Source organism: Carassius carassius, chromosome 43, assembly GCF_963082965.1.
Source record: "Carassius carassius chromosome 43, fCarCar2.1, whole genome shotgun sequence".
In the NCBI taxonomy this organism is placed as follows: Eukaryota; Metazoa; Chordata; class Actinopteri; order Cypriniformes; family Cyprinidae; genus Carassius; species Carassius carassius.
This window is the reverse complement of record NC_081797.1, coordinates 25,491,168-25,778,174: the sequence shown is the minus strand read 5'-3', so window position 1 is coordinate 25,778,174 and position 287,007 is coordinate 25,491,168. Positions and strand designations below refer to the sequence as shown.

Genomic DNA, 287,007 nt, shown 5'->3' with positions numbered 1-287,007 from the left:
CCCATACAGTAGGGGGGAAAAGTGAGAATAGTGTATTTGAATTCATAAACAGGTTAAAAGCACCCAGATTACCGGTACCTACTATTTCTGCTGAGGTGTACATTTGATGAACTCTTTACTATCCCCACGAGGCCACGGGATAAGATTTTGAATGGGCAGTAAAGCAATGCCACTGACGCCATAGCACACATAATGTGGTATGTTCAAATTCCATTTATACAACACACATTTGTAAACTATAGCACATTTTTAATGGTCATGAAGAACTTACTCAAAAGAAGTACATAATCTGAATGCACCTTTAATGCTGTCAGCACCAACAGAAAAGTGAATTTACCTCTGATTATGCACACTTTTACCGGTTGTCATCAGTGCCACGAACTGAAAACATTAGTTCTTCAATTCCCACATTTTCACCGCCATGATCTCCTCTCACTCTGCAACAAAAACATCACACATTTTGATGGGTTTCAATTATACACAATTAACTTAACTTTAGCAGATTATCCATAAAAGTACAAAAGTATGTGATAAAATAACTGCATTGCTGTTGAAATAATTAGCGTCATCACAAGCTACATGCGACGATTTATTGAAGAAGGTATGGTTTTATGTATGTCACTTGACTGTCTGTGTGGGTTAATACCATTTACACAAAGTAGTTACATGTATGATATCTTTTAATTACTCTTTCATAGCATCACCAAACATGCTGAGTGACCTAATGAAGTTCTGGGTAGGATGGGAGGTGCCGGAAGAGAATCTGGTCTTGGAAGTGGTGACTGCCAAATTCCCTGTTGCTCAGACGTGTTTCAATATGTTGCGCCTTCCCTGTCACTATCAGAGCTACACCACATTCAAAATGGATATTGAAATGTGCCTACAATCTGTAAATAGTGGATTTGGTCTCATTTAACTAGGAGAGATAACAGGGGGCAGTGTGTTTAGTAATGTTCTTAAATTGCAAAAAGGATTTAGCCTAAGTTAAGACAAGAGGCTAAAGTGTTACAAACTTTTACATTTAGCCTAAGTTAAGACAAGAGGCTAAAGTGTTACAAACTTTTACATTTAGCCTAAGTTAATACAAGAGGCTAAAGTGTTACAAACTTTTACATTTAGCTTAAGTTAAGACAAGAGGCTAAAGTGTTACAAACTTTTACAATGTTTTAATTGTTCAATCAAATTTATTTTCAAGTCTGTATACTGTTGCCTTAACACAGTAAAAACCTGTTTGTTAGTAAAAACTGTGTTAGAAAGCAATATCAAAAGTCAAAGGAATAGTTCACTCAAATGTAAACTGTAGAAATGGTTTTTTTTTTTTTTTTTTAGATTAACCTTAAACAATTTTTCATGCTGCATAACATTTTAATATTTGGCCTAAATGCAATGCAAATGCAAGATTATCCATAAAAGTACAAAAGTATGTGATAAAATAGAAAAAACAAAACATTTTGCAACTTATGTTAATTAATACCTCTGTGGAAACCCATATGTATTCACTGCCTCTCTGAAAAAGGCCAAATGGTTGTCTGAGTGGTTGTTGTCTGAAATCTTCAGGTACATAATCTGTAGAATATATTTAAACATATACAGCTGAAGATATACAGTAGTACAGAGATATGTTTCTGTAACAACAGATGACAGTACAAAGAAAAACAGCTGCAAGCAATGATTATCTGGGTTCAAGCTCTTTAACCTTTATCGCTTCTATTCTGTTTGGGTCTAAGCCAACCCCAAAACATATACATGATGGAGAATTTACAAAAACACACAGAAATGAAAGGGTTAAACTATAATACTTAATACACACCAAGCATACTTACACACACACACACACACACACACACATAAGGTGCTTCTCAATTCTTATTTGTGCATCCTCGTTTCCTTTCCTTGCGTCTCAGCTCCACTCCTGTAGAATACGAGGAAAGGCGTCACATATATCACATCAGCAGTACTTCAGAGGATCTGCCTTTATGTCGTTGAAGTTTGGTTATTTAAGAAATTCATAATAAATAATAGTAAAGCAAAAAACCCGGTTGAAATATGTGAGATGTGTGGTTTATGTAAACTGCAAAGGTGAAGTATAAATTAAAATGATTGTGACTGATGTAAAGGGGGAGGAGAATTTAGACGTGCGTCATGTTTAAGTCGATAAAACTCTTCCACATAGCATACACCTGTGACCTGTGTATCCTCGCTCATGACTCCTCAGGAAGCCTCCACACTCCTCGATCAGTTTCCAGGTCATAGGATGGAGGACGGAGGAGAGAGGAAACGAGGAGGGATATTGAGAAGCACCCAGAGTTTATTGTAGATATAGATATTTGAAATAAATGATAGATGGCAAAATGCTTATCTGAAGTGTTCTTTATTATACCATTTTTCGTTTTAACATTATTCATAACATGAAATAATTGTAAATTATTATACCTCATTACAAATGAAGTAGTAAACTCTGATAAAATGTAACTTTAAATGTTATAATAGTCATTTTATTACATCTAAGTATGAATCTAAAACCAAAATAGAACTATACTAGTAAGTGAGCCAATCTGCTGCCATCTACTGATTTTAATTGTAATGTGCCATAATCTGTCTGTGTGCCACATTTCACAACCTTTTTACCATATGGTTCTATGGGCTGCAATAGAGTCAAGAGTGGAAGACAAGAAAAACACATACAGGCTTAACACTTTTGATGCATGGCTCTTAATAATAATAATAATAATAATAATATATAATAAGAATAGTAACTATAATAATAATTATATAATCATTACAATTACAATAGTGTTTCAGTGCCTTTACCTCTGTACAGATAAAGCGTTGTCAAAATGATTCTGGTTCACATGCATACGCGGAAGCGGCAAAAATATTCTTTATTATTAATTTTTAAGGCCAGAAAGTAATTTGTTGAGGTCAATTTGTAGAGAAAGACTACACGCCTGTGCACATACATATTAAAAAGTGCATACCTATAGACTAAACAAATAACACTCATGTGCACGCTGTCAGCGCTTTCACAGATTCACGTTTTTTTTAAGTTTATACAGAGATAATAACATTTTTCAAAATGTTCCACTGCTTGTACCTTGGAAACTATTTCAAGGTTTACGTTCTCTAGCACCAACACTGTTGTGTGCGAATGAATGGACCGGAGAGCATTGAGTGTTTTCTGTTAGAATGGTGTTGTGTTAGCAGTCCCTAAGTTAATAACTACTGATCTTTGCAACAAAAGTGAATCAATCAAAACTAACTTTAGCTGGACAATAACTTTATTCTAGTTGCTATAGAATAAATATAGGCTGCTATAAAGCCAAAACAATCTCTGTTACTTAATTTCCTGTATTATCACTGTAAAGCTGTTTTGAAACAATCTATATTGTTAAAAGCGCTATAAATGAAGGTGACTTGACTTGACTATGTGCTTGAACTGTTAACAAACATTTAAACAAGTCTTACCTTTCTTGAATAACCATCTATTCCGCCGAAGATTACCATGTTGTACCTGATAAAAATTAAAAACACTTAAAATACATGGCCTGTGGTTATATCAGAAGTTTTCACTGTAATTTCATAAAGACCAAGTCAGATGGCAAACAAAATAGATGGTTGAGAAACAGGACATTAAAAATCAAAGCATTAATGATGACTAGTGTTTATTTTAGAAATGTTAATTAATACTAAGATGGCAGACATACCTGATGAGCTTATGGTTGGTATCTATGTGCACCAGGTACTTTGGGTAAGGAACACTATATCTTCTCCGAGCAATACATCTCAAGTTGGTCATCCTGGAGAGAACACCAACACTGTCCACGCGATGCATGGATGCACACACCCTATCCCACTGTACGCGGTGTCCCTTCGCCAGTAGAGTCCCTCGAACCATATGATATCCTGAGTCTGGCATGGAGTTCTTAACCTCTGTGACAAGGGCATCAAGGTCTTCATCGTTACATGTGCTGTACAAAGCTCTCAACCTAAACTCTTACCCGTGCATCTCGTTCTTCGTTCGCCATGCTGGATTACTGATGTAAAAGCTTCATTTCCGTTCTAATAATCCATAATATTGCGCAAAAGGTGCGCAGAACCGTGCTCCTTGAATGCACTCTCAGTGGCTTATGATATGATTGGTTGAATGGTAAGCTCGCATCTGATTGGTCAAAGAGTACGACAGACCCATGTGGGAAGAGAGCTCTGCCAGGAAAGTCTCAAAAACAAACACACACAAATCCGAGGCGGTTCACACGCGAGTGTGACGATTTGGAGTGTGACGATTTGCACATTCAGATTCATGGATACACTCGTACATTTTAAACATTCAAATCTTTTTGCGACTAGTTGTATATTTATGAAATGTATTTTACGTATGTATACTTTTATTTTACGCATGTAAATTGCATTTTGTGAATATATTTTTTTTTTCACGCACGTGATTTATTTTTGTGTGTACGTGAATTGGGTTTCATGCATGTGAACTTGTCTACACATGTGTGAATCATGTTTTTTGCGTGAATTATATTTGAGACTAATCTGCTTGCATAGTTTTACACCAAGGTGGAGAGAGTTCTGTTTGTAACATGAGGCCAGAACAAGTGACAGGTACAAGAAAAATATGCACACTTTATACTTACATAAAGTGGAAGTGAGGATACCGTTCAAGAAAAAGCCTTTAATTATTTTACACGGCCCCAGCCTAAGAATTTAGACCAATAAATGTAATTTAGGAAAAAATAGGGTTGTCCGGGTTTAAAAATTTTATTTGGGTGCATAGGATGGCCTGGATGGGTGTAGGATTTCCCGGCCTGAAATTGTGTCCCAGTCGGGCCCTGTGTTACAGTTAGAGTTGTTCCGATTCCGATACTAGTATCGGAAATATCTCCGATACCACAACAAATTCTGGCATCGGCATCGGCGAGTACATGAACCCATATACCGATCCGATACCATTTTCAAGACCTAGTTATGAACGCTAGCTTTGCCTAACCGCTGCACGGTTCTTCTTCGCTGCTCAGAATGCATTGCAAACACAGGACGTTGTGCTGTAATGCCACAAGCAACCCCTGTTTAGAGCAGCGAAGAAGAAATGAAAACGCGTTAGCAGCACTGATCTATATATGACTGGATCGCTCATCGTGTTCTAAACTGCCAACAGACAGTGAAGCCGCTTCTATATTACAGATCAGTGGTTAGCAGTATGTCCGCTGTTTAGCAGTATTTCAGACTGGACCAACCAGACAGTAAAACGGCGACTAGGGATGCCACAAGTACTGGCACTTCACTACCAAGACGGTGCTGAAAATGTTAAAATGTGATGATACCAGCGTCTCTGTAGAACCGGTAGTAAGTTTGAGTATATTCGTTACCCGCAGCTGCGTTCAGTCGCTTCCGTGTTAGTCTAAGCGCAGGGCTCCAGACTGTAGCCGAATATATATACTAGTGTCTGTGAATATTAAACTGCAAAATACTATTTAAATATTACTCCTGCAAAGTCTACATCTCTGTGGGAGACGGGCGCAGATGCACGGGAGCTCGCTGTTTTGTGGCCTCTGCCGTGTGTCACTATATGAGGACATGAACGCATAAACCGTCACTTCATGAGAATTTAACGTTTCATTTGAGAAAACTGTCATATCATAAACACAGACACTCAAAGATCTTCATGGCGAGTAAATTGACAATATATTAAGCTACTGTTGTAGCCTACAGTAGATTTAGCTACGTCTCTATGTAGTAATAATACGTCTCTATTAATAATAATAATTATGCCTAGACGGTTGCTTGTTTTTTACTTGTTTTGTTGTAAAGAGATTATCTGATTAATATAGAATTTTTTATATTCCTAGACTTATTTGTTGCAATTTTTTATACACTAGTATTGTAAAACTAAAATACTAAAATACCTTTTTTAGTTTGCGGTGTTAGATTTTTGGCTGCATTTGAAGTTCTTTTTCGCTTAAGAAATTAAATAATATTACTGTCAAATTCATGTCAGATAATAAAAATACTGTAATAAATACAGTAGTTCACCATGTATTTGTTCATGTTTTATCAAGGGATAAGTCTGGAGCACACCATAAAATAATTCTAGCAATTTACACAGGGCTAGTAGTATATACAGCTGTATATACAGATACACACCCAGGTATCGGATCAGTACTCGGTATCGGCCGATACCCTGAGCCCAGGTATCGGAATCGGTATCGGGAAGAGAAAAAGGGTATCGGAACATCTCTAGTTACAGTAATACAAGTAATACAATGTAACATTAACTGTTGAAGTTAACATTGACTAAAAGTTTCAGAGAGACTGCAACTAACTTAAGTTACTGCCAAATGCGTAAAAAAAAGTACAGAAACTGGTACTACATTAACGTTAGAGTTATACACATGAAGCAAATAGTCAGTACCCTCATTTTTTTGCTGGTTACAAACAATGAAATGAAAGTTGGATATTGAGGACAAATCATACTTTAACCAAGGTTGATTATAGTAGGCTCATTCTTACATTAACTGAATTGTTAAACATTCGAATTACAAATAAAATGTAATATAATGTGGTAACCTCCTACTGTCATGCTTTCCCTCTATCAGCCTATGCTATCAAGAGTCTGCGCCCAGAAAGAGGAAGTCATGCTCCCAAACTACTTCCTCTAATAGAGGCCACAGCTCAAGATTCCTGTGGGGCTGTGTTAATGCTGTTAGCCCACTTGGAGGAAGATCAGGACAAGATGTTCTTCAGTGTCGAGGAAACTTGTATTTCGACAGAAGTGAACACTCAAAATCTCCCCACAACCCCATGCATAGTGGTGTGTGGTAAGTAAAAGTAAATGTCATTGCAAGTTTTTTGGAATATTTTCTAGGAATGCTATTTGATTCAATTTCAGTTTGCTGAAAATTATGTCATTGTTTAGTCAAGGTTTGCACATCCTCATAATGCAAAGCGAGTCACCTACCGCAGCTCCATCTCAGCCTTCAACCAAACAATACAGGCCTTCTACAGAACATTTGTGTTTCTTCCAGTGTGGCTGCCTCTAACACTTTAAAGAAAATTCAAAGAAATGATTTGTGCACCGTTACGTACAACACTGATCCAGTATCAAGACACATTTTATGTTTTTGTTGATTGTATTGATCACTCTTCCATTGCCATATAAAAGACAATGGTTGCTATGTTACAGGTAGCCTTGTTGGTAGGTCCACCAGTGTTTCCCATTAATTAAGGAGACCATGGCAGCCCGCCGTAGTCTAATTTGCTCCGCCATAGTCTCAAAATGAACCGAAAATATTTTTACACATCCCGTTACAACATTTCAGACCTCTAACGTTGTGTTTTGTGGGCGCTGCTGTATGCTCGCACGCTCACACACTTTGGCAAAGACAAGTGTTGCAGTATGAGAGTCCTGCCTGAAGAGAAGCTGTGAAGTCTTCATGTTACGTGATACGAGAACCAAATACAACATTATTTATCAAATTGCATCGGACTTGATGAATTTAGTGTGAGGAGGATACACATGTGACAACCTCTGGTTTACAAAATAAGCTGTCTATACAGTATGGAAATAAGATTAATTGGATGATATCATGTTCACAAAAGTAAACAAAAACAACAACAATAAAATGTTAGGAAAATTACTTATTCTATTTTCTATTCTTTGATTTAGGGTTGCTGGAAAAACATTAAATAAGCTACAATTGTTGAATTTTGTTGTTGTTTCATCAACATTTATAGCTATACAATGGGTTTATGATCAAAAAGTTTACTAGAGCACAACGTTGTTTAAAAGAGTGCAAAGTTATTAATAGATAGCCTCTTAATGCACCAAATTAATGCATTTAACTTTTAATGTACACAATTTTCTTCTGAATTCCACCCACCAGTCTCTTAAAATCCTGTGGGAAACACTGGGTCCACACATGGCTTTCCCGAGTTCACCTGGAACTGTCAAACCGCAATAAGTCTGTTTGTCTCTGCCATTGTTTTAGGGCTGGGCAGTATATCTGTATAATGAGGTATACGGATATAATTTCAAAAGAGAGATAAAATTAAACAAAACAGTTTATAACAATATAGTTTGATGCTGACTTAATAAATATGTTTCCGTAAAGTCCTGCCAGCGTTTGCTCGTGTCTCTCCCTCATGGCAATTCAGAAAATTAAATGTGTAAGTGGTAAACTTAATTAAAGCTCTTTTTGTGTGTGTGTGTGTGTCCTTCACAGGGGAGAGCCCACTGACTGCATCGAACTTGATGGTAGCAGTGGACCAGGTGGTGGTTAATGACAGTGTCAAGACATTCACAGAGGCACTTGTTGACATGCTCATGACATACTATGTCCTCAACATAGACTACCCTGTAGAGCTTGGGGCAACAATGGAGTTTCTCCAAAGGTAATTGTACATTTTGTTTATCTTTTTTTCTAGAGGGTTACATTTGGAACTCCCACAATAATAAACAAAAAAGTGTAGTAACGGTGTAGGCTTTGTAACAATCCAGTGCGTGGTACATAACAGTAGGGTCTTGAGAGTTTTCTGTTTTACTTGCAGGAAACCACAACTTGTGTAATTAAATTAATAAACAATTTCACACTATACAGAGAAACACACAGAAAAAGTATTTAATTTTAATGTAAGCCATTGTTTTGTACAATCTTGTAAGTGCATCTGTTAGTGTAAGTCATTTGGTACCAAATCGGTCTCGATTAGGGATGTTAATTTTCACAAATTCCCATGATCGATCGTCATTTAAATTAACGATCAATTAATGAGAAGGGTTTTAATCTACATAAAGGGCTAGTAGGATTGTAAAATGTTTTGGTGTTATTGATCATTTAATTAAATAACTTAGAAAATATAACGACTAATACATCGTGTCACCAACGCCCTCTCAGATGCGTGCTTGTCAGAATGTATACACTGTTCCTGGAACAACGCGCTGAAAACGCGATAACTTAATCATATTTAAACTATTATAAAATACTGTTCTCATGTTATGTGACAGTTCCAATCATAGTTATTATTAGCCGTGCATTGCTGCTTGAGGTGTGCGCTGAATGAACACCGGATAAACTGGAGCACCGTGAAGATGATCACCGCACACTTTACTACAGTGTTTATTCTTGACCAAATGCATCCTATATAATATTAATCAGATATAAATAGGCCTATACAAAATAAACACAATATTAAAACTTACATTTGCACAAAACAAAATGCTGCTAAATTGCGAATGCACATGTCACCTTTATTTATATAGCGCTTTAAACAAAATACATTGCGTCAAAGCAACTGAACAACATTCATTAGGAAAACAGTGTCAATAATGCAAAAATGATAGTTAAAGGCAGTTCATCATTGGATTCAGTTATGTCATCTCTGTTCAGTTAAATAGTGTCAGTGCATTTATTTGCAATCAAGTCAACGATATCGCTGTAGATGAAGTGTCCCCAACTAAGCAAGCCAGAGGCGACAGCGGCAAGGAACCGAAACTCCATCGGTGACAGAATGGAGAAAAAAACCTTGGGAGAAACCAGGCTCAGTTGGGGGGCCAGTTCTCCTCTGACCAGACGAAACCAGTAGTTCAATTCCAGGCTGCAGCAAAGTCAGATTGTGCAGAAGAATCATCTGTTTCCTGTGGTCTTGTCCTGGTGCTCCTCTGAGACAAGGTCTTTACAGGGGATCTGTATCTGGGGCTGTAGTTGTCCTGGTCTCCGCTGTCTTTCAGGGATGTAGAGGTCCTTTCTAGGTGCTGATCCACCATCTGGTCTGGATACGTACTGGATCCGGGTGACTGCAGAGACCCTCTGATCTGGACACAGACTGGATCTGGTGGCCACGGTGACCTCGGAACAAGAGAGAAACAGACAAATATTAGCGTAGATGCCATTCTTCTAATGATGTAGCAAGTACATAGGTTGTTATGGGAAGTGTTTCCAGTTCCGGTTTACCTAATTAATGCAGCCTAAAAATCCTTTAACGGATTTGGATAATAAAAGCAAATTAGTATGTTATGTATATGCCAGGTTAAAGAGATGGGTCTTTAATCTAGATTTAAACTGCAAGAGTGTGTCTGCCTCCCGAACAATGTTAGGTAGGTTATTCCAGAGTTTGGGCGCCAAATAGGAAAAGGATCTGCCGCCTGCAGTTGATTTTGATATTCTAGGTATTATCAAATTGCCTGAGTTTTGAGAACGTAGCGGATGTAGAGGATTATAATGTAAAAGGAGCTCATTCAAATACTGAGGTGCTAAACCATTTAGGGCTTTATAAGTAATAAGCAATATTTTAAAATCTATGCGATGCTTGATAGGGAGCCAGTGCAGTCTTGACAGGACCGGGCTAATATGGTCATACTGTCACGGCAGGGATTCAAGAAACACGGAGAGATCCAAGTGCAGGTATGTGTCTTTATTAAAGGGCAAATCCAAAGGGTAAACAGTCCAGGCAGGGGTCGATATCCAACAAATCCAAACATAAACAAAACACGAAGACAAGGCAAGGCAAGGCAAGATGACGGACATGAATAACATCACATTAAACAAGGACTCCGTGACTAAGACTCAGACAGACCAGGTATAAATACACAAAAGGATGATGGGGAAACAGGAGACAGGTGGGGAACAATCAATTACCTAAACAAGGAGGAAGGTGACCAAATAAGGAGACAGGAAGTGATAAGGTGACAGACACCGTGAGAAAGGAGGACATCTAGTGGAAACCCAGGGACACAACCCAGACACTGTGACAGAACCCCCCCTCTACGGAGCGGCTCCCAGACGCTCCACGACAGACACAAAACAGAGACCAGGAGGGAGGCGGACAGGTGGAGGCTCAGGGGGAGGGACGGAGGGCCAGGAAAAAAAAATCATGGCGAACAGATAACAGAAGTGTAGACACAAAACAGAGAGACCAGGAGGGAGGAGGACCGGAGGAGGTTCAGGGGGAGGGACGGAGGGCCAGGCTCACAGAGAGGAACAGGGACAGACATTAACACAAAAACCAAAGGAGAAAAAAAAAAAAACAACATGAAGCCCCCCAGGGCGGAGCAGAAGACCACCACACCCTTGTGGTCAAGGCCAGAGCCCTCCAGGGCGGAGCGGAAGACCACCACAACCGTGTAGTCAGGGCAGGCGCCCCCCAGGGCGGAGCAGAAGACCACCACAACCGTGTGGTCAGAGCGGAAGCCCCCCAGGGCGGAGCAGAAGACCACCACGTCCGTGTGGTCAGAGCGGAAGCCCCCCAGGGCGGAATGGAAGACCACCACGTCCGTGTGGTCAGAACGGAAGCCCCCCAGGGCGGAGCAGAGGACCACCATGTCCTCGTGGTCAGAGCGGAAGCCCCCCAGGGCGGAGCGGAGGACCACCACGTCCTCGTGGTCGACGCCAGAGTCCCCCAGGGCGGAGCGGATGACCACCACCCCCCTGTGGTCGATGCCGGAGTCCAACAGGCCCGAGCAGCAGCCCACCCAGTGACTTGACTTGACTCTGAACGTCCAACGGTGACCCGCCCTGACTCTGGAAGGTCATCAGTGACTGGCCCTGACTCTGGAGAGTCCACTGGGACCTGACTCGACTCTGGACGGTCAACAGGAACTAGCCCTGACTCTAGACCGGTCTTGGGCAACGAAACGGGAACGGCATCGGGCACCGCCTCGGCCTCGGGAACGGCATCGGGCACCGCCTCGGCCTCCGGAACAGCATCGGGCACCGCCTCGCCTTCCGGAACCGCATCGCCCTCCGGAACAGCATCGGCCTCGGGCACCGCCTCGGCCTCCGGAACGGCATCGGGCACCGCCCTGGCATCGGGCACCGCCTCCGCATCGGGCACCGCCTCGGCCTCCGGAACCGCATCGGGCACCGCCTCGGCATCGGGCACCGCCTCGGCCTCCGGAACAGCATCGGGCACCGCCTCGGCATCGGGCACCGCCTCGGCCTCCGGAACAGCATCGGGCACCGCCTCAGCATCGGGCACCGCCTCGGCATCGGGCACCGCCTCGGCATCGGGCACCGCCTCGGCATCGGGCACCGCCTCGGCCTCCGGAACAGCATCGGGCCCCGCCTCGGCCTCCGGAACAGCATCGGGCACCGCCTCGGTCTCCGGAACAGCATCGGGCACCGCCTCGGGAACGTCCTCTGGGCCTTGAGGAACGGTAGACGCCTGTCTCCTCCTCCTCCGTCCTCTATGTTGGCGAGCCGGTGACACCTTATCTGGAGACTCAGGCGTTGAGTCGGCCATCTTGTGCTGTGGCCCCAAGCTGGCGGCCACCTTGTGCTGTGGCGCTGGGCTGGCGGCCATCTTGTGCTGTGGCGCTGGGCTGGCGGCCATCTTGTGCTGTGGCTCTGGGCTGGCGGCCATCTTGTGCTGTGGCCCTGGATTGGCGGCCATCTTGAGCAGTGGTGCTGGGCTGGGGACCGCCCCACCGGAAGAGACCGGAGTGGCTGGGGCATTCCACAGAAGCCGATGCTGCACATAGTACACAAACTCCCAGTAGTCCAGTGTCTCTAAATGTACCATCTCCTCCTGAGACACTGGATCATCCAGCCCGCCGTTGAAGTAGTCCTTCAAGGCCGCATCGTTGTATCCCAAACCCTCGGCCAGGGACCAGAACACCTGTGCCAGGGCACCCACCTCATTGCCCTCTTGGCGGAGAGCGATCAGCCGGAGATACTTAGCTCTCCGCTCCGCCATCTTGGCTGGGGAACGGGAAAAAAACATACCGCTGGATCTCAGTGCGACGGAGTCCTTCTGTCACGGCAGGGATTCAAGAAACACGGAGAGATCCAAGTGCAGGTATGTGTCTTTATTAAAGGGCAAATCCAAAGGGTAAACAGTCCAGGCAGGGGTCGATATCCAACAAATCCAAACATAAACAAAACACGAAGACAAGGCAAGGCAAGATGACGGACATGAATAACATCACATTAAACAAGGACTCCGTGACTAAGACTCAGACAGACCAGGTATAAATACACAAAAGGATGATGGGGAAACAGGAGACAGGTGGGGAACAATCAATTACCTAAACAAGGAGGAAGGTGACCAAATAAGGAGACAGGAAGTGATAAGGTGACAGACACCGTGAGAAAGGAGGACATCTAGTGGAAACCCAGGGACACAACCCAGACACTGTGACACATACTTCCTGGTTCTAGTAAGAACTCTTGCTGCTGCATTTTGGACTAGCTGTAGTTTGTTTACTAAGCGTGCAGAACAACCACCCAATAAAGCATTACAATAATCTAACCTTGAGGTCATAAATGCATGGATTAACATTTCTGCATTTGACATTGAGAGCATAGGCTGTAATTTAGATATATTTTTGAGATGGAAAAATGCAGTTTTACAAATGCTAGAAATGTGGCTTTCTAAGGAAAGATTGCGATCAAGTAGCACACCTAGGTTCCTAACTGATGACGAAGAATTGACAGAGCAACCATCAAGTCTTAGACAGTGTTCTAGGTTATTACAAGCAGAGTTTTTAGGTCCTATAATTAACACCTCTGTTTTTTCAGAATTTAGCAGTAAGAAATTACTCGTCATCCAGTTTTTTATATCGACTATGCAATCCATTAGTTTTTCAAATTGGTGTGTTTCACCGGGCTGCGAAGAAATATAGAGCTGAGTATCATCAGCATAACAGTGAAAGCTAACACCATGTTTCCTGATGATATCTCCCAAGGGTAACATATAAAGCGTGAAGAGTAGCGGCCCTGGTACTGAGCCTTAAGGTACTCCATACTGCACTTGTGATCGATAGGATACATCTTCATTCACTGCTACGAACTGATGGCGGTCATATAAGTACGATTTAAACCATGCTAATGCACTTCCACTGATGCCAACAAAGTATTCAAGTCTATGCAAAAGAATGTTGTGGTCAATTGTGTCAAACGCAGCACTAAGATCCAATGAAACTAATAGAGAGATACACCCACGATCAGATGATAAGAGCAGATCATTTGTAACTCTAAGGAGAGCAGTCTCAGTACTATGATACGGTCTAAATCCTGACTGGAAATCCTCACATATACCATTTTTCTCTAAGAAGGAATATAATTGTGTGGATACCACCTTTTCTAGTATCTTGGACAGAAAAGGGAGATTCGAGATTGGTCTATAATTAACTAGTTCTTTGGGGTCAAGTTGTGGTTTTTTGATGAGAGGCTTAATAACAGCCAGTTTGAAGGTTTTGGGGACATATCCTAATGACAATGAGGAATTAATAATAGTCAGAAGAGGATCTATGACTTCTGGAAGCACCTCTTTTAGGAGCTTAGATGGTATAGGGTCTAACATACATGTTGTTGGTTTAGATGATTTAACAAGTTTATACAATTCTTCCTCTCCTATGGTAGAGAATGAGTGGAACTGTTCCCCAGGGGGTCTATAGTGCACTGTCTGATGTGATACTGTAGCTGACGGCTGAATGGTTGCAATTTTATCTCTAATAGTATCGATTTTAGAAGTAAAGTAGTTCATAAAGTCATTACTGCTGTGGTGTTGGGAAATGTCAACACTTGTTGAGGCTTTATTTTTCGTTAATTTAGCCACTGTATTGAATAAATACCTGGGGTTATGTTTGTTTTCTTCTAAAAGAGAAGAAAAGTAATCGGATCTAGCAGTTTTTAATGCTTTTCTGTAGGATATGTTACTTTCCCGCCAAGCAATACGAAATACCTCTAGTTTTGTTTTCCTCCAGCTGCGCTCCATTTTTCGGGCTGCTCTCTTTAGGGTGCGAGTATGCTCATTATACCATGGTGTCAAACTGTTTTCCTTAACCTTCCTTAAGCGTAAAGGAGCAACTTTATTTAAAGTGCTAGAAAAGAGAGAGTCCATAGTTTCTGTTACATCATCAAGTTGTACTGAGGTTTTGGATATGCTAAGGAATTTGGATACATCAGGAAGATAACTTAAAAAGCAGTCTTTTGTGTTAGAAGTGATGGTTCTTCCATACTTGTAACAAGAAGTAGAATTTACAATTTTGGCTATATGAATTTTGCAAAGAACTAAATAATGATCTGAGATATCATCACTTGGCTGAATAATTTCAACACCATCAACATCAATTCCATGTGACAGTATTAAATCTAGAGTATGATTTCGACAATGAGTAGGTCCTGAAACGTGTTGTCTAACACCAATAGTTCAGAATGTCTATAAATGCTGATCCCAATGCATCGTTTTCATTATCAACATGGATATTAAAATCACCAACTATTAAAAGTTTATCTGCAGCCAGAACTAACTCGGATGTAAAATCACCAAACTCTTTAATAAAGTCTGTATGGTGCCCTGGTGGCCTGTATACAGTAGCCAGTACAAACATAACAGGGGATTTATCATTAACATTTGTTTCTCTGGATAATGTTATATGAAGCACCATTACTTCAAACGAGTTATACTTGAAGCCTGCCCTCTGAGAAATCCTGAAAACGTTGTTATAAATTGAAGCAACACCTCCACCTTTGCCTTTTAGACGTGGTTCATGTTTATAACAGTAATCTTGGGGGGTGGACTCATTTAAAATAATGTAATCATCAGGTTTTAGCCAGGTTTCTGTCAAACAGAGTACATCTATATTATGATCAGTGATCATATTATTTACAAAAAGTGTTTTCGTAGAAAGGGATCTGATATTCAATAAGCCAAGCTTTATCATTTGTTTATCCATATTGCTTCTGTTTTTTATTTGTTGAACCTCAATTAAATTGTTAATCTTAACTTGGTTTGGACGTTTTTTGTATTTTCTAGTTCGGGGAACAGACACAGTCTCTATAGTGTGATATCTAGGTGAAAGAGTCTCTATGTGCTGAGAATTAACTGACCTCTGCAACGGGAGGCAGCTAGCAGACGGTCGGTTTAGCCAGTCTGTCTGCTTCCTGACCTGGGCCCCAGTTAGTCAAGTATAAACACTAAGACTATTTGCCATATTTCTAGAGAGAAGAGTAGCGCCACCCCAGGAGGGATGAAGACCATCTCTTTTAAACAGGTCAGGTCTGCCCCAAAAGCTCGTCCAATTGTCTATGAAACCTATGTTATTCTGTGGGCACCACTTAGACATCCAGCCATTGAGTGATGACAATCTGCTATGCATCTCATCACCACGGTAAGCAGGGAGGGGACCAGAGCATATTACAGTGTCTGACATCGTGCTTGCAAGTTCACACACCTCTTTAATTGTTATTTTTAGTGATCTCCGACTGGCGAAGTCGAACATCATTAGCGCCGGCATGAATAACAATCTTACTGTATTTACGTTTAGCATTAGCCAGCACTTTTAAATTTGCCAAGATGTCAGGCACTCTGGCTCCCGGTAAACATTTGACTATGGTGGCTGGTGTCTCTATATTCACGTTCCGTACAATAGAATCACCAATAACTAGAGCACTTTCATCAGGTTTCTCAGTGGGTGCATCACTGAGTGGGGAGAACCTGTTTAATGTTTTGATCGGAACAGAAGAGCGGTGTTTTGACCCACGACTATGCTGCCTCACCGTCACCCAGTTGCCCTGCTGCTGGGGCTCTGTTTCCGGAACCGAACAATGTACAGGAATCCCTGAGCTAGACGCATCCAAAGCCATATCTAGAGCCCTAACATTCTTACTGTCCTCAATTAAAGTTTGGATGCGTGTCTCTAATTCTGAAATCTTCTCTGTCAGCCTAACTATTTCCCTGCATTTATCACATGTGAATCCCTCATCAGCGACAGAGATAGATAAACTGTACATGTGGCAAGAGGTGCAAGAAACAATGATAGGAGAAGCCATTACTCACCGTGCTTGATGAAAATTCTTACTGCGGTTGTTTGATGAACTTGTGAAAAACTGGAGCGAGGGAGAGGAGAAAAGAAAACAGCGATAGGTTCGAATGAAAACGCTAATGACAAGCTAACGAGTGCTAACGCTTTGCAGGTGTACTGCACTCACGGATATAAAATAAAAGTGAACGATCAAAGTTAATCTGATAAGATTGATCAATAATATCTGAAATATTGTGTGAATTAAGTTATATTTTACCACTTTAAAAAACAGAGAGTGATAGTAAGATAAAGATTCTAGAGAAAAAAATAAAATAAAAACAGCTACACGGAGCTACAATTTGCTACAGAAGGCCAACAGGAAGTAGAGAAAACACTGTCCAACAGCGACACCCGCCACACACACACACAACCTGGCTATGCGTTCTGTCACACATGCAAACTTATAGTCATGATGAAGGTGTAAAATAGTCCCAAACATAACTCCGGCGCGCTTGCTTTACATGTTTCGCGGTTGAGCAAACATGCACGTGCATGAACCTGCTTAATCGATGATCGATAAGTTTTATCGATTAAAGGTATTATCGACAATTAATCAATCATCGATTAATCGTTAACATCCCTAGTCTCGATTGTTTTGAAAGACAGATAACAACAGTTAACAGTTAAAAGATAATAACAGTTAACAAGCTGTCTCCTCATGAGGCTCTCCAACGGCTGTGAAAACGGAGTTGCAGGTGACAAAACTAATCATGTGCTTATTATCCTAAATCTGGTTAGTTTTGTGTGCGCTGCAAATTCTTTTTTTAAGCGCACTTTAGGGAAAATCAATAAAACGGGTATTTTATTTATTTTTTATTCAGAAAGGCTTTAAGCCTATACTACTCTGAGGTAATATTTATTTTACACAATAGTATGTCTATTCATTTAAATGAGTTTCATCCTTCTGCCATGTGAGTCGGCGTTTTTCTTTTTTTCTCTTTACGTACGCATGGTTCAGAGTTTACTTACAGGACCGAAAATTCTCCCATCAAGTTTTTTTTTTTATAGAGGTTTTGATGGCATAGTGGATAAGACACATGCCTTTGGTGTGAGAGAGCCGGGTTTGAATCCACTGTGAGACACCAATGTGTCCCTGAGCAAGACACTTAACCCCTAGTTGCTCCAGAGGTGTGCGACCTCTGACATATATAACAATTGTAAGTCGGTTTGGATAAAAGCGTCAGCTAAATGAATAATGTATTGTAGATCACAACCTTTGCTTGGGAAGTGGCTTACGCACGTTTCCAGCCCTGTTTTGTATGTACGTACTTGTTTATAAATGAGACCCCTGGAGTTTCCAACTGAATTATAATGAATAAATTAAAGAATCTATCATTGAGGTGAAAATCACATCTATAGAATTTAGTTCCTCAAACTAAGACACAAAGAGGAGGGAAGCTATCATGACTCCACAGTGATGATATTGCTTGAGAAAAGTTTATCTACAGGGGAAACAGATCTGAAAGCAGCACACAATGGCTGAGAGCCGCATTATATTCCATTATTGTTAGGCCTTTAGATTTTGAATTGTCATCTGCCACCTGAAATTAGTTTATCTCTTTTTTTTGAGTATTTTATTTTTCCAGTTTTCAATTTCAGAATATACATGAAAACACAAAACACACAACTCCAAACCCCTTCCCCAACCCACCCACGAACTGGAAAGAGAGGAGAAAAAGTAAATAAATAAATAAAACTAATACATAACGAAAATAATACTAGTACTAATAATGATAAAATGAATATCAATTAAAAAAAAAAAAAACGGTAAGCACTGACAACAAAGAGCTTGTAAAAGCTACAACCCGTCCATCATAGGAGCTGACAACGTGTCCATATATGCTAAATATGGCTGCCACATCTCTGTAAAAGTATTATAGTCATTCCTGAGTATATATGTATTTTTTTCAAGTGGAGGGCAGCTATTCATTTCTGAAACCCATCTTCCTATGGAAAGTTGAGAGTCCGACTTCCATGTGATAGCGATGCACTTCCTTGCAACGCACAAGGCCAGTGAGAGGAACCTCTTTTGAGCTTTTCTTAATCGTGCATCGATATTTGTAGTATCTCCTAATAAGCAAATTTGAGGATCTAATGGGAGATGTAGTCCATTATGGCATGACTTCATGTAGATGAAGTCGTGCCAGAATGTGTTAAGTTTTGTGCATGACCAAGTGCAATGTAGGAATGAACCCTCTTCTATACTACATCTAAAACACAGGTTAGGTATCTCAGGTTTATATTTATGTAATTTATGTGGCGTAAGATAGGTTTGATGAAGAAAGTTATAATAAGTCAGCCTGTACCTGGAATTAAGAGTGGCAGTTAAACTTTTTTGACACAATTCAGCCCAGAGCTCTTTACCCATTGTCACACCTAAGTCAGACTCCCATTTCTCCCTTAATTTATGTAAACCTGGTTTTAAAGCATCATCCATCAAGAGAGAGTACACTTTTGAGATAAAACGAGGTGTGTTACCCTCATGAAGCAGTTTTTCCAGTTCCCTGAGCATGGGTAAAGTCATTTCAGGTCCCAAAACAGATTTAAGAAATGATCTTAACTGTAAATAACAAAAGAAGTTTCTGCTTCGGACAGATCATATTTCCTCCTTAGGTCCTCAAAAGACATTAGGCATCCATCCTTATAACAGTCCTCCAAACGATGAATCCTTTTTTGATGCCACGTTTCCAGGATCTTATTATCCACTGACATAGGTATGAGTTCATTCTGTTTCAATGGTGTTCTAGGTGAAAATATATTTTTTAGTCCAATATTTTTCCGGACTTTATGCCATGTTTTGATGAAATGAGTCAAGACAGGGTTGTCCGTTCTTCTGGAGATGGTTGAAGGTGTCCATTTATAGATAAAGTCTGCAGGAACAGTTTCTTTAAGAGCATACATTCCAATTGAAACCCAAGGTGGGACATTTTCCTTTTCAAATAAAAAAGAGAGAAGTCGCATTTGGGCAGCCAGATAATGCTTTTCAAGGTTAGGCAGTCGAAGACCCCCGAGTTTGTAGTCCCATGTAAGTTTTTCCATTGAAACCCTTGGAGTCTTACCATTCCATATGAATTGTCTAATATGTTTGTTCAGGTTTTTAAAGAAACTGGATGGCACTGGAATCGGTAAGGACTGAAAGAGGTACTGCAACCTTGGTAATATATTCATTTTAATACAATTTATTCGGCCAATCAAAGTAATTGGTAAATTTATCCATTTCTGTAAATCCTCTATTATTCTACTAACTAGTGGTAAGTAATTGAGTTTGTACACATTTTTAAGGTTGTTATCCACCATAATTCCAAGGTATCTTATCCCGCTTGGAGACCATTTAAATGGACCTCTTTGCTGATGTTCAGTGTAGTTAAAATTCGAGAGTGGGAGAATTTCACATTTGTCGTAATTTACCTTATATCCAGAGACAGATCCAAATGCATGCAAAACGGTTTTTAATTTAGCAAGGGAGTCAGATGGCTTTGTTAAATACAGAATTATATCATCTGCCATAAGATTGATTTTATGTATCGTCTGGTCCACTTTCACACCTTTTATCTCTGAGTCTTGTCTGATTGTCTCGGCCAGAGGTTCAATAGCTATAACGAAAAGCCCGGGGGATAATGGACACCCTTGTCTGCTTGATCTGCTAAGGGGGAAGGCAGTGGACACTTGTCCATTGGTGATTATTTTGGCCTGTGGCTTTTTATACAGCGTTCTGACCCAATTAATAAAATAGGAGCCAAATCCAAATTTAGATAGAACCTTAAATAGATATTGCCACTCAAGCCAATCAAAGGCCTTTTCCGCGTCTAGGGTAACGGCTATACTAGGTTCAGTACTGGAGGTTGCCATATGAATAACGTTAAATAACCTACACATATTATTGGCAGAGGATCTCTTCTGGATAAAGCCGACCTGGTCTCGGTTTATCAATTTTGGTAAGAATTCACTCAACCTGTATGCTATAGCTTTAGAAATCCATTTATAATCCGCATTTAGGAGTGAGATTGGTCGGAAAGAGGAGCATTTCAGGTCTTTGTTTTTTTATGGATCACTGTAATTATAGTCATTGAAAATGAATCAGGGAGGCTTTGTGTTTTAGATGCTAGATTAATTACATCCATAAGGAGAGGTATAAGCAAATCCTTAAACTCTTAATAAAATTCGGGGGGGAACCCATTCTCCCCTGGTGATTTATTAGACTGCAGTGTAGCCAGAGCGTTTTCAATCTCTTTGGAGGTAAATGGTGAATCTAAATACCTCTGTTCGTCCTGACTCAGTTTAGGCAGATCAATATTATTTAAGAATGTATCTATCGTGGACGGATCTTCGGGTGATTCTGACTCATATAAATTAACATAAAACTTTTTAAAGGTTTCATTTATTTCTTTTGGTTTCTGTGTAATACAGCCATGTTCATCTTCAATTTGGTTAATGGTTTTTGAACTCTCCTCTTTCTTTAATTGCCAGGATAAGACTTTATGAGCCTTCTCCCCCAGCTCATAGTACCTTTGTTTCGTTCTCAAAATATCTTCCTCAGCCCTATAAGTGCATAATGTGTTATACTTGAGTTTTCTTTCTACCAATAGACTATATATATTCTTATCTCTATGTTGCTGAAAGTCTTTTTCCAGCCCAAGAATTTCTTTTTCTAATTCTTCCACTTCTGCTACATATGATTTTTTAAGCCCTTTTGTATACAAGATTATTTGTCCTCTTAAATAAGCTTTTAACGTATCCCATAGTATGAAACTATTAGGGGAGGAAGGACAGTTTGTTTCAGAGAATAGTTTGATTTGATCCCTGACAAATTTACAGAAGTCACTTTTTTTCAGGAGGGTTGGATTCAAACGCCACCTGTACATGCTGGCCATTTTCTCAGGCATTACTATAGATAGAGTGAGTGGGGAATGATCAGAAAGTATCCTTGGCAAATAATCAGACTCTAATGCTCTGTAAGCCACATGTGCTGACAGTAAGAAAAGATCAATTCTGGTATGTGAATTATGACGATTTGAATAAAAAGAATAGTCTATGGTCTGGGGATGTATCTGCCTCCAAACATCTGTTAAATTTAAATCTTTCATAAATGATAGAGTAGTTGAGGCTGTTTTAGATTTTGCAGTGGAGGTTGCTGATTTGTCCAAAATCGGGTCTAAACAGAAATTAAAATCTCCCCCCATAAGAATATGTTCACGACCCCCCGATACTTTAAGAAAAATGTCTTGAATAAAGGAAGTATCATCATAATTAGGGGCGTAAAGGTCCATTGTTCAGAATAAATTAGACAGTTTATTAAGACATAGCGGCCTAATAGGTCACTTATTATTTCCTGAACAGTGATGGGAATGTTTTTGTTTATAAGAATAGCAACTCCTCTGGCTTTAGAGCTGAAAGATGAAGAGAAGACTTGACCAATCCATCCTCTTTTTAATTTATTATGTTCCTGCGCAGTCAGATGAGTCTCCTGGACAAAGGCTATATCTGTTTGAATCTTGAACACCCTCTTCCTTTTAACGGGTCCGTTAAGACCATTGACATTAAAACTGACAAATTTCACCACCTTATTCATGTAAAAAGTTTAAAGAATTGGCAGTAACCTGCCTAGTAGCCTCTCAACAATAAGCATAAAGAAAATGCCTCTACGGAAACCAACAGAAAAAAAACAAACAAAAACAAAACCTCCCCGTTCCCCCAGGCACCGACCCCCTGAACACTCGGCGCCATCCAAAAACACCAATCGGGACCTCCGTTGAATGCTCCCTAAAACTATCATACCCGACTAATACCTTATTGTCCCTGGAGCTCTCTTGTATTTAAGTTTGTAATCACTCGGTATATAAACAAACTCAAATGTAAACAATGTAACACCCGCTCTAACCAGAGGTAAATGAAAGTTCAAAGTTCAAGTGCAACCCCATACCAATAGGATAAGTTTGCTTAATGTCCCAAAAAAAAAAAAAAAAAAAAAAAAGATGTGGCGGGGATATCGTTGCACTTACATAATAGTCACTGGATAGTTCGTGGATCTACAGGAATCACTCCTCCTCAGAATCAGAGGAGTTTATGGTGCTGCACCTGTAATCCTGTGAGACGCGGGATTAATCACCTCCCGGGAAGTCTCGGAGAAAGGATGCCGCTGCCTCTGGTGATTTGAAGAACTTTTTTTCTCCATTAGGTAGGATGACTCTCAAGGTCGCTGGCTGGAGGAGGCTATATTGAAGCTTCTTTGCGTACAGTTCCTTCTTAAAATGAGTGTATTCTTTTCTTCGCCTCACCAGGTTTGCACTCAGATCTGGGAAAAACATTACTGCCTCTCCCTTGAAAGTGATCGGTCCACCTTTTTCTCTGGATGTCTTAACAGCCATTCTGAGGATTTTATCCCGGTCCTGGTACTTGAGTAGGCGGATGAGAATGGGTCTGGGTCGCTTATCCCCTGGCGCGCGGGATGTCGGGGACCGATGCGCTCTTTCAATTATCAACGGCTCGGGAAAGTGCTGTTGTCCAAGCACCGAGGGGATCCAATCTGTAAAGAACCGCACCGGGTCTGTTCCTTCTCCGCCCTCCTGTAGGTTAACGATGTGGATATTATTGCGTTGGCTTTGATTTTCTAGTTGGTCTATTTTGTCCACGAGAAAGTCCTTCTCCTTCATCAGGCGGAGGACATGGGAGTCTAATTCAGTTAGCTTATCTTCGGCTGTGCTAATTCGCTCCTCTGCCTCCGTGATGCGTGAGCACATCCCGTCCACCACCGTTTTCAACCACGAAATAGAGTGGTTAATTTCGGCAGTTTTGGCGTCGAGCTTCTGTGAGAGTGCTTCATTACCGCATTTTATTTCTTGCAGTATAGCTTGGCTTCCTTCCACTTCACATTGCTCTTCCGCAGCCATGTTGTGCTCGGTGCTCGTTGCACTTGTTGCTTGAGAAGAAAAATGGTCGATAATTGAGCTTTGCATCTTATTTCCAGATCTCAAGTCCATATTTCACCAGTTGAATAAAGTTTGAGGTACAGCAGGAGTTAATTATAACTTAAAACCGAGTTTTCCTGAAGAGCTCCGGAGCACACGTCTTCCTAGTTCAGCTGCATCACCGGAAGTCATTTGTTTATCTCTTCACATAAAAAAAAACATCAGAATGCAGGAAATAAAGTGTTAAATATTTTCAAAATTTTTATATAATTCTGCCTTCAAGATTTCTAAAGATTTTTTAAATCTCATCTTGATCTTGTGAACACAATCTCAAATATCATCTCGTGGGTTAAGTGTCTTGTCACACCCCTAGTAAATGAGCATTTTAACTTGTGAGAGTGTGGTTCTGATGGCCTATTTGCAGATAAAGCACACCACTTGAAGATACTGTTGCTATACCCCATCATCTAGAGGGACATACATTAAGTGCAGCTAGGCGTCCACCAATTCCAGTTTGAGAATGAATTGTGAAAATGTACACCATTTGACAACGATGTCAAGCCTTTTATTTTTCACTCCTTTACAGATGCATGTTCAAGATCAATCCGGACAAGGGCTCAAAAGTACAGAAACAAGCCAAGAAGAACTGTCTTGCAGTCAATCCCAAGGTCCTGTCACTCATCTCAAAGATTTCAGAGCATGACTGGATGGAGTGAATGGTGAGTTGTTCAATAATTTTCATGTTAATTCACTGATTACTTTTATTTTATTTATTTCATGTCCCCTAATCACAAATTCAATAAGGAGTGGGATGAAGACCTTTTTACCTGGCATTTGCCATTTATACATAAATTTATAAATATATGTGTGTGTGTGTGTATACATATGTATATGTACACTATATTGGTAAAAGTTTTAGGACACCCCTCTGAATCATTGAAATTCAGGTGTTCCAATCACTTCCATGGCCACATGTGTATAAAATCAAGAAGCTAGGCATGCAGACTGCTTCTACAAACATTTGTGACAGAATGGGTCGCTCTCAGGAGCTCATGGAATTCAAGAGTGGTACCGTGATATAGGAGTGGGCGATGTTACGATATTTGATCGTGAACGATTAAAATGACGATCTTCCTTTTCAGAGAGATCGTTACTATCGTGCTAGTGCACAATCTATCGGTTTTAGTTCTATGGCTCATACATTCAGTTGACAACTGCTCTGTCAACATCGCAAGTCAGCTGCCTTGCCTGCGCTCTCCGCTGTCTACAACAAAGGACAAACTGCAACTGTTGGGCATCATAAAATTGACATTAAATTTTCCCGTGTCCACTGGCTGCTCTGCCTCAACTCCCTAACGTACAGCAGCGCTATTAGCTACTGTAAAAGACTATCAATATTTGCAACACGTCCCTCCCTGTCTTTGTGTTTTTAAATATGCAGAAGCAAAGCACATTCTTTCATGGGAAAATGAATCAAAACATTTATATACAAATGTTATAAGAACAAAATGAATCAGTTCTTTGTTGATTAAATGAATCATTAGGCTACATTGGTTTAAAAGAGAAAGTTAACCCTACTTTATTAATCCAATACAATCACTTGCAAAATAGTCGTGATGAATTGTGATAAGGTCGTAAATCGTGATCCTGCCTGAAAGAAATCGTGATATGATATTTTTTCCTTGTCTCCCACCCCTACCCGTGATAGGTTGCCACCTGTGCAATAAGTCCATTCGTAAAATGAACATAAAATCACAAAGCGGGGTCAGAGAATGTTGAGGCGCACAGTGCGCAGAAGTCGCCAACTTTCTGCAGTATAGCTACAGACCTTCAAACGTCGTGTGGCCTTTGGATTTGCTGAAAAAAAGTGCATAGAGAGCTTCATGCTATGGGTTTCCATGGCCGAGCAGCTGCATCCAAGCCAAAATATATATATATATGTGTGTGTGTGTGTGTGTGTGTGTGTGTGTGTGTGTGTGTGTGTGTGTGTGTGTGTGTGTGTGTGTGAGTGTGTGTGTGTATATATGTATATATATATATATATATATGTGATATCTATATATCTGTGTGAGCATTTTGTGACCTTCATCAGATTAGCAAATGCTGTTATGCTATTTTTTATAACACTAGCTAAGCTTTACGTTTTACGCACCTAATCGCACTTACTCTTAACAGTAGTTCTGTTTATAATGATGACTTTAGTTGTCAAGGTAACAAGCCATTGCTCAATTTGTCTTTTATTGATATTTTTTGCTAAGTTACTGTGTCCCTTATCTTTCTGTTTTTGTATATTATAGAGAATCCAGATACAGCAGGACTGGAGGAATTGTGATAAAAGTAAGAAAGTGTTCATGATTATCAATGTAAACATTTTGTTAATATGTTCATTTGTTAAAATGTTAATATTGCACACCTTTGGTTCACTTTTGAGGTTTTTAAGCTGTGTGCTAACAAGTTTTAAAGGTTTTAATTCTTTACTATTGTTTTATCATCAAGAAGTAGGCTTATTTTGGAGGTTTGGTTTAAAAGTATCCAGGACTCTCACAGGACCTCTGTTTTGGGGAAAAATGTTTTAAAAAGAAATGAGTCCACTCAGTTGTTGTAGTTCAGTATTTGTTATTATTCTTCATGTGAAAAAGGCACTTACTTTTATGAGAAATGTTTGCTGTGCCTATTAAAATAAATTCTGTAAAAATTCAGAATCTTTTTCTTTGTTTGCATGACATATTTATGCATTCACACAATGGGAATATTGTTGTTGTTACAATAAACTGACATATTGCAGTTCTATTAGAATCATATTGGGCCAACTGAACAGGAAAACGCTTTAGCCTTATACAGTGCTTCAACAAGTACAACTGGTTTTACCTGTCTCAGTGCCTTTTGTTAAGCCCTCTTCAAATAACTGCAAAATTACAAGCTAAATACAAGACTTAGTTCTAGAATTTTCATTCAGAGATAGTTTGACAGCAATTACAACACCAACACAGAACATATGAGACCAAATTGAAAAAGCTGAAATGAACCTATGTATACACTGCAGAACAAATATTCCTCTGAAGAGTGTCTGACATGTATATCTTGGATCGTTAATTTTAATTACTATCAAAAATGCTTTTGGAAAGTATACCTCATACATTAATGGGAGAAGTCTGTAGATATATTGGATAGTTTCTGTTATTTACTATAAAACAATGTATGTAAACTCCATACATTAATAGGAAAAGTATGTAGATATATCGGATAGCTGCTTCAAATTAAAACACAGTTTATATAAAGTGAACTCTGAATTATTGGGAAAAGTATGTAGATATATTGGATAGTTGCTTTTAAGTATTATAAAACAACGTTTATATAAGTGAACTCCATACATTAATGGGAGAAGAATGTATATAAATTGGATAGTTGCGTTTAATTACTATAAAAGTCAGGTTTATTTAAAGTAAACCTATACATTAATGGGAAAAGTAATGTAGATGTATTGGATAGTTGCTTTTATTTACTATAAAACAATGTTTATATAAAATGAACTTGAATTAATAGGAAAAGTATGTAGATATATTGGATAGTTGCGTTTAATTACTATAAAAGTAAGTTTATTCAAAGTAAAGCTATACATTAATGGGAAAAGTACATAAATAAATGCTTGTAATTACTATAAAAATATGTTCATTCAAAGTAAACCCCATACATTAATAGGGAAAGTCTGTAAATGTATTGGATAGTTGCTTTTAATTACTATAAAACAATGTTTATACAAAGTTAACCTCATTCATTAATGAGAACAGTCTGTAGATATATTGGATAGTTGCTTTTAATTACTATAAAAGCATGTTTATTCAAAGTAAACCCCATACATTAATGGGAAAGTTATGTAGATATATTGGATAAATGCTTGTAATTACTGTCAAATATTGTTTATATAAAGAAATGACTATAAAAAAATATGGCTTTGCAAGCTATTATAATGTGATCTTATTTTTTCTACAGTTCAAAAACTAAATTTTACAGGAATGTAATATTAATAGATTTGATAATCCCATAAAATAAAAACCTAAAGCTTTTAAAATACGGTATTGTAAGTAATGTTATGTAATTTTTTGTGTGTTTTACATCTAAAAATCTGTACTTTGACGGGGAATTCTTGTGGATGTAATTGATTATGTTATGAATTTACCAAAGAATACTGTGTAAAAACAGAAGACTTTAATTAATTGTATAATTTTAAGGTATTTCTGCAATAATTTCCAGTTTCTATGCAGATTTATTCATTTGTTTAACATTCTACAGACATTTTTAATGAGATTTTCTTTTCATTCTTCAGCAGTGGAACTGTAAAAATACAGAAAATGTTTACAGTAAATATCTGTATTTAAAAAACAGGATTATTCCGTAGAATAACGTAAGGTTTTTTACTGTAATTTGACGGTAAGTGTTTGGCAACTTTGCTGCCAGACTTTTTACCGTTTTTTTACGATTGTTTTTTTACATGCATTTACCTTAAATTTAAGGTTTCACAGTAAAAAAAAACACATAGTTGTCTTAATTTTAAATATGTGAATTATTTTGTCTTTTTACATAGAATTTCATGTAATTTCACATTCAAGCCAATTAAACAAAAGAATAATCCTGTAAAAAAAACTATAATTTTTCATTATATGAATTTAAAGATTATTACTTTTATTTTATAGTTAATGTTTTTAATAAAAGTTTTTTTCTGTATTTTAATTACATTTACACGTAATGTTAAAAAAGCAGAAAATATCTGTAAAATAATACAGTATATTTCTGTGAAAAAACTTTTCTTTTTTTACAGTGTGGTCGGCTCCCTTGCTTACTGGAGACCTGAGATGACTGTCCAATCACCAAGGGAGTTCTACAATCAAATACACAAAGGATGAACAAAGGAAACTTAAAGTTAATTAAGGTTTGGTTTGTTTAACATCAACTGAGTAAATATATATGGAGAAATGAGGCTTTACCTAATAATGATAAAACAACAACAACAACAAATTATGATAATGATGGTAATTATCAAAATAACCTAAGCCAAAAGAGAGAAGAAAAAGAATAAAAATCCAAATAACAAAAGACAGGAATGAAACACAGGAGAAGAAGTAGCTGGTTTTCACCACAAGGGGGCGTAATCCCTCTCTGTGTTTAACCTGGTGAGCAGAAAACTTAATTCAAATTAAAAATCAAAACTGGTTTAAATTGAAATTTAAAATAAGCAAGTAAGAAAAATCAAAAGGAAAATAAGAATAATATCCTCTAATAACCAATGATAACAGTAAGGTATCATTAATAATTATGAAGTTAATCAAAAAGGGGTAAAAGTGGAAATATGCAATTCAAAACAGAATTGCAAAGAGAGCTGAGAGCTGTGAGTCGATTTAACAGGAGACTGCCACTAGATGGCTAACTTCCTTCTAAGTGGGTCAATCAGTGGTTGACCTGAAACATCTAGATTTCCACTATTAAACAATTACATTTTAATTCAAATCATGTTTGAACCAAACTCAAAGTAAATGTAAACAGTCAAAGGAAGGGAAAAAAATTGTCTAACCTGAAATAATATTCGCACGAGCAAAGCTGTAAATGCAAATAATTATTGAGAATTTAGACATCTAATTCAATAAATCACAAGGGAATAGGGATTTAGCAGTGAGCGCATTATCTGAAACGGCCACGAGATGGCGTAATTGCACTCATGCAGGCTGACATCAGAGGGCAGGGCGTAATTTTGAACTTCTAAACAAATGACACCCTCTGGTGTTCAGTAAGCAGACTTACAGCCGACTTCAATGTGATTTAAACTCTTTGCGCTGTCAGCGCTGATTTGGTGATACTGCACAAGAGCGTTAAGGCAGGATTCTTTTCACTGCACTAAACACAAATGTGAACAACAGGAATTTTCCATCTGTTGACTCCCATAAACATTTATCAAAATAGCACTTATGATTTAAATGTTTTAGGTTTACAATCGGGTAGCTAAGCCAATTTTAGACCAGGAGTTTTTTATCGTTTATTTTTGAATATCAATGTGGTTCACCACGAATTCAATAACGATATTTAATAAGCAAGGCCTTTTAACCTGAATCTGAGGAACATCGCTCATGTTCAGATTTACATATTGCAACTAATAAAAGAGATTTCTTCGTCTTTTAATTATTAATATTAAAATGTTCTCACTGCAGAGAGATCTTGGTCTTTCTTAACAGGAGACTTTTAAACTTTGTACTGCAGTTTACTTTCATTAAAATAACAGTGACTATACTGTTAGCTATTTATAGAAACTTAACGAGCTGACTGATCAGCTTTTTTTCTTTTCAGTCAGTTAGGAGTGAGTTCGCATCTTGCGACTTATGTCACAAGTGCACAATTTCATAGCGCGCGTGCAGAAATTATTAATAACCATATTAACAGATTGAACTGGATTGCTCACAAAAGGAAGTTTGAAATGCCCACATCCTCCACCAAATAATATGAAGCCGCACTGGGTTGTACATTATAATTAACTCAAATGATATATAGGGAATTTTAATAATTAATCAGGAATATGATTATGTATCTCATATGACAGTTACATTAAAATTATTGAAGATGAAAAATAGGTCAATTGTATATATCAATAACTCATTACAAGGCACTGTAATTTACTCAATGTCAATATTCCATTTTTCATATCAATTATAGTGATATATCTTACTGTAAATTACCGCAAATCAAACGGCCATAAGATTAACTTATCAACTTTCAATAAAGTTATCACTTCTTATAATTCAAGGAAAAAATATTCTCTGGCCATGAAAACATTATCCTATCATTATGAAATTTCGGTTACTAAAAAGTAACGAGCTTGTAGCTAAAGATCAGACATTTCATTGACTCGTGATGTGAGCGTTTCAGACAGAGGCAATCATAAATATATATTGGTTTTTAATAATTGAACTAATAATACATCAAACTACAAATCACACAGAGTAAATACGCATACGACGATACAGACAGTAACTTTGTACAAGACATAACGGAATCCAAATGAGGGAGAGGGAGAGAGAGGGGTAAGAGAATTAGGCGCGATCACAGAATTACGCACTCAGTTATGCAAACTCACAGACAGTAACCCTTGAAAGACAACAACGAATCAAATCACCTTGAAAAGGTAATAGACAAACTTTAAGCAGCATTTAAATCTCCATAGAGAATGATACTTGCACGTGGTCTCTTTATGACTCGCCAGACCAGCGTGCGTGTGAGCGTGGTCCTTTGTAGCTAGGTGTGTTCTTTCGTGTCTTCCGGGGCTGCTGCGGAATCGCGCGATATTTGAAAGGTCCAACAAACGTAATGATTCCAGAATTCGTCTTCCTCGTGTAGAGAGGAACTTAGTAAGTAAAAGAAATGAAAACAACAGAGATGAAAGCTCCCGAGGGAGCCATGAGAACAGGCTGTTCTCTCAGCCTCCAATGCTGAGATCAACGGCGATAGAAGAGCGGACCAAGAGCGCGAAGAAGAGCAGAAGAAGAGAAGACGACAGGGAGGAACTTCGTGGGTCAGTTCTTATGGCTTGACTGGTTCACGCCTCTGTTTGCATGAACAACCAATGAACGTCCGCGATCTGAAGCGGGAAAAACGTTCCTTTGTCTCTGGGGAACCACCCCCTCGCGTGAGTTATAGCTGACAGAATTGAACATTTTTCTTAAGAAAGATTGTATTTCTGAAACGATGCATCTTTTTGTAATTTGTCGTCGAGATTCGACACAGTCGGATTTTTACGATTATAAAGATAACATAAATGACATATATAACTGATAGAAACACGACGCTACATTCATATGCAGAATTACACACATTTAAAGTTTGATTAACACACAATAAAACTGCAGATACTCCAATTTATATGGGGAAACATCTACTGCCCAAAAAGGCAATACTCAATACATTTAGAATACATTGAGAAAATAAAAGGGTACTATTCTCTTTCCTAAGAGATAGCTTAACTGTCCTGTTTTCCCAGTGGGATCATAAAGTTTTATGAGCTGGTCAGGAGTAGGGTTACAGAATCATGACTCTTATTTGAGAACATTAAATTAGGAGAAGCATTTCCAATTTACAAGTCAGCAATTTATAATCCTCGCATAACAGGATTAACCATTCTATGCAACACACAAACCTATCAGAAAAAAACATCTTATTAAGGACTTACATAAAGAGCGTAAAGAAAAATTTGTGTTTGTATTTAGGAATATGGGTGTTTCGTTTCTCCTTTGAGGCTGCTCACGTGACTGTGGAATTTCTCGTCCAGAGTGTCGTAAATAATTTAAATCCAGCCAGGCCAAGAATTTAGTTTAGAGAGAGTTGGGTTTATATGCCTGAATTCAAAATCTACAAGCTTTGGGTTTGCATTGTTTTAGATTCAACGAACCGTGATTCATTAGTTCAGAACCAATGAATCGATGAACTGCATATCCGTTACAAGGGAATTGACAGTTGTAAGATTAATAAGGGAATTAAGATCAATATAACTCAAAGGGGATTGAATTACAGTGAATAAGAACCGAATTAGTATGCAAATTATTCAGAATTAATATTGAACACTTTATCAACTATTCGTCCACTGATAAATTGAGATTAAGTTATTTTATCAATTCTGGACAAAATATTATCCCGTGGCCTAATATCATGAAATTATGATAACTGATTATGAGCAAGGTAACAGAATCTACAGTTTAAGGCAGTAACTTGTAAGCACACATCACAAGACACTGGTATATAAAATGAAACAAGACTTTATTGAACTACTCTAATACACACAAACTAAACTAATGAAAACACACAAACCTTCATTCAAACAGTGACAGAAAAAAAGTGATGTTATTAACTGAGGGTGAATGGAGTCCCAAGTGTCTAGCGTTAGACACTACTTCTTGATCGCAACCTGAGAGAATCAATCTACTAGCACTTTAATCTTAGTTCGTTTTCTTAATAAGATTTGCACCAGTTTCAGCCAGAATTAGGAGATATTGTGTACTTGCATTTGGATGCTCCTTGTTGGCTTTGGATGCGTTCCCTTCTGTAACAAAGTTGCTGGAGAGGGATTCTCTGGCGCTGATTGGCTGGCAGTCGGTCGATGATGCGTTCTGAGGGACAGCAATCGATGGTGAGTGGTTGGTTGGCTTTGCCGGGTGGTGTTTCATTCGCGAGACTTCCTGGATTGCGGGTTGCTATGCAACGGAGTTTCCACTAAGTCTGGAGTGACTGTGAGATGGTTGATCAAATTCAGCAAAGGATCTTACGGAAGAGTTGATGAGTTTTGAGTGAGCTCTTGGTGGTTTGAAGCTGGACGATGGAAAGGTCAGCACAAAACATAGGCAAGAGCCCAAGTCACTGCAAGCAGGGCAAGGCAAAAAGCTGAGGCTAAAAGAAAGGCAAAAAGCCTGTCATTGGGTTATAAGCGTGTCCATCTGACCCGTCCTTCTTAGTGCGACAGCCAGTCAGATATTGTCCTGGGCAGGACCTACGCCCCATTCTCTGGTTCTTGCATGTAATTAGCGTAATGTCCACGTGATCGCGTGTGTCCAAACTCCTGAGAGTTTCGTTTAAATGCTTTAATAAGCAAACTTAATAGTTTAAATATGGTGCATCCTACACACATCTACTTTATATAAAACTTCGAGAAAATAAGTAAATAAGGATTTAGTTGTGATAAGTGTTTAACACACAAAATTTAATTGAGAAATATAAAGCATGCATAATACAGAGAATACACATGTATGAGGCAACTTCTGGTGATTAGTTCCTATAACTGAGGTAGAAAACCCTATGAATAGGCTGTAATGAAAGTTAAACACACAGAAATAATTCCACAGATTATATAGAACATAAATGATACTTAAGAAATGTGTGAGGTAAATACTTGTTATCAATTCAGCTTATTGGAAGCAATTTTGAGACAGTTATTTGTATTAAACCACAAGTGGGTTAAATTTCAGTCTATTGGTTTTTGGTGATCCTGGGTCAAAGGAATGCCTTAGAACCGTTCGTTTTCTGATAAGGCTGGGGATTTATGCATTGGGGTCACCACAGGGTTTCTTTGGCCATTTGGTCTAAAGTTTGGGGAACAAAGAGAAATATTTTCCTGCTGTCCTGATGTCGCTGGTATGAGATTAGACAGGCACAGAAGGGAAAGGGGGGGTGACATCTCCTTTAGCCATCTTGGCACAATGACTGTTTTTTATGACACACTAATGGTTCAGTGAGGAATCGTTCTGAACTGTGGAATGCGGTGTTGGGTTTTTTTTTATGAAATGGACTGTTCAAGGATAATCCTACAAAGTAGATAAAAGCCCACCATACTCAAGACACAATTAACAAGCTACAAAAAGAAAAAAAAAGAAATATAAATTTTTAAGAAAATACAATTGAATCAACTAATATATATGAAAAAAGTAGTTCAATACCCAATCATCTCAACACACGCACACATTTCCTACGCACACTCACATAAAGACTCGTTCACATAAAATGTGTACTCTTGCAAAACAAAAGAATGCAGCCTGCATACCATGCCGGAGGAAAAACACAGAGGTAAAAGGAAATCTCTGCGTTTTTAAAGGGGTCATGAGCTTGACTTCGGCCCAGCTCCATCCACCCACAAAGAACGGAAAACCCTGAAAAAGGGTCACCCCATTACCGCCATCATCCGCCTCCCTTATGTTTGTTGGCGGACTGTAGTGTTCCTCGTCAGTTTTCTGCAGCATAAAAACTCTAGACCCACAAAACACTTCAAACAAAAATGAAAAATATAACGTTATTGTTTATTTATTCTTAACTTACGTTTTTCACAAAGCCGCGTTCGCTGCATTCTTACACGTGAGTTAAACTTTTGCAGTTCCTTTATGAACTAGCACCTGCGCTATTAAAATACTACAAATAAATGTTCAACTATGATTACCAGAAGTGTTTTTTCAAAATGAGTCCATACATCTATATCTTTTGGAAAATAATCCATTGTTTAATTTGCATTCAAACAGCACAAACATTGCAGACAGCACTCACAAACACAGGTACAAGACTCCGCCCCCACACTGCGTGAGTAAAGGTGTATCATCTGAGAGTGCAATGAAGCCAGTTTAAAATACATGCAAGCAAGTGTTTATAAGAATGACCTGCTGCATTACATAAATATAGAATTGCTGTTGTTATAAATATTAGAGAATGTTCTGTCCTATAAAGCACTTCTTTTGTAGTTAAACCTTATAAAGGTCTTAAGTGAACTTTAAAAAGTTTTATGTTAATTATTGCTATATTAATGTAACCATCTACTGAACGGAGCTGGACTCTACTGCCAGACTCGGGCGGGTTATGGTGAACAGGAATGGGGCCAGTGCTTTACAGTTGCATCACAAACACTTGCGTGACAGCGAGCTGTTGGCCACACTCGGCCCGGATAACATTCGTTGATGCCGAGTCTGAGCCGGAGGTGCCACAGGACAGCCGAGCTTGGGCCGATTACTACATGCTATCTCGGTCAATCAAGAAAAAATAACACCATAAAGATGTTACATAAACATTGTTATGAGAATGTTTTCGCTCAACGTTATGAGAACATCAGTCAAGTAAAAATAACATCATAAAGACATTACAAAAACGTTGTTATGAGAACGTTTTCATTCAACATTATGAGAACATCAGTCCGTGAAAATCTGTAATGTACCTGTGACGAGTAGGGCGGGGCTGAGAGCCGTGGCAATGGAGCAAGGCCGGTGGAGTGATTGGAAATGAGCGACACCTGTGCCACTCACCGGTCTCGAGTCCCACGGAGGAGATTGGAAGGATACAAAAGAGGAGCGACGACAGTGAAGGACGAGAGACGACCAGGCCTCTGCTTTATTTTGTGGTTTGCTTTTGTTTGTGCACGGTTTGTGCTGTTTTGTGTTTATTTTATTATTAAAGTCTTTATTTGAATGTCCGCCGGTTCCCGCCTCCTTCCTCCCGCGATTGTGAAGTTTATAGCATTACACTGGTGCCGAAACCTGGAAGGAAGGAGGGACACGCTGCCAAAGATCCCTCGCCGCTGTGGTGAACCCGTTGTGCCATCAAGCAGGGCGAGGGAGTGTGCCACCATGGACCCTCGAGGCGGTGGGCTGGAGTGAGTTGGCGGGGTTGGACGAACTCGCTGCCGGCCGCCCGTGATGTGGAGGGGCGGCTGCCGTCCTTGAGGGAGCGGAGGAGTCGGCGCCCTTCGCCAGGGAGCCGGAGCCTGTTGCCGTCCACCATGATGGAGAAGAGGAGGGAACGGGGGGACTCCAGCCGGATGCCCAAAACCGGAGGAGCCGTCTGCGTCCACCGGGCGGCGGAGGAGTGTCGTGCCGTCCGCCGAGGGCCTTCCAATGCCACCGCCAGGCACCACGGAGGAGCGACACCTGTGACACTCACCAGTCTCGAGTCCCATGGAGAAGATTGGAAGGATACAAAAGAGAAGCAACAACAGTGAAGGACGAGAGAGGACCAGGCCTGGGCTTTATTTTGTTGTTTGCTTTTGTTTTTTCTGTTTTGTGTTTATTTTATTATTAAAGTCTTTATTTGAATGTCCGCCGGTTCCCACCTCCTTCTTCCCGCGATTGTGAAATTTATAGTGTTACAGTCTAGTAAAAATAACATCATATAGACGTTATAAAAACGTTGTTATGAGAATGTTTTCAATTAACATTATGAGAACATCAGTCAAGTACAAATAACATCATAAAGACGTTACAAGAAAGTTGTTATGAGAACATTTTTGCTTAACATTACGACAATGTATTTTAACTATGAAAACATTATAAGACATTTAACATTCTAACATCTAACATCTAACATTTACATAACTTTTAAATAACATTAGTCGACGTTTTGAGAACCCTGTTAGCTGGGCAGTATCTGGTGTGACCACTATTGCCTCAAGAACCGGTTGCATCGGTTTTCGGATCACCAGTAGTTCTTTCGGACAGTTCGATTCAATAAACCGGTTCTTTTGTGCTCGTCCTAATGACTTCATTTGCGATGATTGCCCTTGATTCAAGCCTTCGGTTTACCTAGGCTCATAACATTAGCACAGAATCAATCATCAAAAGAATCAATTTGGTTCAGACACTCTGTGTATCATTCTGCTTCACACTGAATCACACATGCGCAGTATCATCAGCTCATCGGTTCTCGAATCGGATGCATCTGACAGAAACGGTTCTAGACTCGAGAACGAGTCAATCTTTTGTTCGTTATCTGGCTCGGCTCAGTGTTCATCTTCAGTCCTCTCTTCACAGCAGTTCAGTCAGTGTCGTGTTTGAGTACACAAATTACTCCGGGATATTTGTTTGATATTGGTTTAACTCAGAGGGAGTGTCAGCCACATTATAAAAAGTTAATGGAGACGCGAACCGTTTTAAACGATTCAGTTCGATTTGGTTAACTGGTTCAAGCGGATCCGGTTACATCGAATGATTTGTTCGCGAACCGGATATCACTACATTGAACTCTCTCAAAACATACAAGGAAGAGAAGACAATGATGAATAAAGTCGTAGTTTTTGCTATTTTTGGACCAAAATGTATTTGCGATACTTAAAAAAATCTAACTGACCCTCTGATGTCACATGGACTACTTTGAAGATGTTTTTCTTACCTTTCTGGAAATGGACAGTATACCGTGGACACAGTTTCAATGGAGGGACTGAGAGCTTTCGGACTAAATCTAAAATATCTTAAACTGTGTTCCGAAGGTAAACGGAGGTCTCATGGGTTTGGAACGACATGAGGGAGAGTTAATAATGACATTTTGATTATTGGGTGAACTAACTCTTTAAGGACTCCTCTCATCCTAATTACAGTCTGTGTAACCTCCTGCCCTCCTGGAGGTGCTTCAGGAGCCTCCGGACAAGGACCAGCAGATACAGGAACAGCTTTTTCCCTACAGCTGTCTCCTTACTGAACTCTGTCCTCCGAAACCACACACACAGACTCATCATCACCTCATCACATCTGATTTATTTACAAACAAGCAAAAAACAGTAAACCTATTACTTGCACTACTGTCTGTTCATCCAGAATACGGAGTAATCCATTTGCACACAGAAACATTTTCTATGCACTTTACTATCCATTGCACTAGTGTAAATTATGTTCATATGTTCATAGTTTCATACACATATCTGTATATCATGCTGATAGTATTTAAAATCTGTAAATTATGCCCATGATACTGCCTTATCTGTATATGTATTGTACATTTGTAACTTCACTAGTTCACCCTTACAACTAATCTGAAAGCGAATAGTAAGCATATTTTGGCGTGCTGTCCTGGGGGAAGGGTCCAGGCCCGGAGCATAGCCCGAACCCAAAGAACTCCCCAAAAGAAGCTTAAAGGCATAGGACAGCAGCCAGTGAGCTAAATTTAGTTGCCCCCAAAATATGCATGCTGAGAAGAGAGAAAAGCGCAGAGCGACCGGCAGAGCCCGTGCAGAGTTTGGCGAGAGCTGCGGCTCGCAACGTCTTACTGGCGAGCCCTCCGTGCCGCTATGAGAGGAACACAATGCCGGATATCAAAAACTGAGGGACTCTTGCTGCATCCAAGGGAGCTGTGGCTCTGCTGCACCGGAAAGGTAGCCAGCGGCTGTACCCCATCGGGAGGGAGATCCCTGGCCGCCATTGAGCATGCGACATAACTCACACGGGGGGTTCACACTGCGACCGAAGGGAGCCTTGGGTCTGCTGCACCAGAAGGGAGAGCCCCGTCAGATGCTGAATAGGCAATGAGATTCAAGGTGGGGTTTGACGCATAGGATGAAGGGCTCCTAATGCAAGCGAAGGGAGCCAGCAGCTCTACTCCACCGGGAGGGAGAACCCTAACCACATTGAGCATGAAACATAACTCAGATGAGGGGGTTCACCCTGTGACCGTAGGGGGACATGGGTCTGCTGCACCAGAAGAGGAGCCCTAGTCCGATGCTGAGAAGGCAAAGAGACGTGACTGGTGGAGGGACTCCCACTGCATCCAAAGGGAGCTGCGGCTCTGCTGGACCGAAAGGGGGAGTCCCCCATTGCAAGTTGATGAGAGGCACGGTTTTACGCCTCGGAGAGCTCTCCCAGCGACCCAACAGGGCACGCAAATCTGTTACGTCGGGAGTGCTGCACCGGAGGGGAGAGCCCTGATTGACGCTAAATGGAACACGACTGGTGGAGGGATTCTTACTGCGTCCAAAGGGAGCTGCGGCTCTGCTGCACCGGAAGGGCGAGTCCCCCTTGTGACTAAATGCGAGGCATGGTTTAATGCGTCTGATGGAGGGCTCTCACTGCAACCGAAGGGAGCCAGTGGCTCTATACCACCAGGAGGGAGCAACATCCCTGCCTGATCCTGAGTAAGCAGTAAAACGCGACTGATAGAAGGACTCCGAAGGGAGATGCAGCTCTGTTGCACCAGAAGGGAGAGTCCCCCTTTTAACTGAATATGAGGCGTGGTATGATGCATCGGATGGAGGGCTCCCACTGTGACTGAAGGGAGCCAACGGCTCTGCTGCACCGGGAGATAGATCCCCCGTCCACCGCCGAATCATATTCATGTATCATATTCAGAAAGACAGACTGAAGAATGACCCTGCGACCGAAGGGAGCCGATGGGTCTGCTGCATCGGGAGGGGAGCCCAGTCCAATGCTGAATAGGCGAGGAGATTTTAACGACAGCTGGAGGGCCCTTACTTTGACCAAAGAAGCGATAACTGACTGTATTGGGAAGGAGAGCCTCCCATTAATCAAGTAAACGACATGATTTAAAATGCAGATTTTTTTTTTTTACTGATCAGGGCTACATGGGTTGCCTTAATTGGAGTGGAGTTGATCATACCTGATGTAATTTTTAAATGTAAACAACCGAGGGCCTCTATCTGAATGAGTGGCTGAAAAATTTTCTGCGGGTAGGTCTGATTGAGCAAGGATCAGTTTTAAGGTTTTTTTTTGTGTATTTTTTTTTTTTGGAACCAAAGTCGTTTCCGTAGAGAGGGTCCAGCGCGAATTTAGATTCAGCGTTCCGGAGTTGTACATAAGAAAAGCGAGCCTGATGAGGTTGAATTGGAGAATGGAAATTAAAATTTTTACATGTAGTGGCTTTTCCTTTCTTGGTCCACCTTTATCTAATGAAGTAAGCGATAGTTTTGCTATCAAGTATAGACGAATCAGAGATTGTGTTTTGTTTTTGTTTTTTGAGGCTCCTGCGGAAGCGAGAACTGCTGCGGCAGTAAGGAAGGACAGAAAGGGCTCCTGCAGGAGCGGACACTGCTGCGGCAGTGTGGAGATACAGAGAGGGCTCCTGCAGGAGCAGACACTGCTGCGGCAGTGGGGAGGTACAGAGAGGGCTTCTGCGGGGGTGGACACTGCTGCAGCGGTGGGGAGATACAGGAAAGGCTCTGTGGGAGCAGACACTGCTGCGGCAGTGGGGGGATACAGAGAGGGCTCCTGCGGGGGTGGACACTGCTGCAGCGGTGGGGAGATACAGGAAAGGCTCTGTGGGAGCAGACACTGCTGCGGCAGTGGGGAGATACAGGAAAGGCTCCTGTGGGAGCAGACACTGCTGAGGCCAAGAGGAAATATGGAAAAAAGGCTCCTGTGGGAGCGGGCACTGCTGGGATTGCTGGAGTGAGGAAGAACCATTATAGATAGGGGGATGCTAGGAGAGTTAGCTATGGTAGATAACAAGTTTGAGTGAATGGGGATGGGCTGGTGTTAAAGGGGTTGGCTGAAGAGGGTTCGGTGAACTTTTTTGATATATAATCGGTCTGACGACTAATAGGTCTTGGTGCCCTCTGCCTTCTGCCAAAATCTGGAGGCCGCTGAACAGAAAAATGGTTAGTAGCACGAGGGAGCGGAAGAGTTGTGGCGTGTTTACGAATGGAGGCGGCCTCACATTTGCTTCAGCTGCTGTAGCTGTGGGTCGTGGGAAGGGGCTGGGGTGTGTGAGGTCTTGAAGAACCTGTGTAGCCTGCACTGCTAGCAGAGGCAGCCTAATGCTAATGCCTGCAATGTGAGCTGGAGGACACTGAAAAGAAAAAGGGGGTTAGAAGTAACAGGGTGGAAATACTGGGATGTGCAGGCCAGTGTTGCAAGTAAAAGTAGCTTTATGCTTGCTTCGGCTGCTCTAGTTTTTGGCTGCGGGAAAGTAGAAGGGTTAGTAACATTTGATGAGGCAAGCTAAAAATGTCTGGGTAGCCTACTGTGCTGCCAGCTTAGCAATTGGATGCCTGATTTGACAATTGCTCAAGCCTTGTCTGCATTAATAAAATCCATGTTGGAAAAGAATCTTTTCCTCTCGTTTTGGCCTTCCGGCCTTTTTAAACGGCCTCCAGAGCGGATACATTTGGGATGCTGTTTTCCCGTTGTAGTATGGACTGTGGAAACAGAGGCTTTTGAAAACGATGTAGCATGTTTAGTGTAGCAAGGTTCAGTGATCAAAGAGGAAGGAGACCGGGGTCGGCGTTCTGAGGCTCGTGGGTATTTATTGAACAACATAAAATGACATAGAAAATAAAGTCGCGCCACCTGCGCACACGTTCAAATGTCTTTCCACTCTACGTTACTGCTGTCTGCTTCGAGGCTTCTCCAGCTCGTCTCTGCACTGATTCCCCACGAGTCCTCAGCTCTCTCGCCCTTCTCCGGATGTCGTGCGGCTTAAATTCCGGTTCCCCACGCCAATCACTGCAACGAGATCCAGCTGTTACTTGTCTCTCACCTGAACCACTTACCACCGCTCGTCTCTTCATTCGCTCTCCCGTTGCAGACTTCGCTAAACCACGCTTCCCCCGCCACATTTAGTTTTGTAAAACATTGTACCAATAGACATGTCTATAGCATTAACGTTTATTGCAGTTATGTGATATTCAAATTCAAACGGTTTCTTAAGATATTTACTTTGCTTTTCATATTACAGTCATAAAAAGACAACAGAAAATTTACTCACACTTGCTGTCCTGCGGCAAAACACGAGGGTAGTTGCGTTAGAAAAATTCTGAGTAATCACGCCAGTAAATGGTGAAATGTCCCTAAATAAATTGATCCTGCCAGAATAATTGCATGAGACTTATGTCTGTATCATCTCAGTGAGGTTTAAACATGCACAGTAAGGCAAATGTAATGTCTTCAGACATTTCAGTGTGGATGACAACTCTGGAAAAATGCCTTTGCTTCGTGGTTAACAGTGGCAACTCCAACAGAGTTATGTCATAACGTGGTTTAACAAACTTTAGCCGTGAAACCTGCATTTAGCATCTTCACCTTCAGTTCATTCACCAAAATAATTCGGTCACTGTTCATTTCTTCGTATTACACAAAATATGCCAGCAGGTGGCGAAAAAGTGTCATATGTGTTATGTCTTATTTCTTAAGTCAACGAACGTATTCACTTGTTACAAAAACTGATTTGGTTTTATTAAAATGTGCGCATAATCGCATTCAAAATAAAGTCTATTTAAATTATTCAGATGAACAAAGCACGAGGTTTTCTTGCATAATTAGCATTTTAATTGTTTGGTCATACAGTTCATATATTATCCTATATATTCACATTCATAAATCAGGGATTAAACGTGGGATTATGTTTTGTATGCTAAATATGAAAAGAAGCTTTGTGCACAGTACCTATAACTGCGCTTTGCATTTTACGAGATTGACATGCTAAATGGCCAACTGACCCGGTTTACTATCATTAATTTTGTTTACGAACGAGATAAGCTATGTACCAGTTCATAGCATTAACGAACGACGTGTATCCGTTCATTCAACTCGTTCGCGAACAACATGGGTATCAGTTCAGTCATTTCATCCACGGACGACAAGTGTCACTACTTTAAACTTGTTCGCGAACGACATGTGTACCGGTTCAATCATTTCGTTCACGAACGAGATCTCTAGATCTCGTTCAGACTCATATGAAACTCGCTCAGTGAAAGGCGTATTCGTTCAAAAAAATCACATACTTCGTCACATGTCATACTCGAAGGCTATTGGCTCGAGGTTGAGTAACTCTTTGACAGGATGAAGCAGTTCACGGAGCTACCCGGTTCACCGCTACTGCTAATAGCGCTGCTGTGGAGGGAGGAACTTCAGTGAACGAGAAATATAAGTCAGTGGATTATGTGAATGAGAACGATTCGTTCATCTAAAAGATTCGTTTAAAAAATCAGATTCGTTCACGAACGACACATCACTATAATGCATGGTCTTCGCCACTAGTGGAGGCAGCCTCAAACTGCACCATGGCCGGAATAGCCACGGTGAAAGGTTGACCCGCGGCGGGAAGCGAGAGAGGCTTACAGTGGTGAGACCTGGGGTGCAGCCCAGGCTGGTTGAATGCCTGCTGCGATCCAGCATTCTAAGAGAGCCCGGTCTTGGGCTGGACGATCCTGTTGTCGAGTGAGGCGACCTCGGGGCTTTGCACGGTCTATTGGCATCAACATGTGGCTTGGCGAGAAGAGCAGCTGACGCGATGACGCTTGTTGGTGTTCAGCTGCCATGTTTGGTGGGGTAGAAGTGATCATGACTGGAGGTAGGAAGGCTGGATATATATACACTTGTTGTGCTAGTTAAGATGGTTAGCTAAACGAGATGCACCTGTGCCAAATTGGATGATTATCTGATCGTGCTCCTCCCGAACTTTGTTAATAAAACCCCATATATTGTGGACCTTGTATATTCTGTACTTACTGCTTATTGCACTTCTGGTTAGATGCTAACTGCATTTCGTTGCCCTGTACCTAACATGTGCAATGACAATAAAGTTTAATCTAATCTAATCTAATTATCATGCAGCAACATGAGGTGATGGTCTTGGATGCACAACAGGCCACGCCAGTAAGGTTGTGCACAACAATGGGCTTCAGGATCTCGTCACAGTATCTCTGTGCATTCAAAATGCCATCAATAAAATGCAGATGTGTACGTTGTCCATAACATACGCTAGCCCATACCATAACCCCACCCCCACCATGGCCCAATCGATCCACAGCATTGACATCAGCAAACCGCTCATCCACATGATGCCATACATGCTGTCTGCCGTCTGCCCTGTACAGTGAAAACCAGGATTCATTCGTGAAGAGAACATCTATCCAAAGTGCCAGAAGCAGAAGGCAGCTTATGGAGGTAGCTTATGGTAGAGAAAATTAACATTCAATTCACAGGCAACAGCTCTGGTGGACATTCCTGCATTCAGCATGGCAATTGCACACTCCCTCAAAACTCGAGACATTTGTGGCATTGTGCTGTTTGATAAAACTAAACATTTTAGAGTGGCCTTTTATTGTGGCCAGCCTATAAGGCACAGCTGTGCAATAATCATATTGTCTTATCAGTATCTTGATATGCCACACCTGTGAGGTGAATGGATTATCCCGGCAAAAGAGAAGTGCTCACTAACACAGATTTAGACTGATTTGTGAAGAATATTTGAGAGAAACAATCCTTTTGTGTACATAGAAAAAGTCTTAGATCTTTGAGTTAAGTTTATGAAAAATGGGGGCAAAAACAAAAGTGTTGCATTTATAATTTTGTTCAGTATATAACAAATTAGTATATAAAGCAATGGTTCCAAAACCTGTCCTGGAGAACCCCCTGCCCTGCACATTTTGTATGCCTCCCTAATCAGACAAACCCAATTTAGTTCTTGCAGTCTCTACTAACGAGCTGATGAGTGGAATCAGGTGTGTTATATAAGGGAGACTTACAAAAGTTGCAGGGCAGGGGGGGCTCCAGGACAGGTTTGAGAACACCTGGTGTATAAAGGTTTCAACACATTTGTGTAAAGAAGAATAATACATTAGTTGAGTTAAAGGTAGTCTTGCATAGCCAGACCTTCAGACTGATGGCTGAAGGTCTGGAAATTTATGGCAGCTTCACTGGCCAAGGCTGTTTGACTGACATATCAAACAACCAATCACAGTTTGTTTCATTCAGTGTCACGTTTCAGCGCGTAGGAATGTTGCCACAATGACAGACCAGTGTGTAATTCTTCGTCATCAGTTAGGAACCTAGGTGTGCTATTTGATCAGAATCTTTCCTTAGAAAGCCACGTTTCTAACATTTGTAAAACTGCATTTTTCCATCTCACTAAATTATGGCCTATGCTCTCAATGTCCAATGCAGAAATGTTAATCCATGCATTTATGACCTCAAGGTTAGATTATTGTAATGCTTTATTGGGTGGTTGTTCTGCACGCTTAGTAAACAAACTACAGCTAGTCCAAAATGCAGCAGCAAGAGTTCTTACTAGAACCAGGAAGTATGACCATATTAGCCCGGTCCTGTCAACACTGCACTGGCTCCCTATCAAACATTGTATAGATTTTAAAATATTGCTTATTACTTATAAAGCCCTGAATGGTTTAGCACCTCAGTATTTGAGTGAGCTCCTTTTACATTATAATCCTCTATGTCCGCTACGTTCTCAAAACTCAGGCAATTTGATAATACCTAGAATATCAAAATCAACTGTGGGCGGCAGATCCTTTTCCTATTTGGCGCCTAAACTCTGGAATAACCTACCTAACATTGTTCGGGAGGCAGACACACTCTTGCAGTTTAAATCTAGATTAAAGACCCATCTCTTTAACCCGGCTTACACATAACAAACTAATATGCTTTTAATATCCAAATCCATTTAAGGATTTTTAATTAGGTAAACCGGAACTGGGAACACTTCCCATAACACCCGACAAGGTTTTTTTCTCCATTCTGTCACCGATGGAGTTTCGGTTCCTTGCTGCTGTCGCCTCTGGCTTGCTTAGTTGGGGTCACTTCATCTACAGCGATATCGTTCACTGACTTCACTGCACAGACACTATTTAAACTGAACAGAGATGACACCACTGAATTCAATGATGAAATGCCTTTAACTGTCATTTTGCAATTTTTTTTCAGTGTGGAAATATAATGTCAAGTACTGTATTTTAACCTGAATGTAGAATTAGAAATACTGTTTCCTGACCATGTTCTTGGAAGCACACCAACACAATTTCAAACTCTTTCTAATTAAACATGGTTCAATTCATATTTTTTTTTTAGAATTAAATACATACATTTTCCTGGTAACTAAAGAATATGTTCACAAGACAGTAAGTAAGACTAGGGAAAAAAAATATTCTCTGCACTGAAATTTTTTTTTTATATATATATATATATATATATATATATATATATATATATATATATATATATATATATATTCGATCATAATTATCGTTTATGATGATCAATTAAAGTAGAAGTTGTTTTAGAGAAAAGTAAGGAAAAGCTAGATATATTGTAGTTATTACATGTAAGTTTATATAAATTAAACACGTTTCTCCTTCTTAAAATCACAGGTTACTATTTCTCTGTTGCTCAACCATGTCTCAGCCTTTTCTGCTAACTAAATTCCAGCGTGTTTTAACCTCCTCCCCTTTTCTTCTCTGATTCGGGGCTGTCCCAACAATAAGAGCCCACCTCTTGTAGCACAGCATTACGGACAGTCCGTGGAGGAAGAATACGTTAAAGGCTTTGGACACAGAAGCATTAGTTTTAAACCGAGCTGTTGCCCCGCAGCGGGGGCTGATCAATCGGGGCAAGATGTGGGTTTGGTACTTTCTGCTCGGTTCGGGAACACGCACGGTCTCGATCGGTGAGTCGCTACGCCTTCATCCATTGTTTTCCTGAAGCTCCTTCTTTAGCGCCATTAGTGCAGCAGTTATAGTGTTTCAGGAGTGCTCAGTCATCGCAGCTGTTGCACTTTTCTTTATAAGTACTTATGTAGCAGCATAACTTTTGTAACATGTTATACAAATAACGGATTAGTGAAGCACACCGGTATTACCGTGCACGCCCCCCCTCCCCACCCCCCGCCCCGGGGGACTTCTTTCCCCTTTAAACGATTAGTTATTTGACCCATATTTGATTTAGGTCGACGTAAGAGTCGACATACTTATGGTATGAGCCTGTGAAGCTAACGCAAATATAAATAAATAGTTGTATCATTTCCCTATTTTTCTGGACTTTTTCCAAAATATTACTAATGAGATCTAAGCCCAAAATGGAGTGTCTGTATCTGCTGAAGGTCACCAGAACAACAACCATTTAATGGTCAGATAAACAATGCCTGACAAAGGATCTTTTCTACTGAAATTGTTATTATTATTATTATTATTAATTTTATTTATTTTTTTGCACCAGATAGCTATCATACGATTTATAACAAGATTTATAAGCATTTATAACAATAGAGGATTTTTTTTTTTTGATTGGTCAAATATGTTACATTCTAAGTAAAGGGCCTCTTTATGTATGTGCCTAAATTTATCAAGCAACATAAATTTAAATTATTTTATTGCAGTGTAAGGCTTTTAGTACAACATAGCATGTAATTGATTAGACCTACTTTTTATTATTTTCTGATAAAAGCTGTTGTATTTTATGACAGTTGGACGGCACTAATAAGTGATCTATAGCACAAGTTCATGCTCTTTATAGGCAAAACTCACCTTTTACATCTATGATTTTTCGATTTATGGCACCTTTACACAGATCTTATGTGCATTTGATACAGTATTCAGTTAAATTCATTGATCAATTAGCAAGAAGTGGCAGAGGTTTTAAACACTCTGAGGGCATTTAACTAATACCATTTTCAACTAAAAACAGGAAACTTTTATGCATTTTGGCCATTCATTTACATCATTGTTTTGGGGTCCTAAAAAGCAAAGTTTTGAAACAGGGTTTCAAAGTTCAAAACCCAAATTTGTGGAAATGGTGGCATTATGCACATGCATGCATCTTGATTTTTTGTATTCACCGCTCTGTAGAAGAATGCTTATGTGCACAGTTTTTTCATAAAATGACATTGGCACAGACAACACACAGTAAAGAACAATCTGAGTTAAAGGGTTAGTTCACTCAAAAATGAAAATTAGCCCATAAATTAGCCCCTTGACGTCATCCCAGGTGTATATGACTTTCTTCTTCATACAAATCCAGTCAGAGTTCCATTAAAAATTGTCTTTGATTTTTCAACCCGTTTGATGCAACTCAGTGGGTGTTGCACTCCATCTGTCCATGAGAAGTTTAATTGAAAGCGTCTCCATTAAAAAAGTGACTCACACGGATCCAGGGGGTGAACAAAGGCCTTCTGTAGCAAATCGATGTGTTTTTGTAAGAAAATATCCATATTCTATGGAGCCACATTACATGACATTCAAGAAAAAATAAATAAATTGTGCGCAAGATTTACTAATCCGTTCCCTCAATGTACTAAAACTATTGCTTTCCCTCGATTTGCCAAATCGTGTGCACCGGTGTGCAGTTTTAAAGTGGCTGGTGAGTGTATATATTGCTGTTTTTCTATTTTTTTTTTATCTGTATTTATGTTTAAAGTGGTTAGTTCATTTCTTGATCAGTGTTTTACAGTGTTCCTATCAAAGACTTTTTGTGAATGTAATCATGTAGGCTATGCTATATATTATGTTCAAAAAGGGTTAAAAAAAACATTACATTCTAACACTACAATCTAAATACAAAAATAAAGATTTTTAAACTACATGCTAGATTCATTTATCTAGAAATTAAAATAAAAACAAAAAACTAATTAGGTTATTTGCTTTTTTTTTCGGCCGATTTTTCCGGAAATGTCATTTGTGTGGAAGTATTTAGAAATCTGTGCGCAGGACACGGGCAGCCGTTCAGCACAGGAAATGCAGAGTTTCATTTCTGAAGCACAGATAGCAGGAAGCGATCAGCCGTTGGTGTACTGGCGCACAAATAAGAGCCCCTTTTCTGCGCGCACTAAAGCTGCGTGAGCGTATACTGTACCGGTCCGCGCCCTGAACACGAGTAGAGCGTGAAGAGATGTTCAGATCAACTTCTGACGTGTTGGATGAGAAACGAAACGGACTAAACTGTGACAAAACTGAAATGTTTTTTTTTGTTTTTGTAAATTAGAACTTACATACACGTTTGAAAAGCCAGAAGTAAACGTCAGTTCTGCATTTGGATGATTATTTTTATTTTACCTTAAAATTACATAGACTAAATTTGATTTAAAAATCACCTGCTGTAGCACACTGAAAAAAAGTGTTTCATTCATCCAATTAAAAAATCTTAGGGTTATGATTCACATTTATATTTTTTTACTTGAGACAATAGTTATTTATTTTTCATTGGCTCAAGTAAAAAAAAAAAGTTTTTTAATTGGATGAATGAAACACTGCATCTTTGTTTTATTCACACCAACATTATTTGATTTTAACATTTTAGAATAATGTATTTATATAGCATACATTTAGTCTCATTGGTAAAGACCCTTTTTTTAAATTTAAAACCAAATTTAAAAACTAAAACAAATACTGAATGCTGATTAAGAAACGTCTTATTTAATATGTGTTGATTGTGGTGTTTGGACTGTAGAACTATGCAGTTGTTAATCTTACAGTTAATCTTTTCATTTAAGGCCAGTTCTATGTAGTTTCAACCCAATTCAAAAACAAAAGCTAAATGCTGATGTCTGTACCATCTGTGTTTGTATTGAATGTAGGCTACTTACTGTGCAGTTACTGCTGTTAATTTCAGATGGTTACGGTTATTGTTTTCAATAGCCAAAAGCCAGCCTATTAAATACCAAATAACAATCTTGTTTATGCACACTTTCCTTCTTTCTTGTTTGTTGCTTAAAGATAAAAAAAAAAATCTGAAATTGGTATCGGCCATGAAAAATCATGATCGTGCATCCCTAAATTATATGTAGTCATTTAGCAGATGCTTTTATCCAAAGTGACTTACAAATAAGGACAATAGAGGCAATCAAACCAACAAAAGAGCAATATTGTGGAAGGGCTGTTACAGGGCCCAGTTAGTCTAAGGCAGTACACTTAGCACTGATTTAATTATTTATTTTATTAGAGATGCACCGATACCACTTTTTTCAGTATTCACCCGATACCCTAATCGTTGTTACTTGGCGATACTGAGAATCGATACCACTATTTTTATTGCATTTTTTTTTAAATATTGGGTACAGAAACCAGAAGAGTAAATATTATTTTAGCTGGTTAACTTATTTTATTAAATGGATACAGTCAAACCAAAATTTATTCAGACACCTTCAACATTTCACATTATCACAGTTTATTCCCTGTAGTTTAGAAGATGGTAATAAAATATGACAAGAACTTATAGTTAAACTGTGTCAGAACAAATTAATCTTGATAATGTTAGATAACTTTGATAGAAAAGTATGTAATGGATTAAAATCAACCAAAAATTGTTGAAAAACTGTTAGTATGACATTATTTAGACAAGGCTTAGTAAGTATTCGGACAAGACTTAGCCTTAATGACTGCCTGTAATCTCCTGGGCATGCTGTCATCCAGTTCATGCAAACCTGAACTTCAATTTATTTCCCCAGACTTGGTCTGAATAATTTTTGGTCCCAAATTTGTATCACTTTTACTGGTAGTCCACTGTATGAATAATTTTTGGGTATAATTTGTCAGTTTACTTTATTTTTCTATCCTCACTTACATAAATTAATTAAGTGTCCTGCACCCACAAGTAAAAGAATAAGTAAAAAAAAAAAAAAAGAATTATATATATATAATATACAGCTTCGCGCCCTTCTTGCCACTTCCCGCCGAAACGGGTGTGGCCCAACCTATAAAAGGAGCTCGAAAAGGCTGACTCACCTGATTTTTCATCTCTTCAGCGAAGCTCACGCATCGCTGGATCACGAGGAAGCAAGCGCCGTCTGGAAGAGCATATCAGCAGGACGAGCCATCCTGAAGCCGCTGGCACCGCCGCCTTCCACTGCCGTTCCTGCTGCGCTATCCGGCGCCCATATCCTTTATAATCCTTGTTCTGTGATATTCTGTGTGTGTGTTCGCCCTGCGACGCACATTCACAAAAGAGCTGCGTCTTTTTAAAGATGCCTTCGTGCGGCTCGTGCAGAACCCCGCTCAGCGAAGGAGATCGTCATGTCATCTGCGTCTCCTGTCTGGGTGAAGACCATGCAGCGCTCGCGCTCGCTGATGGCAGATGTCCTCATTGCGAGTTGATGCCTATGGTGACTCTGAGGACTCGCCTGGCATCCTTCTCGAAGCCTGCATCATCCGCTGCGCCGCAGCGCCGTAAGAAGCGCCGCTCGCAGCGCCTACCAGAACCGCCTCCAGCTCGGCCGAGCTCGCCAGTTCCCTCCGCTTCGCCGGTCTCCCCTGCATCGCTTCCCGATGCTCAGCGTCCGCTGCTTGCCGACGCGTCATCGGAGGAAGTGGATCTCAGGCCCGCGTCGGAGGAAGAAGACACGTGCTCTCTGCTTGCTTCGGGCAGTGAGGGTTGGGCGAGCTCCCCGCCTCAGATGCGCAGCACACTCGAGCGCCGCCGTTGCCCAGTCAACAGAGCGCGTGTCACATCCAGCCCTTAGCCATTCATGCAGATGCATGGTCAGCGCTTCCAGGGGTTTCGGAATGGGTGCTAGGCATTATAAAGAGAGGCTACTCGCTACAGTTTTCTCGACGCCCACCGCGCTTCTCAGCGCGCGTCGAAACTACGGTCAAAACAGAAGTAGCACACATACTTCGGGCCGAAATATCAAAACTGTTGAGCAAAGGGGCTGTAGAGCCTGTGTCTCAAGCTCAAAGCGAGGGGGGGCTGTACAGCAGATACTTTCTGGTGCCCAAGAGAGACGGGGGTCTCAGGCCCATACTGGATATAAGACAGCTGATCAAGGCATTGATGAAACGCAGTTTCAAAATGCTCACGACCAGGAAGCTCCTCGCGCAGATTCGCGGAGGGGACTGGTTCATGTCAATAGATCTGAAGGACGCGTATTTTCAAATACAGATAGCGTCAAACCACAGGCGGTTTTTGAGATTCGCCTTCGTGGGCCAGGCATACCAGTTTGCAGTCCTGCCATTCGGCTTGTCCGTAGCTCCTCGTACGTTTACGAGGTGCATGGATGCAGCGCTCGCTCCTCTCAGACTCAGAGGCATACGAGTGCTGAATTATTTGGACGACTGGCTGGTTCTGGCCCAATCACGAGCGGAGCTCGTGGACCACAGGGCCGTTTTACTCGATCACCTCGAGAAGCTCGGCCTCAGTGTCAATTGGGCGAAGAGTTCGCTGAACCCCAGTCAGACGATCCTGTTTCTGGCTATAGTTCTGAACTCGTGTTCCATGACGGCGCGACTGTCACCACAGCGCACGATGGGCATTCATCGCGCAGCGAGTTCTTTCCGCTGCGGCGCGACTGTGTCGCTCAAACACTGTCAAAAGATGCTGGGTCTCATGGCCTCAGCATCTCCGGTTCTGCGGCTGGGCCTGCTCCGCATGCGCCCCCTGCAGTTCTGGCTGAAGGCTCGGGTGCCGCGCAGAGCGTGGGCGTCTGGCCGGCTGCATTTCAAGGTCGGTCAGAGCTGTGTTGCGGCTCTAGCACCTTGGACAGCGAACGGCTGGTACCGATCAGGTGTAAGCCTGGGGACTTCCCAGAGTGTGAAAATGGTGTCGACAGACGCCTCCACTTCGGGATGGGGAGCGCTGCTCGAAGGCAGACCGTCCTTTGGCCTATGGTCAGAACGGGAAAAGCTCCATCATATCAACTGCCTGGAAATGCTGGCAGTGGAGAACGCGCTGACGCGCTTTTGTCCCCATATCAAGGATCACCACGTCGTAGTCCGTTCGGACAACATGTCCGTGGTGTCCTACATAAATCGCCAGGGCGGTCTCGGGTCCCGAAACCTGTACAGGCTGACGGAACGCCTCCTGATTTGGGCTCAACGCAACGTGCGATCGCTGAGAGCAGTGCATGTGCCTGGACTGCAGAATCTGGGTCCAGACAGGCTGTCCAGAGGCAATGTCCCTACGGGTGAATGGTCTCTACACCCGCAAACAGTTCGGCTGTTGTGGGAGAGATTTGGCATGGCGGAGGTGGACCTCCTTGCGTCCCACGAAAACGCTCACTGCCCCGCGTTCTTTTCCAAGAACGAAAGCACGCTGTCACGGAAATGGCCGTGCTGCCTGCTTTATGCGTTCCCTCCCGTCTCCCTCCTTCCGCAGGTGATAGAACCGGTGAGAGAAACGAGATGTTCAATACTGCTTGTGGCACCTCTTTGGAAGAACCAACCATGGTTCCCAGATTTGATGCAATTAGCAGATGTCGCCCCATGGCCGGTACCGTTGAGGAGAGATCTCCTCTCGCAGGCCAGGGGCTCGATTTGGCACCCTCAACCGTAGTTGTGGTCCCTCCATGTATGGGCACTCAACGGTTACCCGCTGATCTCGCAGTGGGAGTGCTAAATACCATCACTCAGGCTAGAGCTCCGTCGACACGACGTCTGTATGCCTCGAAGTGGTCGGTGTTCTCCAGCTGGTGCACAGCTCGAGGTTATTCACCCCTTAGTTGTGAGGTGACGGAGGTCCTCTCCTTCCTACAGGAGCTGTTGGATAAGGGCAGAGCCCCATCCACGCTCAAAGTTTATGTGGCGGCCATCGCGGCGTTTTCTGAAACGGCGTCCGGTCAGTCAATAGGAAGGAACGATTTAGTCATCCGGTTCCTCAGAGGAGCTAGGAGGCTGAATCCTCCCAGACCTCCGTCAGTCCCTATGTGGGACCTCGCGGCGGTTATGGAGGCCTTGAAGGGTCCCCCTTTTTAGCCTATCCAATCGGTTAGCCTTCAGCATCTGTCATTCAAGACAGTATTCTTGTTGGCTCTCGCTTCTGTGAAGCGTGTGGGTGATTTGCACGCGCTCTCGGTGAGCCAATCGTGCTTGGAGTTTGGGCCCAATGACTCAAGGGTCATACTCAAACCTAGGCACGTTTATGTGCCGAAATCCCTCAACACACCGTTTCGGGCTCAGGTTATTGCCCTGTCTGCCCTGCCGGTGTCAGGGGAGGATGGAGACTCGAGTCTTCTTTGCCCTGTCAGGGTTTTAAGAGCTTATGTGTCTCGCTCTGCTGCCTTTCGGCAGACGGAGCAGCTATTTGTCTCGTTCGGTGGACGTTCCAAAGGAATGGCTGTTTCGAGACAGACTCTATCCAGATGGATAGTTGACGCCATAGCGTTAGCTTACGCTTCCAGGGGCCTTCAGTGCCCGTTGGGCGTCAGAGCACACTCCACAAGAGGCGTCGCCTCGTCGTGGGCGTGGTCTACTGGGATCTCCTTGCAGGATATATGTATGGCGGCGGGTTGGGCCTCGCCGTCTACATTTATCAGGTTCTATAATCTGGAGGTTCCCGCCTTGCAAGCAAGGCTGCTGTCGGTATAGAAGAATCAGGGCCCTGAGGGGAATTCTGAATTCATGAGCGCTGTGCGCTGCCGACTGTTATATGGGCAGTATTGCGTAAGACCCGCATTGCCACATTGGTCAGGCCTTGCCTCAGCTGTGTGATGTCATATTGCCGCATCTACGGATGCTGCTAGATATGGGACGGAGGGCTTTCCCCCTTTTCTGTCCCGGACTCTCTGTGAGTCCCTCAGGTGACTGTGCACTGTAAATCCTGGGCGTTGCTTCAGGTTTATTGGTGTGTGATCCCTGCGTGCACGGCGTTTTACATCGGGTTCCCGTAGCGTCTTAGCTAAGACGCAGTACGAGAGAGCTCTCGTAAGAGAACGTACTCGGTTACTAAACGTAACCTCGGTTCTCTCTAGAAGAGCGAACAAGTACTGCGTTCTCTGCCGTGCGTACGATTCACTCTGGTTCGCTTCGGCGATGAAATAAATCAGGTGAGTCAGCCTTTTCGAGCTCCTTTTATAGGTTGGGCAACACCCGTTTCGGCGGGAAGTGGCAAGAAGGGCGCGAAGCGCCCTTATTGGTCTGATGTTGCATCAGCCTGCGCTCGATAGGCTGTGCAGTTGCCGCAGAACAAGCCAATGAGCGAGCGAGCCGTCTCGCCTATGGCTGTGTACTGCTGCAAATGCGCTTTACAAAAATACAAAATTAAGGATAATTTTTTGCTTCAGTATTTCGTGAAAAGAGACTTTTTTTCCCGTAGCGTTTTAGCTAAGACGCAGTACTCGTTCGCTCTTCTAGAGAGAACCGAGGTTACGTTTAGTAACCGAGTACGTTTTCTGTCATCCGGGTTTTTTCGTGTTCCCTTGTGTTTTTCTTGTTTTGGACTGATTTTGTGGTTATGACCTCTTGCCTGGTACCTCCAGAGTCGACTCAGGTTCCCGTGGTCCTTCCAGAGTCGAGTCAGGTTCCGGTGGTCCCTCCAGAGTCGAGTCAGGTCCCCGTGGTCCCTCCAGAGTCGAGTCAGGTCCCCGTGGGTCCCTCCAGAGTCGAGTCAGGTCCACGTGGGTCCCTCCAGAGTCGAGTCAGGTCCCTGTGGTCCCTCCAGAGTCGAGTCCAGTCCCCGTTGACCGTCCTGAGTCAGGTCAAGTGACCATTAACACTCATGAGTCACAGTTAGACCTCAGGAGTCAAGTCAAGTCACCAGTGTTCTTCATGGGCAAGGTCAAGTCACCAGTGTTCTTCATGGGCAAAGTCAAGTCACCAATAATCTTCATGAGGAAGGGCAAATCACCAAAGATCTTCATGAGCAAGCGCAGGTCACCAATGATCTTCATGAGCAAAGTCAAGTCACCGTTGATCTTCATGAGCAAAGTCAAATCACAGTTGATCTTCCTGAACGAAGTCAAGCCACAGTTGATCTACCAGTTGATCTGGTGGGCTTCTGTCTCGACCACATGGAGGTGGTGGTCGTCTGCGCCACCCTGGTGGGCATCTGTCTTGTCTGCTCGGCTGTGGTGGCCCTCGGCGGCGCCCTGGTGGGCTTCTGTCTCGACCCCACGGCGGTGGTGGTTCTCTGCACTGCCCTGGTGGGCGTCAGTCCCGTCTGCTCAGCTGTGTTGGGCTCCATTTCCATCTGCGCCATCCCAGTGGGCTCCAGTTCCACCTGCTCCACCCTGGATTCCTGCCCTACCACAGCATGTTCCGCTGCAACGTCTGCAAAGAGCATTTGCAGCTCTTGACCACTGAGTGGTGCTTTATCCACAAGTTATCAAACAAGCACATCAAAGCACATTTTTGCAAATAGACATCAGCTTTGTGTCACAGTGTCTAGTCTGTGTTTCCCTGGGTGTCCACTAGTGGTCTCACTTCCCCATAGTCACCCCACTGCAGGCACTACATTTCCCACAAAGCCTTGTACCTTCATCACTGTTAATTTCACACCTTTTAATTGCACCCAGCTGTCTCCACTTTCATTGTTTTCACCTGTCTATATAAACGGGTCTGTTTCTATCTGTTTCATGGAGTCCTTGTTTTCCGTCACCCGGCTTTCTCGTGTTCCCTTGTGTTTTTCTTGTTTCTTGTTTTGGACTGATTTTGTGGTTATTACCTCTTGCCTGTTTTTTGGATTTTGATTTTGGATTACCCCATTAAAATACTGCGATTGGATCTCTCGTTTCCTGTGTGCATTTGTTATACTTTGCCTCACAGAAATGTTACATTTGACAGCTGCAGTCAAGGTAAATGAAAGAAAAACACTGTAGTTAAAATATTTAATATTCACAGATGAAAGTTTATTTATTATGAAGTTATGTGCGTTTCTTAGAACGAATTTAAGCAGGATAAATGTCAAGCCTATAAGCCTGTGCTGATATTTTCTCTAAGCTACACAGTATTAAACCATACCCAGTATTATTTATATAATATGAATATTATTTTAAAGAAATTGTGGCATCAGAGCATTAAAAGTGGTAGTCTATTTTAGTGAGCTTCCTATATTTAAATTTTTTGGGAAAAGATATTTGTCTGTACACTGATTAAGAAATTGTTGCACGTTTTATAAGTTATTTCCTTTATTTTAGTCAAACATGAGGCACTGTAATTTCGCTCGCATTATTTAAGTCTAATTAAAACAAGAAACGAATAAATTAAACCTGCACAACTTAGTTAAATCATTGAAAATCTAAAGAATGGACTGATTAATAAAACGTCCTCACATTTAAACTCAGGTTCTCTCATTATAATCAGCAAAATGCACACAATGTAAATAAAAGATTAATTAATTGACAACTTCAGTGATTTTAAAGGGAGCCTTCTTTACTTGCTTTCATATAAATTTAAGTAAAAAAAAAATCAGCTGCTTTTAAATGCAGGTTTATATCATATTCTGATGCTGAGTGCGAAGCAAAGCATTTATTCCTACTTGTCTACTTATTTATTATTATTATTTATTATCATGTATTTATTTTGGATAATTGCATGTAAAAATGATTTACTTTGTAATGCATATGCAAAATATGAATTATTATTCAAATTCAAGTGTTTGTGTGAAAATTATTAATGCGCATGCATGACAGGGAGGCCCTCAATCACATGATTTAGTTTTTTCTGATAATGAAATAACAAAAAATTGGGGTGTCTCACATACATGACAAATATATCTACAGAAATCTTGAAACGCATTTTTAACAAATCAATTGAAAATGAAAGCATTATGTATTCTGTGAAGGTTGCATTTCTCTCTAAAAGCACGTCCATGTGGAGGGAGCCAGCACTGTGAATTTCATATTGCAGCCGACACAAAGAAATTTGTTTATGAAGAAATATTTAAAATGTCTCCTTTTTCACAATTATTAAGCTACTTCTGCCTGTGCTTTGTGACAAACATGTGCTTGAGCACGGAATATATTAAGGCTCATTATCGATTATAGGTGTCAATTTAATATAAACCTGCGATTAGTTGAATAATGCAACGAATAATGACAAATGAACGACTAGTAACTAGAGAAATCTTACGTGGGGGCAGACTTATTAAATACCCTCTAGACATCTCTGTTAAAGTTTTTAAAGCATTTTATATGCGTTTGCATAAATTCTTCTATCAGAATGGTCTGTAATGGAGAGATGCTTTAACAATGATTTTTCCTCTGAAACACAAAATCAAAAATTGAAATAAAAATATTTTATGTTTTAAGAATGGCCAGCCCTTCTCTGCAGATATTGTTGCTTCTGGTTTGTGCAATGTAAATACAAATAATAATAATAATAATATTAATAATGTGTCCAAAAAAATCTAAAATAGAACATGTTCATAGACATTACTTTACTGATGTCTGGACTCTGTTTGGGATTTAGAAAAACTAGATAGGCTACATTCTGTGAGAATTTATGTCACACTTTAAAAAATACTGTTTAGACGAAACAAAATAAAATTAACACAACCGTTAGCATAGGCTATTTTTTTTTTTTTGGAGTTAAGGCAACTTCCTTTTAAATTAAGTAATAATAGCTAATAAACTAGGCTATATTGCGCTATACAGTAGTCAACATTTGAAGAGGATCAAAACCTTTCTTCAACATTATTCTAAAACCAAAATGACGAGGCAATTGTTCTACTTTGTCTTATGAAGGTTTCAAACTTGCAGAGCAGATTTAGCCAGTGTCCATATGATAGAGAAAGAAATTCACACCTTTATTTCGACCCCCACAAGCTTTACAGAACTACCCCCCCAAAAAAGCTGGACTGAATTCGGTCTGTTTTTTGGCTGTGAGGACCTGTGTGTTGTCATGTTACTGGGTTGAAATATGTCTGCACTCAAGCCTTACTCATTTTATTCATTATTTTCTTGCAGCCCATATTATTATTTCCAGAAGACCATAATTCTCAAATTGATAATTAATGATTATTTTGACGAAAATCATTGTTATTTGTGAACGTAGATGATTGAAGAATGCTTTAAGACCAAGCGGAATCCTCCATTAGCTGCTCCTGCTTCACAGCGCACGACTCGTGCAAACTGACCCAACATTTAGCAAGGCAGGAAAACCTTCAGTCTGCCTGAAGGAAAAAATGTTTCACTATAATTTAATGCTGTTAAATAGAAAGTGTAAAAAAATGAATAAAAAAAAACTAGTGTAGGCTATTCTTTAAAATATATAATTCTAATTGCAGTATATAAGAATATAGGCTTGGCTATAAACAAACAAAACATTTCAAGCAATACATAAGGTAAGGTTGGGCTCTCTCATTCCCTTACTCGGGAGAAATCCAAACGTTTCCATATTCGTGATTGTCACGGCTGTATACTTGGTATTGTCGTTTTTGCCGTGTTTGGGTGTGGTTCGTAATTTACGTTTAGTACCGCCGTTTAATGAGGCTGAGGTGGAGATTTTTTTTCTCCTATTTGAGCGTGTCGCAGTAGCGTATGATTGGAGTGATGTTGAACGCGCTATGCTGCTTCAGTGCGTTTTAACAGGTAAATCTCAACAAGCCTATTCTATGCTATCTGATGCTGACAGCCAGAATTATGAAGCCATTAAAGCGGTGGTGTTAAAAATGAATGAGCGTGTTCCAGAGAGCTATCGGCAAAGGTTCCGTATGTTACAGCGAAAGGTGAATGAAACAAATGTTGAGTTCGTAAGAGAATTGACTGTGCAGTTTGATCGTTGGTGTACAGCGGCAGATAGTTCAACAATGGATAAGCTGAGAGAGTTAATTTTATTTGAACAATACAGAAATACACTTTCCGAGATGATAGCCACTTATGTTGCGGAGCGTCAGGTTAAAACTGCTTCAGAAGCTGCACTGCTGGTGGATGACTGGGAGCTTATTCATAAGCCCTGTGCTGATAAATTCAGTAATCGTCTGGTTCATACACGGGGGAATTCTTCCGTTGTCGCTATGGGTCCAGTAGGGCTGCAACTAACGATTATTTTGATAATCGATTAATCTGTCGATTATTTTTACGATTAATCGATTAATCGGTTTGTGTACTTATATTTTAGTTTTTCCCATTTTTTCCCCAAGTAAATTATTAATAAATGGTCTTTATCCTTCAGCATAGATTTTTAAGAGATTTTAACCATTTTGCATCAAAAATATACCTGGAGTTGTTTTATTGTGTTAGTAATCCTTTGTCGAACTCTTCTGCAATCAGAACACTGACCCATACTCTAGCAAATTTCACAAGGAGATTTAAAATAATGTTTTCACCATGGCAGTCCTTAGAGCTCCTAAAGTAGTTTAACATCCCGAACGAAGCTTATTAAGGAATCTTTCAGAACATACTTTCACGAAGAATAAGGATAAAACAGAATAAAATTGCAGTGCATTGTATTTTATTATTTACTGGGAAACAGCTTTATAGCTTTTGCTGTGAAATTGTAAACAATCCTTCGAATAAAGTGCCAGTGACATGAAACCTGAATGGAACTCACAATTTAAAGTAAAATCCATCAGAAGGTTGTCCAGAAAAAAAAATTGGACAGTCACACACAAAAAACCTGCTGTGTGAAAAAGAGCAGTGAATACTTAGAAAAAAAGTGCATTTCAAATATCTTTAAACATTTACCTCTCTCATTCAGTCATAATTAGGCTGCACGACTGAATTTTGAACTGGTAAACGACAAACTGATCACAGAACATGTTTGTAAAGCTTTAAATGTTAACTGTTAAAAAGCAATGTTTATTAGCTTTTACGACTAAACATTTGCAAACAACATTGTACTGGAGAATCTGCACAAATAAAAGTCTTAGGGGCTGTTCACATATCGTGCCTAAAAACGCGTGGCGTTTTCTCCTTCTTTCCAAAGCGCTCGGGCAGAAGCGCCCCTGAGGCGTCTGCCTTTGATAAGCAACCATGACGTGCTCTCTCCTTGAAGACGCGGAAATTTCAGCAAAGGATAAATGGATTTGCAGCTCAAAAAATCACTTGCAGTAGCTCTGCTACTAAATTTATTTCAAAATGGAAATCCATATACAACTATGATCAGCTGTTCCTTTCATCTTGACTGAGCTTTTAACGTTGTTACGGGAAAGGATGAAGCTGATTGGTTAGTTCTTGTCACATGACCCGCGATGCGCTTGCAGCATTCTGAAAAGTTGAGATGTTTATAACTCGATGCGGTGCGGTGTTGGAAATAACGAACTTGAGCGCGCAAAAGACGCGATATGTGAACGTCCCCTTAAACAGTTCAGTAGTGCAGAGTTTACAGGTTACTCTTCTTTTTTGAAGGCTCAAAGTAAAGTACTCCCAGTCTCCCACATCCCGCTAAATGCTGCAGAGACGCTGTTCGGGAAGCACGTGACATAAAACGAGGCCAGCTATTGGCTATTCGCTACTTCTCCGTCTGTACTGTCTGAGTAAAACCTCCGATGGCTCATTACTGCCACACTTTGGTCACCGCAGATTTGAAATATGCACGAAATGAGCCGCTTACGGCAAATAAAAGTTAGCAACGAATCGATGACTAAATTAGTTGACAACTATTTTAATAATCGATTTTTATCGATTAAATCGATTCGTTGTTTCAGGTCTAGGGTCCAGCCAGGCGTTTTGTGAAAAAAACAGCGAGTGACTATGATAACTGTAACTACTGTCTGGGTAAAGGACATTGGAAGTCAAATTGTCCAGTGTTTAAATCAAAATTTGTTAGACACACTCATTCCGCGAAGCCTGCTGTTCTGGCTACTTCTGTTCCTGTATTGAATCAGGAGGGTACTTTGAAAGGAATATCGGTGGTAGTACCCAAGGATGTAGAGAATCATCAGCAGTTATTTGAACCATTCATTTCTAATGGTTTTGTGTCGCTTCCAGGTAGTGTTGAGAAAGTGTCAGTGAAAATTCTCCGGGACACGGGGTCATCTGAGTAGTTTATTTTGGAGTCGGTGTTGCCCTTCTCAACTGAGTCGCACACTGGTAGCTCGCTTTTGATTCGTGGCATTGGGCTTAATACATTATCCGTACCCCTGCATAAAGTTGATTTGACCTGTGAATTAGTGCATGGAGTGGTGGATCTTGGTATACGCCCAATTCTACCTGTTGATGGCGTTTCACTGATCCTCGGAAATAACTTGGCTGGCGGACGCGTTTGGGTTAATGAATCGCCCTCTCTGGTTGTGACTGATGCACCGTCCTGGACTGATGGTCTGGATGAAGGTGCGCGACAGTATCCGAAAGTGTTCGTCGCGTGTGCAGTGACTCGTTCTGGTGCTCAACCTAGGGCTGAAGAGAAAATCAAAATGGCTCATGATCAGCTCGCCGGTCATGCATGTGCTCAGAAGACATATGACAGAATTCTTTGTTACTTTTACTGGCCTCGTATTGAAAAAGACATTGCAAGTTTTATTAAGACCTGTCAAAGACCTTGTCTCAGAGGAGCACCAGGACAAGACCACAGTAAACAGATGATTCTTCTGCACAATCTGACTTTGCTGCAGCCTGGAATTGAATTACTGGTTTCGTCTGGTCAGAGGAGAACTGGCCCCCCAACTGAGCCTGGTTTCTCCCAAGGGTTTTTTTCTCCATTCTGTCACAGATGGAGTTTCGGTTCCTTGCCGCTGTTGCCTCTGGCTTGCTTAGTTGGGGACACTTCATCTACAGCGATATCGTTGACTTGATTGCAAATAAATGCACAGACACTATTTAACTGAACAGAGATGACATAACTGAATCCAATGATGAACTGCCTTTAACTATCATTTTTGCATTATTGACACTGTTTTCCTAATGAATGTTGTTCAGTTGCTTTGACGCAATGTATTTTGTTTAAAGCGCTATATAAATAAAGGTGACATACGTGCCAGCTTACCGGCAAACTGAACCAGTCTTTAAAGCCAGCTCCTCTGCGTCCAATTCCGGCTGTATGTCAACCGTTCGAACATATCATTATTGATTGCGTCGGTCCTCTTCCTCGTTCGAAGGCTGGAAGTGAGTACCTGTTGACAGTGATGTGTCAAGTTACGCGTTATCCAGTTGCGTACCCATTGCGCTCGACTAATACAAAATCTATTGTGAAAGCGCTTACTATTATTACTATTTTTGGGTTACCGAAAATCATCCAATCGGACCAAGGAAGTAATTTTACTTCGAAATTGTTTGCGGAGATGCTTTTCGAGCTGGGTATTAAACATAATTTGTCAACAGCGTATCACGCCCAGAGTCAAGGGGCACTCGAACGTTTTCATTCTACGTTAAAATCACTTTTGAGAGCTTACTGTCTGGAAATGCAGCGGGACTGGGAAGAGGGTCTTCCGTGGGTGATGTTATCAGCCAGGGAGGTTACGCATCAGAGCATTGGGTTTAGCCCAAACGAGCTGGTCTTTGCACACAAAGTCCGGGGGTTGTTAGCTGGCTTTCATGATCAATGGGTTGATTCAGAACCACCGAAAAAATTTTCAGAGTACGTGCTGGGTTTTCATCGTCGGCTTTCATTAGCTGGGGAGTTAGCTGAGAAATCTTTAAATAAAACTCAGGGGAAAATGAAAAAGTCGTTTGACCGTTACACTGAACATCGGAAGTTTAGTGTTGGAGATCAGGTCATCGCGCTTCTGCCTGTAGTAGATTCCCCGTTCCAAGCCAAATATACTGGGCCGTATGAGATAATACATTGCGGGGCCATGGATAATTACACGATTCTGACACCAGACCGAAGAAAGAGATCCGAAGTCTGTCATGTAAATCTCCTTAAGCCGTATTATCAGCGAAACCGACCGGTCTCAGTGCCAGTGGCACCTATGGTGCTAGTGGACAGCTCCCCTCAGTCAGGTATTTCACAGGACATGAGTATGTCTGTGGACGAATTAGAATTTCCTGATGACTGCGTATTACTGGGGTGTTTGAAGAATTCTGAAACGTTGAAAAGTTTGTCTTCTAATCTTAAACATTTAGACGCGACGCAAAGTCAAGAATTGATTAGTTTGCTTTCTGTGTTCCCGGAGCTGTTTTCGGTTGTTAGCTGGCTTTCATGATCAATGGGTTGATTCAGAACCACCGAAAAAATTTTCAGAGTACGTGCTGGGTTTTCATCGTCGGCTTTCATTAGCTGGGGAGTTAGCTGAGAAATCTTTAAATAAAACTCAGGGGAAAATGAAAAAGTCGTTTGACCGTTACACTGAACATCGGAAGTTTAGTGTTGGAGATCAGGTCATCGCGCTTCTGCCTGTAGTAGATTCCCCGTTCCAAGCCAAATATACTGGGCCGTATGAGATAATACATTGCGGGGCCATGGATAATTACACGATTCTGACACCAGACCGAAGAAAGAGATCCCAAGTCTGTCATGTAAATCTCCTTAAGCCGTATTATCAGCGAAACCGACCGGTCTCAGTGCCAGTGGCACCTATGGTGCTAGTGGACAGCTCCCCTCAGTCAGGTATTTCACAGGACATGAGTATGTCTGCGGACGAATTAGAATCTCCTGATGACTGCGTATTACTGGGGTGTTTGAAGAATTCTGAAACGTTGAAAAGTTTGTCTTCTAATCTTAAACATTTAGACGCGACGCAAAGTCAAGAATTGATTAGTTTGCTTTCTGTGTTCCCGGAGCTGTTTTCGGTTGTTCCAACCCAAACGACACAGGTAGATATTGAGGTGGGTGAGGCTGCTCCTGTACATTTTTACAGGGTCCCACTGAATAAACGAGAGTTTTTAGAAAAGGAAGTCCAGTATTTGCTGGATAACGGATTAGCCGAGCCTTCATTTTCCAGCTGGTCCTCGCCGTGTTTGTTGGTAAAAAAATCGGATGGTACGTTCCGTTTTTGCACAGATTATAGGAAACTGAATTCTGTTACAAGGCCAGACTCTTTTCCTCTGCCGAGAATGGAGGACTGTGTCGATCAGGTCGGTGCCGCAAAATTTGTGACAAAATTAGATTTACTGAAAGGCTATTGGCAGATTCCGCTGACAGAGTGCGCGCGTGAGGTTTCATCATTTATAACACCTAACGGATTATTTTCTTACCGGGTTATGAGCTTCAGTCTTCAAAACACACCGGCGATGTTTCAAAGAATGATGAATAGAGTTATTGCGGGACTAAAGGGCGTGACGGTTTATCTGGATGATACGATCGTGGTAAGTGATACATGGCCAAAACATCTTAAACGTTTACGTTTACTTTTAGTCCGTCTCTCTCAAGCAAATCTTACATTGAATCTTGCCAAGTGCGTGTTTGCAGAAGCTATCTTGGAGAGGTAGTGGGGCAAGGACAGGTGCGTCCAGTGAGGGAGAAGGTGAGAGCAATAGATGAATATCCTGTTCCGATCACTAAAAAGGAGTTAATGAGTTTTCTCGGCCTGGTGGGTTTCTACCGCTGTTTCTGTAGGAAGTTTCGACGGTCATTGCCCCTTTGACGGACCTTTTGAAAGCTAAAGCCTTGTTTGTTTGGTCTGAGTCTTGTCAGAATGCCTTTGAGGCAATGAAATCGTTGCTAACTACAACACCTGTCCTTATGGCACCTCAGTTGGAGAAAACTTTTAAGATTCAGGTAGATGCCAGTAAAGAGGGAGCAGGGGCAGTGTTAATTCAAGAGGATGATGCAGGTATTGAGCGGCCGGTTTGTTTTTTCTCGCGAATGTTCAATAGTCATCAAATGAACTACTCCACAATTGAAAAGGCGGCACTTGCATTAATTTTAGCACTCCAACATTTCGAAGTCTATGTAGGTGGGAACAGTTTAGCGGTAATAGTTTATAGTGACCATAACCCGCATACATTTTTACATTCTCTTAAAAATCCAAATCAACGGCTGATGAGTTGGTGTTTGTTTCTTCAGCCCTTTCATTTGGATGTTGGGCATTTGAAGGGCTCCGAAAATATAGTGGCCGATGCACTGTCTAGGGCACCATTGTAAAACACATTGTAAGCTGTGCCTTGAATGAAGAGTTAACAGGTTTGTTTTTCTATTTATTATTCTATCCACGTGGGGGAATGTTGTTGATATTGTGTAAGTATAGGCCTACTAAAGTGTGTTGGTGCGGTTATGAATGCTTATTGTTGGCGGAAACTTATTGGTTTCCTTTTCTTAAGGGGGGGGGCTGTCACGGCTGTATACTTGGTATTGTCGTTTTTGCCGTGTCTGGGTGTGTTTTGCTCCTCCTACAGGTGTGCTGCGGAGCTGAGGCAATCAGGTGGATTGGGTGCATCGGTGCACAGGTGTGCCTGTCATTAAAAGCTTCCTGTTTGGCGTCCTCATTGAGCGTTCCATTCTGTCACATCGATCCCTGTCCAGGACCGAGATGTTGATCGGTGTTGCGGCATATTGCGAGAACTTGAGAGACTTTGTCTTTGCTATGAAGAATGTGAAAATAAAAAATATTGTAACCGCCGTAAACGTTTCATCCTCCTTCATTGTTGCTCCCTAATAGGGGCGTAACAGTGATGTTGCCCATTTGAAGCTTAACTATTATTCATTGGGTAAAACAGGCTTCGTAGTTCACGCGTTTCAGTATGGACGGAAAATTATAATTAGCAAAAATAAGCCTTCGTATTGTGACCTTATCAAAGAACCTAATAAAATATGAAAATATATATTCCAAATATTGAATATAGGCTATATGAAATTGCACTAGTGATGGTTCGTCCATGAACAAATCTATAAGGCTTTCTCGTGCTCCTTTGTGTTTTTCTTGTTTTTGGACTGATTTTGTTGTTATGACCTCTTGCCTGTTTTTGGATGTAATTTTGGATTCCCCATTAAATACTGCTATTAGATCTCTCGTTTTCTGTGTGCATACGTAACAGAAACCCCCTTTCCAACGACAACAAAGGGAACCCCCTTTACACAGGCAACGCCAGGTAACTTATCTCTAGACTCTGATCTGTACTGGTGTATCTAATATAATTTAAACCTCATCGAGGAACTCAGTGGGAGGGTTAATTAAGTGATTGATGGCTGTTCATGTCTATGCAATTTCACGTATTGCTGTAAACTTGGGATTTCACATTTCCATTATCTTAAACTCATTCTTTCCTGACTTTCTCTCTTCCTGCAACTTGTGTGAATGTGTGAGCGCGTGTGCTTGTGTGTTAGATTAGTTTATATGTCTTATATATAATAAAGCCTTATTCATATTGAAAAGAGAAGTATCTTGTGTTTTGTGCTTACAAGTTAATGTTTTAAATTGCCGATCTTGTTACTGTGCTAATTAATAGTGTTTTAACTATACTTTGGATTAGTGTTGTCACGGTACCAAAATTTCAGTATTCGGTACCGATACCAGTGAAAATCCACGGTTCTCGGTACCAATTTCGGTACCAAAGCAAATCACAAAAATATGCCAATTAAAAAAAAAAACTTTTTAGCACTAAAAATAAAACCAATGCCATTCTTTATACTTATTTACAATTGTGTTTAAAGTTTTTCTACAAGTTATATAATTATGAAAAACAGTAAACAAGTTCCACCCAAATTTAATTTGTCTTTTAATTTATGAAATTTAAACACATTTTATTTCTGGTAAAGGGATTTTCTATTAAAATTAAAACATGGAAGAAATATTGTGATTTATTTCTTTAAAAAATAATAATAGTAATATTTCTAGCACTATGCCTTTATGTTCTAGCACTATGCCTTTTAGGCCTAATGAATGCATATTTGTTATTTTAACTGAACTTAAGACTGGTGGTGATGCTTAAGATATTTTTGGTCATTGATGGTTTCTGTAAAAAAAATAGTAATAGATCATATTAATTATTATTAAAAGATAATACTACTACTAATTCTACTATCATACTAATGTATATCCAATGCACTATGAATTGATGAGCTGCTGGGTACATGAATATTAATCACGTTGTCTGCGTTCGGTCAAACTGATTTGCTGAAATCAAAACAGGGACGGTACTAAATCAGCACCAGCCAATGAAATTGCCATTTGCGCATTAGCTCCGCCCACTACCGGAGAAACCGGTATGTCTTCTGCTTGTTCAAAAATGAATATGAATAATTCTAAATGAACTCCATTACAGGAAAAGACAATAAAGAATAGTTTACATATAGCGTGTCGATTCAGCGTGGTAAGACTCTCGCTCTCTCTCTCTTTTGCATGTGTGAGAAACTGAAAAGATCGCTTGATGGAGAGAGAACTCTGAAGCTCAGATGCTGAAATTAATGCAAGCGTCACGCGCTTCAGTCTATGTAGTAAACAAACCCGCACGTCTCTGCCATTCATTAATTCACACAGAGACGCGCAGAACACGGATTCATATTTCAAACAACATTTGCGGCTTACAGATACTGGTCCATATGGAGATTTGATTTGATTAATTTATGCTAACTTTGACAAATTCCATGACTGTCCATATTAAAATGTAAGTTTCATTTTCATGACTGGATTTTGAGATTCTGTCCTCGTTTTCTGCTTCGCGGAAATCATAGCGCTGAACCGGGTTTGAACGGGACCTCGGTACTACCGGTATTTAAAGAAACCTGGTACCGTCACATTTAAAAATTTTTAGTACCGACTTGGTACCGAAGTACCGGGTCTTTTGACAACACTACTTTGGATATTAATATCCATTGCAGAGTTGATGTTATACGGCTCGTTCAATGAATCGCTGGCCGTCTCAGTGATCAGCCATGAAACCGTGATTCTGTTCAAATTCCCTTTAAATCTTTAATGATTCCCTTTGAGCTAAACTGACCTGTTTCCCTTACATGCCCCCTTCACTTAACCAAAGGGCCAGCTATGAGGGTCTATGGACCCTTCCCTCGAAATGCAACTAACACGTCAAAAGGGCATAACAGGCCTCTGGTTCCATGGCAACCAAAGACAGACCATCTGATAACACTCTTTCTATTGCTTAAAGTAATATTATATGTTGGTACATATAGGCAATATATTATCATTTTAAGAATCATTCGAAATTTTGCATCAACACACAATCAACACACAATCAAGTTCCATTGCCATGCTCTCAGACAAAGGGTCGTGAAATTGGTCGTAAAACCCCTCCATAACTGCATTTTCTCAGATCTTAAGAGATTTAATGTCTCTTTTCTTCAGTTCATCTAAGGCTGTGGCTAAAGAAAATTGTAGTTTGTGATCTTGTGTCTCTTTCTTTCAGTACTTGTTCACAGCAGATGTTTGAATGATTTAAATAATGTTTCAGAAGCATCATATTAACTTTTAAATAACATTCTACTTAAATTAAGGAAACTGGATATTTGTATGTTTTTGGAATGTTACAAATAAAGGTTCCTAGAACGTTGAATTTTAAATCAAAATTAAGTTGAAAGAATGTTTGAGTAACATCATACCTTTTAAAAACACTCCATTAACGTCAAGAAAACTTGACAATTTTTATGTTCCCAGAACCAACACTGAATATTTGGAGAATGTTTTTGTAACCAAATTTTGTTAGCTGGGTCGCTGGACAAACACAGTAGTTGATGGCAATTGAATTCTCCTACAGTTACTACTGACAGCTCATATAAATATTTGTAATTATTCATAATTAATTGTAATTATTTATATACATTTCCCTTTTGACCTAATTTACTACAAGTTATTAAAATGGCTACCAAGATAAGTTAAGAGACTAAACTGCTCAAGATTAACACATTTTTTGTCCCTCAATTATCTAACAGTTGTGTCAGGAATGTTGTTTCTGGAATCCTTTCACCAGTCTTATAATCTTCAATAGACTGTTAGTATAGACTGTAATAGACTGTAAATGCAGTTATCTCTTTTCCTCAGATTGTCAGCTTCTACCTGGAAATAACTTTACAACAGAGTGCAACATTCCAGGAAATTTTATGTGCAGCGATGGTGAATGTATTCCTGGAGGTTTGCAGTGTGACGGCTTTTCAAACTGCTTCGACAAGAGTGACGAGAAGGGATGCCGTAAGTCTTACCTTCACTGCACAGTAGAGTCCACACAGAGCTGAGCAAATTTTAATCTATAAAAATCTCTTACATTGTTAACCACCATTGCACTTCACCATCTAATAGGGGACCAGTGTCCTTCAGCTTATTGAAATCACTACTACATGCACAGATCTGTTGCTGTGTATGTTTAGCATGTACAGTTTAGCCTGTGTGGAAATGGCCATGCAATAGTGTACAAAATGATGACCTAAACATGGAAACATCTAAATTAACTGATATTGTTCAATTAAAAATAATTATTTAACATCACTGAACCAAACTTACACACGTCGGTTTACACCAACAAAACTCATTTTATGGGTTTAAACAAGTAGAGAGAGCTCTTTAATGTAACAACTGCAGGTCAATACTTGGAAGAGTGAATTTGTTAAATAAAATGACTTTGGTCCACAGTTAGATGGTGATCTGCGATGCCTGTTTGGCTGATTTTCCTTTTTTTGCATCATAAACACACTGAATATGTTTTAAAGGTCAAAAAGCAAAATTTTATGATAAATTGCTGCATTGAAAAGTTTCAGTTGACTTCAATAAGATAAATTTTAACATTGGCACTTTGGCAAATTAATTTACTTTAACTTGACCACTTATGGCACTCAGATAGGTATGTTCTATGCAATAGTTTTGATAGTGATAAATAAGCTATATATCTGGTTTCAACATTATTTGTCCATTAGCCATTCTCTTTAAATATAATAAGAACCAGCTGTATGCAAAGTGACAAAACGTATAGTTCCCCTTCAGGAACTTGAGCTGCATCCGAAAAACGCTATGGGAACGGCCTTCAGCATGACCAGTTTTGAATAACATGTGTAATCAGTCCCATGAATGGGCGTGACGTCATAGGCTGGTGACGTAGTGACCAGGAAGCTATAAAAGCATGTGAGGTGGAATGAGCATCAGCTTTTTGTCATTGTCGTGTCTCGGGGCTAATGGTGAATTGCTTCAGTCAGATTAATAAGGCTCAGGAGGCAGAGTTCCAGATGTCAAAATATAGACTTTATTACTCAAAGCAACAAAGCCGAGGTAACGGGCACCGCATCTGAGTTCTCTGTCTGTCCACGCACTCTTTTTTAGAGCTGAAACAACGAATCGATTTAATCGATTAAAATCGATTATTAAAATTGTTGTCAACTAATTAAGTCATCGATTCGTTGCTAAATAACTTATTTGCCGTAAGCGGCTAATTTCGTGCATATTTCAAATCTGCGGTGACCAAAGTGTGGCAGTAATGAGCCACCGGAGGTTTTACTCAGCCAGTACAACAGGAGAAGTAGTGAATAGCCAATAGCTGGCCTCGTTTTATGTCACGTGCTTCCCCTAAACAGCATCTCTGCAGCATTCAGCGGGATGTGGGAGTACTTTACTTTGAGCCTTCAAAAAAGAAGATTAACCTGTAAACTCTGCACTACTGAACTGTTTAAGGGGCCATTCACATATCGCTTCTTTTGCGCGCTCATGTTCGTTATTTCCAATGTAGGCGCGCAGTATGCGCGCTCATAATGGAAGCGATGCGGCCGTTTTTCCAGGCGCGTCCGCACCGCATCGAGTTAAAAACATTTCAACTTTTCAGAATGCGGCAAGCGCACCGCGGGTCATGTGACAAGAACTAAATAATCAGCTTCATCCTTTCCCGTAACAACGTTTAAAGCTCAGCCAAGATGAAGGAACAGCTGATCATAGTTGTATATGGATTTCCATTTTGAAATAAATTTAGTAGCAGAGCTACTGCAAGCGATTTTTAGAGCTGCAAATCCATTTATCCTTTGCTGAAATTTCCGCGTCTTCAAGGAGAGAGCACGTCATGGTTGCTTAGTAAAGGCAGACGCCTCAGGGGCGCTTCTGTCCGAGCGCTTTGGAAAGAAGGAGAAAGCGGTGCGCCTAGCGTTTTCCACGCCTTTTTAGGCGCGATATGTGAACGGCCCCTAAGACTTTCATTTGTGCAGATTCTCCAGTACAATGTTGTTTGCAAATGTTTAGTCGTAAAAGCTGATAACATTGCTTTTTAACAGTTAACATTTAAAGCTTTACAAACATGTTCTGTGATCAGTTTGTCGTTTACCAGTTCATAATTCAGTCGTGCAGCCTAATTATGACTGAATGAGAGAGGTAAATGTTTAAAGATATTTGAAATGCACTTTTTTTCTAAGTATTCACTGCTCTTTTTCACACAGCAGGTTTTTTGTGTGTGTCCAATTTTTTTTTCTGGACAACCTTCTGATGGATTTTACTTTAAATTGTGAGTTCCATTCAGGTTTCATGCCATTGGCACTTTATTCGAAGGATTGTTTACAATTTCACAGCATAAGCTATAAAGCTGTTTCCCAGTAAATAATAAAATACAACGCACTGCAATCTTATTCTGTTTTATCCTTATTCTTCGTGAAAATATGTTCTGAAAGATTCCTTAATAAGCTTTGTTCAGGATGTTAAACTACTTTAGGAGCCCTAAGGACTGACATGGTGAAAACATTATTTGAAATCTCCTTGTGAAATTTGCTAGAGTATGGGTCAGTGTTTTGATTGCAGAAGAGTTCAACAAAAGGATTACTAACACATAATAAAACAACTCCAGGTAAATTTTTGATGAGGATATGACAATGCAAAATGGTTAAAATCTCTTAAAAATCTATGCTGTATGATAAAGACCCTTTATTAATAATTTACTTGGGGGGAAAAAAATGGAAAAAACTAAAATATAAGTACATAAACCGATTAATCGAAAAAAATAATCGACAGATTAATCGATTATCAAAATAATCGTTAGTTGCAGCCCTACTCTTTTTATTCCGGTATTTCTTACCAAAGTTGGTAGTTCCTGTTTTTATTTGGCACTGCCTGCCCGGTTTACCACACTTTATCACAAGTCCACCTAGTCAATTTTTTTTTAATGATGGAATTCGGCCAAATTAACAATTAAGGAATCGCCTCTCCCTATTGGTTGGCTGTGGTCACGGGGGGCCATACAAGCCATAATTCATTCTGGCACTCTCACACACATACATTCTCCATTTACATACATACATTTCTACTCTCACAAACTTACATTCTCTTTTCACATACATACATTTCTACTCTCACACACTTACCTTCTCCTTTCACATACATACCGTATCACACTTTTTTTCATAGTTTGGCTGGTCCTGCGACTTATAGTCAGGTGCGACTTATTTATCAAAATTAATTTAACATGAACCGAGAGTAATGAACCAAGAGAAAACATTACCGTCTACAGCCGCCAGAGGGGGCTCTATATTGCTCATTGCTCCTGTAGTCTACACTGAGCAGCATAGAGCGCCCTCTCGCGGCTGTAGGTGGTAATGTTTTCTCTTGGTTCTTGGTTCTAAATAAATGAGACTTATAGTCCAGTGCGACTTATATATGTTTTTTTCCTCATCATGACGTATTTTTGGACTGATGCGACTTTTACTAATAGTACTTATAGTCCAAAAATACAGTACATTTCTATTCTCACACACATACATTCTCCTTTTACATACATACATTTCTACTGTCTCTCACACACTTACATTCTCCTTTCACATACATACATTTCTACTCTCACACACATACACTCTCCTTACACATACATATATTCTTGCTTTCACACACTTACATTCTCCTTTCACATACATACATTTCTACTCTTACACATACATTATCCTTTCACATACATACATTTCTACTCTCACACACATACACTCTCCTTACACATACATACATTTCTACTCTCTCTCACACACTTACATTCTCCTTTCACATACATATATTCTTGCTTTACACACATACATTCTCCTTACACATACATACATTTTTTTTGCTTTCACACACATGCATTCTCCTTTTACATATATATATATTTCTACCTTTTGTGGTATCCATTACTTCCTGTTTAAGCAGGAAGTCACTCTCAGACCAGGAAATACATGTGAAAGACCTGCTCAGCTCTTCCACACAATTTTACAGTTATTCAAAGTCATCCTGTTTTCTTTTCAAGTACATATTTTAAGTTTTTATTTTTAACATATCATTATGTAACCTACGTGTAATACAGATCTGTGTACAAGTTCTAAGACACTGATTTTGATCGTATTAACAGGGCTTAACGCTAAAGATATTTTCTACTGGTCCGGTTCGGCCAGTGGTTTAATATTTTTTACTTGCCCTAGCAAAATTTTCACAGGACTTGCCACAATCAGTTAATCAATCAATAAGACTTATTGTTTTCATTGTTGACTGTAACATTGTATTGTAATAAATAATAACCATTTTGCACAAATAGGTACAATTGTTCAAAGATAAAACTGAAATAAACCATGCTTTTTCAGGTCTTTCAGGTAGGCCTAATTATTCCAATTAAGGATGCACTGATCAGGATTTTATTTATTTTACAATCAAATGTTTATTTTATTTATTTATTTATTTTACATTTATTAAATGTTTATTTTGCTCTGTTACTGGCCAAACTAACCATGAGCAAACAAACAAAAAATATATGCAACATGAAGCAAGTGCACAAAACAAAAAGGCTGAATTAATATTTTATTATTACTATTTATTATTATTGGTTGTGTCTGCACTATGTTTGTAGTTTCTGTATTCTGTATTCTGTGTCAATGAAGCTCTTTCTGATTCTGATGAAAATGATAACTCAATCTCTGACAGCAGGTGGCGCTTATAGAACACTAATTATTGTTATAACACGAGTTATTGCTGCAAGCAAAGCTGCAATTGAAAAAAACCCAATTAAATAAGTAAATGATAATCTAAAAATAAATAAACCGCAATGAGTCTTGAGTTATTTAAATAAACCAAGATATCGCTGTCCCTAACTTGCAACCTCCCACTTAATTCACTTCCTAAATTAAATGGAAAAAAAAACTTGGACGCTTATAATACGTCTATCTGGCAACACGACTGAGGCTGAGCTCGCGTCCTCAATCACAACTCGCTCAAAGGACGAGGCCATGTAACCTTTTCAGAACAATAATATTTATTTATTTATTAAAACCCAGATAGCTTGCTGAAATACTTCTGCGGCTTCCTCATCTACCTCAGCCATGCTGATCAAGACCTGTACCGGTGAGCCTGATTGCTCCTAACCTGCCTTCCGTTTCAACTAAACGCCTTCCGTTTCCACTATACTCTCTCTCGCACATACATACATACTCTCTCTCGCACATACACACATTCTTCTCTTACATACATACATTCTATATATGTCTGTGTATATGTATGTGAAAGGCGAGTGTATGTGTGTGAGAGTAGAAATATATGTTTGTAAGGAGAACGTATGAGTGTGAAAGCAAAAATATGTGTATTTGTAAGAAGAATGTATGTGTGCGTGAAAGCAAAAATATATGCATATGAAAGGAGAATGTGTGTAAGAGTAGAAATGTATGCATGTGTAAGAAGAATGAAAGTGTGTGAAAGCAAAAATATATGTATCTGAAAGGATAATGTGTGTGTAAGAGTAGAAATTTATGCATGTGTAAAAAGAATGAAAGTGTGTGAAAGCAAGAATATATGTATCTGAAAGGAGAATGTAAGTATATGAAAGCAAGAATATATGTATGTGAAAGGAGAATGCAAGTGTGTGAAAGCAAGAATATATGTATGTGAAAGGAGAATGTAAGTGTGTGAAAGCAAGAATTGTCAGGAGAAAGCAGGCTGGATTCAGGTGCGGGTAAACTCAAGGCTTTATTACAAAGCGGAGACAGAGAAGAAAAAGTCACTTGCCACAGGTTTCACTCGCAGTGACAGGATGAACAGCAGATGAGTCACGTTTCACAGGTTTCACTCGCAGTGACAGGATGAACAGCAGATGAGTCACATTTCACAGGTTTCACTCGCAGTGACAGGATGAACAGCAGATGAGTCACGTTTCACAGGTTTCACTCGCAGTGACAGGACGAACAGCTGAAGCTACTAGGAGCTCTGGGCTTGTAAGAACTAGAGCAGAGAAATAAGCCAAACACACTGGAGCCTGAGGACAAGACACGACAGGGTGAGTACAAAGAGCTGCTAGATGATCGGAGCTATTGGAATGAATAACAACAGTCTGACAATAGACAGAGAAACACAGGGAATAATAAAGGGGAAAAAATAAGAAGGACATAGAGAACAGGTGGCGAGCAATTATGGTTAACAACGGGGAACAAGGGAGGCGGGGAAAACACAAACAGGCAGACGTGGTGAGCTGTCAAACCATCCCAACACACACACACACACACCAAAAAGACAGGTGATTAGCCCCGAGACCCGACAGTACCCCCCCTCCCAGGAGCGTCACCTGGCGCTCTAGGAAGGGGCCTACCTCGATGCCGCCGGAAGTCCTCAATCAACGAGCGGTCCAGAATGTCCCGGGACGGCACCCAACACCTCTCCTCTGGACCATACCCCTCCCAGTCCACAAGATACTGAAACCCCCTGCCGCGGCGCCGCTCATAGAGTAATCTCTTAACCGTATAGGTAGGAGATCCATCCACAAGACGAGGGGGTGGGGGGGGTGGGGCGACTGCAAGCAGGATTAAGGGGGGGAAGAGAACACAGGCTTGACCCTGGAAACATGAAACACCGGGTGAACCCGACCAAGAGTAGGAGGGAGCTTGAGCCTGATCGCCACCGGACTAACCACCTTGGTGATGCGGAAAGGCCCAATGAATCTGGGTGCCAGCTTACGAGAAGGCGCCCGGAGAGGCAGATCCTTGGTAGAGAGCCAAACCCGTTGACCACACACATAGGTAGGAGGAGAGGTGCAGCCTTGGTTCTGTCAGAGGCTTGGACCAAAATCCTCCTGACTCTCTCCCAGGTGCGACGGCAGCGCTGGACGAAAGCCAGGGCGGATGGAACCGCTGCGTCGGGTTCCTGTGATGGGAACAGAGGTGGATTATAACCAACAGCACACTCAAAAGGGGACATACCTGACGCGGCCGCAGGAAGGGTGTTATGGGCGTATTCTGCCCAGGAGAGCTGCTGACACCAGGAACTCGGATTGTTGGATGCTAGACAGCGGAGCATTCTTCCTAGATCCTGGTTGGCCCGCTCACACTGCCCATTGGTCTGAGGATGAAAACCAGATGACAGACTAGCAGAGGCCCCAATCTGTCTACAAAATTCCCTCCAGAACCGGGAGACGAACTGTGGACCCCTATCAGAAACCACATCCACCAATAACCCGTGGAGACGGAAGACGTGATCCACCACCAGTTGGGTGGTCTCCCGGGCGGAGGGTAGCTTGGGCAGGGGAATAAAATGAACCGCTTTGGAAAAGCGATCCACCACCGTGAGAACTACAGTGTTTCCCTTCGACGGAGGAAGCCCAGAGACGAAATCAAGGGCAATGTGTGACCAAGGACGGGAAGGGATAGGGAGAGGATGCAGTAGACCATCAGGAGGGCGATTGACAGGCTTACTTTGGGCACATGTGGGGCAGGCCAACACAAACTGTCTAACATCTGCGGCCATAGTAGGCCACCAAAAACGCTGTCGGATGGCAGACAACGTTCTCCAAATACCTGGATGGCAGACTAACCTGGATGAGTGACCCCACTCAAGGACCTCAGAGCGCAGCGCAGCCGGCACCAGCAACCTGCCCGCCGGACACTCTCCCAGCACCTGCACTCCTCGACCGGCCTCCTCAACTCGCTGCTCGATACCCCACGAAAGAGCCCCGACCACCACCCCCTCAGGAAGGATGGCCTCGGCCGCAAACTCCCCCCCCGGAGCACCGAACAGGCGAGAGAGGGCATCAGGCTTGGTGTTCTTTGATCCCGGCCGGTACGAGAGGGTGAAATTGAATCTGGCAAAGAAGAGCGCCCAGCGGGCCTGACGCGAGCTCAGCCTCTTGGCCGAACGGATGTATTCTAGGTTCTTGTGATCCGTCCAGACCAAGAAGGGCTGCGCTGACCCCTCCAACCAATGACGCCACTCACCCAAGGCCAATCGTACCGCCAGCAGCTCTCTGTTGCCGATGTCATAGTTACGTTCTGCAGGGCTGAGACGACGAGAGAAGAATGCACAAGGATGAACCTTCCCATCATGGAGGGAACGCTGAGATAGAACTGCGCCAACCCCAACGTCAGAAGCATCAACCTCGACAATGAACTGGGCCTCCGGATCTGGAACCATCAGAATAGGTGCAGAGACAAAACGGGACTTTAAAATGTCAAAGGCTACCTGCGCTTCCCGGTTCCACCTGAAAGACACCTTAGTGGAGGTTAAGGCTGTCAGCGGTGCAGCGATCTGACCAAAATTCCGGATGTAACGCCGGTAGAAGTTGGCAAAACCCAGGAAACGCTGCAGAGCCTTCCGGGAGTCAGGGACCGGCCACTGGGCAACAGCTTCAATCTTAGCGGGATCAGGCTTGATCCCCTCCGTAGAAATAATATGGCCAAGGAACGTAACAGACTCAGTGTGGAATTCGCACTTCTCCGCCTTGACAAACAACTGGTTCTCTAGTAACCGCTGGAGAACCCGTCTGACATGCTGGGTGTGTAATTGGAGAGAAGAAGAAAAAATCTAAATATCATCCAAATACACAAAGACAAATTGATTAATCATGTCACCCAACACGCTGTTGACGAGTCCCTGGAAAACGGCTGGAGCATTGGTCAGACCAAACGGAAGAACCAAGTACTCGTAGTGTCCCGAAGGGGTGTTAAATGCCGTCTTCCACTCATCCCCCTCCTGAATGCGCACCAAGTGGTAGGCGTTGCGCAGGTCTAACTTGGTGAAGACCCGAGCTCCCTGTAATAATTCAAAAGCAGAAGACATTAAAGGTAGGGGGTACCTGTTCTTGATAGTAATGTCATTCAAACCTCTGTAATCAATACAAGGGCGCAGGGAGCCGTCCTTCTTCTGAACAAAGAAAAACCCTGCACCAGCGGGAGAGGAGGAATGGCGGATGAGCCCAGCCTGAAGTGACTCACGTATGTACTTGTCCATGGCCTCTCTCTCTGGACCTGAAAGGGAATATAAACGACCCTTAGGCGGAGAAGAGCCCGGGAGGAGATCAATGGCACAGTCGTAGGGGCGATGCGGAGGTAGCGAGGTGGCCCGGGCCTTACTGAAGACCGCCCGAAGATCATGGTACTCCGCCGGAACACCAGTCAGGTCAGAGGGATCCTCCTGAGGAACACAAGACACAGAGACAGGACAAAAAGCAGCACCCAAACATGACACGTGACAAGACTGACTCCAGGCTAAAACAGAATTATAGACCCAATCAATGTGGGGATTGTGCTTGTGCAACCATGGGTGTCCCAGAACTAAAGGAGCCTTAGGGGGATTAATAATAAACAGTTCAATCCGCTCATGATGACTGCCAGAAATATGGAGGTCTATCTTGGGAGTGACGTGGGTGATGGTGGTAAGGGGACGGCCAGCTAATGACCATGCTGAAACGGGGCTAGCCAAAGGAACAAGCGGTATCTTCCAACGTTGAGCAGAGGCAGCATCAAGGAAGTTCCCCTCAGCCCCTGAGTCCACAAGGGAGAGTCCAGTGTGTGAATGACTCTGGAAGGAGAGTTGGAACGGCAGCTGAGTGCGTGTTGCAGGAGAGCTTGAGCTGAGAACCGTGCCCACCAGGACGCTCCGCCTCACTGGTGGACCCTGGCCCTTTAATGGGCACTGAAGGGCGAAGTGGCCTCCCTTGCCGCAGTATAGACACGCCCCCAAAAACAGACGCTCCTGCTTCTGCCGTGGTGTAAGCTGTAGACGACCCAACTGCATGGGCTCCTCCTCCGAGGGCTGTCGGCTGGCTAAACTGGCTGAAGAGGACTCTAGGTGGCGCCACGGGGCGGGTGTTTGCCGTTGTTTGCGGCGCCGGCTGAGACGACCCTCAATGCGGAGCGCGAGACTAATGAGCCTATCCAATTCCCGCGGGAGCTCTATGGCCGCGAGTTCATCCGAAATGGCGAAATCCAACCCCTCAAGAAAACGAGCGCGCAGCGCGCTCTCATTCCAGCCGCATGCCGCAGCTAAAGTCTGGAACTGGATAGCATAGTCAGTGACGGAGCTCCTCCCCTGAGACAGTCGTGATAACTGGGCCGCCGCCTCGTCACCCTGAGCAGAGCGATCAAACAATTTGGCCATCTCTTGACTGAAATCCGCGAAAGTGGCCCAACAGGGAGCCCGCGATCTCCAAACGGCGATTCCCCATTCGCGGGCACGGCTCGAGAGGAGTGTAAGGACGTAAGCCACCTTGGTTTCTTCATTAGCGTAACGCCGGGGCTGCAGAGAAAACACCAGCAAGCATTGGGAGAGAAACGCTTGACAGGCGTTAGGATCGCCATCGTAGACCGGCGGATTGTTGGCATGGGGTTCGGACTCGTGTGACATACCGATGTGAGAAACGGGACCCCGGCTCGTTGCCTCTTGCTGAAGATCGTCCACCCGTGTGAGGAGTTCGGAGACTCGGGCACTGAGAACTTCCACATCCAGCGCGGTGGTGTTGAGCTGAGTGGCATGCTGCCCGATCAACACTCCCTGTTGAGCGAGAGCCGAGCAAAGCGGACCAGATCCCGCTGAATCCATAATATGGTCAGACTGTTCTGTCAGGAGAAAGCAGGCTGGATTCAGGTGCGGGTAAACTCAGGGCTTTATTACAAAGCGGAGACAGAGAAGAAAAAGTCACGTTCCACAGGTTTCACTCGCAGTGACAGGATGAACAGCAGATGAGTCACGTTTCACAGGTTTCACTCGCAGTGACAGGATGAACAGCAGATGAGTCACGTTTCACAGGTTTCACTCGCAGTGACAGGACGAACAGCTGACGCTACTAGGAGCTCTGGGCTTGTAAGAACTAGAGCAGAGAAATAAGCCAAACACATTGGAGCCTGAGGACAAGACACGACAGGGTGAGTACAAAGAGCTGCTAGATGATTGGAGCTATTGGAACGAATATCAACAGTCTGACAATAGACAGAGAAACACATGGAATAATAAAGGGGAAAAAATTAGAAGGACATAGAGAACAGGTGGCGAGCAATTATGGTTAACAACGGGGAACAAGGGAGGCGGGGAAAACACAAACAGGCAGACGTGGTGAGCTGTCAAACCATCCCAACACACACACACACACACACCAAAAAGACAGGTGATTAGCCCGAGACCCGACAAGAATATATGTATGTGAAAGGAGAAAAGTGTGTGAGAGTGCCAGAATGAATTAAGTCTTGCACTTATATTTATAATGTGTTATCTTCTCAGTCAATACAGGTTGGTGTCGTACCGCATTATTATGGAGTGGGCCCTGAAGGGAGATACTTTAGGAAAAGGCAACCGAAAACCATTGCCATCGTGTGTGGTTGGTGCCATTCGCCGAAAATATCCATCAGAGTCAGGAGTTTATGTAGGATTTCAAGAAGCAGAAGATGCAATAAATATACTATAGGTACTGTTACTGTTGTGTAGGCCTACATTTCAAGTGCTCTGATTTTATGGCTTCTTACAGTTCTAATACATTTTTGCAATCTGGTGGATTATAAAGATTATATTCTGTTTTATGTTGCACAAGCTTTGAGTGTGAAACATATGTGTTCTTGTGCTTGTTAGTTATGTTATCAGTAATTACATTAGTCTGTTTAGACATTTACTCATCTGACTGTCAGACTTTACCATATTATTAACTCTCACAGATGTGAGTTGTCATAATTTGTCTAAATAAAGCTTTGCCTTCATGTACCTAGAAAATAAGTGAAGCCTTATTTTTTTTACATGACCTACAAACTTATAGAAATACAGTATAGCAAGATTTATATTTGGTTTTGATTAGTTTTATTGTGACCATATGCACAACATGATATCTAACATCTTTTACTTGTAAAATACATAAGCCTAGATGATGTTTACAAACCAAAGGGCAATCACAAATTGAGAATGCAATCATTTATTTAACTGTACAATAAAACAACAAACTATACGTATGCATATATGATGTGAAGTCACAGTGTATTCTGAACGATACAAGGTCTATGGGGAGTTAGGGGGTTTGTGTTCATTCTGAGTTTCAGATGGCAATCACAGCTTCTCTGATGGACCTTTGAACCTTGAGGTGTACACTCTTAGGACATCTTCCTTGCTGGGTTTTGGCTGTAAGGCGATGTTAGCTGCCAGATGAGGTATTCTGAGATGGGATGACGAATCTTTGAATTTGACAGTGGGATCCAATCGTCTTTCAATCACTCCTTCCATGAGACCTTTTATGAATGTTTGTGTTGTCGTCTTATAGATGGGTCTGGCAATCCACTGCTTAGACTGTCTTTGATAGACAACATTGTGCCTTGGGAGGCCTGAAATTATACACCCAGCAGGGTATTGTGAGTTAGTCTGTAATGGTTAGGATATTTATGACGAATTTATAGGCCTTTTATACCAGCCCATTTTTTGTTTTACTAAAAATGAATTTGCTCAGTCATACTGTATTTATAAGCCAAGAGATTATGTATCGATAAAAACTGTATGGTAGTAGAAGACCTTGGCATTTTGTAATATTTTTATGCCTTACCAGCTGCTGTTGTTGCCTGTTCACGCTGCGTAGAGTGGTTTTCGTTGTGGTCCATAATGGCCAACATTGTGCGTGCCTGCATCGTTGAATAATGAAAGTGTAGACGCTTTGGACAGTATTTCAGCAGGGCGTTATGAAAGACCTCGAGTTGTCCTGGTAAAACAGGGAAAAAAAAATTGATAACTGTGTGCATGTGCATGATCTACGCAGGACTGACATTGTAAGGACTGGGGTCAATTCAATATTTGTGTCTTTTGAAATGATTAGAAGGACCATAATAATTATACATTTTATATCACTTTCTCAGACACTTCCCACTGAAAGTAAATTTAGTTGGCCATTACACTACCTGCACATCAAACTTTTTCGTAAACATACCTGTGTGTTTGAACAGCGTCATTTGCTCCAGGTCTTTCAGTAGACGTGCATCCACCACTATTTCAATCAGGGCTTTGTAGGCAGGGGAGTCCACGGACAACCATTTCTTCGTCCTTTGCTGCTCTCTTGTCAGCTCTTTGTGGTAGCAATTGTACTCCATGCCATTTTCCTCCCAGCGATGGACCCCTGAGATATGATGTAGTATTGATTTCCATGTCTGTGCAATTCCTGACAATAACATAAGAGGCCAGATAGAAAATTTCTTTAGTGATAACATTAATTCAAAGTATCTGGAAAACCCACTTTTTTGCATGATTTGTGATAACCAGCAATGTCACTATGCATTACACCTCTATACAGCATGCATAAGAGCAATCAATTAGACTTTCATTTTGTAAGGAGTTGTGTGTGTATGATTGTGTACCATTGCATCTCCCTTGGATGAGCAACAGCTCCACCACATATGGTTGCTCACACTCCTCACCCAAGGAGCAAGTTCTTTGCAACTCTTTCGATTGGAAGCAGAAACCAGCTTCTTCTTTATTCCTGAATTACAAGGGTACATTATTATTGTAAGTCTATAGATTTTTATGCAACTATGACAACTTCCACTTCTGAGAAACCTGGAAATGTGAAAAGGTTGATCCTTCAATCTACTGAAATATGCATCTGACCATGACTCTCCCATCAATGCTTGCCTTTTTTTTTTTAAATGTGCATTGATATGGGCAATTGATCAGTTTTAAAAGTAAATTGAAATAGACAACACAGTAATACATTTTTTTAATTAATTGAATATGCCATTATGGCCATCATAGTAACATAAGCTATGTTATAAGTTAATTTATTGTTACTGAAAATTAACTCAATAAATTTTCAATAAATTCACACAATAAGTATCAACAGGTTGTGCTCTACTACGTAATAGACTAACCTTTTGCTACATGCCATGGATCAAACTGATGTATGATGTTAGGATACTCTTCTCTCATCAGTTTTCTGATGGATGGATGTCTATCCGTTGTAATCACTTTTATGTCAATGCCTTCATCCAAGAGCCTCTCCAGCCCTTTCCTGAAGCCCATTGGTTCCATTGCTACGGAACTTGTGGCCTGGGACACCTAGAGGGAACAATTTTACAGATTATGAAATTTTAGACATCATTTTTTAGTAAATTTATTCTAGTGTTGTGACCATTTGTTTACCTGAACCAGATCAAAACCAACTATGTGATTGGAGGAGTCATCCATGAAGGAATAGGTGGTATATTTGCATGAATGGCCTGGGCTGTCACTCCTCCCATCTCCGCAGAGCTGCACTCCCTGACCATCCTGAGTCTGGCAGATTAGTTGCGCTTTTATGATGTTTTCCTGCTTCTTGTATGCTGCTTCAATCACCGGAATGAGGTAGCTTGCCTGTATGTTGTAGTATGTCGTTTTTTGGGGTAGCTGCAAGTTCAAGAGCCCAGCCCAGTCAGTGATGTCTGTAAATGTTGCACCAGAGAAGAGTGTGGCAGCTGCTGCTAGTAGGTTATTTTCCGGCATTCCACATGTGTTTGGACATGAATCCCAATGTCCAGTATGTCCGTTGTTGCATTTCCAGCTCACGTTGATTCTGCAGCCAATTGTTACTATGGTCTGGTCTGCCTGAGAGATCAGAGCTCCACAAGTGGAGCATTTCTGGAAGAGCTCCATGAGTTTTGACTCATTCACAATCCACTTTTTCTCATTCCATCCTCTGTAATGTTCAGAGCTGCTTGAAGTGCTTCCTGTGGAAGAGGTCGAGGGGCTTGTGAATGGAGCAAAACTGGCATCAGAAGGATCGGCAGCAGGCTCTGAACACATGCTGATTTCCAAGGCTGATGATGAACTGATGTCCATTAAAGATGTGTGTTTTTCCTGTTATTGACAATTCAACATTGAAATTGTTAGTTTCTCTTCCAGTATTTGTCTTCTCACATAGAAATGATTTGAACAAACAATTATTTGACTGTTCTCCATTGAATTTCATAATGCTATAGATAAGTGTCAGCAGAACAATGCAAAAAACTAATAATATTTTCATTATGGATTATAGATAGCAGACATATAACATGGACACTCACATCATATATTAAACTTTTCCTTGGACTGGACACAGCAATGACACTGGACGAAGATGCAGTGTCCTACAAATTATAGAGATTTCAAATAATTTTAGGAGTTTCATTCATAACACATTACAAAAAACTAGAACAGAGGGTAAAGTTTCATTTTCCTACCAGTTGTGTCCATGTGGGTGCCAGGGCAGCAAATGGCTTTGTGCATGTCACTGTCTGTGCTGGAGTAGTCAGCTGCAACAGTGAAGGAATTTTGAACTCCGCTGGAAGTTCTTTTGAAGGTCTGGATTTCTGAGGGGTTGACTGTGGTACACCAGCAAAAAGGCTGAAGAATTGCTCGTGTTCAGGTAGATCCTGCTGTACAGGTAGATCCTGATGTACATCAAGCTCATCCTGATTGATAATTCAAAGAAAAAAAGGTTATTTCATGGAGGCAATACCTTTGAGATGCAAGCAAAAAAAAAAAAAAAAAAGTCCAACACACCTGTCTTTCAACAGCATAGGTAATATGATATAACATACAATTCAATTTTAGGAAAAGGATGCTTGCAAGGTACTATAGAAACTGTTATACTATAGAAACTTTAGATAAACAATACCGAAAATTCCACAAGTTTCCTTTAATTCAACTAACTAATACGCTCACTTACCACACCTGAACTCGACCACAAAACTACTAACGTTATATAACGTTACTGTACAAGACAAACGATCGAGCAAACCTAGCACTCATTGATTGCATTTCTCAGGAAGACAAAGACAACGGCAGTCGGCAGTGCTTTTTCAATCAAGTGGTTCAAGCTAACAGAAAATAAATTTTTTATACTTACAGTCATGGGTGATGATGATACACTTGGACCTGTCTGTACTCTGAAGATTGTTGGGATGGCCGTATCCTTTAGACGCCGCACCGTACTGTCCTTGTTTTCTTTATAGTCATCTGCTCCAAAATGCTCTGAGCAAACACGCCATTTCTTGATCGTTTCTACCGGTGTTTTGAGATCAATGTTCAGAGCAGCCAACCATTGATTGTTTAGTTCCTTGTTGTTCACTGGTATTCTGTGAAACATGACGCCGGTAGTGTATCCTCTCGACTTACTATCACAGCCCTTTACTACGCACAGAACCATGGCTAATCGCACAGGAAAATACACTAACTCACCTAATTTGCCGACTGAAACTACACAAACTTAGTCCCGGTCACGTTGAAAGTTACCGAGCCGGGAACTATTTTCAGGCGCTGTGTCATATCCTTACGCCTGCTGCACTCATGGTACGGCAGCAAAGTTTCTTGATTATTACGCAGGAACGAGAGTATAGTTCCTAGACATATCAGCCTAGAAAATCGCAACTTTTCATTTTCCGTTGGTCTTAGTGCACGATGTAACTACAGAAGAGTCTAGTTTTAAATAGGAAAAATATCAAAACTCTTTGGTAAAATTTTTGAGAGAATTGCTAATGGTCTTGTCCACTTTCATTCATTATGCTAAGCTATGCTAAAAGTGCTACCGCCAGAACCGGAGATCAGCTGAATGGATTAAAAAACGGTAAAACTCAACTGTTTAACTCTGGGGGAGTTGTAAAATTAGCCTATTTCCAAAAAAAGTGGAGTATCCCTTTAATAAAGAAAACTCTTTGAATGAGAAGGTGTGTCCAAACTTTTGTTCTGTACTGTATATAATTATATATATCTTTTTTTATATATTTCCAACAAATCAGCAACCTCGGGAAACCCCCTTTCAACGACAACAAAGGGAACCCCCTTTACACAGGAGACAGCAAGTAACACCTCCAGGCTCATAATTTAACTTCATTTAAGAACTCAATGCAAGGTTTAATTAAGTGATTGATGGTTGTTCATGTCTATGCAATTTCACGTATTGCTGTAAACTTGGGATTCCACATTTTCATTCTCTTAAACTCATTCTTCCCTAACTTTGTATCTTCCTGCACCTTGTGTGAATGTGTGAGTGTGTGTGCTTATGTGTTAGATTAGTTTATATGTCTTAGATTTATCTAATTAAGCCTTATTCATATTGAAAAGAGAGGTATCTTGTGGTTTGTACTTACAAGTTAATGTTTTAAACTGCAGATCTTGTTACTGTGCTAATTAATAGTGTTTTCACTATACTTTTAATATCCATATATTAATATCCAGTGCAGAGATGATGTTAAACGGCTCATTCAGTGAATCACATGGCGTCTCAGTGATCAGCCATGAAACAGTGATTCTGTTTAAATTTACTTTAAAATCTTAAATGATTCCCTTTGAGCTAAATTGACCTGTTTCCCATACAAACACAATGGACCAACACCAGCAGGTGACATTGCACCCCAAATCATCACAGACTGTGGAAACTTAACTCTGGACTTCAAGCAACTTGGGCTATGAGCTTCTCCACCCTTCCTCCAGACTCCTAGGACCTTGGTTTCCAAATGAAATTCAAAACTTGCTTTTATCTGAAAAGGGGACTTTGGACCACTGGGCAACAGTCAAGTTCTTCTTCTCCTTAGCCCTGGTAAGACGCCTCTAACATTGTCTGTGGTTCAGCAAATTCCTTGACATGTCTGTGTGTGGTGGCTCTTGATGCCTTGACCCCAGTCTCTGTCCATTCCTTTTGAAGTTCAAATCAAATTCTTGTATCGATTTTGCTTCACAATCCTCATAAGGCTGCAGTTCTCTCGGTTGGTTGTGCATGTTTTTCTTCCACACTTCTTCCACTCAACTTTCTGTTAAAATGCTTGGATAAAGCACTCTTCTTTGCTAATGAATGCTTGTGGCTTACCCTCCTTGTGAAGGGTGTAAATTATTGTCTTGTGGACAACTGTCAGATCAGCAGTCTTCCCCATGATTGTGTAGCCTAGTAAACAAAACTGAGAGACCATTTTGAAGGCTCAGGAAACCTTTGTAGGTGTTTTGAGTTGATTAGCTGATTGGCATGTCACTATATTCTAATTTGTTGAGATTTGTTGTTTTCACAATTTGAGTTAAATTATTGAAATAAATGAAATTTTCCACAACATTCTAATTTATTGAGATGCACCTGTATATTAGGGATGAATGCTTAAAATGTAATTGACAGTGTAATGTGATTTTTTTTCAAGCTATTTTACAGCATCTGCTGCATAGTTAGAAAAATATGCTACACATATCAAACTAAATTGTGTCTTTGAAAGAAAAAAATAAATAAGTTGATATGTTTAATTAAACTCAGAAATAATTAAACAAATAAACAGTATAAACACAGCAGGCTATTTAAGTTTCCCTCAGTCCACAACAAACCTTTTAAATTAAAAAAGTATTAAAAGTATTCGACAGTAACAGAATTGTTGAGTATAAGTATAGTGCGTTTATGATGCAAGAAATGGCAAATAAACCAAACAGGCGTCTCACTTCACCATCTTACTGGGGAACAAATTTTATTTTAACAAATGCACTATTTTGTGTCCTCACCACACTGCTTAAACTCTACACATCAAAGGCGCTGCTCAATACATGCAATTTTTCTTGTGCTTCAGAGTTCACTGTTGTTCCTACATATGCAGTAAATCAACACATTTTTGGCCTCCAAAGATCAAAATGGTCCCCAGTTAGATGGTTAAGCGCGACATGATCTGTTCGGTTGTCTTTACATTTAACAATTTACATTGTGTACATTTTTCAAAGTGTCAATGTTGAAATGTATTTTATTGAAGTCAATTGAAAATTGCAAATCAAAATATAATGTTGCGTCTTGACCTTTAAAACTTTTACATTGAGTTTGTGATCTAATAAATAGAGAATCAGCCAAACGTGTCACACTTACCATCTAACTGGGGACCAAAGTCATTTTATTTAACAAATTCACTCTTCCATATTAAAAGATTTGACATGCAATTGTTACCTTAAAGAGCTCTTTCGGCTTGTTTTAACCCATAACATTAGTTTTGTTGGTGTAAACTTAAGTGTGTTAGTAGGGTCAGATTAAGGTGGTCAGGGGCCCGTAGGCTGCTCTTTGCGTAAGGCCCCCACTTAATCATTATGCTTTACTATGGAAATTAATATAGTGCCATAAATGGTCCAAATGCAAATAGTAAGGAGAACTGGCATACACACACACACACACACACACACACACACCAATCCTACTGTGTTTCCTCTACATTCCCAGTGTTCCTGCAGGATTTTGTGAGACTGTGATGGGTGCACTATGGTTCCTCTAGTCTAAAGAGTTTTGTGAGTATAAGAATATTTTGTTTATTTTTAACTTAAATGCATAAGTCTAGTTCGTTTTGAGAGCAGAATCAAGTGACTAGATCAATGAAGAATGTGCTCTTTCTTAGCAGTAATAATTTATTTATATGATGGTAGGGAATAATTTACACTGTATAAATTCTTATAAAAGCTACAAATTTAATTCTGTCAAGAGCAGGGAATTATTTTTCTCCACATATTTTGTTGTTAAGAAAAGATTTTTACACATAAAAAAAAACAAAAAAAATACTCGACCACATACATGACTGGAAAAAAAATAATAAATTCTACTTTCTGAGTATGAATCGTCATATTCAGTATGAACAACAAGTCTCTTTAGACCTTAGAACTGAACATGAATTATTAGCTTCTAGAATGTTTGACCTCCTAACTGAAGTCCTTTTCACAAATTTAACAAATAAATAAAAACAGAATAAATAGCAAAAATCATATTAAGTGCAAACAATAAGTGCTCTCTCTATATTCAAAGTGCAAATAGAGACCAATTTATTTTAAAGCAAGATGCAGAGGTAAAGACAACTACAAGTCCTAAAAATCCCACTTTTTTTTTGTGCTCAAGAAAATTTAGAATAACAAACAAATAGTCCGCCGGTCGACTTCCAGACGGCAGATGGAGTAGACGTGTCTGCCGTTAGAGTGTCTCACCCACTCTAACTATTTATTTTGAGTCACTCCATACGTTAATTTCCCCTTTAAACGGATCATAAGGACAAAATGTATTCTCTTTGGCCTCAAAAGCGAATAAACAAGGTAGAAAAGAAACCAAACCGGACCCTACTGACAGCTAGTCCATTGAGCTCAATATGGCAGGGATCACTAAATTGTTGGATGAACATCGCCAGGCCTTATCGGACGAATTTAAGTCAACTATATCCTCACTCGAGACCAAGATAGACTGTGTTTAAACTGTAGTACCGGATCATTCCTCCAAGATTGCTTCTCTTGAGTCCAATGCTAATGCTCTTGACGAACATGTGCTTGCACTGGAAGCAACTTGTACCGCTCTGTCAGCAATGTGAAGTTGTTACCTAAAGTTACGGATCTTGAATCGCGCAGCCGGCGAAACAGTATTCGCTTAATTGGTATGCCGGAATCTATTTAGGGGACCGTCCTTCTGCATTCTTTTCACAGCTCCTATTTGACCTCCTAGGGAGGGATGTTTTGTCTTCTACACCTGAGATTGACCGTGCTCATATTTGCTCTCATCAGAAAACCTGCGGCCGGAGAAAAGTTGTTTTCTATATGTTTCTATGTTTTGTCACGGGATTTACATCCCGTGGTAACTACGATTTACACAAGCTCCAGTCTGGATCCAGAACACCTGAGAAGAGATGATGCTGACCCTCAGAGGACCCGGAATCAACAAACAGAACTAACAAATATTGTTACAAGTGTGACTGCACCATATAATAATTGCTGTTAATAATGTTCATCGTCTGGCTGACTACGACTTGTATTATTTTTTTCTGAAAAATCCTGTCATACGTGCACAAACTGACAGTCACTACTTATAAGCTACTACTAAATATTGTAGAAACATAATTTTCAGTAAAGTTGCTTTGTAATGCTTTGTATTGTAAAAAGCGCAATACAAATAAACTTGAATTTAATTGAATTTAATTGAATTGTGTGCTGTCATCATTCGGCTGCACCGTTATCAGCAAAAAGAGCTGATCATCCGCCAGGCCCGAGCTAAAAGAGGCAAGCTGATGTTCCAAGATAGCCTGATCACCATATATGAGGACTATACACCTGAAGTGATGGTATAACGATTTAACTATAGACAGGTGATGACAGATCTGTACAATTTGGGACTCAGACCAGCTGTTATCTTTCCTGCGAGGCTGTCCATCAGGACCAAAGATGGGAGTAGGAGGTCGTTCTCGTCATTGTCTGAGACTGAAGAGTATGTGGCATTAGTCCAGAATGACTCTCCGTAGTAACTAGTAGTGCATCATTCATTCAAAATATCTGATGTTTACTGTATCGACATCCTTTATTTTATTTTTATTTTTTTAAACGTCGGCTGTTTATTTCAAATATACAGTATATGTGTATGGCATAGACTATATTTCTGCCTCACCCATATGTTATAGTTACACATACATATGAAGAGGGATACATTGATTTTAGTTTCGCAGTGTCACATTTACTTCATTTACATTAATGATATAATTTAAAATATATTATGATTTAGTCTGGACCACTGGTAATGCAGCCATGTTAGCTGAGTCAGTTCAGTGTATGCCTCTTTGAGGACAGGTTCATCTTGTTTCTTGGTGCATCTAAGAGCCTTATTTAATGATATTTTATGATCTGTATTTAAGTGATTTACCATCGGCTCATTTGCATTGAATTAATATGGCATATTTGGGGTTCTGCATTTATTTGTTTGATTATTATAATTTTATTTTCTTCTTTGTTTACTTATTCTTTCTTTGCAAATATGGTACTGCAGAAGTCAATTTCCTGACTCCTGACTTCGTGTATTGATCTTGTGAGTGTGTGGGCTCAAATTTTTGCCTCCGTTAAGTAAAGTTTTTCTGTGTGGTGAGTTTTTTTTTTTCACAATGTTCCTTTTTTCGTTGGAGTTTTGGGTCGTTCTCTTCAATTCTTCTCATCTTTCCTCTTTTTCAGTGCGGACCTTATCAGAATTGTAAATCTATAAAATGACATGTACGACTACAATGACAGGCCATGCACTGTGTCTAGTCTCTTGGAATGTCAATCTCCCTGCTTCTTAAAAAAGATAAAGACCCCACTTCTTGTGGTAGCTACAGACCGGTGTCACTCCTTAATGTTGATTTAAAAATTTTGGCCAAAGTCTTATCTTGTCGTCTTCAGTTAGTTTTACCATCTTTTTACACCAGGGAGACATTCATTCTTTAATACTAGGAGGCTCCTTAATATTCTTATCTCCCCTCCATCTGACTCACCAGAAATAATTCTGTCTTTTAATAAATCCAGTCATCTCTCTGGTTACAAGATAAATCTGCAAAAAAGTGAACTATTTTTTGTCAACTCCAAGGCTAGTTAGATCTCGTATTCTCTTTTTCCCTTTAGAATAGCTTCAGGTGGTTTTAAATACTTGGGTGTTTTTTTCACCAATTCTTTTAATAACTTATTGTCAAAAACTTTCAACCACTTGTTGTCAAGTCAAGTCACCTTTATTTATATAGCGCTTTAAACAAAATACATTGCGTCAAAGCAACTGAACAACTTTCATTAGGAAAACAGTATGTCCATAATGCAAAATGACAGTTAAAGGCAGTTTATCATTGAATTCAGTGATGCCATCTCTGTTCAGTTTAAATAGTGTCTGTGCATTTATTTGCAAATCAAGTCAATGATATCGCTGTAGATTAAGTGAGCCCAACTAAGCAAGCCAGAGGCAACGGCGGCAAGGAACCGAAACTCCATCGGTGACAGAATGGAGAAAAAAACCTTGGGAGAAACCAGGCTCAGTTGGGGGGGCCATTTCTACTCTGACCAGACGAAACCAGCAGTTCAATTCCAGGCTGCAGCAAAGTCAGATTGTGCAGAAGAATCTTCTGTTTCCTGTGGTCTTGTCCTGATGGTCGTCTGAGACAAGTTCTTTACAGGGGATCTGTATCTGGGGCTCTAGTTGTCCTGGTCTCTGCTGTCTTTCAGGGATGTAGAGGTCCTTTCTAGGTGCTGATCCACCATCTGGTCTGGATATTTACTGGATCTGGGTGACTGCAGTGACCCTCTGATCTGGATACAGACTGGATCTGGTGGCTACGGTGACCTTGGAATAAGAGAGAAACAGACTAATATTAGCTTAGATGCCATTCTTCTAATAATGTAGCAAGTAAATTGGGTGTTATGGGAAGTGTTCCTGGTTTTGATTTACCTAATTAATGCAGCCTAAAAATCCTTTAACGGATTTGGATATTAAAAACATATTAGTCAAGTCAAGTCACCTTTATTTATATAGCGCTTTAAACAAAATACATTGCGTCAAAGCAACTGAACAACATTCATTAGGAAAACAGTGTGTCAATAATGCAAAATGACAGTTAAAGGCAGTTCATCATTGAATTCAGTGATGTCATCTCTGTTCAGTTTAAAAAGTGTCTGTGCATTTATTTGCAATCAAGTCAACGATATCGCTGTAGATGAAGTGACCCCAACTAAGCAAGCCAGAGGCGACAGCGGCAAGGAACTGAAACTCCATCGGTGACAGAATGGAGAGAGAAACCAGGCTCAGTTGTAGGGCCAGTTCTCCTCTGACCAGACGAAACCAGTAGTTAAATTCCAGGCTGCAGCAAAGTCAGATTGTGCAGAAGAATCATCTGTTTCCTGTGGTCTTGTCCTGGTGGTCATCTAAGACAAGGTCTTTACAGGGGATCTGTATCTGGTAGGGGTGTAACGGTACGTGTATTCGTACCGGACTGTTTCGGTACAGGGCTTTCGGTACGGTGCACGTGTGTACCGAATGCAATATTTTGTGTACGGAACATAAGTACATTTTCGTGTTTCCAAACGAACATATTAAGAGGCCGGCAACACACTGGATGCATGGCGCAAGCGTCTCAGCTGCGTGGCGTGTCCGTTTTTAATTCGGCTCCCATGTTAACAGGTTAGAGCTTGCAGACTGCCTGCCGCACGGAATATGCGTGCATGCTAGAAATAGAACCGGCGCCTATTTTTCACGCGGCGCCTATTTTTCACGCGACACGCAAGCGTGTTGGAAGCGTTTCCAGGCAAAATAGAATAGGAAAATATGTTTATATGTCATTTTGTACACAAATTCATATTAATTCATGACACTTTGATGTTTGAAAGTCTATAGGTTGACATATATTCAGATATAAATGTCATTTAAAAAATAAATTAATAATTCTCGATTTTCAAATATTGCCCCTGTCAAACATAGTCTATTTTGCCGTCAATACTGTTGACGGTGTCTTTTAACAGTAGGCTTTATATTTATACTCAACATGAAGTATAGATATTGTTGTCATGAAGACAAGAGCCTGGTTTCTTGGCGGTCTCCTTCTATGTCACCTACAGTAGCAGCAGCGCGCCAGAATCGTGCCTGACGCGGCGCTGGCGCGCTGCTCCTTTTGTAGGTGACATAGAGGGAGACCGCCGACAGACCAGGATTTTGTCTTCACGACAACAATATCTATACTTGAGCATAAATATAAAGCCTACTGATAAAGGACACAGTCAACAGTATTGACGGCAAATAGACTATGTTTGACAGGTGCAATATGCCAGTGTGTCACCGGCCTAAAGTTTTCAAAAGGCATCACGCGAGTGTGAACATCACTACAACTAGAAAAAAACGATTGTAATTCAAACGCAGCTCCCATCGGCATTTAAAAATACCTTTGCTCTTAATTCCGATCGGTCCAACGCAATAACGAAATCTGAGGAATTGGTAATGCTGCACTGTAATCATAGTTATTTATATTTTTCATTATATTTTATTATATGATATTGGTTTGAGACTGAGTATTTTATTTAGTGGAGAACTTTTACATTTTATTTAGAAATTTTATTTCTTCTTTTTTTATTATATAAAAAAATTATATTATATATTATATTTTTATATATATTTTATTAAAAAGTATTTAAAAAAGTGTAAACAAATTGTTAAAAAAAAAGTTTATAGTAATAAACAACCTGCAGTTTAATGTTTGCATTTCTTTCCCTTACTGTACCAAAAATGAACCGAACCGTGACTTTAAAACCGAGGTACCTACCGAACTGTGATTTTTGCGTACCGTTACACCCCTAGTATCTGGGGCTCTAGTTGTCCTGGTCTCCGCTGTCTTTCAGGGTTAGTCTTTCAGATTAACATTCCTGCATTTGACATTGAGAGCATAGGCCATAATTTAGATATATTTTTGAGATGGAAAAATTCAGTTTTACAAATGCTAGTATCGCGGCTTTCTAAGGAAAGATTGCGATCAAATAGCACACCTAGGTTCCTAACTGATGACGAAGAATTGAAAAAGCATCTATCAAGACTTAGACAGTGTTCTAGGTTATTACATGCAGAGTTTCTAGGTCCTATAATTAACACCTCTGTTTTTTCAGAATTTAGCAGTAAGAAATTACTCATCCAGTTTTTTATATCGACTATGCATTCCATTCGTTTTTCAATTGGGTGTGTTTCACCGGGCCGTGAAGAAATATAGAGCTGAGTATCATCAGTATAACAGTGAAAGGTAACACCATGTTTCCTGATGATATCTCCCAAGGGTAACATATAAAGCGTGAAGAGTAGCGGCCCTAGTACTGAGCCTTGAGGTACTCCATACTGCACTTGTGATAGATATGATACATCTTCATTCACTGCTACGAACTGATGGCGGTCATATAAGTACGATTTAAACCATGCTAATGCACTTCTATTAATGCCAACAAAGTGTTCAAGTCTATGCAAAAGAATGTTGTGGTCAATTGTGTCAAACGCAGCACTAAGATCCAATAAAACTAATAGAGAGATACAACCACGATCAGATGATAAGAGCAGGTCATTTGTAACTCTAAGGAGAGCAGTCTCAGTACTATGATACGGTCTAAATCCTGACTGGAAATCCTCACATATACCATTTTTCTCTAAGAAGGAATATAATTGTAAGGATACCACCTTTTCTAGTATCTTGGACAGAAAAGGGAGATTAGAGATTGGTCTATAATTAACTAGTTCTTTGGGGACAAGTTGTGGTTTTTTGATGAGAGGCTTAACAGCCAGTTTGAAGGTTTTGGGGGACATATCCTAATGACAATGAGGAATTAATAAAAGTCAGAAGAGGATCTATGACTTCTGGAAGCACCTCTTTTAGGAGCTTAGATGGTATAGGGTCTAACATACATGTTGTTGGTTTAGATGATTTAACAAGTTTATACAATTCTTCCTCTCCTATAGTAGAGAATGAGTGGAACTGTTCCTCGGGGGTTTATAGTGCACTGTCTGATGCGATACTGTAGCTGACGGCTGAATGGTTACAATTTTATCTCTAATAGTATTGATTTTAGAAGTAAAGTAGTTCATAAAGTCATTACTGCTGTGATATTGGGAAATGTCAACACTTGTTGAGGCTTTATTTTTCTTTAATTTAGCCACTGTATTGAATAAATACCTGGGCTTATGTTTGTTGTCTTCTAAAAGAGAAGAAAAGTAATCAGATCCAACAGTTTTTAATGCTTTTCTGTAGGATAGGTTACTTGCCCACCAAGCAATATGAAATACTTCTAGTTTTGTTTTTCTCCAGCTGCGCTCCATTTTTCGGGCTGCTCTCTTTAGGGTGCGAGTGTGCTCGTAATACCATGGTGTCATACTGGTTTCCTTGGCCTTCCTTAAGCACTCAAAAAAATAAATCGTTGGTCTAACTTAATATAATTATGACACCTATTTCCACATATTTGAATGGTGTTGTCTCAACTTAATTTAGGCAAATGGAACCCAAGAGCAAAATTCATTTTGAACCAACAAGATCAAATAATTTTCATTTGAATCATATTTCGTAATTTATCTGTAAACTATTTAATCTTGTTGAGCCAATTAATCTTAATCACTTTATTTAGAAAACCAGAAACATTTTGTCAACTACTACCGTTAAGTTAATTGTACAACTTTTTTTACATCAAAAAAATGTTTACTTATTGACATGTCTATCAAAATGTAATTTAATACACAAATAAAATGTTCTCAAAGTGAATGTCACAAGTTTCTCTTTATTCTTATTTCAAGGCAAATTTTCAGGTGAAAAAATACAAAAAAATATCATCCAAGATGAACAATACTGATATTTCAATGTATTTGCACAGCTAATACCTTCTTGAGTCAAGATTTAGTCTTTTGAGAATACACACATAAGGTAACTTACTCCAGCATCTTGTTCTTGAGGGCTTGTACCTTTGGTGAAAGTTTTTGTCCATCCAAGATAAAGAACACTTTCTGGATGACCTCAAATAAAGCCTTGAGTTCTTGTGGGTAGCTGTGGTTCAAGGCGTAAGTAAGTCCAAACAGCATGGTCACTGTTCAAAGAGCAGAGAACCTCGGTCCCTTCAATCAGGATACCAACGTCCACAGGTTTATCTCCTGGTTTGTGTCCTGTGGATCGGACGATGTAGATCCCCATTACCATCTGCTCTATGGCTTCTTTAGCATTCATCCAGTCGCAATCCTGGGCAAGACAAATAAAATGTGTTTCGTGTGTAAAACAACAATATGTATTAATGAAAGTAAACATTAGGGGGTGCAACAGTTCAAAATGCTCATGGTTTGGTTCGTATCACAGTACGGTTCAGTATGTGCTATGTTCAGGGAAAATAGGACTACTGTAAAATAAAAATTAAGAAAATAAGAACAAATAATCAAACTACAAGCAACATTACAAATAAATACAATAGATCAAAGATTCAAATAAAATAAACAGTGCTTTTCAGTTTTTTCAGATATCTAACAGTAGTTTTTTTTTAGGTACAGAAAATCAAATATAAAATGGGTTGCACGATGTGTCGTTTAAGCATCGATATCGCGATGTACGAATCCACGATAGTCACATCGCAGGATGTGTGATGTAGGCTGTCGTAGTTGATCCGTTATTCATTAACTGTATGGGCCAGCTACTCCCCTGCCCTTGACGATTCGCGGATTAATTGCACAGCTTAACCATCATAGAGTGAAAGTTTATAATTGACAGGACTGAAAAACACATGCAAGTTTAACAGGGCAGAGAGAGAGGGAGCGCGAGAGAGACAGACAGAGAGAGAGAGAGAGAGCTAGCGAGAGAGACAGAGAGAGAGAGAGAGAGAGAGAGAGAGTGCGCGAGAGAGACAGAGAGAGAGAGAGAGCGCGCGAGAGAGACAGAGAGCGCGTGCGAGAGAGACAGAGAGAGAGCGCGCGCGAGAGACAGAGAGTGTGCGAGAGAGAGACAGACAGAGAGTACATTAGAAGTACCATCAATGTTTATAGAAATGTATATGGATTTATTTTGCATGTAATTTTTTTTTTTCTTATGAATATATATGTATTTTTGTTTTGTTTGTTTCTATTCTGCTATGTACAATGCTTTGGCAATATGTACCTTTGTATGTCATGCCAATAAAGCAATATGAATTGAATTGAGAGAGAGAGAGAGAGAGAGCCGTTTTCAAACATCACTATGAGCGCTGTCTTGCTCTCTCTCCCTCGCGCATAATTAATCAATTGACACGATGGTGTCGATGTTTAAATCATTTAAAATGAGAATGTAAGTGTGCTCACACCATTTTTGTTTGTAAGAAAAAATATCGGAATATATATCGCAGAAAAATAAAATATCGCAATGTCATTTTTTCCCAATATCGTGCAGCCCTACTGCATATTATCTTTATTGAATAAATTAAAGATTCTTGTCATTCTAATCATTATTGAAGTAACATAAGCTATTCAGTCAAGAGCAGTTAGTAATTTCTTTGTCATTTCTTGTGTGATTTAACATTAAAAACACAGGCAGCGAGAATAGTTTTTTCCCACAATCCAGTACATACTGTTACACATACAATGTCTTTCTCTTTTAATAAAACTTCCCTTAAGACATAACAGACTATGTTTGCTAGGATACTCACCAAGATGGGCATATTTGTCACGGTGCATGGATCGGCTGTGTTCTCAGGTCCTGTGATTTGGTGTCTTTCATGTGGTTACATCATGCTCATTGGAATCAGCTGCTAATCAGTCCCCGCACCAGGTGTCTCACATTACCGTCAGCTACATATACTCACCTCATTCTCTCCTTCCTTGTCTGATAGTTGTTCCGGATGTTGGACTGTCTTGTTGGGTTGTCTTGGTCTTGTTCGTGTTGGATTGTTTATTTCGCCGTTGATCGTCACTGGATTGTATTCATCACGGGAGATTCACGCCACGTCATCACCAGCCATCAAGCCACTGCGCCACCCAGCCGAGAGATAACATCATCACCCACGGAGTTCATCATTGTCTTCACGGAGTTTGTGTTCACCGTATTTGTCGTCAATAAATATATGTTCACACTGCTTTTGCTTCCTATCACATTCATTACCATCACAGAACTATCAGACCACTTATGAAAGCAGCAGGCTCCACCCCACTCACGGCTGAGGAGGCTTTACGTTCCTGCATCTCTCGGCTGGAGACCCAGGAGAAGAGCTCGGCGGATACGGGAACAGCGATCCGAGCTCTTGTGGCGCAGGTATCTGAGCTCACCCAGCGGATGCAGAACTGGCAACAACCCACTGCGCCAACCCCACCACCCATGCCGCCCGCCCACCAGGAACCATCCGGGGCTGCCCAGTCACCCGAACCCCGCCTTCCCCCACCAGAGCTTTACAGCGGTGAGCCAAACTTCTGCCGGGCTTTCCTCACTAGATGCTCCATGCACTTTTCATTGCAACCTCGCACGTTTACCAGTGAGGTAAGCAAAGTGGCGTTCGCGCTCACACTGTTAACGGGGAAGGCGGCACTGTGGGGCACGGCGGTATGGGAGAACCAAGATCCGTGTTGTGCCTCGTTCTCGGCGCTCTCCGCCGAGATGAAGCGGGTGTTTGACCGCGCGGCCACTGGAAGAGAGGCTGCGCGGCGTTTGACGGATCTCAAACAGGGGGAGAGATCCGTCTCAGACTTTTCTATCGAGTTTCGCACCCTGGCGGCGGAGTGCCGATGGAACGAGGAGGCGCAGTGGGACATGTTCCTGCATGGGCTGGCTGACCGTGTCCAACGTGAGATCTACGCCCTGGATCTACCCGCTGATCTCAACGGCCTCATCGATCTGGCACTACGGGTAGACGCTCGACTCTCCCGAACCGAGCGGTGATGTTTAACCGCTCGGTTTCCCCCTGGGGAGGGACCTCCAGTTCGAGCCAGTGGCAACGACGCGGTCGGCCCATTCCAGGATCACGAGCCCATGCAGGTGGGTCGAGCTCGGTTGACTCGGGAGGAGAGGGAGAGGCGGAGATCTCACGGCCTTTGCCTGTACTGCGGGGCGGCGGGACATTTCGCCTTTAGCTGCCCGGTAAAAGGGCCAGCCCGGCAGTAAGGAAGGGGCTACTGTCGGGTGGGATCTCCGCTATCAAGTCCTCGTTCAGATCTACCTCCACGCTCCTCCTGGTCAGGCTTAGATGGCATCGTCTGGACCTGCACTGCACTGCACTGTTGGATTCAGGGGCTGAAGGTAACTTTATGGATTCTACTTTTGCGCATCAAAATCATGTTCCCCTCCTTCCCCTCACCAGTTCTATTGCAGTCCACGCACTCAGACTCTTCCCACCATCACCACCATCACGGAACCCATCACTCTCACGGTATCTGGTAACCACCGTGAGAGCATCTCCTTTTACATCCTGGACTCATCCCACGCACCCGTGGTCTTAGGACATCCCTGGCTCATCAAACACAACCCCCGGATTGATTGGCAGCTGAAATCGGTGTCTGAGTGGAGCATTAAATGTCATGAGTCTTGTCTTGTGTCTGCCTGTCCGTCTGTATCTGAGTCTGTGTTGCAGGAGAAGGCGGCGGATCTGTGTAACGTGCCCGCGGAGTACCTCGACCTGAAGGAAGTGTTCAGTAAGTCTCGGGCTGCTTCTCTCCCTCCTCATCGTCCCTATGACTGTGCTATAGAATTACTGCCAGGTACGTCTCCGCCTAAGGGCAAGTTATACTCACTTTCTATTCCTGAGAGAGAGGCTATGGAGAAATACATTTCTGATTCTCTAGCAGCCGGGTTCATTCGATCCTCCTCTTCTCCAGCGGGGGCGGGGTTCTTTTTTGTGGGGAAGAAAGATGGATCTCTGCGACCTTGTATTGATTACCGAGGGCTGAATAATATCACGATAAAGAATACTTATCCTTTGCCGTTGATATCTTCAGCCTTCGAGAGGTTGCAGGGAGCATCGATCTTCACTAAATTGGACTTAAGAAACGCTTATCATTTGGTTCGCATCAGGAGGGGAGATGAATGGAAGACTGCCTTTAATACCCCCAGGGGGCACTTTGAGTACTTGGTCATGCCCTTCGGCTTGTCCAACTCCCCAGGTGTCTTTCAGGCACTCGTTAATGATGTGTTGAGAGATATGGTCGATCAGTTCATATATGTCTACCTGGACGACATATTGATTTTTTCTTCTTCTCTCCAGGAACATGTTCAACACGTCAGACGAGTGCTTCAGAGGCTGTTAGAGAATGGGCTTTTTGATAAGGCGGAGAAATGCGACTTTCATGCACAGTCTGTTCCTTTTCTAGGGTACATCGTGTCAGCCGAGGGTATGCGCATGGATCCCGAGAAGATCAAGGCTGTGGTAGATTGGCCAAGTCCAGATTCCCGTAAGGCCCTACAAAGGTTTCTGGGGTTCGCCAATTTTTACCGGCGTTTTATTCGCAATTACAGCCAACTAGCCGCGCCTCTGACTGCCTTGACCTCTCCCAGAACGGCATTCAGGTGGTCAGACGCAGCGGAAGCTGCGTTTGCCAACCTCAAACGCCGCTTTGTTTCGGCCCCCATCCTTGTTACCCCTGATCCGTCACGTCAGTTCGTGGTAGAGGTCGACGCGTCAGAGGTGGGGGTAGGTACGGTGCTTTCACAGCGCTCACCCTCGGACGACAAGATGCATCCCTGCGCGTTTTTCTCTCATCGTTTGTCGCCAGCAGAGTCAAATTACGATATTGGTAACAGAGAGCTGTTGGCAGTCAAGCTGGCATTGGAGGAATGGCGTCATTGGTTGGAGGGGTCAGGGGTACCCTTCATGGTTTGGACCGATCATAAGAATCTAGAATACATCAGAACTGCCAAAAGACTAAACTCTAGGCAGGCTAGGTGGGCACTTTTTTTCGGACGTTTTGATTTTACACTTTCGTACCGCCCGGGTTCCAAAAACATCAAACCCGATTCTTTATCTCGAATTTTTGACCGCTCCGATCGCCCGTCCACTCCCGAGAGTATTTTTTCTGAGACACTTATTGTTTCTACTCTCAGTTGGGAGGTCGAATCGAAGGTAAAGACAGCCTTACATGGGGTAACGCCTCCGGCCGGTTGCCCACCTAACCGTTTGTTTGTGCCAGAAAGTCTTCGGTCCGAAGTTATCCAATGGGGTCATTGTTCCAATGTGGCATGTCATCCAGGGGTAAGTCGCACCTTACATTTGGTCAAGCAAAGATTTTGGTGGCCACTCATGGCTCGTGATGTTCGCAGTTTTGTTTTGGCTTGCTCAGTTTGTGCCACTGGTAAGACTTCTAACAGACCCCCAGATGGGCTCCTACAACCGCTGCCAATCCCTTCGAGACCCTGGTCCCACATTGCGCTAGATTTTGTCACCGCCCTCCCACCCTCTCTGGGTAACACGGTAGTTTTGACCGTGGTGGACCGGTTCTCGAAGGCGGTTCATTTCATCCCCTTGCCCAAATTACCTTCAGCCAAGGAGACAGCGGTAACAGTCATTGATCACGTCTTTCGGTTACATGGCCTCCCGATAGACGTGGTCTCTGACAGAGGACCCCAGTTTGTGTCCAAATTTTGGCGAGAGTTTTGTAAAGGGGTTCCATCCTCAAAGCAATGGGCAAACTGAGAGAGCCAACCAAGATTTGGAGAGAACACTACGATGAATGGTCGCTCGAAATCCTTCCTCCTGGTGTCAGCAGCTGTCGATGGTGGAGTACGCACACAATTCCTTACCAGTGTCTGCCACGGGCCTGTCCCCATTTGAATGTAGTATAAGGTACCAGCCACCTATTTTTCCCAGTCTGGAATCCGAAGTCGCGGTCCCTTCCGCTCACGCCTTTGTCCAGAGGTGCCGTCGCACATGGACCAGAGCCCGTGAGACTCTGGTCCAGGTGGGAGCGCGCACCAAGGCCAAAGCCGATCGCCACCGGTCGAGGTCTCCCGTATACGTCGTTGGTTCCAAAGTGTGGCTTTCTACCAAGAACATTCCTCTCCGATCCGTTGCTAATAAACTTGCTCCCAAATTTATTGGCCCGTTTTCTGTCACCAAGATCATTAGTCCGGTGGCAGTCCGCCTCAATCTTCCTCCAGCGTACAGGAGGATTCATCCCGTGTTCCATGTATCAAAAATTAAACCTGTATTTTTTGCTCGTATTAATCCGCCTGCCCCGGTTCCCCCACCGCCGCGGCTCGTAGACGGGGAACCAACCTATTCGGTCAATCATATTCTGGACTCTAGACGGAGGGGACACGGATTCCAGTACTTGGTGGACTGGGAAGGTTACGGTCCGGAGGAGAGAAGTTGGGTTCCTGCTAGAGATATATTGGATCACTCTCTTATTGATGATTTCAATCAACAGGTACAGGAGGCTGGGAACGTCAGGGGACGTTCCTAAGAGAGGGGGTACTGTCACGGTGCATGGATCGGCTGTGTTCTCAGGTCCTGTGATTTGGTGTCTTTCATGTGGTTACATCATGCTCATTGGAATCAGCTGCTAATCAGTCCCCGCACCAGGTGTCTCACATTACCGTCAGCTACATATACTCACCTCATTCTCTCCTTCCTTGTCTGATAGTTGTTCCGGATGTTGGACTGTCTTGTTGGGTTGTCTTGGTCTTGTTCGTGTTGGATTGTTTATTTCGCCGTTGATCGTCACTGGATTGTATTCATCACGGGAGATTCACGCCACGTCATCACCAGCCATCAAGCCACTGCGCCACCCAGCCGAGAGATAACATCATCACCCACGGAGTTCATCATTGTCTTCACGGAGTTTGTGTTCACCGTATTTGTCGTCAATAAATATATGTTCACACTGCTTTTGCTTCCTATCACATTCATTACCATCACAATATTGATATAATTTTTGTATGAATTTGGCCTCTGAAGCACAAGACTTGAAAGAGAACTCAGTATTTGCACGTTTTCTGAAAAAAGCATGTGCGTGCTTTGGATGAGCGCACTCACAAATCATCTAACGGTTCTCTTTTGCGTCTTGCTCCTGAATGTTTAAGTTAGCAAGGCTTAAATAAGTTTAAACAAAGATAGCAACAGTGTTCATGACTGGACGTTAGAGCAGCATACAGCACTCGCATTGAACAAAGTTTACAAAGAGTAACTGTTTTGTCCACGCTTTTTGATTATCGTTGTTATAACGTTTTGGAAAGCCACAATGCACAGCCATAGACTGAAACATACATTTATATGAGCTCTGTCTGTTTTCCTACGTTGTTATTTTAAACAAACCATATTAGCCTACAGATGCATCGTCATTAGAGGTGGACCGCAGTGCAAGTGCGTGCCGAACCGTAAGTAGAGAACGGTACGGTTCTATTTTTAAAGAGAACCGTTGCACCCCCTAGTAAACATATGAAACCTGTAACAAGCGTACAAAACATAACTTAAACATGAAAGTGAAGAGAAAAGCAGTTGCTTACATTGTACTCCTTGAACAGCTGTAGATGGTCCTTCTTTAAGTATACACACACTGCTTTGAGGATGCATTCTCTTTCCATGTCTATGCTGTTATTCTGTAAAAAAAAAAAGGCACAAAAACATTGATTATTTGACCATAGCATATCGAGAACCAAGTAAAACAGGACATACAATCTGTATGAAAGTTCAACCAATAATAAAAATTCTATCATTAATTACTCACCCTCGTGTCATGCTCGAAGACATTCGTTCATCCTTGGATCACAAATGAAGATTTTTTTGATGAATTCTGAAAGTTTTCTGTCCCTCCATAAACAGCTATGCAACTGAGACTTTGATACTTCAAAAAGTATATATAGAGATCATAAAACGAATCCATATAAATTGAGTGGTTTAGTCACATTTTTCTGAAGACTCGCTTTATATTATGGACCGATTTAATTTGGGATTTATTCACATATAAACATTCATCAACTCACACATCAGTTGTGGTGAACGGAAGCTCAAGCATGTTTGTTTGACATGCGAGAACCAATGAGGTTGATTCTTGTTACGCAGCACGTTTGAGCTTCTGTTTTTGGGCATCAAGCAGGTTCAGTTGACCTTCTGTTTATGTTTGCTGATCAATGTTTATATGCAAGTAAAAGCCTAAATTAAATCTGTTCATCATACTTTGGAACATCCAACTTGTTAAAGCATCAAAGTCTCAGTTGTGTCGCTGTTCATGAAAGGATAGAAATCTTTCAGAATTCATCAAAAAGATCTTCATTTGTGTTCCAAAGATGACCGAAAGTCTTGAGGATTTGGAACGACATGAGGGTAAGTAATTAATGACATAATTTTAATTTTTGGCTGAACTAACCCTTTAAGAAGTCCCTCTCCACCTTCAATACCACGACTTAGGTGCCCTTGAGCAAGGCATCGAACCCCCAACTGCTCCCCGGGCGCCGCAGCATAAATGGCTGCCCACTGCTCCGGGTGTGTGCTCACAGTGTGTGTGTGTGTGTTCACTGCTCTGTGTGTGTGCATTTCGGATGGGTTAAATGCAGAGCACAAATTCTGAGTATGGGTCACCATACTTGGCTGAATGTCACGTCACTTTCTTAAGAACATCACTAATACAACTTACCACATGAAAAAGTTTACTAAAACCCAAACATGGGATGCTGTTTATTGCTCTTGTAAAACCTGTAAAATAAATAAATATACATAAAAATCATTTTTACATACATTTGTAGTGTTCTCCTCTTTACCTGAACAGAGAAATCTCCTACAGATTGCTCAGCAGCTGTTGCCTGAATGAAATGGCTAATTTTATAACTGAAACAATCTAGTAAAATAACTATCAAATTGTATGAAATCAGAAAATTACATTATCCATTTCTATGTTGGTTATCGAAACATTAGGTATTTCCAAGCACACACTAATAAAACACTTTAAATTTTCCTTTATTTTATTACAGTAATAATGAGCCATTTTTCTTAACCCATTTAAGAACATTACTTAATACAACTTACCATGTGAAAAAGTAGACTATAACCCAAGCATATGATGCCATTTAATGAGCTATTGTAAAGAACCTGTAAAATAAAACAATGTTTACATAAATTTGCAGTGTACTTGTACAGATGTTTCACCTATTACATGCTCAGCAACAGTAAAACTATATATACGTACAAACACAAAACAATTCTGAAGAAAACGGGCGATCCTGCTCTACCGATGAAACCGAAGCTGATTAATGTCGCATTTTCCTGTGCAATATGCATTATAACTGAAATCAATATAAAATTTAAATGTTGCCCAAAAGAGAAGTTTCAATCATTATATTTAATACAAACAAATATCAAATTGTCTTTAAATCTTGCTCATTTAATTACAGCAACTGTAACAATAATACAACGTACAATAATGTGCAGTAGCAATTAAAACACACAGTGATAAGTTTAAAGTTTAAATATCACGTTCATAACTATAAAACATAACGAATTTGAACATGTAACAGGAGTGAGGGAATCACTTACGGTCACAGTATTCATCTGTGCAAAATTACAACGCGTGCACCCTAATCCTGTGCGATCATTGTCAAATGCCACAGGCCTAAAGCGCACGTGCTCTATACTGTATTCCACGCCGCCTGGCTGCTTGTTGATTTACATCAAGCATATAATTGTATTTACGTTGACATCATTGTTTGTTCATTCGTTTTTACATTAATTCGCAGTGTTCTCGTATTTACTTGTACTGAAGCATCACATACAGTACGCTCAACAGTAGCCTGAATACGTTAACTGAAACAATCTAGTAAAATAACGCTTGCAACAGGAATTAGAACTAAGCAGCTATCGCATTAATGTTAAATCATGTACATACATGCAGGCGTTTATATCGATTTACTATCTTTTTATCGAGTATGAACATGTGACTAATATAGTGGTTCAAATATTCCAATAAGTGGTCAAATATCCACTTAATGTTGAATTCTGACTGGTTTAAATAGTTTTACTCTCTATCATCACAATGCAGACAAAGATAATAAAGGATTTTTAAACTTACCATTTCTACAGCATTCCACCATGGACTGGACTCCACCACGTTAATGGCGCCCGCGGCAACTGACGAGGTCACGTGGATTTCCTGTCATCAGCGCATGCGCAAAAGTAGTAGTTTGACTCGAATCATTATTTTTCGTTGTTTCAAATGAATTGAGCTCTTTTAAGGTTGTATGGATTTAGTTCAGACTGATTTAAAATAATTGTGTATTTCCCTTAAACTGATTAATTTTATTTGTTTCAAAATGCTCTATTTATCTTTATCGAACAACGCCCAGATTTAATTTTTTTGAGTGAGCGTAAAGGAGCAACTGTATTTAAAATGCTAGAAAAGAGAGAGTCCATAGTTTCGTTTACATCATCAAGTTGTTCCTAGGTTTTGAATATGCTAAGGAATTTGGATACATCAGGAAGATAACTTAAAAAGCAGTCTTTTGTGGTAGAAGTAATGGTTCTTCCATACTTGTAACAAGAAGTAAAATTTATAATTTTGGCTATATGAAGTTTGCACAAAACTAAATAATGATCTGAGATATCATCACTTGGCTGCATAATTTCAACACTATCAACATCAATTCCATGTGACAGTATTAAATCTAGAGTATGATTTCGACAATGAGTAGATCCTGAAACGTGTTGTCTAACCCCAATAGAGTTCAAAATGTCTATAAATGCTAATCTCAATGCATCTTTTTCATTATCAACATGGATATTAAAATCGCCAACTATTAAAACTTTATTTGCAGCCAGAACTAACTCGGATGTAAAATCCCCAAACTCTTTAATATAGTCTGTATGGTGCCCTGGTGGCCTGTATACAGTAGCCAGTACAAACATCACAGGGGATTTATCATTAACATTTGTTTCTCTGGATAATGTTATAAGAAGCACCATAACTTCAAACGAGTTATACTTGAAGCCTGTCCTCTGAGAAATCCTGAAAACGTTGTTATAAATTGAAGCAACACCTCCCCCTTTGCCTTTTAGACGTGGCTCATGACTATAACAGTAATCTTAGGGGGTGGACTCATTTAAAATAATGTAATCATCAGGTTTTAGCCAGGTTTCAGTCAAACAGAGCACATCTAGATTATGATCAGTGATCAGGGTGGCGACCTTTCAGATCTTCATAATTATAGACCAATTTCCAAACTTTCTATTCTTGCAAAAATTTTGGAAGCTCAAGTAAACTGTCAAATAAAAGAATATTTGGCAGAGCATGACATTTTAACTGATGTACAGTCAGGTTTTCGAGCTGGACACAGCACTGTTACAGCAACTTTGTTGCTATTTAATGACATTATAAATGCCTTGGACAAAAAGCAACATTGCGCTGCCTTATTTGTGGATCTGTCCAAGGCATTTGACTCTGTTGACCATGAGTTATTGCTAAATAGATTACGTAATATTGGAATAGGAAACACAGCTATTAATTGGTTCAAAAATTATCTTACAGAACGAACGCAATGTGTTTCTATAGATTGTCTTAAATCAGACTTTTTAGAGATTTCCAAGGGTGTTCCTCAAGGTTCGATTTTAGCCCCTATTTTATTTTCTATATTTATAAATAATATTGGAAAGGATGTGCAAACTGCTAAACTGCACCTTTACGCAGATGATACTGTGATATATTCAGTTGCCCCTTCATTGAACCAAGCCATAAATTACCTTCAATTAGCCTTTTTAACAGCTCCAAGTCTCACTACATGGCCTTAAGTTAGTGCTAAATACTAAGAAAACCAAATTTATGACGTTTTCAAGGGCTCGTTCCCAATCCCCAGATAACATAACTATTAACACACTAAATGGGGACTTAATTGAAAATGTTACATCATATAAGTATTTAGGTTTTTGGCTGGACAACAAAACTTTCTTTTAAAGTTCATGTTGAAAAGCTTGTAAAAAAAACTGAAAGTAAGACTGGGTTTTTTTTTTATGAATAAGGCTTGTTTTAACCTGTTAGATAGAAAAAACTTGTGCAGGCTACCTTTTTGAGTGTTTTGGACTATGGTGATGTTGTCTACATGCATGCTGCCTCTAGTACTCTCCACTTTTTAGATTCTGTGTATCACAGTGCTCTGCGCTTTATAACTAACTCTGGTTCCCGTACTCATCATTGTACGTTGTATGAACTGATTGGTTGGCCGTCACTAAGTCTACGTAGACAACTTCATTTTCATATTTTTCTATACAAGGCCATGTTAGGTAAACTGCCGACATATTTAAGTAATCTTCTTAAGAAGAATTCCAGCAGTTTTCATCTCCGTTCCACCAGGTGGCTCTCTTACCAGGTTCCAAGGGTTTTTACTGAGCTGGGGAGGAAAGCCTTCTCTTACTTTGCACCATGGTCTAATGAATAATCTGCAAAATGGAATAATCTGCAAAACTTGCTACATCTAAATGTTTTAGTCCCATTAAATGATTTCAAGACCATGTTAAAATGCCATATAACTCAAAAATGTAACTGCCATATGTGACCTGTTCCTTTTTATGTGATGCTCGTTTGGTTGTTTTGACTATGTTGTATTTGTATTTAAATTGTAACTGGTGTGCCGTCTTGGCCAGGTCTCCCTCGAAAAAGAGATTCTATCTCAAGGGACTTCCTGGTTAAATAAAGGTTAAATAAATAAAATAAATAATATTTACAAAAAAGTGTTTTCATGGAAAGGGATCTGATATTCAATAAGCCAAGCTTTATCATTTGTTTATCCGTATTGCATCTGTTTTTTATTTGTTGAACCTCGATTAAATTGTTAATCTTAACTTGGTTTGGACGTTTTTGTATTTTCTAGTTCGGGGAACAGACACAGTCTATAGTGTGATATCTAGGTGAAAGAGTCTCTATTTGCTGAGAATTAGCTGACCTCTGTGACGTGAGGCAGCTAGCAGACGGTCGGTTTAGCCAGTCTGTCTGCTTCCTGACCTGGGCCCCAGTTAGTCAAGTATAAACTCTAAGACTATGTGCCATATTTCTAGAGAAAAGAGCGGCGCCACCCCAGGAGGGATGAAGACCATATCTTTTCAACAGGTCAGGTCTGCCCCAAAAGCTCGTCCAATTGTCTATGAAACCTATGTTATTCTGTGTTGATAAAATCAAGTTAGACATGTCTAGATGGTCTTTGCTTCCTTTGTCCCTTGTTGGCCACATTAATCTATTGAAAATGATTATCCTACCCAAATTCCTTTGTTTTTTTTTTCAACATATTTCAACATACATTTTTACTAATTTTGATGGTATTTTGCATTCATTCATTTGTGCAAACAATCCTGCACGCCTTAAGAAATCAGTTCTCCAGCGACCTAAGTCTAAGGGAGGACTTGCACTTCCCAAATTCCAACAATATTACTGGGCTTGTAATATTAATAAGATTCTCTATTGGAACAGTTCTGCCCAGGCTGATGATTGTCCCCCCTAGGTTCATTCAGAGATTGCATCAACAAAGGGAACTTTGTATTCTGCTATCTGTTTCCTACTGATAGCTAAACTTTAGCTATCATTAGAATTTCATCTAATTTAGTTGTCAATAGCACCATCAAAATTTGGGTCCAATTCAGGAAACACTTTGGTTTGCATGGAGCTTCCATCCATACACCTATTTTAAATAATCATCTTTTCTCCCTATCTTGCTCTGATCCGGCTTTTCGAATTTGGGCAGTCATTTGACTGGTTGAGCTCAACGACCTGTATTAAGATGGGGTGTTCGCATCTTTTTCATTTTTATCCACTAAGTATAGTCTGCCCAGTAGTCATTTGTTTAGTTTCAGTCAGGTTAGAGACTTTGTTAAGAAATTGTTGAGTGTAAATGTGTAAATGCAGCCTTAGAGAATCTTGGGAGTATGACCTAGGTATTTTTTATTACCGATGAGCAATGGGGAGACATTTTGAATCTGGTTCATACCTCTTCCATATGTTACAGACATGGCCTATTGCAGTGTAAAGTGCTCTACTGAGCTCATTTAATAAATGCCAAACTAGCAAAAAATAATAATAATCCAGAAAGGAGTGGTGCTTGTAACCACTGCAAGCAATCTCCTGCAAACCATCTCCATATGTTCTGGAGTTGCCCTCGGCTGACAGACATTTGGTCCGATGTATTTGATACACTTAATGTATCAGATGCAATATGGATAAACAAATGATAAAGCTTGGCTTATTGAATATCAGATCCCTTTCTACGAAAACACTTTTTGTAAATAATATGATCACTGATCATAATATAGATGTGCTCTGTTTGACTGAAACCTGGCTAAAACCTGATGATTACATTATTTTAAATGAGTCCAACCCCCAAGATTACTGTTATAATCATGAGCCGCTAAGGCAAGGGGGAGGTGTTGCTTCAATTTATAACAACGTTTTCAGGATTTCTCAGAGGGCAGGCTTCAAGTATAACTTGTTTGAAGTAATGGTGCTTCATATAACATTATCCAGAGAAACAAATGTTAATGATAAATCCCCTGTGATGTTTGTACTGGCTACTGTATACAGGCCACCAGGGCACCATAAAGACTTTATTAAACAGTTGGGTGAATTTACATCCGAGTTAGTTCTGGCTGCAGATAAAGTTTTAATAGTTGGTGATTTTAATATTCATGTTGATAATGAAAAAGATGCATTGGGATCAGCATTTATAGACATTCTGAACTCTATTGGGGTTAGACAACATGTTTCAGGACCTACTAATTGTCGAAATCATACTCTAGATTTAATACTGTCACATGGAATTGATGTTGATAGTGTTGAAATTATTCAGCCAAGTGATGATATCTCAGATCATTATTTAGTTTTGTGCAAACTTCATATAGCCAAAATTGTAAATTCTACTTCTTGTTACAAGTATGGTAGAACCATCACTTCTACCACAAAAGACTGCTTTTTAAGTTATCTTCCTGATGTATCCAAATTCCTTAGCATGTACAAAACCTCAGAACAACTTGATGATGCAACAAAAACTATGGACTCTCTCTTTTCTAGCACTTTAAATACAGTTGCTCCTTTACGCTTAAGGAAGGTTAAGGAAAACAGTTTGACACCATGGTATAATGAGCATACTCGCACCCTAAAGAGAGCAGCCCGAAAAATGGAGCGCAGCTGGAGGAAAACAAAACTAGAGGTATTTTGTATTGCTTGGTGGGAAAGTAACCTATCCTACAGAAAAGCATTAAAAACTGCTAGATCCGATAACTTCTCTTCTCTTTTAGAAGAAAACAACATAACCCCTGGTATTTATTCAATACAGTGGCTAAATTAACAAAAAATAAAGCCTCAACAAGTGTTGACATTTCCCAACACCACAGCAGTAATGACTTTATGAACTACTTTACTTCTAAAATTGATACTATTAGAGATAAAATTGCAACCATTCAGCCGTCAGCTACAGTATCACATCAGACAGTGCACTATAGACCCACTGAGGAACAGTTCCACACAATCTCTCCTATAGGAGAGGAAGAATTGTATAAACTTGTTAAATCATCTAGACCAACAACATGTATGTTAGACCCTATACCATCTAAGCTCCTAAAAGAGGTGCTTCCAAAAGTCATAGATCCTCTTCTGACTATTATAAATTCCTCATTGTCATTAGGATATGTCCCCAAAACCTTCAAACTGGCTGTTATTAAGCCGCTCATCAAAAAACCATAACTTGACCCCAAAGAACTAGTTAATTATAGACCAATCTCGAATCTCCCTTTTCTGTCCAAGATACTAGAAAAGGTGGTATCCTCACAATTCTGTTCCTTCTTAGAGAAAAATGGTGTATGTGAGGATTTCCAGTCAGGATTTAGACCGTATCATAGTACTGAGACTGCTCTCCTTAGATTTACAAATGAACTGCTCTTATCATCTGATCGTGGGTAGGGCTGTCGCGGTTAAGAAATTTCCCCTGCGGTTATTATGGGTGGCTCAATAGCGCGATATGCGGTATTACCACCGTTTTTTTTTTTTTTACATACCTAATTTATCCTGATTTTGCTGCATACAAAGCTCTATCGTTGAGTTATGTAGCATATATTGTTGCTTTTTTTTAACTGACAGAGACGTTTTAAAACATTTTTATTTATTGTTAAATGCCAAACAGCAACAAGAACATGCGTTTTCCAATATTTTTTTTTTTTTAAGAAATCAAGTTCTAACATGTATTACATGTATGTGCACGCGACTTTGGACAGCAGCGGAAATCTAGACTGATTATCGCGTCACCACTGGCCCACCAGGACAGTGGATTCACGCTGGAGTCGATGCACTCCTCAAGCAGATAGCGTGTGTGAGCTCGTTATCTGCTCACGCTTTCTTGGGTATGGGCACTGACGCAGAGGTTGTCTGTGACTTCAGCAGGTATGCCTGTTACTTTCACGGCTGTATTTTACAGATTTTGCAAAGGCTTCAGCTACTCCTAACTGTTGGCCGGTCACAGCTGTTCTTTTTGATGTTGCTGCGCGATCTGATGCTTGAGGGGGCAGCTGCGCTGGATGACAGGGGACACTCTAAAACGCTTAACATGGCTTAATGTACTAAGACAATGATATTAACAGACCAAACTCACTAAAAATCATTCTAATAAAGTATACTATCTATAAAAAATCAGATGAGCCCTGAATATGAATGCAACTCGTTTAATAACACGTTAAGCCTTTTCCTCCCATAGAAAACCGTTATAAGAAAACGCTTAATGTGGCTTAATGTACTAAGACAGTGATTTTTAAAAACCAAACTCACTAAACATTATACTAATAAAGTAGTATACAATGTATAAAAAACAAAACAAAAAAACAGATGTTCCCTGAATATGAATGCAAGTCGTTTAATAACACGTTAAGCCTTATGATGGTTTTCTATGAGAGGAAAAGGCTTAACGTGTTATTAAACGCGTTGAATTCATATTCAGGGATCATCTGATTTTTTGTAGATAATATACTTTATTAATATGATGTTTAGTGAGTTTGGTCTGTTAATATCACTGTATTGGTACATTAAACCACATTAAGCGTTTTTCCCGTTAAGTGTTTTAGAATGTCCCGATGACCTCAAATTAGATGTATTGCAGTGTCACACGAACATTTTTTGCAGCACATTTTGCATCTCGGCTCATCTATATTCGATGGCTCGTCCTTTTCATTGGGTTGAAAGCCAAAATGTTCCCAAACTGGCAACGTGACATTAGGTTTTGGGACGAGATCGAGCGCCTCCCATCGTTTCAGCCGGCCTATTCAAAACTAGCGAAGCACCATAAAGCTACAACGGCTCACGAGAAAATTACAGTCGTGACCATATTGTATCATTAATATAATTTATTTATAATATTATTTATAATTATTAATGGAATGCCTAGTCGATATAAAAAAACAGAGGTGTTTATTATAGGACCTAAAAACTCTGCTTGTAATAACCTAGAACACTGTCTAAGACTTGATGGTTGCTCTGTCAATTCTTCGTCATCAGTTAGGAACCTAGGTGTGCTATTTGATCGCAATCTTTCCTTAGAAAGCCACGTTTCTAGCATTTGTAAAACTGCATTTTTCCATCTCAAAAATATATCTAAATTACGGCCTATGCTCTCAATGTCAAATGCAGAAATGTTAATCCATGCATTTATGACCTCAAGGTTAGATTATTGTAATGCTTTATTGGGTGGTTGTTCTGCACGCTTAGTAAACAAACTACAGCTAGTCCAAAATGCAGCAGCAAGAGTTCTTACTAGAACCAGGAAGTATGACCATATTAGCCCGGTCCTTTCAACTCTGCACTGGCTCCCTATCAAACATTGTATAGATTTTAAAATATTGCTCATTACTTATAAAGCCCTGCATGGTTTAGCACCTCAGTATTTGAATGTGCGCCTTTTACATTATAATCCTCTACGTCCGCTACGTTCTCAAAACTCAGGCAATTTGATAATACCTAGAATATCAAAATCAACTGCGGGCGGCAGATCCTTTTTCTATTTGGCGCCTAAACTCTGGAATAACCTACCTAACATTGTTCGGGAGGCAGACACACTCTTGCAGTTTAAATCTAGATTAAAGACCCATCTCTTTAACCTGGCATACACATAACATACTAATATGCTTTTATTATCCAAATCCGTTAAAGGATTTTTAGGCTGAATTAATAGGTAAACCGGAACCGGGAACACTTCCCATAACACCCGATGTACTTGCTACATCATTAGAAGAATGGCATCTACGCTAATATTAGTCTGTTTCTCTCTTATTCTGAGGTCACCGTAGCCACCAGATCCAGTCTGTATCCAGATAAGAGGGTCACTCCAGTCACCCAGATCCAGTACGTATCCAGACCAGATGCTGGATCAGCACCTAGAAAGGACCTCTATATCCCTGAAAGACAGCGGAGACCAGGACAACTAGAGCCCCAGATACAGATCCCCTGTAAAGACCTTGTCTCAGATGACCACCAGGACAAGACCACAGGAAACAGATGATTCTTCTGCACAATCTGACTTTGCTGCAGCCTGGAATTGAACTACTGGTTTCGTCTGGTCAGAGGAGAACTGGCCCCCCAACTGAGCCTGGTTTCTCCCAAGGTTTTTTTCTCCATTCTGTCACCGATGGAGTTTCGGTTCCTTGCCGCTGTCGCCTCTGGCTTGCTTAGTTTTGGTCACTTCATCTACAGCGATATCGTTGACTTGATTGCAAATAAATGCACAGACACTATTTAAACTGAACAGAGATGACATCACTGAATTCAATGATGAACTGCTTCTAACTATCATTTTGCATTATTGACACACTGTTTCCCTAATGAATGTAGTTCAGTTGATTTGACGCAATGTATTTTGTTTAAAACGCTATATAAATAAAGGTGACTTGACTTGACTTAACAATGCTCTTAACATAGACTTAGAAACTAACCCCTTGACAGTCCTTTTTAGCATTTCCTCAAGACCTGATTTGACTGTCTCAGTCTGCCAGGTCATCGCCTTAACTACAAGCTATTCTCCTCAAATTGAAACATGTCCAACCCCCATCACATGATATGTGGATCCGAGAAATCTATTGCTGTATAAAGCTTGAAAAGCTGTCTGTCTGTCTGTCTATCTATCTGATGTAAGTATCCTCTCAACAGGAGCTTCCCAGGAATGTTTTTTGATTGCATTCATACGTTGAGATGTGTATTTTTATTAGTTTCAAGCCCAGAAAATATCTGCGGGTTATACTAATTTATTAAGCATTTTGGATTTCTATCAGAATATTTGTGCAATGGTGATAATGTGTGAATGTTTCAAAGTTTAGAGTTGCATTTAAATATTATATTGTGAAGAAACACTTGGTACAATTGCCCTTGTGTTTCCACACACAGTTGCATAGCAGTCTGTGGTAGTCCCCTATTGGATAGGTAGACATCGCTATATGGAGGGATTATTTGGTCAGATTATAAACTAAAAGTCTAAAACTAAAAGTCTTAAACCAAAACTAAAAATCTAAATTTGAAACTTAAAGTCCAAGTTGAAAATTAATTTGGTATTTAGGATTGGGCATTTTGTATTTAGGGTTGGGCATTTGGTCATTTAGCCATTTAGGATTTAGGATTGGGCATTTAATCATTTAGCTATTTAGAATTAAGGATTTGGGGATTTAGGATTGGGCATTTGAGGATTGAGGAGTGTATGCAAATTAGGAGGCGTGGCCCAAATACTGGAGGCTGGGTTTGAAATGGCTGGTGCGCAGAGGCACCTTATGGACAGCAGAGGGAGCTCCCAGTGCTAAGGAGCACACTGTAATGAAACCAAACAGAGCAAGTGAGCGGCTTGAGCGAGGACTGTGTGATAACCAGTGTTGGGAACGTTACTTTAAAAAAGTAATTAGTTATAATTACTCACTACTTGTTCCAAAAAGTAACTGAGTTAGTAACTGAATTACTCTATAATAAAAGTAACTCGTTACCAGGGAAAGTAACTATTTGCGTTACTGTAAAAAAAAAAAAAAGTTGCTATATGTCAAATAATTTTTTTTTTTAGCAGTTTTCACAAGTCAGCTGAAATAAGTAGAACAGACAGGTGTTCGTACATTTCTTTCGAGATTTATTGCACGTCAACAGACAGCAAGAGTTTTATCCTGCACTCTTTGTAAAGTGAAAGTGAAAGTGAAGTGACATTCAGCCAAGTATGGTGACCCATACTCAGAATTTGTGCTCTGCATTTAACCCATCCGAAATGCACACACACAGAGCAGTGAACACACACACACACACTGTGAGCCCACACCCGGAGCAGTGGGCAGCCATTTATGCTGCGGCGCCCGGGGAGGAGTTGGGGGTTCGATGCCTTGCTCAAGGGCATCTAAGTCGTGGTATTGAAGGTGGAGAGAGAACTGTACATGCACTCCCCCCACCCACAATTCCTGCCGGCCCGGGACTCGAACTCACAACCTTTCAATTGGGAGTCCGACTCTCTAACCATTAGGCCACGACTCCCCTAAAGCATAAATTTAATATGCAATCCGAGCGAGTGAGCGAGTGAGCAGGTGGGTTAATAACGAGATAAGCGATTATGATTGGCTAAGGCAGAGTCATGGGTTTCATGGTAGCCAATCAGAGCTAGTGTTTTTACACACACGCGCCAGCGGCACCAAACACACACACAGTCACACACACGCAACAGCTACACAGAGATTCGCAGCAGCAGGAGAAATGTCGAGTCAGGAGCAATCAGATGAAAAGTTGGCATTTTCAAGGTGGAGATATAAGAAAAGTGTTTTTGGCCACTAGCTTTGTAGATGCGTGTGTCACACATTACATACACGTTCTTGCCTTTGACTACAATGAATTTGAAGTAGTGCTTATATCTCCACCTTGAAAATGCCAACTTTTCATCTGATTGCTCCTGATTCGCCATTTCTCCTGCTGCTGCGAATCTCTGTGTAGCTGTTGCGTGTGTGTGACTGTGTGTGTGTTTGGTGCCGCTGGCGCGTGTGTGTAAAAACACTAGCTCTGATTGGCTACCATGAAACCCATGACTCTGCCTTAGCCAATCATAATCGCTTATCTCGTTATTAACCCACCTGCTCACTCACTGTGTGAGCCAGGGGTGCGTTCGGATTGCATATTAAATCAATGCATAGTAACGCGCCGCATTTAACGTTCAGTAACGTTAACGGCGTTGTAACGACGGGAAAAGTAATTAGTTAGATTACCCCGTTACTGAAAAAATAACGTCGTTACCTAACGCCGTTCTTTTAAACGCCGTTATTCCAAACACTGGTGATAACTTCAACTTAATGACAGCACATACACTCTTACCTGCTGCACTGTCTGCTGCTTTCTCGTCGTCAGACCAATAGCACTCCTTTCAATGGTAACTTTGTGTTTGAGGCCACAAATGTTACAAAGCTGTCATTAAGTTGAAGTTATCACACAGTCCTCACTCGAGCCACTCATTCTCTCCGTTTGGTTTCATTACAGTGTGCTCCTTAGCACTGGGAGCTCCCTCTGATGTCCATAAGGTGCCTCTGCGCACCAGCCATTTCAAACCCAGCCTCCAGTATTTGGGCCACGCCTCCTAATTTGCATACACTCCTCAGTCTTCAATCCTCAAATGCCTAATCCTAAATCCCCAAATCCCCAATCCTCAATCCTAAATGGCTAAGTGATTAAATGCCCAATCCTAAATACCAAATTCCCAATCCTAAATCCCCAAATGCCCAATCCTAAATGGCTAAATGACCAAATGCCCAATCCTAAATACAAAATGCCCTATCCTAAATACCAAATGCCCAATCCTAAATACCAAATTAATTTTCGACTTGGACTTTAAGTTTCAAATTTAGATTTTTAGTTTTGGTTTAAGACTTTTAGTTTTAGACTTTTAGTTTATAATCTGACCAAATAATCCCTCCATATCGCTATAGGTAGACATTTTTTTCAATTACATTATGAAAGAAAGACCTTAAAGGGATAGTTCAACCAAAAATTAAAATTATGTCATTAAAGACCCATACAGAAGTCACATAGATCGAAATATATTTAAAATAAATACATTTTTATATATTGAAATATCTTAAATTTAAATAGAAGGAAATATATTTTATAAAATATATGTAAATATATTTTATAAAATATATGTAAATATATTTTAAAATATGTTACAAAAATATATTTAAATATTTGATTTTGGCCGCTTTTTAATATTTTCCACATATGTTAAACATATGTAAATATTTTTATTGGAAATATTTACATATATTTATTTGCCATATATGTAAATAAATTTAGATATCAGACTATGTAAATATATTAATTTGCAATATACAGTACAGACCAAAAGTTTGGACACACCTTCTCATTTAAAGAGTTTTCTTTATTTTCATGACTATGAAAATTGTAGAGTCACACTGAAGGCATCAAGGGCTATTTGACCAAGAAGGAGAGTGATGGGGTGCTGCGCCAGATGACCTGGCCTCCACAGTCACCAGACCTGAACCCAATCGAGATGGTTTAGGGGTGAGCTGGACCGCAGACAGAAGGCAAAAGGGCCAACAAGTGCTAAGCATCTCTCGGGGAACTCCTTCAAGACTGTTGGAAGACCATTTCAGGTGACTACCTCTTGAAGCTCATCAAGAGAATGCCAAGAGTGTGCAAAGCAGTAATCAAAGCAAAAGGTGGCTACTTTGAAGAACCTAGAATATGACATATTTTCAGTTGTTTCACACTTTTTTGTTATGTATATAATTCCATATATAATTCCACGTGTTAATTCATAGTTTTAATGCCTTCAGTGTGAATCTACAATTTTCATAGTCATGAAAATAAAGAAAACTCTTTGAATGAGAAGGTGTGTCCAAACTTTTGTTCTGTACTGTATGTCTATGTATTAATTTCTAATATTTGTTAACATATTACATTTCAGTACATGTGTGTGTGTGTGTGTATATATATATATATATATATATATATATATATATATATATATATGAATTTAAACATTCAAATACTGAACAGAAATTGGAGACTGAAAAATGTAAAAAGCCTCAGACAATGCAACTTAAAAACTGACAGTATAAATTCACTTGCAAAAATGAGCAGTACATTCAGATGACATAACCTACTATAGAAAAACAAGAATTTTATTGATATTGACAAATGAACAGAGTGCACATAAACTGCACAATTAAAACAAATCAAACCATCAACTTTACTGAAATTGCTATTATTAATACGAAAGGATGATGCTAAAACCTGAAAAGTAATTCTTGAAGAGAAGTTTTTTTTAAAAATTCAAAATTGTTGTTTTTTTGGAGCTTGTGTGTAGTTTAATTTGTAGAACAAAACATCAAAGTATTGTCATGTTAATTTTGCCACTGCCTTTATGAAAAAACACCATTATATAAATTCATAAAAAATCTTGAAGGGAGCAGGGGCAGGGTTTGGATGTTCTTCCTTCACCCTGTCTTTTAGACAACTTTAAACAGGTTTTCCTTTTCTTGGAATTGATGGCCTGTCCCAGGTGTCCAGCAGTTGCCTTTTCATGGTGTTTCATGACAGCATCTGCAAAACAAAACAAGAAGATAAAAAACATTTGGATTAGTCAGTTGTTACTTGACATGATTCTGGTCAAGTGTTTTTACCCTTAACCCTTAAGGTAATTGCACACTATAGTCCGATATTTTCGCACATTAAAAAATAAATACGAACTTACGTTGTATCAATCACGTTTACACAATGCCTCCGAAACTTGTGTCCATCATAAAAAAATATTGGATCAAGTTAGATTTTCTGCGTTTTCACATCCGTAGCATACACAGGACCGACATCCTGGTGAGTCCCGACACACACACACACACACTTACTCACACATACCATTGTCTGGTTAGCTATGTAATAGTGTTGTCAAAAGACCCGGTACTTCAGTACCAAGTCGGTACTAAAAAATGAAAATGTCACGGGACCAGGTTTCTTTAAGTACCGGTGGTACTGAGGACCCGGTCATTTCCGCGAATCAGAAAATGCGGACGGAATCTCAAAATCCAGTCATGAAAATGAAACTTACGTTTTAATATGGACAGTCACGGAATTTGTCAAAGATAGCATAAATTAAACAAATCAAATCTACATATGGACCAGTATCTTTAAATGTTAAGCTGCAAAAGTTGGTTGAAATATGAATCCTGCATGTTCTGCGCATCTCTGTGTGAATGAATGAATGGCAGAGACGTGTGGGTTTGTTTACTACATGGACTGAAGCGTGTGACGCTTGCAGTAATTTCAGCATCTGCCGTCTCAGTGAGGACATTAATACATAAACATCACCAGAACTGTTCTGAGTCAATTCACAAGCATTTTACCATTTTATTTGAGTAAAACCAGTGTCAATTTAATAAAGGTATTCACAGCATCCCGTCAAAATAAAAGTTCATTCTTACATAAAGGCTTTGTGCTAGAAATATTACTATTATTTAGTAGAATGTATGTGAGACTGCTACTACTGTTGAAAAAAATAATAAAACTTTATTTTTTAAAGAAATAAATCACACAATATTTCTTCCATGTTTTAATTTTAATAGCAAATACCCTTTATTTACCAAAAAATAAAATGTATTTAAATTTCCTTAATTAAAACACAAATTAAATTTGGGTATAACTTGTTTACTGTTTTTCATAATTATATTACTTGAATAAGGATAAAGAATGGCATTGGTTTTATTTTTAGTGATAAAGTTTTTTTTTTTTTTTTTAATTAGCATATTTTTGTGTTTTGCTTTGGTACCGAAATTGGTACAGAGAACCGTGGATTTTCACTGGTATTGGTACCGAATACTGAAATTTTGGTACAGTGACAAAACTAGTTGTACCTCTCTGGTTGTAGTGTCCTCAGTGCAGTGTTAAACAGGATGGCCTTATAAGACATACAGGACTCAAAACATATTTGATATTTTTTTTTATATTTGTTTTAATATATGATAAACTTTTGAATGTTTTTCTTACTAGTCAGATGGTTCATAGTGCCTGGAGAAGTTCTTCAACAAGAGGTCCACTCCAACTCTGCTGCATGGTCTTCAGCATGGAAGAATATAGGAAAATAAACAATTTGTCACAGAGCCAACAATAAGTAGTATACAATGTCAGATTTATTAGAAATAAACTACAGCAGAGGTGAAATGCAGACAAGAGAAAGAATAATGTACAGAACATCCTACAAATAATCTTAAGAAAAGAGAATTTACGTTTTTAGGTTTTAAATCTGCTTTGATGATATAGGTGAAATATATTGTGTAAAAAAAGCATTTTAAGTTATTTAATAAGGTTTCTCAGATCAGCTGTGTTTCCTATATGTCACGCTGTCAGTCTCTGTTTCCCTGGGTGTCCACTAGTGGGCTCACTTCCCCTTAGGCACTTCACCATAGGCACTATAATTCCTCTAGTCTGGTCACGTCTTCACAGTAATTGCACTCCAGTTAATTGCACCAGGTGCAGGCAATATATTGTCATTATAAATACCTCCTTATAAATACCAGTCTTTCCTTGTTTGTATGGAGTCCTTACCCTTCGATGTTCCAGTCTTCTCGTTCCCCGAGATTCCTAATTTCTCATATTCTGAGTTCCCGTTCCGTTTCCTTCCCTTTCCTGTTCCCTTCCTCGTGTGTTTTGTTTGTTTGGACTGCATTCTGGTTTTGACCCTGGCATGTTTGACGACGATTTTGGATTACCTCAAATAAACATACCAGCGATTGGATCTCTCGTCTCCCTGTGTTTCACTGGTGCACGAATCGTTACAGAAGGACTCCATCCAAAGAGATCCAGCGGTATGTCTGCTCCAATTTCCTCCCCAGCCATCAAGCGGGAGAGGAATGGCTTTGAGGGTACTCACCTGGTAGTGTTCTGTGGAACCAGGGGAGGTCGCTCAGGAGTGAGTAATAGAGTGGACAAGGCTAGTCACCGTTGACCTTTCAGAGTCAAGTCACTGGTGATCTTCAAGGACAGAGTCAAGTCACCGGTGATCTTCAAGGACAGAGTCAAGTCACCGGTGATCTTCAAGGACTGAGTCAAGTCACCGGGGATCTTCATGAACAAATGCAAGTCACCAATAATCTTCATGAGCAGAGTCAAGTCAGCACCGATCTTCTGGAATCCAGTAGAAACACCATAGGATTACCAGAGTTTCGTCTTGACCACACCGTTGTGGTGGTCTTCTGCTCCGCCCTGGTGGGCGTCACGTGATGTCCTTTATGGACTTATGTTTTTGTTTTCTTTTGTTTTTTTCTGTCTGTTTCCTCCTTTGGACCTGGCCCTCCGTCCCTTCCCCTGATCCTCCGCCGGTCCACCTCCCTCCTGGGTTTCTAGTCTGTGTCTGTCGTTCCATTTGCCTCTAGGACCTGGCCCTCCGTCCCTCCCCCTGATCCTCCGCCGGTCCACCACCCTCCTGGACTCCTTGTTTTGTGTTGCACTTCTCTTGTCTCTGTCTCCCCATTTTACCTGGTCCTCTTGTCTCTGTTTTCCATGTTATCTGGCCCTCCGTCCCTCCCCCTAGTCCTCCGCTGCTCCACCTCCCTCCTAGTCTCTTTGTCTGTTGGTTTTCCCTTGGTTTCGGGTGGAGCAACTGGCAGCTGCTCCGTGGAGGAGGGGGTAATGTCACTCTGTTTCCCTGGGTGTCCACTAGTGGGCTCACTTCCCCTTAGGCACTTCACCATAGGCACTATAATTCCTCTAGTCTGGTCCTGTCTTCACAGTAATTGCACTCCAGTTAATTGCACCAGGTGCAGGCAATCTATTGTCATTAGCCTCCTTATAAATACCAGTCTTTCCTTGTTTGTATGGAGTCCTTACCCTTCGAATGTTCCAGTCTTCTCGTTCCCCGAGATTCCTCATTTCTCATATTCTGAGTTCCCGTTCCATTTCCTTCCCTTTCCTGTTCCCTTCCTTGTGTGTTTTGTTTGTTTGGACTGCATTCTGGTCTTGACCCTGGCATGTTTGACGACGATTTTGGATTACCTCAAATAAACATACCAGCGATTGGATCTCTCGTCTCCCTGTGTTTCACTGGTGCACGAATCGTTACACTATATCTCTACTAGCAGCTCTCATTCGAGGGCTTTTTTCTGACACTACTAAAACCACAGTACAATTTTTTTATCAATATTTGTCTACTCTACAATGAAAGATAAAAACATATTTGGAATAGTTTCAGCCCATTTTAGTTCATGTAAGTGGATTAACAGTATGGCTGCCAACTTAGAAAATGAAAATAAGGGACATTCATGGTTTTTCATAGAAAAATAAGGGACAGAATATGGGACGCACACAAAGGCCTGTAATATATATATATATATATATATATATATATATATATATATATATATATAAACGGGTATATATCTTTTAGATTTGTAATGTTTTTTATTGGAGTCTCTTATGCTCATCAAGGCTGTATTTAGTTGATCAAAAATACAGAAAAACAGTAATATTATGAAAATTTTCTAATATTGGTTTCTTATATCATTATACTTTTAAAAATCATTTTTATTAATTTATTCAGTGACGCAGTACTGTATTTTCAGTATCATTACTCCAGTCTTCAGTGTCACATGATCCTTTAGAAATCATTCTAACATGCCGAGTTATTATCAGTGTTGATAATATTATCAACTGTTGTGCTTCCTAATATTTTTTGGAACCTGTGTTCCAGAAATAAAATAAAAAGTTAAAAACAACAGAATTTATTCAAAATATAAATGTTGACAATATTCTAACAATATAATTTTTATCCATTTAACACCTAAATCCTTGCTGAATAAAAGTATTCTAAAAGTTTCTATAATAGTCTATCCTGGTCGCTTTCAATACTCGCAATTCCAACTCCTGACTCACTACAGTAATTTTGACGGAAGAACAAGATGGTTTTATACTGCCAAGGGCGTGGTAGGTCGTACCAAGGGGCGTGGTGAGCTGGAAACTGCTTACGTCACCTGCCACCCCTTACGTCACTTGCCACCGCAACATCCAATAGGAAAAATCAACTGCAGTAGCCACCGTTCAACCTGAAGAGGGCAGCACTCAGACGTTTTTACACCATATATTGTAGAATTAAAACATTTTATACACAAATGTCAAAAAAGTTACTCGAATCAATCAACAGTACTAATAAAGCCCCATTCTTACAGATCATTAACAAAAAAAAGTTGGTTTAGGGTTTAGTTACTATTTAAAGGATGTGGGAACCACTGAGGTAGCAAGAGACTCCTTAAAAATATATGTAAACAAACCAGTGAGCTGATCAGCACAGGACCTCAGAACACAGCCAGAAATCTCATTGGTACCTGCTTCTTTCCTGATGTTCACTCACTTTAGAGCCCTCCGAATCTCATCCTCTGACACGGTGATCACATGATTATCACTGCTCTGACTGCTGCTTTCTGATGTGCTGGTCGGCAGACTCGTTGGCTTTGTTAAAATCCCCCGTGATGATAGAAGCAGCGTCAGGATGTTTGTTAATGTAACCGCTGAACATCGTGAAGCTTAGACAAAGCCAATCTTGTGTCTGCCTGTGGTGGAACATAGACAGCTGTAACAATAACAACGGTTATTGTTAGTTCTCTCCCCTTCAGAGGAGTTGGTTCCCTCACTTTGTGGGCTGTTCTCATGTTAGTTTAGCAGTGCTCCCCTTTATCAAAAAAAGAAAAACAAATAAACGAGTTGCCTATAAGCGTGCTACACCTTTCTGAATTTGAGGTTCTTCTATCACGTGAGAGTTGAGTTCTCTGTTTTCAGCCACAGCCTTAGATGAACTGAAGATACAAGACATTAAATCCCTCAAGATCTGCTTAATGTTTAACATCTTTTATCTTCAGTTCTTAAACCTGAACCAACTAATTAAAGAAATTCAGGAACACTGGAAAATCAAAATTGGAAAGGGTAAGAACTGAACTTTAAATTAGGGTGGAACTTCAGGAACAGGATTGGGCACCCCGGTGTACAGTATGTCTCCTCATAATTAAACACAGTCATACACTGTAAAACCCGACAATTCACGTTAACTCAAACCGTTTGGTACAGGTTTTTCCAGTGAGCCCTGTTTGAATTTTTTTACATTTTTATGTTTATTTATTTGTGCTATTTACACAATGTTTAAGTTTTTTTTTAAGTTTGTAGGTGTCCAGGTATAGAAACCAAATAATTCAATAAAATAGCACTGCATAGTTTTGACTGTAAAAATTTTATATACAGTATAAACAAAATTTATTCAGACACCTTCAACATTTCTTGCTATAGTTTAAAATATGTTAATAAAATATGACAAGAACCCAGAGTTAAACTGTCAGAACAAATTAATCTTAATGACAGATAACTTTGATAGAAAGGTGTGTAATGGATTACAGTCGACCAAAAATTCAGACAACTGTTAGTATGACAATATTTACTCAAGTATCAAAAATTTGTTGACCAATTACCAAACAATGCTTAATTTTGTTCAGTCTTTAATTTTGTTCAGGTTGCATTAGCAATTCAGGAAAAAAGCATGTAAGCAAAACATGGTCAGGTCAAAGTCTCTGAATAATTTTTGGTCCCAATTTATTTATTTATTTATTAATTTTTAATCAGTTTCACTAGTAGTTCACTGTATGAAGAATTTTGGGGTATAATATCTCACAGTTTGCTTTATTTAGCTATACTCAATTTATTATAGTGTCCTGCACCTACTAGTTTAAAATATATATAAGAAATTTAATATATAAAACATTATATCTGGTGTTTGAATAATTGTTGGTTTGACTGTGCATTAATTCTTGTTAAAACTACAAAGTAGTTCAGTCAAGAGCAGTGAGTGATTTTCTTTATTTCATTTTCTTGGATTGACATTGCAGCAGCTAGTAACTAAATTAGGCGTGGCCACTTTAAGAGACAATGAATGCATTAATTATAATTTTTCTCAACAGTTTACTTTCACTTAAGACATAACCACAGTGTTTTTTTTTTTTTTTTTTTTTTTTTTTAAACATACTTTCCAAGACAGATATTTTGATATATTTTGTATTTATTTTTGTCGGTACAAGAGCAAATGTGGCAAATTCAGTGTTTAAGCGTTTTGAGACTCTCTCTGCATTAGCCCCGAACACCAGAACTGCTGAATTGGTCTCTTTCACATCCTTTTCTGTTTGTTTAAACTGCAATTTTGTATTTGTTCATTCTGGTGGAGGAGCAACTTAGAGGAGAACTTCGTAAAGGAGAGCTTGGTTCAATGTTATCTATAACCAGCTACTCCATTGAGCTTTTCCGCATCTTGTGTTAGAATGCTTTAAACTATTTTAAATGTTTAAATTGGCAAGTGGCAAGGCTTAATAATGAGGAAAATTGTAAGCTTTTGTGACGACATGCAGCAGTGGCCTGACAACTGTCCTGATCATCATTTTAGGCTGGCCTCAGTCAGACGTTTGAGATCGCGGGGGCCCCCAGTTATATATTTTTTTTATGGTCAATCTCTTAGAATCACTTTTATTATTATTATAATCAGTCCAACTAATTACACAACACCCATTCTATCAAAGATTAGATACCGAATAGTTCAATAGTTGATGATTATCATCACCAATATAACACAATACAACCAACACTTGATGATATTTTCTCTGGGCTTTTGAGTTATAACAACTATGATTCAGGAACACATGGTTACAACAGCCAAAGAAAAAAAAAACTAAGACAGAAGTCAATGGTCAAGAGCCCAGCTAAAGCAAACACTGATCTCTAACATGGTTACTTCGAATAAAACAAATCAACATCTAAACCTAATTTTCATTAAGAGATTCTGAAGACGTCTCATAGAAATAAAGCCAGTCTGGTTATTAATAAGTGGAGCTGGTGATTCAAGTTTATTTATTTTTATTATTATTTTTTTATAGCGCTTTTTACAATACAAATCGTTACAAAGCAACTTTACAGAAAATTATATTTCTACAATATTTAGTAATAGCTTATAAGTGGTGACTGTCAGTTTGTTTGATTCAGGGTTAGCATCATCTGGGGTCCTCTTGAGGGGGTCAGCATCATCTCTTCTCAGGTGTTCTGGATCCAGACTGGAGCTTGTGTAAATCCTAGTGCAAAACATAGAAACAAATAGAGACATCATTAGCATAGCTGCTGATCCAACAAAGTAAAATTAATTAGTTTAACCCAAGCAGAATAAAAATGCGCATTTGATCAGATGCAACTACACTCACAATTTAAGATACATTATTTGAATGCTTGGCGAAAGAGATGCGTTTTTAATCTAGATTTAAACAGAGAGAGTGTGTCTGAACCCCGAACATTATCAGGAAGGCTATTCCAGAGTTTGGGAGCCAAATGTGAAAAAGCTCTACCTCCTTTAGTGGAGTTTGCTATCCTAGGAACTACCTAAAGTCCAGCGTTTTGTGACCTTAGGGAGCATGATGGATTGTAACGTGGTATAAGGCTAGTTAGGTACGCAGGAGCTAAACCATTTAGGGCCTTATAGGTAAGTAATGATAATTTGTAACTGATACGGTGCTTAATAGGTAGCCAGTGCAGAGACTGTAAAACTGGGGTAATATGATCATATTTTCTTGACCTAGTAAGCACTCTAGCTGCTGCAGTTTGGACTACCTGTAGCTTGTTTATTGAAGAAGCAGGACAACCACCTAGAAGTGCATTACAATTAGGGATGTCCAGATCCGATCACGTGATCGGAAATCGGGCCCGATCACGTGGTTTCAGACTCGATCGGAATCGGACGTTACCTCCCGATCAGGACTCGGATATATATATATATTCTCATTAATTTTTAACACATCTTTTGTTATGCGGTGGCACAGAGTTAGACCCTTTTGACTCCACACAGAAACAGCAACGCGTGCGGCATGACATCACTTTGTTTTCAAGAGCTGGTGTGAATAAATATAGATTCAAACTCAAAGAGACATGATAGTTTGCGCATGACCTGATATTTCATCCGGACCCAGGATACAGCGAGATGAACATCACAGAGCGCTAAACTCTCATGCAGTGTGTGTTTCATTCATACTCGAAGCCAGAGCGCACTCTCGCGCTGATATCAGGAAATTCCTAATATGGACAAAAGCGTCCAGCTATGCTGTGGTGCTCACAGGAAAACAGAAACTTATGCAAACACGAAGACATTAATATACGATCACGACAATAAATTGTTCTTCAAGTCATCTCCAGCAGGTGATAAAGTATGAACAATGCAGTGCTGATTGACATAGTATTTATTACAGTATAGAAACTATTCTGCATTATTATGTGATAAACAGTGTTTGTAGTATATAAACAAATCCTTATTATTTATTGTCCAGCATTTATAGATTTCTAAGCCAATTAAAAGCTAGAAATTAGAGAAAAAATAAAGTTGCCTATACTACCAGTCAGAAGTTTTTGAACAGTAAGCTTAAGGTTTTTTTTTTTTTTTTAAGAAGTCCCTTCTATTCACCAAGCCTGCATTTATTTGATCCAAAGTACAGCAAAACAGTAAGATTTTGAAATATTTTTACTAGCCTATTTAAAATAGCTGTTTTATATTTGAATATATTTCAAAATGTAATTTATTGAAGATCCTGGATCTGTTTTTTCGCTCTTCTTTATTCTTTTTTTATGTATTATAGAAGTATCGGATCGGGACTCGGTATCGGCAGATACTCAAAATCAAATGACTCGGACTCGAGGACAAAAAAACCTGATCAGGACATCCCTAATTACAATAATCCAGTCTAGTGGTCATGAATGCATGAACTAGCCTTTCTGCATCAGAAACAGATAACATGTTATGTAGCTTGGCAATGTTTCTAAGATGGAAGAATGCAGTTTTTGTAACATGGGAAATATGATTTTCAAAAGACAAGTTGCTGTCTAATATAACACCCAGATTTTTGACTGTAGAGGAAGTAACAGTACATCCGTCTAGTTGCAGATTGTAATCTACAAGATTCTGTGTAGTGTTTTTGGTCCAATAATTAATATCTCTGTCTTATCCGAATTTAATTGGAGAAAATTATTGGTCATCCAAGTCAAGTCAAGTCAAGTCACCTTTATTTATATAGCGCTTTAAACAAAATACATTGCGTCAAAGCAACTGAACAACATTCATTAGGAAAACAGTGTGTCAATAATGCAAAAATGATAGTTAAAGGCAGTTCATCATTGAATTCAGTGATGTCATCTCTGTTCAGTTAAATAGTGTCTGTGCATTTATTTGCAATCAAGTCAACGATATCGCTGTAGATGAAGTGACCCTAACTAAGCAAGCCAGAGGCGACAGCGGCAAGGAACCGAAACTCCATCGGTGACAGAATGGAGAAAAAAACCTTGGGAGAAACCAGGCTCAGTTGGGGGGCCAGTTCTCCTCTGACCAGATGAAACCAGTAGTTCAATTCCAGGCTGCAGCAAAGTCAGATTGTGCAGAAGAATCATCTGTTTCCTGTGGTCTTGTCCTGGTGGTCCTCTGAGACAAGGTCTTTACAGGGGATCTGTATCTGGGGCTCTAGTTGTCCTGGTCTCCGCTGTCTTTCAGGGCAGTGGAGGTCCTTTCTAGGTGCTGATCCACCATCTGGTCTGGATACGTACTGGATCCGGGTGACTGCAGTGACCCTCTGATCTTGATACAGACTGGATCTGGTGGCTACGGTGACCTCGGAATAAGAGAGAAACAGACAAATATTAGTGTAGATGCCATTGTTCTAATGATGTAGCAAGTACATAGGGTGCATATTAGTATGTTATGTGTAAGCCAGGTTAAAGAGATGGGTCTTTAATCTAGATTTAAACTGCAAGAGTGTGTCTGCCTCCCGAACAATGTTAGGTAGGTTATTCCAGAGTTTAGGCGCCAAATAGGAAAAGGATCTGCCGCCCGCAGTTGATTTTGATATTCTAGGTATTATCAAATTGCCTGAGTTTTGAGAACGTAGCGGACGTAGAGGATTATAATGTAAAAGGATCTCATTCAAATACTGAGGTGCAAAACCATTCAGGGCTTTATAAGTAATAAGCAATATTTTAAAATCTATACGGTGTTCGATAGGGAGCCAGTGCAGAGTTGACAGGACCGGGATAATATGGTCATACTTCCTGGTTTCTCTTTCCATCAGTGATTCTGTTTGTCAACAGCAGCTCTTCATCGCTAATGCTCAATCAGCACTTAATTACTTAACTGCAATGTATATCTTGTTTTAGTGAATTAAACTTAATTAAGTTCAGAGTACTCACAACTGTATGTTTTAAAACTTAAATGGTTTAAGGCAATCTGTTTCCTCAAACTGTTTGAGTTAACCTCACTTGCAAGGTTTTGCAGTCAATCTGTTTACTCAAATGGTTTGAGTTACGTGAGTTGTCGGGTTTTACAGTGATATGTGCAGTCTTGCATTGTAAATTTATTGAAATAAGACTTTCCATTGTCTATTCATTTAGAATCAAGCAAAAAACAATCATTGCTCTTTACTGAAAAACTGTAGCAGCTTTAATAAACCCTTTTTAGCTTGATACTGGACGAGTTTCAAGATTTCTTTGTTCTATTGCTTGTATTTCTTTGTTCTTCATTTTATTACATACTGACAGTTCACTTGACCTTTTGAAAGCAATATTTGTAGCATAACATAGGCTACATGTTTTTGCTATGTAGTATTGCAGTGTAATCAGATTCTGTGTGTTTGAAACCGTTTTGTCTTAATGGGGTTTGTACTTGCTTTGATAAGAAAGTGTTTGCACTGTCCTACAGAAACTATTTTTTTCTCTGTTTCTCTCTCCCTCTCTCATCTCCTCACAGTGAAGGTGAAGGCAAAATGTGCACCCACCTTTTTTGCTTGTGCAAACGGGGTCCACTGCATTATTGGCCGTTTCCAGTGTAATGGTTTCAGAGACTGCCCTGATGGCAGCGATGAAGACAACTGCAGTGAGTATCCAATGTGCCGCCAAGGCAACTCTTTGTTCTAATAGCAGCCATAACATTTAAGGTTTTCATATGAAGAAGGTTACTACAAAAATTTATGATTATAGCATTATAGTATGGGCCGGCCATCTCCTAAGTAACCCTGAGGTCCCAGCCCATCTATGTGCCCAAGATTTCTACTACCCCCTTCAGCGATCAGGTAGTGAACCTGCAAGTGCTGCACCCAGAGGAGGCAGACCCAGCCATAGCTATACTCTGGCCTGTCCGTGCCTTAAGATAGTACATGGACCAGACACAAAGCTCCAGGACCTCAGATAAGCTCTTTGTCTGTTACAGATGCCAGCAGAAGGGGAATGCCATCTCTAAGCCCACTCATGTTGTGAGCTCACTCTACTTGGAGTGTTGGATCCTCCTGGGTGCTGGCTCATGGTGCCTCCTTGATAGATATTTGTAGAGCTGTGGACTGGGCAACTCCCAACACATTCACTAGATCAGTGGTTTTCAAATCTGTCCTGGAGGCACCCCTGCCCTTTACATTTTGCATGTCTCCCTCATCTAAATCACAGGATTCAAATCATCTGCTCAATTGTAGAAAACTGCAAGACCTGTTTTGGGTGTGTCTACACAATGTGCAGGGCAAGGGTGCCTCCAGGACAGGTTTGAAAAGGAAAGTGGCCTGGAAGGACCAAGGTTGCCCAGCCCTGTCTTTGAGTCTTCAGTAATGAGCTGAGGAGTTGAATCAGGTGTGTTTGAATAGGGAGACATCTAAAATGTGTAGTGTTGGGGGTTCTCCAGGATTGGGGACCATCTTAATAGAAGAAAGAGTGAGATCTAAGAAACAATAACATTAATAATACAGTTAATTTATTAATCTCTCTACACACTCCACAGTTGATAATCCTCTGGTGTGTTCATCTGCACGTTTCCACTGTGACAATGGACGGTGTGTAGATCGCAGCTTTCTATGCAACGGACAGGATAACTGTCAAGATAACAGTGATGAAGAAAACTGCCTTACAACAGCAGGTACAGGCATACACCACTCAAACACGTTTCCACACACCTGATTAAATGCATGTTTTGAATAAATTTTAAAACAACTTCACCAAAAGGTTTATGCTTAAATGTTTTAAATTGTAATTCCATGTGCATAGAAATTTCTGTACCCAGAGGCTCAGTTCCCAAGAAATGCCTAAACTGCTAAAGTGTATACTTTTTAGTGCTGTATAAGTTAGGATAAAGTGTCATTAAACAAATAACTGAATATTTTAATAAAAGTGTTTTTTTTTAAATGTAAGGATAAATAAATGTCAGCGTTTGTCTACAAAACGTCATAACCTTTAACACAAAAAAACTTGAGATCCTGACAGTCTCCCTCATGTAACTCACCTGATTCAAATCATCAGCTCATTAGTTGAGACTGCAAGACCTGATTTGGGTTAGTCTTATAAGGGAGACATACAAAATGTGCAGGGGAGCCTCCAGGACAGGTTTGAATACCACTGGGCTACGGTGACGTTGGAATAAGAGAGAAACAGAAAGACTAATATTACCATAGATGCCATTCTTCTAATGTAGTGGTTCCCAATCCTGGACAAAGGAAACGCTGTACATACCAGATCCGTCGTAATAACGAGTCATAAACACATCCACAGCTGTAAATCCCGGTTTAGTTAGGAAGGTAAGGGTCCACTGAACGACATCTCATGAAGCACGTTTAGTCCAACAAAGCAATAACGTTGTAATATGGAACATAATTCCTTTGTTTACGTTTCAGTTCTTCAGCGACAGAACTGTTTGTGTCCGTTATGGAATAACTCACGGTCAGAAACTGCATCTTGGTAGTAAAAAAACGGCATGGTTTTGCAGTGTACAGTGTCACAAACAGAATGAGACAATCCACCCGAAAAAAAATGAATGAAAGATAGGCGAAAGATAGTATATTTGAATTTTGGTGCTCTCTCCTGAGGGCTCGTGACGCTCTGATGCACCTGTCAGCTGATGGAGGAGGAACTTATAGCGATCGCCTTTTTCTTTGTTTCTTTTATTTTTCAACAGTTTTTATATATGTGAGAGTGTGTTTTATGTTGAATGTGAATGCATCTGCATGATTACCATCTGTTTGAGTGCAAACTGCTCAGTGGCTGACCGCAAGGCACTGCAGAGGGTGGTGAAAACTGCCCAACGCATCACAGGGACACCACTTCCTGCTCTTGAGGACATCCAGAGGAAACGCTGTCTACGACGAGCTCGCAGCATTCTCAAGGACTCCTCTCACCCTGACCATGGAGTGTTTAACCTCCTGCCCTCCGGGAGGTGCTTCAGGAGCCTCCGGACATGGACCACAAGACTTAGGAACAGCTTTTTCCCTTAAGCTGTCTCCTTGCTGAACTCTGCCCTCTGACACCCCTCAATACCCCCCACACCACACACACAGACTCCTCCCCACTTCAACACTACATCTGACTGATTTATTTATTTACAACAAGCAAAAAAACAGTAACTTGTTATTACTTGCACTACTGTCTGTTCATCCAGGAACACTGAATAATCCATTTGCACACTGAAATATTTTCAGACATAGTCTGACATAGTAGACATAGTCTCATAAAAAATATTAGCAGGAGTCTAATTTTTCATGATATCTTATTCAGATTTGAAATAGAAACTCATGAGACATGTGACTTTCAACCCATTTTCCTACTTTTCTAGATTGCTCCAGGACTGATTTTTATATCAAATAAAAATATTTAAGTGTGGTAAAAAAAAAACAAATTAAGGAACTTCAGTGGCTATAGCTTTTAATATTTTTGATCATTATCAAATCAGGTTGATAAAAAGCCCAAAGGGTCTTCTTTCCAAAGACACCAACATTATGTTTGTAACACACTGAAGTAGGAAACTGTTACAATTATAAGTTAGGTAGAGCACTTTCAGCTGTGAGTACCATAATGGGGGGTGCTGGCTAACAGGTTAAACACACCTGAACCAGCTAATTGTTGTCTTCAAGACAAGATGTGGGACTTTCAAGCTGTTATTGAGAATTACAGATAGATCAGATCTTGATGTTTCATTGGTTAAAATTATGTCACCATCATGGAGACCAGTGTTTGGGCTCTTTAGTCTAATAGTCACAATAATTGAATTTTAAATGTACATAATTCATATAAAAAAATTGAAGACCAGTACTATTTAGACACAGAGAAACATCAAGAACCAGTATATGAATCTCAACAATGGTATTTCAACAAAATAGGCTTTTTTGAGATGCGCCTTGCCTCGCCTGAAATGTAGGCGAGAGTAGGCGGCTGCAGTAAGAGGAGGGGTCAAAAAAGACCTTTGAAGTCGGACACTTCCCGAATCTCACTGTTTTGTCGCCTGCAAATGTCAGCAATGGAGGAGATCGCATTTGCGTATTTTATCGCAGACGAAGTGGATGTAATCGAAATACCACTGTTTTGTCATCATGTGCATCAATTCCTTTGTTCTGCTGAACACAAAAGAGGGAATTTAGAAGAATATTTGCAAACAAGCAGGTTTCTGCCACCATTTCACGTCCATAGTATTTTTCCATACTATGCAAGTCAAAGCTGTTTTGTAGCAAACATTCTTCCGAATTTCTTCCCTTGTTTTAAGCCAGACCCTGACATTGAAAGATGAGGCATAATGGCTAAGCATTCTATTTAGATATGTATGTGTGCATGTATATTTTTAATGGATTGATTTATTAATTCACACAAACATACAATAGAAAAAAGAGAAAAATTAAATAAACGCATATCCAAATTCTTCACTTCTCTAGGCGTGTTTTGTTTTTGTTTAGTTCATGCATGTAAATATTAATAAATAAATGGGTAATCTATTTTGAATAAAGAATAAATTAATTAGAATTAATTAGAATAAAGAGAAAATGTATCAGCTGACATTCTCAGCCAATGAGCATGAGGCTGTGTCGTCAGTCAGTCATTTGCCATCATGCTTTTGATCAGCACAGTCGTTGGAGAGCAACTGCGCTTGACTGCTCAATCTGACACCGCCGTCTTGCCGTCGCGAGAGTTTTTTGCACACGACAGCATGACATCATAGCAAGGCTGACGTTACTTGAACACTTTTCTAACCGGCATGCATCCCGCGGTGATCACCAGTGATCAATTCTGCACAGATTTTGCTAATCTCAAACAAGCAAATTATTTCATTCTGCAATGCATTCTGGGAACCACCATAGTAAAACCTCCCATCAAGCACTGCAGTATGAAAAACATCAAGATCTGATCCTCTGTAATTTTAACCCTCTGGAGTCGATTCACCCGTATACTTGTGATGACATACATCAATATACATTGCGTCAAAGCAACTGAACAACATTCATTAGGAAAACTGTGTCAATAATGCAAAATGACAGTTAAAGGCAGTTCATCATTGAATTCAGTGATCCGGGTCCGGGATCCGGGTGACTGCACTGGCCCTCTGCTCTGGAAAAAGACTGGATCTGGTGGCTACGGTGACCTCGGAATAAGAGAGAAGCAGACTAATATTAGCGTAGATGCCATTCTTCTAATGATGTAGCAAGTACATCGGGTGCTATGGGAATAAGTGCTACCAAAAACAAGAAGATGTGATGAGGATTACCTTAGGATTTAAGATTTGGATTTCCTCAGAAAAACAATGAAACATTTAATCCAGCAGAGATCATAAACATGAATAAGTCTCTTTTTATTTATTGATATACCCGTGGTGACTGGATGCATAGCAGATTGTCATCACTCAATGGCTGTATGTCTAAGTGGTGTCCACAGAGAAACATAGGTTTCATAGACAATGGGACAAGCTTTTGGGGCAGACCTGACCTGTTGAAAAGAGATGGTCTTTATCCCTCCTGGGGTGGCGCCGCTCTTTTCTCTAGAAATATGGCACATAGTCTTAGAGTTTATACTTGACTAACTGGGGCCCAGGTCAGGAAGCAGACAGACTGGCTAAACCGACCGTCTGCTAGCTGCCTCACATCACAGAGGTCAGTTAATTCTCAGCACACAAAGACTCTTTCACCTAGATATCACACTATAGAGACTGTGTCTGTTCCCCGAACTAGAAAATACAAAAAACGTCCAAACCAAGTTAAGAGTAACAATTTAATTGAGGTTCATCAAATAAAAAAACAGATGCAATACGGATAAACAAATGATAAAGCTTGGCTTATTGAATATCAGATCCCTTTCTACGAAAACACTTTTTGTAAATAATATGATCACTGATCATAATCTAGATGTGCTCTGTTTGACAGAAACCTGGCTAAAACCTGATGATTACATTATTTTAAATGAGTCCACCCCCCAAGATTACTGTTATAAACATGAGCCGCATCTAAAAGGCAAAGGGGGAGGTGTTGCTTCAATTTATAACAACGGTTTCAGGATTTCTCAGAGGGCAAACTCATTTGAAGTAATGGTGCTTTATATAACATTATCCAGAGAAACAAATGTTAATGATAAATCCCCTGTTTGTACTGGCTACTGTATACAGGCCACCAGTGCACCATACAGACTTTATTTAAGAGTTTGGTGTTTTTACATCCGAGTTAGTTCTGGCTGCAGATAAAGTTATAATAGTTGTTGATTTTAATATCCATGTTGATAATGAAAAAGGGATCAGCATTTATAGACATTCTGAACTCTACTGGGGTTAGACAACACGTTTCAGGACCTACTCATTGTCGAAATCATACTCTAAATTTAATACTGTCACATGGAATTGATGTTGATAGTGTTGAAATTATGCAGCCAAGTGATGATATCTCAGATCATTATTTAGTTTTGTGCTAACTTCATATAGCCAAAATTGTAAATTCTACTTCTTGTTACAAGTATGGAAGAACCATCACTTCTACCACAAAAGACTGCTTTTTAAGTTATCTTCCTGATGTATCCAAATTCCTTAGCATATCCAAAACCTCAGAACAACTTGATGATGTAACAGAAACTATGGACTCTCTCTTTTCTAGCACTTTAAATACAGTTGCTCCTTTACGCTTAAGGAAGGTTAAGGAAACCAGTATGACACCATGGTATAATGAGCATTCTCGCAACCTAAAGAGAGCAGCCCCGAAAAATGGAGCGCAGCTGAAGGAAAACAAAACTAGAGGTATTTCGTATTGCTTGGCGGGAAAGTAACCTATCCTACAGAAAAGCATTAAAAACTGCTAGATCCGATTACTTTTTTTTTAGGTATTTATTCAATACAGTGGCTAAATTAACCCTCTGGAGTCGATTAACGCGTATACATGTAATGAGTCATTTTCTCCTGATAACCCCGAAAATAACTTAAATTACACTTTCAGTTTTATTCGTACAGATAAGATCAATACATCAATCGATTCTGTAAAGGGTCTACTTTTTTTTGGATACAGACATAATAAGAACAAAACATTGTGAACTTATAAAATAAAGAGAACAAACAAGGTGTGCTGTCTGCAGCCTTTTGTCTGCGCTGATCTTCATTTACAAACACGTCATTAAAATGAACTGTAACTCCGTGAATACTCAACAAAATTAATTGAAACCAAAAATAAAAAAAACGGATAAAAAGCTTCATTTTCCGATTTTCAAATTTGTGCTAATATAAAAAAAAAAAACGGATAACAAGCGTGTGCATTTCACTTTGGTGTTCTCGTCTGATGCCAGTTAGTGACGGTCATTCTTGAACGATTCGGTCGTTTTAAACGAATCTTTAATGTGACTCAGGAAGAACGAGTCGTCTCGGGGAGTGATTCGTTCAGTCGCGCATGCGCAAAATTCTATAGTTTCTGTACAGGAATTAGTCTAGTTCACCTGTTTCAGTCAATGCAGTCTGAGCCGGAAAGAGAATTGATTAGTTCATCTCATGAGTCTTTCGGGTTTTCGAGTCGCTCTTCATGTGACAGACCCATAAGCTTTGACCTGGAGTTACCCTGGCAACAAATCTCTGTGTATATTATTATTATTATTATTTGTCTTTATGATTTTAAGTGTACTGCCTTAAAGGTCCCGTTTTTCATGATTTTTGAAGCTTTGTGTTTACAGTGTGCAATATAACGTGTTCATGTTTCGCGTGTAAAAAAACACAGCATTTTTCACACAATTCACCTATGTGTATACCGCTGTTTTCACTGTCATAAAAACGAGCTGATGACTTCCTTGTTCTATGAAGTCCCTCCTTCAGAAATACGTAACGAGTTCTGATTGTGCCAGTGGTTCCTGTGTTGTGATTCGACAGTAGCTTAGCCCACGCTGCCCTCCTGGAAACGTGATTGGGCTAGTTTTGAGAAGCAAGTGAGCAGGATTTGTTTTGAAAACCTGGCAGTCCTGATCTGAACGCACGTGCTGGAGATGTACTTATAATTCACAGGAACGTGACGTGACAGCATTGGATAGAGAAATTAATTTACACGCTTCCTTACAAATAGGTGCCTAGTCATTATTATTATCATCATCATCATTATTGTAGTTATTATTTACTCTTACTGCATTTCTGAGCTTTTTACTTCTTACAGTTTATAAATGTATAAATTTATATCATTATGGTTATTTTCTATACACTGAATGTTGTAACAAAGGTAATAAAGAGTACTTATTAATGAACACATATGATTATGGTGGGTTTAATTTCCTTGATTTCTCTTCTTTGAACAACACTTTCAAAATTAATTGGATTAGACAGTTTTTGTGTAATCCAAACTCAATATGTAGTTTTATCCCCAATGACTACTTTTCCAAATTAGGTGGTCTCCCTTTCCTATTGATCCGTATTTATAATATTGCTAGAATCCCTTACAATTTAACCAAATTTCATAAACAGGCATTACTTGCATGGTCATTAATTTTTAAGCACCCCTGAGCGGTAATTCATTTGGAAATTATTTTGGGTTGTTTCCTAGTTATTTAACTCAGAAGGTCTTATTTTAAGTCACAAAGAATTCTTATGTAAATTTAATTTTACTGTAACTCCCAAATAATTCGTCATGGACGCTATTCCTAAAGGAGTTGTTATGCTGTCAAGGGACTCATTAGATCATCCAGCACTTTATCTTTATCTTTAGACTCATTTGAAATCCCAGTAGGAAAACTATGCTTTCAGCCAAGTATGGTGACCAATACTCAGAGTTTGTGCTCTGCATTTAAGCCATCCAAAGTGCACACACACACACAGCAGTGAACACACACACACACAGTGAACACACACTCGGAGCAGTGGGCATCATTTATGCTGCCGAGTGCCCAGGGAGCAGTTGGGGGTTCAGTGTTTTGCTCAAGGGCATCTCAGTCGTGGTATTGCCAGTGTCCTGACATTTTATCCTACCCGTCAGATTTTCCTACCCGGGTTTATTGCACATGTGCACATCAATATCGCATCCTTTTTCTTATGCTAAACAACGGTATTTAATGTATCTGCATTACTGTAAGGGTAGGTTTAGGGTTGGGGTAGGTGTAGACTTTAATAAAAACAAAATCTAATTGTTAGAAAATAATATTTATTGGTGGTTTCCTGTAGCTGTATCCCTTCTAGCTACAACCGCGAATATAACACATAATTACTGTATTTGCAGTACTGTAAGGGTAGGATTATGGTTGTGGTAGGTGTAGACATGAATAAACCATAAATTTACAGTAGCATTTTTCGTTGTCGAATTGTACTACCCACTGTTTTAGTGGGAGGTATGAAAATCTGACAGCAAAGGACAAATCGACAGAACACCAGCCCGAGACTCGAAACCCACAAGCCTAGGGTTAGGAGCCAAACTCTCTAACCACTATAGGCCATGACTTTACCCAGTATCCTTCATCACGTAACTATATGATTAGATTGCTTTTTCAAAAGGAGCATGTAACAACTCCATATGTGATGTCTTATTGGAGGACTGTGGTTGATCATATTGATTGGAAAAAAGTATGGACTCTGTCTTTGGAATATATAATAACTAACAAGGTTAGAGAAATCTCATTCAAATTGTTACACAGATTTTACCCAGCTAAAGTGTTTTTAAAAAAAGGTTTAATTCAGACATAGATACAAGCTGTTGTTTTTGTGGTGACCCTAATGAAACTGATATACATATCGTTTGGGATTGTCCTCACACACAGCTATTTTGGAATTAATTCTCTAATGTTATCTATCGCAGTGTGCTACAGGGTTTCTCTCTGCTTTTTAAGGATGTACTGTTTGGCTTCTTTAATATTCAAAAAGACAAAATTAATGTATATTTCATTTTTAATATATTATGACTTCTTGCAAAATGTCATGTTCACTGCAGTAAATTCACTCATCAAAATCCTTTATATACTGTTAAAAAAAAAAAAAGTTCAACAGTATATCCAAACTATTTAATCTTCCAAAAATCTTAAGGCTGTTAAAAATGTTTAATCTTTTCAATGCTATTTAATCTTTTTAATTTATTTTGTTAAAGCTTTCGTTTAGTATTATTTATTTGTATGTTTACATACGCCTGTAAATGGTGCTTTGCATGTAATGCCACTTCTTTGTATGCAATATTGACATTATCTGTACTTTTATCTTTGGTACCTTGGCATTAATAAAATAAAATAAAAGAACTAATCAATTCTCTTTCCTGCTTCCATTGCATTGACTGAAACAGGTGAACTAGACTAATTCCAGTACAGAAACTATAGAATTTTGCGCATGCGCGACTGAACGAATCACTCCCCATTCTCATTCTTCCCAAGTCACATTAAAGATTTGTTTTAAAAAAATTTATCGTTCAAGAATGACTGTCACTAACTGACATCAGACGAGAACACCAAAGTGAAACACACACGCTTGTTATCCGTTTTTTTATTTTTGATATCAGCTCAAATAAAAAAAAACGAAGCTTTATCCGTTCGAAGCTTTAAAATCCGTTTATCCGTTTTTTTTATTTTTCCATTTTTGGTTTCAATTAGAAATTTCAATTTCAGTTGCTTTGACGCAATGTATTTTGTTTAAAAAGCTACATAAATAAAGGTGACTTGACTTGACTATTAGGTTTCACATAATGTGTAAACATTTTACTAGTTAGACTTTTTCCAAACTATAATTCTTGACTTAATGTATAATTAAGTTAAACATTATGAAGTTTCAATAACAATATACAATATACCATTCAAAAGCTTGATGTAAATATTATAAATGTAACAAGTAAATGTAAATGTAACAAACAATGCTTTTCTTTCAATTTATCCCCAAAAAAAACCTGAAAAAAATATTCAGCTCTTTTCCACATTAATAATAATAATAATAACAATAAATGTTTTGTTGTTGTTGTTGTTGTTTGTTGTTGTTTTGTTTGTTTGTTTCTGTTTTGTAGAAAATCTGTGTGTGACTGGAGCAATGATGCTAAAAATTCAGCTTCGAAAGTCAGCTTTGATTGTTACTAATAAACTGTTTAACTGCTCCCCCAAGTGGATATTAAATTATGTTGTGGGATAATTAAATATATTCTTAATAAACTACAAACATAATATTATATAGATTTATTTTGTTCTCACATTCTCTCTTGTAACTCCTCACTCACAGTGGCACAGATGACTGAATGGCTCATTATGCAGCTCATTATGCAGGCCTTTGTCTTCTCAGGTGTAAATCACAATGATATTCATGGTATTTGACGCCTACTCGCATATGACTTTTACCAACAAAAAGTGTCTTAGAAAATTTAAATCAATATATTGTTTTCTGTGAGTGAGTAAACAAGATGATTTTCACATCATTTAGAAAGAAAAATTCTAGGCTACAAGCTCCAGTTCTCAAAAATCCCGGGAACCATTGTTCTTTATGTGTTTTTTTTTTTAGTTTTTCACTAACCACGCATAACATTTTTTTTCTCAAAAACACAATCATGTACATACATGCATTTCACATATTATTACAGCCCAGTTTGTGCTGATTACAGTGAGATTAGTCTTTACCCATTTAGATATTTATAAGAAACTGAAAAAAGCACAAATGTCAAGGCATGACAAAACTTCTCCAGGCCCCAAAAATACCCTTAGACTCCAGAGGGTTAACCCTCTGAGGTCTAAAGGTATTTTTGGGGCCTGGAGAAGTTTTGTCATGCCCTGACGTGTGCTTTTTTCAGTTGCTTATAAACATCTAAATGGCTAAAGTCTAATATCACTGTATTCAGCACAAACTGGGCTATAATAATAATAATAATATGTGAGCCTTTTTGTATGTACATGATTGTGTTTTTATGAACACAACGTTAATGCGTGGTTAGTGAAAAACGAAAAATTTTAAATCACTTGAATAAGGCCATAAAACACATACAGCACATTGGTTCCCTGGACTTTTGAGAACTTGAGCTTGTAGCCTAGAATTTTTCTTTCTAAATTATGTGAAAATCATCTTGTTTACTCACTCACAGAAAACAATATATTGATTAAAATTTTCTAAGACACTTTTTGTTTGTAAAATTATATGCGAGTAGGCGTCAACTATCATGAATATCATTGTGATTTACACCTGAGAAGACAAAGGCCCCCATACTGAGCTACATAATGAGCCGTTCAGTCAGGATTGTGACTGAGAGGGAAGAGTTACAAGAAAGACAAAACACAAGTGAGGAAAATACAAAATAAATGTATATATTTTTATGGTTGTAGTTTATTTAGAATATATTTAATTATCCCACAAAATAATTTAATATTCACTTGCGAGTGCAGTTAATAACAGCAGATGTTCATCACTAATGAACAATCATCATTTAATTAGTCACATAATTATTAATTAGTCACTTAAGTAATCTCAATACCTTTAGCTCTTTGAGGACTTGGAATATAACTTGAAGACTTGATTGTGAATTGAAAGCACCACCTCTGGTCTTGAAGACAATGATTAGCTGGTTCAGGTGTGTGGAAGGGCCAAGACCTCAAATGTGTGTGTCAGAAAGGAGAGGCACCAAAAGTGTGTAGTGTTGGGGGTTCTCCTGGACCAGGATTGGGAACCAGTGAAATATAGAACTGATTTAAAAATTTTACAGTTAGTCTATAAATCTCTCCATAATCAGGCTCTCACAGTACACAGTCTGATTTGTTGCATCCATACACTCAGTCAAGATCACTCAGATGCTGTTTACTGCAAATTCCCAGGTTAAATTCCCAGGTCTTCTGGGTCATATCAGATTTCCCTCAACTTTCTCTATTTTTAAGTCTACTCTTAAAATGTATTTCTACTTTTCCATGGCATTCAATATTCCTTGTCTTGCTGTGCAATGATTCTGTTTTGGTGAACCCCATCCATTTTACAGTGTGTGTGTCTTATAATTATGGCCTGAGCACCGATGGTGCGAGGACCCTATTGGAATTGCTCCATTTATAATTATTAGGGCCCAAGCACCGATGGTGCGAGGACCCTTTTGTATCTGCTCCGTTTATTAGGGCCCCGAGCACAGGTGGTGCGAGAACACCAAAATTGGTCAGTGTAATGTAAAGGCCTTTGCAATGTTAAATTGTGAAGATCTTGAGTCTTCATTGAAGGGCGTGTCCGTGGCAGCCTGACAAATTTTGATGATTCGCCATGAAAAAGGAAATTGCTATACAGTAGATAGACAACCAAAATGGGTAATACTGCCATCGCAGGGCCATGGCGTTAACTGCAAATCAGTCGCGTGTTAAAATCATTCGCGAAACTAACACCAGATGGCAAAGGGACGGATTGCGAATTGAATTTAATTGTAAAATGAGATAAGAGGAAGTAAAACAATAATAACATTACAATATCTTATAACATCTTTGAAAAAATTACTTTTTTTTACAGTGAGTTAATTTCAAAACATACAATAGTCTTAGGCTACAGTCTACTTGTCAAAAATTAAAAGAATACCTTTACACAAAGGATCTTATGCATGCTATTCTTGTTAGACAGTCATTAATTACAAGGCCTATATATATATATATATATATATATATATATATATATATATATATATATATATATAGACACACACACACAAACGGATAAAGAGCTAAATGTTTTCACTTCGGTTCATTCTTGGTTTAAAAAAAATCTCCAGGTTCCAAATGCAGAGTTGTGATGTCCGATTCGCGAACGAATCATTCAATTTAACTGGTTCTTCTTTGTGAACCGGTTGAACCAGTTCACCAAATCGAACTGGATAGTTTGAAACGGTTCACGTCTCCAATAAGCATTAATCCACAAATTACTTAAGCTGTTAACTTTTTTTTTACGTGACTGACACTCCCTCTGAGTCAGAATAAACCAATATCCCGGAGTAATTTATTTACAGCTGAACTGCTGTGTAGACCGAACTGATGAACACCGAGCAGAGCCAGATGACGAACGAACACACCCACTGCTGGAGCAGTTCTCATTCTCGAGTTAAGAAACGGTTGCATTGGTTTTCGGATCACCAGTACACTGAACCGAGAATCGTTTCTGTCGGATGCGTCCGATTTGAGAACCGATGAGCTGATTCTCGTTCTCGAGTCAAGAACCGGTTGCATGGGGGTTCGGATCACCAGTTCACTGAATCGAAAACCGTTTCTTTCAGACGCGTCTGATTTGAGAACCGATGAACTGATGATAATGTGCATGCGTGTAATTTTTCAAGTATTTTGTTAAACATCGGAAAGTGTGATAAAATAACTATTTTATTTTGCTTTTTTTTTTTTTTTTTAAGATGAATGTTTCTAATCTGTATATTGTAGATTATGTATTGGCCAAAGGGGTTTTCAGGGAAGTTGGACAATAATTAAGACTAAAGACTGTTTAATAGGAATAAGGGATAATTTATGAAATATCTGTACTGTATTCATAGTTAATAATGACACATTCACAAATTGAGTTTGTAGTAAACAGGACATGAACACGAGTAGAGCAGCTGATGATACTGAACTGCAGCACGTGCCGGTTAGAGCGATTCTTGCTTTCGAGTCAAGAACCGGTTGCATCGGTTTTCAGATCATCAGTTCACTGAACCGAAAACCATTTCTTTCGGATGCGTCCGATTTGAAAACCGAGGAGCTGATTCTCATTTTCGAGTCAAGAACCGGTTGCATCGGTTTTCGGATCATCAGTACACTGAACCGAAAACCGTTTCTTTCGGACGCGTCTGATTCGAGAACCAAGGAGCTGATGATACTGCGCATGCCTGATTCAGCGTGAAGCCAACTGACTAACAGTTATGAGCGCAGGTAAACCGAGGGCATGAATGAAGGGCAATCTGGCAAAACGTAAGTTCATTTAATAACAAATACATTGCAATGGATTATGTATAGTAATAGGATCATGGTTTCTGCGCTGATGACACCTAATTTATTTACTTTATATCTTCAAGACTAAAATCCTTGTATGCACATTATTGCTGTTACTGTATTTGGGTGCGTTGTTGCAAAACTTAATTGTAAACTTTTCATGATTATGAGGTTTTTAACTGACTAAACTTATGATTACTGACTTTATATATTTGAATGTTTGATAGACGTGACGCCATTACGTCATCGCCAATGACGTCACATCCGTTCACTGAGCCATGCGGCACGAGCAGCGGTCCACTTTGGCATATAGCTAATTATGATTTTTCTCCATCGATACTGAAACACGCATGAACTACAAAGCCTATTTTACCTCATGAATAATAGTTAAGCTTCAAATGGGCAACATGACGAATATGGAAACGTTTGGATTTCCCCTAAATGAGAGATTCAAACCTTACCTTATGTTTTGCTTTAAATTATTTTATTTATTTTTTTTGTTGTTGTTTATAGCTAAACCTATATTATTATATAATGCAATTATATTTATCCATTAGAATGAAATATTTTCAATTCTTGTTTTGTTCTGATAAATTTGTTAAATTTAAAGGATTTATTGTAAAGTGAAGGGAACTAAAAATATACTTTTGGTACATTATAACATTATTAGGTCAGGTGTTATAATTTCTGAATGTAATAAAATGCAACTTATACATGAATTATATATTTTTTTTCCTCTCACAAACTTAATTTATAAAAAAAAAATGCAGCAAACGAAAATAGTCGATTAATCAATTAAAATTTGTCACTGTGTGTCTGGGCCTAATCTCGGCTATCCAGGTTTTTTTTTTTTTTCATTGCATCTGAAAATGACTGCAGCACATTCACTGCGTGTACTCTGGTGCAGATCTGCCTCTCACGTTGCTTACCTGTGGACGATTTAAAAATGTTTGATATAAAGGTTGCTGTCCCGTTTATACAGGAATTGTTCATTTAAAAAAAATCTAATTATATTGTTAGCTCTAATTCTATTTTCTAACACAAGTTAATTTAGGCTATTTAACATGCACTGTGACATTTTACCCTTTTTAACTTATAAACTCCTTGAGATTTTAAAGTCAGTTTAATGTATTGAAATTCAAGTTCCCTTTCAAGGGAACTTCGAACTGCGTCCTCTAGGGGTCACTATTGGGAACACCTAACCATGACCTGTATCTGAAGCATACATTGAAAAAACACCAACAAGTTGGCCAGCGACAGCCTCTGATTAGAGCTGTGAATCTGATTACAGCTCGAGCCCGACCAGTACATTTTGATTGACAGCTTTTTAAAAGCCCGAACCCGTTTACAGCCCCACATAATTCAAATGTGAGCACGCACACAGCTCTTTTGCCTTTTGTCAAGAATAAGTCATTTATACATTTTTTAACATAAATTATTCATAACTAACGTAGACAAGGCCACTTGGAAGTTGAAAAAAAAAAAAGTCCTCTGTAACATCTTAACATCTCAGCACTCTAAATAGACATAGGCTCATTTAGCCTATAAATAGACCAATGCACCAATAAAAACAAGTCTTTTTTAACAAATTAAATTAAGATAAATTTAAATTAAGATGGGTATTTGGCAATAACGAAATTAAGATAAAGGCTCCGCTGGATTTGCTTCGCCACTAGCAGCTGACATTTAATAAAAGAATAATGCCAACATTAGCATAAATACTCTGTCCACATTATGCTTTTAAGACTCAATGAATATTTAGTTATCATTTGAAAAACCTTTACTCACAGAGATTAGGCTCAACCTACATGTTTTTGTGGAGGAAAATGATTGAATCCACTGTAGATGTCTTCAGCGCATTCCCTCGCTCACTGATGGTGCATCATTATTCACTCATTATAAACATGGTCAAAATTTTCCGCACTTCAGACTTTGTTTAGTTGCTGGTGCAACCAAAACGTAATCGCCAGAGGCAAGCCTCCTTTACACCTACTCAGCATCCATTTTCCCCATCTTTCTCGCGCTAATCGAAACACATCACATGACCACTCGTTTACTTCGCAAACCAGAGCGCAGTTATAAATTTGACTGGTAAATGAATGATAAAGAACTTGTTTTGAAAAAATTCTTTAGTCATTTTAATATTGATTTTAAGTCGTAAAAACAGCGAACGTAAGTAATATTGATATTTTTTGTGAAAAATAGACTATCGCCCAGCCATAAAAGCAAGAAAAGAAGGATCTCTTTAAAATCACTTCAGTTTTCAATTAATGAAGCTCTTTTTTTACATCATGTGCATTTTGTCGATTATAATAAGAGAACTTGAGTTTAATCATGAGGACGTTTTATTAATCCATCCATTCTTTAGAGTTTCAAAGATTTAGCTAAATCGTGCAGGTTTAATTTATTTGTTTCTTGTTTTAGGCTAATTAGGCCTAAATAATCGGAACAAAATTATACAGTGCCTCAAGTTTTACTAAAATAAAGGAAATAATTCATAAAACATGCAATTATTTCTTAATCAGTGTACAGACAAATATATTTTTTATGTTTTTAATGTTCCGATGCAAAGTAAACCACAATTTCTTTTTAATAACATAAAACATAATTCATATAATATAAATAATACTGCACACCTATTAAATGTGTCAAATCTAAAATATGGTTTAATACCATGTAGCTTAGAGAAAATATAAGCACAGGCTTGACATTTATCCTGCTTGTATTCATTCTAAGAAATGCACATAACTTCATAAGTACCAAACTTTTATCTGTGAATATTAAATATTTTACCTACAAAAATATTTGTAAAATATTTTTTTAACTAATAAAAATAAAACTTGTTTTCTTTCATTTTCTCTGACTGCAGCCACCAAATGTAACACATCAGCAAGGCAAAACTGACTTCTATTTGTGAAAATGTGCTTTGATACGCTTGTTTGATAACTTGTGGATAAGCGCCACTCAGCAGTCAAAAGCTGCAAATGCACTTTGCAGACGTGGTGGTATGTTCGGCGGTAGAACCACTGTTTTGGTTGGCCACCTACTGTAACTCAGACATAACAGTGCTGGTCATATAATTAGAATATCATCAAAAAGTTTTTTTCACTAATTCCATTCAAAAAGTTAAAATTGTATATTCATTCATTACACACAGACTGATATATTTCAAATGTTTATTTCTTTTCATTTTGATGATTATAACTGACAACTAAGGAAAATCCCAAATTCAGTATCTAAGAAAATTAGAATGCTGTGAAAATGTTCAATATTGAAGACACCTGGTGCACACTCTAATCAGCTAGTTAACTCAAAACACCTGCAAAGGCCTTTAAATGGTCTCTCAGTCTAGTTCTGTAGGCTACACAATCAAGACTGCTGACTTGACAGTTGTCCAAAAGACGAGGAGGGCAAGACACAAAAGATCATTGCAAAAGAGGCTGGCTGTTCACAGAGCTCTGTGTCCAAGCACATTACGAGAGAGGCAAAGGGAAGGAAAAAATGTGGAAGAAAAAAGAAAGGGTACAAGCAACAGGGATAACCGCACCCTGCAGAGGATTGTGAAACAAAACCCATTCAAAAATGTGGGGGAAATTCACAAAGAGTGGACTGCAGCTGGAGTCAATGCTTCAAGAACCACTACGCACAGATGTATGCTTGACATGGGTTTCAGCTGCCGATTTGGGGTACCATGTTATCTGCTGGTGTTGGTCCACTGTGTTTTCTGAGGTCCAATGTCAACACAGCCGTATACCAGGAAGTTTTAGAGCACTTCATGCTTCCTGCTGCTGACTAACTTTATGGAGATGCAATTTTCATTTTCCAACAGGACAAAGCTACAAGTACCTGGTTTAAGGACCATGGTATCCCTGTTCTTAATTGGCCAGCAAACTCGCCTGACCTTAACCCCGTAGAAAATCTATGGGGTATTGTGAAGAGGAAGATGCGATATGCCAGACCCAAGAATGCAGAAGAGCTAAAGGCTACTATCAGAGCAACCTGGGCTCTCATAACACCTGAGCAGTGACACAGATTGATCGACTCCATTCCATGCAGCATTGCTGCAGTAATTCAGGCAAAAGGAGCCAAAACTAAGTATTGAGTGCTGTACATGCTCATACTTTTAACCTGTTAGCCAGCATTATGGGACTCACAGCTGAAAGTGCTCTACCAAACTTCAGTTCACTTTCTACTACTATGGCAGTAGATAATTGTAACAGTTTCCTACTTCAGTGTGTTACAAACATAATTTTGGTGTCTTTGGAAAGAAGACCCTTTGGGCTTTACTTTTTATTAACCGGATTTGATAATGCTCAAAAATATTAAAAGTTATAGACACTGAAGTGTCTTGAATTTTTTTTTTTTTTTTTTACCACACTTAAATATTTTTTTTATTTGATATAAAAATACATGAAATGAGTTCCGGAGCAATCTAGAAAAGTAATGGGTTGAAAGCCACATGTCTCATGAGTTTCTATTTCAAATCTGAAAAAGATATCATGAAAAATGAGACTCCTGCAAATATTTTTCTGAGACTATGTCTAGACCCCCCAAATATAAAAAAAATATTTACCAACAGTATTGAAGGCTTCTACATACTATTTAGCCAGTAAACATACCACTGCATAGTTTTTTTTTTCAGTTATAAAACACTAGACAGAAAATTAGACATCATATAAGTGATTTATTTGAGCACTAGAAAAATAAAATAAGAATAATTTGAGTAAGAAAAATAAAAAAAGATTTAACTTTGTTTGCCAATTACAGAACATCCTGAGATTGCTAGAAATGCAGTATTTACAATGAATTACGATGCAAATAAGTGCTGATGTGCTGATGGCCACTTATACAGATGGTAATAACACAAATGTGCCATAAAGTAAATAATCCACTCTCTCTATTCATATAGACGCGTTCACTTTGATAACCGTGATCATACAGTAATAGCGAGCTGATTTGGGCTGATTTGCACTCAAACAGATGGTAATCATGCAGATACATTCACAATCAACACAAAACACACTCTCACATATATAAAAACTGTTGAAAAATAAAACAAACAAAGAAAAAGGTGATCGCTATAAGTTCCGCCTCCATCAGCTGACAGGTGCATCAGAGCGAGTCACGAGAGAGCGCCAAAATTCAAAGAAACTATCTTTCGCCTATCTTTCATTCATTCTTTTTTCCGGTGGATAGTCTCATTCTGTTTGTGACACTGTACGCAGCGAAACCATGCCGTAAATGAATGCCATGTAAATGAAACGTAAACAAAGGAATCATGATCCATATTAGAACGTTATTGCTTCGTTGGACTAAACGTGCTCCATGAGATGTCGTTCAGTGGACCTTTACCTTTCTAACTAAACCGGGATTTACAGCTGTGGATATGTTTATCACTCATTATTATGACGGATCTGGTATGTACAGCGTTTATAATGTTCATGTTTTTTATGTGTACTGCTTACTAGGGGTGTAACGGTACGCAAAAATCACGGTTCGGTACGTACCTCGGTTTTAAAGTCACGGTTCGGTTAATTTCCGATACAGTAAGGGAAAGAAATGCATTTAACATTAAACTGCAGGTTGTTTATTACTATAAACCTTTTTTTTACAATTTGTTTACAATTTTTTAAAATACTTTTTAATAAAACATATATAAAATAAAAAAAAGAATAAGAAATAAAATACTGCTGCAAAGTTCTCTACTAAATAAAATCAAACCAATCTCAAACCAATATCATATAATAAAATATAATGAAAAATATAAATAAATAACTGATTACAGTGCAGCATTACCAATCCCAGCTTGTAGGCCTGCTCATATTTAAAATATATATATAACTTTTCCAAAGTTTAAAGTGCAGCTTCAACAGTTTCAGTTTTTAGACCTGCTCAGATTTCGTTATTGCGTTGGACCGATCGGAAATTAAGAGCAAAGGTCTGTTTAAATGCCGACGGGAGCTGCGTTTGAAGTACAATCATTTTTTCCTAATTGTAGTGATGTTCACACTCACGTGATGCCTTTTGAAAACCTTTGGCCGGTGACACACTGGCATATTGCACCTGTCAAATATAGTCTATTTAGCCGTCAATACTGTTGACGGTGTCCTTTATCAGTAGGTTTTATATTTATGCTCAACATGAAGTATAGATATTGTTTTGGTGAAGACAAGATCCTGGTCTGTCGGCGGTCTCCCTCTATGTCACCTACAGTAGCAGCAGTGCACCAGCGCCGCGTCAGGCACGATCCTGGTGTGTAAAGACACAGAAAACGCGAAGCAGGTGTCACGCAACTGACACGCAGCAGAAACGCCACGCCCACACCATGCAGCCAGTGTGTCACCGGCCTTAGAATTAGCTGCAGGGTGGGATTTGTGCTGAACGCGGAGACTTCCGCCACTTAATATGTTCGTTTGGAAACACGAAAATGTACCTATGTTCCGCAAACAAAATATTGCATTCGGTCATTCGGTACACACGTGCACCGTACCGAAAGCCCTGTACCGAAACGGTCCGGTATGAATACACGTACCATTACACCCCTACTGCTTACACAAATGTAGCAAATACAGTCTTTATAAGCTTTCCATTGAAAAACAGCGATCTGTTGTCGATGCTTGAGGCTTAGATCTTTATAATGATACATAGTTTGTCAAGATTAAATTAGTCCCATTTCATTTAATCTATTCTATTCATAAACACTGACACGTGCAAGTTGAGAGGGTTTCAAGACGAGGGCGTCGGGGTGCAGGCTAAGAGGTTAACCTTTACTGATATCCATGGGGCATGTTTATCAATTACTTTAAGAACTTCCATATAGAAAAAAAATCCAGAAATCCTCAACAAAGGGGATAAGATAAACCCTATTCCAATTTATATCTAATAAGTCTTGGATAAAAAAAAAATCGGTGTTAAAATGTTTGTTCTGTCTTACCCTGATCACCTTCGGTGGTAGGCGAGGTAATGTAATTTTCCATGCACAGAAGACCATTGAATGACCAATCCAACAAAGATTTGTATCTGTGGTCAACTAGAGTAGGTTCTCCAATAAGTATTTTCCTTATTGGCTATAGACTCAGATAATGAAGTTGAGGAGACATAAGTAGCTACCCCTCCTCCATGAGTACCCCTATCAGCTCTATACAAAACATAACCATCCAGTTCAATTTCCTCATCTGATATATTGTTATTCAACCAGGTTTCAGACAGTGTGATAACATTAGGTTTATTATAGACAAGCCAGGCTCTTAGAAGATCAATTTTATATGGCAAGCTACATGATGACAAATAAACCTTTACCCATGTTGACTATTCAGAGACATAGAAAAAAAGGTAGGTAGGTGGGGAGCAGCATACACACAAACATGCTCGCACACAACAATCATAGACTGTGTAGGTCAAAACAAAAAAATACAGATACGGTCTGCTAAGTTTCTCACTAGAATTACATGAAGGGAAAATCTGATATTAAATAATTCATACAAAAATAATCATTTGAGACAAGCTGAGTCCCAGTCATTATTTATGTGAAATAAAAAAGTACATTGGTTCATATCATTATCAAAAAATATATATAATTAGAAGGCCAAAATTAGGTTAATCGGCCCGAGAGACAGGTAGCTCACTTCAATAAATATATAGGCCTTTCATGCCACAAATAACAACAGTATCATGATCATATCGGTTGAATACCTTGCCAGTTCAATGAGACGAACAAAGTCAGTCATTCTGGGAATGAGCCTCAAAATCCCGGACGACAGACTCCGCATCTCCAGGACTTCTGAACAGTACTACTTTGCCAGCTGCAATGATCCTCAGTATGGCAGTATATACAAGAGAATATTCCATCTTCAGTTCACAGAGCTTTTTCTTGATGTCATCAAACTGCCGACGTTTATCAGGAAAGATGTAGACACGGTTGTCTTTATTCTTCTCACTTAAGAGCCATAGAATTATAGAAGACATAGAAGTATAGCGTCCCAGATTGATTGATTGGAAATCAGTGTTTGCTCCATTGCGAACTCTAGACACGCGGATCTCGAATTAGATGATGGAAACTATGAAACAAACAGAGTTTCTTTGCAACAAACTAAGGTTCACTTTGTATTTAATGTATGTTTAGGATTAGGGCATGAAGGCCAAAATGATGTAATTTAGCATACTACGCCTGAAGTACATGTCGCTCATGCCGCCATTTTTACTTTTTGTCTTATGGGAGTATGTGCAATCAGTGCAATGGATAATAGGAACTATATTCCACAGTGACATCTGTGTGGTGTAAGAGGCAATATGAAGGAAGGGCGACCTCTGACGGTGAGTGGACAGAAGACCATGAACCAGATTCATAACAGAGACCTCCCACCCCACCAAGCTTCCAGATGCTCCAAACCCAGACCAATCTAACGGGCCAGGTCCATGAGGAAGTGAACAGACTGGGAACTGAGGCAAAGCCGGCAGAGCACCAAAGCAGACCAGAAGGGACTAGAGCCCACCAGGGAGGAGCAGACGGGACTGGAACACATCAGGGCAGAGCATATGACCACCATAGTGGAGCAGATGGAGCAGGAGCCCACCAGACTGGGGGAGACGGAGCAGGATTACAAATAACTCAATATATGGGAAACACTGGACACTACTATAAGTCAAATGACCATAGTGATAACAAAAATAAAATATTTCACACATATTACACAGCCTGCTACTCATAACTGCGTATACGCGTTATGAGTCATTTTCTCCTGATAACCCCGAAAAGAACTTAAATTACACTTTCAGTTTTAATCGTACAGATAAGATCAATACATCAATCGAATCTGTAAAGGGTCTACTTTTTTTGGATACAGACATAATAACAAAACTTTGTGAACTTATAAAATAAAGATAACAAACAAGGTGTGCTGTATGCAGCCTTTGTCTGTGCTGATCTTCATTTACAAACACGTCATTAAAATGAACTGTAACTCTGAGACATAAGAGAGATATCTATAGAAAGCTTGACATGTCTACTTTTAAACTAAACAAGTGCTGCCGAAAACAAATATTCTGTGATAAAGTAATCCATATGAAAACAACGCGATGTCCGTTTTTCACGTCTCCCTTCATTATATCTAATGTGACCACGCCCCCGCGCTGAACGCTCTATTCAGATTCAAACTGAATCGCGCGGCTTGAATACGCCCATAACAGAAGAAAAAGCAGCGAGACTGTTCTTCAAGTTCTTTTATTTAACTGTTTGCTTCGCGATGAGAGGAATAAGAAATAAATCACCCCAAAAAGATGTGATGTGGTTGAGGATTTGAGAAATGGATTTCCTCAGAAAAAAAGAATGAAGCACTTTATTCAGCAGAGATTCAATTCAATTCAAGTTCATTTGTATAGTGCTTTTTACAATACAAATCGTTACAAAGCAACTTTACAGAAAATTATGTTTCTACAATATTTAGTAATAGCTAATAAGTGGTGACTGTCAGTTTGTGCGCGTATGACAGGATTTGTAGAAAAATTTATACAATACGTAGTCAGCCAGATGATGAACATTATTAATATTATTAATAATTAATAATTATTATATGATGCAGTCACACTTGTAGCAATATTTGTAAGTTCTGTTGTTGATTCAGTGTTAGCATCATCTGAGGTCCTCTGAGGGTCAGCATCATCTCTTCTCAGGAGTTTCTGGATCCAGACTGGAGCTTGTGTAAATCCTAGTGCAAAACATAGAAACAATGTTGCATAATGCTGTTTAATATAACAATAAAAAAATGCCACAATGAATGCATTATAATGTATAACAATGCATAATAAAAATTTGATCCTTAAATCTTAAAGCTGCAGTCCTCTGTCTCTCTTTTGACACCTGCAATTGCAGTTATTTGCAGAATTATCTACTTTGCATTGGTTGTGCACCAGTATGGCTCCAGCGCAGATTAATCTAATGTTTTGAGGAGTATGTGTGTACCGCACTGATATGAATACTGTACTTCAGAACCACAGATTCTAGCCTATTTTATTTTTTTAATATATGACCCAAATTAAAATGGATTTTGTCATCTGAACAATTTGGAAACAAGTCTGCCACTTTTGTTCTAACCAACTGATGTAAAAGCATTACAAAATAATCGCACTACAAATATTGATTAAATCACGCAATCCATTAGCATCAATCACATCAAACCATGCTAATTATTTTTGTTATAATATTATTAGCATATGTATTAGCATACATATTTCAATTTTAGTACAGCCTAATCTCTAATTATCATACCATGTGAATTTCATAAAACAAAAAAGTAACCCAAAAAGCAAATTGTCTTTCCTTAGAACTGGTTCTCTTTAAAATACAAATCTTGTGTAATACCACATAGACTATCTGATCAGATGCACATTTAAAACTGGAATATAATCTAATTTCGGTGACATGTGCTTCATAAAAACATAATCTTATCTAGATTACAATCTGACATCAAAATTATTGATTTAATTATTCCAGCTGCTGTTAGAAAAGGCTATAAATAATCTGCCACCTGCTGGATCCTCACATGCGATATAGCCAACTAGCCAGGATGACTTCTTTATGATTGCAGACTTGACATAATGACTTGGTGGCATGCTCAATATTCCCACAAATTCCTACCAGTACCACTCAAATTAGAAAAGATTATTATAGGTTTACTGTTGTGAATCGGGATTAGGAGGTAGTTTTGAATAGTGACTGGTTATTTACTTGCTCAAAAAATGATTTCAGATCAGGTAGCTTTTAGTTTTTTTCTTATTTAAATCCAGAAACACCGACTATTTTTTTTTTTTTTTACACAACTTTAGTCTCATTTATATGCTTATTCAAATCACTTAACTGTTTAGTGACTAAAATGAAACCAGTAATACAGGTAAAAGGAATTTATAAAAAAATATTTTCTATTCCTCTTAGAATCCCCTGGACAGGACTTTGTGACACTGGACTATCAACTACGCTATTACCCCAGTATCACGTATGGAGTTATTGGCAGTGCCATCATCTTTGTCCTGGTATTGGCATTGCTGGCCCTTGTCCTGCACCATCAGAGAAAGCGAAGTGCCTTGCTGCCACAGGGGGTCTACAGAGGTGCCTGCCACCAACCACTCCTGCTCTCCCGGCTTGTCATACTGGACAGAGGACATACCCATCCTGGAAGCCACGACCTTTCACCCCAGTGTTCATCCTCAACAGAGGCATTCAGCTCAGTTCATAGTCTCCAGTTGCTCTCTCTTTCACAATATCCAAGAACTGCGATAGACTTGCCACCATCATACTCACAGGCTGTAATGGATATTGGGTATGCTTACAAATGCTAACAATAGTGGTTGGCCAATGTGAATTATTTTATTTTTTTGGATGTCTGATGCCAATATCTTAGAAAGTAAAGTGGCCAATGGCTAATATAATGCTGAAATATAGGAGATCATTATGTAATTTAAAGGTAGTAAATAACATATGCTAAAGAGATGTGCGGATGAGCTCAAACGTCACCCGAATCTGCTGCTTCAATATACATATCTCACATATCTAAAGGTTGAAGATTACCTTTTTTATTATTATTATTTTAATTTTTTTTTTTTTTTTATACAGCCGACCTACATGGTTTGATCTCCCACCTCCTCCTTACCCTCCAGAGACTACTACAGCTCAGTCTGAGAGAGAACCACCTGTATATGAGGACCCAGCTGAAAATACAGAATAAGCCAGAGCTGTATTATCTCAAATCTGCACCAACAACAACACTGACACCAGTTGTGCAGAGTAAAGAGTCTTAGCAGCCATCACTGTAAATTCAGAAGATATGGACTGTATGTGTGTTATGCAAAAGTCTGTGCAGAGTTTTTAGAAAGAAAATCATTATTAATTTAGATCTTTGCAGATTCACCAAATATGTATAGGAGCATCCCAGCTAACAGAATTTTGTTACAAGAACATTCTCCAAATATTCAGTGTTGGTTCTAGGAACATAGAAAATCACCAGTTTTCTTGATGTTAGGGGTAAAATTTTAAAGGGTATGATGTTCCTCAAACATTCTGTCACCTTAATTTTTTATTTAAAAATCAACATTCTAGGAACATTTGTAACATTCCAAGAACATAAAAATGGCCAGTTTCTATAATGTTAGTAGAATGTTATTTAAAAGTTAGTATGATGTTCCTGAAACATTATTTAAATTATTTAAACACCTGTTGTGAACAAGCAAAAAGGGAAATAAGAACACGAACTATAACTTTCTTCAGCCACAGCCTTACAAGATACAAGACTTGAAATCTCTCAAGATCTGTTTAAACAACTCCACAAACAGCATTACCAGCTTCACTAACAGTATTACTAACCAGATTGACTTTATTTCTGTTACATGCCTACAGAAGTTCTTATTGTCTGTATCCAGATCAGAGGGTCACTGCAGTCACAGATCCAGTACGTATCCAGACCAGATGGTGGATCAGCACCTAGAAAGGACCTCTACAGCCCTAAAAAGACAGCGGAGCCCCAGATACAGATCCCCTGTAAAGACCTTGTCTCAGACGACCACCGGGACAAGACCACAAATAAAAAACAGATGATTCTTCTGCACAATATGACTTTGCTGCAGCCTGGAATTGAACTGCTGGTTTTGTCTGGTCAGAGGAGAACTGGCACCCCAGCTGAGCCTGGTTTCTCCCAAAGTCTTTTTGCTCCATTTTGTCACCGATGGATTTTTGGTTCCTTGCCGCTGTCGCCTTTGGCTTGCTTAGTTTAGTCAATTCATTTACAGTGATATCGTTGACTTGATTGCAAATTAATGCACAAACACTATTTAATCTGGACAGAGATGACATCACTGAATTCAATGATGAACTGCCTTAAACTGTCATTTTGCATTATTCAATTCAATTAAATTCAATTCAGGTTTATTTGTATAGCGCTTTTTACAATACAAATCGTTACAAAGCAACTTTACAGAAAATTATGTTTCTACAATATTTAGTAGTAGCTTATAAGTGTTGACTGTCAGTTTGTGCGCGTATGACAGGATTTTTTGAAAAATTAATACAAGATGTAGTCAGCCAGACGATGAACATTATTAATATTATTAATAATTAATAATTATTATATGATGCAGTCACACTTGTAGCAATATTTGTTAGTTCTGTTGTTGATTCAGGGTTAGCATTATCTGGGGTCATCTGAGGGTCAGCATCATCTCTTCTCAGGTGTTCTGGATCCAGACTGGAGCTTGTGTAAATCCTAGTTACATCCCGTGGCAAAACATAGAAACAAATAGAGACATCATTAGCATAGCTGCTGATCCAAAAAAGTAAAATTAATTAGTTTAACCCAAGCTAAAGAATAAGAATGCACATTTGATCAGATGCAACTACACTCACAATTTAAGAGATACATTATTTGAATGCTTGGCGAAAGAGATGCGTTTTTAATCTAGATTTAAACAGAGAGAGTGTGTCTGAACCCCGAACATTATCAGGAAGGCTATTCCAGAGTTTGGGAGCCAAATGTGAAAAAGCTCTACCTCCTTTAGTGGAGTTTGCTATCCTAGGAACTACCAAAAGTCCAGCGTTTTGTGACCTTAGGGAGCATGATGGATTGTAACGTGGTATAAGGCTAGTTAGGTACGCAGGAGCTAAACCATTTAGGGCCTTATAGGTAAGTAATGATAATTTGTAACTGATATGGAACTTGATAAGTAGCCAGTGCAGAGACTGTAAAACTGAGGTAATATGATCATATTTTCTTGACCTGGTAAGGACTCTAGCTGCTGCATTTTTGGACTACCTTTATTGACACATTGTTTTCCTAATGAATGTTGTTCAGTTGCTTTGACGCAATGTATTTTGTTTAAAGCGCTATATAAATAAAGGTGACTTGACTTGAATGTCTTTTATTTTCAGTTCATCTAAGGCTGTGGCTGATGTAAGTTTGCGTTCTTATTTCTATTTCTTGTAGTGCTTGTTCGCAGCAGTTGTTTGAATGATTCAGTGTTTCAGGAACATCATACTAATCTTTAAATAACATTATACTAACATTATGGAAACTGGACATTTTATGTTTTTGGAATGTAACAAGTCAATGTTCCTAGAATGTTAGAATTTGACTAGAATTGAATTTTAAATCTAAATTAAGTTAGCAGAACATTTGAGGAACATCATACCCTTTAAAGACGTATCTCTAACATCAAGAAAACTGGACATTATTTATGTTCCTAGAACCAACACTGAATATTTCAAGAACGTTCTTGTAACAAAATGCTGTTAGCTAGGATGACAGTACCATTATTGGGTGGCCAATTAACTGCATTACTCTATCATAAGCAATGCCATTGGCAGCCAAAAAAGCACTATACCGATGGTGCTAATCTAGAATGAGCTTTTTACTACTGTTGCAGATGTACAATTGATACTCTCAACTGCAGTAATTATACAAGTATAGATGTTACCTGCTAGTGTTTTAAAGGTGTCAAACCTCATTCTCATGAGTGGCGGTTTAAGTAAAAGATGTGCTCAAATAATTTTCAAGATTTACATAAAGTGTGTTATAAGTGTGTAAAACAGTTGTTTTAATATTTAATTATCATGGGTTTACATGTGTTTCAGTACAAGGGTTTCATTGGCTATGTTTACATGCACACTTTTTGGTTCAATCGCGCTGAATTCATTATGATTGATGAATCTGATTGTAGCGTTTACATGAACGCAAAATTAAGTGATAGATAATAATCGAGCATCGCGTTAGTTCAGTCAGGCCATGTTAGTCATGCTTGCATCAGCTGACAGTCAGCTGTTCCTGACGTGTACCAATCCAGTCTTGACACCTATCACCTGCGGTCTATTTAAATTCCCATTATTCGGTGTCTCTTCCATCGCATTGCTGCTTGAAATTAACTCCCTCCTCCAACCCCAACTCCACCAACTGAACCTGTAATCCGATCTAACTTGTTCTTTCTTTACAGTGTCTTCATTGGAAGCAGTCTCTATCACATTTTGTTTACAACTCATGTAATTGTGAATTGTAATTATATATGCTTATAATGGTTCTGTTCTGTACCCCAGGGGGGTTTGTCTTGCTGCTCTCCCCGCTCTGTCCAAGCATGGCTGCATGGACAGAACAGAACCATACCGCCAACACTAACTGTATGCAGTTATAATTGTCATAAATATACTTGACGGAAGTGGACCTGATTGAATTGAGTTTCTCACTGTTTGCACATAATAACCACTCTTCTACATGGTTTCTTTAGTTTTTAAAAGCAGACTTAATATTTACCCGTTTATGGATAAATATACATATAAAGCGCTGTGCTGTGCTGTTCATATTTATCAAGCAAAAATAAAAAGCTCTCCCTGTGCCCAAAAACATTTGCCTGTGGATGAGTATCCAAAACAAGGTTGTCTTGCTCCACTTCACAGTTGCCGAGTAAAAGGAGAGTTTTATAATGACAGGACACGCATTCATACAACACTTTTTTTCAAAAGGAAGAGCCTCTCATCCTTGCGTCATATATCATTACGTTATTTCTGTGTCATTGCACATACGGAGTTCTTTCAATTTTGTGGTTCAAGTCGATCGAGTGTTTACATGGATGGTCAATCGTATAAGAAGAGAAATAAACCACCTCCTTCAATACGATCAAAATTTCATTCCGATTGAGCTCAATTGGATCGATTAAAGTCTTTATATGAACATTTTTCAATCAGATTGAGCCGTCAATCCAATTACAAACCGATTATTTGGGTGCATGTAAACGTAGCAACTGTTGATATTCCCTGTGAAATTGGGAATGCAGAATGTCTCTGTCTCCTTGGCTTAATGTTTATGAACATTGTTAAATAACACATTTCTTTGTCTTTATCTTTCGATGTCGTCTGACCATTCTCAGTCCTTGAATGAGCTCATGGAAAGAATAATAAACCTGAAGCCATTTAGTCTATTCACAAACTTCTTCAAAGTTTATTATTAAATCCACACATTATATAGTTGCATTGCAAGGGGTGGTGTTTTAGTTTATCCAATGAGATATGGATTACATACAGGTGTAGGTGTGTGATACACAAGCCAAGAAATATATGCTATATAAAATGGAAGTCTGGCCAGAAAATTCTGGACATATTAGGAGCACACTTGGCCAAGGATACATCAACTCTAAGAAGAAGGACAGACCGAACTTAATAAACTTCGGGCATATAGCCCCCATCTTGGTCTGAAAGTCTGAACTCATGAGGAAATATACATGTGTGCGCATGAGTGTATACATTGATATGAGGGGCCGTGAAAGACTTAATTCATTCTGGCACTCTCACACACTTACATTCTCCTTTCACATACATATATTCTCCTTTCACATACATATATTTTTGCTTTCACACACACATACATTCTCCTTACAAATACATATATTTTTGCTTTCACACTCATACATTCTCCTTACACACATATATTTCTACTCTCACACACATACACTCGCCTTTCACATACATATACACACATACATATATAGAATGTATGTATGTAAGAGAAGAATGTGTGTACTGTATGTGCGAGAGAGAGTATGTATGTATGTGCGAGAGAGAGTATAGTGGAAACGGAAGGCGTTTAGTTGAAAAGGAAGGCAGGTAAGGCGCGATCAGGCTCACAGGTCTTGATCAGCATGGCTGAGGTAGATGAGGAAGCCGCAGAAGTATTTCAGCAAGCTATCTGGGTTTAAATATATATATATATATATATATATATATATATATATATATATATATATATATATATATATATATATTATTATTATTGTGAAAAGGTTTACATGGCCTCGTCCTTTGAGCGAGTTGTGATTGAGGACGCAAGCTCAGCTTCAGTCGTGTTGCCAGATAGACGTATTATAAGCGTCCAAGGTTTTTTTTTTTTCATTTAGGAAGTGAATTAAGTGGGAGGATGCAAGTTAGGGACAGTGATATCTTTGTTTTATTTAAACAACTCAAGACTCATTGCGGTTTATTTATTTTTAGATTTTCATTTACTTATTTAATTATTTTTTTCAATTGCAGCTCTGCGTGCAGCAATAACGCAGTGCTAGATTAGTGTTCTAAAAGCGCCACCTGCTGTCAGAGATTGAATTAGCATTTTCATCAAAATCAGAAAGAGCTTTATTGCCAAGTGTTTACACACAGAAGAAATTTCGACAGGAAACAAAGAGTTTTAATATTAAAAAGTAATAATAAAATATTCATTCAGCCAATCTGATGTTTTGCTTCATGTTGCATATATTTTTTATATATTTTTATATGTAGTTCTGAGAGCATGAGGTGCATATTTGGATTTTTTCAGATACATCAAGGAAAGTGCACAAAGGTCTCTCTCTCTCTCTCTCAAAGCCTTTTTTTTTGCACAGGCCTATCTTAAGGGTTAATGGTCCCACCAAGTGATCAACTGTAAAAATAACAAATTTTTACCTCTTCCCAAAAGGGAAAACCACAAACAATCAAGAATGCATGATTATATGGTGTCATGGCTTTGCAATCAAAAAATGTCGTTATAATGGAAGTCAATGGGGCAAAAACAGCCACGAACAGTAAGTGAGGGAGAAAAAAATTTTAATCTAATGCTGCACAAAAACTAACAATGCATCAAATCAATCTTGTTACTAATCTCTGACATGCCCAAGACTGTGATAAAAAATGTAAACAAATATCCAGTCCACAATCACTTTTTGTATTAAAAATATGTAATTTTGTGTGTGTGTTTTTTTTCCCAAATCAGTGACATCATTTATGAAATTGGTAATTAAAGAGTTAAAATCTTGGATTTTTTTTTAAACATTTGGTAGTTTTGATCAGGACTGAGGTTGATTAATAGATTTATGCAAAAAAAAATAGAAAAAAATATTCATCTGATACATTTTAATTTTACAATCAGTTTAATTAAGTGGATTTTTTCATCCACGAACATAACGAAAGGGTAGTGAATTTGCCCAGAGTGTACCGTTTCTGAAAAATTTCAAAGCATTTTCCCAAAATATGGGTCAAAATAAGATTTGTCACCAAAAATCATTCCATTAGCTCAAACACAGAGAAATTTGTGGCCAAAATAAGACTCAACTTTACCCCCTATTGGACGAAAACGTCCCCAACAACGCATAAGGGTTAAGTTTTTAGATGACCTCTAATATAATTTTTTTTTTAATAATGTACAAATCGGCCAAGAACTTACATTCACATCTCTTGTAAAATATCAATGTGTTAATTATATTATTATTTTAAAAGAAGCAGTCTTGATTCTGAGTGTTACATGGATATTTAAAGAAAAAATGTTTTTAAAGATCCTTGTGCCGCATTCTATATTCACACACACACATCACCAAAAATTTTGTTAAATAATGAATTTAATCGAGCAAATTCAAAGAATACTGACATATATGAACACAGTGAAGCAGACAACACAAAGAGCTTGCCAACATTACAGCAGTACTTGTTTACAAAAGAAAAAACAGACACTCACACACAAAACTTTTTACAATCACACATGACAATACAATACGAATTGTGATGTTAAAAATGAAACCATGGTTCAGAACAACACGAACAAATCATGGAAAGATAAAAAGAAAACATTTTCATTCTGCTACAACTTAGGCTCAAGCTAATTTTCAGAGTTCTACAGTGAAAGACTTTTTACACAGTACATGTCTTCACAATGGAGTAATGCGGTGTTAAACATGTGGAACAGCAACAAACACTATTCAGCATAAACTAGAACCCAAAAATGAAATCTCGTCTCACTTGCATTTTCTGGCTAACAGCTGAAATGTGGACTGATGCTAACCCTATTTTTCAGGCCTCAAGGTTTGGTGAAATATATGTTATAAAATTTAAAAATACGATAAACTATATCAAATGTTCTTAAAAATTTAAACGTCAGACATGACAACTTTGTAAACACGTAATAACTAATATTTTAAGCTAGATAAATGTTTAGATATTTTGTGAAAACAATAAAGATATACTACAAAATATCAGAGGGCCCATGCTGTTGAAGACCGTAATTTCACACTGTGTTGTTTTAATAAAAGTAGATCAATTATAAAGACAGTCATGACAACACGCAGTTCCAGTCGTATGTGTTTCCCGAATCAAACCTTTTGGTCTGATGAATACCTAAAACATCTAAAACATGTGTTGGTACAGACAATCTTAAATGGTCTAAAACATGCCCCCTTTTCAATGAATTCTTACTACATGTCATCTCTGGTTTATTTACCAGTGTGATGTTTAGAGACACAGACAAAGGAAATAGTTCCTGTGGCATCCTTGACTTTTAATGTCTAACTTTAAGTGTAAATTGACGGGTTTGTATTAAGTGTAACAGCCATAACAGAAAATGGCAGGACTCATTTTGAAGTTGAGGTAAAAATGGTAAAAGGTAGTGGCTATTATATGTCTTTGTGACACAGGTAGACCAGAAGAAGCTCTAAAGTGCATCACAATCTCAGTTTAAACACTCTCTTGACAATCATTTATTCATCTTGTACTCTATTTTGTTCATGTTTTCCGGTGAACACTCGCAGGCCTGTTTGACCAAACTCTGAGAATAGTCTTTATCTAAAAAAACAGTGAAACAAATACACAGCTGGTGGGCCAAATCAACATTAAAAGTTTTCATAATAGTTTAGAAGAGAGGATTTCACTATTAGGTATTTGTTATTCTATTTGTAACTTTGTAACACGAAATAATAAAATGTAAAAACGTATGCATTAAAAATGGGTTAACTAGTAGGCTAACCACAAATTATCAAACAAGCGCATCAAAGCACATTTTTCGCAAATAGATGTCAGTTTTGCCTCGCTGATGTGTTACATATGACGGCTTCAGTCACGGAAAATGAAAGAAAAACACTATAGTTAAAATATTGAATATATTTAATATTCACAGATGTAAGTTTGGTACTTATGAACTTATGAATATTAACTTATGTACTTATGAACTTATGAATATTAACTTATGTACTTATGAACTTATAATCACGATTTCAGACACTGTAATAAGCTCTGGACCCCTCCCTGCTTACCGTGGTGACGTGATGCATAGTGTCACGGTTCATGAATTCGCTGTCTCTCTCTCTTGTGTCTGTGTTGATGTGGGTGGAGCCACCGGTCACTGGGCAGATCATCTCTGCAATCAGGACTAATCAGTATGCCAGCTGCAGAGGATCTGCGCTGACTATTTAGTCTCTCTGTTTTCACCTTGTCTCTTGTCAGATCATTGTTTGGATGTTCCTGTCTGTTCCCGCCTGTCCAGTTTCCTCGCTGTCTGTTCATTTGTTCCTGCACATCTGCCTTCACGTCATCTTCGTCTCTTGGATTATCACTGCCATCTACTTTCGGATTGTCGTTTGTCTTCACTCAACTCATGGGATTGTCACGCCGGACTAGGCTGTACCACAACGTCCCTGTGTCTGAGTGTTGGCTTCCCCGGACTTTGTTTGCATCATCATTCACATCATCATCCCTGTTCCACATTTATTAATAAACCCTTTTTACTTGCATTTGAATCCATCTCATCATTTCTTCACAGAACGATCTGACCACCACAATGGATTCAGCAAGCAACAGCGATCTCCAGGAGTTTTTATCATACAGCAGCACCCATATGGATCGACAGGAAGAGAATCTGGCTCTTACAGGAAGACCAGTACAAGCCTTGGTGACACAGGTGTCCGAGCTGCGCCCAGCCCACTGCCGCCTTCCCCCACTCCACCAGCACCTAGTCGCCAGCTCGAACTGCGTCTAAACCCCAACCCCCCCACCCCTGGCTTTGAGGGTGGACGCTCGTCTCAGTCGTCTGAAACAACGTTCCAGGGAGTGTCTACTCCCAGGGAGCGTCGAAAGCCCTCAGGCCAGTAGCGGTGATGCGGTCAGCCATGTCTTCGATACCCAAGCCCATGCAGGTGGGTCGAGCTCAGCTTTCCCGGGAGGAGAGAAAGAGATGGAGATCCCAGGGTCTTTGCCTCTACTCGGACGGAGCGGGACACTACCTGAACAACTGTCCGCTAAAAGACAGAGCCCGGCAGTAATTAGAGTGCTACTGTCGGGCGGGATCTCCGTAGATAAGGCCTCATCCTCTACTCATCTCTCGGTTAGACTGCTGTGGGTGGCCCGGTCCCACACCTGTCAAGCACTCTTGGACTCTGGAGCAGAGGGTAATTTCATGGACCGGTCACTAGCACTAACTCTTGGGATTCCAATCACTCCACTTAAGAACACCATTTCCGTTAATGCCCTTAACGGTCAGGAGCTCCCCGCTATAACCTTTGCTACCAAGTCCCTTACACTCATCACATCTGGCAATCACTCAGAATCTACATCATTTCTCCTCTTGGACTCACCCCAGGCTCCTATCGTCCTCGGTGACCCTTGGCTGGTTCAGCATAATCCTAGGGTTGACTGGGGACACAATTATGTTGCTTCATGGAGTACCCAATGTTATGAGTCTTGTCTTGTGTCTGCCTGTCCGTCTGTGTTTTGTTCTGTTTTGCAGAAGGAGGGGGTGAATTTGTCTAACGTGCCCCCAGAGTACCTCGAGCTGAAGGAAGTGTTCATTAAGTCCCGTGCTGCTTCTCTCCCTCCGCATCGTCCCTATGACTGTGCTATATATCTACTCACGGGTAAGTCTCCGCCCAAGGACAAGCTTTGCTCACTTTCTGCTCCAGAAAGGGAAGCCATGGAGAAATATATTTCTGATTCTCTAGCCTCCGGATTCATCCGTCCTTCCTCTTCTCCTGCGGGGGCGGGATTCTTTTTTGTTGGGAAGAAGGATGGGTCTCTGTGACCTTGTATTGATTACCGAGGGCTGAACAACATCACGGCAAAGAATACTTATCCTTTGCCGTTGATGTCTTCAGCTTTCGAGAGATTGCAGGGAACATCCGTCTTCACAAAATTATATTTACGTAACGCCTATCATTTGGTTCGCATCAGGAGGGGGGGGGGGGGGGGGGTGAGTGGAAAACCGCATTTAATACCCCCAGAGGCCATTTTGAATACTTGGTTATGCTATTTGGGCTATCCAACTCCCCAGCGGTTTTCCAGGCACTTTTCAATGACGTGTTGAGAGACATGGTAGATGGATTCATATATGTTTACCTGGATGACATATTGATTTTTTCTTCATCTCTCCAGGAACACGTTCAACATGCCAGACGAGTGCTTCAGAGGTTGCTAGAGAATGGGCTTTTTGTCAAGGCAGAGAAATGCGTTTTTCATGCACAGTCTGTTCCTTTCCTAGGTTACATCGTCTCTTCTGAGGGAGTGCGTATGGACCCTGACAAGGTTAAGGCTGAGGTAGATTGGCCAAATCCATATTCCCATAAGGCCCTACAGAGGTTTCTGGGGTTCGCCAACTTCTATCGGCGTTTTTTTTCAGTTGGTCCGATACAGCTGAGGCTGTATTCGTCAACCTCAAAAGCCGCTTTGTTTCGGCTCCCATCTTAGTCGCCCCGATCCCTCACGTCAGTTCATGGTGGAGGTCGATGCATCAGAGGTGGGGGTAGGTGCAGTTCTATCCCAACGTTCGTCCTCAGATGACAAGATGCATCCTTGCGCGCAGGGGATAACCGGCGTCCCACCGGTTATCCCCTGCCGAACGTAATTATGACATTGGTAACAGAGAGTTGTTGGCCATCAAGTTAGCGTTGGAGGAGTGGCGTGATTGGTTAGAAGGGTCGGGGGTACCTTTTATCGTTTGGACCGATCATAAGAACCTTGAATATATTAGATCTGCTAAAAGACTAAAAGCAGGTTTGGCCCTGGTGTGTACTTGAATGGGAGACCGCCTATTCAAGTTTTGCTGTAAGCTTTTGGGTTTTCTCCCCTTCTTATATAATACAGTGGCAATTAGAGTGGCTGATCTTTAAATAGCCCTCTCTTTGCAGCAGCCCTCGCTTACAGCCATACCAAACTGGCTATGCCCAATCTCATCTGATCTTGGAAGCTAAGCAGGTTTGGGCCTGGTTAGTACTTGGATGGGAGACCGCCTGGGAATACTTGGATAGAAAACCCTTTGGGCTTCACTTTTTATCAACCAGATTTGATAATGCTCAAAAATATTAAAAGTTATAGACACTGAAGTGCATTGAATTTTTTTTACCACACTTAAATCTTTTTTTTATTTGATATAAAAATACATGAAATGAGTCCTGGAGCAATCTAGAAAAGTAATGGGTTGAAAGCCACATGTCTCATGAGTTTCTATTTCAAATCTGAATAAAATATGAAAAATGAGATTTTTATGAGACTGTGTCTAGACCCCCCACCCCCCAAATATACAAAAATATATTTCCCAATAGTATTGAAGGCTTCTACAAACTATTTAGTCAGTAAACATACCAGTGCATAGTTTTTTTTCAATTATAAAACACTAGACAGGAACCTAGACATCATGTAAGTGATTTATTTGAGCACTAGAAAAATATAGAATAATAAGAAAAATAAGAATAATAAGAAAAATAAAAAAAGATTTAACTTTGTTTGCCAATTACAGAAAATCCTGGGATTGCTAGAAATGCAGCATTTACAATTAGTCTAGATGGAAATAGGGGTCCCCCCCTATTCGCGCACCCCCCGGCTTTTATTATGCCACCTGATTTTTTAAAATCCTTAAAGTGTCTATTTTCATAATCTGCCAGGTACCAAGCTGAAATAATGTCCCAAAGGGTTCTTTTTTAACCCTTTGCTGCACCCGACCGGAACCCGAAAAATCAAAAAATGATATAGAAAGTGGCATAACATTAGAGGTAAACAACATACAGAGACAATTGAACACATTTTCTCATACAATTCCGACCCCAGGAATTTAATGGAATGGTTATTTTTGACATTTGACTTTTGATGTAAACATCTCACAGAGACAAATGGACACATTTTTCAATACAATTCTGACCCCAGAAATTGTTATTTGTCATGTTTTATAACATCTTGACCATCTGTGGTCAAAAAGAGCAAAAAAAGTTCATTTGACAGCGTTTTTATTATACTTAGCAGCCTGAAATAGGGTTTATTTTAACCTTTTACTTCACCTATCCTGAACCTGAAGATATTTAAAATAGTTTTACTTTTTGAATATGCAGATCGCCATCTCCCACTGCTCTCTCTTTTCAGTAAATATTCGAAACTATAATTTAGATATACCTTTGTAGTCATATCTTAAAGTGATTTTTCAACAGTTTTTACTATAATCACAGGCTTTTGGAAATCGAATCTGCATTCTTGACTAGCAGTGTTGGTAGCTTAGTTGGTAGCTACTAGCTAAAGTTTTATTTTTTTTATTTTCAGGCTCAATACTTCAATACCACAGCTGAAGTGCCTCCAAAGAGGATTCGTTCCCTAACATGTATTTTACATGTCTCAACTCTTTCTGAGTATGGTAATTTTACCACACTCAACACATGCAGAGGGTGGGGCAAGCGAGAAGCTATCATATCTACACAGTATACGAGATATGAGACTCTGTAAAGACGTCAGTTCACCATACCACATGAGGGATATTTGTGAACAGATTCCATTGAAATTAGAGGACTTGTCTTTGGATACAATTGGCTATTACCAATACAGCTATAAAAGCTTTACAGGGAAAATACACTCACCTAAAGGAGTATTAGGAACACCATACTAACACTGTGTTTGACCCCCTTTCGCCTTCAGAACTGCCTTAATTATACGTGGCATTGATTCAACAAGGTGCTGAAAGCATTCTTTAGAGATGTTGGCCCATATTGATAGGATAGCATCTTGCAGTTGATGGAGATTTGTGGGATGCACATTGTAGGGGAATTTACAGTTAAAACCCAAGGACCAGATATGTCGCAATGAAGACCAGGAGTCAGAGATGAGTTCAATTAATAATAATAATTTTACTTGAAGAAAATAGTTTGCAATTTCATCAGCAGAAGTCAGCTTCAATACTCTCGACGGAGTTCGTAGGCCGCTCCCCTACAACTCAAAATCAACCACAGTTATACCCTGACAGAGGATACTAATTGCGTCAATACATAAGTCAACAAAATTCTCAATGGTTCCAAAACCTAGATAAACTCTCCAAAGACGTATATCTGATACGCTGGACACTGGCAGTTGATCGTTTGTCCTGGGACTTTCTGAGCTTCTCCCTGTACAGAGAGATACTAACACACATACACAGAGAACTTATCTAAAATTCAAGGTTTTCTAGCACTGGCGAGTGTCTTATTAGGGTTGGATACACACACATAATATGTGGACATTAATCTTGAGGAAAAGAAATACAGGGTAGAACAGGATTCTTTTATATCTCATAAGCGCACATAAGGTTACACATTTCACTCTTGCCATAACTGGATTAATAGTCAAACAAGAAATCATGTAATAATATAATTAATATCAGTATGAAGGATATGGCAACTCGGCATCCACTCCTTCAGTCCCCCGTTTTAAATCAATGTGGGGTCCAATACCCCACATCTGGTCTAATAAATGAGGTCAGGTGTAGTTGTGATGCATGCTAATAATGCAGGCTGTTGGTCAACTTAAGCAGGTGCATATACTTAACATCTCTGGTACTGTCTGACATTTCTAGTAATAAACACATTATTTTGTACAAAATACTTCCCATATACATTCTTACTTCCCATATACATTCATCTACTTACTTAATCCCACAATATCTGCACTTGCACTAGTCTTTCTTCACATAAAAAGTAATGTCTTTTCCAGTGAATCATTCTGTGTGTCCCTCTACCTAAAACAAAACATTTATCCAACAGCCTTAAGACTAAATTTGCATATTCATTAACCAGATTTGACAAATCATTAAAGAAAACTGCATACACAATAACCAATTCATTTTTTTTTGACCCTTTAGAAGGATATTTGCCTTATTTGTTTTCTTTTAACATGTCTTATACAACTATGATGAATTTTAGTTAATTTGGTCATATCGTAAAATAAACTCATTACAATAAACATATATATATTATTCTCTGGAAGCCGGGCTAAATGAATAACCACCGTTATTGCATTCCTGACATATGTCAGACCCTCAGTCACCTCACAGATACCAAATACAGACATTGCTTATAACCTAAATCCCAGTATAGTTACCCTTATTTTATGAAAATCTATAATTTTCCCGATCAATGGTGCAATTAGAGGGATTGAATATCCATTATACCCTTTCACTCCAAACTTGGTGTTAAAAACACAAAAATAAACAAACCAAAAATAAGTATGATCAATATTGAGCCATCTTTAAAAATAAAAATAATCATAATCATTATTTCCTGGAAAACCTAGAGCAGTTCCTAGTGTATTACTTAATAGCCCTTTTATCAAGTTTTACTTTCACCATGAATCCATTTGCAGTCATCATAGTTCACATGCTGTTTAAACATACATGAACCATAAACCTAAACTTGTCATTGTTAACAACATTTGGTCAAAATTACATTTTAAGTATTGAAGTGTCTAACTTCAAAAATACAACTAACCTGTCCACTTATTGTCATGCATGTATTTTTATACCATGACATTACTGTTAATCATACTCATTGCCTTATTATTATTATTACTTATTTTATTTTATTTTTTATGCAAATCTTGTCAATTATCATATCATATTACTGTACTCAGACTATATTAACGGCACATTCAGAAGCGAATCCTCAATACCTCGTATAAAGTCAATTTAGTTCTCACTGTTTTGTCAGTTAGAAATGGTTACAGGTCAGCTACCTGATCAATGTCTTAAAAACCCTTCATTCATGTTTGTCATTTGGCAGTGATATTTATTTACTCTAAATTATTATAAACTGAAAAAGAGCAGACAGATTTCCCAATACTATTACTAAATGAACAATACTATTACTTAGTTCTAAACGGCCAAATATTTATTAAAGAGACATCCTCAGTTTCTGTAAATCTGTATTGAAACAGTATACATTATCAAAAAGCCCTGTCAGTGTTCACAATATTAATTTGATTTGACTTGACAGGTGTTCATAAGCAGCTCCATAGAGCCTATTACAATTGTGTTGTTTAAACATAATTTTTTTTGCTGTGTTATTTCAATTAATTCAAACCTCTTGTTATGGTATTCCTCCATTAAGGGGCTATCCCAGGAGATCCACACATTTTTGTTCAACTTATCTCTGTTCTACATAAGTGGATAAATGTTAGTGACTTAGCCAATCTGTCACTGTTTTTCTGCCGTCAAGTCTAAAATATTTACCTTTACCATTCAAACAACAAAGTGTTAACTTGTTAAAATTTAGACCCTCATTTAAGTTTAGGCATGGATTTTAAACCCATTTTGGACAGTAATCTTAAATTTCACAAATCCAATCATATAAACAATCTTAAACATATTAATCCAGAGTGTGATTTAAATCAGCATTATAAAAGACAAAACAAGTCATTATTACCAGTAGCAGACAGAGCTGGATAACCAATCCACTTAAAGCTCGTCCCATGTTCGGCATTGTCTTTTCTTTAGTTTCATTCAGAATTATCGACTTCTGTAAAGTAATTTCACTTAACACATCTGTAATGAAAAAAACACTCATTTCAGAGGTTAGTGACTCAATATACACAAAGCAGAAACAGAATTGTCCTCCAAAATATACAGTAGCCATCCTCATTTGGCACATACTTAACATAAATATTTAACATCTCATATTCAAGGTTTGCTTTTGGTGTTAAATCGGAAGGATTTAAACTTTAAAAAAAAAAAAAAAATTCTGTACGTTTTACCTAGCTTGTTCCTAGTCTCTTATCTAGTATCAAAGTTTGCCTGTTCATTAATGCTTTTTATTTAGAGAAAAATCAGCTGGGTTGTTTTGGTCTTAAAATCGTTTTGGTTACTCTTACTTAGCAGGCCGATAAGAGAAGCAGAGCACCATCCCTGCCTCCACTCAAGCACTCTCTCTCTCTCTTACTGTGCAAAATATTAGTTATTTATTTATTTGAAAGTTTTCACCAAACTTAAACTTAGACTATAATATCAAATTCATTACAACATATAACCCTTAATCATTCAAATAGGTTAAAAATGTCAAAGTTTCTATATCTCAAATCTCAGTTTAGACGGTTTAAAATACATAATGCTAGGAACATTTCTTTAAAATTATTTTTACCTTACATGCTTAATTCCCTTAACCTTTGTTATCTAACCCATCTCTTGATTCAGCAAAAGCAGTCCTCATTTTTAGCCACCACCATATCTTGTAATCATCTTATGCCACGCCTAATGACCTGCATGAGTAAAGACTATGATATAGACATATTAGTTCAATATCATTTTCGCCACATAAGAAATTTTGTCTCAAAATAATGGCTGTCATCACATGGTCTCAGATGGTTCTTGACTGCCCATTGCCATTAACTCTTTATAAATAAGCCTCTTTTCCTCAGGGTCTGATCCCCTGGCATAGTTGCATCAAGTTCGTCAAGTTGCATCAAGCAATCAAGGAATGAGGTTGCTGGTGATCAGGTCTGGAGGAGCTCACATTTTTGAGGCAGATTGCTGTACTTCCTACAGTTCCCCTCTTAATGATGCTCTAGGCCTATCAAGCATCTGCTCAACTCCACTACCATCTCACATATAACACCTCCCTTCTGGGCAGGTGCCCAGTGGCGGTGACCCCCTGCCTTAGGTTGTCCCCTATTGGCCAGAAGAGGATATTACCCGTCATTGAGAAATCACCTCATGCACACTGGTGACCACTCTTTCCCGTTGCAACATCCTCGACAGTCTTCTTCCAGAATCCGGTATTTCCTGCAGCTTAGGAAAGGTGCAATCAAGAACCATGAGAGCCATTGACAGCACCTACTAGTGTTAAAACATTGAAAAAGGTTAATCAAACTAATATTTAATCGCTAAAATCAATTGGATACCTCCAAACTATCATGCTGAGATTACTCAGTGAATTTATTCATTTATTTATTTATTTCACACCCGTCCATTCATTGTAATTTTCTGTTGCTTCTGTAGCTGCAGCCATCAGGCCCTGTATGATGGTGGAGACTAAAAATAAGACAGATAAGTTACTGGTCATAGAACAAATAGCAATACAACTGTTTAACTATTCAAAATTATTACATCTATAGCTCAGGGTCTGTATTATGATTTTAAAGACCTCATGTCTCTTCAACAATTGCTCCTAAATTGTTATTCATTATTTTTATAATCTCTTATTTCTTAAATGCATTGGGCAGTTGAACATTTAACTACCAATTGCCCTCTTAATGCATTAAATCTGAACTCTTTTTATCATGTCCTTTAGCATCTCAGTGCCTATGATTTGACTGAAACACTGTGCTGTACTATAAATAGCTTATCACTAAAACACAGGCTCAGATAACGGCATTTTAGCTTACTTTGAATGAGAGAGAGAACTCTGGGGGATTCAGGACTCGTAACAATGCATTTTCATTCATTTTTAACATAATTTCATCGTACTATCATTTTACTCTAGCCCAGTTTAAAACTTGTCAGAAATTATATGCATTTTAAAAATAAACATTTTTATATTTGTATTTTTACTATATGTTCGTAACTCAAATGTTTCTCAAAGTTCTTTGCAGTCATTGTCATTACTTTTACATCAACTTGTATTTATTCATTTACTTCATTCTGGCCATGGCTTCGGAATTTCAACATTGGTTTTAAATCTGTCAGAGGTTATCTGACCCAGGTATATTACTTCGGGTCTTGCTAGCATGCTGTCTTCAAAGTTACTTTGAAACCCCGTTTATGTTACTTGTTTACAACTTTATCATCTCATAAGCAAACAATAATTTTCTTTTCTCTTCTTTTTTTATGATGCTGCGTGGCTACAATTTTGCAGTCCAACAATAAAATGAATATAATTAATATCAGTATGAAGGATATGGGATTGATATGCTCTATTGGATTGAGATCTGGTGACTGTGGGGGCCATTTTAGTACAATGAACTCATTGTCATGTTCAAGAAACCAATTTGAAATGATTCGAGCTTTGTGACATTATCCTGCTGGAAGTAGCCATCAGAGGATGGGTAGTTGGTGGTAATAAAGAGATGGACATGGTCAGAAACAATGCTCAGGTAGGCTGTGGCATTTAAACGAAGCCCAATTGGCACTAAGGGGCCTAAAGTGTGCCAAGAAAACATCCCCCACACCATTACACCACCACCAGCCTGCTCCCTGCTTACCGTGGTGATGAGATGCATAGCAGATTGTCATCACTCAATGGCTGGATGTCTAAGTGGTGCCCACAGAATAACATAGGTTTCATAGACAATTGGACGAGCTTTTGGGGCAGACCTGACCTGTTTAAAAGAGATGGTCTTCATTCCTCCTGGGGTGGCGCCACTCTTCTCTCTAGAAATATGGCAAATAGTCTTAGTGTTTATACTTGTCTAACTGGGGCCCAGGTCAGGAAGCAGACAGACTGGCTAAACCGACTGTCTGCTAGCTGCCTCCCGTCACAGAGGTCAGTTAATTCTCAGCACATAGAGACTCTTTCACCTAGATATCACACTATAGAGACTGTGTCTGTTACCCGAACTAGAAAATACAAAAAACTTACAAACCAAGTTAAGATTAACAATTTAATTGAGGTTCAACAAATAAAAAACAGAAGCAATATGGATAAACAAATGATAAAGCTTGGCTTATTGAATATCAGATCCCTTTCAACGAAAACACTTTTTGTAAATAATATGATCACTGATCATAATATAGATGTACTCTGTTTGACAGAAAGCTGGCTAAAACCTGATGATTACATTATTTTAAATGAGTCCACCCCCCAAGATTACTGTTATAAACATGAGCCACGTCTAAAAGGCAAAGGTGGAGGTGTTGCTTCAATTTATAACAACGTTTTCAGGATTTCTCAGAGGGCAGACTACAAGTATAACTCGTTTGAAGTAATGGTACTTCATATAACATTATCCAAAGAAACAAATGTTAATGATAAATCCCCTGTTATGTTTGTACTGGCTACTGTATACAGGCCACCAGGGCACCATACAGACTTTATTAAAGAGTTTGGTGATTTTACATCCGAGTTAGTTCTGGCTGCAGATAAAGTTTTAATAGTTGGTGATTTTAATATTCATGTTGATAATGAAAACGATGCATTGGGATCAGCATTTATAGACATTCTGAACTCTATTGGTGTTAGACAACACGTTTCAGGACCTACTCATTGTCGAAATCATACTCTAGATTTAATACTGTCACATGGAATTGATGTTGATGGTGTTGAAATTATTCAGCCAAGTGATGATATCTCAGATCATTATTTAGTTCTTTGCAAAATTCATATAGCCAAAATTGTAAATTCTACTTCTTGTTACAAGTATGGAAGAACCATCACTTCTAACACAAAAGACTGCTTTTTAAGTTATCTTCCTGATGTATCCAAATTCCTTAGCATATCCAAAACCTCAGAACAACTTGATGATGTAACAGAAACTATGGACTCTCTCTTTTCTAGCACTTTAAATAAAGTTGCTCCTTTACGCTTAAGGAAGGTTAAGGAAAACAGTTTGACACCATGGTATAATGAGCATACTCGCACCCTAAAGAGAGCAGCCCGAAAAATGGAGCGCAGCTGGAGGAAAACAAAACAAGAGGTATTTCGTATTGCTTGGCGGGAAAGTAACACATCCTACAGAAAAGCATTAAAAACTGCTAGATCCGATTACTTTTCTTCTCTTTTAGAAGAAAACAAACATAACCCCAGGTATTTATTCAATACAGTGGCTAAATTAACGAAAAATAAAGCCTCAACAAGTGTTGACATTTCCCAACACCACAGCAGTAATGACTTTATGAACTACTTTACTTCTAAAATCGATACTATTAGAGATAAAATTGCAACCATTCAGCCGTCAGCTACAGTATCACATCAGACAGTGCACTATAGACCCCCTGGGGAACAGTTCCACTCATTCTCTACCATAGGAGAGGAAGAATTGTATAAACTTGTTAAATCATCTAAACCAACAACATGTATGTTAGACCCTATACCATCTAAGCTCCTAAAAGAGGTGCATCCAGAAGTCATAGATCCTCTTCTGACTATTATTAATTCCTCATTGTCATTAGGATATGTCCCCAAAACCTTCAAACTGGCTGTTATTAAGCCTCTCATCAAAAAACCACAACTTGACCCCAAAGAACTAGTTAATTATAGACCAATCTCGAATCTCCCTTTTCTGTCCAAGATACTAGAAAAGGTGGTATCCACACAATTATATTCCTTCTTAGAGAAAAATGGTATATGTGAGGATTTCCAGTCAGGATTTAGACCGTATCATAGTACTGAGACTGCTCTCCTTAGAGTTACAAATGATCTGCTCTTATCATCTGATCGTGGGTGTATCTCTCTATTAGTTTCATTGGATCTTAGTGCTGCGTTTGACACAATTGACCACAACATTCTTTTGCATAGACTTGAACACTTTGTTGGCATCAGTGGAAGTGCATTAGCATGGTTTAAATCGTACTTATATGACCGCCATCAGTTCGTAGCAGTGAATGAAGATGTATCCTATCGATCACAAGTGCAGTATGGAGTACCTCAAGGCTCAGTACTAGGGCCGCTACTCTTCACGCTTTATATGTTACCCTTGGGAGATATCATCAGGAAACATGGTGTTAGCTTTCACTGTTATGCTGATGATACTCAGCTCTATATTTCTTCGCAGCCCGGTGAAACACACCAATTTGAAAAACTAATGGATTGCATAGTCGATACAAAAAACTGGATGACGAGTAATTTCTATTTTATATTAATAAAAACTAATGGATTGCATAGTCGATACAAAAAACTGGATGACGAGTAATTTCTATTTTCTATTTTTGTAAAGTGCTATTTGATCGCAATCTTTCCTTAGAAAGCCACGTTTCTAGCATTTGTAAAATTGCATTTTTCCATCTCAAAAATATATCTAAATTACGGCCTATGCTCTCAATGTCAAATGCAGAAATGTTAATCCATGCATTTATGACCTCAAGGTTAGATTATTTTAATGCTTTATTGGGTGGTTGTTCTGCACGCTTAGTAAACAAACTACAGCTAGTCCAAAATGCAGCAGCAAGAGTTCTTACTAGAACCAGGAAGTATGACCATATTAGCCCGGTCCTGTCAACACTGCACTGGCTCCCTATCAAGCATCGCATAGATTTTAAAATATTGCTTATTACTTATAAAGCCCTGAATGGTTTAGCACCTCAGTATTTGAATGAGCTCCTTTTACATTATAATCCTCTACGTCCGCTACGTTCTCAAAACTCAGGCAATTTGATAATACCTAGAATATCAAAATCAACTGCAGGCGGCAGATCCTTTTTCTATTTGGCGCCCAAACTCTGGAATAACCTACCTAACATTGTTCGGGAGGCAGGCACACTCTTGCAGTTTAAATCTAGATTAAAGACCCATCTCTTTAACCTGGCATACACATAACATACTAATATGCTTTTATTATCCAAATCCGTTAAAGGATTTTTAGGCTGCATTAATTAGGTAAACCGGAACCGGAAACACTTCCCATAACACCCTATGTACTTGCTACATCATTAGAAGAATGGCGTCTATGGTTTGAGAATGGTTTCTCTCTTGTTCCGAGGTCACCGTTGCCACCAGATCCAGTCTGTGTCCAGATCAGAGGGTCACTGCAGTCACCCGGATCCAGTACGTATCCAGACCAGATGGTGGATCAGCACCTAGAAAGGACCTCTACATCCCTGAAAGACAGCAGAGACCAGGACAACTAGAGCCCCAGATACAGATCCCCTGTAAAAACCTTGTCTCAGAGGAGCACCAGGACAAGACCACAGGAAACAGATGATTCTTCTGCACAATCTGACTTTGCTGCAGCCTGGAATTGAACTACTGGTTTCGTCTGGTCAGAAGAGAACTGGCCCCCCAACTGAGCCTGGTTTCTCCCAAGGTTTTTTTCTCCATTCTGTCACCGATGGAGTTTCGGTTCCTTGCCGCTGTCGCCTCTGGATTGCTTAGTTGGGGACACTTCATCTACAGCGATATCGTTGACTTGATTGCAAATAAATGCACAGACACTATTTAACTGAACAGAGATGACATAACTGAATCCAATGATGAACTGCCTTTAACTATCATTTTTGCATTATTGACACTGTTTTCCTAATGAATGTTGTTCAGTTGCTTTGACGCAATGTATTTTGTTTAAAGCGCTATATAAATAAAGGTGACATTGACATTGACCAGCCTGCACAGTGGTAACAAGGCATGATGGATCCATGTTCTCTTTCTGTTTACGCCAAATTCTGACTCTATCATCTGAATGTCTCAACAGAAATCGAAACTCATCAGACCAGGCAACATTTTCCAGTCTTCAACTGTCCAATTTTGGTGAGCTTGTGCAAATCGTAGCCTCTTTTTCCTATTTGTAGTAGAGATAAGTGGTACCCGGTGGGGTCTTCTGCTGTTGTAGCCCATCCGCCTCAAGGTTGTGTGTGTTGTGGCTTCACAAATGCTTTGCTGCATACCTCGGTTGTAACGAGTGGTTATTTCAGTCAGAGTTGCTCTTCTATCTGCTTGAATCAGTCGGCCCATTCTCCTCTGACCTCTAGCATCAACAAAGCATTTTCGCCCACAGGACTGCCACATACTGGATGTTTTTCCCTTTTCACACCATTCTTTGAAAACCCTAGAAATGGTTGCCCGTGAAAATCCCAGTAACTGAGCAGATTGTGAAATACTCAGACCAGCCCGTCTGTCACCAACAACCATGCCACGCTCAAAACTGCTTAAATCGCCTTTCTTTCCCATTTTGACATTCAGTTTGGAGTTCAGGAGATTGTCTTGACCAGGACCACACCCCTAAATGCATTGAAGCAACTGCCATGTGATTGCTTGATTAGATAATTGCATTAATGAGAAATTGAACAGGTGTTTCTAATAATCCTTTAGGTGCGTGTATATCGTTTACAAGTGTCAAAGGCTTCTACATCTGGTGAATCATTATCATTGAAAAGGGACTCTCTGCGCCATGTCAAATCACTGTCAGTTCAATCTGAAGGAGCTCCAAGAAGGTGTTCCTTCTTGTTTCCCAATCAGTGCATTTTCTGTGACAAAGCAAAATCCAAGTTCAAGGGCAAGACTGAAGAGCTTACAACGTTTCAGAGTTGGAAACACAAGGAACCAGCCTGGAAAGTTATTGAACCTAGGGCACAGGAATTAAAGAAAGAGGCTCTTTATCGCAGGTTCAGGGCAAGGACCTTTTTGCAATGGAAGCTAAGTATCATCCATCATGCAGAAACAACTTCAACACAGAGTACCAAACCCATTAACGTGGAAAGGAGAGAGTAGAAAAGGCACCAGACAACACTGACAGCCTGCAGGCCCAGAAGACAGCAGCACGTAAGTCATATTGTGTGGTAAAGGATTACATTCTTAGGAATGTGATTGAATGCAAAGAGGTTGTCCAGCTAAGATCTATGTGCAACTTGTACATGAAGACATTGGAAAATCAAGGTTTTCCTAATCCTGAATACCGCAGTGAGAAATTGGCAAGACGGTTACAGGGAGACAAAGACATCTCTCATGAACTCACATTCTTCAAGGTGCAACAACATGAGGGTATTAAGTCGAACTTCATACACAGCTCAGCATTACTGTAGATGAAGCAGTTGGATGTGCATACAAACTTGGAACAGCTGACCAACTTCAAGAAGCAGCACTCACTCTCCATTCTCACATTATGAGAGGGCCCGTATGAGAGCAGTATCCATAACCTGCTGCCAGGGAACCCAGCTCCTCTCCTCTGGTCCATAGCCCTCCCAGTCGATGAGATACTGCGACGGGAGTCCAAAATCCGGTGAACCGTGAACGCCGGATGGCCATCAATAAGCCGAGGGGGTGGAGGGGCCAGGAGAGGAGGGAGTAGTGGACTGATAACCACAGGCTTAAGCAGAGATACATGGAAGGCAGGGTGGACCTTGAGAGTGGGAGGCAGTCGGAGATGGACGGTCACGGGGGTGATGACCTTCTCGATCACCAAGGGACCAATGTATTTAGGTGATAATTTCTTAGAGTCTGTTTTTAACTGGAGATCCCGGGTGGAGAGCCATACCTTGTCCCCCACAGAATAGGAGGGTGCAGGAGTCCGATGACGGTTGGCGCGGCGCTCATATTGGGCAGAGGTCCTCAGAAGAGTGGCCCGGGCTCGGTGCCAGGTGCGATGACATCTGCGGATGTATGCTTGGATGGAGGGGACAGCCAACTCTTTCTCCTGAGAGGGAAACAATGGGGGTTGAAAACCATAGACACATTGAAAAGGTGACAGACCTGTGGCAGATGTGGGAAGCGTGTTGTGGGCATACTCCACCCAAGGAAGCTGAAATGTCCAGGACGTGGGGTTGGAGGAAGCCAAACAACCATTTTCTCAACCATTTCAACCATTCTCCAGTTTCTGGTTGGCTCTCTCCGCTTGGCCGTTAGCTTGAGGATGGAACCCAGAGGTCAGACTTATGGTGGCCCCGATGGCTCGGCAGAATGACTTCCAAACGGCAGAGGTGAATTGTGAACCTCTGTCCGAGGTAGGCCGTGGACCGTGAACCCCACAGAGACTAAGAGTTCGGCAGTCTCCTTAGCTGTGGGCAGTTTGGGCAGAGGCAGATAACGTGCAAACTTGCTAAAACGATCCACCACAGTGAGAACCACAGTCATACCCTTCGAGGGAGGTAGCCCAGATACAAAATCCAGTGATAAGTGAGACCACGGCGACAAGGTATGGGAAACGGCTGCAGGTACCCTGGAGGGGGGGGTCGGTTGGAACCCTTGTTCTGTGCACAGACGGGACAGGCAGAAACAAAGGTCTGGACATTGTAACTCATCTCTGGCCACCAGAACCGTCTGCGCAGGAAGGCCAAAGAGCGTGCCACTCCAGGATGGCATGAGAGTCTGGAGGAGTGACCCCACTGTAATGCAGATGGACGGTTAGAGAGAGGCACAAACAGACGACCCGGGGGGCCGTTACCTGGGTCAGGCTGGTGCTGTAGGGCCGTTCTCACCTCTCCCGCAATCTCCCAAATGGCTGCCCAATGACACAGGTTCTTGGTATTATGGTGTCGGGTTCTGCAATAGTCTACTCCTTTTCGAACAGCCGAGACAATGCGTCAGGCTTCACATTTCTGGATCCGGGCCTGTAGGTAAGGGCAAAATTGAAGCGACCAAAGAAAAGAGCCCACCTGGCTTGACGAGGATTCAGGCGTTTCGCAGAGCGGATGTACTCCAGGTTTTTATGATCGGTCCAAACCACGAACGGTTGATCTACGCCCTCTAGCCAATGTCGCCACTCCTCGAGAGCCAACTTCATAGCAAGCAGTTCCCGGGTTCCCGACATCATAGTTTCTTTCTGTGGGAGATAAACGATGGGATAGAAAGGCACAAGGGTGAAGTTTGTTAACCTTGGGTGACCGCTGGGACAGGTTTGCCCCCACTCCCACATCTGAGGCGTCCACCTCCACAACAAACTGCCGGGACGAGTCAGGGTTTATGAGAATGGGAGCTGACGTAAACCTCTTCTTGAGATCCAAAAAGGCTCCTTCTGCCTCAGAGGACCAATGAAACGGTCTAGCTGGGGAGGTTAGTGCAGTTAATGGTGCAGCAGTGTGGCTGTAATTTCTAATGAAACGTCTATAAAAGTTAGCGAACCCCAAAAATCTCTGTAGCTGTTTCCTTGTATCTGGTCGGGGCCAATCTAAGACTGCTCTCACCTTCTCCGGATCTATCCTCACCTGACCTCTGGCAATGATGTGACCGAGGAAGGTGATGGTGGAGACGTGAAACTCGCACTTCTCTGCTTTGACAAATAGACGGTTCTCCAGTAGTCGATGGAGGACCTGTCGGACATGCTGGACATGTTCTGCTTGATTCTGGGAAAAGATGAGGATATCATCCATTGATTAGACACTGAAAGACGGCAGGTGAGTTAGACAGGCCAAAAGGCATAACCAGGTACTCAAAGTGTCCCAGGGGGGTGTTGAAGGCCGTCAGGATAATCCCAGGATAATCCCAGCTGCCAGGGAATTGTTAATGTACTCCTCCATTGCCACCCGCTCTGGTCTGGAGATGTTATACAGACGGCTCCGTGGAAATGTAGATCCAGGCAACAGGTCAATGGCGCAGTCATAGGGTCGGTGCGGGGGAAGTGAGAGAGCCTGTTGTTTACAGAACACCTCCGATATCTCGTGGTACTCAGTGGGGATTAATGACAGGTCTGGCTGGTCTGGTTCGGGTTTCTGGTGGGTTACAGAAGAAGGCAGAGCAGACCGCAAACAACTAGCAAGACAGGCAGAGTTCCAGTTATGAACCTTAGCAGATATCCAGTCAATATGAGGATTATGTCTGGTTAACCAGGAGTGCCCCAAAACTAATGGTATAAATGGTGAGTCAATAACAAAAAAGGAGATTTCTTCAAATTGATTACCTGACAAATGGAACTGGACAGGGTAGGTTCGGGTTGTTACTCGAGCAAGCAGCCTCCCGTCAAGTGTACTAGCCTCCAGTGGCTCCTTAAGCTGCTCCGTGGTAAATCCCAGCTGATTTACTAATGTGGTGTCCAAAAAACTCTCGTCTGCTCCAGAGTCAATGAGGGCCTGGAGCTCCAGAGTCTGGTTCCTCCAGAAGATAGTGGCATGTAATTGGGTTCGTGGACGGGAAGACAGAGGTAAGGTTGCTCAGCTCACTAGGATGCTCCCCCTGGCTAGCGAGCCCTCCGGTTTAACGGTCGGATAGGACAATTGGCGATGTAGTGGCCTGGTTGTGCACAGTAGAGGCAAGCGTTTGTTCCTCTACGGTGTTCTCGTTCATCTGCACTGAGACGGTTCCAACCCAGCTGCATGGGCTTGCCCTCCAGGAACTCCTCTCGCCGCACGGGCTCCAGTGGAAGTACAGGACGAGGAAAAGATCTGGATCCTACCTGAGCTGGGGAGTGATCTCTTCGGCGAGGAATGACGTCACCGCCAGGGTTGTGTTGTTTCTGTCGTCGTTGCTCTCGACAGCGATTGTCTATACGAATTGTCAAAGCAATGAGATTATCCAGGTTCACAGGTTCAGGATGTGTCACCAGTTCATCCTTCAATCTTTCACTTAAACCATTGATAAACACCGCCAGCAGGGACGCCTCATTCCACCCACTCTCTACAGCCAATGTTCAGAACTCAATGGCGTACTCCGCCACTCTCCGGAGTCTCTTGGTGAATAGAGAACAATCTCATGCAAGCGTCATTACCTTGGACCGGATGGTCGAAAACCTTGGTCATCTCTGCGGCAAATGCAACATAGGTGGTGGTAAACTGGTCCTGTCTCCTCCAGTGAACTGAAGCCCACTCCAAGGCCGCTCCTCGCAGCAACCCGATGAGGTAGGCAATCTTAGATCTCTCTGTGGCATAGGTGAGGGGTTGGAGAGCAAAAACTAGACCACATTGCATGAGAAATGTCTTACACTGACCTAGGTTCCCATCGTACCTTTCCGGTGGTGAAACCCAAGGTTCCCTGGCAGGGTTAGCTGTGGCTGATTCGGCCAGTTCAGGGGCTGGAGGAAGATTTTGCAGGGACTCCTGAAGGGTTCCCACACGGAGAGACAAGTCCTGAAGTCTTCCCATAATCTCCCTATGCGCGCTACTGTGCTGATCCAGGATTGCTCCCTGAGTGGATACCGCGTGGTGAACTGGCTCTAGGTCTGCTGAGTCCATAATGACCGGATCGTTCTGTCAGGACCGGGAACCAGAACTCAAATGCAGACCAGAGTGTCAGTTCAATTAAAGGTAAATTTATTAACCACAAGTTTAAACAGAGATGTATGCTGAGCAGGGTATGTTCTCGCAGAACAGAGGGTTGGTGATCCAGTTCCAGTGATCTGTGTCCTGAGGTTCTGGTGAGAGATTTGATTCCAAGGTTCAGGCTGGAACACTGCGATCAAAAAATAGGAAAAACTTAGTTAGCTTTCAATTCCCCAACAAAAGACAAAATACAGAAAACTCAAAATATTGGTCGGCTGACGTGTTCTCGTACTGAATGGTACAACGATCCGGTGGGGACTGGAAAGTTGGTCTGGCTTTTATAAGAGAGTAGATTGCTTGATATGGAACAGGTGTGCTTGATTGACATGATGAACTGCAGGTGAGAAGACAGGATCACTGGAGAACACGCCCACCAGCAATCTCAAATCAGCCAGAGCCAGGATCACGACCAAGGGTTTGTGACAGTTCAATTTCTCATTAATGCAATTATCTAATCAACCAATCACATGGCAGTTGCTTCAATGCATTTAGGGGTGTTGTCCTGCTCAAGACAATCTCCTGAACTCCAAACTGAATGTCAGAATGGGAAAGAAAGGTGATTTAAGCAGTTTTGAGCGTGGCATGGTTGTTGGTGCCAGGCGGGTCGGTCTGAGTATTTCACAATCTGCTTAGTTACTGGGATTTTCACGGGCAACCATTTCTAGGGTTTACAAAGAATGGTGTGAAAAGGGAAAAACATCCAGTATGTGGCAGCCCTGTGGGCGAAAATGCCTTGTTGATGCTAGAGGTCAAAGGAGAATGGGCCGACTAATTCAAGCAGATAGAAGAGCAACTCTGACTGAAATAACCACTCATTACAACAGAGGTATGCAGCAAAGCATTTGTGAAGCCACAACACGCACAACCTTGAGGCGGATGGGCTACAACAGCAGAAGAGCCCACCGGGTACCACTTATCTCCACTACAAATAGGAATCCCTGGTCTGATGAGTCTCGATTTCTGTTGAGATATTCAGATGGTAGAGTCAGAATTTGGCGTAAACGGAAAGAGAACATGGATCCATCATGTCTTGTTACCACTGTGCAGGCTGGTGGTGGTGGTGTAATGGTGTGGGGGATGTTTTCTTGGCACACTTTAGGCCCCTTAGTGCCAATTGGGCATCGTTTAAATGCCACGGCCTACGTGAGCATTGTTTCTGACCATATCCATCTCTTTATGACCACCATCTAGCCATCCTCTGATGGCTACTTCCAGCAGGATAATGTCACAAAGCTTGAATCATTTCAAATTGGTTTCTTGAACATGACAATGAGTTCATTGTACTAAAATGGCCCCCACAGTCACCAGATCTCAATCCAATAGAGCATCTTTGGGATGTGGTGGAACGGGAGCTTCGTGCCCTGGATGTACATCCCACAAATCTTCATCAACTGCAAGATGCTATCCTATCAATATGGGCCAACATCTCTAAAGAATGCTTTCAGCACCTTGTTGAATCAATGCCATGTATAATTAAGGCAGTTCTGAAGGCGAAAGGGGGTCAAACACAGTGTTAGTATGGTGTTCCTAATAATCCTTTAGGTGAGTGTATTTTCCCTGTAATGCTTTTATAGCAGTATTGGTGATAGCCAATTGTATCCAAAGACAAGTCCTCTAATTTCAATGGAATCTGTTCACAAATATCCCTCATGTGGTATGGTGAACTGACGTCTTTACAGAGTCTCATATCTCGTATACTGTGTAGATATGATAGCTTCTCGCTTGCCCACCCCCACCCCCGAATGTGTTGAGTGTGGTAAAATTACCATACTCAGAAAGAGTTGAGACATGTAAAATACATGTTAGGGAACAAATCCTCTTTGGAGGCTCTTCAGCTGTGTTACAATGTTTAATTTTCCACTTGGTAAGTATGTATGAAGTATTGAGCCTGAAAAAAAAAAAAAAAAAACTAAGCTAGCAACACTGCTAGTTAAGAATGCAGATTCGATTTCCGAAAGCCTGTGATTATAGTAAAAACTGTTGAAAAATCACTTTAAGTTATGAATACAAAGGTATATCTTAATTATAGTTTCAAATATTTAGCATTGGGAGATAGCGATCTGCAGGTACCAAACCGACGACCACCAACTGCAAAGCCCCAAAATGCAAAAACTTGCAGTTTATGCTCAGTCAACTTTTTGGACCTTTTTGGATTTTTTCTGTAGTTATTTAGTTATTTATTTATTTATTTTTTAAATTTAAGTTAATTTGCTTTGTTTTGTTTACTTCAGAAGTAAAACTATTTTAAATATCTTCAGGTTCAGGATAGGTGAAGTAAAAGGTTAAAATAAAGCCTATTTCAGGCTGCGAAGTATAATAAAAACGCTGTCAAATTAACTTTATTTGCTCTTTTTGACCACAGATATTCAAGATGTTATAAACCATGACAAATAACAATTTCTGGGGTCAGAATTGTATTGAAAAATGTGTCCATTTGTCTCTGTGAGTTGTTTACATCCAAAGTTATGCCACTTTATATCATATTTAGATTTTTCGGGTTTGGTGCAAAGGGTTAAAAATAAAGCATTTTGGACATTATTTCAGCTTGGTACCCAATTTAATCTTAAAATAGACACTTGAATGATAAAGACATAACAGGTTTTGAAAAAAAAAAATCACCCTATGTGCTTGAAAAAATGAAAAAATAGTTGATCCTCTACACATCTTTGGCCATTTTTTGCTATTTTTGTCCAGAAATAAGGTCAATATGTTGTTGTAATGATAAAACCTTTCATATTCATCCGAAAGAAGGAGGCGGGAACCGGCGGACAATCAAATAACATTTAATTTCAAAATAAACACAAAACAGCGCACCAGCCCCTCACGGACGACTGGTGCGCACAAAATAAAAACCAAAACACAACTAAAAGCCCAGGCCTGGTCCTCTCTCGTCCTTCACTGTCGTCGCTCCAGTTTTATATCCTTCCATCTCCTCCGTGGGCCTCGAGACCGGTGGGTCGAACAGGTGTAGCTCATCTCCAATCACTCCACCGGCCTCGCTCCCATGTCCATCGGCCCCGCCCCACTCGTCACATACCCCCATCGCCCCTCGCAGGCCGGGGGGTACTCCCGAGACTGCGCTCTACTCCCCCCCCCTCCCTCCGGGGGGGGACCGCTCACGGGGACCTGCGGGAACCTGGGGGTAGGACAGGCGAGGCGAGAGAAAAGGAGATGGAAGGAGGAGCGACAGAGACGAGAGAGGAGAAAAAAAAAAAATCCGTTTCCCAGACGCACCGCTGCTCGGCCCTCCACCAGCTGGGCGATCTCCTCCGCGATGCCTGGCGGTGGCACTGGACGGCCCTCGGCGGACGGCACGACACTCCTCCGCCGCCCGGTGGACGGCGACGGCTCCTCCGGTTTTGGGCAGCCGGCAGGAGTCCCCCGTTCCGGCGGATGGAAGCAGGCTCCGGCCACCTGGCGAACGGCGCAGACTCCCCCACTCCCTCACGGACGGCAGCCGCCCCTCCCTATCGTGGGCGGCCGGTAGCGAGCTCGCCCGTCCCCGGCAACTCGCTCCAGCCCACCGCCTCGAGCGTCCACACTCCTCGCCTGCTCGTTGGCACCGCGGATTCACCACAGCGGCGAGGGATCTTCAGCAGCGCGTCCCTCCTTCTCCCGGGCTTCGGCACCACTGTAATGATAAAACCTTTCATATTCATCCGGAAGAAGGAGGCGGGAACCGGCGGACAATCAAATAACATTTAATTTCAAAATAAACACAAAACAGCGCACCAGCCCCTCACGGACGACTGGTGCGCACAAAATAAAAACCAAAACAGAACTAAAAGCCCAGGCCTGGTCCTCTCTCGTCCTTCACTGTCGTCGCTCCAGTTTTATATCCTTCCATCTCCTCCGTGGGCCTCGAGACCGGTGAGTCGAACAGGTGTAGCTCATCTCCAATCACTCCACCGGCCTCGCTCCCATGTCCCTCGGCCCCGCCCCACTCGTCACAGGTGTCAAATGTCAAAAATAACCATTCCATTAAATTCATGGGGTCAGAATTGTATGGGAAAATGTGTTCATTTGTCTCTGTATGTTGTTTACTTCTAATGTTATGCCACTTTCTATATCATTTTTTGATTTTTCGGGTTCCGGTCGGGTGCAGCAAAGGGTTAAAAAAGAACCCTTTGGGACATTAATTCAGCTTGGTACCTGGCAGATTATGAAAATAGACACTAAGGATTTAAAAAAATCAGGTGTCATAAAAAAAGCTGGGGGGTGCGCGTGGACCCCTATTTCCATCTAGACTAAATGAATTACGATGCAAATAAGTGCTGATGTGCTGATGGCCACTTATACAGATGGTATTATGATCCATATTAGAATGTTATTGCTTTGTTGGAATAAAGGTGCTTCATGAGATGTCGTTCAGTAGACCCTTACCTTTCTAACTAAACCGGGATTTACAGCTGTGGATGTGTTTATGACTCGTTATTATGACGGATCTGGTATGTACAGCATTTCCATTGCTCATGTTTTTATGTGTACTCCTTACACAAATGTAGCAAATGCAGTCTTTATAAGCTTTCCATTGAAAAACAGCAATCTGTTGTCGATGCTTGAGGCTTAGATCTTTATAATGATACATAGATTGTCAAGATTAAATTCGTCCCGTTTCATTTAATCTATACATAAACACTAACACGTGCAAGTTGAGGAGCTTTCAGGACGGGGGCGTCGGGGTGCTGGCTAACAGGTTAAACATGCCACGTCCTGTTGCCAGCAGGTGGCATTATCTTTGAATACAGGCATGTTGATGTTTAAAGAACAGAACTCTTGTCAAACGTGTGAAGTTTGGTGCAGATCGGACATTGCTTGCCTTAGTTACAGCAACTTCCTTTTTCACTGCCTTAGTATCATGCTTTAGCACTTAGCTAAATGTTGCTAGCATGTTTTATTAGGTTTCTAGAATGTTGCCAGCCTATTTAACACTTTTTGATGCTTTTTATTATTTTACAAGGAGTCCACAACAGTGTTAAACATGCCACTTCCTGTTGCAATTAGGTGGCGCTATTACTATAATCGATTACGGGCATGTTGATGTGTTCAGGACAGGACTCTTATCAAACTTGTTCAATTTGGGGCAGATTGGACACTGTATGCCTGAATTACAGTAACTTCCTGATTCACTGCAGTAATATGATGCTTTAACATTTAGATAAGTTTTGCTAACATGATTTAGTATGTTTCTAACATGTTGCCAGAGTATTTATCACTTTCTGGCAATTTTTAATATGTTGCTAGGAGTCCATAACAGTGTTAACACATGAAACTTCCTGTTATCAACAGGTGGTACTATGACTATAACCAAAAACGGGCATGTTGATGTGTTCAGTACAGGAGGCTTGTCAAACGTGTGAAGTTGTTGGCAGATCGGACGTTGCTAGCCTGAGTTACAGCAACTTCCTTATTTAACGCAATAGTTGCATGCTTTAGCACATAGCTAAGCATTGCTAGCAAGTTTTATTATGTTTCTAGCATGTTGCCAGCCTATTTAACACTTTTTGACACTTTTTAATTTGTTCCTAGGAGTCCATAACAGTGTTAACCTTGTCACTTCCTGTTACCAGCAGGTGTCGCTATTACTATAACTGAATTTGGTCATGAGTATTTGTTCGGAACAAAACACCTATTATACGTGTGAAGTTTGGGGAAGATCGGATATTGCTTGCCTGAGTTACAGCAACTTCCTTTTTCACTGCATTAGTAGCATGCTTTAGGACTTAGCTAAGTGTTGCTAGCATGTATTAGTATGCTTCTTAAATGTGGCCAGCCTATTTAACACTTGTTGATGCTTTTTATTATTTTACAAGGAGTCCATAACAGTGTTACACATGACACTTCCTGTTACCAACGGGTGGCGCTATGACTATAACCGAATACGGGCATGTTGATGTGTTCAGAACAGAACACCTATCACACGTGTGAAGATTGGGGAAGATCGGACATTGCTTGCCTGAATTACAGCAACTTCCTTTTTCACTACATTAGTAGCATGCTTTAGCACTTAGCTAAGTATTGCTAGCATGTATTAGTATGTATCTAGTATGTTGCCAGCCCATTTAACACTTGTTGATGCTTTTTAATATGTTCCTAGGAGTCCATAACAGTGTTAACCTTGTCACTTCCTGTTACCAGCAGGTGGCGCTATGACAATAACTGAATTTGGTCATGGGTGTTTGTTCAGGACAGAACACCTATCACACGTGTGAAGTTTCGGGAAGATCAGACATTGCTTGCCTGAGTTACAGCAACTTACTGTTGGCTTTAGTAAAACCAATGGCTTTAGTAAAAAATTAAACGGTGAGAAATATGCATTTGAAGTTGTAAATATAAGTGAAATATGTCAACCACCCAACAGGTGGTGCTATGATTATAACTGAATACTGGCCTTTACATGTCTTCAGGCTATGACTCTTTCAAAATATCTGAAGTTTGGAGAAGATCTGACATTTTATGCCTAAGTTACAACAACTTCTATTCCCATGGTGAGACATCAAATTTTGTCACAGCGAATTGGACACGTCCTTTAACAAAAACTCAAGATCTCTGACCAAAATAAAATGTTGATGTCATTAAATTTCTAGGAGTAGTTTGTTACAATGTAAAACATGTCACTTCCTGTTGCCAGCAGGTGGTGCTATGGCTATAATTTAATATTGGCATTTAGATCTGTTCAGGTCAAGAGTCTTATCCAACATGTGAAGTTTGGGGCAGATTGGACATTGTATGTCTGAGTTACAACAACTTCCTTTTTCATGGCGAAACATCGAAATTTGTCAGGACGCCATGGACACGCCCTTTAACAAGACCTAAACCAAAATTTAACATTGCAAAGGGCTTTAGATTACACTGATCAAGTTTGGTGTTGATCTGAATAAATCTCTAGGAGGAGTTCGTTAAAGTACAACCCCTTAAAATGGCAAAAACGACACCAATTTTGCAGGGAAAATTCAAAATAACTGACTTCCTGTTGGGATTCGGATTTTGTACCAAGAGACTTTTTTGTAGGTATTGGTGTTTTACATGTGAGTACTAATTTTTGTACATGTAAATGAAATTTAGCTCGAGGTGCACTCTGTTGAATGTGTATAGGTGGCGCTATTTACATTTACATTTAATCACTTAAAAGACGCTTTTATCCAAAGCGACTTACAAATGAGAACAATAGAAGCAGTCAGGTCAACAAGAGAACAACTACAGTATACAAGTGCCATGACAAGTCTCAATTAGTCTAGTATAGAACACATAGCCAGGTTTTTTTTTTTTTTTTATAAATGAAAAGACAAGAAAAGGAAAAGTGCTAGTGTTAGTTGGTTAAGTGCAGGCAAAAAAAAGATGAGTCTTTAGATGTTTCTTGAAAATGAGTAAAGACTCAGCTGTACGAATTGAGAGTGGGAGGTCATTCCACCAGCTGGGCACAATCCAGGAAAAGGTCTGTGAGAGTGATTTTGAACTTCTTTGGGATGGCACCACAAGGCGTCGTTCACTTGCAGAGCGCAAACTTCTGGAGGGCACATAAGATTTAACCAGTGAGTTTAGGTAAGTTGGTGCCGTGCCAGTGGTCGTCTTGTAGGCAAGCATCAGTACCTTGAATTTGATGTGAGTGGCTACTGGTAGCCAGTGTAACCTGATGAGGAGAGGAGTAACGTGAGCTTTTTTCGGCTCATTGAAGACAACCCTCGCTGCTGCATTCTGGATCAACTGCAGAGGCTTGACAGTACATGCAGGAAGGCCCGCCAGGAGAGCATTACAATAGTCTAGTCTGGAGAGAACAAGAGCTTGGACAAGAAGTTGGGTTGCTTGCTCTGACAGGAAGGGTCTAATCTTCCTAATGTTGTATAAGGCAAACCTGCAGGACCGGGTCGTTGTAGCGATGTGGTCTGTGAAACTTAACTGATGATCCATCACAACTCCTAGGTTTCTGGCTGTCCTAGAAGGAGTAATGGTTGATGAGCCCAGCTGTATAGAGAAGTTGTGATGAAGCAATGGGTTAGCTGGTACCGAGGATTTTGAAGCTGCTCTTGCTAGTCGCAGGGCTTAAGTAACCGAGAGTAGAGCAGTCTCAGTTGAGTGGCCACTTTTGAAGCCAGATTGGTTGCTGTCCAGGAGGTTGTTCTGTACAAGGAACATAGAAAGCTGGTTGAACACAGCTCGCTCAAGTGTCTTTGCAATGAATGGAAGAAGGGATACCGGTCTGTAGTTTTCAAGAAGCGCTGGATTTAGAGATGGTTTCTTGAGCAGTGGGCTTAAGAGTGAAGAGAGGAGTTGATAATGTGAGTAAGCGAAGGTATGACTGAAGAAGAGATCGCTTGAAGGAGATTGGATCAAGGGGACAAGTAGTAGGATGATTGGACAGGAGAAGTTTGGAGACGTCCATCTCTGAGAGTGGGGAGAAGGAGGAGAAAGAGTGTGCGTCGGTCACTGTGAAGTTGTCCTCAGTCTGCGGTGTGGAGAATTGGTCACTGATGGATCTTGTCTTATTTGTGAAGAAAGCTGCAAAGTCGTACGCTGTAAGAGTCGATGGAGGAGGTGGTGGCAGCGGATTAAGAAGAGAAGAGAAAGTCTTGAAGAGTGTCCGAGCGTCACAACAGTTGTTAATTTTGTTGTGGTAGTAGGATGTTTTAGCAATGAAGACATTTGCAGAGAAGGAAGAGAGGAGAGACTGATACACACTGAGGTCGGTAGAGTTTCTTGATTTCTGCCATTTCCTCTCTGCAGCCCTGAGTTTAGAGCGATGTTCACGGAGAACTTCGGCCAGCCAGGGGGCAGATGGGGTGGTGCGTGCTGGTCTAGACAACAGTGGGCAAAAGTTGTCCAAGCAAGATGTTAAAGTGGAGCAAAGAGTGTCCGTAGCGCTGTTCGTGTCCAGAGCAGAAAATTGAGAGAGTGCAGGAAGTGAGGACGAAACCACAGAAGATAGGCGAGATGCAGAGAGTGAGCGTAGGTTCCGTCGAAAGGTGACCTGCGTTGGAGTGTGAGGAACTTCAGGGTAAGTGCTAGGTTAGCAGTAATGAGGAAGTGATCTGAGGTATGCAGTGGAGCAACTGAAGAGTTGTCCACAGAGCAACAGCGCGTGTAGATGAGGTCCAGTTGGTTGCCTGATTTGTGAGTCGCTGTAGTAGACACTAGCTTGAGATCAAATGAGGTGAGCAGAGTTTTGAAGTCAGCAGCCTGGGGCTTATCTAGGTGGATGTTGAAGTCACCAAGCAGTACCAGAGGAGTACCATCTTCAGGAAAGTTTGATAGCAGCACATCCAACTCCTACAAAAAGTTTCCCAATTGACCTGGGGGACGATAAATGACCACAAAGTGGATTTTAACAGGGTGGGTTACAGTAATGGCATGTGATTCAAATGAACCAGTACCTGTAGGTGATGGCAGAAGATCAAATTTCCATTCTTTTGATATAAGGAGACCCGTACCTCCACCCCTACCAGTGGTACGAGGAGTGATAAGGAGACCCGTACCTCCACCCCTACCAGTGGTACGAGGAGTGTGGGAACAAGTGAAATTAGTGGAGAGGGCTGCAGGGGGGGCAGTATCTTCAGGTTTGATCCAAGTCTCTGTCAGTGCCATGAGGTTGAGACCGGAGTGAGTAGCAAGAGAAGAAATGAAGTCTGCTTTGTTAACTGCAGACTGGCAGTTCCAGAGACCAACTGGAATAGAGAGCGTAGTAGTAGAGGTCAGAGGGACAGGCCGTAGGTTTGTCAGACAGGCCTTCCTGCGACGTACATAGCGTGCTCTCCGAGTGTTAGTAGTGATAGTAGAGATCTGAAAGCACATAGTGACTACAAGTGTAAGAGATATTTGAGAACAAGGTATACAAAAAGTAAAGAAAGAGGAGAAAAGCAATACTCAAGTGCCCTGTCGGTGTCCTTGCTCGGTGGAGTAGCGCAGGTAGAGTCGATTGTCTTTACACTCGTCGGTCTTCACACGAGGAGGGCTATAGAGCCATTTTGCCACACCCGAATTTTGCCATTTGGCCTTTAGATGTGTTCAAGCCAGAACTCTTATCAAACATGTGAAGTTTGGGCAAGATTGGACATTTAATGCCTGAGTTACAACAAGTTTTATTCCAATGGCGAGACTTTGAACTTTGTCACGGCACCAAGGACACGCCTTTTCAAGAAAACCCAAGATCTTCATAATTTAACATTGCACAGGCCTTTAGATTAGACTGACCATAAAAAAGACATTGATGTCAAAAAATTTCAAGGAGTAGTCTGTCGCAGCGTAAAATATGTCACTTCCTGTTGCCAATAGGTTGACTATATCACTATAATGACTATATAGTTATGACTATAACTGTATATGGGCATGTCAATCTGTTCAAGTTCGGAGTCTTATCAAACATGTGAAGTTTGGGGCAGATTGGACGTTGTATGTCTGAGTTATAGCAACTTCATTTTTCCTGGCGTATCATTAAAATTCGCCAGGCCGCCACGGACACGCCCTTTGACGAAAACTCAAGCTCTTCGCAATTTAACATCGCAAAGGCCTTTAGATTAGGCGTACCAAATTTGGTGTTGATCTGAATAAATCTCTAGGAGGAGTTCGTTAAAATACAACCCATGGAAATGACCAAAATTTGCTCATAATATTAAAAATAACAGACTTCCTGTTGGGTTTAGAATTTTACTCCAAGAGTCTTTTTTGTAGGTATTGGTGTGTTACATGTGTGTGCCAATTTTCGTGCATGTACGTGAAACATAGCTGGAAGGCTGTTGATTTTCTTAGTATAGGTGGCGCTGTCGAGCCATTTTGCCACATCCTCTTCTGAATCCTATATCAGACGTAAATTTTCACCAGGTTTGACGCGTGTGCAAAGTTTCATGACTTTTTGAGTATGTTTAAGCCCTCAAAAATGCGATTCATTTTGGAGAAGAAGAAGCGGAATAAGAATAATAATAATTAAAGCTGCAAGCAGCGATGAACGGGCCCTCGCACCCGGGCTCACCGGCAGCGAGTGGCTTTAGTAAATAGGTGAACGGTGAGAAATATGCATTTAAACTCATAAATATAAGTAGAATATATCAATGTTTATTCCATATATGTTCCAATCTTCCTGTTGCCAGCAGGTGGCGCTATCATTATAATGGAATATTGGCCTTCAGATGTGTTCAGGGCTGCACTCTTATCGAACATGTGAAGTTTGGGGAAGATCAAACATTTTATGCCTGAGTTACAACAACTTCTCTTGCTGTGGCGAGACATAAAATTTTGTCATTTTTGCCATGGACACGCTCTTTAACAAAAACTCAAGATTGCCACAATTTAACATTACACAGGCCTTTAGATTAGACTGACCACAAAAATACATTAATGTCAAAAAATCTCTAGGAGTTGTTTATCTCAGCGTAAAATATGTCACTTCCTGTTGCCAGCAGGTAGCGCTATGACTATAATTGAATATGGGGATGTAGATCTGTTAAGGGCAGAAGTCTTATCTAACATGCAAAGTTTGGGGCAGATTGGACATTGTATGTCTGAGTTACAGCAACTTCCTTTTTCATGGCGAAACATCGAAATTTGTCAGGCCGCCATGGACACTCCCTTTAACGAAATCTCAAGATCTTCTCAATTTAACATCGCAAAGGCCTTTAGATTTAACTGACCAAGTTTGATGCTGATCTGAATAAATCTCTAGGAGGAGTTCGTTAAAGTACAACCCCTGAAAATGCCAAAAACAACACCAATTTTGCAGAGAACATTCTAAATAACTGACTTCCTGTTTGGATTCGGATTTCGTACCAAGAGACTTTTTCGTAGATATTGGTGTATTACTTGTGTGTACCGATTTTTGTACATGTACGTGAAACATAGCTTGAGGCGCACTCCATTGAAAGTGTATATGCACTCAGTTGAAAGTGTATAGGTGGCGCTATCGAGCCATTTTGCCACACCCAATAGAATATTGGCCTTCAGATCTGTTCAGGCCAGGACCCTTATCACACATGTGAAGTTTGGGCAAGATCGGACATTTTATGCCTGAGTTATAACATCTTTTATTCCCATGGCGACACATCAAACTTCGTCATGGCGCCATGGACACGCCTTTAAACGAAAACTCAAGATCTTCACAACTAAACATCACACAGGTCTTTAGATTAGACTGACCACAAAAATAACATTGATGTCATAAAATTTCTAGGAGTAGTTTGTCGCAGTGTAAAATATTTCACTTCCTGTTGCCAATAGGTGGCGCTACGACTATAACTGAATATTGGCATGTAGATCTGTTCAGGTCAAAAATCTTATCCAACATGTGAAGTTTGGGGCAGATTGGACATTGTATGTCTGATTTACAGCAACTTCCTTTTTCATGGCGAAACATCGAAATTTGTCAGGCCACCATGGACACGCCCTTTAACGAAACCTCAAGTCCTTCGCAATTTAACATCGCAAATGGCTTTAGATTACACTGACCAAGTTTGGTGTTCATCTGAATAAATCTCTAGGAGGAGTTCGCTAAAGTACAACCCCTGAAAATGGCAAAAACAACACCAATTTTGCAGGGAAAATTCAAAATAACCGACTTCCTGTTGGGATTAGGATTTCGTACCATTCAGATCTATTCAGGCCAGGACTTTTATCACACATGTGAAGTTTGGGGAAGATCGGACATTTTATGCCTGAGTTATAACATCTTTTATTCCCATGGCGAGACTTTGAATTTTGTCATGGCGCCATGGACACGCCCCTTAACGAAAACTCAAGATCTTCACAATTTAACATTGCACAGGCCTTTAGATTATACTGACCACAAAAAAGAAATTGATGTCATAAAATTTCTAGGAGTAGTTCGTCGCAGCGTAAAATATGACACTTCCTGTTGCCAATAGGTGGCGCTATGACTATAACTGAATATGGGGATGTCAATCTATTCAGGTCCAGAGTCTTATAAACCATGTGAAGTTTGGGGCAGATTGGACATTGTATGTCTGAGTTATAGCAACTTCATTTTTCATGGCGAATCATCGAAATTCGCCAGACCGCTACGGACACGCCCTTTGACGAAAACTCAAGATCTTCGCAATTTAACATCACAAAGGCCTTTAGATTAGGCATACCAAATTTGGTGTTGATCTGAATAAATCTCTAGGAGGAGTTCATTAAAATACAATGCATGGAAATGGCAAAAATGACACACAATTTGCTAATTATATTAAAAATAACCAACTTCCTGTTGGGATTAGAATTTTTCTCCAAGAGTCTTTTTGTAGGTATTGATGTGTTACATGCGTGTACTGATTTTCATACATGTACGTGAAATGTAGCTCGAGGCGCACACCGCTGAACGTGTATAGGTGGCACTGAATTTACATATGTCTTACAGTTTGTTTTAATAAACATCAAACATTCAATTTAATTGTGCATTATAGCTGTCACCTAGATGAACAATTACAGTTGTTTGTATGACTGTAAGTCATTTTCTTCAAATGCTACTGATGTTAGAAAAGTGTATAACAATATCACATGTAACTTTAGAAACGGTCCCTAAATTTGAGACTCTGAATGTCCAATGTCAAGCCAACTTTATGCCTGTTTTTTTTTTTTACTTTCTTTAGTTTTCTTTTCTCTGTGCCTGATTGTTGATGTCCTTTACCCGGGCATAGATGTCCATCCATCAATTACGAACCTTGAGCCGCAAACATGAGGTGCGAGCGGTCGCGGATGGGAGAATGGAGCATGTTTTTTTTGTTTGTTTTTTTGAGCAACTGGGATGGTGCCCCCTCTGGGAGTTGGTGCCCTACGAAGACTGCGTACTCTGCATATAGGGAGTGGTGGTACTATCTGGAAGATATATTCCTCAAACCATCGTACAAGAGGAGGTGATGCTAGTCCTTCAAGAATCACTCAAAACCTATCTGTTCATAAAGCCTATATATAAGGTCTTAATAAATAATATTCCACAATACGTCATGCTATTCTAATTTAGTCATTTTTTGGGGATCTTTTACGTCTCTCAGAACCTGACACATTGTAATTCTGAGACTCCAGGAAAGATGCAGTTCTGGAAAATGGTGGCACTGTAGACTAAATGCTCTCTGATAGTGTCACACCTAATTCTTCACTTTAATTCTTAATTCTTTTGCAGTTAACGTGTTCCTGTATTTTTCCACCTGTTTTTTTTCTGACCCTTCTGACCCAGTAAGCATTTTGCTGTCCAGTGGTCATGTCTTTACTTTGCAATTACTGTAGTGATCTAATTTTGAATAGTTCTCATGAGGATCTAATAATTTAGTTTTTTTCAGTCTGAGTGAAATGTCTTTTAGGGCTCATTTTATCAGTAAAGGGAAAAGTGCCTAATAATTCTGCACACCTGAATATAAGGAGTTATTTTTTTCTCTTCCAGTCTTCATGGTCAACTACGTATATATCACACTCGTTGCTTTCTCTAGTGCAGCTCAACCAATTCACATCCCATTCGTCAATATTTGTGATATCACAAATCCTGGAAAATGCTTGTTGTAGTCCAAACAATTTGTTTGTTGTAGTTTTTAAAAAGTGATTTTTGTATAATTGCGCATGTTTATATTTCATATATATATGAAATATATATATATATATATATATATATATATATATATATATGCTTTCCAATGCCGTTGCTGTTGATAATAGGATTAAGCAAATGTAGAACACGTACAAACAGAGTCCATGTAGACAGATGATGATGCATAACAAATGTCTTTCTTTATTACTTGAGCTCCATTAAACATGATCTCAAACTTCTTGTGGCCTCTCCTTGTTCACATGTACACACAAAGCCATACCTTATGGACCACATACAACTAGAATCCACCTTACATCTCAAAAACTGTGCTTCCCAGTTACCAACACTGCAACACACGCAGTTCTTGCTTAGGTGCTCTAATTAAACATAACCACAGCACCACCAAGTGGACAAAACCTTTACCATCCCCAATAGGTCTCCTACTAATATATATATATATATATATATATATATATATATATATATATATATATATATATATATATATATATATATATATATATATATATATATATATATATATATAATTTAAGTGTACAGTTTACTTTTATTGCATATTGAAATAAATATTTCTGAGTTCTGTATCAATCTGTGTTGTTGTTTGTTTATTTTAATTTTTCTTAGGAAGATAACTGACCCTTTACTTTCCTTTGTAATAAATGTGCTTATAAACCAAGAGCAAGCTATTTATAGCTGTATTTATAAACTGCTTAGTATTGACTATTAATGTTAAGGCAAGGCTTTATAAAGCATAAACTGACTATTTACTAATGAGTGCAGTTATTATAAAGTGTTACCAATGCATTTACTAATGTTAACAAATCAGACATTATTTTACAGTGTTATCAAATCCTTAAATGATTTATAAGTGTTTTGTAATGATTTTATTGACCTACAAGCATTTGTGAAAGTGCTGCTTGCATTACAGCTTAGTCTTCATCTGTGAGCTGAACAGATTTACTGTTACATCCATGAGATTATGTAAATTCAAATAAACATCATGTCACAGGATGTCATAGGTCAGTATCAAATTAGTTTGAAATTATTATTTGCAGCACAAATAAGGTTTTTTAGGATTTTAAAAAATCCCTAAAACTGTCAGAAAAGGATAAGGCCTTAGATATTTCTATGTGAGGGGCTAAATGTATTTTTGTTTTTATAATTATAATACATAAACTATGAAATTATACAAAATGTATAAAAAAGTAAATCAATAAATAAATACGTACACACATAAAAAAAGCAGCCAAGACGAATGAGTTACCTTTTTTTAATATATAGATTAAAATTGAAGACAGAAGCAGCTGGTCACTGGTAATGCTGTCACTTAATATTCAAATCCAGTAGATCCACTTCAGATTTATTTCTCAACGGTTTATGTTCACGTGGCTGTTTTCGTTTATATTTGCCAAGCTATTATGTATTTTGAAATAATCTTGTCCGTGATGTGTTCATTCGTACGACGAAAGGCAGAATCCTGCAGCTCGAGAGATGTTATTCTGCCAGTCGCGCTTTCAAATAGTCTTTCACACTTAAACGGGTCACAAACACCTGCATTTAGCTTTTGTTGTGTTATAATGGGTGTATTGTGTGCATTTGTGGTAATATTTTATTTTAAAAAGCTCTTAAACAAGAATAAATTTGTTTGTTTTGAGCACATGAAACTGTACGCGCTGATCGGAGCGGTGATTTCAGATAGGCAGCCGCAAATATTTCATTTTCACACAAACAGTTCAAAAACATATGAATTTAGCTCATGGTGTGTTCTAATTGGTGAATTGTGTGATATCGCTTTAATATTTTATTTTTAAAAGCTATAAAACAAGAATAAACTAATTTTTTTCTGGGCTCGTCATTCCACACGCTTGTGCTCAGAGCGGTGATTCGTCTCTCGTATTTCTCACGTATCACTGACCACACATCAATTATAAATGAGCCCTGACCCAGTAATAATCATATATGTTGGTTTAGCTTGTCAGTGTGAATTAAATCTAAGTATTTATTTGTATTTTTAACCGATTTAAAAGTGAAACTAAAAGAGAGTCGCCTCCCTTTTTTAGTCCGGGAATTGCACCTGTAGGGGCGCTATTTCTCTCAAACAATGGAAGTCTAAGCACATATACTCAAACAGAGGGACAGAGTGAGATGAGATGTCTGACAGTTTTTAAATTTTCTGTTATCCATACAGTGTTGTAAAGTCGTGAAACTATGCATATTTCCTCAGAATGACTTTTTCATCTGTATGAAAAAATTCTTTGACGTGTTTGGAAGCTGCAATTTAAAAATACAATACAATGAATGATTCCCTTTTTACGGTCATTTCAAAAAATCACCACGGCAAAACCATTCAAGCTATCCAAAACCCATTCACAATTTAAGTTCCTCAATGTTTTTTCAACATGTAGACAAAGTTTGGTGTGTCAAGTGTACTTCTCCTCTGGGCAGTATGCATTAATTCACAGCAGAATTTTCCCAAAAATCCATATTCAATTCAAAATAGCCAACTTCCTGTTGGTCATAGCTGATGACTGTAAATTAGAAAGTTGTTCGTCTTGATAAGACCAATATATGTACTGAGTTTGGTGTCTGTAGCTAAAACTAACCCCCCCACTTTTGACAAAAGGTGGCGCTATAGAGTGCCCCCTTACGCCCTTTTAAAAGCTTTTGCCATTGTCTAGCTGTCACTAATACTGATTCTGTTTCGAGTTTCATGAAATTCTAAGTATGTTATATGCCTCAAAATCACCTGAAAAGTATTCCAGTTTGACATGTTGCCACGGCAACAATATTTTTAGATATCGATATCCGCCCAGCAGATTTATATAGGCTTTGTTTTAACATTATTCTGATGAAGTTTGAAGCAAATTGAGTAAACAAGATGCTGAATTCAAAGCATTTTGAAAATGACACACTTCCTGCTGCCAGTTGGTGGCGCTATAACTTTGACTCCTAATAGTCACATATATGCGATCGACATCATACAACGAATAATCTGATGAAATTTGATTAAAATCAGGAAATATATGTGGATGCTTTAAGACTCGACCTGTTTCTCATTTCTCTCCATAATTTCAACATCTCGCCACGAGCAAACCGTTCGAGATATCAAAAATCGCCTGGCAATTTTCCATCCCCAATGTCTTGAGATCATGTTGACCGAGTTTGGTGGCAATCGGGTAAAAAACCTATGACAAGTATTTCAAATTCCAGAGCATGCGGTTTTTACATAACTCTAAATAGCTGACTTCTTGTTGGGCGGAGCCTATGACATGCAATACGAAAGTTGTTTGGCACGATGAGATCTATATGTGTACTGAGTTTCATATGAATATGTGCAAGAATGTGTGAGCTATAAATCAACATTTCTGACTGTGATCCAGGGGGCGCCGTAGAGCCCCTGTGCCACGCCCGGGTCCCAGCCTCTGCAGGCTCCTAAAGGCCACAGATTCCAAAGTGTGCGCAAATTTTCAAGAGTTTTTGAGTATGTTAAGGACCCCAAAAGCCCCCACAACTTTGACGAAAAATATGAATACTAAACCCTAATTAGCCAACTTCCTGTTGGGCGGAGCCAATGACATGCAGTACGAAAGTTGTTTGGTTTGATGAGCTCTACATGTGTACCGAGTTTCATGTGTCTAAGTGCTAGTATGTATGATATATGGCCCCCAGTATTCCAGGGGGCGCTGTAGAGCCCCTGTGCCACGCCCATGTATCAGTCTCTGCCCGGCCCTAATGGCCGCAGGTTCCAAGGTGTGTGCCAATTTTGAAGAGTTTTCGAGCATGTTAAGGACCCTAAAAGCCCCCGTAACGTTAGAAAAAAAAAGAATAATAATAAAAAATAATCCTAAGGAAAACAATAGGGCTCTTGCCCTCCAGGCTTGAGCCCTAATTAAAGCTGCAAGCAGCGATGAACGGGCCCTCGCATCCGGGCTCAGCGCAAGCAAATGGCTTTAGTAAAAAAAATGAACGAAAAATATGCATTTGAAGTTGTAAATGTAAGTGAAATATGTCAAAGTGATTTATATCTGCCAATAGAATACTGAATACTGAATACTGGCCTTTACATGTCTTCAGGCTATGACTCTTTCCAAATATCTGAAGTTTGGAGAAGATCGGACATTTTATGCCTAAGTTACAACGACTTCGATTCCCATGGCGAGACATCAAATTTTGTCACAGCGCCATGGACACTCCCTTTAACAAAAACTCAAGATCTCCACAATTTAACACTACAAAGACGTTAGATTAGACTGACCAAAATAAAATGTTGATGTCAATATCAATGTCAATGTCACCTTTATTTATATAGCGCTTTAAACAAAATACATTGCGTCAAAGCAACTGAACAACATTCATTAGGAAAACAGTGTCAATAATGCAAAAATGATAGTTAAAGGCAGTTCATCATTGGATTCAGTTATGTCATCTCTGTTCAGTTAAATAGTGTCTGTGCATTTATTTGCAATCAAGTCAACGATATCGCTGTAGATGAAGTGTCCCCAACTAAGCAAGCCAGAGGCGACAGCGGCAAGGAACCGAAACTCCATCGGTGACAGAATGGAGAAAAAAACCTTGGGAGAAACCAGGCTCAGTTGGGGGGCCAGTTCTCCTCTGACCAGACGAAACCAGTAGTTCAATTCCAGGCTGCAGCAAAGTCAGATTGTGCAGAAGAATGATCTGTATCTGGGGCTCTAGTTGTCCTGGTCTCCGCTGTCTTTCAGGGATGTAGAGGTCCTTTCTAGGTGCTGATCCAGCATCTGGTCTGGATACGTACTGGATCCGGGTGACTGCAGTGACCCTCTGATCTGGACACAGACTGGATCTGGTGGCCACGGTGACCTCGGAACAAGAGAGAAACAGACAAATATTAGCGTAGATGCCATTCTTCTAATGATGTAGCAAGTACATAGGTTGTTATGGGAAGTGTTTCCGGTTCCGGTTTACCTAATTAATGCAGCCTAAAAATCCTTTAACGGATTTGGATAATAAAAACATATTAGTATGTTATGTGTATGCCAAGTTAAAGAGATGGGTCTTTAATCTAGATTTAAACTGCAAGAGTGTGTCTGCCTCCCGAACAATGTTAGGTAGGTTATTCCAGAGTTTGGGCGCCAAATAGGAAAAGGATCTGCCGCCTGCAGTTGATTTTGATATTCTAGGTATTATCAAATTGCCTGAGTTTTGAGAACGTAGCGGACGTAGAGGATTATAATGTAAAAGGAGCTCATTCAAATACTGAGGTGCTAAACCATTCAGGGCTTTATAAGTAATAAGCAATATTTTAAAATCTATGCGATGCTTGATAGGGAGCCAGTGCAGTGTTGACAGGACCGGGCTAATATGGTCATACTTCCTGGTTCTAATAAGAACTCTTGCTGCTGCATTTTGGACTAGCTGTAGTTTGTTTACTAAGCGTGCAGAACAACCACCCAATAAAGCATTACAATAATCTAACCTTGAGGTCATAAATGCATGGATTAACATTTCTGCATTTGACATTGAGAGCATAGGCCGTAATTTAGATATATTTTTGAGATGGAAAAATGCAGTTTTACAAATGCTAGAAACGTGGCTTTCTAAGCAAAGATTGCGATCAAGTAGCACACCTAGGTTCCTAACTGATGACGAAGAATTGACAGAGCAACCATCAAGTCTTAGACAGTGTTCTAGGTTATTACAAGCAAAGTTTTTAGGTCCTATAATTAACACCTCTGTTTTTTCAGAATTTAGCAGTAAGAAATTACTCGTCATCCAGTTTTTTATATCGACTAAGCAATCCATTAGTTTTTCAAATTGGTGTGTTTCACCGGGCTGCGAAGAAATATAGAGCTGAGTATCATCAGCATAACAGTGAAAGCTAACACCATGTTTCCTGATGATATCTCCCAAGGGTAACATATAAAGCGTGAAGAGTAGCGGCCCTAGTACTGAGCCTTGAGGTACTCCATACTGCACTTGTGATCGATAGGATACATCTTCATTCACTGCTACGAACTGATGGCGGTCATATAAGTACGATTTAAACCATGCTAATGCACTTCCACTGATGCCAACAAAGTATTCAAGTCTATGCAAAAGAATGTTGTGGTCAATTGTGTCAAACGCAGCACTAAGATCCAATAAAACTAATAGAGAGATACACCCACGATCAGATGATAATAGCAGAAATCCTGACTGGAAATCCTCACATATACCATTTTTCTCTAAGAAGGAATATAATTGTGTGGATACCACCTTTTCTAGTATCTTGGACAGAAAAGGGAGATTCGAGATTGGTCTATAATTAACTAGTCATTAAATTTCTAGGAGTAGTTTGTTATAACGTAAAACATGTCACTTACTGTTGCCAGCAGGTGGCGCTATGGCTATAATTGAATATTGGCAATTAGATCTGTTCAGGTCAGGAGTCTTATCCAACATGTGAAGTTTGGGGCAGATTGGACATTGTATGTCTGAGTTACAGCAACTTCCTTTTTCATGGCGAAACATCGAAATTTGTCAGGCCGCCATGGACATGCCCTTAACGATACATCAAGTCCTTCGCAATTTAACATCGCAAAGGGCTTTAGATTACACTGACCAAGTTTGGTGTTGATCTGAATAAATCTCTAGGAGGAGTTCGTTACAGGTGCTGTAGAGACTCTTTTTATATACATATTAATTAAAGCTTAGTTAAAAATATTTGAATACATGATTTACTAATACATTTTTTATTTACAGTTTAATTTTAAGATTACTTTATATACTGTGAAATAACATGAACATTCAGATTTTTAATGATAGGATAAACTAACATAAAAAAAGATTAATAAATGATCTGAAAAATAGATTGTTCATTGTTAGTTCATGTTAGTTAATGCATTAACTAATGTAAACCTAAGAGAGCTTATTATAAATTGTTGCCAAACACTTTTCATGATCTATAACCATTTGTAAATATACTTGTAACGATCTATAAACATTTCTGAAATTATTATATAATTTAATTTATAATTAAATTATAAAACTATATTACCAGTAAAATTAATTAGCTTTTTAAAATACATATTATTTTTCTTTGAAAGATTTTTTATAAATGATTTAAATGCTCTATACACGTTTCTAAATCAATTATTTAAAAGTAATCCTATAGCTCCATCTGGTGGTGGCCATGATAGGTATTACACACTGCACGTTTGGTGTAGCTCTCTGAACCAGTCCGAATGAAGCGTTCCTAAATGGAGCGCGAGAACAGGACGGACTGTGCATATGCCTATGCAAGGCCAGGTTCACAAGCTCTATCTGTAATGCGTATTTTTTTCAGAGCCCATGTTAATAGATCAGAGCATTCACACTGCACATGGTAAAATATGTGAACAGAAAAGGTTAGAAGTAGAAAGGTGTAAAAATAATGAATATCTAGCGCATGAGCATAGAGAGAGTTGTGAGTGCACAGGACACAGTTTGAGCAGAGGAAACGCGTTTTAAGTGCGCGCACGCTCTCCGAGCGAAAGCAGCATGTATCAGAGCTCGCGTGTCTGGTTTTGTGACAAAGCGAAAGGAAATGTGCATGCAAGCGGAAAGATTCATGCTCGCGCATTATTTTAATGTGTTTTTGCGTTACAATAACGCGCTCTTGTTGCTGCGTCTGCACCACATACACATACTGTATACACTCTGCAAACAGTGAACCTGTATAATGTATAACAAATCTATTTCAACACCTGAAGCATCGCTACAATGAGCTCTATGACCAATGGATGACAAGAAGACATGCCTAATAATTCAGCACTCTTGAATATGAGTTTTTCACTTCCAGCCTTCGAGGACAATTATATATATCACTCATAAATCATGAAACACCAAATCTATAGTATTTATTAAGATTGATGTGATTTTAAATTGGTAAAATATGCTTGGAAAAAAAATGTCATCAGAATATCAACGTGCCTTATTATTATGCACTGAAAAAGCATTTTTAACGATTTTATTGATCTATAAGCATTTGTAAAATATTTTTGCCTGCATTACAGCTTAGTCCTTATATGTGAGCTAAACTGTTTTACTGTTACATCAGCAAGATTGTGTAAAATCAGATAAATGTCATGTCACAGAATGTCTGTAATAGGCCAGAATCAAATAAGTTTAAAATTATTATCAGAATAAAAAAATACATACAAGTCAATGTGTATGTATTTTTTAAAATCTTTTTTTATGTTGCAATTAACATAATTCTTAACCTAATTATTAAAAATCATGTTGTCTGAGCCCTACAAATTATAGGGTTTTTTTTTTTGTCCCTAAAACAGAAGAGATTTCTTAAGCTGTAATGGTGAAAAAAAATCAACAACAAACAATTACTGTTTTTTTTTTTTCTGGTGATTAAAGAGATGTTAACTCTCTCTCTCTCTCTCTCTCTCTCTCTCTCTCTCTCTCTCTCTCTGTCAGGCAGACCCTCAAGCACCCCTCCCCCTCCCTTCCCTCACACAGAGAGAATGCCAGAGAGTGAGATCAGATGTCTGACAGTTTTTTAATTTTCTTTTAATCATACAGTGTTGTAAAGTCCTGCAACTATGCATATTTCCTCAGAATCACATGTTCTCTAAATTAAAAATGGTTTTGAAATGTTTGGAAGCTTCAATTTAAAAATACAAGACAATTAATGTTTCCCTTTTTAATGTTATTTCAAAAAATCACCACGGCAAAACCATTCAAGCTATTCAAAATCCCTTTGCAATTTAAGTTCCTCAATGTTTTTGCATCATGTAGACATAGTTTGGTGTGTATAGTGTACTTCCCCTGTGAGGAGTATGCATTAATTCACAGCTGAATTGTCCCAAAAATACATATTCAAATCAAAATAGCTGACTTCCTGTTGGTCGTAGCTTATGGCTGTAAATTAGAAAGTTGTCCGTCTTGATAAGAACAATTTACGTACCGAGTTTGGTGTCTGTAGCTTAAACTAAACCCCCCACTTTTGACAAAAGGTGGCGCTATAGAGTGCCTCTTCCACGCCCTTAAATAAGCTTTTGACATTGTCTATATATCATTAGAACTGATATGTGTTTTGAGTTTCAGGTAATTCTGAGCTTGTTATCTGCCTCAAACGCACCAGAACAGAATTTTCAAGTTTGACAAGTTGCCATGGCAACACTGTATTAGATATCAATATCCCCACAACAGATTAACATCGGCTGTGTTTTGTCATTATTCTGATGAAGTTTGAAGCAAATTGAGTAAAAATAAGATAATGAATTCAAAACATTTTGAAAATGACACACTTCCTGCTGTTGGTGGCGCTATAACTAAGACCCCTTATAGTTACATATATGCGAGCAGCATAATACAACGAACAATCCGATGAAGTTTGATGAAAGTCAGGCAATGTATGCAGATGCTGTTTCTCATTTTTTGCCCTAATTTCAACGCCTCGCCACGGGCAAACCGTTCGAGATATCAAAAATCCCCTGGCAATTTTTCAAAAACGTTTTTTAAACAGCCCTGAATAGCTGACTTCCTGTTGGGCGGAGCCTATGACATAGAGTGCAAAAGTTGTTCGGCTCAATGAGATCTATAAGTGTACTGAGTTTCATTTAAATCCATGCAAGTATTTGTGAGCTATGGTTCAAGATTTCTGACTGTGTTCCAGGGGGTGCTGTAGAGCCCCTGTGCCACGCACGGGTCACAGCCTCTGCAGCATCCTGATGGCCGCAGGTTCCAATGTGTGTGCCAATTTTCAAGAGTTTTTGAGTATTTTAAGGCCCCCAAAAACCCCCGGAAGTTTCATAAAAAATAAAAATAATAAGAAGAAGAAGAATAATCCTTAGGGGAACAAGAGGGCCCTGCACCCATTGGCTCGGGCCCTAATTAAAGCTGCAAGCAGCAATGAACGAGCCCTCGCACCCGTGCTCCCCGCCAGCGAGTGGCTTTAGTAAAAAGGTGAACGGTGAGAAATGTGCATTTAAAGTCATAAATATAAGTGGAATATATCAAAGTATATTCCATATATATATGCCAATCTTCCTGTTGCCAGCAGGTGGCGCTATCATTATAATGGAATATTGGCCTTCAGATGTGTTCAGGCCAGGACTCTTTTCGAACATGTGAAGTTTGGGGAAGATCGAACATTTTATGCCTGAGTTACAACAACTTCTCTTGCTATGGCGAGACATCAAATTTTGTCATGGGGCCATGGACACGTCCTTTAACAAAAACTCAAGTTCTCCACAATTTGATACCCCTTCAAAATAACCAACTTCCTTTTGGGATTCGGATTTCCTACCAAGAGACTTTTTTGTAGATATTGGTGTGTTACATGTGTGTACTTATTTACGTACATGTACGTGAAACGGAGCTCGAGGCTCGCTATGTTGAACGTGTATAGGTGGCGGTAAGGAGCCATTTTGGACACGCCCTTTATCGAAAACTCAAGATATTCACAATTCACTATCGCAAAGGCCTTTAGATTAAACTGACCAAATCACAATGTTGATTTTATTAAATTTCTAGGAGTAGTTCATTGCAGCGTAAAGCATACACTTCCTGTTGCCAGCAGGTGGCGCTATTACTATAACAAAATTTGGGAATGTTGATCTGTTCAGGTCAGGAGTCTTATCAAACATGTTAAGTTTGGTGCAGATTGGACATTGTATGTCTGAGCTATACCAACTTCATTTTTCATGGCGAATCATCAAAATTCGCCAGGCCGCGACGGACACGCCCTTAAACGAAAACTCAAGATCTTCGCAATTTAACATCGCAAAAGGCCTTTAGATTGCACTGACAAACTTTGGTGTTGATCTGAATAAATCTCTAGGAGGAGTTTGTTAAAGTACAACCCCTGAAAATGGCAAAAACGATACCCATTTTGCAGAGAAAATTCAAAATAACCAACTTCCTGTTGGGATTCGGGTTTCCTACCAAGATACTTTTTTGTAGGTATTGGTGTGTTTCATGTGTGTACTGATTTTCGTACATGTACCTGAAACGGAGCTCGAGGCGCGCTATGTTGAAAGTGTATAGGTGGGGCTATAGAGCCATTTTGCCACACCCAATGGAATATTGGCCTTCAGTTGTGTTCAGGCCAGGACTCTTATCAAACATGTGAAGTTTGGGGAAGATCAGACATTTTATGCCTGAGTTACAAATTTTATTCCCATGGCGAGACATCAAATTTTGTCACGGCGCCAAGGACACGCCCTTTATCGAAAACTCAAGATATTCACAATTCACTATCGCAAAGGCCTTAAGATTAAACTGACCAAATCACAATGTTGATTTTATTAAATTTCTAGGAGTAGTTCATTGCAGCGTAAAGCATTCACTTCCTGTTGCCAGCAGGTGGCTCTATGACTATAACTAAATTTGGGAATGTTGATCTGTTCAGGTCAGGAGTCTTATCAAACATGTGAAGTTTGGTGCAGATTGGACATTGTATGTCTGAGTTATAGCAACTTCATTTTTCATGGCGAATCATCGAAATTCGCCAGGCCGCCACGGACACGCCCTTAAACGAAAACTCTAGATCTTCGCAATTTAACATCGCAAAGGCCTTTAGATTACACTGAAAAATCTAAATAAAGATCTAAATAAATCTCTAGGAGGAGTTTGTTAAAGTACAACCCCTGAAAATGGCAAAAAAGGCAAAATTTTTCCTGAGAAAAAAAATAATAACTGACTTCCTGTTGGGATTTGGATTTCGTACCAAGAGATATTTTTTGTAGATATAGGTGTGCTACATGTGTGTACCGATTTTCGTACATGTACGTGAAACGTAGCTCAAGATGCACTTTGTTGAAAATTTATATTTGGCGCTGTCGAGCCATTTTGCCACACCCACCTTAGCAAACCATATCATTCCTAATCTTTTGCCAGTTCTGACGTGTGTGGCAAGTTTCATGACTTTTCGAGAAAGTTTCAGAAAAAAAATAACTAAATAATAATAATAATAAACGGAACAGAAAGAAGAGGGTCCTCGCACCATCGGTGCTCGGGCCCTAATAATAATAATAATAATAAACGGAACAGAAACAAGAGGGTCCTCGCACCGTCGGTGCTCGGCCCATAATAAACGGAGCAGATACAATAGGGTCCTCGCACCTCGGTGCTCGGGCCATAATAAACGGAGCAGATACAATAGGGTCCTCACACCATCGGTGCTCGGGCCCTAATTAAAGCAGCAAGCAGCGATGAAAGGGCCCTCGCACCCGCGCTCACCACCACCCGGTGCCCATAGGAGGAACAGTCAACGTTGGGCCATATGCTTCTAAAATAGTAAATATTTGTGCCACATTTCCTGCTGCCAACAGGTAGCGCTATGATTATAACTGAATATCAGCATGTTAATGTCTTCAGGCCAGGTCACTTACCAAACATGCAAAGTTTCAGGCAGATCCGATATCTCATGTTTAAGTTAGTATTAAATAAGTCATTTCCTGTTGCCAGCAGGCGGCGCTATACTTATAATTGAATATTGGCCTTTAGTTGTGTTCAGTCCAGGACTCTTATAAAACATGTGACGTTTGGGTTGTATGCATGAGTTACAACAACTCCCTGTTTCATAGTATTAGTAGCATCCTTTAGCACATAGTAAGTTTGCTAGAATGTTTGAAAATATTTCTAGCATGATTAGCACACAATGGCATATTTTACTGTGTTGCCAATAGTGCATAAAAATGTTAAAAGGACACTTCCTGTTGCCAGCAGGTGGCGCTATGACTATAAACGAAAATGGGCATGTTGATTTATTTGATTGGCTGTTATTAAGCCTCTCATCAAAAAACCACAACTTGACCCCAAAGAACTAGTTAATTATAGACCAATCTCGAATCTCCCTTTTCTGTCCAAGATACTAGAAAAGGTGATATCCACACAATTATATTCCTTTTTAGAGAAAAATGGTATATGTGAGGATTTCCAGTCAGGATTTAGACCGTATCATAGTACTGAGACTGCTCTCCTTAGAGTTACAAATGATCTGCTCTTATCATCTGATCGTGGGTGTATCTCTCTATTAGTTTTATTGGATCTCAGTGCTGCGTTTGACACAATTGACCACAACATTCTTTTGCATAGACTTGAACACTTTGTTGGCATCAGTGGAAGTGCATTAGCATGGTTTAAATCGTACTTATATGACCGCCATCAGTTCGTAGCAGTGAATGAAGATGTATCCTATCGATCACAAGTGCAGTATGGAGTACCTCAAGGCTCAGTACTAGGGCCGCTACTCTTCACGCTTTATATGTTACCCTTGGGAGATATCATCAGGAAACATGGTGTTAGCTTTCACTGTTATGCTGATGATACTCAGCTCTATATTTCTTCGCAGCCCGGTGAAACACACCAATTTGAAAAACTAATAGATTGCATAGTCAATATAAAAAACTGGATGACGAGTAATTTCTTACTGCTAAATTCTGAAAAAACAGAGGTGTTAATTATAGGACCTAAAAACTCTGCTTTTAATAACCTAGAACACTGTCTAAGACTTGATGGTTGCTCTGTCAATTCTTCGTCATCAGTTAGGAACCTAGGTGTGCTATTTGATCGCAATCTTTCCTTAGAAAGCCACGTTTCTAGCATTTGTAAAACTGCATTTTTCCATCTCAAAAAATATATCTAAATTACGGCCTATGCTCTCAATGTCAAATGCAGAAATGTTAATCCATATATTTATGACCTCAAGGTTAGACTATTTTAATGCTTTATTGGGTGGTTGTTCTGCACGCTTACTAAACAAACTACAGCTAGTTCAAAATGCAGCAGCAAGAGTTCTTACTAGAACCAGGAAGTATGACCATACTAGCCCGGTCCTGTCAACACTGCACTGGCTCCCTATCAAGCATCGCATAGATTTTAAAATATTGCTTATTACTTATAAAGCCCTGAATGGTTTAGCACCTCAGTATTTGAATGAGCTCCTTTTACATTATAATCCTCTACGTCCTCTACGTTCTCAAAACTCAGGCAATTTGATAATACCTAGAATATCAAAATCAACTGCAGGCGGCAGATCCTTTTCCTATTTGGCGCCCAAACTCTGGAATAACCTACCTAACATTGTTCGGGAGGCAGACACACTCTTGCAGTTTAAATCTAGATTAAAGACCCATCTCTTTAATTTGGCATACACATAACATACTAATATACTTTTATTATCCAAATCCGTTAAAGGATTTTTAGGCTGCATTAATTAGGTAAACCGGAACCGGAAACACTTCCCATAACACCCTATGTACTTGCTACATCATTAGAAGAATGGCATCAACGCTAATATTTGTCTGTTTCTCTCTTGTTCCGAGGTCACCGTGGCCACCAGATCCAGTCTGTGTCCAGATCAGAGGGTCACTGCAGTCACCCGGATCCAGTACGTATCCAGACCAGATGCTGGATCAGCACCTAGAAAGGACCTCTACATCCCTGAAAGACAGTGGAGACCAGGACAACTAGAGCCCCAGATACAGATACCTTGTCTCAGAGGAGCACCAGGACAAGACCACAGGAAACAGATGATTCTTCTGCACAATCTGACTTTGCTGCAGCCTGGAATTGAACTACTGGTTTCGTCTGGTCAGAGGAGAACTGCCCCCCCAACTGAGCCTGGTTTCTCCCAAGGTTTTTTTCTCCATTCTGTCACCGATGGAGTTTCGGTTCCTTGCCGCTGTCGCCTCTGGCTTGCTTAGTTGGGAACACTTCATCTACAGCGATATCGTTGACTTGATTGCAAATAAATGCACAGACACTATTTAACTGAACAGAGATGACATAACTGAATCCAATGATGAACTGCCTTTTACTATCATTTTTGCATTATTGACACTGTTTTCCTAATGAATGTTGTTCAGTTGCTTTGACGCAATGTATTTTGTTTAAAGCGCTATATAAATAAAGGTGACATTGACATTGACATTTAGGACAGGACCCTTGTCAAACGTGTGAAGTTTGGGGCAGATCGGACATTGCTTGCCTGAGTTACAGCAACTTACAGCTAAGTGTTGCTAGCATGTTTTAGTATGCTTCTAGAATGTTGCCAGCCTATTTAACACTTGTTGATGCTTTTATTATTTTGCAAGGAGTCCATAACACTTTTAAAATGCCACTTCCTGTTGCCAGCAGGTGGCACTATCATCGAATACGGGCATGTTGATGTGAGAGGACTCTTATCAAACTTGTTCAATTTGGGGCATATTGGACACTGTATGCCTGAAATACTAACTTCCTAATTCACTGCAGTAATATGAGGCTTTAGCATTTAGCTAAGTGTTGATAACATGTTTTAGTATGTTTCTAGCATGCTGCCAGTGTATTTATCACTTGCTGGCACTTTTTAATATGTTGCTAGGACTCCATAACAGAGTTACACATGCTTGGAGTCCATAACAGTGTTACACATGACACTCCTGTTACCAACAGGTGGTGCTATGACTATAACCGAGTACGGGCATGTTGATGTGTTCAGTACAGGACTCTTGTCAAATGTGTGAAGTTTGGGGCAGATCGGACGTTGCTAGCCTGAGTTACAGCAACTTCCTTATTCAATGCAATAGTTGCATGCTTTAACACTTAGCTAAGTGTTGCTAGCATGTTTTTTATGCTTCTAGAATTTTGCCAGCCTATTAACACTTGTTGATGCTTTTTATTATTTTGCAAGGAGTCCATAAAAGTTTTAAACATGCCACTTCCTGTTTTCAGCAGGTGGCACTATTATCGAATATGGACATGTTGATGTTTTCAGGAGAGGACTCTTATTAAATTAGTTCAATTTGGGGCAGATTAGACACTATATTCGTGTATTACAGTAACTTGCTGTTTCACTGCATTAAGATGATGCTTTAGCATTTAGATAAGTGCTGCTAACATATTTTAGTATGTTTCTAGCATGCTGACAGTATATTTAGCACTTGCTGATGCTTTTTAATATGTTGCTAGGAGTCCACAACAGTGTTAACATTGCCACTTCCTGTTACCAGCAGGTGGCGCTATGACTATAACTGAATTTGGTCATGGGTGTTAATTTAGAATAAAACACCTATCACACGTGTGAAGTTTGGGGAAGATCGGACATTGCTTGCCTGAGTTACAGCAACTTCCTTTTTCACTACATTATTAGCATGCTTTAGCACTTAGCTAAGCGTTGCTAGCATGTATTAGTATGTATCTAGTATGTTGCTAACCTATTTAACACTTGTTTACACTTTTTAATATGTTCCTAGGAGTCTGTAACAGTGTTAAACATGTCACTTCCTGTTACCAGCAGGTGGCGCTATGACTATAACTGAATTTGGTCATAGGTGTTTGTTCGGGACAGAACACCTATCACACGTGTGAAGTTTGGGGAAGATCGGACATTGCTTGCATTAGTTACAGCAACTTCCTTTTTCATTGCCTTAGTAGAATGCTTTAACACTTAGCTAAGTGTTGCTAGCATGTTGTATTATGTTTCTACCATGTTGCCATCCCATTTAACAAATTTTGACACTTTTTAATTTGTTCCTTGGAGGCCATAACAGTGTTAACCTTGTCACTTCCTGTTACGAGCAGGTGGCGCTATGACTATAACTGAATTTGGTCATGGGTGTTTGTTCAGAAAAGAACACCTATCACACGTGTGAAGTTTGGGGAAGATCGGACATTGCTTGCCTGAGTTACAGCAACTTCCTTTTTCATTACATTAGTAGCATGCTTTAGCTAAGTGTTGCTAACTAAACATTAGTGCTCTCAGATGGTCTAACCTGACAATCCTGAGCACTGAAGCTGTAACATAAGTTTATGCGCATTGAACATCTAACACATTAAAAAAATTGTGTTTCTGCATTGCAAAAAACACATTAGTTCATTACTCAGAGAGTTCTTTCATGTTGGCCAGTTTTGCAGTTAACATTGTAAAAAGCTACATTCTCTCACTGAGAGAGAAGCTGTATTGCATATGTGGGCTTGTTTCAGCTTCTTTTTACCAGAACCACTAACTAAACATTAGTGCTCTCAGATGGTCTAAACTGACAATCCTGAGCACTGAAGCTGTAACATAAGTTTATGTGCATAGAACATATAACACATTAAAAACAGTGTTTCTGCAATGCAAAAAAACACATTAGTTCATTAGTCAGAGAGTTCTTTCATGTTGGCCAGATTTGCAGTTAACATTGTAAAAAGCTACATTCTATCACTGAGAGAGAAGCTCTATTGCATATGTGGGCTTTTTTTAGCTTCTTTTAACCAGAAACACTAACTAAACATTAATGCTCTCAGATGGTCTAAACTGACAATCCTGAGCACTGAAGCTGTAACATAAGTTTATGTGCATAGAACATTTAACACATTAAAAACAGTGTTTCTGCATTGCAAAAAACACATTAGTTCATTAGTCAGAGAGTTCTTTCATGTTGGCCAGATTTGCAGTTAACATTGTAAAAAGCTAAATTCTCTCACTGAGAGAGAAGCTGTATTGCATATGTGGGCTTGTTTCAGCTTCTTTTCACCAGAACCACTAACTAAACATTGATGCTCTCAGATGGTCTAAACTGACAATCCTGAGCACTGAAGCTGTAACATAAGTTTATGTGCATAGAACATCTAACACATTAAAAACAGTGTTTCTGCATTGCAAAAAACACATTAGTTCATTAGTCAGAGAGTTCTTTCATGTTGGCAAGTTTTGCAGTTAACCCTTAGGCGCCAGAGGTTTTTTCCTAAAACGTTCAATTTTGACATCTTAATTTCAGAAGGCTATATCTTAAAATTTATAAAAGATAGAGACTTTCTGTCAATTATACAAATATTAAGGATGACCCAATGTTTATGTAGGGATTTTATTTTCCCATCTAATTTGCATATTATGACGTCATATGGGGATGGCCATCTTGAATTATAGAATTTTCATGAAAAGTCACATGTTTAAATAATAAAATGCAGCACTTCTTTCCCCCCAAAAATGTCCCTCACCTTCTGTGTGCTATATTGCACAATACTGAATGCTCAGGTAAATAGTAAGTAGTAAACAACCTGTGTAAATCATTACTAATAAATGGTAGAAACAAACCGAATGCATGTAGCAGTTGGGATTTTCAATTTACTACATGCAGCAGGCACTCTGATTCCATGTATGGGGCACATATATATTATTCATATGACACACAAACACAAGTAGACAAGACCTGTTTAGTTCAAAAGCTATGCCCCGTGTCACATCGCCTCACATCGCAAAGTCTCCACTACAATACTGTCGCCGCGATTGTGGAGAGGTGCGGTCAGAAGACAAATATACATGTCTAGCGCGGTAAAAATCTCCCGCCTCGTCCCTGCAACAATAACATGCCTGCTAATTTCGCGATGAACACTCTGACCCCGGCAAACATTGTTCATACCTCTGACATTTGGCAAAGGACCATTTACATTAGGCAAAGGATTCATCGTTTGTGCTTGGTGAAGGGCTATATTTTCACTTTCAGTATCACCGTCAGCTTCTGAATGCAGATATTCCCCTTCAGAATCAGTGTCCACGAATAGAAGTCCCAACACTTCATTGCGGCTTTATTGAAGCTTTATTGATGCCATTAGATAATAATAATAATGATAATAATAATCTAATGCCAATACTCGCTGACGTTGACAATATTGGTCAGATAAAATGGCTCACTCTCACACTAGCTCCACTTTTTTTCGCACTGATTCAATGCGCTCTAGCTCGAAGATTTTGTATAGGAGCATGACGTTTTTTTGAGTCAGAGATGAAGTATTACATGTCTGCTATCTGTTGCAGGGGAGGTTACATGAAATTTGACACCCTATTTGACAAAATCGGCCGTTTTATTCAGTGCCGCATCTTGTCGAGTAAACTCGACCGTGGCGCCAAGAGGGTTAACATTGTAAAAAGCTACATTCTCTCACTGAGAGAGAAGATGTATTGCATGTGTGGGCTTGTTTCAGCTTCTTTTTACCAGAACCACTAACTAAACATTAGTGCTCTCAGACGGTCTAAACTGACAATCCTGAGCACTGAAGCTTTAACATAAGTTTATGTGCATAGAACATCTAACACATTAAAAACAGTGTTTCTGTAGTGCAAAAAAACACATTAGTTCATTAGTCAGAGAGTTCTTTCATGTTGGCCAGATTTGCAGTTAACATTGTAAAAAGCTACATTCTCTCACTGAGAGAGAAGATGTATTGCATGTGTGGACTTGTTTCAGCTTCTTTTTACCAGAACCACTAACTAAACATTAGTGCTCTCAGACGGTCTAAACTGACAATCCTGAGCACTGAAGCTGTAACATAAGTTTATGTGCATAGAACATCTAACACTTTAAAAACAGTGTTTCTGCATTGCAAAAAACACATTAGTTCATTAGTCAGAGAGTTCTTTCATGTTGGCCAGATTTGCAGTTAACATTGTAAAAAGCTACATTCTCTCACTGAGAGAGAAGCTGTATTGCATATGTGGGCTTGTTTCAGCTTTCTTTCACCAGAAACACTGGTTAAACATTAGTGCTCTCAGATGGTCTAAACTGAATATCCTGAGCACTGAAGCTGTAACATAAGTTTATGTGCATAGAACATCTAACACATTAAAAACAGTGTTTCTGCATTGCAAATAAACATTAGTTCATTAGTCAGAGAGTTCTTTCATGTTGGGCAATTTTGCAGTTAACATTGTAAAAAGCTACATTCTCTCACTGAGAGAAAAGCTGTATTGCATATGTGAGCTTGTTTCAGCTTTCTTTCACCAGAAACACTGGTTAAACATTAGTGCTCTCAGATGGTCTAAACTGACAATCCTGAGCACTGAAGCTGTAACATAAGTTTATGTGCATAGAACATTTAACACATTAAAAACAGTGTTTCTGCATTGCAAAAAACACATTAGTTCATTAGTCAGAGAGTTCTTTCATGTTGGCCAGATTTGCAGTTAACATTGTAAAAAGCTACATTCTCTCACTGAGAGAGAAGCTGTATTGCATATGTGTGCTTGTTTCAGCTTCCTTTCACCAGAAACACTAGTTAAATATTAGTGCTCTCAGATGGTCTAAACTGAATATCCTGAGCACTGAAGCTGTAACATAAGTTTATGTGCATAGAACGTACCCAGTTACTAAACGTAACCTCGGTTCTCTCTAGAAGAGCGATCGAGTACTGCGTCTTAGCTAAGACGCTACGGGAAAAGTCTCTTTTCACGAAATACTGAAGCAAAAAATTATCCTTAATTTTGTATTTTTGTAAAGCGCATTTGCAGCAGTATACAGCCATAGGCGAGATGGCTCGTTCGCTCATTGGCTTGTTCTGCGGCAACTGCACAGCCTATCGAGCACAGGCTGATGCAACATCAGACCAATAAGGGCGCTTCGCGCCCTTCTCGCCACTTCCCGCCGAAACGGGTGTGGCCCAACCTATGAAGGAGCTCGAAAAGGCTGACTCACCTGATTTATTTCATCGCCGAAGCGAACCAGAGTGAATCGTACGCACGGCAGAGAACGCAGTACTCGTTCGCTCTTCTAGAGAGAACCGAGGTTACGTTTAGTAACCGAGTACGTTCTCTTACGAGAGCTCTCTCGTACTGCGTCTTAGCTAAGACGCTACGGGAACCCAATGTAAAACGCCGTGCGCGCAGGGATCACACACCAATAAACCTGAAGCAACGCCCAGGACCTGAGGGACTCACAGAGAGTCCAGGACAGGAAGGGGGGAAGCCCTCCGTCCCATATCTAGCAGCATCCGTAGATGCGGCAATATGACATCACACAGCCGAGGCAAGGCCTGACCAATGTGGCAATGCAGGTCTTACACATTACTGCCCATATAACAGTCGGCAGCGCATAATGCTCACGAACTCAGAGTTCCCTTCAGGGCCCTGATTCGACTATACCGACAACAGCCTTGCTTGCAAGGCGGGAACCTCCAGGTTATAGAACCTGATAAATGTAGACGGCGAGGCCCAACCTGCCCCCATACATATATCCTGCAAGGAGATCTCAGTAGACCACGCCCACGACGAGGCGACGCCCCTTGTGGAGTGTGCTCTGACGCCCAGCGGGCACTGAAGGCCCCTGGAAGCGTAAGCTAACGCTATAGCGTCAACTATCCATCTGGATAGAGTCTGTCTCGAAACAGCCATTCCCTTGGAACGCCCACCGAACGAGACAAATAGCTGCTCCGTCTGCCGAAAGGCAGCAGAGCGAGACACATAAGCTCTTAAAACCCTGACAGGGCAAAGAAGACTCGAGTCTCCATCCTCCCCTGACACCGGCAGGGCAGGCAGGGCAATAACCTGAGCCCGAAACGGTGTGTTGAGGGATTTCGGCACATAACCGTGCCTAGGTTTGAGTATGACTCTTGAGTCATTGGGCCCAAACTCCAAGCACGACTGGCTCACCGAGAGCGCGTGCAAATCACCCACACGCTTCACAGAAGCGAGAGCCAACAAGAATACTGTCTTGAACGACAGATGCTGAAGGCTAATCGATTGGATAGGCTTGAAAAGGGGACCTTTCAAGGCCTCCAAAACCGCCGCGAGGTCCCACATAGGGACTGACGGAGGTCTGGGAGGATTCAGCCTCCTAGCTCCTCTGAGGAACCGGATGACTAAATCATTCCTTCCTATTGACTGACCGGACGCCGTTTCAGAAAACGCCGCAATGGCAGCCACATAAACTTTGAGCGTGGATGGGGCTCTGCCCTTATCCAACAGCTCCTGAAGGAAGGAGAGGACCTCCGTCACCTCACAACTAAGGGGTGAATAACCTCGAGCTGTGCACCAGCTGGAGAACACCGACCACTTCGAGGCATACAGACGTCGTGTCGACGGAGCTCTAGCCTGAGTGATGGTATTTAGCACTCCCACTGCAAGATCAGCGGGTAACCATTGAGTGCCCATACATAGAGGGACCACAACTCCGGTTGAGGGTGCCAAATCGAGCCCCTGGCCTGCGAGAGGAGGTCTCTCCTCAACGGTACCGGCCACGGGGCGACATCTGCTAACTGCATCAAATCTGGGAACCATGGTTGGTTCTTCCCAAGAGGTGCTACAAGCAGTATTGAACATCTCGTTTCTCTCACCCGTTCTGTCACCTGCGGAAGGAGGGAGACGGGAGGGAACGCATAAAGCGGGCAGCACGGCCATCTCCGTGACAGCGCGCTTTCGTTCTTGGAAAAGAACGCGGGGCAGTGAGCGTTTTCGTGGGACGCAAAGAGGTCCACCTCCGCCATGCCAAATCTCTCCCACAACAGCCGGACTGTTTGCGGGTGTAGAGACCATTCGCCCGTAGGAACATTGCCTCTGGACAGCCTGTCTGGACCCAGATTCTGCAGTCCAGGCACATGCACTGCTCTCAGCGAGCGCACGTTGTGCTGAGCCCAAATCAGGAGGCGTTCCGTCAGCCTGCACAGGTTTCGGGACCCGAGACCGACCTGCCGATTTATGTAGGACACCACGGACATGTTGTCCGAACGGACTATGACGTGGTGATCCTTGATATGGGGACAAAAGCGCGTCAGCGCGTTCTCCACTGCCAGCATTTCCAGGCAGTTGATATGATGGAGCTTTTCCCGTTCTGACCATAGGCCAAAGGACGGTCTGCCTTCGAGCAGCGCTCCCCATCCCGAAGTGGAGGCATCCGTCGACACCATTTTCACACTCGGGGAAGTCCCCAGGCTTACACCTGATCGGTACCAGCCGTTCGCTGTCCAAGGTGCTAGAGCCGCAACACAGCTCTGATCGACCTTGAAATGCAGCCGGCCAGACGCCCACGCTCTGCGCGGCACCCGAGCCTTCAGCCAGAACTGCAGGGGGCGCATGCGGAGCAGGCCCAGCCGCAGAACCGGAGATGCTGAGGCCATGAAACCCAGCATCTTTTGACAGTGTTTGAGCGACACAGTCGCGCCACAGCGGAAAGAACTCGCTGCACACTGAATGCCCATCGCGCGCTGTGGTGACAGCCGCGCCATCATGGAACACGAGTTCAGAACTATACCCAGAAACAGGATCGTCTGACTGGGGTTCAGCGAACTCTTCACCCAATTGACACTGAGGCCGAGCTTCTCGAGGTGATCGAGTAAAACGGCTCTGTGGTCCATGAGCTCCGCTCATGATCGGGCCAGAACCAGCCAGTCGTCCAAATAATTCAGCACTCGTGTGCCTCTGAGTCTAAGAGGAGCGAGCGCTGCATCCATGCACCTCGTAAGCGTACGAGGAGCTACGGACAAGCCGAATGGCAGGACTGCAAACTGGTATGCCTGGCCCTCGAAGGCGAATCTCAAATATCGCCTGTGGTTTGACGCTATCTGTATTTGAAAATACGCGTCCTTCAGATCTATTGACATGAACCAGTCCCCTCTGCGAATCTGCGCGAGGAGCTTCCTGGTCGTGAACATTTTGAAACTGTGTTTCATCTATGCCTGTTCAGCTGTCTTAGATCCAGTATGGGCCGGAGACCCCCGTCTCTCTTGGGCACCAGAAAGTATCTGCTGTACAGCCCCCCCTCGCTTTGAGACACAGGCTCTACAGCCCCTTTGCTCAACAGTTTTGATATTTCGGCCCGAAGTATGTGTGCTACTTCTGTTTTGACCGTAGTTTTGACGCGCGCTGAAAAGCACGGTGGGCGTCGAGAAAACTGTAGCGAGTAGCCTCTCTTTATAATGCCTAGCACCCAATCCGAAACCCCTGGAAGCACTGACCATGCATCTGCATGAATGGCTAAGGGCTGGATGCGAAACGCGCTCTGTTGACTGGGCAACGGCGGCGCTCGAGTGTGCTGCGCATCTGAGGCGGGGAGCGCGCTGATCACCACGGGCAGATCGCTCTTCCTCGACCCCGTTCCGGCGCTTAACCGACTGGAGGGAGGCTGAGCGGGTCCCGTGGGACTCGATATATCTGCGAGTAACCGTGGGCTGCATGTGTGCACTTTTACCACTTTCAACTCGCTGTCTGCCTGTGCAGAATGTACGTGCACGGGCCTCGTTTTTACAGAAGCCCCGCGCCGTATGTGACATAGTGTATGTGGGCACTGGGAAGTGGGCACGTTTACTATGCGGCGCGCTCGACCGATCTGTGTCGATCTTATGTGCGCTAGCCCTGTGTGCAGGGCTGTGCTTACATGTGGAGATGGGCACTGGGTAGTGGGCATCGTCACTGCATTTATAGCACCATCGGCCGTGGCCGGACGAGCATGCACGGGTTTCGTTTTTACAGAAACCACATGACGTGTGTGACATAGTAATTGTGGGCACTGAGGGGTGGGCACGTTTACTATGCAGTGTGCGCGACCGACTTGAGTCGACATTATGGGCGCAGGCCCTGTGTGCAGGGCTGTGCTTACATGTGGAGATGGGCACTGAGGAGTGGGCATCGTCACTACATTTATAGCACCATCGGCCGTGGCCGGACGAACGTGTACGGGTTTCATTTTTACAGAAACCACATGACGCGTGTGACATAGTGATTGTGGGCACTGAGGAGTGGGCACGTCTACTATGTAGTGCGCGTGATCGACTTGAGTCGCTTTTATAGGCGCGAGCCCTGTGTGAAGGGCTGTGCTTATATGCGGAGATGGGCACTGAGCAGTGGGCATCGTCACTACATTTATAGCACCATCGGCCGTGGCCGGGACACCAGAAATTACACCTTTTTCGGGAAATATCTGGGTAGCCGTGATAACGGTTTTCGTGTGCAGGCAAGCGGGCAACCGTACAGGCTTGCGCATTGCAAACAATGCTGAAACAGTCACAATCTCTGGAAACTGAAACAGCGGCGCGCTTAGGTGACAGCCCGGCCGCAGCGGAACTCGTACACCGGCGCTTCGATGAAGCAGCCATCGTGTGTAGTGCCGACGCAGCGTCATGCAGCATGCGTAGATGGCTTTCCCAGGATGGCTTCGGGGCTCCCGGCCTCACCGTAATCCTCTGCCGCGGTCCCCGCGGCGCGGGGCGACGGCCAGTAGAGCGAGAACGGGGGTCTCGAGCTGCGTTGCTGAGCTGTTGTGATAACGACTTTTGTGTGCAGGCAAGCGGGCAACTGTGCAGGCTTGCGCATTGCAGAAAACGCTGAGACAGTCACAATTCCTGGAACTGAAACAGCGGCGCACTTGGGTGAGAGCTCGGCCACAGCGGAACTCGTACACCTGCGCTTCGATGAAGCAGCCATCGTTAGTAGTGCCGACGCAGCGTCACACAGGAGGCTTTAGATGGCAACACCGCTTTTGCCGCCGTCCAGCAGAGGGCGGACAAAGGTGCGTCGCTATCGCCTGTTCCACCGGCGGAAGTGAGTGGTAGTTCCTGTTTTTAGCATCATCAGTGTGGAGAATGCTAGTGAGACAGACGAACGAGTTTGTGCTGAATATGGAGCGTTCCAAGCCTTCGCCACCTCTTCGTGAAGCTCAGGAAGAAATGAGGCGGGCTTTGAGAAGTACGCTCATCCGAAAGGGAAATACCATCCAGCCGGGAACGAGAGGGGGGGGGGGGCGCTGGTGCAAACCACTCGCGGCCGAGACTCATCGCGGCCAACACGAGCATTCGCCCCGGCTCCTTCTCGATGTCAGCTCGTCTGCTGGGCTTCTGAGCAGAAGGCGCGAGATCCTCGGAGCTCGCCCAGCCCTCACTGCCCGAAGCTAGCAGAGAGCGCGTGTCCTCTTCCCCCGACGCGGCCCTGAGATCGACTTCCTCGGACGACGCGCCGGCAAACAGCGGGCGCTGCCCACCGGGAAGCAATGCAGGGGGGGCCGGTGAAGCAGGGCGAACCGGCGAGCTCGGTTGAGCTGAAGACGGTTCCGGAATCCGCTGGAAGCGATGCTTTTACGGCGCCTCAGCGCAGCGGAGAATGCAGGCTCAGAGAAAAAGGCCAGGCGAGTCCTCAGAGTCACCATGGCAACAGCTCGCAGTGGGGGCATCCGCCGTCAGCGAGCGAGCGCTGCATGATCTTCACCCAGGCAGGAGACACAGATGACGTACCGGTCTCCCTCGCTGAGTGGGGCTCTGACGAGCCGCAGGAAGGCATCTTAAAAAAGACGCGAGCTCTTTTACGAGTGTGTGTCGCAGGGCGAACACACACACACACATAAAGAACAGCTTGTATATAACAGGATTGAAAGGATTTTAACCTTAGCTAAGACGCAGTACGAGAGAGCTCTCGTAAGAGAAACAGTGTTTCTGCATTGCAAAAAACAAATTAGTTCATTAGTCAGAGAGTTCTTTCATGTTGGCCAGATTTGCAGTTAACATTGTAAAAAGCTACATTCTCTCACTGAGAGAGAAGCTGTATTGCATATATGGGCTTGTTTCAGCTTCCTTTCACCAGAAACACTGGTTAAATATTAGTGCTCTCAGATGGTCTAAACTGAATATCCTGAGCACTGAAGCTGTAACATAAGTTTATGTGCATAGAACATCTAACACATTAAAAACTGTGTTTCTGCAATGCAAAAAACACATTAGTTCATTAGTCAGCGAGTTCTTTCATGTTGGCAAGTTTTGCAGTTAACATTGTAAAAAGCTGCATTCTCTCACTGAGAGAGAAGATGTATTGCATGTGTTGGCTTGTTTCCGCTTCTTTTTACCAGAACCACTAACTAAACATTAGTGCTCTCAGACGGTCTAAACTGACAATCCTGAGAACTGAAGCTGTAACATAAGTTTATGTGCATAGAACATCTAACACATTAAAAACTGTGTTTCTGCATTGCAAATAAACATTAGTTCATTAGTCAGAGAGTTCTTTAATGTTGGCCAGTTTTGCAGTTAACATTGTAAAAAGCTACATTCTCTCACTGAGAGAGAAGCTGTATTGCATGTGGGCTTGTTTCAGCTTCTTTTTACCAGAACCACTAACTAAACATTAGTGCTCTCAGATGGTCTAAAACTGACAATCCTGAGCATTGAAGCTGTAACATAAGTTTATGTGCATAGAACATCTAACACATTAAAAACACTGTTTCTGCATTGCAAAAACACATTAGTTCATTAGTCAGAGAGTTCTTTCATGTTGGCAAGTTTTGCAGTTAACATTGTAAAAAGCTACATTCTCTCACTGAGAGAGAAGCTGTATTGCATATGTGCGCTTGTTTCAGCTTCTTTTTACCAGAACCACTAACTAAACATTAGTGCTCTCAGATGGTGTAAACTGACAGTCCTGAGCACTGAAGCTGTAACATAAGTTTATGTGCATAGAACATCTAACACATTAAAAACAGTGTTTCTGCAATGCAAAAAACACATTAGTTCATTAGTCAGAGAGTTCTTTCATCTTGGCAAGTTTTGCAGTTAACATTGTAAAAAGCTACATTCTCTCACTGAAAGAGAAGATGTATTGCATGTGTGGGCTTGTTTAAGCTTCTTTTTACCAGAGCCACTAACTAAACATTAGTGCTCTCAGATGGTCTAAACTGACAATCCTGAGCACTGAAGCTGTAACATAAGTTTATGTGCATAGAACATCTAACACATTAAAAACAGTGTTTCTGCAATGCAAAAACACATTAGTTCATTAGTCAGAGAGTTCTTTCATGTTGGCCAGTTTGGCAGATAACATTGTAAAAAGCTACATTCTCTCACTGAGAGAGAAGCTGTATTGCCAATGTGGGCTTGTTTTAGCTTCTTTTAACCAGAAACACAAACTAAACATTAATGCACTCAGATGGTCTAAACGGACAATCCTGAGCACTGAAGCTGTAACATAAGTTTATGTACATAGAACATCTAACACATTAAAAACAGTGTTTCTGCATTGCAAAAAAAAACATTAGTTCATTAGTTAGAGAGTTCTTTCATGTTGGCCAGTTTTGCAGTTAACATTGTAAAAAGCTACATTCTCTCACTGAGAGAGAAGCTGTATTGCATATGTGGGCTTGTTTCAGCTTCCTTTCACCAGAAACACTGGTTAAATATTAGTGCTCTCAGATGGTCTAAACTGAATATCCTGAGCAATGAAGCTGTAACATAAGTTTATGTGCATAGAACATCTGACACATTAAAAACAGTGTTTCTGCAATGCAAAAAAACACATTAGTTCATTATTCAGAGAGTTATTTCATGTTGGCAAGTTTTGCAGTTAACATTGTAAAAAGCTACATTCTCTCACTGAGAGAGAAGATGTATTGCATGTGTGGGCTTGTTTCAGCTTCTTTTTACCAGAGCTACTAACTAAACATTAGTGCTCTCAGACGGTCTAAACTGACAATCCTGAGCACTGAAGGTGTAACATAAGTTTATGTGCATAGAACATCTAACACATAAAAAACAGTGTTTCTGCATTGCAAAAAACACATTAGTTCATTAGTCAGAGAGTTCCCCATCGAGGGAGAGACGATGCGTCGATAACGCTTTGGGAACGCATTCTGCGTGAGTGCGTCTGAAGCATCCATGTCAACTAGTCCAATGGCGAGAGTGAGCGTCAGGAGTGATGTCACGACCAGGAATCGATAAAAACCCCAACCGGAGCAAACGGTGTTAGCTTTCTGTGCCTCAGCAAGCGATCTGTGTCAAACCTGTCTGTCACATTTACTGTTGTCTTGTTCAAAGTTTATATATCATGGCGAAGCAACTATTCAAACCGTGTGCTTGTCCCTGCCCGCGTTATTTAACGGGTGGGGATACACACGAGCTTTGTGTAGTTTGTTTGGGAGTGGAGCATGCGTTATCAGCCTTCGAGGAGACTGATTGCCCGCATTGTGAGAAGCTTTCGCTTCGCATGCTCCGCTCCCGCTTGTCACTCTTTGATGAGAAGAGCGGCGAGCCTCGCGCTCCTCAGGGTGCAGGACCCGCTTCTGCCGAGGCAGAACGGAGAATGCATTCCTGGGGTTCGCAAATGGATCTCTCAGCGGGGTTGGAGACGGGTCCGAGGGCTCTTTCTCCTCCCTTACCTGGGAGATCCATAGCTCAAACTCCGGTGTCGGAAGCCCGCCCCGCGGCTTCTTCCGCCCGGGGGGAGAGCTCATTGCTTCGTTGCTCTAGCTCCGAGGAGTTAGATGTAACGGGCAGTGAAGGTGACACAATCAGGGGGGAAGAGGATTCGCCATCTCTTTCCCCAGCATATGAGGAGTTGGTTAATGTATTAACACGAGCTGTAGATAAGTTACATATATCTTGGCCATCTGATAAACAGAGCGCTCGTCCTAAAAGCAAATTAGACGAGCGTTTTCTGTCTTCTAAAACATCTCCTACATCACGGGGTCTCCCTTTTTTCCCTGATCTTCACAGTGAGCTGTCTAGATCGTGGAATAAGCCATATTCATCACGTCTTTTCAGCCCTCAAGTGCGCATTTATTCTGATATAAGAGGGCTGAAAGAAAATGGTTATGAAGCGATGCAACGGGCGGAACAGACGCTCGCGAGCTATCTTTCCCCTGGTTCAGCGTCATCTATTAAGAACCCGACTTTGCCCACGAAGCCTTTAAAGATCACATCTAATTTAGTGGGTAAAGCTTACACAGCGGCAGGTCAGGCTGGAGCTTGCCTTCACTCGATGGCTTTGCTTCAGGCTTATCAGGCTGAGCTGCTGGGGGAGTTAGATAACAGTGAGGGAGTCAGCCGTGACGAAATTCGCGAACTTCGTCGGGCTACGGATTTATCTCTCAGGGCGACTAAAGAAACAGCACGTGCTATTGGTAGATCTATGGCTGCTTTGGTTTCTACAGAAAGACACCTTTGGCTTAATCTTTCAGATATTAAAGATAAAGATAGATCTTTTCTTTTAGACGCTCCCATTTCTCATGAAGGTCTGTTTGGTGATGCTGTGAATGAAGTGGTTGAAAGATTTCAAGAAAATAAAAAGCAATCTGAAGCTTTTAAAAGTTTTCTCCCTCGACGATCTAATCCTGATGCTGCTGGGCGTGCAAGGCAGCCCCAGCCTTCATGCTCCTCATATCGTGTTTTTCAAAAAGAGAGTGTTGTGTCTCGCGCTCCTCCTCAAAAATCACGGGGACCGAGCCAGCACTCACAGCCAAAGCAATCTAAGCAGAAGCCGGATCTGAGGACCGTTCTTCTCGCTAAGAAAGCTTCGGCTCAGAATAAAAGGTCCTGACGCCAAATGGGTCAGACCTGTGAGGGCAGCCCCAACCGAGACGGTGCGGTGTACACCTCAGTATACGGTGCCCGTCCGGTCTCGGTGCTCTCACGGGGCCGTCCTGCCAACCCCGTCACCCTTGGTGCCTCGTGGCGCAGCGGTCTCCAGCGGGTCTCTGGCGCTGTGTCTCTCAGACGCTGTGTCGGGCTCGCTCCCTCTGAGGGGGGTTCAAGAGCAGTTAGCTCCGGTGGTTCCTGGGTTTCGGCTTCAGGTCCCCGCACTAGCTGTTCAAATTACACCAGGGGCCAGCCTCGAGAGGCTGGTTCCCTTAGTAGAATGTCTGACAGAATGGAAAAGTCTGCCGAATATATCTCAATGGGTCCTGCAGATAGTAGAGAAGGGTTACAGAATCCAGTTCGGTTCTCGTCCCCCTCGCTACAAAGGGGTGTTGCTCACAGTAGTGCATCCCGAGCAGGCTCTGGTCATGGAGCAAGAAGTGAAATCTCTTTTAGCGAAAAATGCTATAGAGCAGGTGTATCTTCCCGACAGGGCATCAGGTTTTTACAGCCGTTATTTCATTGTTCCAAAAAAGGATGGAGGGCTGCGTCCCATTTTAGATCTTCGTCTGTTGAATCGTACAGTTCAGAAATTTAAATTCAAGATGCTGACACTCAAACAGATCGTGACTCAAATCAGATCCGAGGACTGGTTCGTCACGATAGACCTAAAAGATGCGTACTTCCATATCTCCATCCTCCCTCAGCACAGGAAGTTCCTAAGGTTTTCTTTCGGGGGCAAAGAATACCAGTATCGGGTACTTCCCTTCGGTCTAGCTCTCTCAACCCGCACATTCACGAAATGCGTAGATGCAGCTATGGCCCCGCTCAGTCTGCAGGGCATACGTATTCTGAATTACTTGGACGACTGGTTGATTTTAGCGGAATCAGAACAGTTGGCGGTTCGGCATCGAGATGTCGTCCTCGCTCATATGCAGAAGTTGGGTTTGAGGCTCAATACCAAGAAGAGTGTGCTATCTCCATTACAGAGGACCACTTTTCTTGGGGTGGTATGGGATTCGGTCACGATGCGAGCCGCTCTTTCACCCGCTCGTGTAGCCAACATCCTCACAGCCACATCAGAGCTAAAGCTAGGCCAGTCACGCACTGTAAAACAGTTCGAGAGATTGTTGGGTCTCATGGCAGCAGCGTCCAATGTGATCCCCTTTGGCCTGCTGGGCATGAGACCTTTACAGTGGTGGCTCAGGACCAGAGGGTTCTCCCCGAGGGGAAACCCACTTCGTACGATCAAGATCACGCGGCGGTGTCTCCGCGCCTTGGTCATATGGAGAGAACACTGGTTCCTGTCCCAGGGTCCGGTATTGGGAGCTCTTTGTCATCGGGTTGCCATCTCGACAGATGCTTCCCTTACCAGCTGGGGAGCGGTAATGGAAGGCCGCTCAGCTCAGGGTCTGTGGGAGAGCCATCATCACTCTTGGCACATCAACTGCCTGGAGATGATGGCGGTCTTCAAAGCTTTGAGGCACTTCCTGCCAGACCTGAGGGACCATCATGTGCTGGTCCGCACAGACAATACATCGGTGGTCTCTTACATCAACCGTCAGGGGGTCTGCGCTCGCGCCCACTCTGCAAATTAGCGCACCAGATCCTCCTGTGGTCCCTGGGGAAATTACGCTCTCTGAGGGCAATGTATATACCAGGGACTCAGAATATTGGAGCAGACACCCTGTCGAGGCAGGTGCTGAGGTCAGGGGAATGGAGGCTTCACCCCGAGGTGGTGGAGCTCATATGGGAATCTTATGGCCAAGCAGAAGTGGATCTGTTTGCGTCTCAGTACACGACGCACTGTCCACTATGGTTCTCCCTTACTCATCCAGCCCCCCTGGGGTTGGACGCTATGGTACAGATGTGGCCGAGGCTACGTCTGTACGCCTTTCCCCCTGTTGCTCTGCTCCCAGGAGTTCTGGAGAGAGTCCGCCAGGACGGAGTAAATCTACTTCTCGTAGCTCCACACTGGCTGAGCCGAATCTGGTTTGCGGACCTGATTCATCTCCTCGACGGTCCTCCCTTGGAGATCCCGATCAGGAAAGACCTTCTATCTCAGGCCGGGGGCACTATATTTCACCCCCGGCCAGAGATTTGGAAGCTTTGGGTGTGGCCTCTGAGGGGGCGCAACTCATAGAGAGTGGTCTCTCAACTGAGGTTGTGGAGACCATTCTTAGCTCCAGAAGCTCCAGCTGCGAGGAAACTTTATAGACTCAAATGGAATGTTTTTTCTTCTTGGTGTTACCAACATCAGTGTGACCCCGTCCACTGCTCTGTTGGCTCAGTTCTTGAGTTTTTACAGGACCGCTTCACTTCTGGTCTATGTCCATCCACCTTAAAAGTTTACGTGGCGGCCATTTCGGCTTTCCACGCCCCAGTGGGTGGTGCATCTCTGGGTCGTGACCCTCTTATCTCTCGTTTCCTTTGTGGCACCTTGAGGCTGAGACCTGCAACTCGTGCTAGAGTGCCGGCCTGGGACCTGGCTATAGTTTTAGAAGGCCTTTCTAGGGCTCCTTTTGAACCCCTAGATTCTGTCTCTGAGAAGTTTCTTTCGTTTAAGACTACCTTTCTCCTTGCTATTTCGTCCCTAAAAAGAGTCGGAGACCTTCAGGCTCTCTCGGTTTCTCCCACCTGCCTTGAATTTGCACCTGGGATGGTCAAAGCATTTCTCTACCCTAAGCAGGGATACGTCCCTAAGGTACCGACCATTGTTCCGAGACCTATTGTTCTGCAGGCTTTCTGTCCTCCCCCGTTTGCATCATCGGATCAGGAAAAGTCTAACCTCTTGTGCCCGGTGCGAGCATTGGACACTTATGTTCATCGGACTTCTTCTTTTCGGAAATCCGATCAGCTGTTTGTTTGTTTCGGGTCACCTAAGATATAGGTCTTCCTGCCACTAAACAGACACTTAGTAAGTGGATAGTTGGGGCTATCCTTCTTGCCTATGAGTCTTCTGACCTACCGTGCCCTTTGGGGGTCAGAGCTCATTCTACTAGGAGTATGGCGGCCTCTAGAGCCTTATTATCTGGGGCCTCTCTTCAGGATGTTTGCGATGCGGCAGGCTGGTCCTCGCCACTCACATTCGTCAGGTTTTATAGCCTAGACCTGGACGCTACTCCCGGGTCTCAGGTTTTTAATTCTTGAGCCGTTGGTTTTTTCTGGCTGACACTCAGGCACTTGTTATATGGCGGTTTGGGTATTCTCGTTCCCAAAGCGTTATCGACGCATCGTCTCTCCCTCGATGGGGAACGTCTCGGTTACGTCTGTAACCTCGGTTCCCCGAGAAGGGAACGAGACGATGCGCCTCCCTGCCATACTTACTTCGTTCCTGTGATCGACTTGCTTCGGCACTGTCGAAGCTAACACCGGTTGCTCCGGTTGGGGTTTTTATCAATTCCTGGTCGTGACGTCACTCCTGACGCTCACTCTCGCCATTGGACTAGTTGACATGGATGCTTCAGACGCACTCACGCAGAATGTGTTGCCAAAGCGTTATCGACGCATCGTCTCGTTCCCTTCTCGGGGAACCGAGGTTACAGACGTAACCGAGACGTTCTTTCATGTTGGCCAGATTTGCAGTTAACATTGTAAAAAGCTACATTCTCTCACTGAGAAAGAAGCTGTATTGCATATGTGGGCTTGTTTCAGCTTCTTTTCACCAGATCCACTAACTAAACATTTGTGCTCTCAGATGGTCTAAACTGACAATCCTGAGCACTAAAGCTGTAACAAAGTTTATGTGCATAGAACATCTAACACATTAAAAACAGTGTTTCTGCATTGCAAAAAACACATTAGTTCATTAGTCAGAGAGTTCCAACCCTGTATCACACGAAATACGTTCTGAGGAAACTATTTTGCAAATCGCAATTACGTTACATGCCAACATATAAGCAGTGCTATTATGTTGGTCCTTAACCTAATTTAAGGAGTGCTATTACGTTGGTCCTTGACCTAATATAGCCAATTTATTGCAGTGCAATTACGTTTGTCCTGAACATAATATATCCAAAGCAGGTTTCTTTTCACACGTAGCAGCTAATGCTGTTAATTTTGTTTTAATTATTTACTCCCTTTTTTCTCATCGGGCTACAAAATATTATCAGTCATAATTTTATCTGGCCCTCCAACTGGTTTTTGATGTTTAAAACCCCTCGCAATCTGATATCAAAGTACCCGCAAAGGTTTAGCGCTTTCAGCGGTGAGTTTAACAACACTCAACTCCAGGTAAAACAGCATTCAGCGGTGGGTTTGACCAAAGCAACGCTCAACTTCAGGAAAAACGGCATTAAAAGGTGAGTTTAACAACGCTCCAAGGCGCGTGCAAGTAAGCAGTTTAACCGTTTTCTTACAACCCATTCTCGCTTATCGCTTATTCATAGTTTATCACTATGAACTCACGTTCAAGATGTCTCATTCAGCACACATCGCGATACTTGTCATCAGTTTACATGTGCCAAAGGTTCGGTGAGTAACTTAGATGTAAATTCGCTCTTTTAATGCCTGTTATAAAATGTATTCCGTCTTCATTATTAATCAGATTAGCGCCGTATTGTTTACTCGCTGTATTATATCAGTCATCTGAGGCTGTCTTTGAGTTTCATTGCGTTTAACTAAATGAACACAGCTGCTAACTAGTGTGATTAAACTCTGTCGGTCACGTGACGTGCCATAGACTTTCAATATATTCATTTCAGGTTCAAAGATGTAAATTTGTAGTAAAATCATGGTAACCACGACACGTACAACAGTAACAAATTAAATTTGAAGTTAAAACCCAGGAACGGGCAATTTACCATGTTTTTACCACAGTAACTGTAGTTTTACTATGGTATATTAATAATCAATACAACAATACAATAATCATCAAACTAATGGTTGTACAACTGTAATGGTCGTTTTTTGATGTGCTTTTATATGACAGATATCACAGTAATCACATTTACATGTAATCACATGTAAATCATGCTTTTGATACCTTTTTATGTAAATCCAAAAAAAAGTAAATAAATAAAAGGACACATTTTTCCCCTCTTGCAGTTCATTCATATCAGTTTATATTTTAAATATTTTGCTCACAAAACATTATTCAAATTCTGTTTATAATTCTATTTTATTCTACCCCCCCCCCCCCCTCCTCTTATTTTTATTATTATTATTATTATTATTTTTAGCTGAAAAGATGTAAAGGAAGCAGTCATCCCTGTGGTGTTTGTGGAGCGGTATTCCTTCAGAAAGGGAGAAGACAGAAAGCTGCGGAGGCAGACATTTTCAGCAGTAAGTCTCTGATAGTTTTACCCTTTTATCAAACTGCTGTTATAAATTGCACAGCAGTTGTTGTTTCTTAACCTTTTGCATTGTCCAAATACCCACACTTGACAGTGTGTGTCGAACTTTTCATGACCTGACTGTGTGTCACAATGTCTCCAAATGCGCCATCTCCTCCTGAGAAACCGGATCATCCAGCCCGCTGTTGAAATAGTCCTTCAAAGCCGCATCATTGTACCCCATACCCTCAGCCAGGGACCAGAACACCTGTGCCAGGGCACCCACCTCATTGCCTCCTTGGCGGAGGGTGGTCAACCGGAGATACCTTGCTCTCGGCTCCGCCATCCTGGCTAGCCAGGTGTTCAAATTAATTTTTGGTGCTTCTAATTAAGTGAAAAAAATATTTTCAATATCTAATTATTATTATTATTATTATTAATATTTCACATACATTGGAAAGGTTATATTATAGCTTATATTATTATTATAGGTTATATTATATAATATAGCTTGTTATTAATGACTTGCTTTTATTAATGGATGCATTTAACATTTAATTATACAGCATCTTTTTTTATAGGCTGTATAATTACACACACACATACAAACAGTAATGTATAAGTTGCATGTAATAATATTTCTTTTCTTTCTGTCTTACAGGATTGTTTGCAGATAATGCTGTTCTTCTTTTTCAGAAGTTTTCGGTGAGCCAACCCTCACAAACCTTCCTAAAAACTAAAAGAGTTATTACTGAGTCTCAGCGAATCTTGCCATGATCAGCTCTTCCCAGGTACATTTGTTTAGAGTATTTTTGAATCAACATTTACTCATCAAATGCTCTGGTCTGAATCTTACTTTAAATTAACTTAATTATATGTTTAATGAACAATATTAATTACACACAGAGTAAGTAGAAATTATCTTGTTTTTCAGAAGATAAGGAAGACCAAGGAAATTATTTGCTCAGGATGAGGAATGAAGATGGCCATCTTGAGCTCAAACAAAGACAGAAGTCCTCTGGTATGTGTGTATTGAAGCAATGCTGTGTTATGTGCTACAGCACTTTATGATGATCTCTCACCGGACTGGTCATGTCAGCCGTGATTATTCTTTCTAATATGTTTTTTTTTTTTTTTTTTTTGATACAGCTATTACAATTATAGCACGTTGGCAAAGTGTGACAGGAACATTTTTACATTTTAAGTTTTAAAAAAAACAACACCTGTTTGTCTTAAATAAAAGAATACAAGTTTTATAAAAGTGGTTTACATTATTTAATTGTTTCATAAATGTTTTGTTATAAATTGTGGATTGATAGTTGATTGGTTTGAAGCAAGGCCTGACACTACACAGACTAAAACAAATTGGTGAGAGAAGTCAGGAACTTTGGAGAAAGATTCTAGAGGAAGAAGACATTTACTGCAACAATAGATGAATTAAAGAGGCAAAAATTTCTGTCACGTGCTAAGGGGTGTCTCATGAGCAAGTCCTTTGCCTCTAACTTTTTCTTAATTCTTGCAGAATGAAATTTTTATCGCAGTATTTTAATTTGTACAGATGATCTCATCAGCCAAATGAGGGGTTTTGACCAAGTGATGCTCTTGAAAGGAGTGAAAGAAGAGGATGTGGTAAATTGTCTTCAGAGAAAAAGCTTCTCAAAAGGTCTTAAAACAGCTTGAAGAATGGTAAGTGTACAATACTAAAACGGTCATAGTTGCTCACACTGCTAAAATCACGCAGAACATAAGCTGAGCTCTCTGTCCATTAAACAACTTCATCTGAATTGTTTATATTGTTTGTTTTACTTTGACCAGGTCTGGAAACTGTCTGAAAATGGGATGTTAGGACTGAGAGATCATCTGGCTGAGAAAAGGCTACACCACATCAGTGCTGGATATCAACCACAAACTGTTTCCAGACACGAGAGAAGAAGATCACGATGGGGAGATGAAACCAGTTTAGATGTGATGATAAGGAATCATTATTTTCTGAAACAGTATCACATGTCTTATAAGTATCACATGATCTGTATCACAGTTGACTGGATGGAATCTTTTTACTTTTAAGGACATTTCATCACTCCTTTGTGTGAACTGATTAATTTATGATATTAATGAATTTTTGATCCATTATTATTTTCCTTAAATCGTGTTTGTCTTGATGCTACTTTATCAACTTCATAGTCTATGCTTCAATAAAATTAATATGGTGAATATTGTGTGCTGAAAATTCTTGGTAAATTCATAATTTTACTAGGTAGGCTCGTATGTGTTTATTCTACACTTGAAAAACTACAAATGATTAATTACAGGATTATTTTTTACTTAAGACATAAACATTTTTTTCATCAGATTAATGAAATCTGAAACAACAATACACCAGAAAGTTATTATTGCATATATTTATCACAAATATGGCTTTTTTAAAATATATTTATATATAAAGGGAGTTACTAGATGAATTATTTTGAAAAGCCATTTGCTTTATTGTTACAAACACTTGAGGGATAACTGAGAATGTAGCAGGAATGATCAACGTGGATCTTGTACTCCATTAAAACCAAGAGCATGCACATTACTGATGTCCAGTACCTGAGGAGCAAGATACGGGGGTGAGGAGGACATTTTTACACTGATTGTTGCTAATTAGTTTATATATATAGTATTCTTATATATATATAGTATTCTTAGTACTCCATGAATTCTTCCTTGTGTAATAGTGAAGTATCACAATGTGTATGCATTGTCCTTGATTACTGCTTAACAGTGGGGAATAGATAAAGGCAAGTTGTTGCAGGTTTATCCATTCTATTTATTACTGTTAACTTCAAAAATAAAATAATCTATTATTTTTATTATTAAATAATTTCTTTATTATTTTTCCATGTTTCATCAGATGGCCTCACCACGTCCTGTCAAAAGCTTTACTAGCCATGATGTTAAGATTAGAAAAGTGTGGACTGTGAAAACTGTCAGATGTAAATGTGACTCTGCTCAGTTTGTTGTCCATGATGAGGAGAATACATATATGTTGGTTTTACTGCCCTTCTACCCCCAGGGGCCCAGTAGCACCCCCCGAAAGAGCCAAAAACTGTACATTTCAAATGGCTGTAAATCAGAGTTTAATTAACGAATCAAAGAGAAAACCGGAAGGATTATTACTTATGCTATGCTGATAAAATAATGTCGGGCACAGTTTTCAGAAATAAATGGAAATGTGTCATAAAGGCATTTTAAATATTGCTCACTCTAAAATACCAAATTTCACTCTGTCTTTCAATTATATCATAGAGGTTTGCACAATGAAAATATTTAGAAATCCAGTTTTCCATTAAATATCTTATTTATTTCATTTCGTCAATAAAACGATTTAAACTACATTACCCACAAGCCTCCGTCGTTCTATCTATGGTTAGGGTTAGGGTTAGGATCTCGCTAAAGAGGAAATTTTTTCTTAACATAGCAACCCTTACTTGTTGACTTAATCTATTACTAATGTGATAATAGCAGCAAAACGTACTTTTGTAAGACGATGCGCTGTTTAATATGGGTTAAAAGATACTCCAACCACAGACTGTCCTGCGGTGACAAGGGAAATTGACAGCCAATGATATCAAAGCTGAGCAGCGGCGTCACGCTTCCTTATCCATTTATGACCCATGTCTTTCAGCTGAAGGGATAGATTGGTTAACAATCAATAACATTTGCTACCTATTAGATTGTGTTTTATTAACGTCTACACCTTCCTCCAACAATAATGCAAATGCTCTAATTATTGTTGTTTAGCTTGACAAAAATTGGGCAATATTGATGAGCACATGGCCAGCATTCGCAGTTCTATCTAACCGATTCCTCTAATTAAATATAAGATTTTTTTTTCAAAGACAAGTGCATTTTCTAATCAAATGATGAGTTTCTAACATTTACATTGTATGTTATGTTGTGCTTTAAAGTTATAAAAATTATTAACTTTTGTGTTTCTGTGATTTGCCATTCTCTATCATTTGAACTCTAGCAAAAAAAGAAAGAAAAAACTAATTCAAAGACAAAGTGCCCTTATAACTGCACTGCATCCTCTGTCAATAAGCTTGTTTTTGCCACTATGAAGAATAAAAATACTTTGCAAATACTTTTATAAAAAAAAAACAGATAGTCTTTCAGAGAACACTGGAGAATTTAATTGACCAAAAAGTGATACAACACACGGTTTCAAACTCAGAAAATAAAAACCATGAAGACATGCATGTCAAGTGTGCAATATCATCTATAAAACTCCATCAGCACAGCATCAAATAAACACTGATTGTCCGAACAATGGAAGAAAGAAAACGTGTTCAGGAAAACAAACACCTGCTACATAAAAATGCAGAAATAAAACCGACAATAACATCATTCACTTTATGACTGGAACTAGGGGATGGCTGTGCATGAATACGTCCTTTACGAAAACTCCTGATGAGAACTGATATTTTTTTTTTTTTATGATAAAAGCACCAGAAGCAAAGTTTACTGTATGAAGCTTGAAAAAGAGAACACAATGCTTTATCAATATGAAAATACTATTTTCAACTATTGTTTTGATCACTGGTTCTGTATACAGTATATGGGTTGCTGGAAGGTCACAATGTAATCATTATAAGCTTAGAATTCAAACAAAGTTGCATTTTCTGCAAAAATCAAACCACTGCAAAGTCTAAACACTGATCAAGGGACCATTTCTGTGTGTGGGGGGGGGGGGGTAAAGAGTTAAAGAGTTGATTCCTTGTGCATGACGGAGGAGAACAGCATTATCTGCAAACAGTCCTGAAAGACAGAAAGGAAATATTATTTAATTACATGCAACTTTTTTTTAGACCATCAAAGCAGCCTCTGTAAAGATGCTGTATAATTAAATGTTAAATGCATTATCTATTATTAAAAGCTAGTCAATAATAGCAAGCTATATTCATATGAATTATTTTAAAAAATATTACATGCTTAAAGGACTGTTATCAGTAGTGTAATTGATCTGGTCACAGAAACCTTTCCAATGTATGTGAAATATTAATAATAATAATAATAATAAAGATATTGAGAATAATTTGGTAGTAAAACAAAGTGTTGCACGTTTTCTTGGTGCACAGAAAAGTATATTTATTTTCTAGATCATTTGCAACTGCTTTTTTTTTCACTTAATTAGAAGCACCAAAAATTTAATTGTCCTCTGTAATAGGGACTAATGAAAAGAGATTTAGAATTTATTTTAAAATGCAAAGTTGAATAAATAAATTAAAAAAAACTAAAACTCTGTAAACACTTAAGTTGTTGTTGTTGTTTATTGATCCAACAATCAGCTATCTCATATACATATGAGTGCTGTTCTTCCTGTGGTCAAAATCACTATTACATATAAATTTTTACAAAGTGTGTCCCATAAGGCAGTGGCTCCCAATCCTGGTCCTGGAGAACCCCAACACTGCACATTTGATATGTCTCCCTGATCAAACACACCTGATTCAGATCATCAGCTCATCAGTGTAGACTCCAAGACCTCAAAAGTGTGTTTGTCAGATAAGAGAGACACCAAAACCGTGCAGTGTTGGGCTCTCCAGGACCAGGATTGGGAAACACAGTCATCAGGTCATGAAAAGTTCGACACACACTTTTGGTCACCATGCTCACTCGAACACTTGGGCTAAACACAGGAAATATGTCAAATAAATAATCAAGTGGTCAAGTGCAAAGATGGCAAGTGTGGGTATTTGGACAGTGCAAAAGTTTAAGAAACAACAAATGCTGTGCAATTTATAACAGCAGTTTGATAAAAGGGTAAAACTATCAGAGACTTACTGCTGAAAATGTCTGCCTCCGCAGCTTTCTGTCTTCTCCCTTTCTGAAGGAATACCGCTCCACAAACACCACAGGGATGACTGCTTCCTTTACATCTTTTCAGCTAAAAAATAAATAAATAAATAAAAATAAGAAAGGGGGGGGGGGGGGGGGTAGAATAAAATAGAATTATAAACAAATAATTTATTTTTTAAAGATGTATTTACTTTTTTTGGATTTACATAAAAAGGTATCAAAAGCATGGTACAGTAAATGTGATTACTGTGATATCTGTCATATAAAAGCACATCAAAAAATGGCCATTACAGTTGTACAACCATAGTTAGTTTGATGATTATTGTATTGTTGTATTGATTATTAATATACCATAGTAAAACTACAGTTACTGTGGTAAAAACATGGTAAATTGCCCGTTCCTGGGTTTTAACTTCAAATTTAATTTGTTACTGTTGTACGTGTCGTGGTTACCATGATTTTATTACAAATTTACATCTTTGAACCTGAAATGAATATATTGAAAGTCTATGTAGTAAACAATACGGCGCTAATCTGATTAATAAAGAAGACGGAATACATTTTATAACAGGCATTAAAAGAGCGAATTTACATCTAAGTTACTCACCGAACCTGTGGCACATGTAAACTGATGACAAGTATCGCGATGTGTGCTGAATGAGACTTCTTGAACGTGAGTTCATAGTGATAAACTATGAATAAGCGATAAGCGAGAATGGGTTGTAAGAAAACGGTTAAACTGCTTACTTGCACGCGCCTTGGAGCGTTGTTAAACTCAACTTTTAATGCCGTTTTTCCTGAAGTTGAGCGTTGCTTTGGTCAAACCCACCGCTGAATGCTGTTTTACCTGCAGTTGAGTGTTGTTAAACTCACCGCTGAAAGCGCTAAACCTTTGCGGGGATTTTGATATCAGATTGCGAGGGGTTTTAAACATCAAAAACCAGTTGGAGGGCCAGATAAAATTATCTGGGTGCCGCCGTTTGACTCCCCCTGGCATAGATAATATTTTGTAGCCCGATGTGAAAAAAGGGAGTAAATAATTAAAACAAAATGAACAGCATTAGCTGCTACGTGTGAAAAGAAACCTGCTTTGGATGTATTATGTTCAGGACAAATGTAATTGCACTGCAATAAATTGGCTATATTAGGTCAAGGACCAACGTAATAGCACTCCTTAAATTAGGTTAAGGACCAACGTTATAGCACTGCTTATATGTTGGCAAGTAACATAATTGTGATTTGCAAAATAGTTTCCTCAGAACGTATTTCGTGTGATACAGGGTTGGAGAGTTCATTCATGTTGGCCAACTTTGCAGTTAACATTGTAAAAAGCTACATTCTCTCACTGAGAGAGAAGCTGTATTTCATGTGTGGACTTGTTTCAGCTTCTTTTTACCAAACCACTAACTAAACATTAGTGCTCTCAGATGGTCTAAAACTGACAATCCTAAGCATTGAAGCTGTAACATAAGTTTATGTGCATAGAACATCTAACACATTAAAAACACTGTTTCTGCATTGCAAAAAAAACATTAGTTAATTAGTCAGAGAGTTCTTTTATGTTGGCCAGTTTTGCAGTTAACATTGTAAAAAGCTACATTCTCTCACTGAGAGAGAAGCTGTATTGTATATGTGGGCTTGTTTTAGCTTCTTTTTACCAAACCACTAACTAAACATTAGTGCTCTCAGATGGTCTAAACCGACAATCCTGAGCACTGAAGCTGTAACATGAGTTTTTGTGCATAGAACATCTAACACATTAAAAACAGTGTTTCTGCATTGCAAAAAAACATTAGTTCATTAGTTAGAGAGTTCTTTCATGTTGGCCAGTTTTGCAGTTAACATTGAAAAAAGCTACATTCTCTCACTGAGAGAGAAGCTACATTGCATATGTGGGCTTGTTTCAGCTTCTTTTTACCAGAACCACTAACTGAACATTAGTGCTCTCAGATGGTCTAAAACTGACAATCCTAAGCATTGAAGCTGTAACATAAGTTTATGTGCATAGAACATCTAACACATTAAAAACAGTGTTTCTGCATTGCAAAAAAAACATTAGTTCATTAGTCAGAGAGTTCTTTCATGATGGCCAGTTTTGCAGTTAACATTGTAAAAAGCTACATTCTCTCTTTGAGAGAGAAGCTGTATTGTATATGTGGGCTTGTTTTAGCTTCTTTTTACCAGAACCACTAACTAAACATTAGTGCTTTCAGATGGTCTAAACCGAGAATCCTGAGCACTGAAGCTGTAACATGAGTTTATGTGCCTAGAACATCTAACACATTAAAAACACTGTTTCTGCATTGCAAAAAAACATTAGTTCATTAGTTACAGAGTTCTTTCATTTTGGCCAGTTTTGCAGTTAACATTGAAAAAAGCTACATTCTCTCACTGAGAGAGAAGCTGTATTGCATATGTGGGCTTGTTTCAGCTTCTTTTTACCAGAACCACTAACTAAACATTAGTGCTCTCAGATGGTCTAAACTGACAATCCTGATCACTGAAGCTGTAACATAAGTTTATGTGCATAGAACATTTAACACATTAAAAACACTGTTTCTGCATTGCAAAAAACACATTAGTTCATTAGTCAGAGAGTTCTTTCAATGTTGGCCAGATTTGCAGTTAACATTGTAAAAAGCTACATTCTCTCACTGAGAGAGAAGCTGTATTGCATATGTGGGCTTGTTTCAGCTTCCTTTCACCAGAAACACTGGTTAAACATTAGTGCTCTCAGATGGTCTAAACTGAATATCCTGAGCACTGAAGCTGTAACATAAGTTTATGTGCATAGAACATCTAACACATTAAAAACAGTGTTTCTGCAATGCAAAAACACATTAGTTCATTAGTCAGAGAGTTATTTCATGTTGGCAAGTTTTGCAGTTAACATTGTAAAAAGCTACATTCTCTCACTGAGAGAGAAGCTGAATTGTATATGTGGGTTTGTTTCAGCTTCTTTTTACCAGAACCACTAACTGAACATTAGTGCTCTCAGATGGTGTAAACTGACAATCCTGAGCACTGAAGCTGTAACATAAGTTTATGTGCAAAGAACATCTAACACATTAAAAACAGTGTTTCTGCATTGCAAAAAGCACATTAGTTCATTAGTCAGAGAGTTATTTCATATTGGCCAGATTTGCAGTTAACATTGTAAAAAGCTACATTCTCTCACTGAGAGAGAAGCTGTATTGCATGTGGGCTTGTTTCAGCTTCTTTTCACCAGATCCACTAACTAAACATTTGTGCTCTCAGATGGTCTAAACTGACAATCCTGAGCACTAAAGCTGTAACATAAGTTTATGTGCATAGAACATCTAACACATTAAAAACACTGTTTCTGCATTGCAAAAAACACATTAGTTCATTAGTCAGAGAGTTCTTTCATGTTGGCCAGTTTTGCAGTTAACATTGTAAAAAGCTACATTCTCTCACTGAGAGAGAAGCTGTATTGCATATGTGGGCTTGTTTTAGCTTCTTTTTACCAGAACCACTAACTAAACATTAGTGCTCTCAGATGGTCTAAAACTGACAATCCTGAGCACTGAAGCTGTAACATAAGTTTATGTGCATAGAACATTTAACACATTAAAAACAGTGTTTCTGCATTGCCAAAAACTCATTAGTTCATTAGTCAGAGAGTTCTTTCAATGTTGGCCAGATTTGCAGTTAACATTGTAAAAAGCTAAATTCTCTCACTGAGAGAGGCTGTATTGCATATGTGGGCTTGTTTCAGCTTCCTTTCACCAGAAACACTGGTTAAACATTAGTGCTCTCAGATGGTCTAAACTGAATATCCTGAGCACTAAAGCTGTAACATAAGTTTATGTGCATAGAACATCTAACACATTAAAAACACTGTTTCTGCATTGCAAAAAACACATTAGTTCATTAGTCAGAGAGTTCTTTCATGTTGGCCAGTTTTGCAGTTAACATTGTAAAAAGCTACATGCTCTCACTGAGAGAGAAGCTGTATTGCATATGTGGGCTTGTTTTAGCTTCTTTTTACCAGAACCACTAACTAAACATTAGTGCTCTCAGATGGTCTAAAACTGACAATCCTGAGCACTGAAGCTGTAACATAAGTTTATGTGCATAGAACATTTAACACATTAAAAACAGTGTTTCTGCATTGCAAAAAACTCATTAGTTCATTAGTCAGAGAGTTCTTTCAATGTTGGCCAGATTTGCAGTTAACATTGTAAAAAGCTAAATTCTCTCACTGAGAGAGGCTGTATTGCATATGTGGGCTTGTTTCAGCTTCCTTTCACCAGAAACACTGGTTAAACATTAGTGCTCTCAGATGGTCTAAACTGAATATCCTGAGCACTGAAGCTGTAACATAAGTTTATGTGCATAGAACATCTAACACATTAAAAACAGTGTTTCTGCAATGCAAAAAAATACATTAGTTCATTAGTCAGAGAGTTCTTTCATGTTGGCAAGTTTTGCAGTTAACATTGTAAAAAGCTACATTCTCTCACTGAGAGAGAAGATGTATTGCATGTGTGGGCTTGTTTCAGCTTCTTTTACCAGAACCACTAACTAAACATTAGTGCTCTCATATGGTCTAAACTGACAACCCTGAGCACTGAAGCTGTAACATAATTTATGTGCATAGAACATCTAACACATTAAAAACAGTGTTTCTGCATTGCAAAAAAAGACATTAGTTCATTAGTCAGTGAGTTCTTTCATGTTGGCAAGTTTTGCAGTTAACATTGTAAAAAGCTACATTCTCTCACTGAGAGAGAAGCTGTATTACATATGTGGGCTTGTTTCAGCTTCTTTTCACCAGGTCCACTAACTAAACCTTTGTGCTCTCAGTGTCACAGTGTCTGGGTTGTGTTCCCTGGGTTTCCACTAGGTGTCTTCAGTTCCCACGGTGTTTATCATATTATCACTTCCTGTCTCCTTATTTGGTCACCTTCCTCCTTGTTTAGTTAATTGATTGTTCCCCACCTGTCTCCTGTTTCCCCATTATCCTTTTGTGTATATAACCCGGTCTGTCTTAGTATGTGTCACGGAGTCGTTGTTTATTCATGTCTGTCAGTTTGTGCCCTTGCCTTGTCTTCTTGTTTAGTTTAGTTTATGTTTTGTTTAGATATTCTGGTTTGACCCTGCCTGGACTGTTTATCCCTGTGGATTACCCTTTAATAAATGACTTACCTGCAAATTGGTTCCCTCTCCTGTGTTATCTGTAACACCCAACGTGACAGAACGACTCCGTCCCACTAGGAACCAGCGGTATGTCATTTTTCCGTTCCCCAGCCAAGATGGCGGAGCGGCGAACCAAGTACCTTCGGTTGATCGCCCTCCGCCAAGAGGGCAATGAAGTGGGTGCCCTGGCTCAGGTGTTCTGGTCCCTGGCCGAGGGCATGGGCTACAACGATGCGGCCCTCAAGGACTATTTTAATGGCGGGCTGGATGATCCAGTGTCTCAGGAGGAGATGGCGCAGTTAGGGACACTGGAATTCTGGGAATTCGTGCGCTACCTGCAGCATCGGCTTTGGTGGGATGCCCCAGCCACTTCTGTCTCTTCCGGCGGGGTGGTCGTCAGCCCAGCACCACTGCCCAGGATGGCAACCAGCCAAGCACCACAACCCAAGATGGCCGCCAGTCCAGCACCACTGCCCAGGATGGCTACCAGCCAAGCGCCACGGCACAAGATGGCCGCTAACCCAGCGCCAATGCCCAAATTGGCCACCGTTCCAGCGCCACAGCCCAAGATGGCCGCCAGCCCAGCGCCAATGCCCAAATTGGCCACCGGTTCAGCTCCACAACCCAAGATGGCCGTCAGTCCAGCGCCACAGCACCAGATGGCCGTCAGTCCAGCGCCACAGCACAAGATGGCCGTCAGTCCAGCGCCACTGCACAAGATGGCCGCTAACCAAGCGCCAATGCCCAAATTGGCCACTGGTCCAGCGCCACAGTACAAGATGGCCGCCAGTCCAGCGCCACAACCACAGATGGCCGCCAGCCCAGCACCACAGTACAAGATGGCCACCTGTCCAGAGTCATGGCCCAAGATGGCTGCTTGCCCAGCGCCGCTGCACAGGATGAGAGTCTCAGCTGACCCTCCGGAGTCGATTCAGGTGCCAGTTGACCCTTCGGAGTCGAGTCAGGTGCCTGTGAACTCTCCAGAGTCGAGTCAGGTGCCTGTGAACTCTCCAGAGTCGAGTCAGGTGCCTGTGAACTCCCCAGAGTCGAGTCAGGTGCCTGTGAACTCCCCAGAGTCGAGTCAGGTGCCAGGGAACTCTCCAGAGTCGAGTCAGGTGCCAGGGAACTCTCCAGAGTCGAGTCAGGTGCCAGGGAACTCTCCAGAGTCGAGTCAGGTGCCAGGGAACTCTCCAGAGTCAGGGCTAGTCACCGATGACCCTCCCGAGGCAGGGCTAGTCACCGATGACCCTCCCGAGGCAGGGCTAGTCACCGATGACCTTCCAGAGTCAGGGCTAGTCACAGATGACCCTCCCGAGGCAGGGCTAGTCACCGATGACCCTCCCGAGGCAGGGCTAGTCACCGATGACCTTCCAGAGTCAGGGCTAGTCACCGATGACCCTCCAGAGTCGAGTCGGGTTCCAGATGACCCTCCAGAGTCAAGTCTAGTCACCGTTAACCCTCCAGAGTCAGGGCTAGTCACCGCTGATCCTCCAGAGTCAGGGCTAGTCACCGTTGACCTTTCAGAGTCAAGTCAAGTCACCGTTGACCTTTCAGAGTCAAGTCAAGTCACCGGTGATCTTCAAGGACTGAGTCAAGTCACCGGTGATCTTCAAGGACTGAGTCAAGTCACCGGTGATCTTCAAGGACTGAGTCAAGTCACCGATGATCTTCAAGAACTGAGTCAAGTCACCTCTGATCTTCATGAACAAAGGCAAGTCACCTCTGATCTTCATGAACAAAGGCAAGTCACCATTGATCTTCATGAGCAGTGTCAGGCCAGCACCGATCTTCTGGAGTCCAGTAGAGACACCATGGAATTACCAGAGTCTCGTCCTCCCGTTGATCCGGCCGCACGGAAGTGGTGGGCTTCTGATCCACCCTGGGGGCTTTGTGCATCGACCTCAGGGATGTGGTGGTCTTCTGCTCCGCCCTGGAGGGCTTCCGCTTTGACCACAGGGGGGTGGTGGTCTTTTGCTCCGTCCTGGGGGCCTTCCGCCCTGACCACATGGTGGTGGTGGTCTTCTGCTCCGCCCTGGGGAACACCAGCCTCGACCACAAGGATGTGGTGGTCTTCTGCTCCGCCCTGGGGAACTCTGGCCTCGACCACAAGGTTGTGGTGGTCTTCTGCTCCGCCCTGGGGGGCTTCCGCTCTGACCACACGGACGTGGTGGTCTTCTGCTCCGCCCTGGGGGGCTTCCGCTCTGACCACACGGACATGGTGGTCTTCTGCTCCGCCCTGGGGGGCGCTTGCCCTGACTACACGGTTGTGGTGGTCTTCCGCTCTGCCCTGGAGGACTCTGGCCTTGACCACAAGGGTGTGGTGGTCTTCTGCTCCGCCCTGGGGAGCTTCATGTTGTTTTTTCCTTTTGTTTTTGTGTTAATGTCTGTCCCTGTTCCTTTCTGTTAGTCTGGCCCTCCGTCCCTCCCCCTGAACCTCCTCCGGTCCTCCTCCCTCCTGGTCTTTCTGTGTTGTGTTTACATTCTGGTGCCTGTTCCCCATGTTTTTCTTCTCTGGCCCTCCGTCCCTCCCCCTGAGCCTCCACCTGTCCACATCCCTCCTGGTCTCTGTTTTGTGTCTGTCTTGGAGCGTCTGGGAGCCGCTCCGTAGAAGGGGGGTACTGTCACAGTGTCTGGGTTGTGTTCCCTGGGTTTCCACTAGGTGTCCTCAGTTCCCACGGTGTTTATCATATTATCACTTCCTGTCTCCTTATTTGGTCACCTTCCTCCTTGTTTAGTCAATTGATTGTTCCCCACCTGTCTCCTGTTTCCCCATTATCCTTTTGTGTATATAACCCGGTCTGTCTTAGTATGTGTCACGGAGTCGTTGTTTATTCATGTCTGTCAGTTCGTGCCCTTGCCTTGTCTTCTTGTTTAGTTTAGTTTATGTTTTGTTTAGATATTCTGGTTTTGACCCTGCCTGGACTGTTTACCCCTGTGGATTACCCTTTAATAAATGACTTACCTGCAAATTGGTTCCCTCTCCTGTGTTATCTGTAACACCCAACGTGACACTCAGATGGTCTAAACTGACAATCCTGAGCACTGAAGCTGTAACATAAGTTTATGTGCATAGAACATCTAACACATTAAAAACAGTGTTTCTGCATTGCAAAAAACACATTAGTTCATTAGTCAGAGTTCTTTCAATGTTGGCCGGATTTGCAGTTAACATTGTAAAAGGTAAATTCTCTCACTGAGAGAGGCTGTATTGCATATGTGGGCTTGTTTCAGCTTCCTTTCACCAAAAACACTGGTTAAACATTAGTGCTCTCAGATGGTCTAAACTGAATATCCTTAGCACTGAAGCTGTAACATAAGTTTATGTGCATAGAACATCTAACACATTAAAAACAGTGTTTCTGCAATGCAAAACACATTAGTTCATTAGTCAGAGAGTTCTTTCATGTTGGCAAGTTTTGCAGTTAACATTGTAAAAAGCTACATTCTCTCACTGAGAGAGAAGATGTATTGCATGTGTGGGCTTGTTTCAGCTTCTTTTTACCAGAACCACTAACTAAACATTAGTGCTCTCATGTGGTCTAAACTGACAATGCTGAGCACTGAAGCTATAACATAAGTTTATGTGCATAGAACATCTAACACATTAAAAACAATGTTTCTGCATTGCAAAAAAAGACATTAGTTCATTAGTCAGAGAGTTCTTTCATGTTGGCAAGTTTTGCAGTTAACATTGTAAAAAGCTACATTCTCTCAATGAGAGAGAAGCTGTATTACATATGTGGGCTTGTTTCAGCTTCTTTTCACCAGAACCACTAACTAAACATTAGTGCTCTCAGATGGTCTAAACTGACAATCCTGAGCACTGAAGCTGTAACATAAGTTTATGTGCATAAAACATCTAACACATTAAAAACAGTGTTCCTGCATTGCAAAAAACACATTAGTTCATTAGTCAGAGAGTTCTTTCAATGTTGGCCAGATTTGCAGTTAACATTGTAAAAAGCTACACTCTCTCACTGAGAGAGGCTGTATTGCATATGTGGGCTTGTTTCAGCTTCCTTTCATCAGAAACACTGGTTAAACATTAGTGCTCTCAGATGGTCTAAACTGAATATCCTGAGCACTGAAGCTGTAACATAAGTTTATGTGCATAGAACATCTAACACATTAAAAACAGTGTTTCTGCAATGCAAAAAAACACATTAGTTCATTAGTCAGAGAGTTCTTTCATGTTGGCAAGTTTTGCAGTTAACATTGTAAAAAGCTACATTCTCTCACTGAGAGAGAAGATGTATTGCATGTGTGGGCTTGTTTCAGCTTCTTTTCACCAGATCCACTAACTAAACATTTGTGCTCTCAGATGGTCTAAACTGACAATCCTGAGCACTGAAGCTGTAACATAAGTTTATGTGCATAGAACATCTAACACATTAAAAACACTGTTTCTGCATTGCAAAAAAAAAACATTAGTTCATTAGTCAGAGAGTTCTTTTATATTGGCCAGTTTTGCAGTTAACATTGTAAAAAGCTACATTCTCTCAATGAGAGAGAAGCTGTATTGTATATATGGGCCTGTTTTAGCTTCTTTTTACCAGAAACAGTAACTAAACATTAGTGCTCTCAGATGGTCTAAACTGAATATCCTGAGCACTGAAGCTGTAACATAAGTTTATGTGCATAGAACATCTAACACATTAAAAACTGTGTTTCTGCATTGCAAAAAACACATTATTTCATTAGTCAGAGAGTTCATTCATGTTGGCCAGTTTTGCAGTTAACATTGTAAAAGCTTCATTCTCTCACTGAGAGAGAAGCTGTATTGCATATGTGGGCTTGTTTTAGCTTCTTTTTACCAGAACCACTAACTAAACATTAGTGCTCTCAGATGGTCTAAACTGAATATCCTGAGCACTGAAGCTGTAACATAAGTTTATGTGCATAGAATATTTAACACATTAAAAACACTGTTTCTGCATTGCAAAAACACATTAGTTCATTAGTCTTTAGTTCATGAGTTCTTTCATGTTGGCTAGATTTGCAGTTAACATTGTAAAAAGCTACATTTTCTTATGGAATGATATTGCGGACTTTATTCAAAAGGCATTGCAAATTGTATTGCAGTTAACATTGTAAAAAGCTACATTCTCTCACTGAGAGAGAAGCTGTTTTGCATATGTGGGCTTGTTTTAGCTTCTTTTAACCAGAAACAGTAACATAAGTTTTTGTGCATATAACTTCTAACACATTAAAAACTGTCTCACTGCATTGCAAAAAAACATTTTATATCATTAGACAAGCATCTATCAGTTTGGCAAGTTTTGCACTAAACATTGAATGAAGTGTAATACTCCTGTAAAGGATGATATTAAAGGAATGAGCGTTCAAGCGATGTTTCTTCACCGATGCTTTATCATGAATGAATACAAATGATGTGAATTTCACAAGTGCATAGTCTCACACTTTTCAACAGTACAATCACAAATGCATAGTATCAACACAGTATTGACTTAGATGCTGTTACTGTAACCACAAATCACAATTTATGACACAAGGCCAGATATGTAAATAGTTCCACTCGACTACATAGTCTTCTCAGGGCGTCATACATACACTATCAGTGAATAAGCATGAAATAAACTCATAAAAGAAGGAATAAGGAATAACAAACATATATAATGAATAAAATATAACATGAAATGCATACAACAGTACATACGTTTTACTTCCATGTCCTAATAACCAGCGTGCAATCTAATCACGGCACATTTATGCTAACCATGTGCTCGGATTTGATGGTTAACATTAAACCAAATTTATGAACATATCAATCATTTGCATCTCGAAAAACAATCAATATAGAGAACAGCCTTTTTTACAAATCAATTACAGCAATGATGGTGTGCCTTGTGTACATTTTATACCTGTAAAGGATGATATTAAAGGAATGAGCGTTAAAGCGATGTTTCTTCACCGATGCTTTATCATGAATGAAGCATATCGCGAGAACTCCCGCACGCAGTGGCGTGCACCTTTTCATTCAACCAATCACACACATCCATCTCCAGCTGATAATATACATATTAAATCGGAACGATAACTCTTATGAAAAATTCCGAAATAGTTGTAACATGTATTTTAATTAACACAGCATTTATAATGTGATAGAAACGATAGAAATCAAATATAAATCAAATCAAGGAAAATGGATATTGCTAATTGTGCATCATGTCACATGAAATGTACACAAGAATAAACTGATAATAATTATGATTATGATAATTATTCAGGATACCACACTCTCCCCCTCAAAGTAAAGATGTCGTCCTGACATCAAATTGCTTAATTAGTCACAGTAATGCTCAATTCACAGTATTTAAACTTTTAGGTTTAACCAGCAGTTATCTCCGACATCCGATATGACAGTACTGTTATCAACAATTTCCTTGTACATTTTTTCTTTTACATTTTTTTTTTTTAACAAGCAGACATTTACAATGGTGATATTGCCCATTTTCAAGACAAGAGTCCTTAATAGTCTATAGACTAGAGGCACATGGTTGTAAATAGTCCTATAAGGTAGTGTAAAAAAAAATGTTTAAACTGCCAACAAGTCTCTTTAAAGAAAAAAAAAAACAGTCCATTCATCTGCTCCAGCAAAAATGGCAAAAAGTTCCTCGCAAAGGGAAAAAGATTCAAAAAGTGTTCACTTTCACAGTTCACTTTCTTAATATCTGATAACAGTCCATGGTTTTTGTTTTGCCATAGTTTCTTACTATGCGCAATACACAGTCTCTGGTTAATGTGCTATATAGTGGCATTTCATACCTTCAACACAGTCCATACAGTAACTAATTATGGGAGTTAAGTTCATGTGGTAGCAATTCAGTTAATAGCAAATATTGTATAAGGGTTGGGGGCAACAAAGTGGTGTTGCTAACCAGGGTGTCACAGCTGTCATTCCCCTAGATGCAAAGTGTGGGTAGTGGTTATTGCCTACTATCTGCACATTGTAGCATGATGGGGTCCCAAGATTGTCATATGTAAACTTTTTTGGTGGCTGTCGCTTTCTCCTGGTGAACTGGTACCTATTTTCCTCCTCTGAGGTCCTAACCTTGGACACAGGCACTTCAGTTGTTTCATTAACAGGTAAGTCTCGTTGCATTGTGTCAACAGTTGATTCATCAAGTTCTTGTCTTTTTTCAGGTACAGAGGCAGGTTCTGGAAGACCTATCTTTAGTTCGGCTTGGGGTGACTGTGGCCTTGATTCCCATCCTGGAGAGCTAGATCGAGGTACAGAAGATACTGGCTGTGGTTGTAGCATATCCAGTTTTTCTAGAGAATCACCGCTTTCTCGTGGTCTTATCTGATAAGGCTCCACTAGAAAGAAGTACTCATCCTCTTCGCTTTCATTATCACACTCTGGTTCCATTCCGCTTTCCTTGGGGGGCTGAGTTCTGCTGTTCCTTGGTTCCTTTGGTTTGGAACTCCGAGGTTTGATTTTAAGAGGTAGATGGTCACATGGAAGAAGAAGATTGCGATGCAAAACTCTTGATCTACCCTTACCCTGCTCAGGTTTTACTTCGTAAATTGGTGCATCACTTGCAACCTGGCGTGTGACAATGTGAACTTCATCTTCCCAGTAATTCCTCAGTTTCGCGGTTCCACCTCTTGGACTCAAGGAACAGGTCAGTACACCTCACTCTTTGATCGTAATTTCTTTTGTTTCTTTCAGCATACTTGTTTGCCTGTTCTCTTGCTATCTCACAAGCTTCCTGCATCCCTTTCGTCCATTGTTCCATGTACTCACTATAACTTTGAGAGTTGTTGTCTGAGTTGAGACCAAAGAGAGCATCGATGGGCAGCCTTGGTGTACGGCCAAACAGCAGGTGGAAGGGTGAGAAGCCAGTCACATCACATCTAGTACAGTTATAGGCAAAGATTAACTTGTTGAGTGCATCCTTCCAATTCGATTTTTGTTTTTCAGTCAGGGTTTTCAGCATCTGCAGTAACGTCCTGTTAAATCTTTCCACCTGCCCATTTCCCTGTGGGTGGTAGGGGGTGGTCCTTGAGCCAGCGACACCACTGTACTTCCTCAGTTGGGTGAGTAGCTGATTTTCGAATTCTCCCCCTTGGTCGTGGTGAATCCTGGACGGAAACCCAAACTTGAGGGCAAAATCATTGAATAATCGTTCAGCCACTGTTTTTGCTGATTTTGAGGTTGTGGCATAAGCCTGTGCAAATCGGGTGAAGTGGTCGACAATTACTAAGATATACTCATAGCCCCCCTTGCATTTGTCCAAATGTAGAAAGTCAATTGACACCAATTCAAAAGGGTGGGTCGTTTTGATACTTTTAAGGGGTGCTCTTGTCTCACGGCATGGTTTCTTTTGTTTGATGCAGGAGCAGGTTCTCAGGACATAGTTCTCAATGTCTTTCTGCATGTAGGGCCAGAAGAACCAATCCCTAATGAGGCTTGTGGTGCGGTCGAGGCCCTGATGACCCATCTCATCATGCATTTCCCTTAGAACAGTTTTTTTTAATTGAGTTGGTAATACCAGCTGTGTCCTTTGAGATGTGTGGCGGAAAAGAATGCCATGTTCATCCAGCTTCAGCTTATCCCATTCTCTCAGAAGAACTTTGGATAACGAGTTGGCCAAACGCCACTGCTGAGGAGGCCTAGTTCCTGTTTGCAAGTGTTCAATGATCCCTTTAATGTCCTTGTCATCCTTTTGTGCTTGTCTAATTTCTTCTTTTGACAGGGGTTTGAGGAGTCCCTCATTTTCCTCCCCACATATTAATACATTCCGACAGGCTATAGAAAGGGAGACATCTGGATTATTCTGGAGCTCCACCGCTTGAATCACAACTCCCACACAGTCAGAGGAGAACTCCTCCGTACATTCTCTCATTGTTGTTTCTAGATCCGCTGGCATCCTGGAGAGTGAGTCCGCATCTATGTTTTCTTTACCTGGACGGTAGCGGATGGTAAAATGGAAATCTGCGAGCTCTGACACCCATGCCGCTGTCAAGGTCCGGGAGCCATAGGCAATTACTCTCAGCTTGCCATGCTGGTTCTGGTATAGAACGGCACCTAATCCTTGATTGGATGCGTCTGTATGGAGGATGAACGGCTGGGAGTAGTCTGGAAATCCTAAGGTTGGAGGCTCGATCAAGCAGTTAATCAACTTTTCAAGGATCTCTTGATGGTGTTCTGTCCACTCAATTGGTTTACTCGATGACACCACATGATTCCGTTTGTTATTTTTTTCTTTGTCTCTTCCTTTTCTCTGTGGCTCATTACCATCAGCCTTACCTTTTAGCAGGTCATAGAGGGGATTGGCGATCCGGGAGAAGTCTTTAATGTATTGTCGATAATAGCTGAGCAGGCCCAGAATCTTGCGCAGCTCTCCCACAGTGCTTGGTGTCTGTTCTTTTAGTGCCGTTACAGCAACTGTGTCTGCTGGATCAATACGACTGCCTTCAGCTGAGACAATTCTGCCCAGATAGCGCACCTCCTTCTTAAAGAGCTCACATTTTCTGGGTTTTAACTTGACTCCATGGGACTGCAGCCTTTGCAGCACTCTCCTTACTGATTCCACCTGTTCGTCAAAGGTCTCAGTAAAGACCAGGATGTCATCTAAATAGGGTATGCATATTTTGTCTCTCAAATCTTCCAGACTTTCCTCCATAAACCGTTGGAATGCTGCAGGTGCATTCATGAGGCCGAAAGGGATACGGATCCATTCATAGAGACCCCACGGTGTTGTGAATGCAGTAAGGTACCTACTCTCTGGGGACATGAAGCCTTGATGGTACGCCTTGCCCTGGTCAAGCAGAGAGAACCACGCATTGCCCCCAAGGCCGTCTAGGATATCCTGCACCCTGGGTATTGGCTGGCGATCAGGGATTGTTTTGCTGTTCAGGTCCCTATAGTCAATACACATCCTGAGGCTGCCATCCTTTTTACGGACGCAGACAATTGGGGACGAATAAGGGGAATGAGACTTAGCCACCCATCCTTGAGCAATCAGGTCGTGTAAGTAGTCCTTCATTTCCTGGTATAAAGGTTTAGGGACTGATGTATACGTGCGGGCAACAGGGGTGTTATCATTTAATGAAATACTCAGTTGCAACCCTGGAACACAGCCAATAACATCATCTGACTTCGAGAAGGCATGACATTCTTCCCGCAACATCTGCTTCACTTGTTGTTGTTGAGGCAGAGTTAAATGGCTCAAATCTACTGGAGGGTCCCATGAATCTCCGTTGCCATCTCCTTCCATTGTTTCCGGTAGAACCTGAGTGACAGAGGTAGTGGCTGCAGACTGTGGGTTTGCTATTGGTAAGACGGACTTGACTGGCTGCAAAGTTCCTATCTCGGTTCTACCACTGAGCATGATGTCATGGTCTGTTCCATTCTGCATAATGATAGTAATCACTGGGCGGGCTCCCCTTTTCAGAATGTGGAGGGTATCAAAAAGTTTAAGGCCATCAGGGTACAGTGGGTTAACAGGTGGTTCAAACAGCAGCACACTTTCTTGTTTCACATAAGGCACTTTTACCAAACACTGAATTTGCATAACGGTGTGCTTTGGTATGTTTACAGGCTCTTTCATGGTTCTTACTATGTACTCGCTGGAAACATCTGTAGTCACCAAATTGATGAGGGTATGTACACTTTTCTTCTTTATGCTGGGGAAAGCATTTCTAACAGTCCTGTACAAACACACATTAGTCACATCATGAGATCCATTTGTTTCATTCTGTCTCATTATTTGTTCTATCACATTATACCCAATGATGGGTCTGGACAATTCATGGTCCTTCAAGACAAGCACAGGAATTTTTAACTCTTTCTCATCGGTTAGAGGTGATGCCAGCTTGAAAGTCAATTCCACCCATCCACTGTATGGCATGTTTGTTCCATTGGCTGCCACCAGCCGCAGACTGTCTGGTGCTTCAGTTGCCTCAGAAATGTTTCTCAATGTCACTGCAGGTGCGTATTTGTCTTTCCACTGCTTATCTATAATGCATACTTGAGAGCCTGTGTCCCATAATGCTTCAGTTTTTTTTTCTGTAGATAACAGGTCACAAGGCATTGTTTGCCTACTAAGGACGTGATGGCAGAATGCTGGTTAACTTGACAAGGGGCAGCTAAAATATTATCAAGCGACTGAAACTCAAGCTGTCTCTCAAGGCCCATGCTACATTTCTCGTATTTTGGGGACATCCCTACTGCTCGGGTCACACCCTGTCCCTTGGGGGCAACCCGCTCTTGTTTAACGGAGCTCCTATCTGAGGCCTGGCACCTTTACTCCTACAGCCAGCTGAGAAGTACTCGCTGCTGCCACAGTGGTAACAATGGGTGCAAGGTTCTTCTGCTTTTCGCTCCTGGCAATGGAAACATTGTCTGGCTAATGAGGAACGGGGCTGGCGGAACTGACGAGGGTACTGTTGTGGTGGCACCATATACTGTTGAGAATAATGCTGCGGTGCTGCAAAACTTGATGGCTGAGTTGCATAATTGAAGGACATGGGATGCTGCGGAGGAGAAGGATAAACAAACGGCTGCCCATGGTGAGTTTCTGGCACTGAATAATGCTGATGAGGCTGGAGGGAATGTTCTTGTGAAGCAGCAGACAACTGAACTGGGTTTGCAAGTGGAAGAGGTATTTTCTGTTCCCTCACCTGTTGTTGGCTTTGTGAGAACTGGTGTGGAGACATGTATGGACCTGCCTGTCGTTGATATATAGCTGTATCTGGCTTCCAGGTCTGATGCTCTTGAACTTGGGTCCATCCTGATGTCTGTTGGGAACCCTGAGATGAGATCTGATGCTGTGAGGATACTGCTGCTGCTGGTTCTTTGTTGTAGACTGCAAAACACTGCTGAGGAACAGTTAAGGGCTGTTGGATTGTCTCTTTAATCTGCATGATATCGTCACTCAGGCTTTTCAGTTGTGACATTAAATCAAACTTAGACTGTTTGGACTGAGATTTTTGTTCAGGGGCAGGCTCGTTTGGCTGCACAGCATGAACGGTAACATTTTTCTCATATTTTCGTCTGCTTTGCCTTTCAGACTCGTTGGAACAAGCCACATTGAGTTTCTCCAGCAACACTTCATCTGGAATGGTGGGATCTGATAGATATGGTTGCAGTTCACTTTGGATGCGGTCGTTTTGCAATCCAGTCAAGACTGTGTGCAAAAACATATTCTGAACTAGAGCAGGATCATATTTTAACCCTGAGTCATCCTCCTGAGAAGCAAACAAAATTTTCTGTCTCAGATCAAGAGCTCTTATTAGGAAGCTTTGTGGCGTTTCTCTAGAGCGCTGAGCTTCTGTGGTGAGCTGCTTATATAGTTCAGTAGCATTTTTTTCCTGAAAATGAGAACGGAGTATCCGTCTCAGCGTTGGGAGTGTTAATCCTGCCTTTCCTTCTAGATAGCTCCGCAGCTGAAGCCCTGTTGTGATAGCTCTGATGACAGAATCTACTATTTCCTGTTCTGCATAGCCCTTATTGAGTCCACCTTCTATCTGCCGTGCCAGACTAGAAAATGAGAGCCGGTCTTTCTGCCCTAGATCTCCTATGAGACCAGAAATCTTGAAGTCTTTCTGCCATGTTGGGGTAACTTGTCTCTGAAAGGTGGGTTGAGAATAAACTTGGCCATGGTCTTAATATGTATGTCTGGTTGCTGCATTTTGTGGTGCTGTGGAACTAATGTGCATGGCAGAAAACAATTCAGTTGCACTTTCACCACTTTCTTGCATTGCCCCCTGGACTGTGTTAACATCTCCAGGTTTATTTTCCACTCTCTCTGTAACCTGTTCTGAAGCATTAATTGTTATTCCCATTAGCTGGCTCAGTTTAACATTAATTGTTAAAAGTTCAGCCATGCCGCCATCTTCTAGCTCTTCTAGCTCAGCTCTCAGTAGATAGTTACTAAGAAGTCGCAACAGGTACAAACGAGTACAAATGAGCGTTCAAGCGATGTTTCTTCACCGATGCTTTATCATAAATGAATACAAATGATGTGAATTGCACAAGTGCATAGTCTCACACTTTTCAACAGTACAATCACAAATGCATAGTATCAACACAGTATTGACTTAGATGCTGTTACTGTAACCACAAATCACAATTTATGACACAAGGCCAGATATGTAAATAGTTCCACTCGACTACATAGTCTTCTCAGGGCGTCATACATACACTATCAGTGAATAAGCATGAAATAAACTCATAAAAGAAGGAATAAGGAATAACAAACATATATTATGAATAAAATATAACATGAAATGCATACAACAGTACATACGTTTTACTTCCATGTCCTAATAACCAGCGTGCAATCTAATCACAGCACATTTATGCTAACCATGTGCTCGGATTTGATGGTTAACATTAAACCAAATTTATGAACATATCAATCATTTGCATCTCGAAAAACAATCAATATAGAGAACAGCCTTTTTTACAAATCAATTACAGCAATGATGGTGTGCCTTGTGTAAATTTTATACCTGTAAATGATGATATTAAAGGAATGAGCGTTCAAGCGATGTTTCTTCACCGATGCTTTATCATGAATGAAGCATATCGCGAGAACTCCCGCACGCAGTGGCGCGCACCTTTTCATTCAACCAATCACACACATCCATCTCCAGCTGATAATATACATATTAAATCGGAACGATAACTCTTATGAAAAATTCCGAAATAGTTGTAACATGTATTTTAATTAACACAGCATTTATAATGTGATAGAAACGATAGAAATCAAATATAAATCAAATCAAGGAAAATGGATATTGCTAATTGTGCATCATGTCACATGAAATGTACACAAGAATAAACTGATAATAATTATGATTATGATAATTATTCAGGATACCACAGAAGCAGCTTTCTCTCATTGAGAGAGAAGGTTTTAAGCAGATTTGGGCTAGTTTGCAGTTCATTTGAACAGAAGCACTATTTGAACATTAGTGGTCTCAGAAACCTGTAAACTGACAATCTTGAGCATTGAAGCTCTAACATAAGTTTTTGTGCATTTAACTTCTAACAAATTAAAAACTGTCTCACTGCATTGCAAAAAACATTTAATTTCATTAGACATAAGCATCTTTCAGTTTGGCAAGGTTTGCACTAAACATTGAATGAAGCAGCTTTCTCTCATTGAGAGAGAAGGTTTTAAGCAGATTTGGGCTAGTTTGCAGTTCATTTGAACAGAAGCACTATTTGAACATTAGTGGTCTCAGAAACCTGTAAACTGACAATCCTGAGCACTGAAGCACTAACATAAGATTTTGTGCATATAACTTCTAACACATTAAAAACTGTTTTACTGCATTGTAAAAAAACATTATATTTGATAAGACATAAGCATCTTTCAGTTTGGCAAGTTTTGCACTAAACATTGAATGTAGCAGCTTTCTCTCATTGAGAGAGAAGGTTTTAAGCAGATTTGGGCTAGTTTGCAGTTCATTTGAACAGAAGCACTATTTGAACATTAGAGGTCTCAGAAACCTGTAAACTGACTTGAGCATTGAAGCTCTAACATAAGATTTTGTGCATATAACTTCTAACACATTAGAAACTGTCTCACTGCATTGCAAAAAACATTTTATTTCATTAGACATAAGCATCTTTCAGTTTGTTGTAAGGGAAACAGGTCAATTTAGCTCAAACGGAATCATTTAAGATTTTAAAGGGAATTTGAACAGAATCACTGTTTCACGGCTGATCACTGAGACGCCCTGCGATTCACTGAACGAGCCGCTTAACATCAAATCTGTGCTGGATATTAATATCCAAACTATAGTGAAAACACTATCAATTAGCACAGTAACAAGATCGGCAGTTTAAGACATTAACTTGTAAGCACAAAACACAAGATACTTCTCTTTTCAATATGAATAAGGCTTTATTAGATGAATCTATGACATATAAACTAATCTAACACATAAACGCACGCACGCACATTCACACAAGTTGCAGGAAGATCGAAAGTTAGGGAAAGATGAGTTTAAGAGAATGGAAATATGGAATCCCAAGTTTACAGCAATACGTTAAATTGCATAGACATGAACAGCCATCAATCACTTAATCAACCCTCACATTGAGTTCCTCAATGAGGTTAAAATTATATTAGATACACCAGCACAAATGTCTGAAGGTACATTGCCTGTGTAAAGTTGTCGCTGATTGGCTGGAAGTTCAGTAGTCGCTGAAGTGACGTCTTGGGAAGGCCCATGGTGGGGCGTTGGCTGAAGGTGCAGAGTTAATAATAATAATAATAATGCATTTTATTTCATGGCGCCTTTCAGAACACCCAAGGTCACCTTACAAGCAATATACAGGTCACTGCATAAGACAAAACAAACAACAAAACAAACAGCATATACATAAAAAGTGGATTTAAGTCTCAATAAAAATATTATAAAAAAGCCTGTATAAAAAGATACGTCTTAAGACGCTTTGTAAAAGTCAACAAGCAATCGCTATTGCGAACATCGAGGGGAAGAGAGTTCCATAGACGGGGGCAACATAACTAAAAGATCTGGCACCCATAGTAGTAAGTCGAATCCGAGGTACCGCAAGAAATTAAAGATGAAGATCTAAGTGCACGTGAAGGAGTATAAACCTGGAGAAGTTGAGTAAGGTATTGTGGTGCAAGATTATGAAGTGCCTTATAAGTGAGTAGCAAGATTTTGAATTCAACTCTATATTTTACTGGAAGCCAGTGCAATTGCTGGAGAACTGGAAAAATGTGATCAGTATAAGGTGTTCTAGAGAGAACACGAGCTGCAGAATTATGAACCAATTGAAGCTTAAGCTAACAGCGCCAGCGTTCACCCGGAAGTGAATATTAGTTGTGTGCGCTAGTTGAAGTTGAACACGCAGACGAGGTCAGACGGCGTTACAAAACTTAACTCAGAACATGAAACTCTCAAACGGAAAAGAAAAGAAATAAAGTTTGACGAGACTAGGTTGTGTTTCTTCTCATCGTGCCTAAGCCAGCAGCAGGCGTGCAGGCTGAAGCACGCTGGAACCGCGCTCAAAGAACAGTGATGACAAACAGCATGGATAAAAGCTAAAGCTAAGAAGCAAAGCTAAAAGCAAACTAAAAGCAGACATGACTAATAGCAGAAGCATAGCTAGAGACTAAAAGCCAAGATTTTATGGTGTCCTGAGTATTTAAACTGGCCTGTTGGCCACACCTCAAATGTTGTCTTGACCAATCAGATATTGTCTTGGCTCGGGGGCATCATATGTTTATCTTACCAAGCATGTGGTCCGAATTTTCCCGCTCTTGCAGGGTCTAATTTTGGACATGATTCCTATAACCAGAATATGATACATTTGACAAATAATTGATTGTCTGGACTAATTCAAGCAAGCAGATTCGATTACATAGATACTAGACATGACTATGTATCCTTAAGCTATCCCATAGTTATTAAAAGACATACACAATAAGTGATTATAACATGATAGTCAAATGTGTGGGTTACATATAATTGAATATGGAGTTAAGCGATGGACTGATATTCATTCAGAAGTCATTTTGGAGTTCATTTTGGTCCATATATATGTAGAAAAGACAGTTTCTTTGCCATTCTCTTGGCAAAGATGTCTGTGGAGACCAGAGGTTCAAAGCCCCTTCCCCCTTAGGAATTTCAGTCTGGTTCTGCTAAGTGGGGGGAAGTCAAAAGACCTTGTGTAGTACTCTCATGGGTATACACATGATGTCCGGCGTTGCTTATCAATTACGAACAACAAATTTGACAAATCTCTTCTCCGAATTGAAATTGTCAATAATTGTTCTAGTGGTGTTAATGTTGAAAGCTGTTCTGTGAAAGCTTTGGTTGGTTGGTTATCTTGCTTGGGACTTGTGGCACAGAATGTTTTATGACTTACTGTTGCCTTACTGAGGAATTCAGCTCGTGTTTCAGCCACAGCCCTGATCGACTCTTTAATTTGTCTGGTTCGAGTCATTTCTGCTACATTGGCAAGTTTTGCACTAAACATTGAATGTAGCAGCTTTCTCTCATTGAGAGAGAAGGTTTTAAGCAGATTTGGGCTAGTTTGCAGATCATTTGAACAGAAGCACTATTTGAACATTAGTGGTCTCAGAAACCTGTAAACTGACAATCTTGAGCATTGAAGCACTAACATAAGATTTTGTGCATATAACTTCTAACACATTAAAAACTGTTTTACTGCATTGTAAAAACATTATATTTGATAAGACATAAGCATCTTTCAGTTTGGCAAGTTTTGCACTGAACATTGAATGAAGCAGCTTTCTCTCATTGAGAGAGAAGGTTTTAAGCAGATTTGGGCTAGTTTGCAGTTCATTTGAAAAGAAGCACTATTTGAACATTAGTGGTCCTAGAAACCTGTAAACTGACAATCTTGAGCATTGAAGCTCTAACATAAGTTTTTGTGCATATAACTTCTAACACATTAAAAACTGTCTCACTGCATTGCAAAACACATTTTATTTCATTAGACATAAGCATCTTTTAGTTTGGCAAGTTTTGCACTAAACATTGAATGAAGCAGCTTTCTCTCATTGAGAGAGAAGGTTTTAAGCAGATTTGGGCTAGTTTGCAGTTCATTTGAACAGAAACACTATTTGAACATTAGTGGTCTCAGAAACCTGTAAACTGACGATCTTGAGCATTGAAGTACTAACATAAGATTTTGTGCATATAACTTCTAAAACATTAAAAACAGTTTTACTGCATTGTAAAAACATTATATTTGATAAGACATAAGCATCTTTCAGTTTGGCAAGTTTTGCACTAAACATTGAATGTAGCAGCTTTCTCTCATTGAGAGAGAAGGTTCTCTTACGAGAGCTCTCTCGTACTGCGTCTTAGCTAAGACGCTACGGGAAAAGTCTCTTTTCACGAAATACTGAAGCAAAAAATTATCCTTAATTTTGTATTTTTGTAAAGCGCATTTGCAGCAGTACACAGCCATAGGCGAGACGGCTCGTTCGCTCATTGGCTTGTTCTGCGGCAACTGCACAGCCTATCGAGCGCAGGCTGATGCAACATCAGACCGCTTCGCGCCCTTCTTGCCACTTCCCGCCGAAACGGGTGTGGCCCAACCTATAAAAGGAGCTCGAAAAGGCTGACTCACCTGATTTTTCATCTCTTCAGCGAAGCTCACGCATCGCTGGATCACGGAGGAAGCAAGCGCCGTCTGAGAAAGCACATCAGCAGGACGAGCCATTCTGAAGCTGCTGGCATCGCCGCCTTCCACTGTCGTTCCTGCTGCGCTATCCGGCGCCTATATCCTTTCAATCCTGTTATATCCAAGCTGTTCTTTATGTGTGTGTGTGTGTGTTCACCCTGCGACACATACTCGTAAAAGAGCTCGCGTCTTTTTTAAGATGCCTTCCTGCGGCTCGTCAGAGCCCCACTCAGCGAGTGAGACCGGTACGTCATCTGTGTCTCCTGCCTGGGTGAAGATCATGCAGCGCTCGCGCTCGCTGATGGCGGATGCCCCCACTGCGAGCTGTTGCCATGGTGACTCTGAGGACTCGCCTGGCCTTTTTCTCTGAGCCTGCATTCTCCGCTGCGCTGAGGCGCCGTAAAAGCATCGCTTCCAGCGGATTCCGGAACCGTCTTCAGCTCGCCCTGCTTCACCGCCCCCCCCCCCCCCCCCCGCATCGCTTCCCGGTGGGCAGCGCCCGCTGTTTGCTGGCGCATCGTCCGAGGAAATCGATCTCAGGGCCACGTCGGGGGAAGAGGAAACGCGCTCTTTGCTAGCTTCGGGCAGTGAGGGCTGGGCGAGCTCCGAGGATCTCGCGCCTTCTGCTCAGAAGCCCAGCAGATCATCTAAAGCCTGCTGTGTGATGCTGCGTCATCACTACTAACGATGGCTGCTTCATCGAAGCGCAGGTGTACGAGTTCCGCTGTGGCCGAGCTCTCACCCAAGCGCGCCGCTGTTTCAGTTCCAGGAATTGTGACTGTCTCAGCATTTTCTGCAATGCGCAAGCCTGCACAGTTGCCCGCTTGCCTGCACACAAAAGCCGTTATCACAACAGCTTCAGCAACACAGCTCGAGACCCCCGTTCTCGCTCTACCGGCCGTCGCGCCGCGGGGACCGCGGCAGAGGATTACGGTGAGGCCGGGAGCCCCGAAGCCATCCTAGGAAAGCCATCTACGCATGCTGCATGATGCTGCGTCGGCACTACACACGATGGCTGCTTCATCGAAGCGCCGGTGTACGAGTTCCGCTGTGGCCGGGCTCTCACCTAAGCGCGCCGCTGTTTCAGTTCCAGAGATTGTGACTGTTTCAGCATTTTTTGCATTGCGCAAGCCTGTACAGTTGCCCGCTTGCCTGCACACGAAAACCGTTATCACGGCTACCCAGATATTTCCCGAAATAGGTGTAATTTCTGGTGTCCCGGCCACGGCCGATGGTGCTATAAATGTTGTGACGATGCCCACTGCTCAGTGCCCATCTCCACATATAAGCACAGCCCTTCACACAGGGCTCGCGCCCATAAAAGCGACTCAAGTCGATCACGCGCACTACATAGTAGACGTGCCCACTCCTCAGTACCCACAATCACTATGTCACACGCGTCATGTGGTTTCTGTAAAAACGAAACCCGTGCACGTTCGTCCGGCCACGGCCGATGGTGCTATAAATGTAGTGACGATGCCCACTCGTCAGTGGCCATCTCCACATGTAAGCACAGCCCTGCACACAGGGCCTGCGCCCATAAAAGCGACTCAAGTCAATCGGGCACACTGCATAGTAAGCGTGCCCACCCCTCTTTGCCCACAATTACTATGTCACACGCGTCATGTGGTTTCTGTAAAAAACAAAACCCGTGCACGCTCGTCCGGCCACGGCCGATGGTGCTATAAATGCAGTGACGATGCCCACTCCTCAGTGCCCATCTCCACAAGTAAGCACAGCTCTGCACACAGGGCTCGCGCACATTAGATCGACACAGATCGGTCGAGCGCGCCGCATAGTAAACGTGCCCACTCCCCAGTGCCCACATACACTATGTCACATACGGCGCGTGGCTTCTGTAAAAACGAGGCCTGTGCACGTACGCTCTGCACAGGCAGACAGCGAGTTGAAAGTGGTAAATGTGCACATATGCAGCCCACTGTTACTCGCAGACATATCGAGTCCCACGGGACCTGCTCAGCCTTCCCCCAGTCGGTTAAGCTCAGGGACGGGGTCGAGGAGGAGCGATCTGCCCGCTGAGATCAGCACGCTCCCCGCCTCAAATGCGCAGCACACCCGAGCGCCACCGTTGCCCGGTCAACAGAGCGCGCTTCGCATCCAGCCCTTAGCCATTCATGCAGATGCATGGTCAGCGCTTCCAGGGGTTTCTGATTGGGTGCTAGGCATTATAAAGAGAGGCTACTCGCTACAGTTTTTTTCGACGCCCTCCGCGCTTTTCAGCGCGCGTCGAAACTACGGTCAAAACAGAAGTAGCACACATACTTCGGGCCGAAATATCAAAACTGTTGAGCAAAGGGGCTGTAGAGCCTGTGTCTCAAGCTCAAAGCGAGGGGGGGGCTGTACAGCAGATACTTTCTGGTGCCCAAGAGGGACGGGGGTCTCAGGCCCTTACTGGATCTAAGACAGCTGAACAAGGCATTGATGAAACGCAGTTTCAAAATGCTTACGACCAGGAAACTCCTCGCGCAGATTTCGCAGAGGGGACTGGTTCATGTCAATAGATCTGAGGGACGCGTATTTTCAAATACAGATAGCGTCAAACCACAGGCGATATTTGAGATTCGCCTTTGAGGGCCAGAGATACCAGTTTACAGTCCTCCGTGGCTCCTCGTACGTTTACGAGGTGCATGGATGCAGCGCTCGCTCCTCTCAGACTCAGAGGCATACGAGTGCTGAATTATTTGGACGACTGGCTGGTTCTGGCCCGATCACGAGCGGAGCTCGTGGACCACAGGGCCGTTTTACTCGATCACCTCGAGAAGCTCGGCCTCAGTGTCAATTGGGCGAAGAGTTCGCTGAACTTCAGTCAGACGATCCTGTTTCTGGTTATAGTTCTGAACTCGTGTTCCATAACGGCGCGGCTGTCACCACAGCGCACGATGGGCATTCAGCGCGCAGTGAGTTCTTTCCGCTGCGGCGCGACCGTGTCGCTCAAACACTGTCAAAAAATGCTGGGTCTCATGGCCTCAGCGTCTCCGGTTCTGCGGCTGGGCCTGCTCCGCATGCGCCCCCTGCAGTTCTGGCTGAAGGCTCGGGTGCCTCGCAGAGCGTGGGCGTCTGGCCGGCTGCATTTCAAGGTCGATCAGAGCTGTGTTGCGGCTCTAGCACCTTGGACAGCGAACGGCTGGTACCGATCAGGTGTAAGCCTGGGGACTTCCCCGAGTGTGAAAATGGTGTCGACGGACACCACCACTTCGGGATGGGGAGCGCTGCTCGAAGGCAGACCGTCCTTTGGCCTATGGTCAGAACGGGAAAAGCTCCATCATATCAACTGCCTGGAAACGCTGGCAGTGGAGAACGCGCTGACGCGCTTTTGTCCCCATATCAAGGATCACCACGTCGTAGTCCGTGCGGCCAACATGTCCGTGGTGTCCTACATAAATCGCCAGGGCGGTCTCGGGTCCCGAAACCTGTGCAGGCTGACGGAACGCCTCCTGGTTTGGGCTCAGCGCAACGTGCGCTCGCTGAGAGCAGTGCATGTGCCTGGACTGCAGAATCTGGGTCCAGACAGGCTGTCCAGAGGCAATGTTCCTACGGGCAAATGGTCTCTACACCCGCAAACAGTCCGGCTGTTGTGGGAGAGATTTGGCATGGCGGAGGTGGACCTCTTTGCGTCCCACGAAAACGCTCACTGCCCCGCATTCTTTTCCAAGAACGAAAGCGCGCTGTCATGGAGATGGCCGTGCTGCCCGCTTTATGCGTTCCCTCCCGTCTCCCTCCTTCCGCAGGTGATAGAACGGGTGAGAGAAACGAGATGTTCAATACTGTTTGTAGCACCTCTTTGGAAGAACCAACCATGGTTCCCAGATTTGATGCAGTTAGCAGATGTCGCCCCGTGGCCGGTACCGTTGAGGAGGGACCTCCTCTCGCAGGCCAGGGGCTCGATTTGGCACTCAGCATCTGTCGTTCAAGACAGTATTCTTGTTGGCTCTCGCTTCTGTGAAGCGTGTGGGTGATTTGCATGCGCTCTCGGTGAGCCAGTCGTGCTTGGAGTTTGGGCCCAATGACTCAAGGGTCATACTCAAACCTAGGCACGGTTATGTGCCGAAATCCCTCAACACACCGTTTCGGGCTCAGGTTATTGCCCTGTCTACCCTGCCGGTGTCAGGGGAGGATGGAGACTCGAGTCTTCTTTGCCCTGTCAGGGTTTTAAGAGCTTATGTGTCTCGCTCTGCTGCCTTTCGGCAGACGGAGCAGCTGTTTGTCTCGTTCGGTGGACGTTCCAAGGGAATGGCTGTTTCGAGACAGACTCTATCCAGATGGATAGTTGATGCCATAGCTTTAGCTAATGCTTCCAGGGGCCTTCAGTGCCCGTTGGGCGTCAGAGCACACTCCACAAGAGGCGTCGTGGGCGTGGTCTACTGGGATCTCCTTGCAGGATATATGTATGGCGGCAGGTTGGGCCTCGCCGTCTACATTTATCAGGTTCTATAACCTGGAGGTCCCCGCCTTGCAAGCAAGGCTGTTGTCGGTATAGTCGAATCAGAGCCCTGAGGGGAATTCTGAGTTCACGAGCGCTATGCGCTGCCGACTGTTATATGGGCAGTATTGCGTAAGACCCGCATTGCCACATTGGTCAGGCCTTGTCTCGGCTGTGTGATGTCATATTGCCGCATCTACGGATGCTGCTAGATATAGGACGGAAGGCTTTTTCCCTTTTCTGTCCTGGACTCTCTGTGAGTCCCTCAGGTGACTGTGCACTGTAAATCCTGGGCGTTGCTTCAGGTTTATTGGTGTGTGATCCCTGCGCGCAAGGCGTTTTACATTGGGTTCCCATAGCGCCTTAGCTAAGACGCAGTACGAGAGAGCTCTCGTAAGAGAACGTACTTGGTTACTAAACGTAACCTCGGTTCTCTCTAGAAGAGCGAACGAGTACTGTGTTCTCTGCCGTGCGCACGATTCACTCTGGTTCGCTTTGGCGATGAAATAAATCAGGTGAGTCAGCCTTTTCGAACTCCTTTTATAGGTTGGGCCACACCCGTTTCGGCGGGAAGTGGCAAGAAGGGCGCGAAGCGCCCTTATTGGTCTGATGTTGCATCAGCCTGCGCTCGATAGGCTGTGCAATTGCCGCAGAACAAGCCAATGAGCGAACGAGCCGTCTCGCCTATGGCTGTGTACTGCTGCAAATGCGCTTTACAAAAATACAAAATTAAGGATAATTTTTTGCTTCAGTATTTCGTGAAAAGAGACTTTTCCTGTAGCGTCTTAGCTAAGACGCAGTACTCGTTCGCTCTTCTAGAGAGAACCGAGGTTACGTTTAGTAACCGAGTACGTTTTAAGCAGATTTGGGCTAGTTTGCAGTTCATTTGAACAGAAGCACTATTTGAACATTAGTGGTACCAGAAACCTGTAAACTGACAATCTTGAGCATTGCAGCTCTAACATAAGATTTTGTGCATATAACTTCTAACACATTAAAAACTGTTTTACTGCATTGTAAAAAACATTATATTTGATAAGACACAAGCATCTTTCAGTTTGGCAAGTTTTGCACTAAACATTGAATGTAGCAGCTTTCTCTCATTGAGAGAGACGTTTTAAGCAGATTTGGGCTAGTTTGCAGTTCATTTGAACAGAAGCACTATTTGAACATTAGTGGTCCCAGAAACCTGTAAACTGACAATGTTGAGCATTGAAGCTCTAACATAAGATTTTGTGCATATAACTTCAAACACATTAAAAACTGTTTTACTGCATTGTAAAAAACATTATATTTGATAAGACATAAGCATCTTTCAGTTTGGCCAGTTTTGCACTAAACATTGAATGTAGCAGCTTTCTCTCATTGAGAGAGACGTTTTAAGCAGATTTGGGCTAGTTTGCAGTTCATTTGAACAGAAGCACTATTTGAACATTAGTGGTCCCAGAAACCTGTAAACTGATAATCTTGAGCATTTCAGCTCTAACATAAGTTTTTGTGCATATAACTTCTAACACATTAAAAACTGTCTCGCTGCATTGCAAAAAACATTTTATTTCATTAGACATAAGCATCTTTCAGTTTGGCAAGTTTTGCACTAAACATTGAATGTAGCAGCTTTCTCCAATTGAGAGAGACGGTTTTAAGCAGATTTGGGCTAGTTTGCAGTTCATTTGAACAGAAACACTATTTGAACATTAGTGGTCTCAGAAACCTGTAAACTGACGATCTTGAGCATTGAAGCACTAACATAAGATTTTGTGCATATAACTTCTAAAACATTAAAAACAGTTTTACTGCATTGTAAAAACATTATATTTGATAAGACATAAGCATCTTTCAGTTTGGCAAGTTTTGCACTAAACATTGAATGTAGCAGCTTTCTCTCATTGAGAGAGAAGGTTCTCTTACGAGAGCTCTCTCGTACTGCGTCTTAGCTAAGACGCTACGGGAAAAGTCTCTTTTCACGAAATACTGAAGCAAAAAATTATCCTTAATTTTGTATTTTTGTAAAGCGCATTTGCAGCAGTACACAGCCATAGGCGAGACGGCTCGTTCGCTCATTGGCTTGTTCTGCGGCAACTGCACAGCCTATCGAGCGCAGGCTGATGCAACATCAGACCAATAAGGGCGCTTCGCGCCCTTCTTGCCACTTCCCGCCGAAACGGGTGTGGCCCAACCTATAAAAGGAGCTCGAAAAGGCTGACTCACCTGATTTTTCATCTCTTCAGCGAAGCTCACGCATCGCTGGATCACGGAGGAAGCAAGCGCCGTCTGAGAAAGCACATCAGCAGGACGAGCCATTCTGAAGCTGCTGGCATCGCCGCCTTCCACTGCCGTTCCTGCTGCGCTATCCGGCGCCTATATCCTTTCAATCCTGTTATATCCAAGCTGTTCTTTATGTGTGTGTGTGTGTGTTCACCCTGCGACACATACTCGTAAAAGAGCTCGCGTCTTTTTTAAGATGCCTTCCTGCGGCTCGTCAGAGCCCCACTCAGTGAGTGAGACCGGTACGTCATCTGTGTCTCCTGCCTGGGTGAAGATCATGCAGCGCTCGCGCTCGCTGACGGCGGATGCCCCCACTGCGAGCTGTTGCCATGGTGACTCTGAGGACTCGCCTGGCCTTTTTCTCTGAGCCTGCATTCTCCGCTGCGCTGAGGCGCCGTAAAAGCATCGCTTCCAGCGGATTCCGGAACCGTCTTCAGCTCAACCGAGCTCGCCGTTTCGCCCTGCTTCACCGCCCCCCCCCCCCCCTGCATCGCTTCCCGATGGGCAGCGCCCGCTGTTTGCCGGCGCGTCGTCCGAGGAAATCGATCTCAGGGCCGCGTCGGGGGAAGAGGAAACGCGCTCTTTGCTAGCTTCGGGCAGTGAGGGCTGGGCGAGCTCCGAGGATCTCGCGCCTTCTGCTCAGAAGCCCAGCAGATCATCTAAAGCCTGCTGTGTGATGCTGCGTCGTCACTACTAACGATGGCTGCTTCATCGAAGCGCAGGTGTACGAGTTCCGCTGTGGCCGAGCTCTCACCCAAGCGCGCCGCTGTTTCAGTTCCAGAGATTGTGACTGTTTCAGCGTTTTCTGCATTGCACAAGCCTGTACGGTTGCCCGCTTGCCTGCACACGAAATCCGTTATCACGGCTACCCAGATATTTCCCGAAATAGGTGTAATTTCTGGTGTCCCGGCCACGGCCGATGGTGCTATAAATGTTGTGATGATGGCCACTGCTCAGTGCCCATCTCCACATATAAGCACAGCCCTTCACACAGGGCTCGCGCCCATAAAAGCGACTCAAGTCGATCACGCGCACTACATAGTAGACGTGCCCACTCCTCAGTGCCCACAATCACTATGTCACACGCGTCATGTGGTTTCTGTAAAAACGAAACCCGTGCACGTTCGTCCGGCCACGGCCGATGGTGCTATAAATGTAGTGACGATGCCCACTCGTCAGTGGCCATCTCCACATGTAAGCACAGCCCTGCACGCAGGGCCTGCGTCCATAAAAGCGACTCAAGTCAATCGCGCACACTGCATAGTAAGCGTGCCCACCCCTCTTTGCCCACAATTACTATGTCACACGCGTCATGTGGTTTCTGTAAAAAACAAAACCCGTGCACGCTCGTCCGGCCACGGCCGATGGTGCTATAAATGCAGTGACGATGCCCACTCCTCAGTGCCCATCTCCACAAGTAAGCACAGCTCTGCACACAGGGCTCGCGCACATTAGATCGACACAGATCGGTCGAGCGCGCCGCATAGTAAACGTGCCCACTCCCCAGTGCCCACATACACTATGTCACATACAGCGCGTGGCTTCTGTAAAAACGAGGCCCGTGCACGTACGCTCTACACAGGCAGACAGCGAGTTGAAAGTGGTCAACCTCGCCTATGGCGCGTCGAAACTACGGTCAAAACAGAAGTAGCACACATACTTCGGGCCGAAATATCAAAACTGTTGAGCAAAGGGGCTGTAGAGCCTGTGTCTCAAGCTCAAAGCGAGGGGGGGGGCTGTACAGCAGATACTTTCTGGTGCCCAAGAGGGACGGGGGTATCAGGCCCTTACTGGATCTAAGACAGCTGAACAAAGCATTGATGAAACGCAGTTTCAAAATGCTTACGACCAGGAAACTCCTCGCGCAGATTCGCAGAGGGGACTGGTTCATGTCAATAGATCTGAGGGACGCGTATTTTCAAATACAGATAGCGTCAAACCACAGGCGATATTTGAGATTCGCCTTTGAGGGCCAGAGATACCAGTTTACAGTCCTCCGTGGCTCCTCGTACGTTTACGAGGTGCATGGATGCAGCGCTCGCTCCTCTCAGACTCAGAGGCATACGAGTGCTGAATTATTTGGACGACTGGCTGGTTCTGGCCCGATCACGAGCGGAGCTCGTGGACCACAGGGCCGTTTTACTCGATCACCTCGAGAAGCTCGGCCTCAGTGTCAATTGGGCGAAGAGTTCGCTGAACCCCAGTCAGACGATCCTGTTTCTGAGTATAGTTCTGAACTCGTGTTCCATAACGGCGCGGCTGTCACCACAGTGCACGATGGGCATTCAGCGTGCAGTGAGTTCTTTCCGCTGCGGCGCGACCGTGTCGCTCAAACACTGTCAAAAAATGCTGGGTCTCATGGCCTCAGCGTCTCCGGTTCTGCGGCTGGGCCTGCTCCGCATGCGCCCCCTGCAGTTCTGGCTGAAGGCTCGGGTGCCGCGCAGAGCGTCTGCATTTCAAGGTCGATCAGAGCTGTGTTGCGGCTCTAGCACCTTGGACAGCGAACGGCTGGTACCGATCAGGTGTAAGCCTGGGGACTTCCCCGAGTGTGAAAATGGTGTCGACGGACACCTCCACTTCGGGATGGGGAGCGCTGCTCGAAGGCAGACCGTCCTTTGGCCTATGGTCAGAACGGGAAAAGCTCCATCATATCAACTGCCTGGAAACGCTGGCAGTGGAGAACGCGCTGACGCACTTTTGTCCCCATATCAAGGATCACCACGTCGTAGTCCGTGCGGCCAACATGTCCGTGGTGTCCTACATAAATCGCCAGGGCGGTCTCGGGTCCCGAAACCTGTGCAGGCTGACGGAACGCCTCCTGGTTTGGGCTCAGCGCAACGTGCGCTCGCTGAGAGCAGTGCATGTGCCTGGACTGCAGAATCTGGGTCCAGACAGGCTGTCCAGAGGCAATGTTCCTACGGGCAAATGGTCTCTACACCCGCAAACAGTCCGGCTGTTGTGGGAGAGATTTGGCATGGCGGAGGTGGACCTCTTTGCGTCCCACGAAAACGCTCACTGCCCCGCATTCTTTTCCAAGAACGAAAGCGCGCTGTCACGGAGATGGCCGTGCTGCCCGCTTTATGCGTTCCCTCACGTCTCCCTCCTTCCGCAGGTGATAGAACGGGTGAGAGAAACGAGATTTTCAATACTGTTTGTAGCACCTCTTTGGAAGAACCAACCATGGTTCCCAGATTTGATGCAGTTAGCAGATGTCGCCCCGTGGCCGGTACCGTTGAGGAGGGACCTCCTCTCGCAGGCCAGGGGCTCGATTTGGCACTCAGCATCTGTCGTTCAAGACAGTATTCTTGTTGGCTCTCGCTTCTGTGAAGCGTGTGGGTGATTTGCATGCGCTCTCGGTGAGCCAGTCGTGCTTGGAGTTTGGGCCCAATGACTCAAGGGTCATACTCAAACCTAGGCACGGTTATGTGCCGAAATCCCTCAACACACCGTTTCGGGCTCAGGTTATTGCCCTGTCTGCCCTGCCGGTGTCAGGGGAGGATGGAGACTCGAGTCTTCTTTGCCCTGTCAGGGTTTTAAGAGCTTATGTGTCTCGCTCTGCTGCCTTTCGGCAGACGGAGCAGCTGTTTGTCTCGTTCGGTGGACGTTCCAAGGGAATGGCTGTTTCGAGACAGACTCTATCCAGATGGATAGTTGACGCCATAGCGTTAGCTTATGCTTCCAGGGGCCTTCAGTGCCCGTTGGGCGTCAGAGCACACTCCACAAGAGGCGTCGTGGGCGTGGTCTACTGGGATCTCCTTGCAGGATATATGTATGGCGGCAGGTTGGGCCTCGCCGTCTACATTTATCAGGTTCTATAACCTGGAGGTCCCCGCCTTGCAAGCAAGGCTGTTGTCGGCATAGTCGAATCAGAGCCCTGAGGGGAATTCTGAGTTCACGAGCGCTATGCGCTGCCGACTGTTATATGGGCAGTATTGCGTAAGACCCGCATTGCCACATTGGTCAGGCCTTGTCTCGGCTGTGTGATGTCATATTGCCGCATCTACGGATGCTGCTAGATATAGGACGGAAGGCTTTTTCCCTTTTCTGTCCTGGACTCTCTGTGAGTCCCTCAGGTGACTGTGCACTGTAAATCCTGGGCGTTGCTTCAGGTTTATTGGTGTGTGATCCCTGCGCGCAAGGCGTTTTACATTGGGTTCCCGTAGCGCCTTAGCTAAGACGCAGTACGAGAGAGCTCTCGTAAGAGAACGTACTTGGTTACTAAACGTAACCTCGGTTCTCTCTAGAAGAGCGAACGAGTACTGTGTTCTCTGCCGTGCGCACGATTCACTCTGGTTCGCTTTGGCGATGAAATAAATCAGGTGAGTCAGCCTTTTCGAACTCCTTTTATAGGTTGGGCCACACCCGTTTCGGCGGGAAGTGGCAAGAAGGTCTGATGTTGCATCAGCCTGCGCTCGATAGGCTGTGGAGTTGCCGCAGAACAAGCCAATGAGCGAACGAGCCGTCTCGCCTATGGCTGTGTACTGCTGCAAATGCGCTTTACAAAAATACAAAATTAAGGATAATTTTTTGCTTCAGTATTTCGTGAAAAGAGACTTTTCCTGTAGTGTCTTAGCTAAGACGCAGTACTCGTTCGCTCTTCTAGAGAGAACCGAGGTTACGTTTAGTAACCGAGTACGTTTTAAGCAGATTTGGGCTAGTTTGCAGTTCATTTGAACAGAAGCACTATTTTGAACATTAGTGGTCTCAGATACCTGTAAACTGACAATCTTGAGCATTGAAGCTCTAACATAAGTGTTTGTGCATATAACTTCTAACACATTAAACACTGTTTTACTGCATTGTAAAAAACATTATATTTGATAGGACATAAGCATCTTTCAGTTTGGCAAGTTTTGCACTAAACATTGAATGTAGCAGCTTTCTCCCATTGACAGAGACGGTTTTAAGCAGATTTGGGCTAGTTTGCAGTTCATTTGAACAGAAGCACTATTTGAACATTAGTGGTCCCAGAAACCTGTAAACTGACAATCTTGAGCATTGCAGCTCTAACATAAGATTTTGTGCATATAACTTCTAACACATTAAAAACTGTTTTACTGCATTGTAAAAAAACATTATATTTGATAAGACACAAGCATCTTTCAGTTTGGCAAGTTTTGCACTAAACATTGAATGTAGCAGCTTTCTCTCATTGAGAGAGACGTTTTAAGCAGATTTGGGCTAGTTTGCAGTTCATTTGAACAGAAGCACTATTTGAACATTAGTGGTCCCAGAAACCTGTAAACTGACAATGTTGAGCATTGAAGCTCAAACATAAGATTTTGTGCATATAACTTCAAACACATTAAAAACTGTTTTACTGCATTGTAAAAAACATTATATTTGATAAGACATAAGCATCTTTCAGTTTGTCCAGTTTTGCACTAAACATTGAATGTAGCAGCTTTCTCTCATTGAGAGAGACGTTTTAAGCAGATTTGGGCTAGTTTGCAGTTCATTTGAACAGAAGCACTGTTTGAACATTAGTGGTCCCAGAAACCTGTAAACTGACAATCTTGAGCATTTCAGCTCTAACATAAGTTTTTGTGCATATAACTTCTAACACATTAAAAACTGTCTCGCTGCATTGCAAAAAACATTTTATTTCATTAGACATAAGCATCTTTCAGTTTGGCAAGTTTTGCACTAAACATTGAATGTAGCAGCTTTCTCCAATTGAGAGAGACGGTTTTAAGCAGATTTGGGCTAGTTTGCAGTTCATTTGAACAGAAGCACTATTTGAACATTAGTGGTCCCAGAAACCTGTAAACTGACAATCTTGAGCATTGCAGCTCTAACATAAGATTTTGTGCATATAAATCTAACACATTAAAAACTGTTTTACTGCATTGTAAAAAACATTATGTTTGATAAGACACAAGCATCTTTCAGTTTGGCAAGTTTTGCACTAAACATTGAATGTAGCAGCTTTCTCTCATTGAGAGAGACGTTTTAAGCAGATTTGGGCTAGTTTGCAGTTCATTTGAACAGAAGCACTATTTGAACATTAGTGGTCCCAGAAACCTGTAAACTGACAATCTTGAGCATTTCAGATCTAACATAAGTTTTTGTGCATATAACTTCTAACACATTAAAAACTGTCTCGCTGCATTGCAAAAAACATTTTATTTCATTAGACATAAGCATCTTTCAGTTTGGCAAGTTTTGCACTAAACATTGAATGTAGCAGCTTTCTCTCATTGAGAGAGAACGTTTTAAGCAGATTTGGGCTAGTTTGCAGTTCATTTGAACAGAAACACTATTTGAACATTAGTGGTCCCAGAAACCTGTAAACTGACAATCTTGAGCATTGAAGCTCTAACATAAGTTTTTGTGCATATAACTTCTAACACATTAAAAACTGTCTCACTGCATTGCAAAAAACATTTTATTTCATTAGACATAAGCATCTTTCAGTTTGGCAAGTTTTGCACTAAACATTGAATGTAGCAGCTTTCTCTCATTGAGAGAGACGTTTTAAGCAGATTTGGGCTAGTTTGCAGTTCATTTCAACAGAAGCACTATTTGAACATTAGTGGTCTCAGAAACCTGTAAACTGGCAATCTTGAGCATTGCAGCTCTGACATAAGATTTTGTGCATATAACTTCTAACACATTAAAAACTGTTTTACTGCATTGTAAAAAACATTATATTAGATTAGACACAAGCATCTTTCAGTTTGGCAAGTTTTGCACTAAACATTGAATGTAGCAGCTTTCTCTCATTGAGAGAGACGTTTTAAGCAGATTTGGGCTAGTTTGCAGTTCATTTGAACAGAAGCACTATTTGAACATTAGTGGTCCCAGAAACCTGTAAACTGACAATCTTGAGCATTGCAGCTCTAACATAAGTTTTTGTGCATATAACTTCTAACACATTAAAAACTGTCTCACTGCATTGCAAAAAACATTTTATTTCATTAGACATAAGCATCTTTCAGTTCCCTTTCGAGAGTACTCTCGTACTGCGTAAGCTAGCTTACGCTATTGGAAAAGGTCCCCTTTTCTCGAGAATATGAAGCCAAAAATTATCCTTAATTTTTAAATAATGTAAAACGCAGTGCTGCAGCACAGCAGACCCAAGCGAAGCGGCTCGCGCGCTTATTGGCTGTGCTGCGGCAACTGCAGCAACCTATGGTGAGGCGGCGGAGAGGAACGAACCAATGGGGGCGCTTCGCGCCCATTGGACGTCAGAGCGCGCCAAAATAGGCGTGGCTGGAACTATATAAGCCACCGCTTCACCATAGGGATCAGATTTCATCTCCTTCAGCGATCTCACCTGCACTTCGCTGTCTTCTCCGGAGAAGCCTCTTCACGCCGTCGAAAAGCCTCTCAGCGGGATAGCACTGCAACGCAGATCTGAGGACGCCGGCTCGTGCTTCATCTCGATGCCGCCTTCAGCACTCGCTTACTGCTGCGCCATCCGGCGTGACTATATCCTTTGCAAAGCTAGTGTGTTTGCCGCTGCATCACACTTTTTTCCTCCAGAATTCGAGGCGTTGTTTCAAATGCCTCGGGCCTGCGCTTCCTGCCGAGGCCCTCTGCCCAGCGAGGACCGCCACATCATCTGTGTCTCCTGCCTGGGCCGCGAGCATGCTGAGAGCGCACTCTCCAAGGGCGGCTGCCCTGAGTGCGACGACATGGCTATATCGACCCTGCGGGCTCGATTAGCTCAAACCAGCCACGATGCTCCACCCGCTCCGCCTCTTCTCTCTCAAGTGCCGCGTAAGAAACGCCGCGATCAGAGAATGTCTGAGCACACTGCTACACGCGAGCTCATGCCGGAACACTCCCCGCGTGCCTCGCCCGCTCTCTCTCCTTCGCCTGTCCTCTTCGTGGACGAGCAGAGCCAGTCCCTGCTCACCAGCGCCCCCTTCTCCTTCGGAGCGCCTGAGGCGGAAGAGGACAGACACGACAGCCTTTCTCTCGCCGCGTCCAGTAGTGAGGAATGGTCGGGCTCCATTGCGGACCCCCCCCCTCTACAGCACCCAGCTGCACCGGACAACGCGCTGATATCGACGCGGAGCTTACTCGCGTGCTTACAAGGGCTGTCAGCGACCTTCAGCTCGACTGGTCTCCTCCAGACGAGCCCGCTAAAAGCAGGCTGGATGAATGGTTCCTGCAGGAGCGCCCTTCGGCCCCTCCGCAAAGAAACGCCCCCTTCTTCCCGGAAGTTTACGATGAACTCACGAAGTCGTGGAAAGCCCCATTCTCCGCACGCTTAAAGACTTCTGTCTCGTCAGCGCTCTCCTCTGTCGACGGCGCCCGAGACCATGGTTACGAGAGCCTCCCCCCTCTCGAGGAGGCTATTGCTGCACACCTCTGCCCGCCCTCAGCCGCAGGATGGCGGTCGAAGCCTGTGCATCCATCCAAGCCGTGCCGCACCACCTCAGCTCTCGCTGGCCGAGCTTACACCTCCGCTGGTCAAGCTGCTTCGGCTCTACACACCATGGCTGTGCTGCAGGTTTTTCAGGCCAGACTTCTCCGTAACCTGGACGAGTCTGCCCCAGATACCTATGACTTTAAAGATCTCCGCAGCGCTACTGATCTAGCCCTGCGTGCGACAAAGACCACAGCACAAGCGATCGGCCGAAGCATGGCAAGCCTCGCTGTTTTAGAGCGACACCTCTGGCTCACACTCACGGAGATGAAAGACGCCGCCAAATCCGCCTTTCTTGACTCTCCTATCTCGCCTTCCGGCCTCTTTGGCCAGTCGGTTAAGGGTTTCGCTGAACGCTTCACTGAGGCTCAGAAAACGTCACAGGCAATGAGACACTTCCTGCCGAAACGCTCTAGCTCTGCTGCGGGACGCCGTAGAAATGCGCCGCCCCCTCAGACCTCGAAGCCATCGCAGCCAGACTTACAGTCTCGCCCAGCGACCAAAACCCAGCACCGCTCTCGCTCTACGAGCCGCAAACCGCCAGAGAGACGGGGACCTCGGCCCAGGATTGTGCTGAACCCCGAGCCTCCGAAGCCCTCCTGACCTTCGGGCTGAAAAGACCGTGGTTAAGTCCCGCTGCGGCCGGACCACCACACAAGAAACCTCACATGCTTCCTCCAATCCCCTCACTAAAGGCGGTTGGAGATGTCTATACTGCAGTAAACGAGCCTGTTACAATGCACGCACGCCTGCACACAAACGCCGTTTTCACGGCGACCTCAATAAAGCACAAAAAGAGCTTTTTCTATGTAGGCAGTGTGCCCACTACACAGTACGCACCCCTACATGTATACACACTCCCCCAAGTGTCACAAAGACACACTCGGGTCTCCTTTCATGCCCACCTTCCCGCTCGCGCCGGAGGTGCTCTAAATGTAGCGCGCGTGCCCACTTCTCAGTGCGCAACCCTACAAATAAGCGCTGTCACCACAGTGTCACAAGCACAGCATACTCGAGCTACTGGTCCCCTCATAACAGGCGGCCAGTGCCCGAAGCACATTCAACCCATAGCCGCACGAGCCGCTGCATGGCAGGCCATCCCCGGCATATCAAATTGGGTTTTGAATATAATAAAACGAGGTTACTCGCTCCAGTTCGCTCGCAGACCGCCGCGCTTTCGCGCCGTGGTCGAAACGAAAGTGAAAAGCGAAATGACACACGTCCTTCGCGCCGAACTGATAAACCTCTTGCAAAATTCTTGCAAAAGGGGCGATAGAAACTGTCCCCCCTGCGCAGCGCGAGTCAGGCTTTTACAGCCGCTACTTCCTCGTACCAAAAAAGGATGGCGGTCTCAGACCCATCCTAGATCTCAGACGTTTGAACAAAGCGCTTATGACGCAATCGTTCAAAATGTTAACTACCAAACAAATACTCGCGCAAATTCGCCCGAGGGATTGGTTTTTCTCAGTGGATCTGAAAGACGCTTACTTTCACATTCAAATAGCACCCCATCACAGGCCATTCTTGAGATTCGCCTTCGAGAGGCAGACTTATCAGTACATGGTTCTTCCATTCGGCCTCTCCGTAGCGCCCCGTACATTTACACGGTGCATGGATGCCGCTCTCGCACCCCTGAGAATGCGGGGAGTGCGAGTATTGAACTACCTCGATGACTGGCTAGTTTTAGCCCATTCCGAGGAACTACTCACGACACACAGATCCTGAATCCTCATTTAGAATGCCTGGGTCTCACGATCAACACTGTCAAGAGCGCTCTGTCTCCCAGCCAGAGGATTTCCTTTTTGGGGATAGACATAGACTCTGTGACATGTACAGCGCGTCTGACGTCACAGCGCGCTCTCACTATTCAGCATCTAGCCGTGTCGTTCAAAGCCGGGTCTCTTTACCCGCTCAAACGATTTCAGGAAATGCTAGGTCTGATGCCATCAGCCTTTTTAAAGGGCCACAACGTTCTGGTCAGATCAGACAGCATGTCAGTGGTGGCCTACATAAATCGCCAGGGTGGTGTCAGGTCAGAAACCTTGCACACCCTGACCGAACGTCTTCTGACATGGGTACATTACAATCTGCGCTCGCTAAAGGCAGCGCATGTACCTGGCATCCTGAACCGGGGCCCGGACATGCTTTCCAGGGTGAATGTTCCCCCTGGGGAGTGGTCTCTTCACCCACAAACGGTTCAGTTGATGTGGAGCATCTTCGGCAGGGCAGAGGTCGACCTCTTCGCCTCAGAAGACAACGCTCATTGCCCAATATATTTTTCAAAGAGCAGGGACGCGCTGGCCCTCGATTGGCCCAGACGCCCGCTTTATGCCTTCCCACCGGTCGCGATGCTACCGCAGGTCATCGATCGGGTCAGGAAGAGCAGATGTGCTATGCTGCTAGTAGCCCCACTCTGGACGACCCAACCTTGGTTCTCCGAGCTGATGCAGCTGTCCAGTACAGCCCCATGGCCAATACCGCTGCGGAAAGATCTCCTCACGCAGCTGAAGGGCGCGCTCTGGCATCCCCACCCCGAACTTTGGGCCCTTCATGTATGGCCCCTCAACGGGTACCCGGGAACCTCCCTGAGGGAGTGTTAAAGACCATTACGGAAGCCAGAGCGCCCTCAACCAGGCGCCTGTACGCGCAGAAATGGTCAGTGTTCTCCACCTGGTGCGGGACACGGAACCTAGACCCTCACTTATGTGACGTGACGGAGATACTCTCCTTCCTACAGGAGCGTTTAGATGCGGGCAGATCCCCGTCTTCGCTCAAAGTGTGGCAGCCATTGCAGCTTCTCATGCTCCGGTGGCCGGCCTATCACGGGGAAAAAACGAACTGGTCATTCGTTTCCTTAAGGGAGCACGTCGGATGAACCCTCCCCGACCCCCTTCAATCCCTTCCTGGGACCTGTCTACGGTCCTAGAGGCCTTAAAGGGCCCCCCTTTTGAACCGCTTCAGTCTGTCGATATGAAGCTTCTTTCGTTCAAAACCGCTTTTCTACTGGCTCTGGCCTCAGTCAAGCGAGTGGGGGATTTACATGCGCTATCTGTAAGCGCTGACTGTCTCGAGTTTGGGCCTAATGACTCCAGAGTCATTCTCAGACCAAGACACGGCTATGTCCCCAAGGTGCTCTCAACACCGTTCAGAGCGCAGGTCATCTCGCTGTCAGCCCTTTCCTCGCAAAGCGACGAAAGCAACGCGAGCTTCATCTGCCCCGTCAGGGCTCTCAAAACCTATATTGCGCGCTCCACCTTATTCAGGAGGTCGGACCAGCTCTTCATATGCTTTGGTGGGCGCACCCGAGGTCTCGCCACCACGAAGCAAAGCCTATCGCGATGGATAGTAGACACTATCTCGCTGGCTTACAAATCTAAAGGCCTTCACTGCCCGTTCGGCATCAGAGCCCATTCCACCCGAGGTATGGCCTCGTCATGGGCATGGTCCTGCGGGATACCACTGGATGATATCTGTGCGGCGGCAGGCTGGGCCTCTCCATCCACATTTATTAGATTCTATAATCTGCAAGTCCCTGCCCTGCAGGCCAGGGTACTTTCTATATAGACGTGCTAAGCCTTATCACGTCCCCCTTTTTTCGTTCCCTATATAAAGCTCACTAAGGTTGGCTGTTGGGACTGGGATTTCTCCTGCTATAAAGCCCCGGGCTCTCACCTCGGGCTGTGACAGGTCGAAGTTCCCGAGCACGCACGGCGTTTTACATTGTGTTCCCATAGCGTAAGCTAGCTTACGCAGTACGAGAGTACTCTCGAAAGGGAACGTACTCGGTTACTAACGTAACCTCGGTTCCCTGAGATGAGGGAACGAGTACTGCGTAACCTGCCGTGCTATGTGCTCGGACCGGGTGATCGCTTCAGTCGATTTAAAACCTGATCCCTATGGTGAAGCGGTGGCTTATATAGTTCCGGCCACGCCTATTTTGGCGCGCTCTGACGTCCAATGGGCGCGAAGCGCCCCCATTGGTTCGTTCCTCTCCGCCGCCTCACCATAGGTTGCTGCAGTTGCCGCAGCACAGCCAATAAGCGCGCGAGCCGCTTCGCTTGGGTCTGCTGTGCTACAGCACTGCGTTTTACATTATTTAAAAATTAAGGGTAATTTTTGGCTTCATATTCTCGAGAAAAGGGGACCTTTTCCCATAGCGTAAGCTAGCTTACGCAGTACTCGTTCCCTCATCTCAGGGAACCGAGGTTACGTTAGTAACCGAGTACGTTTGGCAAGTTTTTCCACTAAACATTGAATGTAGCAGCTTTCTCTCATTGAGAGAGACGGTTTTAAGCAGATTTGGGCTAGTTTGCAGTTCATTTGAACAGAAGCACTATTTGAACATTAGTGGTCCCAGAAACCTGTAAACTGACAATCTTGAGCATTGCAGCTCTAACATAAGATTTTGTGCATATAACTTCTAACACATTAAAAACTGTTTTACTGCATTGTAAAAAACATTATATTTGATAAGACACAAGCATCTTTCAGTTTGGCAAGTTTTGCACTAAACATTGAATGTAGCAGCTTTCTCTCATTGAGAGAGACGTTTTAAGCAGATTTGGGCTAGTTTGCAGTTCATTTGAACAGAAGCACTATTTGAACATTAGTGGTCCCAGAAACCTGTAAACTGACAATGTTGAGCATTGAAGCTCTAACATAAGATTTCGTGCATTTAACTTCAAACACATTAAAAACTGTTTTACTGCATTGTAAAAAACATTATATTTGATAAGACATAAGCATCTTTCAGTTTGGCCAGTTTTGCACTAAACATTGAATGTAGCAGCTTTCTCTCATTGAGAGAGACGTTTTAAGCAGATTTGGGCTAGTTTGCAGTTCATTTGAACAGAAGCACTATTTGAACATTAGTGGTCCCAGAAACCTGTAAACTGACAATCTTGAGCATTGAAGCTCTAACATAAGTTTTTGTGCATATAACTTCTAACATGTTAAAAACTGTCTCACTGCATTGCAAAAAACATTTTATTTCATTAGACATAAGCATCTTTCAGTTTGGCCAGTTTTGCACTAAACATTGAATGTAGCAGCTTTCTCTCATTGAGAGAGACGGTTTTAAGCAGATTTGGGCTAGTTTGCAGTTCATTTCAACAGAAGCACTATTTGAACATTAGTGGTCCCAGAAACCTGTAAACTGACATTCTTGAGCATTTCAGCTCTAACATAAGTTTTAGTGCATATAACTTCTAACACATTAAAAACTGTCTCACTGCATTGCAAAAAACATTTTATTTCATTAGACATAAGCATCTTTCAGTTTGGCAAGCTTTGCACTAATCATTGAATGTAGCAGCTTTCTCCCATTGAGAGAGACGGTTTTAAGCAGATTTGGGCTAGTTTGCAGTTCATTTGAACAGAAGCACTATTTGAACATTAGTGGTCCCAGAAACCTGTAAACTGACAATCTTGAGCATTGCAGCTCTGACATAAGATTTTGTGCATATAACTTCTAACACATTAAAAACTGTTTTACTGCATTGTAAAAAACATTATATTTGATAAGACACAAGCATCTTTCAGTTTGGCAAGTTTTGCACTAAACATTGAATGTAGCAGCTTTCTCTCATTGAGAGAGACGTTTTAAGCAGATTTGGGCTAGTTTGCAGTTCATTTGAACAGAAGCACTATTTGAACATTAGTGGTCCCAGAAACCTGTAAACTGACAATCTTGAGCATTGCAGCTCTGACATAAGATTTTGTGCATATAACTTCTAACACATTAAAAACTGTTTTACTGCATTGTAAAAAACATTATATTTGATAAGACACAAGCATCTTTCAGTTTGGCAAGTTTTGCACTAAACATTGAATGTAGCAGCTTTCTCTCATTCAGAGAGACGTTTTAAGCAGAGTTGGGCTAGTTTGCAGTTCATTTGAACAGAAGCACTATTTGAACATTAGTGGTCCCAGAAACCTGTAAGCTGACAATCTTGAGCATTGAAGCTCTAACATAAGATTTTGTGCATATAACTTCTAACACATTAAAAACTGTTTTACTGCATTGTAAAAAACATTATATTTGATAAGACATAAGCATCTTTCAGTTTGGCAAGTTTTGCACTAAACATTGAATGTAGCAGCTTTCTCTCATTGAGAGACACGGTTTTAAGCAGATTTGGGCTAGTTTGCAGTTCATTTGAACAGAAGCACTATTTGAACATTAGTGGTCCCAGAAACCTGTAAACTGACAATCTTGAGCATTGAAGCTCTAAAATAAGTTTTTGTGCATATAACTTCTAACACATTTAAAACTGTCTCACTGCATTGCAAATTTTTATTTTATTTTATTAGACATAAGCATCTTTCAGTTTGGCAAGTTTTGCACTAAACATTGAATGTAGCAGCTTTCTCTCATTGAGAGAGACATTTTAAGCAGATTTGGGCTAGTTTGCAGTTCATTTCAACAGAAGCACTATTTGAACATTAGTGGTCCCAGAAACCTGTAAACTGACAATCTTGAGCATTGCAGCTCTAACATAAGTTTTTGTGCATATAACTTCTAACACATTAAAAACTGTCTCACTGCATTGCAAAAAACATTATATTTGATAAGACATAAGCATCTTTCAGTTTGGCAAGTTTTGCACTAAACATTGAATGTAGCAGCTTTCTCTCATTGAGAGAGACGTTTTAAGCAGATTTGGGCTAGTTTGCAGTTCATTTGAACAGAAGCACTATTTGAACATTAGTGGTCCCAGAAACCTGTAAACTGACAATCTTGAGCATTGCAGCTCTAACATAAGTTTTTGTGCATATAACTTCTAACACATTAAAAACTGTCTCACTGCATTGCAAAAAACATTTTATTTCATTAGACATAAGCATCTTTCAGTTCCCTTTCGAGAGTACTCTCGTACTGCGTAAGCTAGCTTACGCTATTGGAAAAGGTCCCCTTTTCTCGAGAATATGAAGCCAAAAATTATCCTTAATTTTTAAATAATGTAAAACGCAGTGCTGCAGCACAGCAGACCCAAGCGAAGCGGCTCGCGCGCTTATTGGCTGTGCTGCGGCAACTGCAGCAACCTATGGTGAGGCGGCGGAGAGGAACGAACCAATGGGGGCGCTTCGCGCCCATTGGACGTCAGAGCGCGCCAAAATAGGCGTGGCTGGAACTATATAAGCCACCGCTTCACCATAGGGATCAGATTTCATCTCCTTCAGCGATCTCACCTGCACTTCGCTGTCTTCTCCGGAGAAGCCTCTTCACGCCGTCGAAAAGCCTCTCAGCGGGATAGCACTGCAACGCAGATCTGAGGACGCCGGCTCGTGCTTCATCTCGACGCCGCCTTCAGCACTCGCTTACTGCTGCGCCATCCGGCGTGACTATATCCTTTGCAAAGCTAGTGTGTTTGCCGCTGCATCACACTTTTTTCCTCCAGAATTCGAGGCGTTGTTTCAAATGCCTCGGGCCTGCGCTTCCTGCCGAGGCCCTCTGCCCAGCGAG

At 41.1% G+C, this 287,007-nt stretch overlaps 1 protein-coding gene, 3 long non-coding RNA genes and 1 pseudogene across 7 annotated transcripts; 3 read left to right on the top strand and 2 right to left on the bottom strand.

Moving 5' to 3' along the window:
• Nucleotides 1-46,192: 46,192 nt before the first annotated feature.
• ldlrad3 (low density lipoprotein receptor class A domain containing 3) lies at nucleotides 46,193-157,726 on the top strand. Of its 3 annotated transcripts, XM_059535840.1 has the most exons (6): nucleotides 46,193-46,380; nucleotides 69,162-69,308; nucleotides 131,252-131,377; nucleotides 132,266-132,400; nucleotides 156,542-156,926; nucleotides 157,220-157,726. In XM_059535840.1, exons 1-6 carry the CDS (start codon nucleotides 46,329-46,331, stop codon nucleotides 157,329-157,331), a joined length of 957 nt encoding a protein of 318 aa, XP_059391823.1. In that variant the 5' UTR covers nucleotides 46,193-46,328; the 3' UTR covers nucleotides 157,332-157,726. The 3 variants fall into 3 exon arrangements, with proteins under 3 accessions (XP_059391823.1, XP_059391825.1, XP_059391824.1); XM_059535842.1 differs by lacking the exon at nucleotides 69,162-69,308; XM_059535841.1 differs by lacking the exon at nucleotides 132,266-132,400.
• On the bottom strand, nucleotides 96,229-105,520 carry LOC132125229 (uncharacterized). Of its 2 annotated transcripts, none has more exons than XR_009426875.1 (3): nucleotides 105,088-105,520; nucleotides 103,961-104,053; nucleotides 96,229-96,757 (listed from the first exon to the last, which is right to left on the bottom strand). It is a non-coding gene; the product is annotated as an uncharacterized LOC132125229 (long non-coding RNA). The 2 variants fall into 2 exon arrangements; XR_009426876.1 differs by lacking the exon at nucleotides 96,229-96,757 and adding an exon at nucleotides 103,371-103,450.
• Nucleotides 157,727-168,551: 10,825 nt separating the features above from the next.
• Nucleotides 168,552-168,669, top strand: LOC132126021 (5S ribosomal RNA; annotated as a pseudogene).
• A 16,770-nt stretch (nucleotides 168,670-185,439) lies between these two features.
• On the bottom strand, nucleotides 185,440-185,886 carry LOC132124950 (uncharacterized). The gene is made up of 2 exons (XR_009426818.1): nucleotides 185,698-185,886; nucleotides 185,440-185,595 (listed from the first exon to the last, which is right to left on the bottom strand). It is a non-coding gene; the product is annotated as an uncharacterized LOC132124950 (long non-coding RNA).
• A 50,309-nt stretch (nucleotides 185,887-236,195) lies between these two features.
• On the top strand, nucleotides 236,196-237,349 carry LOC132125465 (uncharacterized). Its single transcript, XR_009426919.1, has 3 exons — nucleotides 236,196-236,298; nucleotides 236,836-236,963; nucleotides 237,124-237,349. It is a non-coding gene; the product is annotated as an uncharacterized LOC132125465 (long non-coding RNA).
• Nucleotides 237,350-287,007: the final 49,658 nt, after the last annotated feature.

What these genes read in the sequence shown, in the direction of transcription:
- ldlrad3 (XM_059535840.1), top strand. Translation starts at nt 46,329, where the DNA reads ATGTGGGTTTGGTACTTTCTGCTCGGTTCGGGAACACGCACGGTCTCG. An exon ending in CAGCGATGAAGACAACTGCA is followed by an intron (nt 131,378 to 132,265) that starts GTGAGTATCCAA and finishes CACACTCCACAG; the next exon opens with TTGATAATCCTCTGGTGTGT. An exon ending in AAACTGCCTTACAACAGCAG is followed by an intron (nt 132,401 to 156,541) that starts GTACAGGCATAC and finishes TATTCCTCTTAG; the next exon opens with AATCCCCTGGACAGGACTTT.